Source organism: Athalia rosae, chromosome 1 (assembly GCF_917208135.1).
Source record: "Athalia rosae chromosome 1, iyAthRosa1.1, whole genome shotgun sequence".
In the NCBI taxonomy this organism is placed as follows: domain Eukaryota; kingdom Metazoa; phylum Arthropoda; class Insecta; order Hymenoptera; family Athaliidae; genus Athalia; species Athalia rosae.
In genome coordinates this window covers 29,271,167-29,555,131 of record NC_064026.1, presented here as the reverse complement: position 1 = coordinate 29,555,131, position 283,965 = coordinate 29,271,167, and the positions used below count along the sequence as shown (strand labels likewise).

Genomic DNA, 283,965 nt, shown 5'->3' with positions numbered 1-283,965 from the left:
GTTGGACGGATAAATGCATCGGCTCTTCTTTCTCCTTTTTTTTTCTATTTATTTTCGGAATCCTTTACTTTCGTTTCGTCAAATTATATCGACGATGGAATCGAATTATTTGCATCGTTGAATCGGAACCTGTGAAATAAAATATCCCGGTGCATACGTACGTACGTACCTATTCGCGTACAAAAAACGTTTACGTGTTCCGATCGCATTGTATACGGCGTCGAAAATATTCACGATTCTCCCTGCGGTGCCCGATGAAAAACGAAACGTGATACGTCGTAACGGGAGAAGTTCGCTGGCAGAATAGTATATTATAAACAAAAATTGAAAAAAAAAAGAAATGAAACAAAAATTAATTAGTATACGGTACTCCTATTTCATAAGTCACAATAACGTCGACCGTAGCATCGCGTCTATGCGACGACGACGATAATTGAGAGAGAAAAAAAGTAACGAGGATAATGAAAGTAAATTAATATGAAGTGAAACGAGAGAAAAAAAAATAAAATAAAATAAATAAACAATAATAATTCGCTCGCATAATTTTTGGTATAACATAATCCCCGTGCGCATAAGCGGTGTTACCATACGTATACATACCATAAATGGTGAGAAAGTATGTAGTTGGTATAAGCGGTAAATCAATACGACGAAAACGGGTTTCGTTTTGTATTATCCAACACAGGCGTGATACAGAATCGTGTGTACGTGTGTGTATATAATGCACATTTCACCGGTGCACCGTGATATGCAAGTCTAGCTGATCCCGATGCCGCTGCAAGCGAGTGCGGAGTGAATGCGGCCGCCGTTGAAAAATTATAATTTTAATCCCCCGGGAGCGAAGGGTCCCGCTGAAAGGCACCCCTCTCCGCGCGTTACCCCGCTATCAAAATGATGCTGTGCACAGTAGCATTCGTAACGTTTCAATTTTTATTCATACTACGAATGAAAAATGGAGGAGAGTAGAGAGAAAAAAAGGAAAGCTCTTTTTCACCTTTCTTTCAAGGTGCGGGTCCGCTCTGTGTACACATACCCGAACTGAGCGCGTGCATAGAATACATTCGCCTCGCGGCCCACGGTTTTTTCGATTTGGAAAAATAAACAAACGTCGAATGGAAAAAATCGAAAAAACGAGAGAAAATAATAATAAATCGGTGAAAAAAACATGTTGACCGTTACGCGCTCGCATGAAAACGGGAAAATAAAAAGGAAATCATGTTTATGGATTTGTTTTAATCCGTTGTATTTTCGATACGTGTGCAGGCCACGCACTTTTATTTATTTAATCGACGAATTACTCGGTTATTTATAGCTGACCGTCATTTCTCTTCTTCTGTCTCTCGCTCTCGGGAATTTTATCAATTTTTCGCGATAATTATTTTTCAGGATCAGAAGAAGCTGTTACGTACATCTTATCTGGAATATTTGGAAACTCGCCTCTCATTTTTTTTTCTTCTCCAATTCACGTTGGAGAATCCTCAATTTCCGGCGCACAAGATGAAGAAATTCCAGAGAATGATATCGGAACAAAAACCTGAAAAAAAAAAAAATAAGTAAAATAATAGAGGAGAAAAACAAAAAAAAAAAGTCCGATTTAGCTGGCATTCTTAACGTCAATAATAAGAATTGCTTGTCATATTTCAATGCCTGGAGATACACCCCGGTTGAAATATACACGTATTATATCTGAACCCGAAGGTCGATTCGCTTCGTTCTCTGCTTCTTTTTCTTTTCCTCTTTTTCTCTTCATTATTTCTCCGTTTAGTTCGTTTCGGTCGGCTGTATAAATTTTTCACCGAGGAACTGTTTTGTACGTACTACGCACAATGTCGGGTCGTATAACAAAAATAGAAATGTTCATCTACACGTGTTTTATGTATTATACGAATTGAAAATTCATTCCAGACGTAAATTCGAAGCAGAAAAACATGGATCTCTTCGGTATCTAATCAAACTTCCGCAGTCAGTCACATCCGTTTATATACATATATATGTGCCCCGTAATTAACTTATTTACTCGCCGCTCGATATTGTTTTCAACAGCGATGATCGCGAACGCGTCAAAGAAGTTCGACTCACATTCGAATTTACAATACTCCGATATAACCGGTGGTTCGAAAAAACGAGACTCCGCTTCCGCAAAATCTTGGCATAATAATTCGATCGTTTCGAATCGACCTGCAATCGGAATTTTCAGAGTACACAGAAGCCTCGAGTCGAGTGCAAGAAATGACGATTCAATTAGGTACATTTATAATTCGGTTGTGTGTACACCAAAGTGTCGAACATTAGCGAAGCAGAGATAGTAATAGGAGGCGGCGAATGCTTGATAAATTGAGGCTCATACGTACACAGGAAGTAGTCTATTCTCGCCGGCAGCTTCAAGGACGTGTCTTGCATCAGAAACTGACAGCGGACTGTCTCGTTTTTCCGTTCTTCTCCGGTGCCCGCGGAGATCCGTGGAGACCGAGAGCGCCCCGATGGCGCAAGAAAAGCCGTACGAACGCCGCGAAATTACCGCTATACCAATATTTCCCCTACGAAATGCATCGTACATCACGTGTACTCTATATTAGGGTGGGTTGAAAATTTTTTTCCAACCCAATGACTACTCGATCGATTGCATGAGTAGATGATTTTGGCTTTCAGATTTGGATTTCTGAACTGATTATGTGTGAGATTACTCTTGAAGAACCAGAAAAAAATTCGATTTTTGAGCAAAAAATAAATCATTTTTTTAATTGGGTTTAATATGCTTTTCTTACGTATTTTGATCTCAGGAATCCGAATCTGAAAGAAAAATTGACCTATCTATAAAATTGACGGAATTATCGCCAATTTTCAGCTTTTTGGGGTCAAAAATAAAAAATTTATTTTATAGTCTTTATTAATGTAATTTGAGCTCATGAATCCGAATCTGGAAGAAAAATTGATCTATTTTAAAAAATGACCGAGTTATCCCCATTTTTTCGCATTTTTTACCATAAAAATGGAGATATCTCGAAGGGAAAAAATCGTAGCTCAATTTGGACAACGGATTCGTGTTCCTGAGGTCAAAATACATAAGAAAAGTGCCATACGATTGATTTTAAAAAATAAAAATTTTTGGCCAAAATTTGAAAAAATCGTAAGGGGTACCCCTTGGAAAAATCTCAAATTTTGGCCAAAAATTTTTATTTTTTAAAATCGATCGTATGGCACTTTTCTTACGTATTTTGACCTCAGGAACACGAATCCGTTGTCCAAATTGAGCTACGATTTTTTCCCTTCGAGATATCTCCATTTTTATGGTAAAAAATGCGAAAAAATGGGGATAACTCGGTCATTTTTTAAAATAGATGATTTTTTTTTCCAGATTCGGATTCCTGAGCTCGAAATACATTAATATAGATAAAAAAATCAATTTTTTATTTTTGACCCCAAAAAGCTGAAAATTGGCGATAACTCGGTCAATTTTAGAGATAGGTCAATTTTTCTCTCAGATTCGGACTCCTGACGTCAAAATACGTAAGAAAACCGTATTAAACCCAATTAAAAAAATGATTTATTTTTTGCTCAAAAATCGATTGAGTAATCATCAATTATTCGCTGTTGGGAGCAGAAAAATTAAGACATATCGATTGGTTTTAGTCGTAGACCCACTTCGATTCGTCGCAATCCATGCATGGGTCGAAATATTCTAATTTCTCGGTCTACGAGGGAGCCCGAGCTTTGCTGGAGTCAGGTAGCCACGGGCGCGCGGTTTGTTGTGGGGTGTCACCTCTGCTCAGCCCCGAAGGTCACGTCTCACAACAAAGTGTTATTCTCTCTAGTCGAAATTCAAATCCGACCCGTTAGACGCCAAGATCTCTCACGTGGAGTTGGAAGGTATTGCGCAATATGGTATTCTTTATTCTACTCTTTCTTTAAATGGAATAACAGTCGACGTTGTCTCATCGTTTGCGAATTTTTCGACTCGCGATTACGTGAATATATAAGTGGATTCCGTTCGTAGAGATGAATGAATCATCTCGCGGGCTGCTGACGTTTTTTTGTATCTGGAATTCGGTATTGTCGCATAATAAGCGAGAGAATTTCTCCACCTTCTATTTTCTCGGTAAGAGAAATTCCGCTGTACAAAATTTCATGGGATGAGTCATTTATCAAATTTTTCTCTGATTCGAATTACATCACCGATGACGTGGCCACGGTCCAAAGTCCACGCGGGAAACAGCATCGCGAAGGAATCATCATTTTTTAAACACGAAAAAAAAATGATATCATTGAATGTGACCAGGAGATCTGATGCCGATTGAACTACTTCCAGTTCGACTTCCGGTCTCTGTTGAAGCGACGCATGTGATGACGCTAATGGTGATAATCAGCCGATTTCTGTACGCTGCATTGCGCAAATGGTATATATATACAAAAACGAGGTTACTCAAATTCCGGTGGTCAGGTGAACCGCTGATGTTGCACCTGCGTTACTGAAACCTTCTACAAACTATCAAGGTACTTCCTCAATGGATGTCTTGAAATACAATACCTGGATTATGCGTACAATCGCAGATATAAGATAATTAAACATTTTTCCATCTCAAATCGGAACTGGATTGAAAAAATTATTACAAAAATGCTAATTATTATCATGATTAAAAATTGTGAGATCACGCGTGATTCGTCCCCCCCCCCCCTCCCCCTCTCCTCCTCCGATTTTTAATTACACGGTACCCGTAAATAATAGGACATAATTAAATTATATTCGTGGTTTATATGTAATTATGGGCGTGCATGTAAAATGTACGCGTCAAATATATATATGTACTCGGTATACGTGCGCGCGTTACATGTGAACATATAGATAAAATTTATCACGTGCCGTCAATCATCGGTTTTATCTTTGGCGCGAGGGGAGGTTTATAATTCGGTATACTAATTATTCTAATTGCTTCGATAATAGTTGTGCCACGTAATTATACCGCGTATGCACGGCAGCGATTTCGACCGCGCGGTGTATCGTATTGTTGTACTCCAAGTATGCGGAGGGTACGTACGTTACACGGGCGTGCGTGTGAGCTTACCTTCGTAGGTACATAACATACACGGCAGAAATAATTCATTCGTATTTTCTCATTGTCTGGCCAACAATCACGCTCTGTTTCAGACGACACCTTTTCCACCGTATTTCGTCCGCCGACGCCGTCTAATTAGTGGCAACGGGTGAACCGAGGTGATTTCCGATGCGCGCGGGTTATCGTACAGCTCGTGAAATCGCTATTTGGAAAGCGCGTATCGCGGCGACAGAGGCGCGAAAACGAACGTCGTCGGATATAAAACGTTCCTCGCGAATTCCCAACCCGATTTTCACCCCTGTATTTAAATACCGAGGAAGACAAAACGGGATGCCCGGAGAGAACAAAGATCCGGACACGTCTTTTGGTCGAGAATGAATTATAAAAACCAAACGATCCTCTTCGAATTGATCCCGTGGGACTCCTCGTAATCCTTCTTTGTTGATTATCGTAGCTCTTCGCCGCGACGAACTCGTTCGTCTTGCGATCGGCGATCCTTGAGAAAAAAATTGGGAAATTTTTGTTGCGCCTCTGCGAAATGGGATTAAAAAAATGTGAAGCGCGACGTCGAAACTATACTCCGGCGGAGTAAAACAAAGGATTGGAAACGTTCCGTTCTCTCGGCGCTCCGTTCCGGGCTGATTGTGAGTCTTCTCTCTATATTACAGCCGGGTTATACGATACCCACGTTCCAGTTTTACCTAGCTCCAGCTAATTACGTAACTTTCTTTTTCAGATATTTTCCCATATTTTCCGCGGTGCGCGCGAACAAACAATGTTAATTTATAATCACGCGGTCACGTAGCGTGTACCTACTCGCGCACGGCGGACGACGATAGAATCGAGCGAAGCGGACGACGTTGAAATTTTTAAGAACCTTTTGAAAAAAAGGAAAAAGCCGAAACGACGAAAAAATTGCGTTAATAATAATTGAGATGAGGAATAACGCGGTGCACAGTTTTTTTTTTTGTTTTTTTTTGAAATATTACACGCGTATTAATGTAATGAAGAAAAACAGCGTCTCATAAAGGGTTGGAAAAAAAAGTAAGAAGAGTAGAAAAAAAAAAAAGGAAAATGACGAAGCGAGGTGAGGCGGCAAACTTGCTAAACTTTCGCTATCTCTCTATCTCTCTCTCTCTCTCTCTCTCTCCACCTAATTTTACTTCCAGAATAGGAGAAGGGGATGGAAGTTGCGTCGGAGCGAAGGTAGCAAACACCATGGCAGCCACTTAAGCGTACCTACGCAGCCCAAAATTGGCCAACGTGTATAACGCGGAAGGGCCGGCTGTTCGTACGGAGTTGTAGAGAGGTACGCGGTACGTTGTACGTACGCGGTGACGTTATTGCGTTTAGAGGTATTATTTTGATACATAACCTCCCCATAAAACATGTAGCCGGGGCGGTTGGAAGCTATAAAAGACCAGAATATACCTGTGGCTCGTGTAAAGCGGAACATTATATACGTCTTGCTTTTCAACAATTTGGAACACGGGAGAGCGCGAAAAATTTTTTTCCTACAATTTTTTCGGAAACTCGAAGAGGGGGTGAAACCGGGTCGACCTCCGCGCACCCGGACCCCTCGCGAAGCGCAAGCGGAGGTGAATTCGAGCATCGAAATTCGGGGACAAATCGAACGGGTGCGGAATCGTCATAGGAGACCCAAAAATAGACAACGTTTTTTGCGGAGTTGACGGCACCAGGGAGACGCGGGGACCCCGAAGTGGTTATCCGGGTCTTACAACACCCCGTGGGAAGACTCTTGACGCCTGCGGCGGACGAATTTCACGTTAATAAATTAGACCCTGACCAATGGAAGACCCTTGCCGTCGCTCGGATATAGAGTCTGCGGACGAGTCAGAGGTCGGCCCTCGCCCGCTCGAGATAAGTTTCCCTCTCAAGAGAATATACGCGAGTGGGTTTTTTTTTTGCCTCGGCGAACTCTCCGGGCTGACGGGGGGGGGGGGGGGACTCACCCGTCTGCGTCGGACGCGGTGAGACGAAAATTTTTGGCTGTTTTTTGCCTGGTCGTTTTTTGGTTTTTGGTTTTTGGTTTTTGATTTTTTTTTCACGGAGCGGATTGTTCCCGTTACGAAGATTCGATTCGGAATAACTAAATTGGATTTAGATTGCGATTTACTTCAATTTATCTTGTTTGCAAGCTCGACCCCGAAACTGCGGTTTTCAACTGCTAGACTGTTGTTTCCGTAAACTATTCCGCCGGAATCCGTCCCGCGGTAACGTTATATACATATACATATACACAGTCGACTCGTGGAGAAAGGAGGGTAGAAAAATATACCGAGGCAGACCAGGAAATAGCTGAGCAAGCCGGACTTCGCCAACAACGCGTAGACGTTGGGCGCCGTCGTCGATTGCACGAAGTATTCGCACTTGGTAAAAATTCACCGTGTTTTTCATCAATTATTAAATCACTCAGCGTTAATCATTTGCTGCACGAGCACGACTACTACTACCACCTGCACCGTCGCCAGCGGCAGCTAGCTTGCAACTTCACTTTGCTTTGGTCTTTTCCCATCTCTCCAGCAGCGCTGGTGCTCCACTACTTTTTTTCCACCCTTCTTTCTCCGATTATTAATTTTGCACAATCAGCAATTTTTGCAACTCTAAAATTTCAGCATAATTTAAAATGTCTTATCTGTTTTTTCATTTTTTCTTTTTTCTTTTTTTCTCGTCTCTCTTCCTCTCGTATCGTAAACTGTTGACGATAAAAATTGTACGTTACAGGAAATCGTACCGCGTATCAATTTTTGCTTGCGGGATTCCACGTGTATACAGGGCTGAAATTTTTCAGAAAAAAAAGAGAAACAAAAACTAACAACTACCTAACTTTCTCTTCACCCCTTCACGTGCATTATAGATGCGCTATACGTGCAAACGTTTTATCGCGGTAATAATACGAAATCGTTTGAAACTCGAGGATACGAAAGTACGGTCTGCTCGGCAAACTACAGAAGACATTACGCGTACATAACGTTATTCGCGAGTTGGAGGGGGAAAAATACAGCGCGGAATAAAGATGAAAATAAAATAAGAGAAAATGCGGCTGCTAAATTCGAAGATACAGGGGCGACGTAATCGTGGCGGACGACAACGGCTGCAACAAAAACGCTTCCACAAATAACCACGTTATGCAGCAGAGCGAAGCTATCCTCGATTATCGACAGCAACTATTAGGTACGACTTCGTATCACGTGGAAAATTATTATCCCCCTGAGTACAGTTACCGCGTTGATATCTGCACGTCACATATGCGCACACGTATGTGCGATGCACGAGTATGCGAATTTCGTACATCGAAATACGAGCATTACAGACACGCGGTACAACGAAACCATATTTTCAACGTGTGTAGAGTCGCGTGGTATCTTTTTTTTTTTTTTTTATTTTTTTTTCTATCATTTATTAAAGTCAAGCACGCGGCTCTAGCGAACGTCGCGTCGCTTCGAGTCGTGCGCGAGTTGCAGAAAAAAAAAATAGTAAAAACTAAATAAAAAAAAAAAATTCCTCCACTCGCTGAAAAGCCGCGGCGAGTAAATGCCGTCGCGGGTTTCAAATTGTTTCAACAAACGAACATGTAGTCGCGGTGTGTACGTGTATAATTTTTTGTCGTGCTCGTAACGCCCTTACATTATTTCCTTTTTTTTTTTTTCTCCCATTCGGAATTATTAATTTTGACGCTCGTACGCGCGCTATAGTGAAAAAAAAATGAAAAAAAATGAAAAAAAAAAGGCGCTGTGGAAGGGAGCAGGGCGTGTACCCAGGTGCGAATCTCCGGCTTTTCAAGTGTCGTGTACATTTGATATACCTCAAGTGTTTAATAACCGTGCAAAGTCTCCACTGTGTTTCCGTATTACGCCCGCGGCGGATGTTTCAAATCACACGTACGAAAAAACAGATTCACGCGAGCGACGCACGCGTACGTACGTACGTACGTACGACGCTGTACATTTGCGTAGCTCTTGATTTTTTCCGGGGAGAAACGCGCGACGTATCAAAAAAAAAAAAAATAGAAAAAAAAGACAAGGAGAGGGACGGAGAGAGAACTCACGGACGATTTGCCGGACTAAATGTTCGGTGAAATCACTTTATTTTTGCGAAATCTGTTTCATTCCGAGCAATTTCCCGCACCCGTAACTGTGCAACGGAACGGGAGAGAGGCGAAAGCTCGAGAAAAGCTCGCTTATACGCGGTCGTGAGATTCGAATCTGCGGTAGGGCTGCAGCGTAATTTTCAACCGCTTGGCACCAATGTCGTCCGTTTTCGCTATAGAAAGCGCTTCCCACATTCGAAAAAAAAGTACAAAAGTAGAAGCATCGACGCTATCCGAGGATGATCTCGGTCGATTAGCTCGACCGCTCGAGGTCAACGAAGCTGCACGCATTTCGGTTACGAGATATTGTATATTCGGCTTTATTGCAGATGTGATTGTTTCACGCTCTCCGTTCCCCTTTTGTTTCGCCACCCCGCGAAGGCAGCCCGCGAAGCCTTCTTTACGCTTCAATCGTCTCTACCGCCACTTCGTACGCGCCGGGCGTATACCGCAGGTGTTGCTCGTTATACGAAGGACGAAAGGTCGCGCTCGTGTTTCAAATCGACCAATTCGAATTGACAATTGACAAATTTCGTTCGGACACAGCTGCGAATGGCGAGAGGATGACGTTCGTAGATTTTCCCCGATTTCTTCCAGGTCTCCCGGTACGCGCAGGTAAAAACAGCTGACTTGAAGCGGGTTTTTGCAATTTTCTTGTTTATTCCAAGGAACAAAGGTGCATTGTCCCGCTACCGAGATGAGAAGCGGAACGCGAGATGAAACGAAGTCGTCTCTCCTCTTTTGACTCAGGAGTCCCCGAAGCGCGGTTCCAGCGATTTCTTTCGGAGTGTATTTTTTCGAGCGTACCTGGAGCGAGCTCCCCCTCCCCTCCCCTCCCCCCCGCCGTCTCCCTGATTTTCGTCAACGTTATCGGGACGCAGCCGATCGATGGGACGTTCCCGTTAAAAAAAATTTCGAAAGTCATCTTCGGGCAACGTCCTTTGGAATTTCAACTCGTTGGCGGGCGCGCGCCACGAACGAGAGGCGGATCACTTACTTACCTCAACGGAATACGAATCGGAGGAAGCGAAAAGTTTTTCCCCACTCGAGAACCCCAAACTTCTTTTTCGTACCACACGAGGCGCCGAGGTTTTCTCCGACACGCGATCTGTACCGAATTGTTTCTCTTTTCTTTTTTTTTTTTTCTCTCTACTCTTTTTTCACGGGAAAATACAGTCTAGTCCCCGAGGGATATCTATGTATACACGTTCATCTCACAGTCGGAGAAAACCCCCCCCCCCCCCTCCCTAAAACTTTCTAACGCGGTTAGCGGTTTGTGCGAAGAAATTTTGATTACCGCCCGTATATGCGCCCCGAAGACGAAGAAGCGGAGCGGGAGGAGGAAAAAAAAATCATCCAAAACTTGGCGCGTATCTGGATTATTTTTATTACCAATTCGACTTCGAGCGGAAAAGGAATATGCGCTGGTTTCGGGGGGTGAGAGAAGCTTGGCGAGAATTGGCGATTTTGCGACGAGAGCTTATTGTACGCTCGTTTTTGGCTGTCGTTCAGTTTTGCGGCTGCGACCGCTTCCGCGTTCGTTTCCCGACGCGGTCTCCTCGTTAACCGCGTCTGCTGATACCTCAATGGAGCCACTCGCGACGGTGTACTCGACCCTCCGCGTCATGTTCTCGCGCCAGATCCTCTTTGCGGGCGGTTTTAGTGCCGTAAAAGTACTTGCGAAACGCTCTGAGGACCGGGGCGCAAAGTTCTCGGCGCCCCGTCCCCCGCGCCGCGGGGAAACTCCTGCGGGGAAAACGGGCGAGACGGGAAGAAAAATGGTATTTCTCGGTCCGCGAACTTAGGAGGCGATCGTCACTCCGAACATGAAATCGGAATCACGCGGCAACCGGAAGCGATTATCGCAATATTCCAGTTAAGGGAGGACGTCGAGCTTCGGGATCGACTCGAGGGAGAGAGAGGAGAGGCGCGGAAAGCGGGAGAAAGAAACCTCGAAAGACTTATTGGCCAATTAGCATACGGAGATGAGTTTTCGCGATTCCGTTCGCGGTGGTTTGACGGCGAAAGCTCCGGTTATCGCGGGGTCTGAATCTTCTGATTAAATGTTTTATGCATTTCGCGCGGTAACCGGAATACCTACGCGGCATCATCGACGGGGGCTTTTCAACGAGTTCGGCTGGCGAGGAAAGATTTTCCCCCGAAAAATCTGAAATCTTAAAATCCAGGCTTCGTTCGAATCTGGTACGTAACATACGTGAGTTACAGAAGACGAAGAAGAAGAAAAAACGTAAACTTTCGATCCTCTCAATTTTCTGCGAGTCCGAACGACTCCGTAGCCAATTTCGGGCGCAACGAGGCGGGGTCGGGTTTCGAAAAGCTGAAAGCCGACGACCGGAATCGACGAAACTTCGAGTCCGAGAGCACGAAAAATATTCGAACGTCCGACGGCGAGGAAAATTCGTTTTCCCTTCGCGACTTCGCGACCCGAAAGCTCCCGTTACGTCGATCCTCTACCGGAAAGGTGCGGTAAAATCAATCCCCGCAAAATACGTTGTACGTACATACACAAGGAAGAATTTTTTCTTCCATCGCCACTCCGACTAATCAAGCGATTCCCTCCTAAGTAGACGCGGAAAATCGAGTGCCGTACTCACCAACAGACGGAAGATGAGGAAGCAACTTTTTCACCCACCCACCCCCTCCCCCCTCCGATTCGGTCGTAGCCGATAAGAAAAACCGTCTGTATTTTACTGCTTGGAATCCTTAGTTTTTTACTCCGTATTTTTCTTTCCGCCGTAACAACGTCGGTACGGGGAACGTGGGTGCGCCTTTTTCCCCCGCACCCGCGCAGGGACGTGTACAGGTTTCAGCGTATAAAATTCTGGAATCCGTTCCTACGACGGTCAAGGAGGGCGGTCGGGACGTATAACGCGGGATACGTTTCCGGTTGAGTTTAATTCAATCTGCCGTCCGTACACCTCCGTGTCGGGACGTTCGATTCCGCGCGCGCGGGGAATCCGGGGGCCGCCGGGGAGTAAAGAAAAGAGGGAAAAACAAAAAGGCGGACGAGGGTGGATCGGAAATTGCTGATCTCGTTTCTGCTAAACGTCCGCGTAGGGTATCTAAGCTTAATTACACGTAACCTATTTAAATGAACTCCGTGTATACTAGCGGACCTCCTATGCGTACTCGATGTAACCGGCACATACCGGGTGTCGCGGAAAACCGAGGAGGATAAAAATCCCGACCGAAACCGAAATCGTTGAAACAAAAAAAAAAAAAAAAGAAAAAGAAATACGAGGTCTCGGAATCTACGGCTCGACCGGAGTGCAATCGCGATATAGATGGTGGCAAAAATATATGGCAAAAAGTGAGAATCGGACGTTTGTTAGGGTTTTGCAAGTTTACCGAGCGCTCGCGGCTCGTGGGCTTTTGATCGTCCGTAATGGGAGAGCGAGGCTCTCGGAGGGACGAAGTAAAAGGGATATCATTGATTTTCGAGCCGCGGAAAACATTCCGCGTCCGCGTGAGCCCGCTGCTTTTACGCTTTTCGAGTTTCGTATGTATGTATGTACGTACAATACAACGTGCACACATGCAGAAACCGCGAAACACACGCGGTCTCCGTGGAAGATCGGCGTACGTGCGAGTGAGGAGGGAATCGTTTCATCGACGTATCAGCGACTCCGAAGCGAGCCTATAACCATAACCGTAACAGTTATTATACCCGTTCGGTAACATTGATACGAATCGTTACGCCGTTCGGCTGTGAGCTAAACTCGGTAGAGACGTATACGATATAAGTGTAGGTGAAAAAGAGGGGAAAAGAAAAAACTGGAACACTGTTGAAATAGAAAAAAGAGAAGAGATGAAAAAAAGAGAAAAAAAAAACCTTACCGAGAACCTGCAACGGAAGGTTGTTTGTGAAGCGCATACATGTGACGTATGTGAAAGCTCTAATTTAAATCGACCGATGAAGAATATCGATAAAATCGCCGGCGAGCGCGGTGTGCTCGAAACGGAATTTAATTGTCGGTAATTTTGTTTATTTTTCAATTATTCTTCAGCTCTGTTTTTTGTTTTTTTTCTATCATTTATATTTGATTGATTTTTTTTTTCGATTCTTCCGTACGGACGAATCCGGTATACCGGATGTATTTCAATTTGTTCTTTCAACGGTTTTATAAACGCGTGCGGAATTCGATTGCCGACCGCATCGCAATTATATATATACACGACGTGTGTGCGTCTGCCTACGGCGTCGAACGATGCGCAATTCGTTTTTCACCGTTATATTGCGGAAAAGAGTCGAGCTTTTGACTCTACTTTTTATTAATTTATTTATTTATTTATTTATTCGTTCGTTCGTTTATTTATTTTGTTTTTTTTTTTTTTCAAAAGGGAATCGTCCAACCCTCTTCTCCACGTACACGGGGGTGGGTATCTCGGAATCGTGAGCTTTTCTTTAAACAAATAATAATTCCGGGCACCTGTTCACGGGTCCCCCCAATTTTGACCCGCCCCCCCCCCCCCCTCCCCCCTTTATTTCTCCGGGTATAACGATAAATAACGACGCTCGTGTCGTGGAAGAATAGTTCAGTTTGGCTAGGCTGTACCAACATTAGAGAAGTAGCTGGAAGTCCAAAACTTGGTGTATAAGTTGAATATTGATGTGCAAAGTTTGCGCACACGATATAAGTATACGAGAAATCTCAGTTCTAGCGTACATACAACGTACATGTGTACAACGAATTGACTTACTGCAGGATAAAAAAGTAAAAACTAGAAAACTAAAAAAACAAAAGGAATACGGAATAAATAAGAAATAAAACGAGTAAGAAACAGCGGTAATAAAACAGCACGGAGTCCAGAAGCGACATCGACGGTAAAAGGATGGAGAGGTCGCTTGGAATAAATTAAAACAAAAAAAAAAAAAAAAACGAAAGGAAAAGAAAATACATAATCGCCGTGCCCCGTTAAAAAGAGAATAAAAGCTTCGTACAGCGAAGCTGAGACAAAAGATTTTGCGTAAAATGTAATTTCAGTTATAATTGAATTCATTAGCACGAAAGATACAATTAACGGAATTCCCTATGAGGTGTGAGTCTGGAAAATTGTACTTCGTTCGTTTTAGCGAATACACGTGTCCTCCTCACGGGGGGTGTGAATACGAGGTGAATTCTCGTCCGAAATAGGGAAGAAAGGAGGTCACCTCATCGCGAGAATTTATACGTCCTCCTCGAGCTCTTCTCAAATAACTTAAATTTCAAAGGGCGGAGAAACGTATACATACGTAATGTTTTTCTCGCTTTTTCGAATCTTTCTTACAACAGCGAGAGCTTCACGTTTTCGCTGTGGCCCGAACGGGGATCCTCGAAATTCGGTGTTAACTCTTAACGGCGGTGTTTACAGTGGGTAGGTACCTACTTTCCCATTTTACTCGCAGTGTTCCATTTTCGAGATGCGGGAACGCGAACGGGAATAGAAGCTCTAATTCTTCTTCGTTCTACCGACTTTTATTTCTCGTTTACAATTTCGTTGTTCTCTTTCGCTCTTTTTTCGTTTTTTCATCTTACGTTACTCTGTAACCACGAAAGTAAAAAAAAACAAAAAAACAAAAAACAGTAAGGAAAAAGTAAAATAGGGAAGAGGGAAAAAGGAACCGCCGCCGTATGCCGTACAGTTTATATTTACAGAGAAACGTACCTTATTGTTCAACGTAAACCACCTCAAAGTTTTGCCTCTTCGGAAAGCCCGAAACGCGGTTTTACGCCCGCTTCCCCTTTCGAACCCTGCGTTCGTATAAATATCCATTACTTTACCCGATATAGGGCAAACCTATAAATGCCTCGGAGATTAAATATATCTCCGACTAGCGCGGCACACGACGACGCGTAACGTAAGATCCGCAGTACCGGAACTGGGAGAGTGCGCGGGCGCTACGGCAGACCCCGAATTACTGGAATTTCGGGGAAAAATATCGTGGCAAAAAATACGAGGGCTAAAGAAACCCTTCCGGGGCTCGCGTACCGGAAGCGAGCTATTGTAAAATCGAATGAAAATACGAGGCGTCGTCGTCGTCGAGTCGGACGGACCGTCCCGTAACCCGGAGTATATTGGGTCAGATCCTTGAAAATACAAGGGATACGCTGCCTTGCGCGCGTTATAGATTTTCCACCCTAACCCTCGGCACGCGTATATCCGCAGACCGTACGCGATTCGACTTCCGGTTCTGTGCGGATCTGGTCCGCCCTTCCATTACGGTAGGTGTACGGAAGTGTAGTACCGCGATTCTGCTCAGGCCCACGAGTTTCGCAAAGGCCTACGCTCCGAGACACCCCCGACGCTCTTCTCCTCCTCCGCCGCCGCCCTCGCAACCTTCGAGGATTTGCAGACCTTTTGTCGGGCCTCCCCTCCCCCTCCCCCGCCCACCCCGAACCTCCTGACAAACAATACGCCAGCCAGCCCCTAATCTCCGACTGTGTTAGCGCAACACCCCCGCGTAGCTGTATACTTTTTACCGTGAACCAACAAACGCTGTATATCCCGTTCCACTGGAACAACGATAATTACGAACGTCGACGGTTTGCTTGAGATTTTCGCATTTTCGAGACGAGACAATTCCCTAATTTTCGGAGGAACCGGCGCCCCTCCTCCTCCCCTGGATTTCATCGTCGACCTCGAGATGGCGGAGGGTAGAGAAATTTTTTGAAAATTTTTCAAAGCCTTGTAGCTTTTCTTTTTCTTTGCTTTCTTCTTCGTACTTCTTTTTTTTTTTTTCTCTCAACTTTGTAACGTTTGAAATTGACGTTCGAATATATCGAAGTTGTACCCACACTGTACCGTGTATACCGTACAGAGAGAAATACATACGAATGAGGTTGGAGGGTCGAGAAGAGTCGCGACTTTGACGTCGGTTATGACCGACTCGAGTCGTGTTTTCTCAGCTTTCGACGGACGTAATAGAGAGAAAATTGGAGGAATCGGGGATCGGGGGATCGCCGGCGCATAGAAGCGAATTGCGCGAATGGACAAACTTTCGGTGACGTGAATAATTTCGGTGAACTAGAACACGGTTCCCTCCTATTTCATGCGCGCACATCGTACACATATCTCGGGGTGTGTCACCTAATTTTAGACGCGGAGTTCGGTACCGCGTAGAATCCGAGACGAAAATCACCATAATTCTTTTCGTTTTTCCTTTTTTTCCTTTTTTTTCCTTCCATTCGTTTTACTCTCGACATCGATATTACGGCAGCGGTACGGCGGTGGTACCTAGGCGGAACGCTGTAATTATCAGGCGTCACTCAAAGCCGATATTACATCGGAAATATCGGGTCAAACTCGAAACTCCCGCGTTCGATTACCTCTGTGTGTATTTTTTCACCTCAAAAAGCAATCTCTGATGCAATTATACGTTTGCCAAGAAGTTTAATTACTCAGCCGCTGCCGCCGCTATTGGGTTTCACAGTAAAATGAAGCGATGAAAACGAATGAAAAAAAAAAAAAAAAACAAAAAAAGTAAAGAAGAAAAAACTGGGTTCGAAGAACGAAACGATTAATCGTGTCGGTGGAAAGATGAAATAATATACAGAGATTGTATTTTCGAAACGGTCAAAGATGATTAATTTACGACTACGAGGGCTTCATTTTTAAGCGTGAGGTTTTTTCGTGTTTTTTTTTTTTTCTCTTTTTTCTTCAAATAAAATAGCGAGCGAAGTTTACTTTTAATTCGTTATCCGACCGTGATCGCGGAACGCCGAGCTTGCAGCCAATCAGACGTTTCGGAAACGTTTAATCCTCCGCATTCATTAATTACCCTCCTCATAATCTGTCGCGCAGTCTATTCAACGATTTGCATTCCAAAGTTGCGTGTCGTCCGAGGTGAGAAATAGAAAAATAGTAAGAAATAAGAAAACAAATTAGCATAATCGCTCCTGGCGAACTCGATAAGAGAGTTCGGTAGAGGTAACAAAAAAGAAGAAAAAGAAAAAGAAGAAGAAGACTGTAGTTTTTTAATTTTTCTGAATAATAATATAAAAAAAAATATTCGACGGCTGTTTCTAAATTGCACCTTCAGTTTCGAATCGAGTAAACTCGTGAAAAAGTAAACCCGTCGGTTGTACACGAAGACGAACTGCGCCGTACGCTACGTAAAACGAGGTAAATATGTATTTAAAAAAAAAAAAAAAAGAAGAAGCGAAAAGTTTAAAGAGCTGAAAAGGAAAAGCGAGCTAAGTCTGGTTACGTAAAAGTATCTCACAAGCGCGGTAGTTAATACTGAAACCGAAGGGCTCGCCCGGCAGCTCGGAGCGGAAGGAACTCGAAGGACGTTGGGAGGAGAACGAGCGCCCGAGGTTCTCTCCACGAAAGCTTTCGCGCTGCAAAGGTTATACCGACGGCAACACCGACACCGTTCGTTCAGGATTAACTCGGAGATTGAGTTCTCATCGCCGGCGGTAAAATAATTTTCAAGATTATGGGCCCGTGGTAGGTACACGTAATCGTGGCGGATTAAATCGAACACCCCCTCGACGACGGGGGGTGGGAGACGCGCGTCTTCAACCTTCGAAAACCGACCCAAAGCTCCGAAACAAGTTTTCTTCTCTCCTCGTGACCTTGACTTTTTTTACGAGGCATTTTCCTGCATAGGGGGTAGATTTTCGGGGGCGCGAAAGGGCGACGGTCGGGAGCGAAGTGAAAGAAAATATTACGTCACACTTGCGTACACCTCTATATAAAACGTAGACGGAAAATATACGGAGTCTAGAGGGGTGTACACGCGGTGTGTGTATACCTAATAAAAAGCGATGTCTTTTCCTCGTGAAATTTTACGAGCGCGCGCGCCGGTCGTTGAAAGTTTCGAGGTTTTGAGGGGCGGCGAGCGAGCGAGCGAGCGAGGAGCTACGTACGTCGGTCGCACCGCGTGTGCCCGCGAGTTCGCGTAAAAGTGCCGGCGAGGATTGCTAATTCGCGGAAAAATTCGAGATGCACCAGACCGTGTCAAGAGGCCGGGGTGTACCGGTGCAGACGGGGATCTTGTGCCTGCGTATCGATTACCTCGTCGTCTTCTACGTTACAAGCAAAGGGGGATTTCCCTCGAGTTGAATCGACACGCCGACGTTCGCTTTCCGAACGTACTTCCGGTCTGGGACCTCTTTCGTCGGGGATCGAAGGGTTCGCTATTTTCGAAAAAAGTGCGACGGTTTCGAAGGTTTCGAAGGTTTTTCGTCCAGGCGCCTGCGCCACTCTCTCTTCGGAGAAGGTTGAAAACCTCTTTGTTCGCGTCGACCTCCGGCCCCGGCAGATCGACGCCTGCAGCGCAGCCGGCGTTGCGAGGCGATATACCCCACGGTCTGGAGCAAAGAGCTTCTGACTCCTGGCAAAGCCCACGCAGGGGTTGGTAGGTAGGTAGGTAGGTAGGTGGGTAGGAGAGGTGTACCGCGCGCGTCGAGCGAGGGTTGCGGCTCGCACAAGTGCATCGCGACGGGAGCTTAATGACGTGGTGACTGGCGAGACAAGAGGAAGAGGAGGAGGAGGAGAGGGTGGAGAGATGCAGATGGAGATGGAGATGGAGGACGTGTGCGGCGTTCGCTCCACGGTTGATGTGTGTACGCGTTACGGGAGACCCGCGGAAGCTTTCACCGCGTTGTTATTGTGTCTCGGGCGTCAGGCGAGACGAACTCTCGACGCGCAATTTTTCGCACCCCCGTGCGAACCGCACACCTCTTCGGAATTATACTTTTAAATCCTTCCGGCTCCGCCCGCCGGGGTACGAACGACGGGTCGCGACGCCTTCGACGGAAATTTTCTTGTCTTTTCAGTTTTCAAACGAGTTTCCAGTTTTTCCTCGTCTCTTGCTCCGGCCGATAAAAAATTTTCAGCGACAATTTCAGCGTCCTGAATCCACGGCGGGGCGGAGGTGGGGGGTGGGTCAGAGGTTCCAGCGTCTAGTCGAGCTCCTCGGTTTACCGAGGGTTTTGGATGTGACTCGAATCGAAACCGCCTGATTACCATTTACCGGAACACCGTCGCAATTTGTGAGTCTTAACTTACGTCTGACCCGGGGAGATTCCGCGGCTTGGCCTATTAAATGGCCGACCGCGAATCCGACACGCCGGCTTAATTGCTAATAAGAAATTATGCCCTCGGCCGCTGAATGCCAAATTATTGATCGAGTATTATTGTACCCGGTCGAACCGGAAGCGCGAGATGCCGTCGAACGTGTTAACGATCGGGAATCAGCCCGAGGGATCTCCACGGATTAGAATTTCATTCCGAAGTCTGTAACGCCGATTCTCGTCCCGCATAAAGCGGGGGTAAGGAAATCGGTTCGGAATATCGCGTTCGAGCCGCACGGGTCCTCAGACTTTTCGACTAACAATGAGTGGCTCGTCGACGCGACACTCGAAAGGTCGAATAGGTCAAACACGCCGGTTCCCTGCGTACGCGGGTATGTCGAGTCGCAGGAGTGCGTTATAGCGGGGAAAAAGGGGTGACATGACAGGCAAGGAAGGGGGTTTTACGTGTGCGGGATGAATTTGTTGGCCCTGGAACAGCTGAGCTTCGCAGGTATACACATATATATACAACCGATTGAAAGGTCACGGAGTGAACTTTTGCCGGGTCATCGTTCACGCGTCGAATCGTCCTGTTTTACCTTATAAGAGAGCGCGGAGAACATCCCCGAGGGTATTTTACGGCGGGTGGTTTGATATTCATTCCTCCCTCGACACTTGTATCGGGTCGCGGGGAGGGGGGTGGAGGCGGCGTGGTTACGCGGAGCTGGTTTTCCTGCAGCTGCACGCGAGTTTCGCCGCCGAATGTGGGAGTTTATAAACCGAACGGACGCGGAGCGGTGGATTTTTATTCATGAAGCCTCGAGAACGGCCCACAAAACTGAAAATACCGCGGGACGCGTTATCTGGAGCCCCGCAAGTCCGACGCCGGGTATGGCCGAAGCGCGGATTCGCCGTAGTTTGCGGCGAAGGAAGAAAAAGGGGGTAGATAAAAGGGAACAACCGATCCGAAAAACCGTTTCTGGATTTCGCCTCAATCGAATAGCGCGTTACCGGCGCGCCCACGGTACGAGGTCAGCCATTTATTTGCAAATCCGACGCCGTTTCGCGAATCCCTCCGACGATTCCGCCCGCAAAATATACCGTGACAAAGATGATTTAAACGTATCAGAAAATCCTCGTTTATTCTTTACCAATTTTTATTTATAGTGGGAAAAAGAGAGGCGGAAAAAGAAATGACCCGGAAAAAAAAGAAGGAGTTTCGTTCGAACGCGAATACGTACTGCGATACCTGCATGCACAGCACGACGATATAAAGTCCCTAGAGGATCTTGGAATGATTTGTGGAATGATTCGCCACCGTGCGAAACACACTTGATACAAAAATACTGGCTCGTCGCCCATTAAAAGTCTATCTCGATGGTTTTACAGTTTTTTCGCGAAAATAAAATTTCGAACACACATTATTTAAAATCTGAACTTTTCCGATCCGATCGACACGTTTAACTATTATACCTCATAGCGACGATGACGATAATAATAATAATAATAATATACTAGATTATTACCGGCAATATAACGACAGCGTTAAGGTTTTTATTTTCACGACATTTGTCGTACTCCGGGTTGTTAAAAATCTTCTTTTTTTTGATGAATTCATACTTTGTAAGACGTTGAATAAAGAGTGCAATAATATCTTTAATTTTCATCGAGTCTAGACTGTGGAGATGTCCTTTCAGTCCACTCTCGGCTTATTATACACGCGCTTTGTACTCGACGACGATTATTATTCGCAAACAAGCCTTTATCTTCAACTTTTATACGTAATATTACGTTACAACGTTTACCCGCATATTCGCGGCGAGCTTTTCATTACAACGTACAAGCGTTGAGTTTATTTTGTGACCAGCTAACGATATTCCCCCCCCCCCCCCCCCTCATTTTTTTTCCATCTTTCTTTCGCTCGACTCGAACATCGTAATTACGCGAATAAAATTAAACATCGAATGCACAGACCGGGAGTTCTTCTCAGCCGTAAATCGATGATGCAATTTTTCCCCGTAGAATAGAAGAAAAAAAAAATTTCACGCCCCGAGGACCAGAGACGTCTGAACAGAGTGCAGATCGTCTCGTTTTATTTTCCAAAGATTTTCAGGGAGTGAAGTTTTTTAAATGCAATACAAACCGACGACGAATGAGCGAGTGGCGAACCCCGTCCGACTGCGAGTTACACTCGAGTTTGAAAAAGCTCGCGGGAAATTCTATACTCCATAGTCATTTGAATGGAGATCTTTGTGAACGGATACCGGCGCCACACCGTCTGAGCGTAAATTTTCGAAGCACATCCACACGGCGCTAGACACGGTTTTTACGATTCTCATTCATTTATTTATATTTACCTTACGTGGAGGCATTCGCATGCTATACAGCGAGATAAAGGAAGATATTCCGCGAAAGATTTTAATAAAGATGTCTGACTGGCGTCTTTCAGTATTCGAGCGAGTTCTACTTGAGATAAATTTTTCTACGAGATTCCCGACGAGATTGCGGCCGAGCTTTACGAACGAACGGAATAAGCGAAAGAGCGAAAGAAAATAATTCCTCGAGTTTGTCTACCGAGCGGGATTTTTGGAAAGCGAGATCGACCGGAAGTCGAATCCCGACCGGTAAAATTCCCGACCGTTTGGGGCGAAGTTTGTTTCAATGGAGAACGAATCTCGGAAATCAAACGAAGCTCGTTCGCTCGTAGCTTTTTCCATCCACCGAAACAACTGATTCGGCTAATTACGGGGACGATAACAATTAATTAAAACTTACTTCGAAGCGAAACAAGTGGCACGCCGACTGGATCAAGGCAGGATCGAAATGGCAGTCGTAATTCTCTTAGCGACTGAAGATGCAAATTAATGGAAAATGGAGTCGGAGAAACGACGTAACAAGTATCCCTGGAATCGCAATAACAATTATTATTAGCCGACGTCGAGAAACGGTGAGGTAAATAAAAAGGGGACTTTATCGTTCAGAAATTGCTGCTGGATTACAAACCCCCCGTCTAATTCGTACCTCGCTGACGTCTGACGTACGGCGTACGTCCCATCGGACGCCTGCACCCGAATAGATTCCTCAGCAAAATAATTCGGGCTCCCAAAATTCGCGGGATTAACCGACTGGGTTGAATCGTACCGGAATAACTGTCCAACCAAACCCAGCTTCCGAAATTCTTCGCCAAAAAAATAAATAAATAAATGAAAAAAAAAAAAACCCCCATCCGAATCAAACTTCCTTTCAACCTTCTCGAAAACGTGTGTACGGTTTCCATTTGCCGCGAAAGGTTATACGGGCGCGGCGGCGGCGGCGGAGGATGAAGAAGCTAAATAAGACGGACACGAGTGCGCGAGTTTTCCTCCCTGTCTTCACCTCCGCCTTTTTTCCAGCTCCCGTATTCAGCGGCAGCTTCAGTTTCAGCGGTAGCATCCTCCACTTATCGCGCGGAGGAACGAACGACTCGGAACCCGTACACGGGTGCGAGCTGGGTACGTATGAAAATACATAAGCGAGCGAGCGACACCCGCCGAAACATATACGGGGATTCCCGGGGGCCGTGTTGGCTTCGTACGTGAGCACCGTCCGGGGGCGGACACCCCTAATCCCGGGAATTTCCGTTTCTGGCGGAGGAGCCCCGCGTCCCGGCAAACACCCACGCTATACTCGCAATTTCCCATTCTCGGAAACCGAGAGGAGCCCCACGCGTACCCCCCGCATACCTCGTTGTCCTCCGAGTGACCTTCTTCCTCGACTCTTCGGCCCCGAATCCTTTTTTCCGCCCGATTATCCGCCCCTTGCAACGGAGTATCGGCCATTTTTCTTGCCGAAGAAAGAAAGAAAGAAAAAAAAAAAACGAATCAGCCTTTGGTGCACTTTTTTCTTCGTCGATTCGGGGTAGGCGAAGGTGAGCAATAAAGGGTGAATTATTCCGACCGACGTCTTTCGCGTCTTTCTCGGTGTATATTTTTCTTATCTTATTCCGAACCGATTTTCAGAGATTCCAGGAGCGCGTGTCCGGGGGGGGGGGGGGGAGAAACTGCTTTTCCCGAGATGCGGAGAAATATAAACGCCGCGGGCGAAGGCTGACGAGTAGTTTTTAATTGACGAAAGAACGCGGATACGTTGCGCTCGTTGAACTCGATCGGATCTTACCTACCATACCATCGTTACGTTACCATCGTTCTCGGCCGGGAAATAAAAGTAGAAAAAATATATATCGTCGTTCAGCCGGAGATAAGAGTCCGGCCGACCCCCTCCCCCCTCCCGCGGAATCTTATATCGTCGGGATGAGATATGGGCCGGTACTCTCAGCGGCGTAAAGCGATGACCGTAAACTATATACGGGGTAAGAATGGGCCTTGCGGGGACGGCGAAGAGAAATTATTGAAGACGTTCTTGAGCCCCTGAATTATCCGACCGACCTAAGTGTACGTGGACATGTCACGTTTACGGGTCGAAACTGTAATAAATATCTCGGGCGAAAAAGCCGAAAAATATGCCCCATAACTGAGACGTTGATTTGCTCAACAGCTTGCTGCGCTGTCAGGGGTGAGAAAAAAAGAAAATAACCGAACGACGAATCGCTGGACGGAGAAAAAAAGTTTAATAATCCGAGTTAATTTTTCACCTCAGATCGAGTGTTCAACGTATCGACGAATCGTTAAAAATTGATCTTTCGAAACGATGGGAATAAAATTACAAAAAAAATGCAGTGGACTTTCTTCGAGGAGGAATAAATATAGGCGCGGGTATAAAAAGTGACGTTTCTTTATCGGATTACTTAGATTTCCGGGACACGGTGGAGAGGGGAGCGTCTTAAGGAACGCCGGGTAATGGATATATATTTGTGAAAAGCCATAGAAATTGTACATTTTTTCTCATATAACAAGATTTCCGCTCACAGCGACCGTAAGATAATTTACTACTGCATTTACTATTCCGGTCGGTTGAAATAACATCAGCGAACTCCAGACGCGCGCGGACGTTTTATCGTGAATAATTAATTGAAACGGCTCATTTATGGCTCCGTAAATTAAGATGAAGATCGGACGATACACACATATACATATACCGTAAGAATCTCAGGAAAGTGAACAACATAGGGAACGCATGAGCGCGAGAGAGAGCTTATGGAAGTTCCGTGAGTGCGAGACAGACAGACTGCCTGCCCCTCCGTTGCCTTCGAGTCCCCACTCCGCCAAATTGTAAACAGACCATCGCTAGAGCTGTGATCTAATTGTAAGTAAGCGCGTTCGGGTTGAGAGTGTTTTTCTCTCACAATTGATAAAACAAAAACCATTAGCATAAATATGATTGACTTTGTTCCTTTGAATATTAAAAAATTTTCAAAAAAGTTCCCAATTCAAAATGAAGGTTTTCTCATGAAAATATAATTTTTTTTTGTCAATGTAAATGTATTTAAATCTTTGATGATTCTAATTACAATTATTAATACTTATTATTCTTGATATCACAGACTTTTTTTTATTGATTTTCTTTAAACAGGCTATCACAGCTCTAGCGATGGTCTGTTTACAATTTGGCGGAGTGGGGACTCAAAGGCAACGGAGGGGCAGGCAGTCTGTCTGTCTCGCACTCACGGAACTTCCATAAGCTCTCTCTCGCGCTCATGAGTTCCCTATGTTGTTCACTTTCCTGAGATTCTTACGGTATAAGGAGAAGTTTAACCGCGACGTATACCTACTCGGGTATTATACTATACCTTCGAATTAGGTTGGGATACCTAAGTAATCCGGTTGTACCGTGGCTCGATTCAACGTCTCTCCAGGATTTAACTTCGGTGTCCACCACGGGACTGCGGCGAGAAAATTGCTTGTTTTACGAGCGAAGTCACGCGCTGCTTCAGCTACCGGCGGCTTCTCCAGGACTCGCATGGAAGAAGAAATAGGATATCGCGGAGTAAGGAGCTCGTAGCGTCTCTCGGATGGTGGAACGTTTCCATCGACTGTATACGGAATCGTCCCCGTCCCCGAAAATAAGCGGAAAACCAATGACGATATCTTCTGCTCGATACCGACGTTGCGGTCATCGTTAAAAAAATTACAATATACATTTACGTTCGCGTAAAGTTTCTACGTATATGTATACGCGCGTGTACGTTACGCTAGTTTTACGGTCTCCCGTAAAATAGTATTTTCAACATTTACGGGAAAATAAGATACATATACTACACCGTATAAATATACTGCAGCGGCGCTGCAGTTATAACGCTATAATTGTTGCCACATTATTCGTGATTTATAATCGGCGTTGCACCGGTTGCAACCTCGCCACGAAAGTTTACATGCCGTTAAATTATCCACCCTCATATTTTTCGCCTACTAATTAGCATTCTACTTGTTTACTCTTTGTTTTAATCCAAACGGCGCTTAGCCTCATCGATTCGTCAAAATCGCGAGAAGTGTACTCGAATTTTGGAACGAACGAACGGAAAAACCTCGGCCATTTTTTCGCCCTCATAAATGAAGAGAAAGGAATTTGATTAAGAAATCAAAAACGAAAAAAATTAGAATCGCTACGTTTCGTTTCCTCGTGGATATAGAAAGTTCTACTCGACGTCGGAGGTCGGGTGTACGAGGTGCCATAATTTAGCCAGCCGCGAGAGAAATGAGATGTCCCGTACGGCGCGGTCGTTCGCGCGGACTCCGAACCGTAGTCGAAACTGGAAGCCGCGTGTAAGATGCGACCGCCACCGCTGCCCGCGCCGACGAGAATAAGAAGGCGGGAAATAAAGGAGGAGGAGGGAAAAAAAAGCGGAAAAGTTTATTACACTTTCCGAAGTTTTATGTCCTTTAATCCGCGCTACGTCCTCGAGGGAATTGTTTTACTTGGACGTTTTGCAGGCGGAGCGGGGTGACCGGGGGGCCTCGAGCGAAAGGAGGTGGGGAGAAAAACGGACGAAACGAAATGGAGGAAATCAAAAAACGAAGCCTCGGACGAAGGGGGAGAAAGAAAAATGAAAAATCTCCCGTCGCGAATCATAGACTCGAGCGTAACGACCGACGCCGGGAAAACTTTCGCTCCCCAATCCCCCCGAATTATCTTAATTTTTCTGACCCCGATATCGAGAGGACTCCGACGAGTCTTTCCGAAGATCGCGCTTTTCCCCTCGTTTTTTTTTTCGTAATCAACGCTCGTCGGAGATTTCGAGCTTTTTCCAAACGTCGACGGGGTTCGCCATCATTCGCGGAAATTGTTAGAAATTGTACATTTTTTTTTGTTTGACAAATTTCGAAAAAGTTCAGAAAATGACGTCGTCTCGTTCGAAGATGCGTACGCAACTTGAACGTTGTACATTGTATTTTATTCCTCCCGCAACTTTTCCCCGTTATTTAAATTTATCTACTTCATTTATTCGTTCATTTCCATTTCCTTCGGGGGGAAGGGAGGGGGGTGGGCCGAATTTGAATCGAACTCGTATCGTACGGTAAAACGCATTTATTCGTACCGTGTATACCGGGTACGGACGGTGAATTGATTTTTCGACGACCGTAGAAAGTGAAAAAGCGAATATTATTTCTCATCCAGCTCACGAACGGCCCACATTATTCGAAGCTTTTAGGCGCGGATCGTTCGAGTAAATGAAATTTCGACAAATTCATTATCGGAAAAATTAACGGATCCCGCGGGGGTCGTCAGATTTTTCGTACGTAACGTTGCGTCGTTCCCACACGTACCGTGCGTGTCCTTCTTTCCGCAGCCGGCCACCCGCTGTCGGGAATTCGATCCGTGGCAAAACTGCGTTTGCGGCGTTTTTCAGTTGCTGTTACGTAACACGGGAATCACCGATGCCCGATTTCGGATCGTCGGGAAACGAGACGCGTTAATTAACGTATCGCCGTATCGGTGGTTCGAGCGACGCGCGGAGGAGGTACGAAGGTGTCGTATTCACCTCGCGTTTGCGGCACTTACGGAACATCGATAATTGTGCGTCAAGTTGGTGTAATATAGAAGCGCGTTGTCAAATCGATATCAAGGCGCGGTTGAAGCTTTATGCACTGCCTAGACTACCTCGAGGGCTCTCGTCCCTCTCTAATTTGCATGCAATTTTTTCCCCCCCCGAAGGTTCGTCATTTCTTTTTTACCTTCTTTCCACCACGTGCGATCCGAAATGAAACAGTGTCTTATTTTTTCAATTCGATCTCCCCGATTTTGTGGAATATTTTTCGCGGTTGCGATCAGACCAATCGCGTGTTTAGTCTGATTATAGCTCAAATGAGTAGTACATACGCTCGAGTGGAGGGATCGAACTTGTCGTCGAGCGAACTTTTCATCGTCGCCTCGAAACGCGATCGACCGCGGCACGACGATATATAGTATAGTATAGTATAGGGGTACACACGTGTGGTGCCGGTGCTACATCGTGTGAAATTTATATATGTATATGTACATTCGACTCGCCTATGATTTTATTAAATAATTAATGAAACCAACCTGGCGTGTGATTTTAATGACGTCATTATACGTACGTGCCGCGAGAGTTCAAGTGTTCTTGTCATCGGGGTATTTGAGCTTCATAGATTTTATTCCAAGCTAGAAACGTGTACGTGGCGGGAATACGCCGTTGGTAGCGACGGACACCGGGCGATCCCAAGTAAAATATAACGACACGTGTACATAACGCGCGTTTATTTATATAACGCATTTATTCAATCGTCATCGTACGCCAGAGCGCGTAACGACCGTTGAAACTTTCTCGCTGTCTGGAACGAACGAAATCTCCGCTCCGTATTTTCGAAAGCTTTTTTGGTGAGACTGAATTTTCTAATCACATTCCGCCCGTACATACACCGACGTTAGTTTCGCCTCTCTTGTTTCCCGTTCGCTCGACGGTATAACATTTGGGTAAATTAGAGCCTAGGAAACGGAGGTGACGTAGCTCGCGGGCTGCGTGGTGTATACCGAATATACGTATACATACCTATTTCTCGGGTATAATATAATTCTCTCTCTCGTTTGTTTTCATCCGAAGCGGAAATGAGTGTACCCTTGGCCGCTGTTCCCGTGCTAATTACCCCGCATAGAAATATAGCGCGTCGAGGGAATTAACATCTTTCGCTCGCCGGGACACCGGGGGACGATATAACTGTTGTACGGGCGACGGTTCTTCGACGACGTGGCGACGGGAAACGTAGCGACGTACCGTCGGCCCCGCGTTGCGTAACGCAACACCGAACTAGGGAGCAGCGAGACGTTAAAAAGCGGTTGCCCTCTCCCCAATTTTCGTACGGAGTGTAAACAATGCGTTTTAACGAGGTGACATAACTGTAACTGAGAACATGAGGCATGGGAGTTACGCGAGAAGTTTAAAGCGACCCAACGACCTAGGAAGGCCGGCTTACACGACGCGATGCTAATCGGGCATTGTTGCTACGCCCACTGGGTGAATTCGATTCACTCGTTGTTCCGTGATTTTAGTTTAACATTTTTTTCCCCGTTTCGTACCTCCGGAGGAAAGGAGCTCGCGTCAAAAATCGACGGATCGTTTCGTATCGCTGCAAGTTTGGAAAAAAGATCTTCAAGGTTCTCCCCGTTTACCGCGCGCGACAAAATTAAGTCTCGTAACGCTGAGCAGCACTTGATAATTATAATTAGATACGCGAGGGAGAAGAAGTAAAGAGAAAAAGAAAACAAAAAAAGAAAAAAGAGAAAAACAGAGCGCACCGGGGCGGCACTCCTCGCGTCTCGGAGATTTTTCCATCCGACAAAATTATGCTCCGAAACACTCGGAATGATCTGTTCAAATTGTATAGCGTAATATGCCTCGCTCGCGCCTTGTTATTTCACGGTGCAGTTGCAACGATGACGACGCCAGATGCATATTACGCGGTGCGCACGCGAGCGCGTGGGTGTACCGGGCGTGTGTCGGGCAGCCGGAGTGCGCGACACCTACGTGTCTTTTTATTTCACGGACACACCCGTCGAATATTCCCGTCGTGTCGAGTACGCGAGGGAAGATTATTACGCGCTTGTACGTCCCTCGCGTGTAAACGCAAAGGGCTCTTTGCCGGCGGACAGTTACTTAAAATAACTGCAACCGAGAAACGAAACGACGCCGCATCGAAGGATGAAAGGGAGAGGAAAAAAAGAGTGAACGAAGGAGGGAAGACGCTGGAAAGCGGAGCGAAACCTTTGAACCGGCTTCACTCCGCGGAAGAAGTCGGTGCGCCTCTCGAGTTCGATCGACGAGGCAAAAAAAGGAGAAGAAGAAGAAGAAAAAAAAAAACTCCGTTGAATATACATGGCTATTTTACCTCCGCCCTGCCGCCTGATTATCCGACGTGGCCGGACGGACCCCCCTGATACGGGTATGCTCGAAGGCTTGCGATAAATTTGCCGAAAATTGGAAGGAATTCGTACGGACTACGTCGTATCTGAGAGTCAAACACCGGCGCCGGGCCGTCTGTCTCCCATCGGTAGGAAATTCCAAAATTTACGACTTTGTCGTGACTCATGCAGGAGATGCGCGTGACGCGACGGTTCGGACCCTCCTGACCCAATTTCGGAAATTGGGAGGAATTTTTTAATCGCTCGATACGCGTGTACCACGCGGTAAAACGTTATGCCTCGATCGATTTTTTTTCATCCCCTTTCGAAGCGAGTACCAAGGTACGAGGTATACGCGTGGGCATGAACTTGGCCGGATTTCAAGATTCCAAATGACGCGGGATTCCCCTTGGCGTATCGATCACCGCCAGCTGCAGTTACCGCAGTGTACGTAGAACGAATCGAGCGTGAACAAACGTCGAAGGTCCAGGACGCGAGGGTACGTCGCTCCGAGAGAATGAAAATTCTATGTATATACATATACAGACCTATACTCATTCGGAATCCCGCGGAGAAATCTTCGGCGGGATAATCCGTAGCGTATCAAAAAAAGGAAAAAAGGTTGAGACGGAGTGCGAAGAATGTTCGAGGATCAAGCGAATTTACGAAAATAATTCATCGAACCACCGGGGCAAAGTCCTACCGCGGAAGAGACGAGGAGTCGGCCGCGCTCGCCGTTGGGGTAACGGTCCCAGGCGCGTCGTAATTCCTAATTAAATTGATGTATGCAAATACCCGGCCGATGTTACACCCGCTGAAAGCTAGGAGAGCGGTGCCGGGTGAACGAATAACCCGGTCGCTAACTCCAGATGTGTACATACTTTTCACTCTCTTTTACACGGACGCTCCGCGCGTACCTCCTCCTCGCCGCGCTGCTGCGGAGTTTTTCCGATCTCGTTACTCTCGCACATACGCGTCGTACGTGTTACAGGTAGATCGCGTTACACCTGCGCACGTAGATGTTGCGACGCGATTCCAAAGAGATCCTTATCTGCATAGGTGCTCGTATGTACTTTATATATACATATGTAGCGTTCAGGTGTCCGAGATGATGTCCGCGAAACGCGTAGGTATATAAATATACACGTGTGATCGAGGTGAGCGCGTGCGAGCGAAAAAAAAGAACGACACGGAAACCGTTCGTCGATTCGTCCTTCTTCGTCGCGCGTCTTATTCTCCCGTGTACACCCGAAGATCCCGCGTCTGTAATTATAACACGACGCCGAGGAGGAGACGACGTCGCGTTGCGCGCTCGCGCGTTACATTGCGGTAAAATTCTTCGGGGTACGCCGATCGTTCGCGGATATATTCCACTCGCGTTTTTATACGCATGAATTAAACCTCCGCGTTCTATAATTAGAGTCCCAAGAAATGTCCAAGATCCTTCTTCCTACTTTTCTTTTTTTTTTTTTACTATTTTTTCGATCGCCATGCGCTCTAGACGAGAATGGAAAGAAAAATTGACGAACGAATGGGGGTCGAAAAAATCTATTACGTGAGCCCAGGTATATGTGCAAATTATGTACAAGTATATGTATATATATACCTGCAGGTACGAATAACTTTTTAGGGCGCATCACGTGTCCCAGAAATTTATCGGGTACACATATAACCTCGGTATGTACGTAACTTCCATCTTAGCAATTTGCATGCACAGGTATAGGTGGGTGGGAATACGAGGTTCGCGTACGTATAAGGTCAGGGGGGGGTAGGTTCGTAAATATTCCCAGAGTCTAGACAACGTAGTTTTGGGTAAATCACGGTCTACGTGTAAAGCGCAATTAAATAAGGTATACGATTTACGCGGTACGTAACGCGTCTATAAAAGAACGCGACTCGTTTAATGTAAAATAAAATTTACACCCTTAACGTAAATGAGTCGGACGCGAAACTGTACGCGGCCTGTACGTACGTACGTACCTATAGATTAACGCAGGGGGATTATCCAGTCGACACCCGGGTGTACCGGTGGTTCCTCGGAGCTCGGCATCGGAACAATGCACCGCCTACTGGAGTATTTTTATCGTCGTACGTACGCTTGCATTAAAAACGCGTTTAAAAACTTCCACACACTACGTTATATTTTCCATAGAAATATACTCCCGTATTTACGTGACATCCCGTACGGATACCGTTTGTATCACCGCGCGCCGTTCGCCGTTTGGCGGGGGAAAAAATTATCTTTTTTTCCATCTCCGGGTGCTTCACTTTTTTCACCGTGCATGCATCCCGCGTTTCGCGAGTCAGTGGCGTAAGTGCGAATCCGATGATTCTCGCGGTCAGCTAGCAGATTTGTCATCGTTGTTATTTTTCGCAGCGATTGTTAACACGCGGTCACGTTACGGCGGAGTCCTGGTTTTACTGAACGAATTGATCGTTGAATTATGTTAATAAACGATTAACCGGAGGCGATAATCGCTAATTTGCATAAAACGGTTAACAAGCACGATTCGCTTTTCGGGAAATGCAATTTCATCCCCCTCCCCCGATTATACGCTACGATGCAGTTTCGGCCACATGTGCGCTGAATTCAGATGCACCGACTGCGTCGAACGAGAAAATAGATTCGGATTTCACGAAACTAATGACACGACATCGCGGCCCCTCGACATCCGTGATCAATCGATACCGTATACGCGGGGGGGGGCGACGCGGGGCGGAACGACACAACGGGGGCACGAAGAAACTCTTCAATATTTCATCGCGACGGAGACGCGCATCGTTGCAGTCGCTTATTACGTTATTTCTGACCGAAGAAGAAACGACGGACAGTGGTAGGTAATCGACCCGCTGGAAATTCGTCCCCCGGGTGGGCGACCATATTTTCGAAGGTTTTTGTACCTCGCAAGTTTCGTTCCGCGAAAAAATGGTGGCATTTATTTTCGGCCCCGCTTCCACCTAAATTGCAACGAATACAGGGTCGTCGATGAAAATGTGGGAAGAAAACCGGAAAAATTGCGCGACTCGCACATTTTTTTTTCCCCCTCGTATCAGCTCGTTGCGATTATTCGCGGGTGATTAAATCTTGCCTCGCGTTGTACGACCGGCGAATAACGCGAAAGATCGCGATGATGAGGACAATAGAGAATCGAACGTAAGTATGAGCGTAACATTATCTTGGGACGATATAAAAATCGACCAGCTGTCGGCTATATTCGCGCGGGTGCGATCGTGCGAACATTTTTGTTGCCAAATCAGCCATTTTTTTTTTTTTTAACGCCGATCAAATTGCAAGGATCGTTTCGTACCGCCTTATACCGCACCTCTGCATTTATACATATGTATAGTTTGCGTCTGAAGGATCAAAATATTTTTTTTGCATTTCTTCACCACGTCGACGATTCAAGCGATCGTTATAATACCGGAAGGGAGAGACATTTCTGTCTGCGAGAATGTTCGGCGACGGGGTGCGCCGCGCGACGGCGGAAACGGAAAGCAGCTCGCGAGAAAAACCGAGTAAATAAATGAGAAAAGGACCTCAAAGTTCCGCGGTCCGATCTTACGGTCGATCGAAGAATCGGAAGACACGAGCGGAGGTGAATTACGTCCGGTAAAATCGGTCGTGTTATTTGTACATTTCGCTATGTACGCGTGTAACTTGATTGTCGGGATTATCCGATGGAGCGTACTCGTGAGTACACGAGCATTAATATCGTTCGCGGGGTGCACTTCGCCGATTAAAAAGGTGAATCATTTGTAATCTCCTCGGTATCTATACGCGCGTGTCGCGGATGTACGGTATATAAAAAGGTAATGCGTGCGACACGTGGAAGAGTGGGTAAATTTATGACGTGGTGAAAAAAAATTTGCGACGTTTGCAGCTTTGTATTTCGTGGCGTTTGTGAAAATAAGTAGAAAAAAACAAAAAAAAACAAAAAGAAAATAGACGAAACAAGCGAATGTCTGGTCGCGAATTTTGGAGTTCCGGTTATTTTTTGCGCTACGCCACTGTGCGCCATATATTGATCGGAGGGTGCAGAAAGAGAAAGAAGGATAGAAGGCTGCGGGGTATCGGGAAGAGAGCGAGGAAGCGAGTTAGCGAGGGGGAGAGAAAGGGAAGAAAAGGGAGAAAGGCAGGGTGAATGAAGCGCCCCTTACGTCTGCCAACCCTTGGAAGCCTCGCACACACTCGCGTTACAGTTCAAGAGTTTTCTCGGAAGACGCGACGTCGTACCCCGATTCTCCAGAAATATTTTCCCACCACCCCCCCCTCCCTCGATCTCTTTCGGTTCCTTTTTTTCGCGGCTCAACTCTTTCCTCTCACATCGTTTTCCTACGTCGCGGACGGCCGCGCCTTTCTATCGAGGCGTACGTAACGTAAGGTACGTGGCACACGTTACGTTTACCCACCCCTGTGTATATGTATACATGTGATATACATAGCAATTTGAGGTTTTAATACGCTAGAGTCTACTAGAAATGAATTTGGCATCATTCCATTCAGTTTCATTTGCTAATGGAATCGTTGGTGTCGGTGGCGCCGCTGCTGCTATGCTCGTTACGCGGTGGACAACTTTCCTCATTTTTGGACCCTTGTAACGAGTCGTTAACGAAATTGTATTTATATATATGTATAAATTTCGGGACGCGCGTACGTTGCGTGGCGGATTTTATACGCCGCTCGTACGTACGCTGGCGCACCACCTACTTTGAAATTTATTACCCAGGATATCGTCACGCGGTAACAATACGGGACGGCTAGGCGTTGATTTCGGACGAAATTTATCGCTCGCGTTTTACACGCTGAACGTGTAACATATACAAGCCGCAATTATTCGAGTCAACCGTCCACGCGGAACTTGGAAAAATGAATCGAATAAATCGCGAACAATTTCATTCGCGGATAGCTACTACCACCACCACCACGAGTCAAAGAGACGTGATTTTTGACCCCGGAATTTTTCGACGTCCTGACTTGTTTCGCGACAAAAGTAATACGCAAAATATGAATTTTCCCGAGCTTTCCGGAATCGCGACCACTTCAAATATTGTCAGTTTCATGAACTTTTGCCAGACACTTCACACACACACACGAATACCCATGGTCGGACGGTAAAAAAGTTTCGAGCTTAACGACGAAAAGCTCTTCCAGGAATTATTACGACGCTTCGTCGACGATGCGAAAATGAAGGGAAACTTTTGAAAAACGAAAAAAAAACAACAAATCGTGGAAAGGATCTCTGCTCACCCCATTCGGAAGGGGTTGTTCGTTAATTTCTCTATTTTACCTCAAACAAAGGTCGGAGAGTGCGGACGCGTTTTTTTTTTTTTTTTTTTTTTTTTCTTTTGATTTTCTCTTCGTTCGCCACGCGAAACGGGAATCTCTCGTCTCGCGACAAATTGGAGCGAAGGAAAAAGGGGTCGTACACCTTACATAAATTTATTTAAAGCTGATCTCGAGGGTTGGTGGCTTTCGCGGCGAACCTCGATAATTCGATCTCCGCTATACCCGCGAACAATTCTGCCAAATTAGTCAGCGCCAGCAGCGGCTCAATCCTCGCCCCTATACATGTATACGTATACACACGTATAATTGTTAGCGCAAAGGTTTGCCTTGAAAACAATCAACTCCCGCGGGAATATACTCGAATAATTATAATTACGCAACGCTACCAATTACCGCAGATTCAAACGTTCCCGATATATAATTACATACATGTATATCCGCGTACAAGGTAAACAACCGTACAAACTGCACGTTTAGAAAACCGTCCAACTTTTCATACACGTAAATTAACGACGCGCAAATTGAGCGAACTTTGAAAATTAAATTCAATTATCGATCGTAGAATTTTCCTTTTTTTTTTAGTTTTTCTCTTCGCGACGTACATCGATCCAAAATTTTGCGCTTCGTAAATCGGCGCGGAAATTAGAAGGAGAGAAAAAAAAATACGAAAGAACGTTTAACTTGGGAAGCTGAGATGCATTGTAGTCAGCGGTAGCAAAAGCGGGAGGAGCAGTACCCCATTAGGGCAGAGGACAAGCGTCGTAACTTAATTTAGCACGCAATTCCCACGAGCCACTATGGCGCAATTATTAGTCACGGAAGACCGGCTACTCGCGATATACATATACATACTTGTGCCGCGAGTGAAAATTCGAGTGAAAATTCTCATCGTTCGGGTTCGCCGTTATTATTATTATTATCATCATCATCATCGCTATCAACGTCGCCGTGTTACACGGGCCGCTGAAGGGCGGTTTCAGTTTTTTCATTTTTCTCCATTAGTTTATTGTTTTTTTTATTATTTATTTATTTTTTTTTTCGTTGCTTTTCCCGCGATCGAATCGCCGCAGCTATACGTGGTCGGCCGGAATTCCGACGTTTAATTTCGCTCCGCCTTTTTTTTTTTTCTATTTTTTACCGCTTGAAAATAGATTCATCAAAACGGACGACCTCGCATGTGCGACGACGGAGGAAAATATCCGGTGACATTCGCGTCGAGCTGCAATACCGAACGATTATACGGCGTCGCCGTTATCGCGGCGACTGTCAAAACAAGAGAGCCTCCTAATTTAATGAAAAAGAAAAAAAAAAAAAAAAAAAAAAAATGAAACTTTGAAACTCGACACCGCACGTCACATAATTTATATGCCACGTCGCTCGACTCGTATGCAACGCGATTTGAAACTCTATTTTCGCGCACGGGATCAACGATCGAAAAGAGCGCTACAACACCGGCTGTTATACTGTACGGGTACGTTTTGCGGCACGGTGACACGTTATCTATATTCGAATTTATCGAAATCCGCGAACGTTACATTTACTCGCTACGTTCGCATTTAATTTTGACGTATCGAGCGAGCGAAGTTTTCCGCATACCGCGCGGGTAACGGAGACGTAATCGATAATTGGAAAGTTCGAAACGGATGGCTCTACTCAGCCGTTGAAGCTCCTCGGGCGAAGCGGCGGATTGTCAAGATTGGCAGGTTTTCATTTAAAGGGTAGCCCGAACCCCTAGGTGCCGCGATTAACGTAATTAACGTTTTATAATCGATGATCAACTTTCCATAAGCATCGACGGCGGCGGCGAAGCGAACACATCTCGAACTCGCAGCTTCCACCCTCCCCCCTCCCCCTCCCCCGCGACCCCTGTTTCTTACCCCTCTCTCTCTCTCCCCCCCCTTCTCGCCGAGATTGAAATCTAATAATCACCGGGATTATGAGAGTTGGCTCTGGGCTATTCGCCGAGAGACTACTGTACGAGGCGCCGGCTACGCCGGGGAAACTATTGAACATTTTTATCCCATCGTATATTAGCTTATGGAGATATAGGTAACGCATTCAACGTCGGCTATTTGTTTCGCGTTTTTCTGTTTTCGAATTATTTTTCTTGCTTTCCAATAGCGACGTCTGGACCGGCTTCATAACAGCGCGACTTATTGTTAGTTACGATACCGATAACGTGGATCATGACCGTCATTTTTTGGTCGACTTTTATATTCCTACGTTTCTTCCACTCCTTCTTTCGCGATACGGTTATACATGTACACGATGAGGAGAAGTTCGCGAGCGCTCTCGAGCGAGTGAAAATAAAGCGAAAGACGAGAAAAGCTACTTTGCCCCGAGAGATTTTTACACGCCACCGAAAAAGCTCCGTATCGCCTCGAAAACACCTTATAGTTCTCGGTGCACGGCAGCGCAGCGGCTAGAGGTGCACCTGTTACCATTTCTTTCAAGGACGTCCCCCTGGAACCAGCAGCAGCTGCCGGTCTCCGCTGCTGCTTTCCAATTATTCCATAAATTTCACATTTTCGCGTACACTTATTTTCGCAAGAAATTCCCGATTGATCTACTTCTTCGACTGATCGTTCGCGACGAGTGCGGGAGGGTCACGATAATAACGAGTCGGTCGGGGAAAACGTAGCCCCGTTGCGGCATTGTATCGAGGTGAAATTCTTGGCCTCACTGCAGTTCGGTAAAATCGATCGAAATAATTCGTACGAAATTGGCAACTGGAGAGAACGTCAATCGGGTTGAAGAGAGAATAAAAAAATAAGGGGTGGGGAAAAAAAAGCGGCTAACAAGAATCGGAAATCAATGCGGGACGTTCGGCTTTCGGGCGACGAGAGTTAAACGATTAGTCGATCCCCCCCCTCACCCCCCCGTCACCTCCGCAGGTAATTCGCTAGACGCGAAATACCGAGCGGACGCAAAAACGTATCGAAAAATAAAATAAAATCGCTGAAATTCTGTTTACGAGCTTCGCCGCGTAGTTAATATGAATGAATCGTATTTCCGACGCGCCCTTGTTCCGAGCTTTCGCTACTTTTGACCTGACATTTTTATATCCAGTCGAACATGTCCCGGGAGGTCCTGCGCTCGAATAAAGACAGAAAAACAAAAAAAAAAAAAACAAAAAAAAATGATCGAGTGGGTAAAAAGCCGTCAAAATCCTTCCAATTTTTCAAAGCTACGTGAAAAAAGAAGCAAAAAAAAACAAAACAAAGCACAAGAAGTATAGTGAAACAAGATGGATGATTCGCTGTTATACGTATACATACCTATACCGTACGACACAGGAAATAATTAAGATCTATGACGGAGTATAAAATAAGAGGTAAAACGTATCGCGTTTTTCTACGCGTCGAAAATAAAGCGAGTTAGTTCAACGTATTGAAAAAGTTCATTGATCGATCATTCGTTTGTGAGATAGAAAAATTTCACTTCTGTTTCGTAAATAATATCCAGTGAAAATCTCATGGCCAATTTCGCCTGCCGCCTGCAGTAGTCGGCGAATAAAGAACTTATTTTCATTTCTATCTTTCTTCTCCGTTTTTTTTTTTTCTTTTTTTTCTTTTTTTGTTTTTCTTACGGAGTATGCAGATAGAGAACGTCAGTCCGTTACATCGTATAGTTATATACGTAGACGTCAACAGATATACCGTACAGGGGGAAATAAACGCGGGTATATTTTCCGCTTGCATATACACGTAAACGTGTTCATATTTTGTTTTTCCGCGGTATATAAAAGGCTTTCGGCGAAGGGTATGCAGGCGGCGTGTACGGGTACAGGTTGGTTCAGACCGGTGGATTGCTCGTAGTCTGGTGTAGGATTGAACGAAAGAAAAAAAACAGAAAAAACAGAAAAAAAAAAAAATGAAAAACAGAAATAGAAGGAAGAAAGAGAAAGAAAACGAGCAGAAAAAATCGCCTCAAAGCCTCCCTGATAACAATAGCGCAGATGAAAGGGCGCAGAAAAAAAACGAAAGGCATAATAATTGAACCGGAACAGACGAGGAAAAATGACGGGAAAAAATGGCGGAAAATAAAAGCTCAATGCCAAGGTTCGAAACCCAGACCTAGGTCTCCGTTCTCCGTTTCCGCTCTCAATGGGAATGGGGCGTGTGTGTGTGAGAACGGAAAAACAAAAACGTTTCACAATTTTTGTCGGTTTTTCGCTATTGCGTTATTTTCCGGTACCAAAATCCAGAAATCGAAAGGTCTTTTGTGAGAACGCTCGCGAAAACCGATGGAAAAAAAATGCGACGAAATGAAAAATGAAGAGAACACGAACGTCGCCAGTTTTTTTCACCCGGGAAGTATCGCGGTGTTTCGCTTCGACAACTCGATTGCTAATTATTATTGAATGGTAAGTAATTATAGCGAAGTCCGGAGCCGGATCGTCGTCCGCGCTTTGTTGCGTTCCGTATTATACGTACGAATAATAACGGCTATGAAATTCAATGGATTTAATATCACAATCGACCGTGTGGTCACGATTTCCGTCTCAATATATGCGCGCGATAATAGAAACTCCTCAAGATTAATGGGACTGCATAAAAAAAAACATGTAATCGCTAATTGTATTTTGACAACGCTCGTAACGACCTCCATTGAAGCAACGTTGCGTTGTTAACGGAGACATTAAAAGCGAAAGCTCGAGTACCTCGTACACGTGTACGTTAGAGACGTATAAACGGGGTGGGCGACTTCAGGGTTATAGCATCCGATGTATTCGCGATCGCTGATCCGTCCCGCTTACAATAACGCGAAACGAGGATGTGAGGAGAATTTTCAACCTCCCGTTATCCTTCTCTATATCTTTTTCGCGAATAATTCTCGCCTAGGTGCGTCCGTTACACAGGTGTTATACGCGCGTTATTACACGCGAGTCTTACATAACTCGTTACATCGTTAGCCGTAAAAGTTGCGTGAGCCCGGGGTATTAGGGTTTAAGGTTTTTTAGGGGCGTTATCTTTTCGGCCGTCGACGTATCAAGGCGCTTCCATCTCCGACCAATTCGCTTAAGAAATACCTACTCACGGAGGATGAGATTCGGCCGTTTAGCGGTTAGCACGGATTCCGAGCTTCCCGGATATTCCGGGGAAAAATCAACCAGGGATTCGGTATGGGTCGGGAGCGGAAAAAAAAAGCCCTTCGACTTCCGAACGTTCGAAAATTTTTTTTAACCATTCAAGATTCGACGAAGTTCTCTCCGCACGATCCTCGGTAAAAGCTCGGCTTATTACGGCTCGGCTTATTTATTTTAAAGACACAACTGGCCTACTTTAAAACCTCTGCGATTATCCGCAAGCACGCTATTAGCGGCTAGCCGGGCACTGCATGAGATAAACTTCTGATTATCATTTCGCGATATCTGCTTTACGCCGGCAAACGTAATTCTCGTCGCAATCCGAGCGAGCCGGTCACCAGACCCGAGGGTGCGGTATATTTTTGACCTTGACTATGCACGGTCGACGAAAGAGTGAAAAGAAAAAGAGAAAATGGACGCCGATCGCGCTGCGCGTGTCAACGAAAAGAAAAAAATCACTCGTAAAGTTTCCCAAAAATATCGTCGGGTCAGGTCTCAACACAAAGAAGATTTTTATTTTTTTCATGCTTTCCCCAGTTTTCCAAAGCTCATTTTGGAAAAGCGAGCCATTCGGAGCGTCGGGGGTGCACCGCAGGTCGTGAGAATTTTGAGATAAATTCAAGAGAACGTTTGAGCTTTTCTGCCGACTGCGGAGGAGGAGTAGGAGCTTTTGCAAGCCGATAGAAAACTCTTGCGCAGATTGCTCGCTCAAACTTTCAACGATACGAAATGAACTCCGATTTAGTGGAAATAACGGGCGAAAAATGTGAAAATAATATCGGTACACTGGGACCCATACAACCTGGAATATTGTAACCGGGAGGGGTGAAAATAAATAAGGAATATCGCGACGGTAAATAAATGAAGAAAAATACAAGTGTGTAGTTGCCCGGGACGATAGGTCGTACGCGATAAATTTTTATCGGCGACACAAGCTTACTTCAAATTGTAAAATAAAGCCACTGCTTCCATACCTGAATTTTTCAAACACATCAAATCTGGTTTCTTCCAGAAACAGAGAAAAATAAAGAAAGAAAGAAAAAGAGACGATATCGCATTTTCTGATAAGTAAAATATTACTTACCCACAGCTCCGTTTCATTTGTGCGCCCATAATCGATCGAGCAGAATAAATGAACTTCTGGCATTCTAATTTCTGATCCGACAATTCTCTTTCGTGTCGATGGATTCCGGTGTGGAAACGCGGCGGACCCTGTGTAGAACGTAAACGTGTACTACCGTCACTGTGTCATTAAAGGTTAGACGGATATTACTGACTCGGTGTGGGCGGATCCATTGTTTGAAGAAACATAGAGCCGGAGTCTGATGAAAACTCGGTACCTGCATAACTATATCACTCCGGCTAGACGAGGTGGATGGGATGAAAGAAAAAAAAAAAAAAAAAAATCAAAGAAAACTAGAGGAGTAAAATAGTCGGGTGCTGACTCCGTCTCGGGGGTTAATATTACGGGTCGCATTTACGACTCGGCGGGTATGTTGGTCGGAAAATTTTTCTCTTCGTATAAGGAACGAAGAAATCGAACGCGATTCGCTAATCGAAATCGGAGATCGGTACGGACAGGGAATAAATTCCGAGACAAAAACTCACTCGCTTCGCAGTTCCACGTGGAGCTCCGTCGTCGTTGTCGTTTTTGGTTTTTCCGATGGTTGTTTCGCGAAAAATTGACGCTGGAAACAACGGCGGCTAGGAGGAGCAGCAGCACAACTCGTACAGCGAGAATTACGTAGCAGATCACGGAAAGACGTCTCACGGCAGACACGACTCGACTACTACGGGACCTCGTAGGAATGTCTCGATACCCATCTACGTTTCTCACCGACAAATATCCCAGAGGACTCGTTCCGCTGGAAGTAAACACAACGGGACCAGCTAGACCGACGCTATTCCGGGGAAACGCTAGTTGCCAATCTCATTTTTCGACTCGACGCCAGGACTATTATCGCCGTGGAAAAAGATCGCCGCCTGCGAAACCCTACGAAAAACGATCCGTAGCGAGAAAATAATCGACGATCGAAGTCGCTCACGGAAAGTCCGGAATTTCGCCACCGCTTTTTTCGTAATCCGAAAATATTTTTCGAAATCGACGAAATTGTCGCTGATGAGTTTCGCCGGTTTTTTTTTTATATTTCACACGCCGCTCGGATTCCGCGGTGTAACGGGGTGGGAATGATATTCTCTCGTATCCTCGTAGGACGAGAAAGGGAGTAAAATTCAGTCCGCGTATCGGTATACACGGGCCAAGTATTCGACCTTATACCCGATATTTCCGATATTGTATATTTTGTTGAAAGTGCCGGCGATGCAATCGCAGCCAATAAGAATACCAAGTTATACGCCCCAGCCGAATGTCTGGCCCTTCGGCACACGTGTCCCGTATAGGTACGTGCGGTATAGGTATACAATGCGTGTATCTGTTGGGAAAAATTCTTACGTTCGAAAAAATCCAAACGGTTCCCCCGACGAAAATTTCTAACGCCCTCCGTAACCCGTTGCAGGGTACACGTATATTTCAAACCCGCGCCGCGTTATTAAAAAGGAGAAAGAAAAAAAAAAAAAAACGAAGAAATTCACGCACTTTATACCGCGGGGGGAATAAATAGATCATATATTCCACGATCCGCTCGTCGAATATCGGATCTGTTCTGATACACATGTAACACCGGCCTTGGAAATTATACGGTATCGCCGGCTGCACCCTTGTATAAAGCGACGGAAAAAAACGCATCGCTCTCGGATAGTATACGAGCGGCGCTGGGAACAAAATATACTTCGTACCTACGTATAACTACCGGGAGATAAAACCCCCCGCAGAGGGGAGTTTCGTACGCGGGACACGGAACGCGGTGATATTTATAAAATAGGTATATTATGGAGGAAATGCGATCAGCAATCCGCCTCCTCCTCCTCCACCTTCTTCCTCTTCTTCTTTTTCTCCATTCGATACGAGTTTCCATATTATGTATACAACTCCCGGCGCACGCGGTGTCACGGAGTGTGAACGATGTCATTAATAAGGATCAGCCGTGCTTTTTTCCCCGGCTATATCGGAAGCGCGTGGGCGAGATTTCTCGTAAAAATTTTCGACGGAAATTTCTCCCGATAATCCGCCCGCCGCGTATGTTTTATCCCTCCATTTTTTTTTTTTTCTACCATTCATTTTCAATTATTGCATTTTTACAACAATGGTGAAAAAACACGGCGATCTCGTTTCGCGCGGCGAAATTCGTGTTTTTGAATAGAAATGAAAAAACTGAACATTCGAGCACGACTCGACGTCCGTCGTGCATCGAGCACTTCGCGCAATTAAATAAAACTCCAATGAAACTCACCCATTTATCTAGAGAGGTGAAGAGTGGAGGGGTTAAATTTGATACGATTGCCTCGAGATTGAATTAAAACGAGGCCGAAAATTGGTCGCATCACTTCGCACGGGGCGGAATAGGGTTGTGCGTTTAACGTTTAAAATTCCATTAGCTACGGTATGCGATACGTAAGGGTCAACTAGATTAGGAGCTATGATGGAAATTATTTTTAGCCCTTATACGAAACGGACGAGCCTTCGTTTCGCTTCGACGTAGGAATTCGTCGACTCTTTAATACGGGGCACGAGTCCGTACCGTTTAATTTGAATGGGAAAACTATTTCGAAGTAAACTACATAACATCGTCGCTGCGGAAAAAGCTCCTCGCAATTGGGATGTTTAAAGTGACATTCGGCCGGGCGCCGAGGGTTTCGCTCTCGGCGTTGTTGAGATATAGTCGAAATTAAGCAACGATGTGACCGTGGAAATTCTAGTAATAAATTCCCATTAAATGTTAATCGTATAAATAAGTTAACTAGCGCTTTCCTACTTAGCTCATTGTTAGCCACCGTGCCGTTGCTGTCGCACTGCAAGTTAAACTATATAGCAGCAGCAGCATATAGAAGTCGACGCGCGGACGTCGCCGCGTTGACCTACGACCCGTTTTAATTACCCTCTAATTGAAATCTGACTCGCGCCGCGTAACGCGACTTAAGGTGAAAGGAGAGGGTTGAATGCGCTCGAAATTCTAATATTTAATTAAACACCGACCGTCTACGCCGTAGTCGCCTTATTTACACGGCATGATTAAAAAACAATTCGCAACGATATAACGCGATTTCGTCTCGCTTCGTCGGATGGAAAATACACAGGGTATAATTCAGCTTCGGAATACGTAATAATTGTCGTAACAATTGTACCGGGGCTGCTACGGAGAAACACCCCCGTTGCTGAGAAGGGATTCTCTTCAGGGGTTCGTTCGTTCCGACGACGGGCGCCCCTCAGATTTACAGGTGTTGGAATTGAAGAAAATTCCAAGCGTTGTTCTTCACCTATATCTTTTTTCTATGGATCATTTTTGACAAAAAATCCAAATTATCCGGATGAAATGTTTTTTGGGCTTTTCGGCGCGATGACTTTGCATCGGTAAAGAGGAAAATCGAGTGTCTCCGCACTTGTCGACTGCAGCTAATTTACCGACCACGTCCTGCTTTGCCGCAATCCGGTAAATTCAGTTGCTGACGTTCGAGCCATGCAATATGCTTGTCAATCGCAAATTTTTTTACGGGAATCACGTCCACGACTGACAACGATTTTCCAGCAGTTTTCGAACCCGAAAAAAAAAAAATTACTGACGTCCAAGAAGGGAAGATGAAGAGAAAATCAACGAACAGCGAGAGTATAATGGAGTTCGAACAGAACGAAGTTTCGGATCTTCATCAAAAAATTAGCGATTCAACATGAGACAATATTCAGTACATTTGTTTTACGGCTCTGCGTCTTCTGACCCCCAAGTATCCGCAGACGTGCATCACCACACTCATGGTGACGAGTCCAAAGGCGTCCATCCATAAATTGGATTCGTCGTATCCGTATCCGGCCAAGACTTCTCGACCGTTCCGAAAGCAGGGTAAATCCTTATCGGCGTAACATTCTGAAATTTTACGATTCGGAAGAGATTCGATAATCAAGTCGGCGGACGAACGTCTTCGATTTCTTACCGATCTGGTCAATCTTCGTCCAATGAATGATCGCCAGCGCTTCGTTCGTGTAATAAAAAATCGACAGGTACTTCAGCCACGATATGTAGGGAGGCATCGTCCTGAAAATGACATCGTCACCTAGCGTACATTCCACCTCATTTAGCGGAGCGACGAAAACTACGATCCACGCTTGAGTCGTACCTTATATTGTAGAACTGACCGGACATCATGTAGGAAATGAGATCGTAAGGTACCATGATGTTGGTCGCAACATTCGGATTTTCTATGCAACTTGAAATCATCACGCCGTAGGCAGAGCTGGCGACAGTGGAAGCTGCGAAGCAAGTGGTGAATTTCAGGACAGTCATTAAGTCCAGTGTCTCGTTCAGAGCGACGAACATCATCACGAGAAATGTGAGCGAGTGGAAAACTGCCTCTGGAATCTGAAGACGGAACGAGACACAAAATCGAATGAAAATCCAATTCAAGTATCGAATTCTGTGACGGTATAGTTTTCCGGTTTTGTTTCAAGGACTCTTACCAGGCCCACGATGGTAGCGATGTAGTAAACGGCCGGTCCGTACATCCCGTTTTCCCTCAAATAAAGTGGCATCTGCCCCGGCATCACGTAGATGACGGAATAAGCGGTGGTGAATATAATTTCGGATGTGGTCAAGTAAAGGGCACCTCTGGCGTCCTGGACACCCGTCTGAGTCCGTGAATCGACTCCGATGTAAAACAATCCCACTACAAAAGCGGACGCCTGGTGACAATCGGACTCTCTTAGATATATTTCGGAAAGAATGTTTCGCCCTTGCTGAATTGGACTTTTTTCTCACCAAGAAGGTACTGTGATGTATCGCGTTTTTGAACATGGTTCTTCTTATTTCCACCAATATTCTCCAGACCACCCAGTAGAATTTTACCAAAGAATTCGGCTTGCGGCTGCACGCACGTTAACGATCGTTAGTCACTTCGAAATCGCAAGGTTTCTATGGCTAAGGTATAAAGAAAGTCTACTCACATCTCCGATTTGATTTCGATCAAACCATAGCGATTTTTGGGGGCCGAAGCGGAGGCCTTTCGATAGGCTGAAAAAGAGTTGCAAATCTGGGCCGAGCAGCCGGAAACCAGATAAGAATTAGTCGTAGCGTTCAGAAAATCGCTCGAATCCGCGTTCGACAAAATTCTCACGTAGTATTCCGCCTCGTTGAACGATTCGGGACACCGAAATCCTTGACTGAAAATAAAATCCGCTGATCAGAGATCCGAGTCGTCCTTCGAAACCTAGTGGAAAGATATCGATTCCGCCGTGTTCACCTGTTGAAGAAATCCGTCGCGCCAGACAAGGTTCCATGATACGCGGTTCTCCCGTTAGCCATGATAATCACGTGGCTGAACATTTTGTAGACCTCCATGGCAGGCTGATGAATCGAGCAGAATATCAGCGTTCCGTTATTCGCTTGATTCTGCACACATTCGATGACTCGCATCGCCGTCCAAGTGTCCAAACCTGATCGAGCAAACGAATCATGAAATCTAAACTAATCGTCGTTTCTAAATCATGGGATCCTGAGCGGACGATCCAAAGAATGATCTGCGACGGTAAAGGTCGACCACCGTAGCCATAGATCAGCATCGAAATTACAGCGTCGAACTCACCGGACGTTGGTTCATCGAGGAAAAGTATTTTCGGTTTCGTGACCATCTCCACGGCCAATGAAAGCCGCTTGATCTCGCCCCCCGATAATCTCGAGATGTAAGTGTCGCTGCTCTTGAACAATCCGAGCTCCGTAAAGATGTTCACCGCCAATATCTTCCTCTCTTTTGAGCTCGTCCTCTTGTCCAGCCTCAAAGCGCACTGGAGACAGAAAATTTTCCATCGATGATCGTCGGGTTTTTCTTTACAATCATCTTTTGTGCGACGATAATATAATTATACACACAGCGAATATCATGTACTCCATGGCCGTGAGAGCTTCGGGAAGAGCTTCGAATTGCGGCAGATAACCAGCGATGTGGGACATCGCGTTTCTGGAGACCGTTTCCCCATTGATTCTGATGTGTCCCGATGACACGTCGATTCTTCTGGCCAACGCCGCTAGAAGGGTTGTTTTACCCGCACCGCTGATATAATTAGACTAGTTAGCGAATTGAAATCTCTGGCTCATCGGAAGAGGAAAAAGTTCAAAAAAAAAAAGCTCGCTTATCCCGCTCAGCGACGATTTCGAGCATTGATATTGGATTAAATTGTGCCTACCTCGGACCCATAATCGCTACCAAACTGCCGCCGTCCGCATGACCGGTTACTGACGAAAGAAATTCGGTGAAAATTGGCAACGATTAAAATCATAGATGAATGATCTCGATCTCGACTCACCTGAATCGAGTATCTTGTTGGGTTCACCGTCGACTCTGGAGTATCCGAAGAATTCCTTGACGATATTCTTGGCGAGGAATTCGCGTTTTCGCTCCGAGCGTACGGTGATTTTATCCCAGGAAAGCGAAATAAGCGGCGTGAGCGTCGACGGTATTAAATCCGATTGCGAGCCGACGTCGTCCTCTGGCAACATTTTCTTTATTTCTCGTAACTCTCACCGCTTACCGTCACAAGTCGAATCAGATTCTCTGCGTCTCGTCTCTTCCAAAGTTTAAGGCACTGTGCTCACCACTCGTGGGCATTGTTTTCACCGAGTATATCCATGCGCTTATCGTTGTCTAGTGTTTGACGATGCTATCTCGAAATAACAGTGACATACAACTACTTAGTGCTCGTCTATGCAGATGACGTTACAACGTTTGCTTTCGTCTAGTCCTTTTTCTTCAGAAATCACCAAATTTTTCTCTCTCAGGTGCCACCCAATTAGATTCATTGATCAACGTCGCGTTTCAAATGTGCACGGTCCAATCGATTCAAAAGTATATCGTGAAAAAAAAATTTAGTAATAATTCTAAGCGGACGCGGATCTCCCCGTAACTGAGGAAGAACTTTGCACGTTACACGCATTGTGTACATACCTATACGTTGAATGGAATTTAAGCTTTCGTAAAGATTTCTAAGCAGAGCGATCTAGCTCGTGAATGTTTATCTTTCTAGCACACTACGTAATGAGATCGCATGCGGTGAAAAGACCATATACGGGTGGGTTTAATTGGATTTCGACGGATCGAAGAGAGAAATAATGCACTCTCATGATGATAATGAAAAAGTGCGCTCGTCGATAGACTTTACACAATTGACGAATTATAATAACAACGAATTCTATTCGAATTGTAAGATTTTATTCACATGTATAGTAGATGAAAAATCGTAACAATTTGGGCCTAAAAAATAAAGATTAAAATTAAAAAATCGGTACAATAATATATGTATATGTTTTTATATACGTGTATGTACAATCAATCATATAATAATTTACTTGAAAAAAACAAAAAAAAAAAAATCGACGGACTATTTGGCACTATATATTGTATAAGAAATCGCTATTCATTTTATTATTATCGTCATTTAGGAATATTAATATTAATATAACTATCATTATTATTATAAATATATATTTAATATTTACGCATAATAATATTATATAGGTACTGGAAAAGGCAATGTATTAAGACAGATTATCAGCATGGACGCTATCTATACGGATGATAGAAATTCTTCTTACGATTTAAAATATTTATAAAAATTCTATATTTTCGCTGAAATTTTCGCTCGGACTTTTCAAATCACCGGTCTTAAAATTTAATTTTTTCTAAAACGTATTCCTTCTAGTTTATTTCTATAGTGAGAAATACTTGAAAAATTCAGTGAGTCGCGAACACGACAACTCTCGAAGACTACACTTTAATAGTAATATTGACGGAAATTGATAAATTTTCAAATAATTTAAGCGAAATTCTAAAAATGAATTTCCACCAGAGCTTGCGTGAAGTAATGAAAATGCGGAGCTGTCAAGACGAAATATACACGAATATTTCTATCTACGTATCGACGTTGTACGTAAGAAATTATCGTTATAATTATATTTAAAATACAAGCGCGAATTATATTGCTTTCGTAATTTTCGCGTGTAACGATCGACGTTATTCTTCTTCTACAAATCGATCGATAGACGCAGCAGTGCGATACAGAGAGTAAAAGAGAGAGAAGAATATTTTAGACAGACGGAAAGGAAACGCGGAGATTTATGTAAGGCACTAACAAAGTGTTCATAGTGGATACATATTAGTTAATGCACAATTATACGACCTTGCGTATTACGCACATGTTGCAGGTGTCTATAATTAGATATATTTGATTCCTATGCAAATCAGATGATACTTATCGTACGTATTAATAATTGTTTTTGTTTTTGTTTTTTTGTTTTTTTTTTTTTTTGTTCTTTTTTTCAACAATATAGCTTATACGTGGGCACATAACAGAGGCGTTGTGCTAATCTATATTTGCAAATTTAATGACTTAGGACATTACGTATGCGTATACATCTATATATCTATCAACGTACCGTATTGACGAATAACAACGCGAGGGAAGAGTAAAAGAGATAAAAGGGAAACACAGAGAGGGAGAGAGAGAGGGATACTTACGATTCTATGAAAAATTAAACAGCTATACATGCAACAATAATAAGTAAATAGTCGATCAGACGTTATAGCTGCATAGTAACCGTGCCTTTTCATTTTTACCTTCGATTGATCATTTATTTAGTAATTCAATAAATTAATCACTAGTACGACGATGAGGGCGTAATGAACAAAAGTATGGAAGATTTACGTACCCTAAACGGTGAGCAAAGCTGTCTGGAGTTTATCGTGCAACGATTGTACACGATCGATCGGAAAAACGAAATTCAATCATCGTGGAAAGGAACGTCGATAACTCGTCGTCGACTCCTTCAAATATCCGAGTATTTCATCGACCAGAAAAATAAAAGACAAGAAACGAAGAAGAAGACGAACCGTCGACTCGATGGTTTAATTGACGAATGCAAATGGAGGGATCGATTAAATGGATGGATGGATGGATGGATGGATGGCTTCGATAGGTTTTTCGAATCAGGGAACCCAAGACCCCTGCAGGAGGAATCGCGTCCAGATGATCGCGTCGTAAATTGTGACGGCAGCGACGATCACCGCGTGAGATGCAATTTGTTCGCGTTAATCGGTCATAATAAGTGGCGTGTCCAGGTGGTGCAGAGCCTTATGATAATGAAAAAGTGACGTCAGCAAGAACACGACTTCTTTGCGTTCGTGGGCGATTGATTCAAGGCGAAACGCTCCCCGTCCGATTGCTCCTGCGCGCCGTTCCCTCGAATGATTTGATCGTTCTGAAGAATCTGTCGGAAAATACGATCGTCGTTAAATCAAAGGCTCAAAAAACGTGAGCGGGAAGCGCGAGTCGCGTTTTTTTTTTTAGAAAATCGTTATACCTTGTTGACGAGAAATCGCGCAGCCTCTTCGATGTTGATGTTTTCCTTGGCGGATGTCTCGAACCATCCGGAGAAATTTTTCTCCTTGCAATACTCGTCCATCTTGTTCGGGGAATTGACCAGTCCCTCTTTTTGCTGGTCGCATTTGTTGGCGAGGAGAACGCAGGGTATGGCGGATCCGTCGGGAAGTTGCACCTTCGAGTCGAGATCCTGTTTCCATTTTACCACCGCGTCGAGAGTCGGGCTCCTCGTTACGTCGAATACTATGAAAGCTCCCACGGCTTCCTTGTAGTAAACTCTCGTCATGTTTCCGAATCTTTCCTGACCTGGAAAATTCGAACAATCATACGAATGTTCCCGGAACTCGATCACCCGAAGCTTCTTCCGCGTTCCGGTCGATTTTTACGACCTCAATCGCGAAAGCTGATCGAAAAACATCCGAAGACTGTGAACTCCGCGTCGGAATTAAATCGGAAAATAAATGAAGCACGTTCGAAGTTTTTGAATGGAAAAAACTTTCATTCACAGTAACAGTCAGGCGATTCCTTTTATCGCCTTTGCGACGTGGGCAGATGAACTCTTGGCCACGGCGTATAATAATCCAGAGTTGCGCGTCAACATCGCATTGTCCGTTACATCCGAATGAAACAACTCCGTGCGAATTCTCGCGAGGATTTCGAATACAGAAATATCGAGACAAGAAAAATCGAGCGGAAGCGGCGTTTTCGGAAGTTGTTATAATTTTCGATTCACGTACCCGCGATGTCCCATAGCTGGAGTCTTATTATCGTATGGGGATCCCAGTTGAGAACCTTCAGGGCGAAGTCCACACCTATGGTGGCTCTGTAGTGTTGCGAGAAAAACTGATGAACGTATCTTTTTATTATCGACGTTTTTCCGGCCCCCAATTCACCGATAACAAGGATCTTGTAGAGGTGTTCTCGTTTCTCACCGACTCCCTGGGCCGGTCCGCTGTTCTGCGACGTCTGTAACACCGATAAGAAAAAATATCGATAAAATTACGAACGGAAAATGCGTCTTCGACCGGACAATTTTTGAAAACCTGATGAGAAATTCAAATTTTGCGAACGCTACACCGCAGGCTCGTTCGACGTCGAAAGTTCGAATATCGGGAAACGATTCTCGTTCGAATACAGTCGCGGTTTACCTTCCATCTGGAGAAATCCAGGGTGGCTAAATTCCGCCAAAAAGTGAGCTCCATCCTACGCCTGAGGTATACAAAAATATAACGAAAGAGTAAAAAGAGAAGACGGCACCACCGCACATCGAGCGAACTGACAAGCCAACTGAAAGAGATTTGAAACGAAGCGAGGGGCTCAGATAGCGAATATTAATATTGTAACAGCACGCCGTGTCTTCATTGGCTGTCCGCGGTGCAGCGACGGGCATTCTTCGCGTTGCCTTTGCTCTGTATTGTGGTCAAGTAACAGGGGGTTAAAGGAATGCAACCGTCGTCGCAGCGGCGGCGAGGTAACGTCTCGCGCTAATTCCGAGCCGAGGGATTTAATTTTCACGTATACACCTACCTACTCGGCTGTAAAACGCCGCGTATAATATTTCGGATTAGCGAATCTCTCATCGACGACAGATGACACCACGGATTCCGCGATTCAACCTGAACGAGAACACGTAACAACGGAGTCCTATGAGCGGTACGGTATTAACATTCGTACCGTTCGTTGACGCTCGTTATATTTGTGACCCCGGTCACGTGTTATCGGGGTATTGGGATTTATTTGAACAGTTGTTACTCGCTTCTGTGTGCCGAGTGACTTAAGCATATTGTTATTGCTACTGATGGGTCTATTTTGAGAAAACGGGAATTTCTGAGGCTCTTCGAAATTGTCGACCGCTGAAAGCGAACGTGCGTTGCAAAATTACTCGTGCTTTATTTTGTTTTCATCGATATCGTTCGCATAGCGAAAACAACCGAGGTCACAGACTCGCCAATGAATTCGCGAATCGAGAGAAATGAAGAATAACGATTCGAAGTGAAATTTAACGGAGTCTGTCGATAAAATGGCATTTTTTCCCGATGGACAACTCATGGTCGTTCACCCTAGGCTCTTAGGTGAACACTGCGACGATCCAGGGCTTGTCTGCCAGATAAGATTAACTAATCCCCTCCGACTAGATTCGAGAATGTATCGCAACATCCATACGTATAATACGACGATAAGAAAATATCTCCTGCTCTTTTTTTTACCTCGCCAATAAGAAATCACTCGACGACGACGCCGTATACGGTATACGCGGTGGTCGGCCGCTAAGAGTTGCGAAAATTTTTACGACTCTTAATTTTTCTCCTCCCAGCGGAAACATTTCCATTAGAAATTCCGTTCGGGAATCGATACGCTGTCTCAAGTAGAACAGAACAAATCACACTTGAAGCTTTCGAGTCAATTTCATCCCCCGAAGTGTTGGTTTTTTTTTTTTTCTCTCTCGTCTCGTCGAATCCGCGTGACGAACCTTCGCTGCTTCGGTCGGGTAAAAATAACTTAAGCTCCTCTATTTTCTTTTTTTCCATATCCGATATCAAGTTCACCAACGGTTTTGCCTAAAAAACCGACTAGATCGATCTACGCGCTCAGATCGTAAGGATTCACATCGTGACCTATTAGCCGGTGGACACCAGACGACGTGACCACCGTGCCGGTATTTTTACGAGACGCACCTAAGACCGCATTTCGTTACGCGGCGCGGTGCGGCTCCCGCCAGTTGCGTATCGGACGCACCGCACGAGATTTTCTTTCCTTACTTTTTCCTCTCCTTTTATTTTTAGTTTCTATTTTTATTTTTTCATTTTTTTTTTTGTCTCCTAGCTCCTCAGTCCCTCTACCTTATGCGCGGAGGAGGAATATGAAGGAGCGTGCGGGCGAGCGATGGAGAGCGACTCCCGTACGTCACCCTTGCACGGGCTGCACGTAGGGTGAAACTTGAAACCCGCTTGAATAGAAGCTGGTTGTGCTCGACGGCCGCAGCTCAAACCACAGAAAGTTGCTATTGATCTGTGTCACCAAAGTCTACACGTGGAAACCCCGGGTATACCGCCGTACAACGTACATGCATGAGATTTATGCGATTAGCGAGAGGAGAGAAAAGAAAAAGGAAAAAAAAAAAAAAAAAAAACTTTTTCCCGTCACAGCAGAAAGTTTTATTTGTCAATAGAACGCGCGTGCGGTGGCGGATGAAAAAATAGCGGAACGCGTCAACTATACGTTGCGCAATTCTTCGCGGGATCAGGCGGTGTCATCGATTCGTGTCGTACGCGTTCCGTGGATTCGCTTTACGTGTGAAAATTACGCTAATCCGGTTCCCTTGTACACGAAGCCTCGTTGGGGACGGTTGGGTTACGTTGACCCTCGGGAATCACTGGAAGGTACGCGTGCGAAGGCCGGTTCTTTCCCATCTACAAAGTTTTCGTCGAACGTTGGGGGAAAAAATAATTCGCTCTGTAAGATCGTGGGCGAGACTCGCAGGGTCCACCCCGAGATCCGGGTTCAGGGTAGCCGGATACGAAGAACGAAAAAAAAAAAAAAGAATCGACAAAATTTCTTTATTAATCATCTCACCGCGCTCTCCTGACTGGTGGATCGCGATTTATCCATAACGTCGGCGATGCTCGGTGTGCCGGTCATCGCTCTGAAGTTAGCCAACGCGGCGATTTGCTGCTGGTCGAAATTCTCCGTACTTCTGTCCTCGTCGATTCCCTGGAGGTAGCCGAGTCCCGTGTCCTCGTCGAAGGTACCTTCGAAGGTCGAGAAAGTGTCGAATTTTCTAACGCTGATGTGCCTGGCGGGTCGTCTCGGGGTCGGGACGGCGTCCTTGGCACCCGGTGCTTTCGACCCCTTCGTCTGATCCCCGACTCTGGAGGGCACCACGGTGTCCACCGAAGAGTCCTCGGAGGTTTCCGGTCTCCGGCGTTGAAATACCGCCCGCTTTTCCTCCAGCAGTGACAACTTCCGGCGTAATTCCAACGGCGGTGTTTTCGAGGATGACGGTACCGCGGACTCGGAGTCCGATTTAACCGTCAATTTGCCACGACGGATTTCGCTCGCAGCGAAATTATCCGCTGACGAACTCTCCGGCCATTTCGACAGGGCGTAAGGTAGCGTGGAGACCGCACGGTGAACCCGCTCGGGGTAGGAGTCGACCGTTTGCGTTGGTTTTTCGGCACTCTGCGTTTCCGCTGCGAAACAGGTATATATCGACCCCGAGTATAATTTTCGATTCGCCGTGACGCGCTCGGATTTTTTTTTTTTAGAGATTCGCGCTTTTCTCGAGTCGCGTTCACGTCTCGACGAAACGCGTCGGTGTTATTTAGCCCTCTCGAATCGAGATCCGGAGTCGTTCCTCGCGGATCTTTGGCTCGGCGACGCGTACCTTAATATACGGCTAGGGGAAAGTCTGCGGTACGACCGGACGGTGGGCGTCGGTACCGGACATCGCGTATTTCCGGGTTGCGGTCGGAGCGATGGATGAACTTCGAATCGATATACTAAACAAATTGTTGGTTTTAATCAACGTACCTATATTGTCCGTCACGTCCGTCTCTGATGGCTTCGAAGATATTTATTACACCCGAGTCTTTGAAAAAAAAACAAATTTCATCGTCGAGATCCAATTTTTCACTTCGAAAAAAACGTCTGTTTCCCGTCAAGATTCATCGGGCTTACCAACAGGAATAATATTTTCATCGATGTCGTATATAAATCCGGTCATCCATCGAGAATATCGAATATCCGGTACCGCGTGGGACTTTCCCCCGGAACTAGAGTATCCGAAAGCAACGCGGGAATCGAGTAGCGAAAACCAACGGAGTGCGAAAATTCACTTGTGAAAAAAAAAAAGAAAAAAAAAAAAACCAGAGACGAAATATACGAAGGGATGTTTTGGCTCACCATAAATTTTCGTCAACTTTTCTGGATTGGGAATACTTCTAATGGTCAGAGAGGGTGACCTGCGCTGCACTACGGTCACGGTGGTCACAGGTTTCTCGAGGCTATCGAGCCTCGTGGAGCGCGTCTGATTCTCCGATCTCCGTTCTCCCTTCTCCCGTTGCAGGTGCCCCTCGGCCGGGAGCCTTTCCCTTTTCGTATTTTCTTTTTCCACCTGCTCGCCGACCCCCTTGCAACGCCGCGTGGCGACGCCCAGTTTACAGGGGCTGTCCGATTGGCTCTGGGACTCCTGGGACGATTGGCTCTGCGAACGACTTCTGTCCCCACCTTCCGGTGTACGTCTGGTTTCCTGCGACGAATTACCCGACGACTTGAACTTGTTCAAGCTCAACTTTCGCACCAGCGAACTCGACTTCTTCTTGTCCAGCTTCTTCGACTTTTCCGATCTCCCGCGCGACTCACCCCCTGCGGAGTTTCGCGTCAGCCAAACAGAGTTCTCATCGCTCTCCGCAACGCCTACCACCGTCGAAATCGAATCACTAATTTCGCCGGGCGATCCTTTCGATTTCGCGTATCGTCGCGCTGCGATGACGATGAAAAAATGATCGAAAGCTTCGAGATCGCGAGATGGATTTATTTGGCGCAAAATGTGACGTTCAACGATCACGGAGAACGGGAAAATTAGTGATCCGATTCGGACGGCGATTTTTCGGAAGTCGACCGAATGGGAATGGGAGTGAAAAAACAAAAAAAAAAGAAAAAGAAAGAAAAGTAATCAAAAGTGTCATCGGACGGGCGATGACGTCGTCAACCTTTGGTGGCGTCTTCGCAACGGTTGTCCGTAGGCTCTTGGAGCGTCGGTCCGTCCGGATCACCTCTGACGTTGATCGTGTCCGCCGGCGATTTTTTCTTCATTTTAAAAATTCCTCCCTCTTTGCGGAAACTGTGTTTCAGCGCGCCGAAGCGACCGCGTTTCTTCTCGTCCTTTGTACCGGCGATGTTCTCCAGACTGGAGGTACTGCCCTCGACCGCGGCAACGACCGAACCCTCCGACGGTGTTTTTATCTCGCGTTCCAACCGGTCGAAATCGTCATCCGCCAATTGCGGCATAGACCGTTCCGAACTGTCCGTCGTCGTTTCCGCACCCTGGTGCGTATCGTTGGCGTTCTTGCCGCGATCCATGCCGCGGTGTAAACTGTCACCCGCCGTTCGACGCTGTACAACGGCCGTTGTACTTCAATTTGTCCAATTTGGCTTCGGCCGGCGCGGGAAACCTTAGGAACGCCCGAAGTGGTCGATGATGTCTGTCGTCGACCGGAGTCGACGCTTCGACGGCTAATGGAAGTTCGAGAATCGTCGCGTTCACCCGGCAGATGATCCGAGTCAACCGATATATAATATACGCGCGAATCGGTGTCCGGAAACAAAGAGATTTTTCTCTCCCCCGGATCGCTCCGTCTACTCACGTCGCACGGGGGCGGATATACGGTTGACGCGAAAAATTCATTGCCGTGTTCGGTTTTTTTTCCATCTGCGGAGACCCCGCGGCGTGTTTTTTCCGCCGACTTGTTGATATCGCTCGTATAAGCGTAAACGCGATAAATCGAATCGCGGGAATGGAAAAGTTACAACAATTGAGGAGAGGAAAAAAGAACGGCGGATCCGCGATTTCTTTTCGCTCCGGTTCGCCTCCCTGTTGTACCGTAAGCGTTCTACCGCGTCTTTTTTTTTTTTTTTTTTGTTTTTTTTTCGTTACGTCGCTGCAACCGCATACAGGCGATCGCAAATAATAAAATCTGCGGAGAACTGCTAGGCTATAATTCACGCAGACACCGGCACGGAACTATCAGACTCTTGTCGATCACTAAACGAGTTGATAGAAAAATGTTGGCCAAGGGTCCGACGGGCGGGGATTACTTCCCACTCCGCGGCAACCGAACAACGTCGCAGGTACGCACACCTGGTTAATGAGAACGCGATGCGTTCGAGTACCTTCACTTTTTTGCCCCACCCTTTTTCCTCCCTTGTGTCGCTCCTTTTTTTCCCCCCCATACTGCGATTCGCACGGCGCGACACTCGTCGCGTATACATATATCGTACGGAGGCGTGTGTGAAAATCGTCACGATTAATTCCACGGATTTGGGAAAAACTGACGATAGTCGTAGTCGATAATTTTCCGCCGCACTTCTGGTCGAGGACGCAAGATGTGGAAAATTTTTCGAACGCAGGCGCGGCCAAGGGACGAGAGAAGAACAAACAACGATACCGCGAGAAGTACATCAGCGATCGGAATTTGATGCCCGATGACCAAAGGTGTTTTCCTGTAGCTTAATACGCACGCGAAGTAGCATGAGAGTCAAGTCGGTGCAACTCGATCCCGTTGCGACGGAGATTAGCCCTTGTTTGTCGGCCACCGTTCGCCGATATTATCGTACCGTACCTTCGAGGTATGCCGAAGAAAAGCGCAATAAAGGCGAAGTTCATCGGGGTTCGAAATTTCGCGACGCGATTCGGTTTTGCCCAGATAGTAGATAATACGTCGAGTCGCATACGTTAGCGAGCGATTACAATGAGCGGTGCGATGAACTGTGACCTTGAAAATCGTTGCAGATAAACGTGCACTTTATGTTGCGCTTCTTAATTTCGACTTATCGGTATACAACAAGCGGTTACGAACTTCGTTAATTAATTTCATCATTAATGTAGAGTCGCGCTACCGAGCTGCAGTCTCATTTTCGACAATCACAATCGCGTATCATGCGCGTCGATTTTTTTTTTCTCATTTCTTAAATACGACGAGATCGTCAAACCGAACCGATTGAACAGCTGCGACGTTCAAGATGCGAGGGACTGTATGTAACGAGTCGGGGTGTGCAGATGCCGGAAAACGATGTACAGAGATTTATTGGACAGTCGCTCCCGATAAAATCATCGAGTGTAGATCCGGCGCACGTTTGCGTCATCGAAACGTTGTTACAATATCTCATTATTGGATGTCGTAAACTGTAACAATTCGTCTGTAGATTTCGCCCCGATTCCTCCAAAATAAATCACGCTCAAAGTCCGCCATTTTGGAACATCCAAATTCAATCGCTCGAGTCTTTAAATAACCAGCGACAGAAAAAGCCTGAAACGAAGAACTTTGTGCCCGATCATCGGATCGAGTCTTCCGTCTCCGTCGTTTTGGTTTTTTCAAAATTTCCACCTCAGCTCGAAAATCAACTGTCCCAAAATTTGAGCGCATCGTACGCTCCGCTCGCTTCCGTGCATACCGCCGAGCTTAACGGACGGAACGACACGCTTCACATAATGCGAGTGTTCGTCGAAACGCTGCACCCTCCGGTCCGCTTATTAAAATTTCAAAGATCGAACGCTACCGGACGTGGCCGTAACGACGTCTGCTTATCGAGCGCCAAAAAAAAGATTATCGTACGGCCAGGAATTCCGAAAAGATTCGGAACATTCGACGTAATGATCAGGGCCCTGCACTCGAATCTGCTTGTTTAACTTCAGGGACTCGACGGACGGGCCTTTCCGGTGGGTAAATTTTGTGGAAAATGAGAGCCTCGCTTCCTTCGAGCGAGCGCGGCTTATGTTTCCACCCCGTATACCGTCGCAGATCGAATGACGGTCGAGGGGGACGGGGGGCGGGGGGCGGGGGGTGCACCTCTAAGTCATCTCGTCGAGCGTTGATCCACGGGTCGAAAAACCTCGCGTGTACGTTACACAAAATTCGTACGATGTATAAAACTGGGGGGGGGGGGGGGGAAATTTAAGGATGCGAATCGTATGATGACGTAACGATGAATTTGTATATCGTACGCCTCGTTGAGCGTTAAGTCGGCGTCAAAATATTTAGACTTTTGATTTGCGCAATCGATGGACGCGCGTCGCGTATTATGTCATCTTGTAGCACTTCGAAGGACGCGCTGTGCCAAATCTTCACAGCTTGACACAGTTTCAAAATTTCGAGCTTTCGAGCATCATTACCCTAATACGTGAACAACGCGCCGCCACAGCTAACGAGATTAGAAATTCGAGATCAAACTCCTAATCTTTCGGGTCCGCCTCCCACGTTACTTAGAGTACATGAATTTTCATTTTTGTTTTTTCTTCTTTCGTTTCGCAATTCTGCTCGCTGAGAATTTAGCGGCGTCAGATTTTCGACGTTGGCATGTTTTGAAATTCGAATGATTTGCGCAAAGTTTCGAACAATTCAGAGATTCGCATGTGTGTGCATAATCTACCGTAAAAGTACCCGATGACCCGCTACCTACCTTCCTGAGACTCCTGGCGTCTTCCTGTTTGCTGTTTTCGCTGAAGTTCATATTGAGGTCGAGGTAAAGGTGATTATTGTTGATGAGTTGCGGGGGTGGTTCCATGGGCGGAGGATTCGCTTCTTTTTTATGCCGAAGTCTTCGTTCGGTGCGTTCTTGTCTGGTGCGTAAGACCAGCATGACATTTCGATCGAGCATCCCCTCAATTTTTGTCGATTGTGACGAACTCGGTAACTTGGAATTTCTGAATACCCGCACTTTCTTAGGCACAATACGAATACGACAATGACAATACTTGACGAGTAAAATGTTCAATACTATCGCGGTATGTGTCAGACGCAGTTTCTTTTCTCCACGTGTCGATGAGACCGGAATTTTCTCAAACTGTCATCCGTAGATTTCGATCGACACTCCTCCCTAGCCGGAGCACAAATTTCTGAGCGGTATTGAAAACAGGTCTTTGAATTCCATTTCACGAGGGCTTCGCGAATGATATTTTTCAGCCGATCGTCGAGCGTCTCGTTGGGGCTGCACAGAGTGAATCGTTCGCGTCAACGGATATTGAAAACATAATTCTGTATCCGATCGTCAGCTCGACATTATCGACGTTCAAGTTCAAACGATTAGAGAAAATCTCGGATCTTTCGGCGTCGCGTAATAAAATGACCGCGGCGATCGAATAACTCCCGATATAAATATATCTGCTAAGCACAATTTCTCGTCGTCGTCGTCGTCGTCGTCTCGTTGCGCGATTCGCACGTTCCTTTCGTTTATCTATTTATCTCGTTTCTGTATGTTTCGTATATATTTATAAATTTATTTTAATGAGGCGTGATTTGAGGACACGAAATTCTCACAGAATCTGGCGGAATGTGGATTGACGGTGCAAAGTCCCCGTATATGTATTGGCCGTCCGTCCGCGTTATCTGGGCTCCGTTATCGCCGTGGAAAAAGTCAGGCGCCAGCCGAGCGCCCGCTTCTCTTCCCCTTACGGCCCTGCGCTGCACGCCCGGTACCACCATCGGGAATCGAGAATCAAAAATTTAGCCATCGTAGCGAATCGACGAGGGATCCGCGATCCCGCTTCGCGAGTACGTTCGTCGTTCCGTTCAGTAGGGATTCATCGATGAAAAAATTTCGCGCGCGCGCGTGATCGCCCGTTCGTTTCGGCGACTCGTCGCTGATTTCGATCCGTCGATAAAAAACGTGCGTCTTCGTTACGCGTTGCGCACATTTTTCGAAATGTGAGAGAAAAAAAAAAAAAAAAAAAAGAAAAAGGTTCTATTTGACATTGGGGCAGACGAAATTTGTCCAAATTATCGCGGCGGCGATTACCTCGATAACCCCAAACGGGAGCCGCTAAACTGGCAAACAAATTACACCGAGTTAGCAATTTCGATAGAGCCGCACGATCGCCATCGTCGTCCGGATAAATGAACGATCGAAGAACGCTGTGCGTAGGTCGGGAGGAACCGGCCGAACACCGTCACGCGTCGCATCGCGAGGGGTTGCGTTTCCATTCCCCCGATAGGCCCGTGATAAAGAGTCAGGACGCAGGTCGGACACGGCGACCCCGGGGCCAACGCGGTTATACCTCCTTCCAAATCGTGGAAGGTATAAAATGAAGGAGGAGGTTTTCATACGGCGGCGGCAACGGAGCAGCGTCTGAGCGAAGGTGACAAGTACGCGACAACTGGGTGTAATCGGATAATATCGAGGAGGCGAGATACCCCGAGTTCGATGAGTCTGTAATTTCATCTGACTTTCGCCAAAATGACATGGCACGGACGCCGAGTCTGATTTATATCGTTGTAACGCGTCCTCGAAGGGCCCCCCGATTAATTTCCCTTCCCCGATCACGCGAACCAACAACGAAATCCCTAGCTCGAATGGACGGACGCTCGAACGGTCCGGTCGACGGCAACGCGGAACGGAACGATTGACGTTGACCCGGAACACGCGGGGCGCAACACATGAGACCGACGTGTCCTTGTGACTGGCTACGAAAATTCCGACTCGGATTCGGTAACGAAACCGAATATCGGATCTCGATATCGTTACGTAACTGTCAAAGAAAATCTGACGGATTGTTTTCGTTCGAATTGGGTTATAATATTATTAAATAAAAATCAACGCGCCGTACGATGTTAACGTTTTTTGACGACATTGTTTACTCCGGCATTATTTGGAGCAGAAAGTTTAATTAGATACACATTTCCGTCGGACTCCGTCGGACTTACGTCAGACAAAGCTCCGCGGGCCGGCTCGCGGCGTCGCTACGTAAGCGTTAATAATTCGCGACAATTTCGTCCGATCCCAGGTGACTGATTAGCGAAATGTTCTTCAGAAGTGACGCGCTCCAGAGACACAACGTTTCCCAAATAACGAACTTTGCGATAATCGAATGACGCGCGAGCCGCAACGATTTGCAAGCGCATCGGAAAAAATTGAGAGTAATAATATATATACAGCGAACTATTCCCAGGCGGGTAAAATTCTGACTTTAACACCGTTACGTAAATTATAAGTGTACGGTACATATACATAACGAGTAAACGAAAAGCGCTGCATCTCTGCACCAGATAAAAAATCAGCGATTGCGGAATCGGAGGAACTTGTAGATGCGGAGTGCGCATCGGTGAATAATCTGTAGGTATATATATAGAAATCCACTTTATAATCGTACACGGTCCGAAGGTCAAGACCATAAATTTGTCACTCTGTAATTGGTATAATTAGTACGAAGAAGCTGGTAATTTGATCGATCTAATCACCGGCCGCAACGTCTACTCGGCCAGAGACGTGATATTGTCGCATTTTGAATCTGCGCGAGATTTTTCAGACTCCCTGTCACCCTGTCGAATAAAAATTACCGCCAAGTTGGCTCTCGTTTCGACAACAATTCAATGTCAATTCCACAGTTATCGGTCAACCTCGAACTGATCGACGGTCGAGGCAATTCTATCGTAGTAAAATCATCGTCAAGTAAAACGTAGAAACTCAAATTTCATTTCTGTCATCACGAATAACTAATTACCGATTGATTATTTGAGTGAAGCAATCGTATTCGAATTCAAATCTCATGTGTCTCATCCCTCGCAAGAGTGTCTTTCAGGTAAACGCGAGTATATTTTCCCACAGGTGCGTGTCCGCCGTCGATATTGTAAATAAAAATTATTGGAATGCACACGGCGCCATAATCAATTGATACGATTGTAACGTCTGCTCCTCGAGTATATCGTATATTTATACGAATATATTATTATAATTCAAAACACAGATATTGTACGTATTCACTTATAGTTTTCAAGCGTTCGAATCGAGAATACTCGATTGCATACTCCATTTTCTGCTGTAATAATTCAGACGGTATATCTAATCGCTCGTTATAAACGTATTAAAAATTTATAACTCGATTTTTAATTCAATTTATTTATTATTGCAAAACAATTAAAGAGGACTCTTCGTACGTGGATATTATAACGCGTATCGCAATTCGTTTCAAATTACGCTTGTCATCTCCTCATGTACCGTTTATTTATTTAACTTTTGATTAACTTTCTTTTTTTTTTCGCTTCAATTCTAATCGTTTTCGACGAATAAAATAATCAAGAATCGCCCTATGTATACACTCCTGCGCGAATATATTATGGAAACATCATGGGAATTGATCAGCCATTTTCGTAATAACGATGCCGTTCGATGAGGCCAAACGAAGCAATTCAATCGAGCGATAAAATATATCTTGGGTGATATTTTTGAATGAAATCAAAAAAAAATGGCGAACCGATGTTAGGAAGGAGATGATATGCGGAGTAAGTATACACAAATACAGGGCGGCTCTCCCTATCGGATGAAATTATTGAGGGAATCTAGGTCAGTCGCGATTGGCGAAAGACGTTGAAGAGCAAACCGTCAAAATTCATACATCAATACGTTCGTATCATACCTCACAAATGGAGAGAAGAAAAAAGTAGGAAACTAACAAACATGTCAAAACCGAACAAGACGTTTCGCAATTGTGGACAAATTGTGTAAAGGTCGTACCACGGCAAATCGACTCGGTTTTGACCCTCGCCGTTTTCAATATTCTCTTCACTCGAAAATTCTTCGAAACTCGAAAGATGCGTAGAAAATGGCGGCTCGATTTGCCGCCGAATGATCCATACGTACGATATGTTTGGATATGCAGCGTACGTAATTTGAGTGAAAAAAAAGATGGGACATGATTCGGGGGGTCAAGTTCTCTAAACATAACTTGTAAATTATGATAAAACGGAAAATTAAACTCTCGTTAATTTCTAGTATCGCATTTTGTCAAACTTCTTATCTCCAAATTACTCCGAGCGTCGTACGTACGTATCGCTCGTATAATAATTGAAGCGTCAACCCGCGAGTTGACTGGACCTCCGCCGGGTGACCCTTTATTTTATTTTTTTTTCATTCCGCTGACAATTAGCAACGCACAAACTCGCCACTCGGCACAACTCTACAGAACCTGAGCTGCTGAAACCCCCGATTTCGACGGACTCCGCGAGGAGATTCTGTTTTTGTCGTTCGTTATCCTCCACGGGACAATTTCGTATCGTTAGCTCGATTTCTTCGTATCTCCACCGGGTGTACCGGATAACGCGAGCGTCTCTCGCTAGAGAGAACGAACCGTTCATAATGAGAAACTGAACCTGCATTATCTCCATTTGTCAGATACGTGACAATAACTCTCGTAATAATTTATTACCGCGATCGACGTTCCCTATATAAATTCGATTACGACGCGGTCGTTGACATCACGAACTTTTGACCTATGTGACTCAAATTGCTGTATCTAATTTGATTCGCTAATTACATCTACAAACAACGTGAACGCCGCTATCGAGTGATTTTTTTTGTCCCGCGATCGAAATCGAATCTACGACCGTAGATGTCATCGCCGTAACGAAAGTAACGAAATTTGACGAGGACTCGGCTTACGGAGGATCGGCGGTCGTGCCGTCCACGCACGTCGGCAACATTTTCTTTCTAATCTCGTTGAAATTTAGCGTCGCACACACTTGTAGTCCATCTTATCGATTGTCTGCGAATCGCGACACGTGCCAAGTTCACTGGCAATCGGATGACCGATTTCACGACGCCTCCGAATATGATAGGCGAGTCCCCGACTCTCACGCTATACCTGCACCGAGTTTGCGAACGATTGTTGACGGTGAAAAAGCAACGCTATTCTCATAAACGAATTGGGTAATAAAGGAAGGAAAGTGTAACGCGCACGTACAACGGAACGGGCTCTTGCGTAATTTTATAGGGTCACCTGGTCGGTCACTCTGGTCATTTGAACTCTTACGAAATAATATGTAACGACCAACGCGTTTAGTTTGGTAACGTGCGAGTCGAATACACCGGGTGTTTGATATAAAAAAAGACGGAAAAAAAGAAAAAAGTCTCAGAGTCCCGATCGTACGAAATATTGAGAAAATTTGAAACGCCAACGGACGGAAGTGGAGCACGCGTCGGTCTATAACATTTCTCGGTTTATTCGTGTACCTTTTTTTTTTTTTTTTTTCGGAGATCAATTCGAGTAGTGCTTCACTTCCGGAGTAATATCCGATATCACGATGACGCATACGCGAAGCCCGTTTCAGATAAGAACAGGGACTTTGGACGATGTATAAACCGGAAGACTTACACTTAAAATTCTCAGACGTTTTTTCGTTCGTTCCCGAATATCGCGTGGTATCCCCCTGCACCCGATTCCGTTCGAATGCGTAATATCGCACCTCTCCGAGATGCAATCCAACCCCGTGAACGTAAATTTCGCCGATTTGTGACAGAGAAATAATTCCTATCAATCGCGCATTGTTGGCTTTTTTTTTCGAAAACACTTCAGACTGTATTCCCAAAACGAACGAACGCTATCAAACCCGAAAGCGATACCTTGTACAGCTCGGGCGAATATCGGAATTATACGAGAAATTAAAAAAGGAAATTAAAATAATATCAAATATGTAATATCTAATCTCCGTTGCACATATAATTATCGTCTACGATGTGCACCCTGCGAATCGTCGTGCGAAGTATTTGCAGAATATGCAGCAACGGTCGATACCGAAGATCGAGGCGGAGATTCAAATGAGAAATCCTTCGGTGTATAACGAGAGCTGTAACGTATCAATAGCCGATTGAGAAAACATTTCAGGACAAACAACTTTCGTATTCATGTGACGTATATAGGTATACATACAGGTATGGCGCGTATATGAACGGCGACAAAATGACTCACTTGTATAAATAATGAGGAGATACATAATTCGATTCTTTAATTCTTTCGATTCGTTCGACACCTGTATATTTCGCGAGTATTCCGGAGAACGATGTCGAAGCGTTCTCCGAAGTTCCCATATCAATCACATTTTCGGCTCTTTCGATTACACCTCCTCGTTCGATCCTCCAGGTGACATTCACCAAATCGACTCAGGGGTCAATGCGGTCAACGTGCGTGAATCCGATAGGGACCAAAAAATCGTCGAACATACTCTGGACATCGCTGCAGAATTTTAGGCGAAAGTTTGGATACGTGAGTCATAGAATTGTAATTTTTTTATTCGCGAATTCATAAATCGGCCATCTTTGACGGAATCGACGAAGAAGAATCAATCGGTAAGTACCCACGTAGCGTACGATCTACCGAATATTTTTCAAATCGTTTTCATGTTTTTTCACTGTTCGGCCATTGCTGTATTTGCAGATATTGATACGATGATCATAGACACGATTTCGCAGACAACCCAGTGGCACATGACGCTAATAAAGTACAGATAACACTCGTCACGTGAGTAAATTTAACGATCAGATCTTACAACCTTTACTCGCATTTTACGTAACGAGTCAACAATCGTATCTCACGTAGGCGATCGTCGTGGCGCCTTTGGTTTTTCATTTAAAATTCACCAAGATCTCGAGCCGATCGTGAATAACTGAGAACAAATCGATAACTCCTTTGCAATGTCGATTATTTGCAGGAAAAATTAGGGCGTACAGACGATCGGTATCATCGTGGTGTTAATTTGAAAATATTATCGGAGTGCGTGAGGAAAACAACACGCAGTATCTGTCGTAGTCTCGGTTACCTGATGTATTTGCAATAAAACAAATGTCACGATCGGCAATTCGTCATTCAAAGAAGACAACTGTAGTCTGTGACGTGTACGGTATTTCAGTGGCGATGTGAGTATGTTTTCTCACGATTAGATAAGACGCAGCGAGCTGGTATTATCTACACACCTTCGCACGTATATACGAATAACAGATATTTCTGGAATATAACTGTTTCTTTTTTTTTTTCTTTTCCTCATTGACAGACGCCAGGCCACCGGTAAAAAGAAAGTTCAAGAAATGACTAGAGCGAACGTGGTGTACGAATGTTTGAAAATTTAAATGTCCACCATTAGACGATCTTCGCTTGTTTCTACCGGGCGCCCGATTGTTGAGAACCTCTCCGCCGTAGTCTGCTAGACTTTCAAAAGCAGCGCGGCAATCGACGGGGCGCCGTTTGATGCGGACAATATAATAAAATGAATAACCATCGATAACGGGGGCGTATATTACTCACCATTTGTTGACAATCTGGGGAATTGTAACAGCCTTTATCCTCCGAACTCCGCAGAAAATCCGCCTCGTATTGCAGCTTTTTAGTCACAGAAGAACGCGAGTGTCTCACAGTCGATCTCACTACAGCTGAGCCCATTCGGCCATCTTGTTTTATAAGCTACATATATACTAAAAGCAGATACACTCGAGGAGATATGATATGCTACGTAAGACACGATTACGCATTCTCAGCCCTTACTCTACGATCAACTGGCTTGCGCAACGCGCGCTTATTCTAGTTTAATATTTTACCGCAACAATCGAATTCCGGCGGCACATTCGCCGTATTCGAAATTTCGAACCGATGAAGCGTCTTCAATTGTTTCAAAATGGCACCTTGAAACAATTGGCGTCCCAATGGCGCGAAACTGCATCAGCTTCGCATCGTTGACGGGATATTTTACGACGCGATTAAGCGAAGCCGTAACAACGTATGAACAGGTCTATTTGTTCGATGATAACGTCGGCAGGATGCAGATGTTATCCGGGACAAGATTAAACTTCGTGAGCGTTTCGAGCAGACACGAGAATTCTTGCAGAAAAATGATAACAAGTTGCGCAATCTTCTTTCTCTTCGATCCGAAATGTGATCCTTAGGAACGAAAGAGATCATTCGAGACAAACGAAAGATTGCGCGCTGCCTGCAATAGGTCTTTGCGGAGAAATCTGAGTAGAGCACACACGATACAATCCATTATTATGCACTTTACGATTGACTAGACCGAAACGTTTCGTAACGTCTGTGCATGCGATGCATGTGCTGGTTCGCCGGTGTTCTCATGAGACGTTCTTGCCCATGGAGTCCCCCCCCCCCCCTTGTGTAGTGACACCCATACGTATATCCGTTTTCATAGTGTTTAATCTGGAGCATATTGTGTTTGTAACTTTCTAAACTCCATCTGACACTTGCCTCAGTGCGAACGGAGTCTCACCAGCTTCGGTATTCCCTGAGACAACAATCTTCTTGACCAGATCGATCACCATCAAAAAACCAAATTCTTCGAGCAGCTCCAGATAGGATCGAAGAATATTGCATTTCATTTATGGTTTTGACTCGACCGAGTGGAACAAACAAATGTTTCGCTCGTTTGACGAATCGACGTTACGTATAGCCTGTAGGATTTGAAAAGTATGATGAAATTATGGATGGATTGTTCGACGTTAGCCCTAACGATTCGATGAACGGGGTTTGGTGATCCAGTGATAAAAAATAAACGGGGACAGTTGGTTTTTTTTTTTCTTTTCTGTTGTCTTTTTTGCGTTTCCCATGGTTTATTTTTAACTACAGCTCCTTGTTACAGGTTGACCAAGAATTTAGTCTAATTAGCAGAGATACAGTATTAGTTGGTTCCTTAAAATATATATTCTACGCTTGTGCAGGACACTACATTAAGTTCACAACATAATACTTGATCAATAAATTTTCATCAGACGTGCTGCTCGTATCAATTACTTGCGTTCGGAAGTTGTGACGGCACGTTAATGTGTTTGACATACGTGTACGCACATATTATACATATAACTACAAATAAAACGTACAACTAATTATTACTCGAAGTATTACGAATGACACGCCTGCGCATCAGTTATTCGAAGAGATGAATGAAAATAAGAAGCGCGTTAGTAGCTGAAGAACAAAAAGAAAATCGACAGAATTCAAATGAAATAACAGAAAAAAAGGCAACACACATTTTCGAAATCAGGCGCTAAAGAGTCCTGAATTTTATAATGTGAAAATGGCAAAGCATGTTGATTGAGATGAGAGCTGCGAAGTTTGGATGAACTTATTATCGGCGAAAAAATACAAGGGAGAGGCGATCGGCGTGAGTTTAAATTGAAAAATTGTTTTTTAAAAAGATGCGAAAAACTTACGCAACGATAATTACAGCGATCATATTAAAATAGAGTATTTTCGGAACATTGTGACTTTTTTATTCTCACTTGATTTACTTAATAGTCTGCAATCACCAGTATGAAAAAAAAATAAAAGTCAGGCTCTCCGTGAGTTACAATAAAGTTATTGACATTCTTTCTACTCATGATCACGAAGTGAGAGAAAGTTAAATCAGTGACCTGAAATCTCAGCAGCAAAGTGGGTGGACCAAATTGTTCCCACATTAAATATGTAAAATTTGTTCTGTTAATTTCAGTGAGCGAGACTCTAAAAGCCTTGATTCCAATGACTAGCGACTAATTTGATCCAATGTAATATTATGTTATACTCTATAAATGTACCTGCAGTCTTACGGTGTCGTGATCATATCAGGGAATTGTTTTTTTTTTTTTTTTTTTTGTTCCACACCTAAATGGCGCTCAAAAATTATTCAATGAGCAAATAAACTGTTTGGACAGGGCAAAAATTCGAACATGAAAATTGAAGGTCCGCAACCTTCTGCAGTCTATACGAATAATGTGTACAGGGTAAGCAGCCATGGGTGAGCCACGATTATAAAAATAGGGGTGAGGACTTGGTCGTGTTTCGAGTTCCGTAGTTCAGACTTCATTTCGAACTAACAAGTTTTAGTGCGATTCGAAATCGGGAATGGATTCGGTCGAAATTTTTCATCCAGTCCGTCGCAACGATTACCTCAGTTTTTAACATGTTGAATCGCAACCACAGAAGCTGCGGGCGTTTCCTCCAGGGCGGCGGTTCTGAGACGCAGTAGTTTGTGGGAAACGTTCTCATAGGTGACGAATGTGATGACAGTCGCGGGCGTCACTCTGATAAGGTTCGGCCCTAAGCCCTTGTAAAAGCCACGCCAACCTTCACCCCTGTAACCACCAGCAATACTGTATTTTACTATCATTTTTCAATGAAAAATTCTCGCTCAGTATCCAATTTGTAACCACATCCAATTATTCATCTTACACGTCTAACGAGACGGACTCTAGGCCCCACGTACGATTCTTGACGCAAAACACGTTCCCGATAGTATTTTGATTCCCCCGATATTCAGATATGTAAAGACAAAATTGACGAACCAATTTCTTTTATATTTATCGCCGTCCCCCCCCCCCCCCCCCTCCCCCCCTTATGCTTTGAAAAACTATGACGAAAGTAACAAAATTACACAACATATCGGGATAATTTCACACATTGGAACGAGATTTAAAGGAATTTCAAGACTGCGGATTCCAAAATTATGTCTTCGGGATATTTATGACGAGCAAATCAGCGAAGGTAATCGCTATAGTGGTTCTGTGAGCTAATTTCAATAAATCGATCGAATGTTATTCGAACCAATAGAAGCGGTGTTCGTTTTATTTCAGTCGTTGGGCGAGATGATAAAATTGTATCAAAAATCGTACTGCTGGTGGTTTCGCTAGGAATCAACTACGCACTTACCGTTGATCAGTAACTTATCGTATGAAAGATAGTTTGTTAATTATTCAGAAGTACGGGAATCTTGCTTTCACTGCAATAATGGAACAGACAAAATGGTATCACATATTTTGTCGTAGATAAAAGATGGAAATGGTTGCAGTGAAATCCAAAATTCCCATATTCAACAAATGATTACCTTTGGTCGCCTAAAATCGAAATGAAAAAGATTTTCCTAAGGGTTTGATGTGATCTCTACATGAGATTCGTAGGATGCTAAATGCAAGGATGTTACAGATGATTTCTTTGTTAGAAATCAAAGTTGCACTTTTAACAACTTGAATTACGCAGCAAATCGAGAAAAATTTTCTTCACGGCTCAAATTGGATATTAGCAAAATATTGAGAGATCTATGAAAATTATAGATGTGAAAGCAATTTGTTATCGTTGCAATAAGTTGAATGATATTTTTCTATCCAGGCAAATTCCCCCGTCAGACGTGCAAGTATCGATGTTAGGGTGATGGTTTTATTGATCGTTAATAAGAATAAGATCGTCAAATATTGTAACAAAGCATTAAAATCAGTGAATTATAGTCATCTCATAATGAATCAGCCCAAAAATAATATCTTGTGATACACATATTCAATGAATATATTTTTTTCTTGTGAAATTAGTCTAGGGTTATTGTTAATATTAAATATAATCTATACGTAAGTTTACGCGTATCTCCGCTCTTCGAATTAAAAATAATATATAGTTATGAGAAGATGCTGCTGCTTTATAACTAACATAAATAAATTCATACTAATATGTACACGTGTGCAACAACGAATGTAAATTACTGTTACTTTTCGAGCAGCGTGTAATCGGTTTATTATATTTAATGTGGTTTCATGACTCACCTAATATTATTCATACGATTGGATACCTGATATCCACGAAAATACATCGAATAGGTACATTCAAGTTTTCATCTTCAGCCCCGATGAACGTCATATGCCTAACAATATTTGCCGTTACTTCCGTCACTGTGACACTAATCAACATTAGATTTTTTTGAAGTTTGTCTTCAAAAAATTTTCAACTCCTGCTAGTGAAGTTACCCTTACCATTGATTCGAAACATGAAACAAATGAGCTTGCACACTATGAGGACTAGCTGATGCCGATGATGTTCATAAATTAGCATCATTTAACGGTAGTCTCTTTCGGATTGGTGCGGTTTTTAAGAAATTTATTACAGTATTATATCTTGTTGAAAACAACTTCATAAAAAAACAGTGACCACTATTGCTGTAGAACTACTCAATGTATTGATTTTGAATTATCACAGCCATTAGATGTATCAATACTAGCTATCCGCTGTCAAGAGAAATTTCATATCCGTTGGTCTGTGTGTTAAATTCTTAGAATTTTGGAATTCGAATGTTTTTTCGTTCAGCTTGAGAGCCTTTTTAAAAAGCAACCAATTCCCCTCCAAAAGTAGCGTTATTTTCACACTGCCTGGTCTCGCCAGCACCTAGATAACCTTCTCTGTCCAGGTAGATAATCATTACTGTTACTAGTATAAATTAAAATGGGCGCAGCTAATCAATGCCATTTACTTTTCATAATATCAAACTCAATTGAATCATACACGCTAGTGCTCATTCAAAGTAACAGAATTTACAAAACTGTATTTTTAAAGTGATCCCAGCACTGTTATATTCACTAACATAAAATACACAACGAATTTTTCTCAGATCAAGAAGGACTCTACTGCTATTGTACCTTAAGCACCATTCCACGAACTCTGACGCTATCTAAAATAAAAGTTCCACATCAAAAAAGTGAAAAATTCAATTTGCCGACCGCTTCAATTGACGTGTTTGAGGAATCAAACGCTGCGGTTTGCAAAAACGGATTTTTTTTTTTTTTTTTTTTTGAAAGTGTAAAAAATAAAAAAAAAAAAGAAATAATTAGTCAAAAATTATTTTGACCAACGTCTTTCAGGTAATGAATAATACACATATTTTCTATTCAGATGCGTAACTCGGCGATCTATCGTTTTTTCCCCACACATAAAACAGAACCAAATGAATCAATACAACTGTCGCTATATCAATGTACACGTTATAGATCAACAAAGTGAATGAAATTTTTCTACCATACAACTATCTAACACCTGTGCTATTCTTGAATAAATTTCAGAAATCATTGATGATAAAAATTCCATCGAATACTGTGACGAACATAAGATTCATTAGTGACTCAGTGACACAGTATTCGTTGCCGAGCATCATTTAGGTTAATAGTGCCATATCAAGTTTACTATTTAACAACAGGCATATTACAAGTACATGGCATTGCGCAGATTTAAGTTTGGGCGCGCTTTCAATTGCGGATTAGAAGTTAAGGATCGCTATCTCGAAGTATATAATTGAAAACCAAATAAAATGTCAAAAGGGCGCTCAGTTCGTCACCGTGTTTGAACAGCAATGATCTAAATTTCTTAAAATTAAATGTGAATCCAAGTATCTACCAATAATGAAATTACGCGAATAATAGGATACAGAATATATCGTGGGCTTAGTTAGCAAATTTTTCGTAAATTAGCATAACAAGACAAATGTTTGGCAAAACATGTAAAAGGTAAGGAGTGAAACCCTTATAAAATCCCTTTGCTTTCTCTAACCTCCATGTTAGTTGAATGCAGTGCCATGTTCCCCTGTAGTCGTGATGATGATCCTGGAGACGAGCTCTAACTACTTGATACGGGTAAGTTGCCAGTGCAGCTAACAGTTTTGATAGTGCAGCAAAACAAATGTAATGTGCGGTGTCCTGCAAAGCAAAACAAATTGAAAAACATTATTATCAAGTTTTATAGCAAAAATATTTGAATATGTAAGTTGAATGATAGCAATGCTTTTGGTCGCGCTGTTTTTAATGTATGAATTCAAGTTTCACTTAGTCACAGCTAATGCTAATGAAAAAGGTCAGGGAAATACTATGACCGTAACAGGTTCCGCATCACATTTACAAATTAGCTTTACGTGTCAAATATGCTAATGAACAGGCAATCCTCTTTGGGTATTCACTCACCAGTTTCGTGTCAATAGGTACTAGTCTGTAGTTGTTGAAGCTATTTTTCATTTCCTCATATGTCATAAACTGGAGCGCACCATGTGAAACACCAAACATTCCAGGAACAAGACCCTATTTACAAAATTTATTTATCAATTAATATCAACGTGCCACTTCTAGTAGGTAAAATGCAGGTGCAGGTTCAGCAGTAACCTGATTGGAAAACTTGCCTTATAGAGTCCCCGGATTCCCTCGGTCCTGTAAATTTTTCTAAGGGCGTCGACCAAGCCCGAATACCTCTTGCTCTCTGCAAGATGTACATCGCTTGTATATTGGAGACAAAGTCGTGTCTTGACTACCCAGATCGGATTCGTTATCAACAGCGTCAAAATGCCTGCATTAGCAGCGGCGAGCATATGCTTTACTGGGCCAACAGGTTTCTTTGCATTACCACCTTGAATCCATGTCTTTATCGTGTTGTAACTGAAAATTATAATGTTTCTCGTATTTTATCCTCCAATGAAAGATATGGGTATCTTAAATCAAGGTATGAATATTTAATTTACCAATGATCAGTTGCACAGCACAATAAATGATTTGATTACACAATTTATTTTCACTATAAAAACAAGCTAAACACCATACATCTGTATGAGGATTTGTCACACTTATTACTTGAAAACAATACATGACTTGATCAACATCTCGCATGCTGCAGTAAATTATTAGTGGGAGAATGAAATCATTGTTGTTGCATTCCCGTAAAGCTGAAGAAACGCATTATCAGTCAGCGAATACATCATGCTTTATTTCAAGTTCAATACTGATGCAAGGCATGGTATAGAATGTAGGACCGATGCCAATTATATATAAATAATACAAGTCTCGTGATTACGTTCTTTCTTCCCTATTTATAGTTCAACCGACAGAACCAGTGTTTGGACAATGATGGAGTGTCGTTTCTCAAATGCATGTACAATTTAGGTATTAACCTCATATTGGTAATTCAACTTTGTGAAAACTGATTCACTGAGACAAAATTGAAACAAGATAGTAGACCAAGTTAGCAAAACAAAAAGTGTAATAGCAAAGTATTCTGGAAATTGAGTCACATGAGTAGCAAAGATACCAAAAAAAAACAAACTCAAAGGACTACAAAAATACTTACAAGAAGAAGTAAAAACCCCAGGAGCTTCCAGAACCAAGAATATTTGGTACCACACCTCTGTAGAGGCCTCTTAAGCCTTCTGTCCGCCGGATTTCGCTAAAAGCACCTCGAAGACCACTGTACTGTGGAGCGGTGTGTGTGACTCCATCATTTACTAAAAATTAAACATTAAGCAAATTGAATGACCGTAAGATGTTGAGGACAAATTTTCGCGGGATAAGAATATATTCCATAAAGAATTGTCTTCGTTTATTGAACGATAATATTTCTATGTGCACTTAATGAAAACCTATTAAGATATAGAATGTCATGGAAAATTTCACAAATAAAGTTTTTATGAGTAACAGGGAATAATTTGTCAAGCAAGACAAAACTTGAATAACAAATGTGCATCTTTCAGTACTTGTGCCAACTCTTGAACCACAGTATTTGCTCTGAGCAAGCGTTCTTGTGGAATCAACATATTTCCTAGTGTACTATCTACAGCATTATTTTCACTTCAAATTTTACCTAATATTTTACCTAAAATAGTAGGAGTAAGTTGTAGTTGTGACTCTGTGAGTAGGAGTCACAAGAGTACCAGAAGATAGAAAGCAGGACAAAAATTTATACCATCAGTTTAGAAAAAATTTCTGGTGTTCAAAGAACAGTAGTTTGACAAAGTGCACTAAGCCGGCATGATTTCAAAGTCATCATTAAATATCCTGGCTTCGTACCAATGTGTGAGAAATTTTGGTAGTTGCATAAAAATATATCACTAGCTTGGTGATTTATTTTTAACCAGTTTTTTGTGTGTGAAGTCAAAAACAAAATTGAGTGGATTCGAATAATGCTTCAACAAATATCAGCGTTTGTTTTGCCGGAAAAGCGCAACTTGTTCATTACCATGCTCAATTAGATCAATGGTTTTGTGTTGCAAAACGATAAGAAGGTCTACAAGAGAATGTGCACAGTACGTAGAATTGTGATTTCATTATTTCATTAAATGGAGTCATCCAACCAAATAATCACTGCTATCTAGACTGTTTGAGTAGAGATGAGCTATAAGATGGGCAATCTTTCTTTGTACTGCCTATACATTGAATTTTGATCGCAACGATGGTGATACATCATCATTCAAGCTATTGTAATGTGAATACTAGCAACAAGCGGTTGAAGAAGACAATTGATAAATCAAGACAATTTGCATAAATACTTTTCACGTAGATAACACATACTCTACATAGACTTTAGACTCTGGAGCTGAATATTTTCAGATGTATCAAGAGTAGGGGGACTGGTGGACAGCTAACTAGAATTGGCAGTTATTAGAATCTCCAAACCGATAACTTCTGACCTTGCAAATAAATGATACCCACTTTAGGAACTGGTCAAACAAACAATCTTGCATTAAATTATATAATACAACTTGTTAATACTTATATTGTGGACCTGTAAAAATGATAGCGGCAACATTCCATTGATTTTTATAACTTTCAGTCTCACCATCTCATATGCATCAAACATATGCAGTGCCCAAGCAGCGTAAGTTATTCATATGAGTTCTGTAATCGAAGCAAGAATTACAGGCTTTCAACTGACCTCAGTAATATTGGGATTCAGGTTTGAGAATTCTCCCATTACTCCACCTAATCAAAAACTGCTAAGTTCATCTTCAATGTTTGGTGTAGAAATTTTACACCAGCAAAAAAATTTATATCTTTTGCAAAACTTCGGTTCTTAGATGTTTACCTACTCATGGCAACAAAACATAAGATTGACAATAGGGAGAACAAAGGTTTGAGAGAGTCAAAGGGGGAGTGATGGGTCAATGAAAGCACCTTTCACAGCTGGTGAATCTCAGATTCTACAAAGTTACATATAAAACTATTGCACGCTCGATTGAACCAGTGGATTTGCGAGAATGGAGTAGGATTCTAAAAAACTTGGAATTGAACTCTATGTAAGAAAAGTTTGGCCTAGTACGACGTTGCCTTCCTCAATTTCTACATAATTAACATTGTCTGTTGCAATATCTGCATGGCGTTAGTATTACAGAGATCTAAAGTCAGGTAAGCACTAAGGGTCATACTACCAATCTTTTCAATGGAAGTTGGAAACTGCAAGTAAATGGACATACGGCAATTTAGTGAATAAATTGCGTCATTTTGTTGCATCAGCGGATTTTTTCACTCCGTTAGTAACACGACGAACTAAATCTCGGTAATGACCGTAAAACAACGTTCGACAAGTGATCAGCACAAAGCCCTTTTTGATTACTAGAAAAATTTGACATTAGATGTTAGGAATGCGATGGACAAGGAGCGCGATGCTGTGACTCGGACCTCATGTGAATTTCCTGAGCTCTCAGACCACGTGCACGACTGAGAATGGTGTCGAAACGATGACAGGTGACCAAAAGGAACGGCGTGATTATCGGAAATCTTAAATTCCGGTTCTCATGCATGGCTGCGGTACTCACCGGCAAATCTGATTTTTATCAGATCCAGAGGATGCAGCATCAACGTGGACACTACGCCTCCCGATAGACCTGCGATTAGATGTTCGTATTTAACGTGACTAAAGACGGGGACGACTCTTGGGCCTCCCGTCCCCGTAGTTTTAATAGCAGACATGTTGCTGTCGCTGCTACTCCGCTGCTTCTCGTTCGTTACTGAATTTTCAATATTATCCTTTGATAATCGCAGCTTTTCAACACAAGAACCATCATCATTGTTTCCAATAGTTTGAACACCCACGACCGCCTTCTCCCATTTCTCTCGGCTTGTGGGAGACACTGTTGATCCCTCGATGAGATCAAGAAACTAAGCTTTATCACGAGGTGATGAAAACCCCTTACGTAACTAACCACGAACCTACCCTACGCCTGCTCGCCGCCATACTGAATTACAGTTCAATTCCTTTTCACTCACTTACCAACCAATGCGCAACGACGCGAAGCGTGAAGGCGCCACCGAACTATTCGGTGGAACGCGCGCATCGCGCGGTGCCATCGGGGGAAACATACTTCATGCGCAAGCCAATCGGTAACCGAAAGTCATGTGCAGAATGTTCTCCGCGCTCTGGTGCCAATGTCCTAAACAAGTACAAGAATATACGTCCTCGGCACGTGGTTCCGGTTCCGATGACAGCGCATAGTCTTCGCGAGAACGCTACTTCCGCTGCAGCGATCGAAAGCGTTGAAGAAAATCAAATAGCAGTTAGTGCTGCGTATGGTGGATGCTTTCTCTTGAATAAAAGCAGGAGCGCGTAAGTTAATTAATTCCATAGTTGGATGACGTACCAGCGCAGTTACGGACTCGATGTACAAGAGGGTGCATTGGAAACTTTTTCAGATATCTAATTTTCTTCTTACTTCCAAAAGTTATTGAAAAACATGAAAATTCCAGCTCTAAATCAAAGTTGGATGATCTGAATGAGTGATGCATGCTATTATACATGCGCACTCGAACTTCATCGGGGTTGTCATATGAGCTTAGGCATATTCAAAATTGACATTTGAACGATCAATGCAAAGGAATTTGTACTGCTCGTTTCCGGAAGGAAAACAAAACGATGAAGAATATCGATGATCAACTGAGGATCTACAACGGTCTGTAGTGATCGTATAGTTCGACAAATGAGTACTCCAACCTTTTTTAAGTCGACATAAGTTTATTGTTTCTGAAATAAGCTTCTACCGTTTCACAAGTCGGGATTTCGGAACCGAGCCCGTAAACATTTTGAGGTAGTTTATCACTCAAAATAATACCCAATCTATAAAACTCGCGAGATGTCGAATTCAACGAAAGGTACGGTTGTCGTGAAAAAAAGGGAACGCACGCAGAATTGGGTACCGGAAGAAAAAAAAGCCTTGTTCAATCTAATAAAGGCGCACGTAAGCGCCATAGAGAACAAGAAAATTGACGCGGCAGCTTCTGCTCTGAAAACCATCGCCTGGCAACAGGTCTTTGGAGCTTTTCAAGGACGGTTCTCGACTGAAAGAGATGTCACACGGATGCGGGAACAATGGCGACGCATGAAAGCACAGGCTAGACTCGAGATGTACACTTTTGCTGAAAAGGTTTGTACATTGTGCAAGGTCTTATTATTCTTCAACTAGTGCCTATGCACTTGCGAATTATGCAGGATTAGGTTCTAATACTTTTGGATATAAGTATAAGTAACTGGAAGACCAGTAGTATATGTATAGAAAGTAGCCAACACTACAAACCTTTGCTAATTGTCTAACGAGCAAATTGTACAAAAGCTGGGAGCAAGTTTTGTATAATATCTCAGCTGACATCGATGCCCTAGGTTCGGTCATTGGGTCCAGAAGAGGCATCAAAGAGCCGGCCATCTAATCTGTCCATCGAAGTCTGGAAATTAATGGAGAACTCAAGAAAACAAAATGACGAACCTGAGGCATCTGATGATAATACTCAAGCTGTAGATGCAGACTTGAAACACCGCCAAGCTGTTCTCCCCAATGTAGTCAATAACTCACCTTCAGAGTTTTTTTTACTTAACTCTAAAATCAACAACAGTAGTGACGAATTCTATAAAGTAAATAATGACAATAAGCCCACAAACTGCAGCGAACTATCTTTTGAACAGTATAAACTCAGTGAACAACAGAAAAAGTCAAATAACTTTGAGAGGGCTAAAGTTGATGAGAATTGGTTCAAAAACTTGAAACCTGGTAAGTTGGTTGTCGAATTTGATGCATTATAATTTAATAATAATTCTTTAGGGCTACCAGACTACAATATTAGGTAATGATTTTGATCAGAAGGCAATTAAAATTCGAATAATGAGATGGCCCATCCATTGTAGCAGTTGGCAAAAGTTCATTATTTGGGGCAGTGAATCAGCAATAATATGCTTCCATTTGTCTCAGCTTGCTGATAGTTAGCTCGTAAACAGATACAAGGGTTTGTTACAGATGAAGTGATGGATGATGATGAGGGTATGCCACAGCTTCAAGTAGAAAGTGAACAGCCTGGAAGTACGAAAAATATGATATGGATTTTTGAAACAGTGCAGAAAGAACATGACTTGAAGCTGAAAATGCTGAACATAGAGTTGGAGAGAGCCCAACTACGTAAGCAGATTGCATTCAATGAGCTCAAGACCTCAAACCTCAAAAGACAACTACTCGAGGATCAAGCTGTTGAGTTTTACAGGTAACAATTTGCATCATAATTTCCAAAATGATATTCTTGTTTGCTCGATATTTTTTTTAATGAGAATAATGAACCGAAACTGTTCCACTTCATTAAAAAATTAAGTGGTGCATTTATTTGTGCATCTCAATCTCTATGCTGTATGGAATGGAAGCAATGTGCAATTATTTTGTTGATCGAACACATCTACAAACTTTGCTGGACTGTCTGTCACGTTCATAACGCAAGCATTCAATGACAATCATAAAAAAAAACTAATTAGCATCGTTCTCAGGAATTGCAGGTGTCGTGGACGTTTTCGTTCTAGTTTTTAATATTTCAAAAATCGCCGCACTCGGTACCACTACCGCCGTATACGGCGGGTTATTCCACAAACGATTACGTGCGTTGTGCGTCGAATCCATATATCTGCTTTTCAGTTCGACCTCTAGTCTGACTCCAGTGCGCCGTAAAATCTGTGGTCATAATCAGCTGGCAAAAATTCTCTGAGTGAAGTACCAGAAACTACGTTATTAATAATCCGAAAATGCAGCGTGTACCTGCAATTTTGTCCCGGAATATGGCGTTTGTCAGGTAGCTAGCGTTCACTCAACTAGTTTATCGCAATTGTTCGTCATTTCTAACGCGACAATAGGTAATCGGTGTTAGGCCGGCATTTGTGCAATGACATGACCCCCCGACTCACCTTGTGCTATTTTTGAGTTGCCTCTTGTCTGTCAGTTGATTCTAATGATTTTTTACTATCAAATATATGGTCTACGCGTAAACCTAAAATCTCAGAAATACACTCACAATGTGTGGCGATAACCACAAGATTGGCTATTATTTGCGATCACCGAAAATTACGCGACGCATTAATATTGCTGGAATCCAGTGTATTATGTAACTGCAAAAAAATGTACAATTCACTGGGAAATTAAAATGAATATACAAATGGCAGAAGAGTTACAGCTGGTTATAAATTTTAAATCAGTCATTTATTATAATATTTCATCATGTAACTATCACTGAGATAACCGTCACTGTACTAAATTGAAGGCATGCTATAGTTGAAGTTCTTGGTTATGATATTTACTTGTACTATTTTATTTACTTACTTGCAGCCAAGTGAGAATGTCTGGTGAACCTGGTAGCGGTGCTGGCAAGGGAGGTGGTGGCGGTGGTACCATCCGAGAGGCTGGTGGAGCTTTTGGAAAGATGGAAGCTGCTCGTGAAGACCAGTATTTTTACAATCAAGTATGAAAGCGATAGTTTTCAATTTCCTAAATCTCTTTGTATCGCATTCATGTTGGCCATGCAAAACAGATTTGAACTTTCCATTTCCGTTTTAGCAAAAAGATCAGCTGAACCAACTTCGTGATGGTCTTCATGATGAGATTTCATTTCACGAAGAACAGATCAAGCGTCATCAAGAGGCGATTGCTCGTCATAAGAGCCGGATTGGAAACATTGAGAAGAAGTAAAAATATTTTGATGAAATCACCAGTAGCTCTGCCCTGCTATCAAGTGAACTCAATAACTTGATAAATAATAATAGTTAATCCTATCATGAACTGTAATTTTTCTAAATATTGATTATTGACATATTATGTAGGAATAAAATATACCGCTTTTGACAGTTTAAAAAACCAGATTTATAGAAAAGACAGATACGTCCTTAAAAGATACCTTGTTGGCAAGCATCTTCGGCCCCGAACTTCCAATTCGACCAAAGGTGAGTAGTATAATTTTTGAACATGGAATTCTGATCCACCTGTGGTGAAAAAAGATTTCTGGCTACCTGATATGATTCGGTATAGTTAGATGATAGTCATATGTCAGAATATCTTTTAGATAGGTATGCAATTAAAGATTGAATATTGCTGTAGACAATTTCGTTGAAAACTTCTGAGTCCTTTAAGAGTCGACAACTGGATCTCGTTTCGAATAATTAATCTATCATCGAAAGTTTGGAATGCTAAGACATCTGCAGTAACCGGACGCAATCTAATAGTTTTTTTACGCGGATTAAATTCTCTCCCGTGAAATGTAAGTTACTTTTGCACAGGAGCAACAGACAAATTCAGTATGACTGAAGCCGAAAGTGTTAGAACACCTGGCATCCGGGGTCTCGTATTTAATTAAATTTTCTGCGAAGATGCCATAAACACGCATCAGGATGTATTCCGAATGCGGAAGGCTTCTCGAATTAGTAGTTGAAAAATATTATCCCGGGTCGAAATAATGGAATATTACGTGATCGATTAACGAAGGTTTAATCACCGGTAAATCGTTAATAAACTTTGTTACGCAACGGTTCTCGTGCTTCCAATTCTATACCTTTCATCCCTACTTTACATTCTTGTACCCGTATGTGATCTAATCATTATCATAAGCTGTAATACAGTCACGCAAGTGTGAGGCGTAATCTTATGATTTCTTTTGGATATTTCTACAAGACAACTTTCTCATAATTTGTTCGAATTCACGTGACAAAACTATGAAAAGACTTTATTATTACGGGGATGCAATTACGTGCGACAGCGTTACAGGATAAAATTTTCAATTATTTTGATCGTTTAAATTTTCACCGCCATTCTTCACTAGAATTCTCAAAAAATGGAATACTTTCAAAAATGAAGTACGACGTTTGGATTGAAAACAAGGAAAGGTAGTGTTTAAAAAGTTAAAAATTTGAAACAAATTTTTACCAGAACAAATTGAAAACAGCAAATGAAACTGTTTCCTGGAGTTTTAGGATTGAAATACTTTTTTCTTCTTTTGCTGGTTAATTGTATGTAGATTTCAGTTTGCAAAGAACAAGTTTTGATACAATTTGTAAGGGCCATTTGTAATTACGCCTCATGTGAAATTCTCGAATCCTATCATAGATAAAACGCATGTGTGATTCATTTTGATTGTGTCTTCGTGTTCGTTTAATGCATATAAAAATTTACAGTAATTGCGAATTTTGGTGATAAATCTCCTACAAAAATGTACGTAACATGCAATTGTGCAATTTCTCAGTTCCAAGGACATTAATGCAGATTCAATTGCAGATATCGCAATGTCTTAAATGGCATCAAACAGAATCAGGACTCATCCGCTGGTTTCATAAAATGTATGCATGTCGCAGAAAATGTAACGTCTCAGCGAGTAATAATTTTCTCAAACGGGCATAGTTCTCTGCGGAGCAAAAAAAGGTGATAAAAATTATTGTTCTTTGGTTCGTAATCCTCGTACTCGAAAAAGAGCGAGCACAGGATCAAGGTAGTTCTCATCTCGTGCATCAGATAGAGCCACCTTTGTCAAGATGGCGAACATTTTGTAGTGCACAAGAAAGTGGCGAGCGAGAGCGAGTGGCGATTGTCGCGCCCTCAGTGTTGTACGATTCATTGATCAGTGTGGTGTGTTCGCATTGTTGCTCTGCAGTTTTAGTGGTTTTTCGGTTGTATTTGATTAAGGTTTTGTTTTCTACTTAAAAGTGAGACTTTCGGGCTCTTTGGGGCCCCGACGAAGGAATAAACAAAATGCAGCCAAGGATATATTTTGTAATTGCATTTGCGGGCGTTATTTTATCCGGATGCAACGCTGCAGCAGAGGTGAGTGAAAAGACAGCCAAACTATACTAAACGTCTGTCAATTCATAGCTGTATAAATCCATAATATTTATCTAATAATACCGAGAGGGTAGCAACTCTCGGTTTTAGTCCTATTATCGAGAAAAATTCTCTACTTTTCACCGCTACGACTTCAACGACCCGATATTCTTCCTCTCTTCGCGAGGGGTGTTGAACCGCGGAAAAGCGTATTGAAAAATCGAAAATAAACGTGCAAGCCCGCGCCCGCCGTTTATCACACCAGACGCGTTCAATTGACCCTCGGTACGATGGAAACGCATATCCGGACGACTCGGAAGGAGGGAGGATGTTAGAAAATCTCAGTCAGAAAATAACATGTGTGCGTCAAGCAGTCGTAGCAGCTACACGACCGGAATCCACCCCCTTCACACTCTACGTTTCACCGTCCCTGTCTCGCAACAATCGTCTATAGAAAATCATAGTTTTTCTTTGAACGAACAGCGTTAAACACATGCACCGGAGAAAGAATTTGTTAAAAGGTAAAAAGAGATTGCCGAATTTAACAGATTATGCGGTTACCGCATCGATCTCGAATTGCAAGCGCGCATTTGGAATCCACCGTAAGACTGGCAGGAAATGAGAATTCTAAATTTCTTGAATTTTATTCCGAATTCTCATTATCTAGTTTCTCTATTTTCCTTCTGTATATTCCTCTATCTCGGATTCCAGAGACCCAAATCACTGAATTTATTTTCCATTCTTCGATTTTCTTCAACTGGTTTTCTTTATCCATTCCTGGATGTATTCGGACTAAATGAAATCGGTATGAATTGCCGTGAAATTGGAAATACTAAATTCCACCCGTAGGAAAGGGTAACTAAAAAAAATTCAGTGTCTGGGAATACATGAAGAAATCGAAGTCCGATCGAGTAATTGTATGTAATACCGATTTCACGAAAACTTACGTATCTTCGACAAAAAATAGTATGCCGGTATTTCGTGGCTTGGTATTCAAAAACAATTTCGATTTTCCATCAAAATATTGATAACGCGAGGGACGGAGGGGGTGAACTTTGAATAACGGCCGATATTAAGAAATCCTTTTTTCGTGCGCGGCAATTAATAATCATACGTCTTCACCGGAGGGAAGCACGACTCACCCCATTCACTTTCTGCACACTGCGGACTCATGACCAGGTTTGTGCATGTACAGCACATGTACCGTTTCTACGTGTCTTTCGAACCCTGTGGGCCAGTCGGCTGTTGTCATTGGCGTAGCATCGTTGAATGGTTCCTGGGCCCGTAGCTAAACCGGTCGTGAAGTTGCAGGTGATTCGATGACAAATCCCTTGGATTACCCTACCGTCAATCGCTGCTCCGTCCAGGAGTTAATTTCACCGAATTTTAAGCTCGAACGAAATTGCATTTGCCTTCGATTGCGCGCAGAGCGCTGCACTTATCGATCGTCCGATCATCCCTCTGAAATAATCCAGGCTTATCGTATTCGTAACGGGGAATACGTGTTTCGTAAGGCGGACTGTATTATCTGCACATTGACACAGACGTATTTGTGTACAGTACGAGAATTGGGTGTGCATATAATCATATATGTGAGCAAATATTCGCGGTTCGTGGTAGAGTCCAAAAAAAAATCCGTACGTACGTTTCGTCATTTTTCGTTTAAATTGGACGAAGAAAGAGTTGTAAAAAAAAAAAAAAAAAAACGACCATTGTGCGGTCATCGAGGCGTGATTTCGGTATTATCATAATCGACTAATTAGTGTACATATAACGATTCACGCATATATCATTAATAACGTAGCGAAAATAAAATAGATACGTATTGGTATAATAAACGATATAGTAAGACGCCGTTTTTTTTGTTTTTTTTTCTACTGTACGTACGCGAAACATGTATCGTTGATAAAACGCTGCTGTAGATGAGGAAAATGTTTCGTCTTGTTTTTCGACCTTTCGGAACCACGAGATAAAATTAAAGAAAACATTAAATTTTATCTCATCCGCACACAGCCGGCTATGTATCGTAATTATATGCAATAAACAACGACATCTTTTTTTCGCAATAATAATCAAATCGATACCGTCGTTACGTTACGATTATATACATACATATACACATATATCAGAAACCTTGACATCGACCGTTGATTCCGCGGAAAAATCTATAATCTGACTCGCACACTTGCAATAAAGTGTAGCACAAATTAAACGCACGTTATGGACGCAACGTTCATCCGTCGCGTCGAATTGATAAAATATAAAAATTCGGCGGAACGTCGAGAATTGTACATATCCAGGACCCTCGGGGAAACGCTTATACTGCTTTCAGGCAGCAGCAGCAGCAGCAGCAGCAGCATGTGCTAGGAAAGTGAAAGACCCCTTCGGAAAACTCCCTCTTCTTACCCTCCCCCCTGACGGTATGCCACGTCGCTGTCGCCGATCGATTAACTCGTCGCAAACGTTTCGAACAACGTAAATACTCCGTACAGTAGTACCCAGAGTAGTCTGTCTGTGGCCTTCGACGACTTCTTCTCGGCCTTAGGTGTACGTACGTACGTACACCCGATTATAACGGTCGCGTGAGCCACACTCACAAATCCTTGGGGCTGCAGGCTATGGAACTAGCTGGTATGGGGATCTTGCAAGGCTGCTTTGCATTTCGGTGTCCGATGCGAACGCGAAATGTAGAGCGAAGCTAAGGCGTCTTCGTTCGACGCGTATTTCAACGCGGAGATGTTTATTGAATTAAGCGTTGTAAATTAAGCGACGTGCGAATCGTATCTAATAAATGGCGTGAGGTCGAACGCGCCAATGAGGTAATTCGGTGGCGAAGGTTTCATCGTCTTGGCCCTACGGTATACCCCTGTACACCGGCGGCGAATTTGCGATTTGCTCGAAAATTGCAGTGAAATTCGCTTGATATCTACCGAAAGTCCTGTTTCTATTTTTAATTTCCATAACAGCATTAGACGACCGTGCGCATTATCGATACTGTATACATATTGTTTGCGATCGGAACGGCTCCTCACGTGCCTACGTCACAGGCATGAATCACTCACTCATCTGACTCTCGACACGGTATGTTTGATGGAATCGACGTTCCTCGAATAATAACACTATATGTATATAGCTTTCAATTTCCAACGCGAGAAGCGCAAGGAAAATTCGTTTATTTTTCGATAATAGCGTTCGTCGGTTTAATTCTCGAACTACGCATCGGCACCTAAAATCATCTGATCAATTTTTCGTCGTTATCGTCTGCCTCCTCAGCTGTCCAATGTCAACGCGCTCGTTTACCACGTGCTCCGTCCGCGCCTCTGGTCGCCTTTTTTTTTTCATGGAAGCTCGCTTATTCTGTAAAACGTAGTCTCCCGAGACGAGTAATCTCGTAGAGATTCATTTCGTAGCGGGATCAGGAATGGAGATGCCGAGTGTCACGCATGCCAGGTATACGTACGTACGTACGTACGTACGAGTCATCGTAAAGTCGGGAAATGTCAATGGAAAAGGCACGTTACCTAATGGATCCGGTAAACCGACGCATATAGTATACTCGCTGTGGGTGCGTCCGAACATGAAACTCTCCGTTAAACGAAACAACGAAATTGCTCGCTAGTCAACTTTCACAAAGGATATCTTACGATACTTTTATCGCTGATACGACAAAATCTACATTAATCGCGAATAAAATTATTGATCAAACAAACGTGACACAACAAGGAATTTCAATGATCATTTCGTATCGTTTAATATACTCGCACACGTAACGGCGAACGTTCGTTTTAATTATCCGAAAGTTTTTTTCAACGCCACATTATTACTTTTCCACGCAATTAGCGGGTCGACGTATTATACCACGAATATATCTTCAACGTACGTAATCATCGATCAGCTGCTCGTCGTGATTGTTTTATTCATTGTCGGATAATAGCCAATGATCATTGAAATATTTGCTCGATGTGCACCGAGGTGGAAGGATCGGTTATGTCACTATAGATCCGTGGGGATTGCAATGGAGATGGTAAATCTGGACCAAAACCGGCGATACTTACCCTAGTCGCCAGAGGTGATAAAAAGTAAAACCGTAAAAAGGTCCTATTTTGGAATTTCATCGAGTTCTCGCTGGACTCTTAACTCGGAATCGGTATCTGTTGGGTTTCGTTCGCGTCCCACCCTCTCCCCCCCGAGGGTTTGTATAATTCTCGTGCACATCGCATGTTGTATGTACGCGCATGGGTATCGTTTATTAACTTAGCCCTTTCACTACCGCGTACGACCGTAAACAAGGTAACTATATAACATACGTGTTTGCGGAGGCCGTCACAAAACGTGGCACTAACTTTAAAGTTCTGTTTACATTTGACCTCGATATAATACGGTTTCATAGCCGAGGGTCCAGTCGACTGGATATCCTGCGGAGTAACGCCCCTGCTGCCGTGACTATTTTCGTATGGAGATTAAAGAAAAATAACCAAGAAAGAAATTGGAAATTTATCTCTCTGTACGTTATACGTAAACCCATATGTCCCAGCGTTGTTGTCGCGGTATGTCAGGTGAATTGATGTTTGAATCTATCGATCCAAAAACAGAAAAATTGAGGATATCTCGGAGGGAAAAATTCGCAGCTCAATTTATTCGACGGTTTCGTGTTCCTGGGCTCAAAATACGTGACAAAAGTGTCCTGCGATCGATTGAATTTTTGTCGATTTCGGACCAAAAAAAAATATTTTATTTTATATGCTATTTTTATGTATTTTGATCTCAGGAATCCGAATTCACAAGTTAAATTAGTCTATCTATCAAATTGACCGAGTTATCCCCATTTTTTCGCATTTTTTGTCATAAATTTGAGGATATCTTGAAGGGAAAAAATCGTAGCTCATTTTGGACAACGGATTCGTGTTCCTGAGGTCAAAATACATAAGAAAAGTGCCATACGATCGATTTTAAAAAATAAAAATTTTTGGCCAAAATTTGAGATTTTTCCAAGGGGTACCCCTTACGATTTTTTCAAATTTTGACGAAAAATTTTTATTTTTTAAAATTGATCGTATGGCACTTTTCTTATGTATTTTGACCTCAGGAACACGAATCCGTTGTCCAAATTGAGCTATGATTTTTTCCCTTCGAGATATCTCCATTTTTATGCCAAAAATCGCGAAAAAATGGGGATAACTCGGTCATTTTTGAGGATAGATCAATTTTTCTTTCGGATTCGGATTCCTGAGCTCAAATTACACTAAGATAGACCAAAAAATCAATTTTTTATTTTTGACCCCGAAAAGCTGAAAATTGGCGATAACTCGGTCAATTTTAGAGATAGGTCAATTTTTCTCACAGATTCGGATTCCTGAGGTCAAAATACGTTAGAAAAGTGTCCTACGATCGATTTTAAAAATACTTCATTTTTGACCCAAAAATTGAAATTCACTTGGAGTTTTTTCGATTTTGGGGTCAAAAATCAACATTTTTATAATTGGGGTTTCTATGCTATTCTTATTTTCTGATCCCAGGAATCCGAATCTTGAAGCCAAATTGATCTATCTTTAAAATTCATCGAGTTATCGTCAATTTATCGCTCCAAAAAGTTAATAATCAAGGACGTCTCGATGAGATTTATTCCCAACGTTACGTGCGTTTGAATTCAGCAAAGAATTGTATTTTTTTGCTTTTCTCGTGCCGTATTGTACCGTGTACAACATACACGACAGACCTACCTGCGCAGCGATATTGCGGGCAAGCGGTTTCACAACGAACTTATATTTGCATGTAAAAATGAAAACCAAATACACATAGGTATACACATAAATATAAGTGTATGCGAAGTGTAGTAGGTTGCACAGATATATCTATTTCGAAACTATTTACGTAAATAAGTTCGCTGTGAGGGTTAATGTCTTTGAAATAAGTGCACCTACTTATAACACATATCCTAGGTAAACCTGTACATACGTCCCAACAGATGCATATAATATACAGAGGAACGATCGAAAGCGAGGCGAAGTGTTGCACACATTCGAAGGCCTACATTCGATCGTTGCACGCCGACTTACGAGCATATGGGGCATTCAACGCCAGATCGACTTCGACCCATCGTCGCACGTTGTCGTCAATTTTTTCGTCTCGTCGAATAAAATTTCACTCTTAATTTTTACTCACAATCAAACGAACGAGCGACGCAGGGACGCCGTCGTATCTTTGGCGCAACACTTCGCAAGAAGATGACGGGTGGCGGTGACTCGCTCGAGCGTAAATCTGCCGCAGCTATTACTTCGCCGGCCTTCTGCTTCCACCGCGCATACCTATGCGAGCTGCACCGCGGTAAAAAAGTTTCATCCATCTTTTATCCCTCGGAGTGACAACTTTTTCAATGCCCATCTTTGTCCGCGGTTCGTAGCCCGCGCGACACCGCAGCGGCCCTTTTGTGCGCACTCTCTGCGTGCGTGCGTGCGTGCGTGCGAACGTAGCGTACACATCTACCTATGTACGTGGAGATCACGCATACTTGTATGTATGTAATAACGTGTAAACGCTTGTCCCCGATTCACTCGCACACGTGCAACGTGCACTCGAACGACCGCATATATGTATGTGTATGCCCGTTGCTGTAACTGCACACAACGGGCGCATCGAGCGCGCAAAAGTGTGTCCTTTGAATTCCTTTCAATATACAAATGATCCGGATTATTATACTCGGGGGCGGAAAAGGGGTGAGCAAGAGATCCGAAGAGTCATCGAGATTTCGTCAATGTTCTTCCGACGCTTTCGACCCTCCCGATGGAAAATAATTCTCTTTACAGTCTGGACGAAATCGTATACGCGAGTTTTCCGCAGCCGTTCAAAAATCGTCTTGGTAGCGGTGCAATGAAATTAAAAACTCTACATGTTCTCATATTTTATGACAAGAGCCGAAACGTTACTCCTTCGGAGCTAACGGGGCGACTTTTTTATACAGAAAAGTTACTGCCCTGCACCGCGAAGTAAGTACCTCGTTTATTACCTGAAGCCGGGAGTTTTTCTACTCGGAGAAAAAAGAAAAGAAGAAGAGAAAAAAGAAAAAGAAAAAAAAAAAGAAAAAAAATAAATCAGTTTATGCACAATATTTCTCTTGCTCTCGGGGCGTTGTAAACTAATTTCTTCTTTCCTCCTTTTTTTTCTTCTTCTCGATTCGATTTGGAATCGTTAATATTTCCGATTGCCGGTGTTACTCGGAGGCGTACCGCCTTTTACCTCCTTACCGCCCCTCGGCCGCGCAGTTATCTACGAATGAAAAAAAAAGAAAATTCGCGAGTGTTGAAATATTCCGGGGTGGAAAAAAAATTACGGAATTGCAGCCGGCGGGAATTTGTATATCGTCGGGGTTGGAATGAGAATCTCTTTCGAATTGCAGCTGTGCAGCGAAGGAACGCAGAGATTATATTGGACTCGGCATGGAAGTCCTGGCGGTGGCGCGGCGGCGGCGGCGGCGGCGGTTATTGGCAAAACGTGCCTCTCAATATTGCAGTCTATAATTGAAAGCCGTTGCCACGTTGACGGAAATAGAATAGAAATTGCCATGGAAATGGGCACCTCCGTTACGATAGGTCTATATACAACTTAATAATACATTCGCAAAGATCGTCGCGATCCGCGATACGAAAAGACGCGCGCGTCGAGCTGAAATTTTCAATTAAGGCCCACCGGTACACACCTGTACCTTACGACGACTCGCGGCTCATTAATTATCCAAAATACTCGAAGAGCTTCCGGAATCTTATCTCGCGATGATAAATCTCCCCGCGGGATGTCTGTCGCTCCATATATTTGTATATTCTTTATTCGGCCTGAGAAATCGCTCCAACGCATCGGGGTACACGTAACAACGAAAACCCCGCTGCGTTTCCCCCCTGCAGACCATTATGCGTGGATGAATATAAATCCCCGCATCAGCTGTTCATTGTTGTACAATTTCGCTCGATAGTCGCGGTTCCTTATATTATTTTTTTCACGATTCGTGGGGGAGGAGCAGAAAAAAAAAAAAAACAAAAAAAAATACGGACTCATTGTCAGCGGTTGACGATATTGTTTGGAAACCCCGCGCGCGTTACGTCGAAAACGTAATACCCGGGCGCGTGCTGCTCGAAGTGAAAACTCTGATTAATGGTATATATCGTTCCGCCATTGTCGCTTCTTTTTTTTGGTCCGGAGTGGGAAAAAAATCTTTGTTCCATAGTATAAAATTTGTATTCGGAAACGAATCGCGGCCCCTGAAATAATTCTATACCTGAAAGAAAAATCGTCACTTGCTCCCTGGCGATCGACAGTCGTCTGTGGACGGTGCCCTGGATTCGTAGACGCCTAGATAACGTAATCCCTAGGGAGAGTCTCGTCCACGAGGTTCGTCATAATCAACGGAGTCTAGCGCACTTCGCGTCGGATCAGAGGTCGTCCGTAGGTATATGCCATCTGCAGTTCCTATGCGCTCGTGTCCTATACACGTTTCGCTACGTGTCTCTCGCACCTTTGTGCCTTTTTTTTTTCCTCGATTGACGATTACTTCATCCACCTATGCGACTATAGTATTACCTATGCTTTATCGGAGAAGCAAGAAGAAGCAAAAGCTAGTTCAAAATCGAAAAGTCGAGGAAAAGGTTCGTAGAAAGTTAGGGGAAAAATTGGACCTAATGAACGGATTGATTTTGCACGCGATTTAATTGTATCATTCGCCTACCGTATTCCGCGGACGTTTGCAAAATCGAATTTTGCGCGGCTCTTTCAACCCCCGCAGAGGGGGACGGGTACCCGACGAGGGAAAAGCGACGCGACCACGAATCGTAATTCGTCGTTGGCTCGCGAACTCAATCCTTTCAGGGTGTCGATTGGGCTTAACCTTTTTAAGGGCGGTACGGTACGGGGAGGTGATAGATTAGGTCGGCGAGGCAGACCTTCGCCGTCTTTACCCGTGTGCTTCGGTTTGAATTTTGCTTTTCAGAGTTTATTTCTAGCCGTTTATCTGCACGGCCAGATACGATAGCTGCGAACCTTAATTAGTAGATTACCTTACAATTCTCGAAGCTATAGATTTTGTTGGTATTTGATTAGCCCTTTGAACGGATAACATTCGGTACACAGTATATGGAATCTTCAATTGGGCAATAAGTCCGACTATATTCATTTTGGGATTCCATTGAAATTTCACGCTCATTGAATCCAGGAGTCAAAGTTTCAGCCAAGTTCAAATAAACATCGTCCGTCCGACGAATCTCTGTGAATGGATTTCATCATCCGTAAAATAATTCCGGTGCAACGGTGTGTGGCGTCGATTACTGAAGATTCGAAATCGGGTCGATTTTTCATTTTGTGTCTCTCGTCGCAAATGCATCGATCATTTCTTCTCTGTCGTCTATAGCGAATGATATTCTTTCTTCGCTTCTTTTTTTTTTTTTTTCATTCATCTTTTGCAACGCTCCAGCCGGGAGACAAGAACAAGAGGCTCGCTTGCATCCAGTATTTTCAGTCTCTACCAGTTATGAAAAATACCATAGATCCACGAAGTCATCTGAAGTTTGCAGAATCCCACCTCGACTTCTTCTTCTCTTCTCTCTCCTCACAAATCAAACACATCGATATAAGACAAATTATGAATATGGAAGACCTTGCCTCGCCATTTACTCGCAACTTAAACGGACCCGATCCCTCGACTCATCCAACGGGGATAAGGGAAAACAATGTTCTACGTAATTACGCTAGACACCGGTCATTAATTAATCGTATCGTCCGTTGAACCCGCGCCTGGAGGTGCCCTATACCAGTTTTACCTGTCTGTATGCCTCCACCCGTGAAGTCTGCTTTATTTCCTTCTCTCTTTCTGCCGAGCATCTCGCGGCTCTCGCGCTCCCAAAGTCCGTACGGAGTGACGTTAACGTTGGACACTCCTGTTCGAATTTTTAGGCGACGGGGGCGACCCCCCGAGTTCATCGGGCTCTTCGTTGCACCGGGTGCCTTCCGTTCCGCCTTTCCATTCTCATCTTATTTTCCTCTTCCACTTCTTCTACGCTATTCGCTTCTCTTCTCCGTATTATTTCCCCACCTCCCCACCTCCCCCCGATTTCCCTTCGCCCCGTTATACCCGCTTCGCCGTACCCTCCGCAGAACGTAGAGTGGGCTCCGCTCGACTGCCGTTGAAACCGGTCCTACAGCGCCGTATATAGCGAACGAGCCGGACCGTCCAACCGAACGAACCAACGAGACGCGCCGGAGATCACCAAGCTCCCCATGGACTCTCGGAAGTCATCGGAAATATACCCTAGAAATGTTATTCCATCCTCGAAATCCGAACCCCTCGAACGGTAAAGGGAACAAATCACGCGAATCCATGCCTTTCGATCTCTTGGTTGCATTTTGGCGTCGCGTTTGTTTCCAAAACCCGGGGAGAGAGGAATGGAAAAAAAAACAAACCACGATTCGAAATAGAATCCTTGACCGTACAGTGCATCGATGTACACCGCGCGGGTTGCCGTAGGAGATAACTGATCAGGAAATTGAACGGTGTCTGCCGGATTTTGTGAATGATGATCGGTGGCTCTCGACGGGCTCTCGATGGGTGCGGGACGTTTCCGTGTCCTACGTGCGTTTTGAATACCTCGTGTAACGACGTGAAAGAAAAAAAAAAACAAGTTTCACCCAACACGTATACGTACGTAGCCATATTCCGGTCGATGTTTTGAGAGACCGGAAATCGTGGGTTTCGGTATTTAGCAATCATCTTCGTACGTGGAATTTTAGTAGTGTTTACACGAGTAGGTGGGCCGCATGCGTCGACGCTCCATCGACGGACGGAGTCGAAAATCTATTTCGGCGTCGCGATTACAAGTGAAAAGTTTCTATTCTCCGACGAGCCCGCGAAACTGCAGAGTTTCTTCCACCGCTCGTTCCCTCCTCCCCGAATTCGTCGCGATCTCGGATCGTTTCACCGAAATTTTACATCCAGTTCCCCGGGCCACCCAGAGGTGCGTTTCCTTCCTCGACCCGCAATCGATTCGACGAAAGCCGTCGTAAAATTTGAGTAGCGACTCGACTGCGTTTTCATCTTCGTTTCGGTATTCCTCTTCCTCATCCTCATCCTCGTCAAGCTCGAGTCGCGTACGCTCGGATATCGTCGGACCTTTCGACCGGGCGATCCGCTTTCCAAATCCTACGCGCATTCGAGAAGGTGGGTCACCTGCCCCGAGGCTGATTGCATTCGTGAGTTGTTCAGCCCACGCCCAGAGCCCACGACACCGATTGCATCCTGGCGTACAGTGTAGAAATCCTGTTATACCCGGCCAAGCTAACGAGTCGCCGGCCAGATCTAGTCAGCCGACATCCCAGAAGCCGTCTAGCCGCTACTTCGAACGCGAGCTTTTCAAATATGAGTGGGCTCGTCGTCTGCGCGGCTGGAATCCTCCGCAAAGTTTACCCCTGCGTCCGAAGATCGGGCCGAATATCCGAACGGAGTTGCCCACCCGACGATCAATTTCGTGAAATAAACGTCCCTGCAGAAATGAGAATATAGATGACATTTTCTCTCGTCGCTGCACCGCATCCGTCAAAATCCGAACGATGTTTCGACGTGGTTACACTCGTCGTTGGATACTCGGGAAAGAGAACGAGGAACTACGAGGCAGCCGGAGCTCAGAACGCGCGTTGTATTGACAAAATGTGTTTCCACATCTTTCGTAACCCGGTTAAAAAAAAAACACCCGGAGGTCGAGGCGCGTCTGCCGGGATTTGATACGCGCGCATCTTTCGAACGAACACAGAATTTCTTTTGTGCGCGGTAACCAACACCGAACTTCTCTCTCCTTCGCCGTCTTCCTGGAACTTAGATTTCTATGTAATATTCATCTCTCTACATCCCTCGCGCGCCAGTCCCGTCCGTCCGTCTTCCCAACTGACTCTTATGTATACTATACCGAAATCCGTTAACGGTGCTCACTGTCCGTTCAGCTCCAGACACCGAGAACAAACGGACGTATAATTTCTAGGCGGTGAAAATTCTTTTCTCGCGCTTCGACCTCTTCCACACCTTTGCCCTCGCCCTCCCGCGCCGCCCGGCCCAAACCCCCGCAGCCCCTAGCGCTGAAAAATATCTTCAAAATACTTCCTCGATTATTCGTCCCGGACCAGGATTTCACGTCTCTGCGGCGGTGGTCCGCTTCTTCGAGTCGATACGGTAATCGAGAATGGGATACGGAATTCGATTGCGGCATCCGATACTTTTATCTCCAGTTTTCTATGTTTCGTTTTCAACCGAACGCAACATTTCTAGTCTTCATGTATACGTATGTATAGGCGAATGAGCTCCGATTTGAACGTGTGGGCACGAGTGCAGAATTACCCGTCAGGAAGCATAGAAGCGCTAGACGAATACGCGCATCGTACGATTTCTATAGCTCGTTAAATCGTCGGACCGTTAGACGATACGCGCGTTTTGCGATACGTCGATAAGCGATCGACTCCTTCCATCCTTCTTCAACTATCAGCAAAACTCTGGACTTCGCGAGTGTTCGTAAAACTAGCTTTCGATCAACCGTTCGGGATGCTTTTGACGAGCGCAGCGTAACCTGTTGATCCGTATGTACGTACGTATCTTCTTTCCATAACTTTGTGGAATTCCGCGGCATCCGCCGAGTAAATCTTAATTATTGAGAGTCCTTGGCTCTAATCCGACAAGATTGCGGTGGATTAGTCGCATTCCTTTTATCAAACGTACGGATACAGTCTGCGTGGGCGTTCATCTCGCCGCAAATCATCTGATATGTGGAAACGTCCAATTACATCTTGTCGAGCTTCTGGAATTTTAGATACGAGACTCCACGCTTCGAGTGGTTACAAACACAACCGTAATTCCATTAGCTTCCGTTCGCACTCGTCGCGAACTCTGCACCGCGTCGATTCGTATGCGGTCGGAAAAAAAATCGTTATACGACAAGAGGATCTCCGAAAGAAGTTCCTCGCCGCATCTCCCGGACATCGCGGTGGTAAAATTTCAGATGCGAGGACTCCGCGTGTACGTTGCAACGTGTACGGCCGAAGCGAGAGAATGATATTCGGGGCAGCTCTCTCTCTCTCTCTCTCTCTCTCTCTCTCTCTCTCTCTCTCTCTCTCTCTCTCTCTCTCTCTCTCTCGGGGATACGGTATTCGGAAAATGCTCTCCCGCTCGGCGATTATGAAATACTACGATAATGATTATGGGAGTGGCACGTCGGTTAAATACTACTTCTGTAATGCGACGTCGACCGAACGACCGGCCGCCCATCGGGTAACATAAATTAACCGGATAGTTTTCGACCGATAAGAACCCACGATATATGTTCGTTCCTCGTAACGTACGAGTCGCCCTACCGTCGTTAAAATACATCTTCATAGATGCAGGTTCGCTTATTTTCGATGCCTCGAACGATTCGTAACGGAATCCTGGAAAAAATCCCCCGCGTTTTGAGAGGAAATTTTTTATGCTGCTACTTATTCTTTGTTCGTATTGCGCTGTTACGATTCCAGAAATTGAAGAGTGCACGTCGTTTCGTGGCCGACTTTTGGACGGTGCAACTACATAAGATCGATACATATATATATATATATGTATCTGCGGAATTGTATGCAAATACAAATCAATATTTGATCGGAGGGAATCAGAGAGCCTGGCTCGTTCGGAAGGCCACTAATTATTCCGGCATTAATTATTCATGCCGTTGTCGAGCGAAATCGTTGAAATGGTTACGAGGGAATACTATGCCAATCACGTATGCTAAACATCGACGGTGGTCCAGGTAGGGTCAGATGCTATTGCCGCTGTCTGGTATCGGCATTCGAACGGGCAGCAATGATCAAAATTCCATCTATAATCCGTTCGACATGCTGCACAGCTTATGCGTGCAACGTGTATATGATATCCGCGATACGACCCGCGTCATTATTTGTATATAAATATATGTGAATCCGATTCGTTCGACGGAGCGGGAATTTTGATCGACGTCGCGCAGGTGCGAATATCGCGAATTTGAGAACCGAAAAACGAAAGTAAAAAAAAAAGAAAAAAAGAAGGAAAAATCGGTCGTTCGGTTGTGGAAATGAATCCCCAACCTCGTCGATAAGTCGAGTCGTCGTCAATTTCATTGTTATACGCTTGATTCGCCGAAATCTGTAACGAGAAGTGGGAAAAAAAAAATGGAAAAATTGAGACTCGATATATTCAAAAGCTTCAAAAGTCTTCATTGAGGAGATCTTGATCTTTGGAAACCGGTTATCCTCTAATATTGTCGTTGCCTACATACATAAAACGCCAAAAAACTGTCGATTCAATCCCGATGCAACAGGTATGCGAATCGAAACTTTCAACTAGAATTACACGTTTTCGCGCGATCTCAACTATATTTCAGTTTTGACGGTCTGCGACGTCCTCCTTTTCTCTCCTATCAATTTCTACGCTTTTTTTTTGTTTGTTTTTATTTTTTTTGCCGCGACCGGCTTGATAACGTCGTCGCTTTCGGAAATCGAAACGTACCGCGCGCCAATAATATCTACTCACACTTTATTGACGCCAGGAAATAACCCGACGCTACCAAACATTCGACGATGAACTTTTGACGGCTGCTCCGTTAGCACGGTATCATTTACCCGGAGAATTATCGCATTTTTCGATAGCCCTTCCGGTATTCGGCGATTTTTTCTCTCTCTCTCTCTCTCTATTTTTATACCAATTTATCTATCATTTTTTTGCTTTCTGCCGATTGATTTATGCACGAGAAATCCACTCGTACACATTCCCCTTCGTTGAGCCAGCGATATCGCCTCTTATACTTGTACCACATCGTACTTAACGAATACGCTCTACGACCTACGGCCACATTCGCGAAATTACGTGGCCAGAATATTCGTCCGCAGAAAGTCACTGCAAACGCACGACGTATACCGAGAGTGTATACTATACTAACCAGGTAGAGAAGGGCGTCGCCGCGAAGTATCCGCTTTTTTTCATGAATGGGTTCCATTCATAAAACCGGCAGCTTTCAGCATGTGCAGTGTACGAACATGAAACGTATGGCCACCTTTCGCCCGCGAACCGCGACCCGACCGGCTTATTCGCATATTCGCACGCTTGTTCGTACGGGACGTTCTGTACGTATACGCGAAATTAATCAGCCCGTGACCCTCGACGTTTGGCGTGATTTTTTTCACCACCGTCGTACTACCCGTGTAGCCTGCAGGTCTTCGCTCCCAAATCCGCTGACTTCCCATTTTTTTTTTTTTTCTAAACTATTCTTTCGAAACGAACGAGACTCGCTTGAATGCGAGAGTTGATTTCGCGGTGCCGATCGTTCGGTGGGACTCCGTTAAATTCCGTATGTATTTTATCGGTATCGACATCGTCGCGATTCCGGACGTTCCCCGACGGGTGATGTTTATTCTTTTTTTTTTTCTTCAGTCTGGGAATCAGGATGACCGCAGTTGTGATTCGTCGAATATCGTTAGCGTCGACGGAACGACACGGTGATACGCGATTCGTATATACACACATAACACGATACCTAACGACGTACAAATTTTTATTGATAATTGAGAAATTGCAGAAAATTATGCCGTGACGTCAGCCGCGAAGGATATTACTGTGATTGAGCACTTGGTTAGCGCAAAACGTTGCAAAGATTTTCAACGAAGGTCGCGCAGCCTCTGATTCTACGCAGCGATATCAGCCCGTCTACCGTGTGTGTGTCGCATCATTTATGTACACGGGGTCGAATTTATGAACGTGCGTGTTCCCCGCGGACTTTATGTACATATATACTATATTATACCGTTCTGTGTGTGTGTGTTCTACACGATCACGCGGTGCACCGTACGAACCACGTCCCCTCCTCTCCTCGTTACTCCTGTTACAGAAACAAACACGCTCGATACGTTTCGGTCACGCGATATTAATATACTTGTGCTCCGTGAAAAAAAACAAAAAAAAATACGGTCGTTCACTCGAAATCGCGCACCGCGAGGTGGTAATGAAAGAAGTTGAATTTTCGAATTCAGTCGAACGATTTTTTCTTTCGACCTATTGACAAAAGATTTTGCGACGTGCATATGCAACGGAGCGGTAAAAATCGGCTCCGTTATCAACGTTGACCTACGACCTTCCTAGATTTCGCCTAGTCGTCATTTTCTTCCGTACGTTCGACGAAACGGTTGGCAAGTACGTACGAGATTTGAGCCGAAAGATTTTGTTTCGAACGTCAGGCGTCAGCCGACGACAGTTGACTCGCCTATATCTCGTGTACCGCGATGAGACCGATAGGGATACCGTAACTTTGGTATCGAGCGTGCGAAATTAACGCGAACGAAAGCCCCGGGGGCACCTACTTTCGTTCGTCGCGTTAAGACCACCGCTTCGAAAATGATGAAGAGAAAGAAAAAAAAAAAACCAAAAAAAAAAAATGGACGGAGTCGTACTTCTCCGCAATGGGCTTTGTATCGATTTTTCGCCAGGGGTTGGACATCCTCAGGGGACACCGTAATACACCTTGTGACCTTCCCCTGTTTCTATGGACAGGTATAGACGAATTTGAAAACGTCACTTCCAGTTTCACGTATCCTCCGTTCGGAAACGTGTACCTCAAAATCTCGAAGTAATCGGGCGAGAGTGAACAGGACGAGGAATAAGAGAAGGGAAGAGCGGCCGGATGAGATAAAAGAAAAAACGAAACCCCCGTACACTAGAGTCGGCAATCGAGCGAAACGATTGGCTTCATTCGCGGTCCATTTTAACCCGCTTGGTAAAGGGTGGAAGACAGTCGACCCTGTTATTGTATACGAGGCGCGTTACGCGGTATAGACGCGGACCAATATCTTCGATAACACTGGGCAGGGAAGTTTTTCTCTTCGGTATTGAAAAACGAGAAAAAAAAAACCCACCCTCCCACCGTTACGTTCTTTCGCCACTTCTCCGTACGGTCCGCTCTTCCGTTAAACTTTCCAAGTTGAAGCTGAAACCCGTCCGTGAATTAATCGTGGCGATATTTTCGCGCCGAACGAAAATATTTTTGCTCGCCTCGTATCCCACCCGGTAATTCCGTATTTCCTCGTAACCTCGTGTAAGTTTTGACGGGGATCCGACGAAATTCACGCGTTTCTCGGGACGAATCGATCCGCGCGACGACCCCGGTAAACGTGACATGGGGCGAAAAATTTACGCCAACATTTTTAACGAGTGATATCCAATTGCGACGTCCACCTTACTCGACGACGACGACGACGTTTTGCTTCGTTACGCGTCGAAGTTTCGTTGACAATCGGCGCCGGTATTATACACGACGTTTTTTCAGCGAGTTCCTGAACCGGCGAGATACTCGAACGCTGCCAGTTATTTACAAAGCGACGACTACCAAGCAATCGGGCAAAGAAGCTCCATAGGGGTAGGCTGCTGAGTGTTTCATGTATTATGCATGGCAGACAGGCGCCAGTCGACCTGTCCTCCGCGGCGGGCGTCTTCTGCAAAGCTTCGCAGGTGATACGTATTGGACCGCGTTTATCGGCTCCCCTCGTTCGCGAGCAAGGTCCGTTTTCACCTGAGGTATAACTACGTACGTTCGTACGGGGGAGGGGGGTGGGGGGATGTTCTCGAAGAATATAGACCGCGGTGGCGGACGAACTTCGACGATTATCCGGTCGGGCAACTCGATTAATCGCAAACCAAACACCGTGTACCACCCGGGTACCTCGGCCACTTCTAATCGATCCAGTTCAATTGTTGAAATGAAGTTTCGAGAAACTCATGCCGCTGCTCTACCGGATGATGTTCGGGCCAATTTCAACTTGCGCTGTTCGCGAACGACATTCGCGATCGGTTCACAGTCGTCCGACGCTCGTTGGAAAAGTTTGTCGATCCATCCACCTGTCCCACGATTCGTGTTTTCGAACGTCTTTCGAAGGAACGGAACGCGTCGCGTTTTCAATCGGTATACAAGTGTAACACGATCGTAATATTGTTGTACGGTGCTCCGTGTTCCGACTACGCTATTATTATACCGTTGGTAACGGTGCAGACAAAGTCGGTTCTACGATAGGTAGATGCAGTGCGGGTGATCGTATACAGACGTGTTCTCGGTAAAGCGAAGAGCTAATGATTTTACGTTATTCGCCGGTCCGGAACAGCGAACACGATCTTCGAATACTGCACCCTTTTGATATCTGCTGTCGCGTCTCTCCGCGCGATAAGGTCACCGACCTCCGTTCCTAGGTTGTTGGGGGCACCGCGTTAACGTAGAAAATTCGATCGATTTTCGCTACCTTCGCAGGGAAGAATAATAATCGATCCCTCGACTCGACACGTCGACGAACTTTTTTTTTCATCCCTCGAACGACACTCGGTCACTCGGGATATCGAAAGGTCGTCCGTCGGACGCGTCGATTGGTGTCTTTCATCGAGAATTAGAAACCTATAGGATGAATATCCGTATAACGCGTGTTGAGATGCGGGTGAGGGGGTGATTAGCGATTTGTGCCGATCGTTCGACGAGAGAAGCACCTCGTGCGACGATGTATGTACGCTCTCGTTTCAACGAATCAAATCCGGTCGTTGATTAGGATTTGAAAAATCGTGGGGGATTTCAGCCGATCGACGGGTTTCTTTGAAATCCGTGTGACGTCGAAACGGATAAGATCGCGAATCGTCGGTATCGAATGTCGCTTGGTTTCGAACGTAATGAAACCACATTTCACTGGTCGAATTTCTTCCAGAGAACCACAGCGGCCTGCGTTTCTCGCCACCGCGAGAGCGGTTTAGCTTCGCACCGCCCACGTAAAGTAGAGAGTTCGTCCGTCCCGACGAAAACCAGCCTACGATTCAAATCCACACCGGAGTTAGCCGAGGAACGCGAGGCGACTAACAATAAGTGGCAAAAATTCGCTTTTTCCGTGTCACATGACGTCCTGCAGCCTCCAAATTATTTCAAACAACTCGAACTCACCCTCCATTCTATTCATGCGACAGAAAGTTTCTCCGATGTATCCATGGCGCGTCTACTCCGTACCTCTCTTTGGCCATCGGATTATCTTTGTTTCGTTTATTCGTTTGATTTGTCGACGGAACGTGAAGAGCTTCCATTTTTACGTTTCCTACGATCTTGTTTCTCGAATTCGAAGCTGGCAACGAAAGTTGACGACAGAATTCGTAATTGCCCGAATATGAAAATAAAAGATAATTTCGTACAATAATCCAGCGAAGGTATAGTATACGTACAAGTGTTAGGTCCTAAAACAACGCCGTCGGTTTAGCCGTCTGCCGTTCATCTCTTTGAAATAAGTTTTAGCCTTTGTATTCACTCGGAATTGTTACTTTAATTAAGTTAATGGTATTTTGTCGGCCATGTTGCTTGCCCTAAATGTCGTCGTCTGGCTTCTGCAGCGGCAGTTCTCCGCTTAACTATATTCTGCAAACGCCCGATATGATCTCATTCCGCACGACCCTCCGCCGACGCAGCTTTTCGCCGAACGTTTCTTCTTTTTAACTTCAAAATTGACGCTTGTCTTCTTTTTTTTTTTTTTTTTTTTGTACACCAACTTTGTTTCTTCTCTCTCTCTCTCTGCAGCGCGAGAAGCGCGCTGCCGAATCTGACCCGGTGTGTTCGTATACGGGACGACAGGAAATTAGTTTTCTTCGAACGAATCTCGCGGTCATTTAGCCGGTAATAGAAACTGCGGTTCGCGGAGTATTTGTTTTTTTTTCTTTCTTTCTTTTTTTTTTCCTTCTACAATTCGAGCGTAGAATCAAAGTCGTTCGCGACTGTTCGAGCACCCTGTAGCATGTCACGGGTACACCTCGCCGTAACGAGATTAATGAAAGATGGGCGCCATTTCCTATATATAGATAGGGGTGTTATACCCGGGGATACGTGATGCGGGAACGTTTTCGTGTCGCTCCTCCGTAAAATGGTTTTCTCGATTCCGTTATAGTTGCAGTTTGTCACTTCCGGTCAGTTATAGTATATAGCCTTGAACATTCGGTCGGTACCCCCTGCACAATGGCAGAATATGGACACATGCGGGCGTCGTGGCGCTCCGCTGTCACGGAGGGCCGTTTTTCACCTACCCACCCACCCCCTCGAACTCTACTCCATTTCCTTATTGATTGAAACCAGCAATGGCAGCACCGCTAGAACCAACTACTACGTGACTTCGTGTTTATTCCTGATTTTCTCTACCGATAGCCCCCGGACTCTATAGCTTACACTGTTACATCCACCTGCATGCATGACCTTATACTCGCGAGGCTCCCAGCGACTGCTGATCTTCCACCACCCCCGAAATTATCACGAGGAACCGCTGCGGAGAATTAATCCGCGTCTTCAATTTTCAAATCCCCGTTCCAAATTCATTCGTTGATCGATCGGTGGAATATATGGTGTGGCTAAAATTGATATCGAAAATCCATTTCTATTCTTTGCTTCGCTTCCGATATTTCACATAGATTTTTCAGACGACCTCCCCAATTGGTCACTGCAAATTTCTATTTATATCCTTTCGAGCTTCGTCCATTTTTCGCATATTCCGAGTTTTCGAGCTACTTGTGAATTAATCTTCACGGAGCGTACAGAGAGGAAAAGGGTGGATAGTTCGTGAGCGGCTTTGTTCGCTGATTATTTGGGGTTCCCGCCCGCGCACTTCTGAAAGGATAAAATCTGCAAAATTTCGCCAGGTTAAATGCGATGTCGTAGTAATTTCCGGTTCTATTGTAACCGCGGCGAGAGCGGGACGGAAGAAGCTTACACGGGTAAAGGAGAGGAAAATGAGGAGATAGGAAGAAAAAGGAAGGAGAAAAAACTTCAAAGGCCGGCACGTACAGAACCGTTGGGAATTTTTCAATTCAACGCGACGTCAAAGACGATACCACAAAATTGTAACGGACTATATTCCGTCACTCGGTGTTCCCGCCGGCTACCGTATACCGGAGGACGACACGGATCGGTATAATGACTGATTTTTAAGCGCGTCGCAAAAGGCTAGAGAATTTTTATTTCTACGATTCAGAGACGAAAAATCGCGAGGCGACAAAAACGGCAGTTTCGAATTTATGAAACCAAATCGAATACGAATTATTATACGATTCCGAGAGCCTCTCGATCGTTTTATTATCCCGTACCCCGGCGAAAAACCGATCTCGGATCCCCGAAAATCCCAAGATCCCCTCCTCCGATTCGACGATACCTCGGAATCAATGCGCACGCGCGAGAGCCATTTCTCAAAAAAAATTAGATGCCCGTTGACGGGTTTTGAAAAAAAAAAAAAAAAATTACACCGATTTTGGAAATGTGGTTCCATTATTCGAAAAAAGTGCCATTGTACCGCGGCGTGTATTTTTCCTCGCTTTTTTTTTTTTTTATCCGAACGAATTTGTTTTGCTCCAGGCTTTTGTCAGCGCGTGTAACATATTTTTACGAGGCGCGGGTTTTACAGCCTCCTCCTATACGAAGCCGCAAAGTATTTCGTCGAATGTGCGTGGGTTGACTGAACTCGTTAAATACTAGATACTTTATTGGAAACGATGCGTCTTCGGCGATTGTTGTTCGGCTGACGGGTGAAAGTTCGGAACACGAAACCCATTAATTTTGGGCACTCCATTTTTTTTTTTCCGAGGCTTGGAAAAAAAATTTTTTTCAAGCCGATATTTTTCACAGCGAATTATGTTCGCCTATAAGTTACGCGTTGTTATCTTCGACGAACGATCCGCGAGGGTGGCGCCGAAGAGATCCGCCTCCGGGGATCGGAGGTGAAAAAAATAGACGTACGTCGCATCCGGGCACGTTGTACCGAGTCGGTTGCGATTCGCGGCGATATTTCAAATCGCTCTCGCGCCCCAAGAACGACATTTTTACCTCCACCCCGTTCGCGTCGGCCATCAGCTCGCGGAGAGAAAGCACACGTTTCGACCAACGAAATACGTGGGACGCTTTTTTTCGTTCGTTTGTTTGCTCGCCAATTTCCCTTTTTTCATTCCTTCCGTTTTTATTTATTCACCTACACCTACGCGCTCACGTAGGATTACCGTACCCACTTGCGAATAATTTTTCAACCCAATTACGCTCTTTAAAAATTTCGTACACAACGGTGGTGGGATTTAATTATTTATTTCCCCATTCGTTGCTCGATTCGATGAGAAATTTAGCTCAATAAGGTTACTTCTTTTCTGTTTCAGGTAAGATATCTACAATTCCTACGGACTTCGCGGTCTTGACTCGAGATATCGGTAGTCGAGTAAAGCCATGTTCTTCAAATCACGTGGGATGGTGAATTCTCTAGTTTCTACCTTATTACCTATTTGTTTGTCGACATTTTTTTAGTCTTCTTCAAAGTACCGTCGTTGAATCCCTTGTTCTCAGAAATTGAACGAAATGCCCGCTTTTTCAAGACCATTGATCCGATCTGAATCGATGAGTTTCATCTCGATGGTCCCGAATTATTGAAAAGTTTTTTTTTTTACAGTCGGTCAAGATCCGGTAGCTTTTTAGGGCAGTGGAGGGTGGGTGGGTGTACTTTGAGGAAGGTCGTTAGACGATCCTCTTCATCTGTAAATTCCTGGGATTCTGTGCGACGAAGTAGAGTACGGTGATTAGATGGTAATTGGGTCAAGGAAGATGAGCAGAATATGCAAACTACTTGAACCTGTACATACTTTGCCGTGTCAGCTCGCAGCTGTTTCACAGTCAAAAACTAACTGGGACAAAAGCGCACCTCGACGAGTCCACGTTTGGATAGCTTCTTTTTTTTTTTTTTCACTCATTTCAGGCTTTCCCAAACAGTCTCTCGTACCCGAATCCGCGAAAATCACGTCCGTGCAGATTTTGCTACCCTAGCGAATGATTTGAATTCAGACGACGTTCCGAGGGAATTGAACATATTTTTCGAACGATTTCCAATCCAAAAAAAATTTTCGGAGAGCAGAGAACGTCCCGCCTGCTCGAAAATTCCAAACCCCGCAACATCGGAGCACCAAGAAGAGCGTACGAAACTTGTTGTTCCGTTCTTCGTATGACTCCGCGTTCGCGCTCGACTTCTGAGGTGCAAACCGTGCATAGACTCCGATTTCAGTTAGGAAGGGAATCGGGCGTGCACCGGTTGCACGCACAGGTATAACCAGCGGGTCGTTTTCATCGCGGCTTTGATTACTCCGCGCGTAACGCCAGCGGCGATATCTCCAAATATATACCCACCCTGCCATCGAGAACCGAAACTGGAATCGAAATGAAAACTGACCGCGCACCGTAGCGGAGCGAGTATCAAGCGAAGCCGGGCCCAAATTTCGCTACAAGGATGACGTAACGCGATTCACGCGACTCTCGCCTAGTTTTTTTGTCTCGCCACGGTCGTCCGCCGTATAACGCGAGCATCGATGTATTCACAAAGGTTCGTCGCCCCCTTTCCCTCGCAGTTTACGCATCGCGAGCACGTTTACATTACGTACCCCGTTGCTATTTCGGTGAACAGTTCCCCCCCAACTAGACACGCCACTGACCCAAATTTAGAGATCGCTACTCGTCGCCCTGCCTCTCCCTTTCCTCCGACGCTGTCCGCCTCGGTCACTTCCGGTTTTAACGTACAACGCGCGACGATCGAGAGCCAACGTTACGACGAGCGCACGGAACATTTTTTCCGGGCTCGCGAACGCGCCGCGGGTGAGACGAAAAAATATATCGACGAGTAGAGGGGGTTTTCAAGGGGCGAAATTTTCGAACGTTTGATAATCCGTTCGGTGAATTCCGTGGACTACTGCGAGCTACGAGTACTTTTCGTCACGTTGAAATTGCGTCAATATTATCGGTAAAAATTGCCGTAAGATGTAGTCGCGGCGGTTCTTCTGTCAACAGCTCGATAAGGGCTGTTGCCGGCGTCGGACCGTGCGGGCGCTTCGAGGGCGAACGGAACAAAAGGGAGAGAAAGGGTGCGCGAGCGCCGAGGTAAATATTTGAATAACCCGCCGCGTCGATACTAATATCGTTACAACGGGCTCGACGAAAATTCCACTTACTGCATACACGTATCTCTTCGTTTGTACCTACCGTCTTCCGCGACAAGGGCCGACGACGCACGGACGAAAGAGAATCCACAAAAATTGGGAATTGCCGTCGCAAAAGCGCGGTATCCTTTCAAAAGTCGAGGCGAGCCGACGAAGCGCGGTCAGGCGCGGAGTTCCTTTTCAGTTTTCATCTCTCGCAAAAATATACCTTCGCCGTTTCCGAATACACGCGCGCGAAACTCCGGAAATATCGAACGTCGTCTCTGCGAAAATCGGTTCGTCTTCCGCTACACGTAGCGATAATTGACGAAACGTAATGACGATTATTTATCGCGCCATAAAATTTCGGTAGAAGTCCATCCACTGCCGGACGATGAAAGTCGTTCGGTTTGCGTCTCGCGATTGAATTTATATCGGACAACTGTTGCGTTCGCTCGCCTTCATTATCTCGCATTATACACGAATAGGAGGAGGAGGAGGAGGAGGTGGACGCGGTGCACAATAACTCGTGATTCATGACGCAACAGAGGACGCGAGAGAATGATCTCGACGACGTTAAATGTTGCGACCCTTTGCCCCCGTGGAGAATCAAATCTGGGCGTAACTTAATTTTACTTTATTGACCGTTACGGCTTGTCTTGTAACAAACTAGATATTCATTCGCCGCGCAACGAGTCAACGCTCACGATTTTCACGACGTAGGACGTAGGAGTGAAGCGAGTTTCCGAAATAAAACTGAGTGAAATTTAAAAAATTTTTTTTTTTTGCCGCAGTCAATGAAATCAACTCAATCCGACATCTTTCGCTTCGAGTCGGCTCGGCCTCGGTACGTCGGCGACTCTTATTTTTCAATCGATCTTAATTTCTTTCACGGTCAAACCGAGAAGGTTAATGCAGATGATACGAAAGCTCGTAATCGGATAGCGCACGCGTAGCCCACCTTTCGCTCTGTTCTAATCCATTATGACAAATTGGATGACCGCTATATAGACGGTACGGATTCCCTCGGCCCCACCGTTTTACGTTCACCTTCGCTGAGGCTGGCTAGCTGGCTCGTTCGCGTCACGCTATCCTCCAATTTTCGCAAAACTATAGAAGAAAATGATATACAAACAGACGAGACGTCGCTTCGATCCTGACAGGCCCACGCCCATTTTCGGCTATACGCGCAAGATTCGAGAAGGAGTAAATACCGTGTCGCAAATTCGATCGTCAGACGTCCGAATTATAGACACCGGCCGTACACCTGTGTACAGGTGGGATAACGTTGTCAACGATGTCTCTCTATACAAATCAATTAGGTGTCGCGATGTACGCGCTTACGTACACGTATGCGTCCACCGCGAGGATACTTAACGCATATTAATTGGACTGCATCGACGCGCCATGCTCGCCAGCTGCACGTTGCACCAGATTATATCGCGCCTCGCCAAAAGGACGTTTGGCACCGCTAACGAGGCCGCGGTTTCAGCTATGACTCGATGCGTCGTCTTTGTCGTCGTCGTCGTACGGAGGATGACCCTGTATCGAATTACGAAATTTCTATCGGAATTTTCGGCTTTCTATACGCGGTCCATTTTTTCAATCCACACCGTCGACGCGAGTCGAAGCTGATGAACGCGGAGCTCGATTTCTCGAAATCAAAACGAAGTCGAGCGAGTCGATTAGCTGCGTATAATTTTCCTCGCGTATCGGGTCTATAAACGATCGCAGTTTGTGCAGCTGTGCGTGTATTCCGACGCGATTACGTGGCGTGAAAAATGCGACGCGCGATGCGTGCGTGCGTCGGGTGACGACGATTGTGCATATGGCATTGTATGTACAGAAATCGGCACGTGAGGAATCAGATCCGCGGCGGACGTCCGGCGTGCAGCACATTGAATCCGATAGAGTCAGATGTCGCGCTTGGCGTCCAACAATTGTCGGTATACAACACGGGCACACCGTGTTACGCAGTCACTTGCGAGATGTACGTACGTTCAATATATCTATGGTACGTACATGCATGTCGAACGTATCCTCGTATCCCGACTTCAAACATTTTCGAATTGCGAATTGTGTTATTTTCAGGTGACGACAGAACCGCCTCACTTCCGATTTGCTTTACTTACTCGATGAATTTTTTGATTTTGATGGCTCGCTGTGGCCGAACTTGATTTCAGATTTTTTGTTAGAAGTTCGTCGTACGGAGAATCTTATTTAGAATGAGAAAGGCGAGGATATCCGATGGCGGAATTTACCCCGTAGTTATCCCAGTCGGATTTTGGCTTCGGGGATGACGAGAATCGATCCTTCGTCATTCGCCTCCGGCGGAAAATCTGACGCCCCTATTCATGAAGGACTTAACGGGGCGAGGGGGTGGGGGGCAACTGCTCTTAACCTTCGCACCTTGTGCCCGATCTCATCCAATTTTTACTCAAAGCCGTCGACGTCGAGTGGGCTCACGTGTCGGGCGGGGCGGGTTCGATCGCGCGAACTTAGATAAAATAACGATGACGGGGTAATAACGGTATTGAAACTAAAATAGAATAAGTTAAAGAGGAAAAAAAAAGAAAAAAGAGGAAATACCGCGCCCCTCGCGGAGCGCAAACTTTCGCTTCGAATTTACAATCACTCCGTTACCCTTGGAGAGTGTCGGGGTATGAAGTACCTACCCCTGCGTACAGCGTGTACAACGTGGCGAAGTGAAACTTCAAAGTGTGTTGCAATATTCATTCGCTCGGAGTTAAATATTTCATGAAAAGTGCTTATCCCTTATCCGGTAAACGAAGATCTTCTGTATCGCGCGATCGCTTGTAGGAAATTTTATTACTCGTACACCTGCAAAGGTAATTCAACACGTGCGTCGTACTCTTCTACCGAAAATATCTCGCTACTTCGAAACTGAGATGATTGATGAATTTTTTTTAACAAATGGCTAACGATACCTCGTACCGAAGTTGAATTCTTCAATGCCCGCTTAATGAAATGTCAGGAAGATCTGTCGTCGTCCGATTTAACATGGGACTGAGGTAAGCACGGCAGTGAAGAATCTTCGAATCGATTGTCCGAATGAAAAGTGAAGCCCTCGGCGAACTTGAGCCGAATAAAGAAACAAAAAAAAAAAAAAAAGATCCGGGGGAAAAAAGAAGCGAGTAAAAACAATTCGCTGCTCTTCAAAACGCGTTATAAATATTCAGTTCGAGGTGCTAGGCGAGCTGATATACCTTGTTGAAAAGCAGCGAAGAGGGTAATGTCGTACCGCAAAACCCTCGGAGCTCTTTGAATCGAAAATTTCATGAAAATGTAACCTTGACGTGACGTCTTATACAAAGGGATATAACGGAACAACAAATTCTTGAAACCTGTAAGCCAGCGGTGACTTCGAGCGCGCAGAAAAAAAAAAATTAAATAAGAGACTCGGGGGAGCGAGAAAAAATCATCGGAAGGTTCGGAAGGGAGTCGACCGTACTTGGACTACTCGAAGGCACGCGTGCCGACAAATAGGACGGGCATCTGTCGACCGAAAGCGCGAGTGTGCAGTTCTATTTTTCTTCTCGACATCGTCATCGCGTGAGTCACGCTCATCTCCATCGGAAGGCTGCCCGAGACGTGAAATTTCACGTTGACAAGGTTCGTTGCGCGAGTACATCGAGTCGTGTGCGTCTTCGACGCGAGTAAAACTCCTTCGATGTTTCTGCAGGTTGGAAGAATTACGTCGACCGAAAGACTGAAAATTGGAGGCAATGTTCGCGTTCCGATGCGAAAATTTAACCTACCCCAACCCGACGATGACGTTCTCGAGGGTATGTCCGTTCGGAGAATTTGCGAATTTTCTAAAAGTAATTGATCGGAAACGGTTCGACGGAGCGGAGGGTTTCCCTGCCACAAAAATAGCCTCCGAAGGCATTCCGGCCTGCCGGCGATACACACGTTTTTTTTTTTTAGACCACCCCTTTATTCGAAACGTAATTGTGCACGGTATTTGCATTTCTAACCACGTGGAACGTCGACGCTACGCCGTACGAGTATAATAAACCAGTCGGTGTTATGACATGTTAGGAATTTAATCGGATCCGACTGACCCAAATGCAGAACCTCGACTCCTCGCGGCACTGTCCGCTGCCATCTACGGATACGCGGCATACCGTAAACGATCGAAGGACGGACGGACGGTCAACGCGAACCGCCGCAACTCCGAAGTGCAGCAGTCGCGTCATCGAGACGGAGAAAAAATTCAACGAAGCTAAAAAAATTCCGTAGTCGCTTTCCATTTTTCCCCCCCCCCCCCTTTATGTTTTTCATCTTTTCTCTCGTCGTCGTTGAAAGGAGCGCGCAAGACCTGTCGACCGTCCCGTTATCGACCACCTTTTCGTTCAGAGTTACCTGAAATTACCCGTTTTCGTGTAACCTGTTGCACGTTTCGGGTGATCGGGGTACACCGGTTTGTTCGAATTGTTGTACGATGTAGAAAAAAAAAAAATAACGGTTGTTTCTTGCCGTCTACGGAAAACCAAAAAAAAAACGGTTCGCAGATCGCGGGGGAGTGCCGGTTACACGTCCGCGGTGACTCGGCGAGTCCGGAGTATCGCTTGAAGGTCGGGATCCAGCGGAGGGCTCATTAAATCCGTCGGTCGCCTCCACCTTCGAGGAGGGCAGAGCCCCACGGCGTCCCCGTGAATTTCTATTCATGACGACCGACCGATAAATTTTCTCTCCCGCGTTTTCCGATAGCGGGAAAACAAACGGCGTGTACCGCGCGGGTATTGTGCTTCCGGATTTCTCCAACTTCGTTTCGTCCAGATCCGTTCTTTCGAGCGGAACGATCTTTTGCCGCTTCTCTCTCGTTCCGCCGCGGAAGCCAACAACGAAATACGGAAGAGTCCCCAAAATTTACGAGTCTTACCGAAGTTATCGGCGAAGTGATATAAAGTCGACCTTTCGCACCGCTGTAGTAAAAGGGGGACGGAAATAAAAAAAAAAAAAAACGCCGGGATCCCTCGATACGCGTTTACATACGCGATCCCCTTTTCCGATCGATCCTTCCGTATTTTGAGCGAACGCCGATGGACTCGAGGCTTCCTCCAGATGTCGCGAAACCATGGCAAAAACGCTCGGGGGACGGTCATTCCGAATCGGAAACACCCTCGCCATCCGGACGCCGCGGTCTTCGAATGGCAAAGTTGAAATTTCTTATCCCCGAGACGGTTTAGCGTATTTTTTTTTTTCACCGCGCCTTTCCGACTCTTCGCCCCTCGCTGAGCCTTCGTTATTTCGAACCAGTAGCGCTCGGTGCAGGGGGCGTTGGCCGGAGCGGTGATGAGATCGTTCTTCTTCCCTCTTTCGACTGCACCGCGTGGAAGAAAAAAACAAATGAAGTAATCGCGAAGAGTTCGCCCTTCAGCAATCCTTTCAATCGGCGTCGTGTTTGGTTCGCGAGAGTCGAGCCAGCGAGCGGTGGAGTTGTTTCTTCAAAATACTATAAAGAAAGCGCGCGTCGCGAACGAGGCACGCCCTCGCCCAGACTTAGCGGAACTTTTAATTGGATTCTTTCCTTTATGTTTCATCGCGCTCGCGGTTCTCCGCATAAACCCTCCCCCCGGCCTTTTCCAGAGACTCCTGTAAAACTCGCTCGTTGCGCGGCCGCGCGGAATCTTCAATGCTTTTTACATTTGCCTTCGGACTTACGACGTCCCCGAAGGCTTTGAAATTACCGCAACGGAGTTGTGCGGACGGGTCGCGCGCGATAATTGGGCGAAAACCGGACGACGCGATATACCTACAACGCCCCGTCATCCGGATATATCGACTCGGAAAATTTTTCTATTTCCAACCGATTTGCCCGGATGAATTTCAAAGATTATCCCGTTCTTTCCACCGAAGCCCTGCCATTTTCCGCCTCCCCCCCCCCCCCCCCCCCCCCCCCCGGATTATAACGCTTTGAGAATGAATTGAAGCGGACCGATAGAAGAGGTGAGGACGCTGTGCGCTACTTCGTTGACCTGGATCGGTGTATAATATTATAAACTTGCCTTATTTCCGCGAGCTACGCTACACACCCAACTTGCGCCGCGAATCGATTATCCACGTGTCATACGCGAGACGCGAGCCGAAGACAACCCACCCTCGTATTCATGCGCGCTCGTCCATCTCTAACATTTTCCAATCTTCCCCCCGAAGATTGATGATTAGAAGAAAAAAAAGAAAAAACACTTTTTCGGTTGCCCTGTGCTCGGTCGTTCGAATGTAAGACTCCCCGTCACTTCCCACGGAATAACTATACGAGTACGGAGGGATTACTGTAACTGCGAGAAGCGTTCCCCGCAGTGTCGTATACGCGCGGTACACGATACGTGCGGCATTGTCGGAGGCTGGGAAAAAAAAAAAAAAAAAAGAAGAAGAAACTCCGCTTCCACGTCCCCCGTTATTATCATCGTTCGTCCCTCTCTCGAGTACGTACATACGTACGTATATATGACGCGTCGATTGTCGCGCGTTATACGTTATACCCGCGGGTCCTAGGGGAATAAACGTCGAATCCCCGAGGGTAGGGGGTTATGTGGCCGGAGGGGGGCGAAACGGCGCCAGTATCTTTGCGCCATATTTCATAAGTTGATCGCGTCACGGTCCGCCGTACCGCGGTATCCCATACGGGGGTGGGTATCCGCTGCAGCGAGAACGGAGTCTCGGAACGAGGCTTGGCTAGGACGATATAAATTGAGCTTAATTGGGGTAGCTGATTCCTCGCTAAATAGAACTTGCCGCTGCCGGATGAATTCCTCAAATCCCACGAGTATAATGAACCAATCGGAATACGCTGCCGTTCCATAATGTAATCGAATCGTTTGTTCCACCAGCCTACGTTATGCTCCGCGACTGTATAACTTATATGTATGTATACATATAATACGTCGCCATGTTGAAACTCGTAGGTGTATAACATGTAACGCGCGTTTCGTAAGGGCGAAGGCGAACCGGACGGTCATGGGCGACCAATTAATCAGACTGAATGTAATTTCGCAACCTTCGCTCCGTTTCACCGACGAATTCGAGCCCTTCTCGATATCCCTTATTCAGGAGATGGTTGGTACCAAAGCAAAACGGAGATCGGCTTCGCAGTTATACGCCTCCCAAACTCCCGAGTTATCCTCCGCGAATCTCCCTTCAAAGTCCACCGAGCAATAATCATCCCTTACACCCGACGAAGACCATATTTACCCTCCCCTCCCCCGGTACACGTGACGACGCTTCAATTTCGCGCTATCGGTCGCTGCGTCGAATTCTAACCCCGTGACCCACGCGAGGGTACGTCGACTGTGACGATGGAAATCTTGTCCTCTGCATCCCAATGTTCGGACCAGAGAACACGAATTTCGAAACGCGACTTTTGAAAGGCCTCTTTGAAAAAAATTCCCCCCGATTAGGAAACAGGAAGGACGACTTCTGGCGTTGACGCGGTTTGGATTTCGGGGGGCGGGGCGAGGGGCGAAGATATCTTTCTGCGGCCAAGTTTCGGTCTTATCGAGCGGGTGGTGATACGGCCGGATTAATGGACTAGACTCCCGTTCGCTTTGTTAACGTTACGCCCTGGGATCCCTGCGGGGCGGTCCGACGGCGCGATTAGGCCGGACCGAATAACGCCAACTTTCGTCGATCCGTTGAACGCTTTGGAAATTATTTATTTCAACGCGCGCGAAATTACGAAAAGAGGGCTCGTTCGGAGGAAAGCCGTTTTTCGGATCACATCCTTCCACTTCCGAGCCCCGAAGACAATAACCCCGGTGCGCCCTGTAAATTTCCCGCACTGCAGTAATAACCGCGATGCATACGGACAACTAATTTATTTAAGCGCTAAAACTTACCTCGTTCCATGACACGCCAGTGCAATAGATCTAATTGTAAGTTAGAGCGAAGAAAACTATAAAAAGAAAATGCAATCTAGATCGTAGCCGTGAGCCGAACCGCGGCTATAGTATGCATCAATACCTATCTACTTTCGTCAGGTTTTCCGTAAAAAGTAATTTTACATTTTTCAGCCCGCTTTTTTCATTCTCGAGCTAAGGAGCGTTTCTCCCGTCATGTACACACGCAATTGCGGATAGGTATGAATAACACGCACATGTAATATACGTATGTGATGGCTGTGTGCTCGTTGTGTATTTCACATGCGCTTTGGTTGGTAAAGCGGAGACGACTGTGGGGTGATACTGGTGGGGATAACTGGAGGGTTGGTTGCCCTTGTATTGATTCACAACCCCTATTCCCATTATTCCCACCTCCGGAAGCCGAAGAGGGCCGAATTGGAACGTGAGGAGGGACGCGGGGGACGAAGCAGCTAACCTCCCGCAGCAGCGGCGTAGACTCGAGGAATTTATAGGTAAAAATTCCTATAGGGATGCCGATGCGAAATGCCATCGAGAATTGAAAACGGGATTAGCTGATGTGGTAGGAAATGAAAGATCGCCTCTCGGGGATTATTGAGAAGAAATTTTTGCAAGTCGCATTCTCACTTACTCCTCGTTTCGCGAATATCCCGATCGTACTGCCGACTGTTTTGCTATTCCGGATTCAAAATTCGATTCGTCGTTCTTCGAAATTTTGAACATTTTTTCGCTTTTCTCTGCGGCCACTCTGGATATTTATCTGTACACTGGTTCGAGAATCCGTGCTCGAGTTTGAATTTTCCTTTGCTACGAAAAAAATTTGTTCGCTAGTTGCGATGAGAAAAATCAACTGAAATCGGAGGACAGGTGATGAGAAATTCTCACGTGCGCTCGACACCGGTTGCAATTAAATCGTTTGCATAATTCGACACTGTCAACATTTTCCGATCGTTCGTACAGCGAAGCCGGCGAGAGATAACGGCTCTTCAGTTAAAAACCTTCGGTTCTTCGAAATCCAAGTAATCGATTGCAGGGAATGGAGTAAAAAAAAATTTATATATATACATCGTTGCAAACGGTGCGATACAAGCCACCTGCTCCTCTCTCCGTTTCGAAGGTGGTAAAAAGCTCTGCGCTCGGGACGCTGCGGACGATAGGAAAAAAGGCTCGTTGCACAAAAGGATAAGTGCAATAGATGCAGTTATATAGAGACGAAGCAAAAGGGGACGAGCGACGGGGCTTCAGATCGAACGATCGCAAGCTTATTAAGGCCAAGTGACCCCTTCGAATACTTGCAAGCTTTGCACAGCGTGGAACTTATTAGCTTTATTGAAAACTTGAAAACCAACCTTATCCCGGGAGAACCGCAACCGCAGCTGTAGGTAGCGCGCACACGGTCACACCGACCGTACGATACAAAAACTATAGACGACCGTTTGAAAGGAACCAATTTTTAGCACCGCTGCCGCTGCCGCTGCCACGTCGTTCGTTTTATTTTTCGTTCACCTTGTCTATCTCGCGACCCTATTTCTTTTTCACCTCTTATTCGCGCTTTTTCACAGCTGCGCTTTTAACTTTTCAGAATTGACGGACGGTTCGTTTACACAGACAGTCGTGTAAATTAGGATCGATATCAGACTCGCGCGATATGTATATCTGTATAAATAATCAAACCGTTATACCTACCCTACGTAATGGTTTGGTCTGGGAATAGAATGAAGAGTGGAAAGCAAAAAAAAAAAAAAAAAACAGAAGAAGAATATACGTCAGGTCACCGCACATCTCGTCGAACGAACGAGCTTCTACTCGGTAATTTTCTCTTCGTTTTATCGTTTTCACAACAAATCACTCGGCAAAGATACGTAGTTTGCCTCTTTCCAGTTCGTCTGGACACCGAGCAAAGTTGGGTAAGAACCCCGGAACAGCTTTTTACGGTCTGCTATCGACGCCGCGTGTCGCAACTTTTACAGCATTATAATACCTGCGATCCATGGAAAATCATCGCAGCCGTCGCTTAAACGTATGTACGTACATACTCACAAAGTTCTCGTCACAATCTGCCGCTTGCAACGTTCTGTTCAACACTTCGCCCCTCGAGAGACACGTTATAAAGTTGCCGCATAAAAGTTTAAACACGTTTAACGTCATCGTCATCGCCAAGAGAGGCTTACCCGTCGTACGGGCCAACGAATAATAGGGTTTTCAAAACGCTCGTTATTTGGCTTCGTTTTTTCCGAAAACTTTCTTCAGAAACCACCGTATAATAAATGACACTAAGCGTGCCCAGATCCGTCACATGCGAAGGGCCGGAGAGAGAGGGACGTCGTCAGATATATATTTGCGGCAGACTTTTCTTTTCGCACGCACTCGGCCGGATAACGTGCAATTAAGAATAATTGATAGCGATCCATCCAGATCCGTGCCCCATAGGGTCTATTCGATCCCCGCGGGGGTGGGCATTGCAATCGCGTGCAGTGTGACTCGAATTATAGCCGGCTGAGCCATCGACGAATTTTCACTCAGTCTTCCATTGTTTCAGCAAGTTTCTACACCGTACCTTCTGACATTTTACTTTCAACCTTCGGGAAAAATCGATAACCTCGTTTTTCCACCTAACGTCCATGTCCGTCAGTTCACCAGTCAACCTTGCGAGCAGCATTAGCGAGCTTTCTTATACGTACATACGTCTATCTACCTAACTTGTATACGTGGACATGCATACGTCAATGTACCTCGACTCAACCTGCCCAGGCTTCCGTTGGCGAGAGACGCTTCAGACGAAGGATCTTCGACAAATTAGTCGCGGTTGGAATTACATGTTCGAAAGAGTATTCCTCCTACTCTGCAGGCAGAGAAAAAGAAAAAAACAAGAAAAAATGGCCGCCGGCGCTCGAAGCATGAAGATCTGATGGAAACTCGACGTTTTAACATTTTTAAGTTCCCTTTTTTGGGAGGGAAAGTCGAGGGTGAAGTTGAAGAGATGGAAAAAACTGCACCCTAAACCCTTTCCGTATAGTATCTCGCGTTGTTGCCCACCGTCACAAGTAGAAACGTAGTCGGTCGTTCGTTGGAGCGGCCCCCCGTTGAGAATGTTACATAATACAAGTAGGGTTGTGATATCGCATCCCCCGATGGCGAGGAGCAGACGTCCGCGCGCGCCTGCAGACTACGAAAGTATAAAGGAGAAGAGGCTCAATTAAAAATCAGATCTTTCAACGAAAAGCTGCAGCAGAAGCCCCCGCTAAGCTCAACAACCCCACGCATATTTATGCAACCCCTCAGCTCTCGAGGGTCTCTGGAATCCGAGGAGAGTGGAGTAGCTGCTATTCCCCTAGGCGTGCTACAGCACTTGGCCTCTTCGTTTGTGTACACCACTTTCATTTCTTTTTCCATTTCTTTTTCCTACATTTATTTACTTCTTTTTCTCGTTTTCTCCTACCGCCATAGACATGCAGCCGCGAGAAATGATGCCGTATATTCAACTGAGACCATAGGGTGCGGAGTGTTCCATGTCAATTCGAATCCTAGATACCAGCTCGAATTCCACAATTTTTCATTTCTCTCGAATTTCTATAGGAGAGTCTACTGGATGAAAAAGAGGATCAGCGGATGATTCGATGATCGGTGGGTTCAGCGATGAGAACAATCTCAGTTTCTGAGGGGAAAAGAATCGTGGAAAAGACGAATAAACGACAGTTAATCGATTCAGCTCGCCGATGCTCATAGGTTTACATTCGGAGAACGGCCGATCGTGACACGCAGCTAATGGGATCAGCTAACGAAATTTCGTACGAGAGCCAAACGAAGCAGCGATATACCAAAGTATTACTTGTCCCGGTTGTGTCGTAGGCAGCAACATTGCTTCACCGTTGAGAGTTTAGAAGCTAACGAAATCAGTTTAGTTGGCTTGCTACGAGTTGAGTTAGGTCAGATCGGGTCAGGTAAGGTTAAGTTGAGCCGCGATTCTAACCGCGGGTTACTCGCTCCCTTGTGTTTCTAATTACATTGACTGTCTAATTTAGTATCAAAGACTACGCCGACGATCGAGACAGTTGACGGGCTCTGTGAGAATCTCCTCGGATGAATCTCCTAGGGAATATCGAAATTGGAAGACTTCATCGTTGAATTTTCTAATCGGGTCGATGATCGACGGCAACAATCGCCCGCTATGAAACGCTCCCCGAATAAGGCTAATTGTTTTCAATTAGGGGTCGAGTAAATGGCGAAAAAAAAAAGAAGACGTTGAGGGGATACAAACGACCGCTCATCGATTAGATTTCCGAGCACATGAATTTCACCAAGGAATTTCTAATAAATTCTCCGATAGTAATTTCTATACGTCAAAATTTAATTACCGGTACGCCGGGCTAAACTCCCGCAGCGGAATTTCCAATTTTTTTTCTTCATCGTTCTCGAATTGAGTATGCATCAACAGAACTCCACTGCATCTTGAAATGGTAAAATAATAACTCTGCGATGTCGGCAGTGTATGTTTAAACTACGGTGAATTATATAACTAATTTCTGCAAATGCAGATGGTATTTTAAACAGCTTCTCTATCGACCAATTCCCTGCAAGCTCTGACGTTCCGCACGCACCGTTCGGTATTCGCAGCCGACAATAGATGCACTACGAACTATGATCTAAGTTCGAATGAAATTTCACTGAATTGTGACGATGGGTCACAAGCCCGGTGAAAATTCGAATCCGGGTCGTATTTTCATGAAAATGATAATCACTCGGACAAGTGGATCAGATTTAGTACATCGGTCAGTGACGCGATGATTCAAATTTCCAGGGAGTAAAGAAAATACAAGAAAGAAAAGCGTGGCTTGGAGCCGCCCCGCGCAGGGGAGAATTTCTTGCTACACTTGGCAAGGGAACCACAACCGCGCTATTATTTGGTCGAAGACCGCAAACGATGTATCACCGAGAGACCATGAGACGTCATGACCAGGCCGTAACCACCTGCGATTGCGGTCTGGCGGCTATTCTGTTTTGCTGATTGTGAAACCTACTCGGTAGGGAATTTTCCAGAAATAATCATAAATCTCACGATCACTTAGTTCCAATACATAATTCCCGGTCATTTAAAAAGAACTATCATAATCTATAATCGGAATAAGAAAAGAGGGAAGAAAAAAGCCCCCTGAAAACATCGAAGATTCTTTCTATGTTCTATCCCCAGCTTTTGGTCTGCGGAATTGGCCTGCTTTCAAAAAACCAACTATAGGGTTGCAGAAAGATTTCCGACCTGATTGAACCGATCGACTGGTCACCGTTTCGCCCTGGGCATCTTGATTGTAGAGTTACAAGAAAAACGTACGGTAGTCGACTATAGTAGTCGAAAACATTTTCTGTGAATTTGAATTTTTCATATCTGTACAGGTTTATCTACACGGTAAGAATTTTATTTGTACAAATCAAATTTTACAGTTCCACAAATCACGTTAGGCTTACATCAGTCCCAAGGATTTCCATTGGGATCATAAAACTTGCAAAGCTGAAAGCAGTAGTATGAAAAATATATTCATGAGCGTTTGAGTACGTAAGGCATATAAATCCTTGCTTCAAATCCGATATGAAAAATCCTTCCTTATTCAAATACCGAATAGCGCGACCGACCGGTTTGAATTTCAATATTTTCATCACCCTACGGGTTGCACGCGATGAAATTAAATTCCACGTCATGTAAAATGTAATTTCAACGGTTTTTCCTCAGCTAAATTGAGTAAAATTAAGGTGAACCGGACTAGCTATAATTTAGTAATTCATACTATGAACAGGCAATCAATTTAGCTGACCTCTGGCAGTAAAACAACAAAAATTTAATCGGCAACCCAAAAACAAATCTCCCTAATACTCGGTAAGTTTAGATTGATTCGAATTCATTTCAGAATATTCAGAACATTCCCCACCCTCTAAATGACTCGTCTCAAAAACGAGATCTCGCTTCAAAATCTAATTCCGAATATCGCCAAAAGCGCGGGAGTAAAATATCCCCCGGCTCCTACGCCAGTGAAGTTGACTGGATGGCTGGGGGTCGGGCGAGGGTCGCAAGCTGCAAGCACGCCACCTAACGGCATTTCTTCGTACTACGGCGTCGCAGTCACCACCTGGCTGAAACCTACGTTAGACGTAAACCATCCAAATCCTCCCTCCTTCGGCACCAAGGCACTAGGTCGCCCACAAAAGCATCTTAGCTAACGTTGTAAGTAGATTTAGTTTCTCCTGCACGTAATAGTCACCATTTCCTATCGGCACACCTGGGAATAAGTCGTACCGCCCCGCGATGACAACGTCAAAGTTGTTTCGACGGGTACACGTCGACGTTTCTTTCCTACCGCACCAAATCTCGGGATTTCGAATGGAACACCGCAACTCCCGAGGTTCAAATATTGCACGAATATTCTCTAATAGAATTTCAATCTTCGTTCGACTTCGAGTTTCTTTTCTTCCTACTGCCTGATCGGTTCGGTTGTTTTGACATCCAGATAATGGCTCATCTCATGCATTTAGCAATTGTAGATTTTTGATTCCATCTGCTTCGAACTGAGGGTGGGCATTTCGATCGCCTGCTCACATCGCACTTTTTCGTCGCTTTCTTTTCACAGACAGCTTGTCGCTATATCTGGATATCGGTGGTACACGGTGCGCAATTATTGCTTATTTCTTGAAAATTCCACGCATATTTCTTGACTATATGTACGTTGAAATCCCAGGACCGAAATGCGCCTGTCAACGGGGATGAATCATCCCCTCGCTCCGATTTCATCTGTACTTTGCATTTTTTTCTCATTTCACATTGTACTCTATGTATTATGTATACCGTGAAACGATTCCTGGTCTTGACATAAAAGCTGGCGGGCTTATTTTCTTTCAATATTGACGCCATATAGGTATACTGGGGAATTCGGTATCACGATATTCCCATTGTTATTCGAAGCAAATCATTCGCATTACGTTAGACGAATCGATTCGATTTTTGTAAGAAAATTCACGCTCTTACAATTGTCTTTTCCAACAAGTCGACGATGATCAATTCTTTGGATCTACGGTAAGAAAATATCCTGCAGAAATTGAGGTCCCCCATTGCTCAAAAAATTATCGTTGTACTCTGGTACTGTACATTTTTTGAGTACGCCTTTTCCTCTCTGCAATTTTTTTCTACATAAATAAAATGGCCGACCTACCAGAGACACGTGACTATTAGCTTATATACAAATAAGGGTTGCATAGAACGATATATAGAAGAAACCGATCCCCTCGTCTGATCATCCGTACATCGACGTAGGTAATAAGACGGGGTTGGATCGACGCTTCTGTCCCTGGAGAAATGCATTGCCGAGCAACTGTGCTATATACCTAAGCTATATCTACGCTTATCTACGTGTAAATGCATATACCTAGTTCGACTTGATGTCGGAAAGGACGAATATATACCGTTGGAGTGAATTTGATAAAAGATTCTCGATCAATTCCTGTGATCGGAATACTGTAAGGCTTTCATGTAAATTGCGAAACGCTCAAACAACAAGGGAGGATTCTCACTATACGTATAGACATATTCGGAAAGTTACGTGCCTTATTGTCCGTCGAACAGACATAGGATGAGATCTGTAAAGAATTTTTCAAGTAATTTCACGTTTTCCATATACGGTGTATTGCTATACTTTCGTTTCAGATAATTAAAGATTTTAATTTTTCTCATAAAAAAAAAAAACCCTCAATGTATCTACAAAAACAACTTTCCGCGCGAGATTGACATTTTTTTACGGAGGTCATCATCTAACTCTGCCTTTTCTTGATAATAAAATCAAATGAAACTACAATCTGGGGTTGAAAATGCAGAAGCGAAAAGGCGCCATTTGGGGCGTGTCCCATAAAAGTGAACCCAATAAAAAAGAACCTCGATACTTTGCGGTATTGGAAAATTTGATTCAAAAAATAATATTTCTATGCACAAATATAGCTTCATCTTATTCATCCATCTGCTGTCCACCATCAGCAGATGTAATCAGGCGTGTGTAAAATATTTCAATTAAAACGCTGTGAAGGAGAAATACATTGGTAATGTTATTCCGATGATGTTTGCTCTGAGCTGGAAATGATGAAAAAATTAATTTTCAGCGATAAGTTTATACATATCACCTAGACTAAACTTTTCCTTCGGTTTCTTTACGTCTTCCTTATTTCTGCATCCAATGATTGTAAATTCTGCAGCTCCGGAATCTGTGGAGACGTTTAAGAAAATTTCCAGCTCCGCAGGCCACGTGGTGCTCGAGTGTTTTCTCTTTGTGCGAGAAAATCGATCTCTTCGTCCTCCCTCACAACACTCGAGGCAGGGCCCGCCTACCATTTATTTCGGAGGTTCATGACTCCTTGGCTCGACGCGGGGCGATACGACTGCGGTATAAATTGAATTACCAGAGGAGCGTACCTTGGAAAGGATCGCAGCTAAGGGATGAGAAGAGAACAAGGAGAGCGAAGGTGGAGAGAATTGAAGGAGAGAAAAGGAAGGGTGGAAAGGTGAAAGGGAGGCATACATCACTACGCCCTAAAAATATCGTGTTATGTCGCGGCGCAAGTGAGTCGCTTATGGGAAGTGAATAAAACTGATATCACATCCAGCAGGCAGACACCGTGGAGTCGCCACCCCAGCGGCAACCCGAATTAAATCATGATCGCTTCGCGGTTTCATCCAGTTGACGTACAATCCCGATAAATAAATCAATTATCGAACTTCGTATATATTTTTATCTCCGAATCGCTTCCGTTCAAATTCATTTTCGCGCACGGATTTCGTCGAGGCGTTCACGGTTGGGGTCTGTCGGAAACCGAATATGATGAAACGACAGATTCTGAAAATCTGATTCTCAAATAACAGACGAAAAACTAATTTTCTCATCTTCTACGCTGTACAACGACTCGAGAAGCTCAAGATAAAATCGGGGGACCTCGGATATTCCGTTGCAATAATCTAACAAGTCGAAATGCGTACGCGAGAATTCAACTCGCTTGAAACTTTTCCGAAACCGAGTCGGATTTTGGTCGAATTTGGGTGGACTGCGACTGCGGTAGAAACAGTAGCAGCACCGAACGCGTGTCGAATGTGGTTACGACGACGCAGATCTAGAATGGCGCGTCTAGAGCGATCAAAGCATACAGACCACTTGACCTCTCGTGAACCCTTGGCGGCCACGGTTAGTGCTCGCCTCTACTTGGCGATGTTGAGTTTGTACGTTGAAAAATGACGTTACCTTGGTATAAGGGATTCGATTTTCTTGACCCACCTTTTGTTACGGTGCAGACATCTCAAGGTTTGGAGATGCCGGCGATCGAAGATGGAGAGAGGGCATTGATCTTCTTTCCAAATTCTAGTCAAACCCTTTTTCCCTTACGCCCGTTTATTATACTGTACAGCGTTCGCTCCACATCTGCTGTTATTTTTTATTCGCTCCTCCGAATCGCAGCGTTCTTCTTGCTTTTGTACGTTGAAAACAAAATCACGGACTGACGTCGATGACGACAAAAAAAAAAGTAGTCACGTCGTACGAGTCAATTTCTTGGAAGAGTTTTATCAACGGAACTGGCGACGATATCATGCAAATGCATGACTATACAGGATGAAGTATCATTTTTATTCAACGACTCAAAACCGCATATTCCTATCAGATTGGGCTTGTGTGATATTCTTTATTCTCGAACGCATACCAGTGAAACATTGGAAAAAAAGTAACGACATACCGAGAACTGCTTATGTTTCTCGAATGATGAGCTCTCGCCTTGACCTCCAGGTCCAGACTGCAGCACATGAACGCCGTGGCGTTCGCATTTCTGAGGCATTAGACTGTTTGATTGAAGCTCGATCAAAGCTCGTTATTCATCAGATTCCGTTCCATAAAGATATCATTTTTTCTATGCCTACATTATGCCGTTTAATTACCTACTACGACTGCTCGTATATGGTAATTGGTAATACGAGCGACAAAGCGCAATACTATCAATCTCTCGATTGAACAACATTGTAATTACGATACAAGACATTTCGCTTTATGGATATTGCAGTAGGTACATGAGATCGATGTATTAATAATTATCTTTTCGATGATTTCTCGTTGCAGAAAGAACAGCAGAGCAGCAAAGACAGGACGGCAGGAGGTGCGTCCTACAATTCGTATTTGGAGGACGACATTTACTTGGAGGATCAGGGGGACTTTGAAGGCTCTGGGCGTGGGGGTGGTGAAGTCCGCGACGACCTTGAGGCCTCCGGAAGCGGGCTTGGCCCTGACGACGAGGATGGTGAAGACAGTAGAAGTGAGAATTTCGTCCTTTCTTACATCGAGAAATTTACTCTTGCACTTTACGAAGCTGCATCTTATTCTCACAATTGGTATAATTTGACGGCTACGCGACCCGCGGTACGCAACGATGTCGAGTTTGAATTCGTTGTCACGTGACCGAAAATACGGAGGCGCGAATTTACTAATCGAGATATCGAAGATTGACGAGGTTTCAAATGCCTTACAGTAGATGTAAAAGCGAGAATTCTTCTTGGAAATTTTGAAGCTGTAACGCGGTTCGAACAAATGTTACGAATGAATGATAATTCGGTTTCAAAGACGTGTAAAACCACATTTCAGAAATCTCTGATGATAGTTTCTGGTTAAAATGCGAGCTTACAAATAAGCTATTGAATTGAACTGAACCGTCGAGAAAAAATACTCAATCGATCCTCCTACGAACAAAATTGATTCCTCAAAGACATTTGTCTTGAATAATTATCCGCCTACGATAACGAATTCGGTTAAAAAATTCTGGATATCCAATGAGAGACCGTATCAAACGACAAGGTGTTAAAGTATGACGGTTTATTATAAAAGAAAGATCGGTTGTATGTGCTCTTGAGACGTCTCATTAAACAGCGGAGTTAACAAATGTTTCCTGTTAACGTCGCGGTTATGCGATTCATTTGGTTCAAAGAAATAATGGATAGCCATGCTGGCTCGTTACTATTGCGCAGATGTCGGCACTAACAGCTGCCGACGAGTGAAATACGTGGACAGGAAAACGTGGCGAATGACGAATGACGAATAAGTTGAGTTAATAGAGAATAGCGCAACGCTGCGACGCCATAATATTAATCAAGAAGTCTTGATAGCGTTCGGGCAGGAGAGAACAAAACAGAAAAAAAAAGAACTGCATTATATTTTGTGTAGAATTTTGGAGAAAAAATCTGCCGCTATTAAATCTACCGATGGTGTAGATAGCATGGTAATTTTGACGAAACGACTAATCAAGGCTTCTTACCCACGTTCTCTGCATCCTCTATTATCGCTCACTCGACCTTTTCATTTAAAATTGTAAAGACTATCCGCATGAGGTATGATCTCATGCGGCTGGTCTCATCTGGAGAAAAACTGATCTATTCGAACTGATTGTACGTTTATATTGTTTCAGCTTTCAACAGCCCTACGAACAGAATAGCACCTGTGCCGAATAAGGTGGAATCGAAAGCACCTTACACCGAGGAAACGAACATCAAGACAAAACAGGTAAGCTATACAACGTACAATACTAGTTCCTATTTCTTCTGTCGTTTTATTCGACAGTGTGATCTGGCAAATATGAATATCAAACATATAACTACATGTATATCACGGTCACGAGTTCCAGATACGATGAAACGTAACGCCGTGTCTGGAATAACTCGTGACTTGAACCTATCGGTTTATACAGAAAAATTTGCCCCGCTTAGTAGAATTAACTTGGAAAAGTAGAGTACAGTAGATGAATAGTTTTAAAGGTATCAAAGTGATATAGCTGCTAATTACATTCATAACTGCCGTTAGCGTGTGATGAATTTTTACCGATTATGTAGTTATGGTCACTCGATTTCGCCTGGAATTATCTATTCACATCAATAGAGCGAAAATCTGATCAGTCTTATGGCAAAGTTCTGAAATTATTTGAGTTAAATTCTCTGCATTCGATTTTTTGTTAATGCTATGTGATTTTAGTGGCTGACTGGTAATGAAATTTTTTTTTTTCAGACGGTCGTTGAAACAGTTAATAGACCGGACACCGGAGTTGATTTGAACGAACCCATCGGAGAATACGAACACGAGGAGGATACCGAAGACACCAACGAAGTGCTCATCATGACTCCCAAACATGAAGACCGTGCCAGTTCTTTCTTTGCGCAACCAGGCGTCCTAGCTGGTAATATTTCTTTTTAAATTCTGTAACGTTAGAGACAACTTTACAAAAAAAACTACAATCTTAGTTTCAAGTATCCAATTTAACAACACGCGCGTTTTGATCAAGTACTTACCTATTTGTAGTAAGGCAATGACAGACTGACTGGTGCTGTATGATTCACTTATCTTATCTAATTTGAGCGAAATTTCAGATAACACGTAAAATGGTCGTATACTTGAATTATAGATCGAAGGTTGTTACACCTTTCCAAGCATATGTTTTGTGTTAAACTGTGATAGAATGTCTGGTTAGTGTACGAAATTTTATATTACGGTCAATATCACAATCAATGGAACTAGGGCAATCCACTATAAGGTCTAGGTCGTAAGGGATTTCTGTTATCTATGAATTTCAAACGTGCAATGAAAAGATTGTGACGTGTGGCCATGTGCCTTGATGAATATCGACGAACTTTAGTTGAGACTCTTTGTCATTTTTTCTCTTTGAGTCATAGATATTGAGTTTTGAAATTTTAAATTGCCCTTAAAGTAACGAATATAGTCTCAGAAAAATGACGTCACAGTAACTTGATTAAATAATCGGTATTGATAATGTCTTAATTTCATTTGTTTCAGCTGTTATAGGAGGTGCAGTCGTAGGACTTCTCTGCGCAATCTTAGTGGTGATGTTCATTGTGTACAGGATGCGTAAGAAGGATGAAGGGTCATACGCTCTTGATGAACCCCGTCGATCCCCAGCAGCTCAAGCATATCCAAAGCCGGGAGCGCCACATCATAACCGAGAGTTTTATGCTTGAAGCACCGGTTCTCTAAAAACTGATTCATACCCCTTACAGCCTCAAGATAGATACTGACTGATCGGCGGTTGCACTTGTTGGTATAAAAAATAATCTTGACTTTTAACGACATAAAATGGAAATTTGGACACTTGAATGTATTCCAACGCTCAGGTAAACAGAGCGCTTATGTTAGGATGGATATGAACAATTATCAATTCAAATTTATGCTTATTTATTTAATCACTCCAACAAATGGACGACGACTTTAATAATTACACACATCTGTTAGTAATTGCTGAACTTACGCAAGCGTACGAGCAGCTTTCTCTATATTTGCCACCATAGTAATCAGCCTCTGGAGAGTATCCGACATCAAAATCCTGAATTTATTGACGTACACGAGTATGGCTTCTGTGAAACTTGACTGTGAGTCTATCCTCGATGAAACGTTAGTTGTAATATTCAGCTCTTTAGCGTATACATGAAACCCAGCTAAGTAGCGTAGTCTACTTGTGTGCGACAATATCTAAACTTACGTCTAATGATTTATACTTTTCTATTTTAATCGTGCAATAAACTTATCATGCACCTATCGGTTACAAATATTTGAGAGTAGATCTCCAAGTTAATTTTTTTTTTCCATTAGATCATCCGTGCATATTGTAGAATTATGTTTCGTGTAGGAATTAATAAGAAGTATTTGTGTTCGTCAAAAAAAGAACAAGAAAGCTCTCTGCATTGACCGAAGAACGACTAATAGAAATAATCAAATATTCTCGACGAGTTTATTTCGAAATTTTTAGACTTCAGTTTTATTTTGTGTGTTCAAAATTTTTTTATTCAACTCGTATGTACATCGTTGTTGGTTGTCAAGAGTACTTTTAAAGATATTTACAAAATTCATATTGCTCTTCGAATTACACTTGTAATATTAATTGCTTGGATAATTCCAACCAATTCTCTTCTTTTTTTTTTTATTTATGTAGGCACATGCCATGCGTGCAGCTATAATATACATCGTAAAATTGAATCCAAATGATTATATTCTCAAAATCAAGACTCGAGTATAATTACAAAAATATCTACCAATGGCTGTATGGACGGAATGTGACAGTCATCATGACAACGTTTGGTTTTGTTACGTTTACTGCATTTCCGCAGCTCTGAATGAGAAATATCCAACCGAATAACTTTGATCGATTTTTATTATGTTGGACGGATATTGGAAACGAACAAATCAACGTATAGGAAGTATATTAATTTTTAGATATTATGTTGTTTTTTTTTATAATTTGTACATAGCTAATCCATTACAAACATATACATATACGGTATCTAAATCTTTTTACTAAATGAAAATCCAATGTAACTGTATAAATCAACCGATTACATTCTTTGCAGGCAGCAATATATTTTTCACGTTTTTGCGATCGATGTATACGCGCCCTTACTGTCCACGAATATTCAATTATTCGCTGTTTATGCAGGTAGCATTTTTACTAACGCACCTATTATTTGTTTATCTGGTCGTTACTGTGAGATTGAAATTTTCTTGCAAATCATTAGCGGTAAAATCATTCGAATTTGGAGCATAAAGTAAATGAAATAACTCGGATAAAGTTGTTCATAGTTTTGAGCTATGGATAGAAGAATGTTGAAACATTGATCATGTCACGATATCATCTCGTTTGGTAAATTATTGTTGGTGTTTATGTCGATTCCGGATCAGGTATACTCAGATTTATAAAAACCTGTTCGACAAAGTTTTTTCTTCATAGACAAAAACGCCCGATGAGTTATACGTAAAGGGAGTGAAAACGGCTCATTGAAATATTGGCCATTAGTGAAAAGTATAAATGTCAAAACATATCAATGATGCAGTTCAAAAGCAAAAAACACTACATTTTAATATTGATATAATACGTAGACTTAGGAGTAAAACGGAATATGAACTGAATTATTGATATAAGATTGTGGCGTAACAGAACCAAATGTACGAAACCCGTATCCAGCGCACAAGCGTAGTGAAAAAATCTGAACGATAAAATAGTAATTGTGGAAAAAAAAAACACTGTAATGACCAATGGAATGTAATCTCAGTAAAACAAACATACAAACGTTTAATTAATAAATCACATAGCTAGCGACCTAGACTAGCCGAAGAAATGAAACTCAAATAATAATATTTGTACTTTCTGACTCCTCTGATACATTCACATCTCTATTTAAAACGGAAGGAAATTATAGAGTGAAAAATAGAACCAAGGAAATGTGTCCGACAAAGAATAATGCGTGCTGTCAGAATGTTTGGAATATCTCAGAATTATTTGTGAACATTTCTACAAGTCGGTAAGATTCGTCATACGGGAATCCACCCGACATCATACTTTCCATGAACTCCTGCCTATACCCATGGAACGTGCATTAAAAAAATAAAAGATTAAAAACCGATCTAGACAAGCTGATAGAGCACATAATTCTAAGTACGGAAGAAACACACGTTGCCATAATTTTTAATGATGTCACAACACTATATTATTACTCTGTATGTAATTAACAATGAAAAGTAAAAAAAAGAAAAAAAGCAAAACATAAAATGGAAAACAGTTATCAAATATCGAAACTATTTATTGATTTTAGAATTAATTGCTGGTTATATTCTTTTCAAGTTTCGTCTGCGGTACCCGACAATATATGGGTAGCGCTGTTTTGTAGCTACACATTTAATGAACATTTAATTTCACCCGCGATAAACGCTATATCATGTTGTGTTTATCATTATAATTCATTGATCAGATTTCATATTCGGTTAGAGAATATGGAAGCGAAAGAATATCATACCGATACTGCCATATTAGGTAAGGGAAGCAATTTGGTACAAAGCCAGAATTTCATCAGATTGTTGAAGAGTGTCATAATATTTTTTTTTTTTCAATTTTTAATTAGAGGTAACACCTATCGATACCTTTTTTTCTTATCACTTGCTAGTAAAAAATTGTACTTCACGTGCATTTGGCTGGGTACCAAAATATCGTCAGCTCAAGGTTTCTGAACTTGGACAATTTTTTATTGTTGAATGTCCATTACAATAATAATGCGTAACTATAAATAGCTGTAAAATGTAAGATTCGAAAAAACTAGTGTCCACTTACCTTGACTCAACCAAATTCGATTGAAATCGTGATTGAAATAAAAGTATTGAGTCAGACACCGAGTTCAGGCGCAGCGAAAACAGTATCGACAAAAGTTAATCACGAATCACTAGTTGAATTCATGTCAATGTGTTCCTAAAAAATTTTATACTTTGAAAGGTCATTAATTTGTTCTTCGTAACAATTTTCCCCCAAGTGCGTGCTTTGTACGGTTTGGAAAGTCAGTTGAATGCAAAAATAGCTGAATTGTTTAAACACTGCGTGTATGTGAGCGTAATTGGAATATTGAAAAAATACTCGATTGGCATTTTTATTAATCAAACAGATAGACTGATTTCTGTCAGACTTTTCGGAAAGAGAAAATGTTCCAAATAGTTCTTCGAGGCAGCTATCTTGATCTGGTAACTTCACTTACCGGTATATGAATCGAGTTCAGGAAGGATCAGTCACTTTTTTGAACTTCGATTTTTTCTTCAATGAAAAGTTAGCTTCAACAATTGGTGAGATACTGCAATCTTTAGTATCGGAAACGGCGGACAAACTTGACAAAGTCGAACAATGAACTTTGAGTTTGAGTTTAAGTTCTACATGTATATCACATGGTTATAAAAATTTTTAAATCACATTTCATTTTCGTATTTTAAAAAGACTATGAAAGATTTACCTGTATTCAGGTAATCGATTATTATACGATTTAAATATTTAGATTAATATAACTAGGCAGGATTAGATAGTAATTAATTATTCATCTGAAGTTAAATAAAGTAAATGCCCAGCAGGCGATGAAGCACATCAACGTGTCTTTATTCATTTCGCGTACGCGCGTAAGGAAATGAATACAAGTCAATGATACGATCCGAAAATAAGAAACCGGTAGCCATAATTATTGTCAACGTTGTCTCTACCAAACAGTTGATGCTTTGAGGTGTCTCATTCATTTTCAGCGAGCTGTACAGATAAATCCTCATCAGTTACTCTTGACCTGAACAAAATTATAGATAAGGAATCGGACCACACGACAATGATTCCTTATGCTGCATACCTAAAGATTTTTATCGTTATTTCGATAACAAATCATCGCAATCAATTTCCGATAATTACGAAATACAATAATTAGCTTGTAATTTTCCTGCAAAAAAATCGATATCTTCATTTGATATCTTCATTTGAGGTATCAAAGCGTATGAATTGCGTAGTTTGCGGTGAGTTTATGATCAAAGTTCAATGAAAGTTTGATAAGTATGAATATACGTGGTATTCGGTAACTTATTAATCGCATCTGCCCTAGATATGTGCATTCACTCTATTTTCCGTATGGATAATTAATTTCCGATAAAACACTGTCTTATACATCCGAGCGAAATGTTAATTTTAATGAAATCATATTTTATAAGAAGATGTATTCCATAATTGATAATATTACATAGTAATCAAAGTGTCTACTAGATGACTATAGGCCAGGTGGACGAATGAATAATAATTTTAAATAATACATAATAAATAATAATAAATAATAATAAATATAGTAATATTTAAATATAACTATTAACAATATTATTTTTTAAGTGTGAGTATCGTTTATCTGGTGTACATATATCCATACTTTGGAAATAAAAGATGATAGTTCCACTTTAGAGAAAATTCAAAATTCTTCCATCACGAAATGAAGTTGTAGCTAACGCGTGATCCAAGATGGGGAAGTTTCTTGAAAGATAAGTGGTGTTGACGTCTTTTTCATCTAGAGCATAGATATTAGTTCTGAAATATTATTGATTAAAAAAAAAAAAAAAAAAATTAATAATAATTGCACTATAATAGTATAATATTATTGAATAAAAATTATAATTATTATATTAATAATAATAACAACAACAAGTAATATTGTATGTCATCGCTCCTATTCTGTAAATAAACACTGTAATGTCTAAGATCAATACTCTAGTCTCATATTGTGTGTGGTAAAAAAAATCTAGCGATTACATGTATAAAAATAATTAAATGAGGGCGGTTTTCATCGATTCATCCAATGTAAGCGCAATGCTTGGAAAGTGGCGCTGCTCACTGTCGCGGTGTGAACTACTTTAGCCGTCAGTTGGCGACCGCGGGAATGTACAAAATTCGAGGTGTCCCATGGGCTTTTCGCTTTATCGTAGGTTACTACCGACGCTGACTGAACATAACTGCTGCCAATCTTCAGTAGACGGTTACTACCTACGCGACAAACAAATTTTTTGCAAATGTTTCAGTTAGTCGGTTCATTTCGCACCCCATTGTTATCAACCATGGATTTTCGTTGCTGCATCCGCAGGAGTCAACTTTACCCCCCGAAAAGAGAAATGAAACCAGATACCCAAAAAGTATTGACTGCCTTGAATTCTGTAATGGAGAAAGTCGGCTGGGAATGACGACACAAGGGGTGCAGGCCCTCTTAGGTAAATGGTCGGAGGGTTGATTTCGTAGCAGGGGTCGGAGAGTAGGTTGCATCAGAATATTAATCCAAAGAAAGGCGCAGGGCGAATATATAAATTGATATAAATCGTGCGTTACATTTGTTTTCGTCTAATTTCTTTCGAGAAAACTATGAAAGCTCGATCCGTTTGATTAGTAATTCTTTTGAAATGACTCCATCCCTCGTTGCGAGTGATTTCCAACCGTTTCCATCGATTTTGTTTTTCAGATAACTACCAAAATATCCAAGCGACTAAAATTTGGAACTGGAGAGTTTGGTGTGAACTTGGCAAAAATACTTGCAGCACCGGAAATTCCTAATCAACGATTTACAATTCCAACAAAATTGCTGTGGTACACATTTCAACATTATAGATGATCCAGGTACATCGAAACGTCGTCTGTCGATTATTTCCTATGTTATTTTTGGGAATAGTATTTGGTCTCTTCTCGGCAGCGTTTCTCTTCGGACGCTTCGACCCGCAGAGAGTCCTCCAGCCGCGTACAAGTTACGCATAAATTGCCTGTGAGACCGTTACACAAAAATATGCAAAGTGAATAAATGACGCAGCGTTTCCTTTGGGCCGCGTGTCATTTGTATAGTATATGCTTGACTATTGGGTGCAGCGTCTCCCCTCGGCGTCCATTATTTTTTCGAACGCCCTAGTCGCCATTCAGCATGCATTCACGATACCCACATATGTACATCCGAGAGCAGCGGTCTTCTTTCTCTCTGTTCAGGTCGCGGGCCGCAGTCGAGTGTGAGTCGAGCACTGCACGTCTTTGAAACCAGACGGTAGAGACTCCGAAGTTAGTCCGGCGGTCTGTTAGTCGAAGGCGACAGTTTGTCGGCGCCGGTTTACCGACTTCCGAGCTGAAACCGTAACAGATAACAAATTATTACAATTCAGCGTCGATTTCGAAGCGTTTCGTCCTCAACGTAACAGCCCGTATTCCACGCAGTGTGTGTCTCGCCATTCCTCAATCGTTATCGATAATCAACAGGTTGAAAAAACTTCCCATTACTTCACAAGGTACGATCAATTTAAATTCAACCAATCTGCACGTGCATGCGCTATATTTCCATGATTTGTTCGAGAACGTAGTCACGTGTTGAGATCGAAAAACGAAAAGCCCGTCGATTCGTTCGGAGAAAACGAAAATCAAATATCGTTACGCGCCAAAGAAACGTTGCGTACTGTGAAACATCTACGAATATAAGCCGAGAGGATCGTCGGCCGCTCCAACAGATCGAAGCGTTGAATCTGTCGTTGCAGGGGCCCCTCCGAGCCCCGAATGATCGTAAAATTCCCAATTTACCGGATTCCTCGTAACTTTATAATCCCTCAGGAATGTCGAGAAACTACCAGCTGCAGCTAGTGCCCACTTGTACCTCCTTACATGCCGTTCCCTCCCCTTTCATTCTCTCTTTCCTGACCCTCGAGTCGACGGTGTAATTCATGCACCTGACCCGATACTCGTGTATACTTGTATAACGCGATTGTAACATCGAGGAGATTCCGGTACATTTTAATTGCAGGTTGTCAATCGATCAATTTTTTTATCATCATGTTGTTGAGCCGCGCTTCTGAAAACGCGTGAATTTTGTTGGGACCAAACGATGGAGAAAACAAAGAATAGAGCTACTTGTATGTCAGGCGGATACGCCCTCGCAACACTAATAATTTTCTCTTTTTTAATGGCAGAAGGCTGGAAGGAGTTATTCCGGTGATTATTCTGTCAATTGAACTTGGAGTATACGAAAATAACTGACATCGCCGGCACTTATATGTCCTCGTAGCGTTACCCTCTCGATTGCCCAATTTTGAACCACACATGCAGTTTCAAACAACGAGAAACAGAAGAATCTCTAACGCTCTTTATGCCCCCAAATATACAATAAGACAGCGGATCAGAATCGCGAAAAATCGCGTAGCTCACGTTCAGAATTTATGGGAAAAGATGTCCTCGTACGTTGTCCGAGTGCCGCTGTACATCTCCTAAATAAAATTAAGAGTAATTTAGGAGAAAAACAACAGCTATCGCGCTAGAATTCCGTCGTTCTTTAACCGAACGTAGTTTATATCAATTAAACTCGTTAGTTGGTTCCTTTTTCCGAAAGACCCTGCACCTCGAGCCCCTCGTACATGTGATCACGAGCGGAGGATACAATCGAATCGATCGTAACACATGCCAGGACCCACCCATTACACGAATTACACGAGAGCTGGAGCGACCCTAGCTTAGGGGATGGAGCATTCGATCAAACGCCACTTTCCTATCTCCCGCAAACATACCCCCTTTTTAGGCGCACTAATACGACACACCGTGACGTGTTTCGCTCCGACAAACAAAATATTTTCGTTCCAACGACAAGAATCGAGGAAAAGCGTTCGGAACGTTCCTTGTATCGACGGAAAAAACATTCTTTCCAAGTTATTTTTGGGAAATTTGACGATCACATTTTTCTCGATGAGAATGAAACAAATATTCAGTTTGTGTGGATCAGAGCCGAGATGATGATCGAAATAGCAGGACTTGCAGATGAATTGGTCTTCGGAGGTTTCTGTGGATTTCCAGAGATGTCCGAAGAGCAAATCTTGTCTGAAACGGATGCGATAATCGTATATTCTTGGATTCGCGTACGGATATCCGAAGGCTAATCGTCAGTCTGGGGAGTTTGTTTTATTTCATTTTATTCGTGCAGTCCTTTTATTTGTCGAGTAAAAGGAAGGTGCCCACTCAACCGGCCCCGCCCCACGCATCAGCACCTGCACCTTTGCGTAACACTATAATTACCCGAAAAGCAATTTTATATATTTACTCAAACGCAATTTACCAACGCTTTGACCCGCGGTCTCGACTTGTAACGCACGTGTAGACATACCTATATGCAGGTACAGGTAGAGGCGTAGATATAGTTATAGGTACAACTATATAATAATAGAAGTTTACGTATACTTCCATATTTGGAGAGTCCACTGCGGGGCGAGATTATCATGGGAGGGCTATAATATAACCGGCCATAAATATATCACGGCGTAGCCCAGCAGGTAAGTAAGTATGGTGCAGCTTCGCTATTGAGTGCCGCGGATACGTCTGCTCTATACGTACGCGATGTTCACGACGACAAAAGAGTACGCGATGTCCACACAATGACGAAGACTCGGTGTGTGCAGGTACACCCATTTGGCGACCGGGAAAGTGTTCGCTCGTGCCTGCGGGTGCCTCGATCAAATTCCTATATTTATGTATTCGCGTACGGCCGTCGTATCGAAAACGAGCGATTTGATTGCATTCCCCTTTTCGAACGCGCTTAGACTTTCGACAGCCGACATCCTTTGTCGAATTATGCACCGCGGCGAGATTGGATCGGTTTCGATATTTGTTCGTTACGTTTCTCCCGAATAACCGTGCGCGATGCCATTTTGCTTCGGATACGAGTTCGAGTCGTTGCGAAAGAAAAGATCAACGAAGACCGAATCTCTCGTAGATCCGACTATGAATAATGTATTTTCATCGTCGACCGTCCAAAGCTGCATCTACCAACGACGAATCGACTGTTCTTTTCCCCTGACGGATCATCGGACGTGAGAATTTGAAAAAATATAAAAACTCGTGGCTTCGAAGAGCATCATCGACGCCAAATTACCTCGTTCTAATAATCGAAAGACTACAATTTCGCGGGACGCGAAAATCACGATTTACATCTAAGAACTGCATTATTTTTTTCGAGTAACTTCGACGAGTTTGTTACGTTTATTCTGCCCCGAAGATAAAAAAAAACCGCTGCTTACACAATATTTGTGGAGGCGACTCGATGTTTACGTACAAGGGATCTTAAGAGTCTGGGGGTACTGGACACCGACCAAAAAAAAAACAAAGCTCGCTCGGCCCCCCATCGGATACCCAAAAGTTTAAGTTTCGAATCGTGAAAGTTGCAAAAAAAAAAAAAAAACGAAGTAAAACAGAAGGGATATTACAGCGGTGCACGTGCGCGCAGCTGTGTTCCCTTTCAGCGTCGAATTACAAGAATTGTCTGACAATGAGTTGCGACGTAGCGTTTTCACGTGCGCCGAAAGCACATGAGGAATAATTCATTTCGTTCTTGTACAGAAAATTGTTCAGATTCCGTACAGAGAGACCGATTTCGAAAAATTCGTCGCTGTGATACCGAAAAAACATTGTAGAATAAAAACTAAAAAACGCCGTTCTTCGCGCACTTGACTTCTTCGATACCATATGCCCCTAAATTCTGTCGGTTCCATAGGAACCTTCTGGGAGGTCTCGGCCCGGTCAATTATCCTCGTAATTTTTTTTTTCCTTTCGGAGTAGGAGGAGTAGGGCATCGGGAACCAGGCCCATTTTAATAATCTGATGTACTGATCTTCGAAAAAAATAGCGGAGAAAACCGGGACTCGTAATATCTGGAAGAAATAATGGCTTCGGCTCGTCACCCATTTACGGTACTAGGATCTTCCTTGTTTTAATCACGTCAAACGGCGACGGATACAAAAAATAAATAATACCATCGAGGTGAAAACGTGACGTTTCCGCAGTTTACGACGACTATAATTTTCATTATTTATCTATACGCGTGTACAGCGCGCGTGTGTGTGTGCAGTGTGTATAAATACGAGGGGGGTCGTCCGTATTTCTTGTACTATTTTTGTCCTTTTTGTCTGGCTGGTTTTCTTGTGCTTTCGGCATCGTTTTTTTTTTCTCTCTTGAATATGCATCGTGCGCGCAGGGTGAGCAACCGGGAACCGGCAGCGGACGAACGAACGACCGAGCACGCGTGCTTCTTTTTTCCTCTTTTTCCCCTCTTTTGTCTTTCTCCTGTGTGTCTTTTTGTGTCATCGACTTCCTCGCCCCTCGCGTACGCGGCTCGGCCGCACGCAACGCATTCTAATTACATTAATACCGGCGTTAAATAATTCCTCCGCACGTGTGTGCGAGAACCTACGGATATCAACGTTATCGTACCTCCGTGGGTCCACCCATCCGCACGTGTGGACCAATGATTTCGTTTCCGCATTTACGATCCTAGGAGCGAAAAACTGTAAATCATATCGGAAATGGCGAGAGAAAATCGTCGGTCAAGGATCGTATGCACAACCACCTCACCCAGGATTATCAACCACGAAGCGCATATGTATACTTGTAAAAATAACCTTCTGTCGATCCGTTGGGATCGTGAACTTAATTAAAGCAACAGTCGACGATCGACGTATTTATTAGAAGCGATCATGTGGTTGATTCATACTGTGCCTCGGTAACTAGATCGTAATGCACGTTATATCGTTGGATCCGATCATTGCAGTTGGACGGTGAGCTGGCTCATTTCCGGGGCGACTCGGGTATCGCGGCATCGGCAAATTTTGAATATTTTTTTTTCGCTGCTGAATGGCATATTTCGTGTTCGAATTTTCATTCTGAAACGATTCCAGGGTAAACCAGTATTGCTGTGCCACGTTATTGCGGAAATTATATGCACATTTTGGAATGTCGTTTTTAACTGAATTTGCAAAATGCAGCGGGAAAGTTGTTCGATCTATTTGTCGACTTTGAAACTCTGAGAGATCAAGAAACGAGACTCGTTGTTGCCCCTGCGGCAGCTAGACGGTATTTTCAATAAAAATTCACCTCCACGCCATCCAAATATACATAAACATACAGGTACAGGTATATCGAAACTTTGAATTCTGAAGGAAGGTATTTTTATGACGCACGCGTGTCTGCGGTGGCGCCAGTAAGTTTCGAAAAGAAAAAACAGTAAAAAATAAAAATGCATCACCGCACCCCGTTGAATAACCTCGGTAGTCAGCTGGTACAAGTGTGACTAATTCATCACGATTCAATATACGTCTATGATATCACCATATCATCATGGCGTGAAAAGAAAGCGGATAAAAAAGTAGAGGAATAAAAGTAAGGGATAGAACGATATGAGATACGTAAAAAAATCCAATTAAACACCTGCCTCATTACGGCTGCGGCAGCTACCCAACTTTCAGGCATTAATCCGAACGAGTTTCGTTCGTTACTGATTAGGTAACAATGATTCACAACCATAAATGTTAAACTTACCGAATACTGCACACTATTTTCCTGCCAGTTGATCCGATTTTTGCCTTGGGCAGCGCTGGTCACCCTATTCGTACACACGCAACGCATACCTTGGCGGTATTTGCGTAGAGAGCGAAGGGTTCGAAAGCGGTTTGCCGCCTCAACTTCAAATCAGCGATACAAAATGGCCGAAAGTGCGGAAACCAATCGAACTCCGTTTCCGATCGTAACTCTGCTGTTTCAAGATTCAAAAATTTGACACGGAATTCATTGATAAGATGAAAATCGGGACCGATAACGAAGAAAGGTGAATCGGGAATGAAGAAATTGAGCGAAAAAATTCGCGATACCCGTTCCTTTGCGACACCCACGGACCATGTGCACATGCATATCTGCAGGCGTCTCGCGTCTCGCGCTCCATCGACATTAATATTTCATACGAATGCGTGGATGGATTTACAAGTATGCGTGTATTTACATCACATGCGTGCAGCTATTATGTGCGCACATAAATGCCGGGGACACGGATAGAAACGGGTGATTATATTGTATAGGAACGGCGGGCGATATGCGTGCACGTGGGCGTGGACATCCCCGTGTGTACGTATAAACACAATGAGCCACGCGTGTGTGTACGTAATGCGATACGCACGTATATTTCTCATCGCATAAATGCGGACAACCGGTTATCTAGTTCTTTTAAATTCCTACGCACCGCATGAGAGATTAACGCGGATGGATCGTCGGCCAAGAAAATATTATGCGTACACGCGTACGGACAGAAGGGGTAGAACCAGATCTGCTGAAATATAAGAGAGTGAGTGATATCGATTCCTTATTTTGTTGCACCAGGAGAACGACGTCCAACGTGTGAATAAATGGCGCTTCGGGTGCATGAGTTACCCTGCATTTGATGCACATGCAAGTACGTGACGTATCGATATTAAAATTGACGGATTTTCCAATCGAGCGATGGGTGTGAAAAATTGCGAAGAATCGATATGTGATCGTCGGTAGCAGAGTTTGGATTGAAAAGCGCAAGGATATAACAGTCGGTTCGATCATCTTCGTTGGAAGGCACTCGAGATTAGGGCTGCTCGTGTCGTAGAACGCTAACCCCTTTATCGTTTAAATCGCTTTTAATTGGGCCGAGTGCAGCCTCATGATATATCTGGAGGTAATGTACATTGCACCGCTGCGGATCATTGGTGAGTCACAATACTAATTGTGCGTGTAGCCGCACGATACGGGGATATGCCTGCGTAACAAGAACGGCACGAGCTGTGGGCGTTGAGTCGTAGAACAAATCCCTTCGCGGTCATTGATCACATACGTTACACGTATAATACAGAAGAGTCCTACGATCGGTAGGCGCGAGAAGACGCCCACGATAATGAGTGAAGCCGGAACCGATTAGATCTTCATCCTTTCAGACGTCACACTTTTTTATCTCATCATTTTTCCGACCTGTTCCGCCGCAGCGGTTATCCAAATGGAAATTGTCGAAAGTGGATTTCAGGGGCTGCTGATTAAGATTCATGATGTTGAATTTTCAGAATCTGAAAATCGGATCCGCAGAGTCTAATTTTTCGTCGTTTTCAAAATACAATCGCCTCGTTGCCCCGAATCGATTTTTTCCCAGTTTGTTCATAATCGGCCCCTACGACGTCCAGGTCTCTCGTTATCTGCGTCCCTCTTTAGGGTCGAGGGTAACGCCTGATCTTTGGTAGACTCCGCATAGCGCGGCGGCAAAAGATCAAAACCCTCTGCGGCAGCGTGCAGCAGAGCATGAAAAAGATTAACTTTGCGGGTTTCAAGAGTCTGAGGATAGAACGAAAACCATGTGCAGCTATACGACTGAAAATCCGAATCGCTCAACCGCGCTGGGGATACGAACGACCGAGTATAATATAAGTCCGAGTAACATGGCGACTGGAGCCCGACGCCCACGGCACGGAACTCTGGAGTCGGAAAAATATAACGTATGGTTAATAGGTATACCCCATACACGGACTATCCTCTTGGAATATATTGCGCTATTAAAGATCCTCTTGACTCGAGGACCCCGTAAGCCCATCATCGTTTTCTTCTCGCCATATTCTCGCGCTTGATTCATTACAGTTATCCGCGGTGCGGCGAAGTCGCACCTGGACGAAAAGTCTAACTTTCCGTGCCTCCCCGTAGCCGGCGTAAAGTGACTCACATCCGCCCCGCAGGACGAGAACTAGGCGTCATCCTCGCACACGGACTCGGAAAATCGAAACTTCTCTCTCAACTATGAAGAGAAAAATCGCGTAGGTCTCGGGCGGAAGGCCATTTCTCGTCCCTACGATTGCAGGCATCCGCCTGCGGTTCGTACTGCATAACAATGCTCAGCATTGGACAGAAATGACGGCTCACTTTTCGCCCAATTCGATTAGCGATTTACCGATTCCAATCGGGGAGATTCGATGAAAACTCTCACTCGTCGATGTGTGATCTAATTAATTGATGCAAAGAATTAATGCAACCCGCAGCAATCATTGGAAATTACTAACGGTACGCAATACGCGTATGCCTGAATTATCGCGCGGAAATATGAAGATAGAAATATCCCGATGTCCTACTTGATTGCAGCGTGTGTACCGCAGTGTAAAACATACAAAGGAAGTTATACGCAGCTCACCGCAACGTTATATTATCTCAACTAAAATTATACATACGAATACACTCTAAAGTCGTTTCGTTGAAAAAATACAGAGAATTTGAATCGACTCGGATAAAAGAGAGAGGTGCGTGAGGAGCGTTCCTTGAAATTACTATCCGATTTCAGGACTCGGCCGCAAATAGAATCGTATTCCGGGGTATACATTTTATGGGAAATCTATCGCTCGCTACAACATTTTCTACTAATTGTAAGCGGTATACAGTGGCGGTGTATACGATTGTGCGGACCGCAATAATCTTTTCCACCTAATAAAAGTCTGACGACACGCAAACGGCGTCTCTCTTCGAAGTATCCCTGGAGGCTTTTTCCTACTCTCCGCAAGAACAGACGATGAGCCATCTAACTCTATTAACCGCTCTCGGCCGAGCGCGTCGTTCTCAGAAAACGTTCGGAGCTGGCCTTATATGAAATTCAGATAAGGAGAATAGTTGATTATTATACGTATATTCAGATATGTATTATAAAAGGAATTCAACTAATGATTGTTCTCGTGCAGACGTGTGGTCCAATCTTATCGTTCTCTGAATTCTGTCTTACTGTAGAGTCCACGTCGTTCGATCGTAGAATATTTCGGTACTGTTTTCTTATATACCTACAAATACGCAGTGTGACGTGCATCGGTGTGCAGCCTGCAGCTTTGTACCCTTCAAAAAGGAGCATGTGGACGCGATAACGAGCCAAATGAAAGCGATGAAAGTTCTTATAGAGTATGACGAAGCCGCTGAGGGTGGCGCAGGAAAATCTACTCCCGGCGACCAATGTAGAGCGGGAAATAGTCATGATTCTATTTTAAAACATGCGCCGCATTCACATGCGTGACGAACGTTCCATGATACCCATTACATTACAGATATGGTGCAGTAGACGCGAAAGTTCCTCATTTTTTAATCCACCCTTATCGAATAAATCACTGATTTCGATCGGATGAGTCTTTGAAACCGTTGAAACGTTTTGAAAACAATGTAACTCCATCATTTCCATGATGGCAACTCTCACCGGTCTGATTATCTTGAATCTGATTTAACTCAGCAACCGTTTATTCTTTATAATACAAACGAAATGATGAAATTGTATTTTCTATTTCATTTTTCCTTCTTTCATTCTCTCGGAACTGACCGAAGGCTTATTTAGTCTCTGAACGTGATACTTCATGACTTTTCTGAAGGAGTTTGTTTTAACGACCGACTTAATTTTCAAACGAACCCAATTAGAAAGTGGACTCAGTATGCGGTACGTTATCAAGTATCCCTGAATGAGACCGATTTCTCGTAAGCGAGCTCTTGGGGAGTTTTTTCTTAACACGCGATTGCTGGAGATATAAAAATTGTGCAATTAAAAAGTTGTACCATTAAATGAGTCGTAGAGTCCGGGGCTGGCGGAGACACGGACCTGAGTAAAGATAACGAAAGAAGGTCCGGCGTATCAACCGAAAAGCGATAATGTTAAAGTGAAATTACGATTTATCAACAACCACTAAACATCCACAGGACATGGCGCCAACGGCCCACCGTAATCGTACTCAAATTTTTTATTCCCATTAACTTTCTAATCGTTATTCTTCAATTTCTCGCCCCCATCGAAACGGTAACGTCACAATTAGCATCTATGCATGTGTGTAATTGAAATATTCGAACGCATCTAATCGTAAAGAGCCTTTCCTTGATGATAAATTTTAAATGAAAAAAAAAAAAACGACGAAGACACAGGTCATCCGTTGAGACAGTAATGGATCAAATAATGAATGTCAAATCTTCGATTTCAGATTAGGAAACTCTTGAGGTGAGGAAAAATGGCAGGCACTGTTGAATTCTAAGATGACCACAACTTCAACGTGCTGTAATGTGTTACGTGATAGTAACTGGTCGCAGTCTCCTTTGGACATTGATGTCTTTGGGGGCTGCGCTGGCCATTTTATCAGCTCTAGTAACCCCGAGATGGTTGGTGGGGCCGCAAATAACAAAAATGACAGGTGAAGATGATGAAAAAATGATTCATCGATTACAATTCCTTGATTACTATCTTCACTTTATATTTCGTCTTCGCAGAGAACGGAACCGAGCGTTATACACCCACTGTGGGGGTCTTCAACCGATGTACCAGACTCTATGGAAAGTCACACTGCGGTAATTTCAACGCTGATGGTCTGGCGACACCCTCATCAGTCTTTCCGAATTGTTGGAAGGCGACCTTGTTCTTCCTAGCCCTCGGAATGGCTGTGATGACTGTCACTGTGATAGCTGCACTGCTGGGCTGCTGTGTTCAAAGTATTGGGAAGAAAAGTATCTTTGACTTGGCAGGAGTTGCTCAGTCCATCGCAGGTAATAAATACTTGAAATTGTTACCAATTTTCTCACAAATGGGTGAAGAATTTCCTTCACCTTCGATCGACCTTCGATCGTTCTGGCGATACATACATTCCTTTAATTCTTGAACAGGCATCACGTATCTCCTTGGTATGACTTTGTATGCCGGTGGTTGGGGCTCGGAGAGAGTTCAAAGACTTTGCGGTGAAGAAGCTGCTCCTTTCTATCTAGGAGACTGCACCCTTGGTAAGATACGATATTTTCACACCTAACCGTACACGTGAATTTCTATTTATTTGAAATGTTCAGGCTGGGCATTCTACTCTGCTGTGTTAGGCGTGCTCCTGACTTTTGTGTCAGCCGTTCTCAGCGGGCAAGCTGAAAAATCGACGGCCAGCGACAAGGTGCAGGATGAGATGAATGAGGGCAAAACTCTAATTTGCCTAGCTTAGAGAGATGGAGAACTAAATTCGAAGACTGATCAGAATTCGAAGTTTGAATTTGATCGGAATTTCATGTGTTTCTTGTTTATGAGTGAACGCTACTATACATATAATTTATGCTAATTAGTGTTTGTTTCTACAGAGTTTGCTTAGAGGCAAGATGGTGGCTGAATACGAGAATCTGTTATTTTTATTACGATTCATTCGTAGATAAATTCATATTCATGAATCATTGTTTGTTACATCTCATATTCAATTTAAAAATTGAACCATTATTGCATACATATACTTAAACTAGGTATGTCTAGATGATAGAATCTTTGACAATTCTAGCAACAATTCAAGTTGAAGTGACAAAACACTGCAGCCTCAAAAACTTAGATTGTGATGTATGTCAGAGTAATTTTGGAGCACACAAAATTTGAGCTATTACCAAAAATTATATTTAAAAATCAGTTGATACTCCGGTTTGTACTACATGTTCTTCGTACCTATGTACCATCTAGGATTTAATACAAGAATTAAAAAAAAAAAATTTATAGATGAGTACGTGAGAAAAATATTTGACAATCTCAAACCGCACCGAAAATATTCAATTTTGGACATACTGTAGACGAAGACAATTATGTACTATAGCAACGACGCATGAGCTGTTTTTATACTGCTCTGAAAATCAAACTCGAAGAACATTGATGAACGTACTTGACCATGAGAAAGGTCATAAATGAAAAATATGCTTCAAATTTGATAGTGAAATGTTAAGTTTTACTGCCTAGTTTAAAAATTTCTGCACATCGTATATGCCTAATTTTATTCGTAACATTCCGTATACTAGTGCACGAAGTGTATTATAATGAGATGGATATAATATAACTTTTACAAATGATGGGGCGTTTATTCGTTAAGTGCGCTTTTCATTTCAAGTTTCAATATATACGTCACCTCATACCGACAATTCGAATTACCCCAGGTGCCATTTACTCCAAGTTGATTTCATATGTCAGAAGTTAGTGAAAAGTAGTTATCACATGCCCCGATTTCATAATTAATTTAATAAACAGTGTTCAGGTTCAACCATGATATAAAATAGATTGTGCACTGAGTTGATATATATTGTAATCGTTACATGAAAACTATTTATATGAGTGAGAGCTAATATTGTATAAAGAAAAATACTCAATAAATAAAATTTGTGCTAATACTTGATTCGAACCACTGCAGTTCAGTTACAGACTAATGTTCTGGAAAAGAGGAAGGAAATATCCAGAAGGTAAGACAAGAACTTCATTGAACACAAATTTCTCATAGTTCATCAAGAATTGTAACAAACTAGTGATACATGGAATTCAAAGTTCAAAGGGAGAGTTGAATCTACAGAATGGTAAAAAAAGATGAAAGAGGAATAAAAATATTGAATAGTATAAATTTTTTCGAAGGGATTCGATTTTTTTTCAACAAATAAAATTTACTGAAATTATTCTACTATCGCAGATGAAAGTGAGGTGCGGCAGGTCAGTCATCACGTCTTAATAGTACATCACTACATGTAAGAGAACATTAATTTATTTATTAAAAAATATTACAGTGTGTTGTATTTTCAAATTATTTTTGTTGAAGTATTTAATTGAAATGGCTCATAGCTGTTTTCGATAATCCTTAACAACTAGGAAGATATATTTCTAGAAGCATACAACCACTGGATTGTTGCAATTACCATAATTTCAAATCTTTTCAATTTCATGACGATAAAATGGATCGTGTGACATTGGTTGATGATTACGCCAACGTGAACTTGGTACGTTATTTAAATCTCAAAGCATGAAGCCACTTTTTCTATTCTATTAGCCCAGCTGCAATGCCCATAGCGATGCCAAAATCATTTGGTCATCTATTCTCGCAGAACTTTATCACAAAATAGGTAAACGGCTTCATATTTGTAAGAACGGAGAAACTCGACCCGAGATATCCAACACCGGACACAGTAATCATAATTAAAATTCAAAGTGTCTACGACGCATGTTCAAGGCCTGTAAATCGCATGTTTTGAGTTGAAATTAATCATTGGAACAGGCTTTGGATAATTTCGAAAATTTCACGAGCTTTCTGCTCCAAGGCAACTCTAGAGTGGGATACATACGATATGCGAGAGCAAATTATTTTGATTCTCTCTATTCAGTAGAGAATGAATTTTCATGATATATGTACAGCGTTGAAAATTTGGGCTCCGTTGTTGTTCAACTATATTGTTGGCTACGTTTGGTGATTTTTTCAACCAATGTCACCCAGCAGATACCGAAGGAGGTGTTTAACAATAAAATTTGTATTATAAATAAGTCAACTAAAAAATGTGACCGTGTACAACGAGTAGACAGGTGTCCAAAGCGAGGCCTAAATCCATCGGGAAAAAACTGGTAGATCAAATTTATTTTATCGAAGATTAGCCGAAGAATTTGTGTCTCACTTTAGACATGTTCTGTACAGTGGGTTTATTCCAAAGAGTATAGATTCTTGTAGAAAATGAGATGTCTGTAAATAATTTACTAATAACAAATAAGAAGTACTAATCGCAGGTTGATATAATTCTGCAAAATAGGTATAATATGTAAAATCCAAAAATTGGATGTACAATTACTCACTCTTGGGGAAATTAATTGTCTTATTTACAATTCTAGTGGCGCGTAATGTCTATGAAATGTCATGATATTGTATAACTATGTTTAAAATTATAACAACTATGTTGCATTGAGGAGTAAAAACAGGAAACAGTGATACCCTAGAAACTTATGTTAATAAAAGAATATGCATATTGTATCATGCTATATCCGAAATGTAATTAGATTGTTTCTTTCAACTCATGTGCTGTGCTCTCTCAAATTCAACAGTAACGTATATGTATATTTATGTAACTTTCCCAAATTATTATGAAAATTAGTCAAAAATTATCAAAATCTGAGGAATTGATTATATTTGGCCTACATGCCTTTGAACATGTTTATTTTAGGGACCAAGTTTTCGGATAAAATTCGATTCGGTGCAAAGAACAGCAAACAGATATAGAGAGAGCCATTGGTACTGCATCATAACGTTTGCAAGCGTATAAAAATTTCTACGTGTCAATGTATGTAACCGATAATAATCAACGACATAAATATGGAAATTTCGAAACATATGAACAATTTATTACTTTCAAATTCAAGTTTTATATTAGGTAATTTTAATTCGTTTCAGTACTTTTTTCAAGAGATTCAGTTGATTCAGAACCACATATTTCATAACAATGCAAAAATCTATTGAAAAAAGTAACATCTGATATAAAGATATTACACACGATAAATTTTCAGAATGTCAGCGCATCGTTGATGTTCGAATATTTTAAGGTCCTAGTACAGTTTATTTCAACACAAACACAAACACAAAATCGTAATGTCGACGATCAAATCTTGTTGAATTATAAAACTTAAGTTGTATTTTCATAGCTTTTGAAATCGCATCTTTAAAAGATTTCGACCATCCCTCAAAGTAGATACAAATTGATATCCAATAATTCCTTCACTCATCACATTCTTTTTCTTAATTTACAACTTCTATCATTGGTGTCATTATTGTGGCTACGAAACAGGCACTGTCGACCATTCAATATCTGGTACGGCAAGAGAAATTGGGAACAATGATTTCTAGACTTGAGGTAAATTCTGTGTATCCCATGCATCACAAATCTATGCCTGTGTTTGTTTTCATCTGCACCTATTTTTATGACTAGACTAGGGCCTTAATGTAGCTAATCCATCCATTGCATGTAATTTGTCATTTATCCTAATATTTTTGCATGTAGATGTGCCAAAGTAACGTAACGACACATAATAGCTAGGAACTGACTCTTTGGATGTGGATATTTTTGTCATAACTCATAGTTTCTTGGAAGGTTTGATAGAGTTCTAGAATTGAAGTATGTGAGTATTCGTTGATTTGTTATATGGATGATGACTATCAACTAAAAATTCACAGCTGTCGGCCTGGATTTTAAAACTAACTGTCATATAACAAAAAAAAAATTTACAAAGAATATGCTGACTTGTTCTGCAGTAACCTCTATATAATCAAGTATTTAATTTTTTACTTTTAATTTTTTTTCCACGTTAATAATTCACACTATGTATGATGGAGTGTCCTCTGTAATCCTGAATACCATAAACGAGAAGCTCAACATGACATATATTTATGCAAATATTAACAAGCGTGTACCTTCAGTTTTCAGGGGTCAGTTTTTTTAAAAACTTGCTATCATGTCAATCTTTCTCTCATGTAACGCGGATAAGAGATAGAAGAAAGTGCGTGCTCGGCAACAGAGAATCCAGCACGTGTTACTAATGACATCCCCACATGTATAGAACATCGCGAATATTCCGGACACAAACAAAAAGTGACATCTTTATTTATAACAATAGGAATCTTTTGCCATTTTTAACGCTCAAACGAGTTTAGAATAAATTGTCACAAGCAGAGACGTGCGTATTTGCAACATTAATACCATAAATATATACATAACATGTAACTTCGCACCAATTTAAGATTTCATTACAAGAATATTTATACAAATTAAACAAACTCAATCATTTTTTATTCCTACAATTTCTTTCATAATTTACTATCATGTATAATATAAGTTACTAAGTAATCATTAGGCTCGCGATAGAAAAAATTTAAATAGCTAAAGTACCTTAACGTCAATAATTAATTTAAGTTTTCAATTATAAAAAATCTGTCTATGCGCAAAAAAATGGAACGCACCATGCCGACGAAGATACATTTTATACAGACGATGGTGTTGCGTATAATTAATTCACATCAAATTTTACAAACCGCAACAAATTATCACATCTGAGAACTGTACATCCAAATTTCATGTTTCGATAATTATTTCAGTCGCAAATTAGAATTTTTTTTCCAAATCTTGCAGTAATACTAAACTATGCCATCAAAATAATGAAGGATCCATTTTTCTCTCACTTTTTTTACAGTCAAGCATAACAAATATCATAAGTAACATCCACCAATCCTCCTTTAGGACAATAAAAATATTAAAAGACAATTTTCATCGGTAAACTCTCACTATTCGTGAGGTTTTGGGTCATCTCGAATTTTTCACGATTAATTATATTTAATACTGTTACAAAATGTTACAATTTGAGATGTGAATGCACCTAACACCAAAATCGTGATGTTTGTCGTAGCATTAGCAAGCCGTTTAAGTAGTCGTCGAATACATTTGATCTTGAATAGTGTGAACTGCCCTTTTCAAATTAGTATGAGTTCTATTTTCATGCTGAATCACCGTTACGTTTCGGGCACAAAAATTTTCACAGACTCTGCATTCCTTTGATCTTTATTTTGTGCTGAACGCATCGCACGTCTCCGTTCCTCTAGCATTTGACGCCTAGCTTGTTCACGAGCTTCGCGAGCCTTTCGGTTCGCTTCACTGTTTGCAGTTGCTTTTGCTTTGTTTGGAACATTAACACGACGCTTAGAGCTGCTGCCATTTTGAGGTAAGGATGTAATGACTTTAGAATCTGGAATAACCTGAGCAGAAAATGTTTTCAATTAACACAAATAGATCTTGCAGTCGTCCTTTCGGTTATAAATTTTTCTTTGTAATCATCTCGAATTTTCCTACACCGATTATAGGAATTTAAATCTTTTGGGTTTTTTCGAATGTGACATGCGATGTTTAAAATAATTTTCAGGAATCCTGGGCTCAGTATTTCCTTGAATTTCGCATAGGTTCGACCTGACAAACTCTTCATAGTATTTATAGTTTGGAGATTTTCTTCTGAGTTTCTAATCAATTATATTGTAGGGCTATAGGGTAGTAAGAAGACATGCAGTACAAGAAATTCACAAAACACGGCTTACCTCTTTCCATTGCGAGTCTTTTAGTCTCTGAATCTGATCAAATAGTTCATTGACTTGAACAACTTGAAGCATCACCATATCCCAAAAGCCAGCTAAGTCTTCATTGGTCGTTGGGAATTCTTCACCAGGAATTTGGTTCTGGAAAGCAAAGTTATGATAAATAAATTGGAAAAATCACACGCTTTCATACCACTCAAGGTTCCAAATATGATCAAGAATGTAAGGGGATTTATAATACTTACAATATTCTTTTGACAGAGTCCTTCGAATTGCTGCATTTTTTGAGTTGCTAGTAGCCTAGCTTTGCCAGCTGCTGATCTTAACTTCCCAGCTGCTTCTTCGGGGAGAACAGTTGGATCACCACCTGCTAGTTCAGCTTCCGCAGATGCAGCTAAGGACAATAACCTGTCTGTCTCCGCCTTTAGCATCTGGTGAAACATGAAGCAGTTTAATGAAATTATGCAGCTGATGTGGGAAAACATAATTTTAACCAATAAAAATCAATCAATGCGCAACAGGTGCCTTGATTATGCTGCACATTTACCTTCATAAAATAGTGACCATCTTTTTCCTCATCAGCCTTTTCTACTTCCTGAACATGCTTTGCTATATTATGGAAGCTTGCACTGGGTTCCAGAACGGGCAACACCACTTCCAACGCAGCTGGTTGCTGGTCGGGAATATTTTTCAGGATTGTCATACTTGGTTTCAAGTTTACAATCGAGTCATTCCTTCCTATAGAATTATTCAGATCTGCAGCGGTTGTGACGACTTTACTTTTTTCTTCATTTTTCTGAATAGATGAAGTCACTCTGTGAACAAAATGTAAGTTGTGAAACTCTTGTAATTGTTGATGCCGATGAACATTTCATCAGCATAAAAACTGGTATATTTTATTTGATTACCTTTGTAACGATTTTATAACTTGCTCACTACCATCGGTTGGCTTTCTTGGGCTGACGACTGGTAACTGTGCCCGAAATTCAGGCCTGAGATGTCTCAGAACTGGCAAAGATTTTAGGGATTCTTCCTCTTTGACACCGTCAATTGATACATCATTGTTATTATTCAAGGACTTATTTAAAAAGCAATCGCTTGTATTCAATTTACTGGCACTACGTTTAAAAAAAAATCCTTGCGCCAGTGCACCAGGTCCATACAATCGCTCCACCCTCTGTTGAATGAAAGACTTTTCACTGTTTAATGATGAATTAAACGTTAGGCTTTCCGATTCCATAGACGAGCAATTGTTCATAGTTATTTCTGTCATTGAAGTATTTGACACTGAAAATCAAAAACATCCGACATCAGACATCTTGTTCATTCAGAAAAAAAGAGCTGTTGGCAATAATTATAAATGCCAAAGTTAGTTCATGAAACTGAAAAAAGATACTGACTGTTGTAACTCATTGATCTCGGTGACGTTTCGGAGACATTAGACATGAAACTTGTATTCTGTTGACTAGAAGCTACTACTCTGATCATCCCAGGACTTTTTTTAATCGGTGATATATCTTGATTTCCTCTAATTGGGCTGATATCAGCAAAAGTCGTATGAAGGGGAACACCTTTGTCCACTTCGCTGAATCCTTGACAGGTGCTTATTGAATTTCTGGTTTCAACGTATGTGTGAATTTTATACTCTTCTTTGACACCATTTGAGAAACCATTTTGACGCTCCATGGCAAGTGGAGAAATTGATAAACTTTTTGAAGGAGGCTGAGTGGGCAGACTCAAATTTTCACTGGATCTATTGGAAAAATTGCAGTTTACTAGATATCTCATAAGATATCAACTTTGTTGTTCATTGATAGTTGTCACATGGATATACCTGAAACCGGCAGGACTCGTATCTCGAGTGATAAGTCTGGTTCCTGGACTAGTATCTCTAGATCTAAATCCCTCTCGTAATTTGCTATCGTATCTCGTAATACCAGAGTAGCCGCTTATACTACAGGCAAGACCCAAGTAGGATGGTTTTTTGGCTGTCAGGTGTTCTGGTTCTGAGCTCTCATTATGAAGGTTGCTTATGTTCTCTTTGTTTGCGTCCAAACTTCCCTCTAATATTGTATCTCCTTTACCGTTTGATGCGATATCAGGAGATGGAGTAAGCTCACCGTTACAAGAGAGATTTAGGCTGTGCAAGGTTTTATCTGAGACAGAACCTACTGCTGTATCTGTAAATAATTTCCAAACCATTATTGTAATTTGTAAACTCGCCTTCAGCCAAGATTATCGACTGAATTCAAGTAAATAAAATCAACATGTATTGTTCAAATTACTACTGGGCTGCATGCGATGTTTGGCACTGATGCTCCATTTAGTATTGAATGAATTAGTTTATTCTGTTGGGATTATTGAGGGACTGAACACAGTTTATTAGACTTGACGTAAAAAAACTCAAAACGTTCATCACTGACCTTATCCAATCATAAAAATTAATCACTAAGGGTTCTTAATTCTTAGATAACCATTGATGTAAAAGAAGTGACACACGTAATATTTTAATCTAAAAAATCTTATGTACTGATCGATTTATCTGACATTTAAAAATATTATTATTTCACTCAGAATAAAAACTGCACCGATACAATAATCCAGATCGACTGAAAGCAAGCTCGTGCCCAACAATGTTACTGCGGTCACAGGAATAGACTGGAATCACATCGGTGAGCAGTACACTTGCAAAACAATGAAAGCAACTAAAGTTAACACGGCTTGGCACAAGTCAGGCAAAATGTACTATTCTAGGAATAAACCAAGCTAATTACACTTAGCTTTCTGGATCGGTTCAAACGGTCAAGATCTTTTGATGATATGCAATGAACAACTAGGGTGCACTGTCTACATAATATTTGAATCGTTATAACATTAACTAAAAAGCAAGGCTTATCATATCACGATAAATATCATGACAGTGAAATTTGATTGAAGATAAAAATCATCAATGTTGCTGTATTCTAAAATAAAAGGGTACACCAAACACGATTGCACCAAATCTGATGGATGAATGTGTTTGTCAAAGGCACATACACAAATCCAAATATTTCAAAAATAATTTTGATATCTCAGAACATGTTGATGAGTACGGATTTACAATGGAAACACTATTTCAAGAGCAATTACCAGAAAAAAATTTTGGGGTAATCTGGATGTTGGTGGGCTTTTGAATAAGACTGCATTGATAACATAGCAGAAGAACTATGCGACGAACTTTTGATATACCTACTAAAATATAAATATGTATATTCTTTAGGAGTTGTATCAAAAACATAAAGAAATATTAGTAACAAAACCAAAAAAAAATGCGACGCAAGCGTTTCACAAGTGTGTGAAGGAAATCTAATGTCACTCAAGGGTGTAATATGCTAATTGTTAATATTTCATGCATCTTACCACGCACACTTTTGTTTTGATAATGACTTATCCTACAATATCGCAACAATTGGTCATACTAGTATAAGCCATACATAAGTATGAACACGTTGTAGATTATATAATTCATGTGTCATTTCCGTTATCTCCCTGATTCGTTATCAATTTCATCCGTGTTTTAAACGTACAAGTAGAATTTTAGTGAAGTATTTTTCAATTTTTGCCAACTATAAATCATGATTAATGTAAAGCAAGTAAGCTTACTTCAGCATTCAAGATACGCTAAGTGGTGCAATGCATGGAAAAATGAAAGTCCATTTAACGCTAACATAACAATTCTAAACTATAATGGAGTTTGTAGACAGCAAACTTCATACGCAAGGTGCAATGAATTCTCAATAGTGCATTCAAAAAATATCCTAGTTGAATTTTCAATGAAATACGGAACATAGCAGTATTATATCAACTCTTCATCTTCACACATAACATATAAGCAATAATAGGTGCCAAAACAACTTGGACTATTGAACGTTAAAGTCACTATCATTCTGACATATTTCAATCCAAGACCGAACCTGATCGGTCCGAGGCCGAAGTATCCACGTCGAGACTACAACTGCCGATGCTCTCCTGGCTGGTCATGTTAAGGTGTTTACTTGTAGCGTCAGAGTTCAGCTGATAATAATGCAAGGGCTGAACTGCAAGGGACAGTGGCCTTAGGCGAAGGGTGGGCCTGGTGTTTCCTTCACCTGGTACCACTTCGGCGGTGCAGCCTTCCCTCGTGGTCTCGCTTTCCAGGCCCGCCACTTCACTGTGAACCACTGTGCTACGATGGTCTCCACGTTCGTTGTGAACACTGCGATGTTTTCACCATATTTTAATCAAGCTATTGCATAAGTAAGGAATAGATTGGCCAAAATACATGCTTTCGATATTATGCACTTTTACTTCTCTTAAGTTGATAATTGTAGTATTCAGGCAAAGTGATTCAATTGATAAAAATATTTCAGTCAAATAATCAGAATAAATAATGAGCGTTATATTTGTACAATTTCAATGATTACACTACAACAGAATCAGCTGTGTTTTCATGAACTTCTCTCCTCATTCTTCCATTGCTATTACATATTTTTGAGATATTATGAATTCTGACTTAAGGCTCTAGAATATAATGTGCCTAATTGGTAGCATGAATTTCATGTGACGATCTATTCTCAAGAGTATGAACATCAATGGATATAAAACTAAAGTAATTATGCACAACCGTGAAACCAGTGCAAAATCAAACCACAGTTAATGCAAACGTGTTGTTAATGTCGTACAAAACATAATGTTGTCTCTTAAAGCGCATTGTTCTTGCTACTGATTAGAAGCGCACACGCACACACACACACAGAGAGAAAGAGATACACAATGTGCCTCGGGGTTTCCCCAGTGCATTGAAACCTCATTTCAATCTTTGAACAAAAATATAATGTCCATGTTACACAAACTATGTGCACGAAAGAAATATATCCATCTCACAGTCAAGCTATGGGTATAATGGTGCTTTGCTATTTACAATAAAAGTACAAGTGATGATGTACCATGTGACTCTGTACAATGCCTAATAAAAAGCACTGAGAGTCAAGCCATCATTTCATTTTGAGTTAATTCAGTGTGTAAAATGTCAATCATCTAAGGTGACTAGAATATCGCACTGTTGCTGTGTGCCACAGAAATAAAATTGCAACAGAAGTTAGAATGGAGCTCGAGTTACCTTCTTCGCCAATGTTTCCATGGCAGAAACTTGGAGAGATTTCTCTTTCCAACGTCATTCACTGTATAAGTACCACTTTCAATTTTTAATGGCATATTAGATTTGAATTTTTTATTTTCAAAGTACACAAAAATTAAAATTCAGATTTCACACTGGCAAATTTGTTTTAATTGTTTGCTAATCAATGAGGTATAGCAAAGGCTGTTAGATAGGCTGACAATATTTCTTTTCAAAATGCAAATAAAATTTCAGTCTTTCATACTGTAGCAAAATGTGGTACTCATAACGGTAGACGTTATTATCACGACTGATGAAGGAAGACTGACATGGTATGCAGACAATCCCATCTTCTAACATATCAACTCTCTCCCTAGACTGGGAACAGGGTTTCCCTGGATATTTTTGGAACACTCAAAAAACTGTGGTGTGTTCCCGTGTATATGCAACTGTGACTGTTCATCGTAGGAATGAAAAATGTGTGACTTGGATTTTAGGAATGAATTTACATCTCTGCCCTTCAGATACTCTCACAGATTGGAAAATTAAATCTACTCGTTTTGATCTCTATTAGTGTTACAGCCTGTTATCAAAATTTCTGTTTTAGCTCAAAATTACTTTTGTGATAGTCTTGCCTTTGGCTACGTTATTAAGAATAATTGTGATAGAATAGAAATGAGCAAAACAACCATAGTTAATCATCAGAAACCAATAGTTCAGTTCCAACTTTCTACAATGTTGTTTAGCAACCAAGAATCTCCAGGAAAAGTTTCTCCTTTGCAATTGCGTAAATAACAGCATAATTTTATAAATGAAAACCTATCTCGTTACTCATGTCCCGTATCAAGAAATGATGAATTAGCTTAACTGCATTTGCTCTAGATATATAGAGCATTAGAAAGACAACCTTCACACAGGCAGCACACACATAGTTGCAAACTGTGCGTTACCCTGTCTGGGAATGCAGCTCAGAATTTAAGGCAAGATATTTTTACATTCAATTTCATGTAAAATAAGGACAACCTATTGAATAATCTATAAGGGTAAACTATTTTCTTGTTCACCTTATCAGAAAGGGATATTACCATGTCTTTGAATGCTGGCGAGACAAATATGTGTTCAAAAATGTTTTTATTTATCGACTGGTTTTCTTTTCTAATAAAATAGTAACGTTATAATGATTTGATTGTAAAATTGCATCATCTTTCAAAATTTCTCAGGACCATCAAATTAGACTTAACATTAATGAACCACGAAAAAAAAACAGTGCTGTAATTTAGTTTGTGAATAGCTGCGTTAAACGAGAGCTTAATAAATATAACGTATTTTAGACAAAATTTCTTTTAAGCCAGACACAGTGGACCCCCTTTTTTCACAGTGCCAGATAGTACCTCAGAGATAGTAAGCATAGAAGGAATTCAGATGTCAGGGTGGTTTATTTGCATTTATATATAGACACCTAGGATCAGCTCCAGTGTCACTTACTAAGAGCCCCTTCCCACTGGTCTAAAGATATCCTATTCTGGAAAATCACTTTGGGTTGACTCTTCAACGAATAAATATACCTGAATATTCTAGTTTTTGATTTTTTTTTCAAAAAAGAGCAGTGTAAGATGCATCAGCCAAATCATAAACTCTAAATTTCATGAAAGTTTTCACCATCTAATTTTAAATTAACACACCGGAGAATATTGATGTGATAAGTTGGCTCGCTCAAATATCAGAGTTCAATAACACGACGATTTTTTAATTTCATCAGTAGGGATTTGGAACTGCATTCAATGAAAAAAAAACTTTTTGAGTCGAATTTACTCAGAGGAATATCCCAACGAGTTTTCAAAAATGTTGTAAGTCAACTCAAAAATACTGGATTTGGACAACATTTTCACCATGTAATAAATCCACATGACTGCCTACAGAATTGGCACCAGCATCTCATGTCAGATAAAAATTGACTGTTAAAATCAATTGAAGGAGCTATGTAGCGTAGAGGCACTACGTATGACGCAAATCATAAGATCAGTTCACAGTGTCATTAAATCACAGCTACATTGATTAACTTCTACGAATTAGAACTCACAGCACATAAATGATACACAGCAGCAAGCACCTTCCAAAGAAGTTATTGCATGGCTCAGCAACTTTCATCTTAAAATGACCATACGTGTGCTAAATGATTTATAATTACAGTAATCATTACAGTAGTCATTACAGTAATCATCACAGTAATCATTACAGCATTACAGTAATTACTAATTAATTGTATCCAAATTGAAATGAGAGCTATTAATAACTGTTACCTTATTGTTTTGGTTACAGTATAACATTACATGCATTCAACATTCAGTTAGGAATTAGGAATAAAGCTGGAATGCTTGCGATAAAAATCAAAATCCTACATGAAAACAAATAACATGTCTTCAGCATTTAAATTTGAAGTTGATGAAGTTTTTACATTTTTCTTTTCCCAAATTTTCGCTTTTGAAATAATGTAGAGCAAAGCTAGAACAACTCAGAAAGGCTTGCAAAAATACACAGACTCAATGGATATAACTGGAATGATAGTAGAACTTCAGGTGAACTTTATTTAATGTCTATAGTCATTAGTTCTGAGAAAGTGAAGAGAGTCATCATACTGAGAGAAACCAGCTTCAATCTTCACTGTCAAAGGTTTTGTAGTTGATAAACATGTGACAATATTCTCTTAGAAATATTTAAATCGTTCAGAGTGAGATACTCATTAAATTCTGCAGGGGAATTGGTTTCCAGTTCAGATTAGCGGAAGAAACATTTCTGTGCAAAGCTGCGACACACCTTAAATGGTCCTATGCTGAATGACTCAACTTCCAAATACTTTTATATTGGGTGAACAAATAAACAAGGTACCACTGTCTTTAATTCTCAACAAAACATATTAAAAATAAAACTACCTTGAAACAAAGATACAAGTCAACTATTTCCACAAAGGCCAAATAACCTGGTGCAGGTATCCTATACTATGCACGCCTACACAACTATATTAATTTCTGAGAGGGGGAAGACAGGAACCTGTTATTGGTGGTATATAATTCCTCACACTGTGAACTATAGAAGATATATTTCAATTTTAGATTTTGGCAGCGATGATTACTTCGACAGTTTGAATATGCCAAACTAATAATTACCGAAGCTCCTGCATACATAATATTAATCAAATCTCTGAAATAAATGCAATCTTAGCTACCAATTCCAAACATAGTCAAAGCAGTCTGCAGTAATAAGAAATTCAATAATTTTCTAAACAATCAAGGGATACAAATATAATAAATATATAGCCAAAGTTTTTGATGTCATGAAGGAATCTTGTTACCGCATAGCTAATACCAGGTTTGTGAGTATGAGACACCTTGAATTTCAATGAATCTAGAATCCAAAATATTTTTATTGTGGTCAGTAAGAGAAAAGGTGACAGCAATCCTGTTGTTCCCTCTAACGCTGACTGATTCATCAATAACTGGTTAGTGGCTCGACATCCGATTACAGCATATTGTTCTAATCTTTATAACGATTGATACAGGAATGCAAAAGCACAACACTAGGCAATAATAGCGAACTACTTTGTACAGTAGTAACCACACTTCTACAATGTAAAAGAGACGTGAATTTGATCAGTTTTCCTTACAGCCACAGCCACAATTACAGTTCAGTCAGTACTACATTAACATTGGCGCAATAAGTTTGCATCGGATAGATGAGCCATTACGGTTATCAATTAAGGAAAGTATTTTACTAGAACCGGAAATAAGCGAATCGCAATTACAAAATCGATTGCCGATTCAAAACTTGGTCCTTGAACCAAAGACGAATAATTGAAATGTTCGAATTTGCAGACGGATTACCTACACATACGCTCTAGATACCTAATTATAAATAATTGCACTTGTTGACGAACTGTCACCGCGCAAGTGAGTGTAGGACGCTGTTTCCTTCTGTCATAAGAATACGGATAGATTCAATTTAAGAAACGTCCGTCTAACAGGAAGGAAATGATGAAGAAGTAGTTAACATGCATCGATGCCCACGCAATATTTCTAGCGTAATTGAAGAAACCGCACCCTTGTGCAAACAGAAGACATTACAATAATTTGATGCACATGGTTGATCCAACCTAAAGAATACATGTCACATCATGCGATATGTCACGTTTTCACGGCGAACGTTATTATTGTGCCAATGGATTCGGTATGGTCGTATCTTTCGTACTTACGTTCGAGTGGTGCCAAGTTTTTCCAAAAACCAACTCTCGACTTTTCTTCTCACAATGTCGCCCCTTATTCAAAGATTTTACGAATATTACTCCAATAATTTAGACTGATCAGGGTGTGCCCCAAATTTTCGTACGCCCAAACACCCGTCAAACGTTGTAAGCCATTTTGTTGCTGTATGACACTTGCGCGCGATCTACAAATCAAACCTCAACCTTTCAAGGGAGCGCTATTTTTCAAATAGAATATTTCACAACAATATTTTGTCGAGTACGCTTTTCACTCAATTACCTAGTTTTGACGCGATACGTACGATCAAAGCAGCATTCTAATAAAATTAAACTATATCCCCTGAGCTGTTGCGACAAATAATTTCTATTGCTTTGAGGATATAATTCAAGTACCGTTTGACGTTATTCAGTTCTAATATTGTAATTTTCAAGCACATTTATTACCACTTAATATTAATAGTGAATAAGCCCCGGCGGTTAACGGTAAGGTAAATAACGCCAGCAGGCAAAAGCGGCAATGAATTCTATTAGGATTCTACGCGATAGGAGCGATAACGGAACAGGTTGATGATTGAGAACAATTCTTACGGTCCGTAATTGGCACAAGAAATTTGAACAAAAAAAATTAACCATTCTGCGCATGGTCATGTAACACGTGCTATTTGATCAACTATTCTTCACCAGATGTCAGGTCTGCTCATTTGGTTTACATTTTCCATTCGTCCCATTCGTTCCGGGTCCGGGCCCACGTAACGCCGTCGTGTGCGCATAGACGTCGTCCGAGGTTATTTAATTTCAAAAGCATCTGAACCAGGGACAGTTGATATTCACCATTTTACGGTGAAATACTATGAATTTTCCGTATTTGGAATGTGCTAGTTTGAAGTCACGTTTATCATTCCTTCAGATTTGAATGACAAATAAGTCAGCAAGAGTACAGTATAACCTCTTGTAGAATTTTTCAAGAATCACCGCCAACACGTGAACGTGGAAGGATAAATGACGATGAACTTTAAAATTCAAAATAGGAATTAAAGGAAGTCCATAAAATGACGTCAAATGAGATGGATCAGAGTAACAAACATGAGCCGAGTACGAAGAGGATGAAAAGTTCGATAATTTCGGATCACGTGGAATCGTTAGAATTTAAAAAACTATTTGTCAAACACTGGCTGAATTTGGAGCCTGTGAAAACGAAGGATATTGAGATAATAACCGACCCCTACCGAATATGTAAGATATCGAATTTTTTAAGGGACGACGACTTTATTTCCCAGATAAAAGAAGAACTGAAGGAAGTAGAGAGTAACAGAAAAACCATAGATTTATATCAGTTTGAGCAGACTGTCGATTTGGCTAACGTGCAATCAAAGAATATTGATGTACTGTACAGAACTTTTGAATCGGACGTAACCAATTGGATGGAACAAAATACTCAGATTATTTTGAATGGTAAGATGTCCATGTCCAGTGCTAGCTACTCGGACACTGATTACCTTTTATGCCACGATGACAACATGGGTGATCGCAGAATTGCATTCATTTTATATCTCTCCAAAGATTGGGCCCCTGAAGATGGTGGAGCACTAGATATATTTGATTCAGATACAGATGGGCAGCCAAAAAATATTGTCATGTCCTTGGTGCCAGAGTATAATTCTCTAGTATTTTTTGAAGTTACAGATAACTCGTACCACCAAGTAGCAGAAATAACATCACCAGATAAGTTGAGAATTTCGATTAATGGATGGTTTCATGGTCCATTGAAAGAAAGTAATAAACAGCTTAGGCCTGAAATAATTCATGAGTATTTTGAACCTGAGGATACAGACATTGATCTAGTGTCTCAAATTTCTAAAATCTATTTGTATGAAACAATTGTTGAAAACATTCAACAGGCTATTGAAAAAGACTCATTCATTTATCTTCCTGACTTTTTGTTGCCTGAGATATACGAGAAATTGGGTGAGGAAATAAAAAGTCAGGATATCAAGTGGAGTAAAATTGGTCCAGCTGATTTACAGAATTATGAAATAGCAAATGATGAAACTCTACCTGAAACTTTGAAAGCATTTTACAATATTTTCAAGTCGATACATTTCTTTCATCTTCTCAAACGATATACGGAATTAGATTTGGTACCAGAATCAAATGATATGAAACCAAAAATGCAAATCGAATTGCAGAGGTGGTCAAGAGGCTGCTACATGCTAATTAATGATCAAACAATTGAACCTATTCACCATAGAGAAAAAAATGGGAATGAAACGGATAACATCATAAAATCTAAAGTAGAATCAGATGTTGGCATGTGCAAAAAGACTGAAGATAATATGGTGAACAAATCCAAATATGAAAATGATGATGCGAAACAAAATACAACGGCAGATCCTATCAAGACAAGTGGGGATTCAATCCCTGATGAAACTGGTAATGATTCTAAGACCACGAAGAATGCTGCTCAGAACCCACATCATGAGAACCAAACAATAGTTAAAAACAAATTGGCAGCCAAAGGAAAGTGCAAAACTCTGTTTCCTACAAATGAATCACCTCAAAGTTCTGGAAACTTTCACAAAAAAGGGTCGACAGCAATTATACCTGATGAATCTGATTCTTCAGATATAGAAGATTACATGTCAGATCTGGAAAGTGAATCTGAATCTAACACGTCAGAAAAGGAAGATATGAAGGATGAGGAAGCCAAGCCAGGAACTCTGGATGTCATATTGCAATTTCATACAGAAAATGCAACAGAAGATGCTACAATAGACTACGTTGATCCTTCTGTAAAGGATGGAGCACTGATTCACATACCCCCCCAGGACAATCATTTGTGTCTGGTTTATAGAACTGCGGATACTTGTAGATGTAACAAATATGTTAACCATTATTCTGAAGGCTACTTCTACACGTTACTGTGCTCTTACTATGAATAGATCTTTCAGAGAGAAAATATTTTATTCTTTCCTTTTCAATTATTTCCGATGAAGATCCCGGTGAACTGGGTGCAAACCACATTCTAACTCTATGTGGTCAATTCATTAACATAAGCAAAATATATATCAAGAAACAACATTGTCATAAGCATATCACGTGCACAGTATCTCTTATAGTTCCTGGTACAATGTGAACTTATTTGGATCATATGTGTTCGATGCAATTTAGCTTATTATTTACACATGAATCGAAAATTGACAAATACTAATTACTCTTGGATGAGTTTTGGAATTGACCTAGTCTTTCAAATACAGATTATGGATAGTAATTTCAATCAGTATTCAGACGTCTGGTCATGGGATTTAATTAGATGGAAACAAAGACATTCTCAAACATTTATTAGAATTTGGTATATTGTATGGAAATATACAGTTGCGATGTGATGATGTTAATGATAAAGCATCGGGATCAATACATGCAAAATATGATGGTCGAAAAATCATGAATGAGAATCAATATTTTCACAGTATATAAAATCATTTAACACGTACAAACATATATTTCATTCAAGGGTAGCGAGCTTTGGAATAATTGTTGAAGAACTAAGAAAAGAGTTTTGTGATGTGTAGGGCATTTTCAAGGGTTTAACACTGTAAAAACACGACCACAGAACGACATAATTCCATAACTATGAGAAGTATAGTTCAAATACTTACGACCGTGCGCTGTCTACGATGTAGGGATTTTCTGGTCCATCAACACGAATACTAGGAAAAGATGCTTGTTGGTCATCGACAGATTGCGGTTTTATACCAGACGTCTATAATTAGATTTATAGGACTAATGTATTATTCGGAATGCTGGGAATAGGTTATTGGAACCTATTAGAAATTGCTCGCAATATTATTATACAGAAAATTATTTCTTGATTTGTAATAATTGTGATACCCACGATCTAATCCAGAGATAGAAATTCACCTTTGGGGCACAGGAAGAAATAGAGTATTCCGCTCTTTTTTTCCTGAGCTCATTCATCTCTAGTTCATGCTGGAAACTTGCATCACTTTCTTGAGAATTTTCTCTTCTACTTTCAGCGACTGACTTTGCGGTATACTCAACTTGGACCCACGGGCAAATTACTGGAGATGATTGCAGCGAATTCTTACTGAGCCTTGAAAGACGGGGTGAAAGTCGTCTCAAAAAAGAGACCAGCTTGGACCTGTATAAGGTGCATCAAGATTTAATAATGCCAACTTGTCCATTCTCATTAGAAGCTTATCAAAAACTATATGACTTTATTTCGCCGTATTTATTCGGAAAATCTGTTAAATGCATTTAGGTCTATGAACCCAGTAATGCAATGCAATGTGGAGTATTTGATGTCAATATCCCTTGTGGATTTCATTCAAATTCAAAGTTTTTGTTACTAAAATTTCAAAACGTACTTTGCATTGGAAGCTTGTAAGTTGTTTGGAGTTGAAGGAATACTTCTGGATAGTTGCTCTGCACTACGAGTTTCTCCTTGCATTTCAAGTTGATTAGAACATGAAGTAACTGTGCGTCCAATTCTCCAGTCCAGACTGTTACTTTGGGAAGCTCTTAATCCTAAAAAATATTGTCACATACAACGAAAGCTAAAGTAAATACCATAGTATACTTATCCAATATATCTGTGACAAATAAGAACGACACAAAAATAAACATAGATATACAAACGCTATATTAAAAAGAGATGATCAAAACTATTTTTAAAATAATCGGCACATGACACTATGAAACAAGTATTTTATTTCAAGTTCTAAATTTATCTGGTAAAAAGATGACCTTCGTGATTCACAGATTTTCCTAGACGCCAATCCAGGGAATTGGAATTCCTATTAACGGCATAAATATTATCACAAGATTTCGTCGAGAAGTAAGCTGAATTTTGACGTCGTTTCAAGAGCCTCAGGACTGGTCCAGTATTCCTGAATTGGAATAAATATATACAGGCATTTATAACAGTATCCAACTGATAGTTGTTAGCTCTATAAATTCTGAAATCATTTCACAAAATCAATTTTTTTTGCATACTTTTTGCACTTGTGTGACTGTTCAACAACCGGTGGTCGATTACTACACTTAGGGAATGCTTCTGTAGCACCGTACGTTCCAATCCGTACATGGCTATAAGCAGCTCGCAATTGCACGCTTTCCAATGGTATCTGATTGGTTTGCAAAGCAGGTGGCAGAGGTTCATTGACCAGCTCCATTTTTGGTACACTATTCATTATTTTCAGATCTGCCTTATTTTTGTTAAATATAAAAATAATTTATGTCACAATTCATACTACTGTGTGTGGCTACTTTGCACTCAAAGAATCCACTTAACCGAGCGGTGTGGAAAAATTACGTGTGCTGTGTTTAAATGTTTGAACATACGTACAATATTATGATAGTGTCAATTATTTGAAAGCTAGATTACTTCTTCGTAATGAGATTTTGTGATTTGACAGCAGGGATGTTTCACTAGAACCGATTAGAAAAAAAAATTAATATCAAAAAAGGGACTGTCAAGTTTGTAGCACATTTTCAGTAACACATACATTCGTTTACGAGTAGATATTCATGATTGTTCACACTCAACGAGTTGTTGTGAACATTTGACGTATGATTATCGAATAACCTACAAAGCTCTAAAATATTTTCCACTTGACCCGTGTACGGTGCACTTTGGTATTGCAGAAGGAAAAGACGTGGTTCACAATCGAAAGTAATTCGTCGCGTTTACTTCACATCCCATTGAGAATTGTACTTCCGCGTTTTTTATCAATCCTAGTCAACCCCAGTTGAGAGAATTCTTGTCTGTGCTTTTGCGGCTATTTATAAATATCCTAGAGTCTAGACGATGTGTACACTTTCGGAGTACATAACTATCTGCCCACATACTTAGGGGTCGAACTAAAGCGAATAAATATACCAACTATACATTTATTTAGTTAGGTTGCGCGCTAGTTGTAGAACGGATTTCAACCACGTGTATTTGTTCTAAAGTCATAATATAAGCACGTTCCTCAACGGATCGATTTCATTCATAAAAATTGGACAGTTTCATATCTGAAATTCTTTTTATCATACAACGCTCTTGGACTAATCAAACGCACAGATTCTTCCACTTTGCAAATTCAATCGATCAATAAATTACTATTTTGAAGAAGGTCTCTTATTCGTATCACACAATTTTGTTGCGAAGACTCAACTGAAATTCTAAATTATTACTTTTCATATTGAGCTGGTGAAGCGTGAAATTTTCTCCAATGATTCGGTAAAATACGCGCGTATTATTCAAATATTGAACAATGGTCAACAATTGCACTGTTTAAATGGTTTACATCTCATAGGTGGCAGCAAAATCTGGTAGATCACGGGGAGATCCACTGATCAATGGAGAGATCATTGGAGTAACTCTGGTGTGAGCCGCTGCAATCCGTGTTACCGAACGATGAGTCGAAGCGTCGTCAAGTAGTGTGGAAAAGTGGCGCACATTTGGTGCTCAGTTATGGTATAGCTACACATCTATCTAGTATCCATCTCTTCCGTCGACACATCCCACATACGAAGGTTAGTGTTCTGCTATCCTATATTAAGATTCACATAATTAGCGAATTTTAGGCGCCTCTGACGTCGTTAACCGGTAGAAAAAGGATTTTAAGGATTACATAATTATATAATTTCATTGTGTAAGTCGTAACTCAATTTTTTGTACAATTAATAGATTTATTATATTTAGCATGCAGGCGTGATAAGATGATCACATAACTGTGTGCTGCTTCTCTTATTTGCTCACCGATATGCATGAATTTTTGTGTCATATCTACGGATACTTGTCTTTCTGATCATAAGTCAATACCAATGTAAGATTTCCATCATTTTACACGATCTTCTAAAAATATGCTATTTTTGATCAGCTGCTATGTTAAACCCATTTCAGGAGAGTCAAAATTTAACGCTACAAAGTGATCCTTTCATCTCCTCAGTAGCTGGAATATATATCTTGATCAGACTACAGTAACTATGTTTCTTCTGTTGTAAGTCATGTCAAATTACATATCACAAATGTCACTGTTCAGTAACCGAATGTCGTAAGATTAACTTGGTCTCTGGTTTGCACAATAGTCTCAGAGAAATGAGCATGAGTTCACATGAGTGCAGTTAAGTTTATTTTATATAGATTTTTTATAATTATGTTATTGATTGAAGGTTACAAGAATTTTTTTGTAGGATATCTCAAACATTAGCCACACTAGGACTACACCGATAGATTAATCCTTGTAACAAAACGTTGAATGTTATTACGACATGTATTTGTAAGAAATCATGCATCAGGATTTAATGTTCATATTATTTTGATCTGTGAATGCATCAATTGGTAACACCCCATTAATACTAAAATTAATAAGATTTTGAGTTCAGTTTATGTAGAGATTCTTGAGAAGGTCTAGTTCAATGTTATCTCTAAATTTAACTAGTAGATGAATCTCAAAGCAGTGGGGTAACGAACCTCAACTCTCCGTTTTTATAATAAAACTCATGTTGGCCAGTTTCTGCAGTGTCTCCAGAGCCAAGGCAGAGAACCGATAGTATGTGAATGTGAATTCAGATTTTTTTGTCGTTTCTATAGAAATTAATTCTTGTCCGGTCCAACTGATTTATTCATACTACATCTTGGTTTGAAAATAGTCTAAGAATGTTCAGTTACATAAACTAATCATGACATGTTCAAATTTTGAGTGTGAATTAAAAAAAAGAAATATTTTTATAAGCGATTAGCTTCATGTCACATCGTATTTTGCCAGATCTTGGTATATTGCAAGTGAGTAGTTACATGAATTATTATCGATTGGGCTATCGATTGATACCCGAATCAAGCCTGTCGATTAGTTATGAATGAAACATGCTTTAACATTTACTTTATTCTGTTAGGGATTATAGCACAAAACTTGATAACATGGGATTAATCGACCATGGTCTTTTATTTCAACAGCTCCAAAGTTTTGATTCATAAGATAGGTTTGATAGGGAATTTTAAATTGTTCGACAAAATATTATGATGTAATTGCACGATATTTCAAAAAAGATCCCCGTGAAAGCCTAATATCTTACCATAAGATCATTCAAAGAGAAATTGAAAACGTGAGTTTTTCAAGTGCGAAAATGATTGTTCTGTGGAAATGTTTCGCTATAGTTTACTTTCTAAGTTTCAGTACATTGAGAAACAGATTTATTTTTAGTTTATACTCGGTGGCAAGTTGTATCTCAACACGATGTCACGTGCGCGAATATAAATGCGTACCACTTTTACATCTGTTAAAATTCATATCTCAAATGTCTTGTGAATTTTGTAACGTAGTTCTATCTACTGATACAAACTTCAAAGTGTATGTTTATACGCATCAGAGTACAAAATAAGATGATTCCTAATCCTCTACATGAGTAAAAAAAAATTAGACACTATATGTGTTCGTTTTTATCGTGATATTGTGATATCAGTTTTATTACATATAAACGTCAGCAGCATTGGAATGCATTATCATTGCCAAATTTTTGAATCTGACCATAAGGAAAGCCTGCATCCTAAGTTTCCTTGTTCTTATTACATCGTTGGTGTCTAAATTTGTTCTTTTGTTCGACTAGTGGCTTAATTAGTTCCACATATATCTCAATTAATGAATACATACACATATATGTATAAATCATTACTCATTTGATAATATAATACAAACTGGCGTTAAGATTCTTTTGGTATACGAATAGACAGATGAATGCATTGATCAGCAGATGAATTTTTGTAATTTCATTGGAGGATACAATTTTCATATTATTATACTTGATTTGGGAAATTTTAACGTGTTCCAGGGTGCCGGGTAGCATCACGTCATCCGAACTCACGAGATGCATTTATCAAGATCCGCATTATACGCTTTTCGGCTCTCACTCAACCAGGTAAAACTGCATAAATGATTTTTCAATTGAATAGCAAACTCTTCTTATTGTAGAACGTTACTCTAATGCAAGGAATTGGAATCTAATTCCTCACTTGATCTGTTTCTTTAAGTTAGCTATCGATTAGTGGATTCAGAACTAAAACGCAATATCCTCCTTATTTGCTATCTCTGTCCATTGTTCCCATTATAGTTTCCCAGTTGATTAACAATAAGATTATTAGGAAACATAATATCTTACATGTTGCCACTCTAATTTCCTACTGAAACGTAACTTGAGTGTTCACGTATCATTGTTCAGTATAGTGGTTAAAGATTCTGAAAAAAATTAAGCCAGGCTTGAATTGTCTCAATTTTCATTGCTTCACCGATATCTTTGTCAATAATATTAAATTGTTTTCACGCAAGATTGACATGCCAAAGTCAAAAGGTCAATAATACCCGGATGTTGACCCCCCAGAACTTGATAAACATTTGAGTATCTTTGATACCACGCAAAAGGCACCTCTGCTGCAAAAAAATTCACAAAGTATATTATTCTTGATACTTGATATAGAGTTTTGAAATCAAATAAAACCACTTCTCAGTTTGGTCAAGACATGAGGAAATTCGATCCTACTTCCTTGTGTGAAATTTTGATCTTTTTTCCAATATATAATGTTTTCAACTATTTTTCTTCCAGAGTGGCAGTGCACCAGTGTACCGTAGCGGTGGTGTAGATCGTAAGACGGTCCGTTCAGCTCTCTTGCTAGCTACAGCGGGTCTGTCCCTCAGCTCATTTTCTCTGAAACAAATGCTGTCATCCCCTGCCCAACAGCGTCGCCTTCGTAGGATCAATTCGAGTATAAACTAAAGAAAACCCAGCCACGCACAGACAAGGAGAACATAAATTGATAATAAAAAAAAAAGGATAGGAAAAAACTTTGAATGCGCTCAAAGGAAAAAATATTGTACATAGGTGTAGCAACGAGTTTTGAAAATTATTAGGTATTGGTATACGTCTCAGTGAAAATTGGAATCTCGATTATGAGACATGAGGCGTAAACAGAAAATGGAACAAAAACAACCTAACTGCATATGATAGACATGATTATTGTAATTGTCTACACAACCATTTCATGATTTGAAGGTATCGACAAAAAAAATTCCCCTTCGTTTTATGATAACGATTTAGTCTAATTCACAAGGATGAGATACTGCTGCATAGAATCACGTTGAATTTCGTTTCGAAAGCGGTATTTGAAAGATGAGGAAAATATGCGATACGAGCAAATTTAGTTACATCGAATTCAGTACTTGGTTTAGGATGCACATGACTATACTAGGGTACTTCTAGCTCCAAAGTATGACTTAAATTAACTAGACTGAAACAAGCTGTTACCATGAAATTGATTAAGGAAATTTGATAATCAGCAAATTTAGTAGACTAACTGAGGCGTGGTCAGTTTATTGGGAAATAAACCTGATTTCTTATTGCGCGAAAACTGATCGCCTTTTTGAATGTTGTGAATGTACATTTATGTTAAAAAAAATTTCTTCAATATTACTAAAAATTGTATAAGCATCACGATGAATGTGATTAATTAAGCATTGGTCTGTCATGCGAGGATCGTCAAATGTGCATAATTCTTTGGAAAATTAAAAACAGCGAAAACATACAAGACAATTGGTTGTTTTTATTTTTGAAACTTAAAATAAGATCCGATTCGTATCCTAAGGACGCGAATATGTCATCTTATATTGAATCTTCGTATTGTTGTAAGTATCTAAATATATACTTGTATTTCGGAACAGTATTTCAATTGTTGAATGTATCCAGTCACTTATATTCTGTGATCGGATTAGTCATTGTTATGATATCATAAACGGTAAGCCAGGGTAACGTGTCCCTATGGGACGTAAAAACAGGAAGAGAAAATTACAAATTGTTAAGTTCGGGGAAAACGGTTTGATCATTTTTCGTGCAATGATGGTCGTACGAATTTTGATTATAACTCGATTGGTGAGGTAAAATTTCAAATTAAAGAACAAAAATCATGTATGTATAGGTATGTACGATTTATTTATACATAAGGTTAATGAGAAGTCATAGAATAATTATTTTAATTCTAATGACACATAATCGCTTTTTGAAACTATAGTTCAAATCAATAATTAATTCAATAAAATTTATACAAGAGAAACGCTAACATGTTCTTTTAAATAATGTAAATAAATTCTTATTTTTTTTTTTCATCAACACGATAAACGTTACTTATTCCGAAAATATTGCTACAGCAAAATATTGGCCGGTTATTTTCAAATGTTGAAATAAATATCAGTTACTCGCTAAATGAACATTTATAATTTTGAGAAATATTTATGGCGATAGAGTTAAGCCCCTCTGCCATAACATTGATGTAATCTGGACACAAACTGCTATACCATCCGAAATATATCTGGTATTCACGTTCGAATCTTTCACTTATATTGATAAACCCATAGGATAACGCTATATACGAAACACGTAACATGGACCCTGACGTAGATAGTGATTCGTAGCGATAACAAAATATTCTGTCCCAAGTGAAAATATAAGCATTCTGTACCCTAATTGTAAACACATATATATATAAATACATATATATTCCAACAGTGTTTCTTAACTCTTTTTTCAGTCCCATAATTAATAAAATGCACAACACTCTTCGTAATCACTGTACATACTTTCGGAATGGGTCGAATTACGCTCTGTTATATCTGTACGTAAGTATTGTAAGCTGTAATTACATGCAATTCTTTCGTTGTTGCTGTAATTTTATTAATATTGCAGGAGGTCGCCGGAGTGTTTTAATTTTTCAAAGGCTGTGCAATTTAGAGTATTGGCGAACTTCGCCGGATTAAAAAATTTCATAGCACACAATGGTCATCGATTTGATTTCAAATTACCATTTTTTTAAGCTCCGATCACATATTGCCATCAATTTCAATTTGTACAACATTTCGTTATTACTACACTTCATTTTTTGTTTTATTTTATTTTATTTTTTTTTATTTTTATTTTTATTTATTCATTTATTTATTATTATTATTATTTTTCTTCTTTTCTTTTTTGTCTGACAAACTATCATGCTTTGCATGGATAAAGAAATTTATTAGTACTATATGATAACAATTAATATTATAGGATATATTACAAATTTATAATTATCGACTAATCTTATAAGCCTATTTTATGCCTAAATTTGTTACTTTAATTCAACGATAAAGGGTACCTGCGCTGGACCGTCAGAAGATGGTGTAGAAAAAAAACGAAATCAAAGATTTAATAATACAAAACTGTAATCCATAAATAGCAGATTTTATGCCTAAATATACTAACATCGTTTAAAAATTATTTTAAATACATAATTTTGTTATTCATTCTGGAATATAGGAAACTGTTCAAAATATATAAGCTATTCTATAAATGTTCCTCAGTACACGACATACCATTCCAAAGCAGCACATGGTACTTTACACAACAAATAAAAAAAAACTTTTATTCGCTTTCAAATTGACTTGACAAAAATTTCACTTGTCAACATGTGTTCACGATACATTCGTTGTACATTACATACTAAAGAGGGTCCAATCTCACAAGGATTTACATGAGGAATAACAATGTCTCTTCGTTTTTCTTCGTCCTAGGTAATAATTTTTATCGAAAAAGTTAAACAGAGGAAGACTCAAATTTTTAACCGAGTATAGCATGATATTTTTGAACTCAGCTTTATCTAAAAACTGCAGGGGTTGAAACTGCCAGGATTGTTAAACAAAGTTCCAATGAAATCCTATTTGGGGCAGCCCTCTTCGGTACGTAACCCAATAGCAATCCTCATACATGATCAGTGGCAACGTGTGCAAAGTACCACGTACTAAGTACATACCATACCATAATTGTTCTACAATTTACTTCATCACAGCCCATTGCCAGATATTTGACTAACTTGTCAAGACTCTATCACTATAATAACCCATCAGTTAAGAAACACTGCTTAGAACATATTTCAATATTTAATTTGGAATAAAATAAAATCGAATCAATTAATAGTTCGGCAATAAAATAGAACTGATCGTAACACAATATCTAGTCTCTACTGGACCACCCTGTATGTAGCGCAATCCTCGTTGATTTGGTCAAGAGGGTAAAGAGTACTGTATAAAGGGTGGCTTACTATGATTTACCCCAAATTTTTATTCTGCAATAAATCACTGCTCTATCAGATAAAACTAATTAATCATTTCAGCAGGCCATCCTGTACGTCCCATAACGTTTCATCAATTATATCGAGTGACAAATTTCTGTTTGTTTTTTTTTTCCCTCTCCGTATAACATTAAAAACATGATCTTTCATTTTTCAAATTTTTGTTTCACTTCCGTGACATTTTGTAGCCTCTTAGACACAGCGGCTCACAATAATGTATCTCTTGTATTGTTCAATATTATGTCGATATACATATATAAATTTTTTTATATATAAGTATATAAGATATTTCTTTGATATAATGTAGTACTCTTATCATACTTATTAATTATTAATATGACATCATATAAGATAAGACACCGTTATACGTAGCGATATTTCTTCTACCTTCAGAAAGGTAGCTTGAGTGGTTTTATGCACGTAGAATTCCACACGAAGCGGACCACTTTTATGAGTCACCATCACCAATTTTGATGACCAGTGGATATTTTGTACTACTCATGGGTATTATACAAAAAAAAAAAAAAAATCCCACTTCACATGGAATACCACGTATGCTAAAAACGTTCAGTACCCAAATATAGTACAAGAAATCTGTATGTTATACATTTTATAACATACTGTTTAGGTTTTTTCTTTTCTTTTTTTTTGGTTGCCATTGATTTCAGAGATTTAGTCTTACATTAAAGTTATAGATCAGAATAGCAGTGCGACAGATGAGGCAGCAAATTTTTATCGCCTCACAAGGATAATGCATAGGTATAATGGGAAATTTTCTTTCCGCATTTCAACGAGTTAAATCACACCGCCACAATTATCGCATGCCTCATACACTAATACTGAACTGCTCTTTCATGTGAGCACGCCTTTGTATATTGTGTACATTTGGATTACTTGATATAAATAGGTAACTTCAGACCGGGGTCATGACATCTATGGCACTATAAACGATTAGAAAAGAAAAACAAAATAAAATAAAAAAAAAAAACACACTTTATATAAAATATGTAATTATCACTTGCTGTTATTCAATTATGTTTTCATGAACCCAGGTCTATCTACGTATAGTAATTTACGTCAGGATTACAAACACATTATGAGCCGATACCGATATCCTATTCTCTATTTTGTTCTTGCTTTTAAAATATCAAGATACGAGCAATGAGTAATGATTCGCTGAACACGATGGAAGCTCAAAGATTTTTGTATCTTCTGATTGTGTCCAGCAATTATTATTCGTCGCTAGTTGAAACACTGGAAATGAAAATGATTTGAGTTTTATGATGGAAAATGAGGAAGCTGATGTATTAGGCTATCTGCATACATGTTCCAACCATCATCAATTCCATGTACATTTAACTTTGCTGAAACTGTAATTATTTAAAGTAAGCTGCATTATGATATGAAATGATTTCACCTCGGCATACCTACACGTTATACGAATGAATAATAACTGTACTTTTACTAAAGTAGTCTTGATACAAGTACAAAAGTAATGGAAAATTTTTAAATCACTGTCGTTTATATCACTGATGAGAAACGTTAAGTTTACGTAACTTCAAATGTATGTTCAACTGGACACAAACTTGGTTTTCTGAAATTTCTGTACACGGATATGTGATTCACATTCATTACGATGATTGTATTACTCCGTTAAAAACACATGCAAACTTATCCTGTTAATGAATTAAATTCAATAAGTTGTGTAACATGTACGTATATCTATTAGCACGTATTCTTTCATGATTCATTATCCATTTGTATGTGTTCGTTACACAAAAACTTCAGGAGCTCTTACAAGTATTAAAAATTCTGTTAAATATAGATGCTTGTAAAAAAAAGGCAGTGTAAACGTTATTGTGCTGTACCAAAAACCATTAATAAAATGTTTGAGAACAATTATCTAGTACTATTCATGGAAGACATTGAGTGGAGTGACGGATTTTATAACGTCCTATTGGAAATGTGTTGTTTTAGAATGTTTGGTGTACAGGCAACAGACACTGGTTACTTTCTCAGAAACCACCAATCCTATTAGGGGTCCAAATGTTATAACATAATTATTTTCAATATTATCGTTAGAGTTATCATCATTTTTGCTGTGGTTGTTATTATTATATCAAGCCAAATGTGATAATGAACTGAATCTTGTGAATGCTTGTGTAATAGATGATGAATCAAAAATAAGCACGAGTATTTCATCGGTGGCAATTCAATCAAACTTTGAGGAAAAGATTCGACGTTTGATTTACTTTCTCATATACCTACAGAACGAATGAATTACGACGCATTTTAATTATATAGGAAGTTATTCCATGAGTCGATTCAAATATAAAAATAACCACCAACCACTTACAATCTGAATAATCTTTGACCCAAGGTATAAAAATATGAATTCATTCACCAATTCTCCTTATCAGCAACACGCACATTTATCTCTGTTCCAATAATTCATTCAGACTACTCGTATCAGTGCTTTAAAACCACGCTAAATGATCGCCACCCCTCACCCCTATGCAATCTATGGAGCCGACCATATTTCGAGATATGATGGTCAACTTGAAACCCATAGAAAATTGCGAATTCGATGGATATGTAGAATTTCAAAAACGCGTTCGAAAGAGAAGTAACGCTTGAATCTTCTTCCATGAAGAATTGATTTTTACACCTATATTAATAGGATATCGGTAAATATGTGGTATCGGCTCATTGCTTGCTGCATTAGGTGAAATCATACTAAATGTAGACGCGGCAAAGCCTTCATCGCTTAAACCAATTTAGGAATAGTATAATGTGTCAATTTTAGCTGATTGGTAAGTTAATATAACAAATATTGAAGCTTGAGACAAAATACAGAAGAAAAGTACTATACTAAATTTTTCAATATTGCTAAATGTCAAACTCTGACCAATTTTGTCAAAATAATGTACAGTTTTATAATAAATAATACTCTAGTAGTTGAATTTGAAAAGAGCAAAACAACAAATGGTTTGATTTGGTGTTGAGGTTGAATCGTTGAATAAGTTTAAAATAACATACAATAAATATTTGTTATATGTTAGACTAGTAAAGAGATACAAACATATAAGCAATCTCGATATAAGCCGCCACGGCTCATTGTTAATTCTTCCAATTTTTCAGAGGTCCACGGGATCTATTGAATTAAAAAATCAATCTTTCCATTCGACTCTACGAGTAACCAATCGATTCTCAATAACCAGTTCATCTGTATATTTTCAAGCACATTAGCCAGTAAAATGTGAAAAATTAAAACCATTAAAGATTCGTGTAAGTATTTCAAGTTTTTCCATAAAGTAGCTGTTCAAAAATCAGCCATCTCTTAAGCCAATACAGATGGTATTTTTAATTAATCTTTGTGACAAAAATGTTATTGACATCCGCGATCATATACCTCTTCGATCATACTTCCGAGCCATACGTTCGTCAGAGGGTGCTTGTTTCACAATCATTTTTAGTTTTCAACCCCTAATCTGGTTCTGTTGCTAAGAAAAAGGATATGTAAAAAAATACCAAAAGAAGGTTCTGTTAAACAGCTCAAGTATTCCCAAGATCAGATGGTATTCTTTCATGGAACATTTTTCTTGACATCTGAATGAAACTAGGTAGCCAGGGTGAAAAAAATAAAGTCAAGCTAGAAGACACCCGTAAAATAAAGATCAACCGTTTAGCCAGATTCGAATAACATGTGTTTCACGATACATGCATACAAATAATGTTGCATTCAAACGATGTATTGTCTCCTCATGAGACTGTCACCATTGGATGTATCATCCAGATCAGATGATTTTTTAATTTTGTCAAGTATGATGGAATTTTCGTAATCTCTCTACTTATTCCATGCTTTGTTCTGTTAACTTAACATGACTCTGAACTTCGGTAGTTACTTCTAAACTGCAGTCGAAACGGTTGATTGGAAATAATCTGTTCGCCTTTGGTCACGACCATGCCGTGAGCCCAAGCATAGCATTGAGACACTTGACCAAGTAAGGTCTTTGATCTGTAACCTGTCTTTTAAGACATTGATGAACATGGCAGCCTAGGCGAACCCATCTGCGTCAAGACTCTGTCGAGCCATTGAAGTGGTCCATTTAAATGCAACTCTATCCAACATGGCGTTGAGGTAACAGTCTGCCGACGGTACTCAGCTCCCCAACCCTTTACAAAACTCATTCGGATTGTACACATCCGTGTCAACTGGTACACAGCTTCGAAACCTTGAGATACCGACTGGGACAAAAGAGCGGCAAACTCTTGGTTGTTGAAAATTTTAAGATTACAACCTAAAACACCAAGGCTACGATGAGAAACACTCTCCTCTAAAGGTTCCTCTGAAGAGAAAAGAAAAAGTTCTGCAAATTCAAATACCCCAAACTTTATCGTAGCCAATGTTAACAGTCACTTCGAAGACCCGTTATAAAATATCAAGCGGTTTAAGATCTAATTAGGAGTTTTGTTGCTCAGACGAGTAATTTGTGAATTTGAAATTTGTAGATTCGTCAATTGGTAAATGTGAAAAATTTGTTGACTTTTTCAAGTGACCAACTGACTGTGCACAAACTTTTTGAATCCTTCGAATAAATATTAGTAAATGATGAAACCTACTCACCAGGTGGTATTTTGCAGACTGTCGCAGGATGCCATCCGTAGCGTTGGTTACAATTGGGACTTTGCACAAAAATACTCGAATCAGATAAACATTCAGCAAATACTTCACCACCGATATAATAAAGTCTCACTCCTTTGCCGATATGCCGTCGAGTTTGTTCGACAACTGTATTTCTGTTAACATTGGATAAAAGGCCCAGACAAAAGCGTTCAGAGTTACTTGGATCCGTGAAACCATCAACTGTAATACTTGGCTGAGAGGCGTGAAATGTCTCGCCAACCCTTGTATTAAGTTCATAGTAACTTATTGAGCACCTTTGGAAATAAAGATAATACATCGTTCAAATAATGTTATTACGATAATTACCCTACCTAATCTATTATTCAAAATACAGAAACTCTGATATTTTCTACTGAAATTACTGATATCTGATCATATGAAGCTATAACACGATGTGGCTCAGAATATTCACATTTCTAAAGATTCCCCAGATATACCTATAATCTAGAATTTTAAATTCATACGGATTATACGACTCACCAAAATGCTGGCTCGCAGTACATAACTGGCTGTGCATCGACTGGACTAGGAGACAAGCGTGAGAGGGACATGTTGTCGTTATGATCCATATTATCCCCATCTTCGCTAATGTAACCAGGCGGTGGTGTGTCGGCTGGAGGATCCATAGATCCTGGTGCCGGACGGGGTGACCCTTGGACACTTCCTAAGCTCCCGACACTTGCAGGACTCGTTGCTTGCATACTCTAAAATAGATATACGGTCAGAATCGAAGTGGTTAGTGAAAATGTCAGGGGTCAGAGGACTTTACCTGCATTCCCTGATAAGGATTGTTCGGTTGCTGTTGTTGGGGAGATTGCGGAATGCCCTGTTGGTTGTGGTGTTGATGATTTAATGTTGCGTGGAAGCTTGTGTTTTCGGGTACGCTGACGCTTAACTCTTCTAGTGAAGTATTATACAACACAGATTCGTCGCCGGACAAACTATGCCTCGGGACCAAGATTGCAGGCAAGACTGTAAAAAATTTAAGGAATTTCAAACTAGAGAGGTGGATGACTCTTTCTCTACTAAGAATTTCGATACAATAAAGTAGAGAAAATTTAATTAATAGCAACATTTTGACACAATAGTATTTTAGTACAACAGAAAGGAAAAAACGACGCTACCAAGAGTTAACTTGAATCTGAATTAAGTCAATAGCTGTCCTATTATTTTATGATTACAATATCGTTGTACCTGGAGTTTGTATTCGTTGATAATGGTATGGATTAACGCAAACTTCGTCTCTTTTTTGAGTGAATGCGTATTCACAATGTTCAATAGCTCTCAATTCGTGGTGTGATTGCAAATCCGGCCAACGCCACAAGCGACAATATATAACGTGAGGCAAGCCTTTTCCTCTAATACCTTGGACTCCGTTGTCACCGATTCCTCCAGGATTGGGTCTGGAACACACAAATGGTCACATTAAAGACAATATCCAAGCGTGTCATTGTATCAATTCTCTATTCTTCAATAGATGAGTCAGTAAGTGCTGCGGAATTTGACAAGCGAATGATTACATGAACCAATTTTGTAGTAATTACAAAGGTTATTAAATGCGATCCGTAATAATAAACTTTACACACTGTTTAAAAAATGCTGTTCCAGAAATACTAATGGCTACCAATGACATGATGATAAAACTCTGAATCTATTCTTGTCTAGAGCACAACAGAATTAATGGTGTAATCTGTGAAGTGAAGTACATTTCATAGTCAAGGTGGCTAATAGAGCGAATGAGCTTAGAAAAGAAAATCTGATCACGTAACCAGTGAATGTGGATTTGCAATCACCCAAGTACAATTAAAACCTGATTTATGATTGTAATGATATAATCATGGTCTTAATGACACCCACTGACACAGTTAATAGCTAAGGCCAATTGCTGTATAATATTGAAAGAAGAAAAAAACACAACCCTATATAATGATACGATCACATCTGACTACCTTAATACAATAGTGTTGTTGTCATTACAATTGATTCGGTTTTCCTTTTTTTAAGAAGCCAAATGCTAGCGTCAAGCTATTTGATCGATCTCCATTGATCGTGAGGTGAAAGTTTAATCAAAATGTTAAGATTGTCTGAATTAATATCGTCGGGATGAAATACCAATTTTTATGAGTTACCAAGAGACTGATTACGTATCTCATGTCTGCAATGAATTGAAAATTCGCAATTTTTCGATCTGCATACAATCCAGTGTTTTTATTGGGTTTTAGTCATTTGTGAAATATTATCAAGTTGATACATTAGCTGTAGCAACATACATGCATACTTGTGCACATGCATATTTCCATGCATAATGTAGCGTTATTGGATGGAGAATAAGAGAGACAACTACAGAGGAATGAGTAGGAGGAAGTGAAATGTAAACAAACAAAACAGGAGTAAGCCAATGTCTCTATGTATTTTGGGTTGGCTATTTTTAAAAATCGGGCAACTGTTTTTTGAAGAAAGCCAAACTTAGACAGCAAAATTTGAATGTCTTCTCAACATGAGCACTTGTAACTTTTATTATTCCAATTGTTTCACATATCTTTGAGGGCGTACAAAACATATACATGGAATGTATATGCAGAGTCGTATTTATGCAGAAGTCAATCACTCGACCAATATTCACTGCACATTTCGGTAAACTGGATTATCAACACATCTGTCACTGAAAAACGTTTTTGATCTAAAAGTAATGTGCTAAAGATAAACCTAAGACAAATTATAGGCTGATTCTCATTGCTAAGATTACAAAGAAGCATTGTGATATCCAGAATTCATATCAACTCTTTGGAGTCAATGCGTATGATGTAATGCAAGACATCTTATCCAATGAGCTGTGTTAGTAAACAATTGTTGCAATATTCGTTTCAATACTGGTTTTCAAGGCCATATCAGGTTTTCTTTGCATAATCAATAACAAAGTCGAATTAAACATTGTACATCTATGCATATATTATCAAAGTCTGAGTGAAGGTGGTAAATTATCATCAAGGGACAGAACAAAGTATATGTTATCGGATTAACACCAACTAAATGTACAGCATTCAGTAGATTTTTCTATAGAAATCAGTTGATGATATTACCTTATCAAGAGAACTTTCGTACTTTTGGGATTTTTTAAATAATAAATTTGAGTTAGTCTTTTGTGTGAAAATGATACAATGATTTACATCTTTGGATGATGTACACATGGACTGATCGTTGAATTTCATTATGCCACTCGTAAGAGTTATCCAAGTCGTTATTTTGATACCAAGTTAATTTTTGACAAAGGATTTTTTGCTTCAACTCTTACTTGGAACGTACACCAAATTTGAACTGGGGCCAACCTTGGGCTTAGAAGTTAAAAATACTCCGAGTATGTACTGTGCTAAATTTCTTCTTTATTCTCAATATTTCCAATACAAACATCAGCAACAAGAAATCAAGAATGAGACATTGCCTCAAACATTGAAACAAAGCACTACCACATCCACCTGTATTAAAATTTTCAAATTCAGTCTTTAAATTGATAAAACCTTAATTGATCTTGTTTCGTTTTATCTGTTAAGAGGAGTAAATATAACAATTTTTTCCCCCCTGTACACACGGAAAAGATGTTGAATTATCAGTCGAGATAACAATTTAGCTGATCATCATTTACAAACAATGAACCCCACTGCCTAATTCAAACAGTTATAAGCTTGGTTTCATAGTTTATTTTTCCACAATTTAACATTTCATAAATTCCAAGGTACTTATGATTTCTTAATAAACACCAAAGGGTTTTGGGATTTGGTTCATAACTGTATCAGGTATATTTGGGCAGCTGTCAATTCGTTGCTCAGCTTATAAGAAAAATGAACAAATGAATTATTTAATTTTTAATTCTCAAGTATAAATGGACCAAAAAAGCAGCTCAAGAGCTTAAGAGTAAACCTGATGGCCGCGTCATGAAAATTGCAAAAATTTCCTATCATAGAGAGATTCCGCACAAGACCTAACATCAAGACATTAGGCAACGGAGATTTGAAAATACAGGACCAAAACATCATCAATGACGGTAAGATTTAGAAAGGGAAGTACGGATTCTATGTATAGATATTCGTGATTTGTCTTCATTGGAAACAAGGGATATATCTGGGAATATTTCGATGAAACGCGATTTGAAAGCTGTATCTTATTCAATTTGATATCAAGCACTGGATTCTGAGGTTTGACTCATTACGACAATAAAATGCGTTTGTCCACCAGCATGGTAAATAAATTTTTAAGGATAGCTGATGAATTTTTCGTCAGCCAGGAATAATAATGATGCGAAAGTGTAGCGTATAGAAAGAGACGAGAAATATCAACATTTGTAGTAATAATAACAACAACTCACCTTGGTATAGTAATGCACTTGGTGTTGCAACTTTGAGTAGTAATAGCTTTTTCAAGTTCGTCTAGTCCCGCGGATTTTTTCAGTTTTTTAACCAGACCCTTCACAGCTTTTTCACTCCATTTGTCCTCACCTTCGCCTTTTTTCCAACCCAGCAACCTCTTCACGATCGGTGGATTAAAACTAGGCAGCATTGAAGTCATCATTTGCAATAAATGATTCGTTTGCGACCCGCATCAGGCCGACGATACAATTCACTTATCAAACCACCCACTTCAAAACAATTGTCAGTTATTCTTATTGTTGACTGGTATTACGTGCCAGGAACAACCTTGTTTGATTCCCAGACGACAATCGTGTCAAATTGCGAGCAAGAAAATCACAGGATCGGCAACAACTTCGCTACGACCGCCATTTTGTTCGTCGTCTACTTCTCGGCTGCTCACCTCTCGCCTCTCACTCGAACTCTGCACTACACAACTCATCCAACCTTCTAACTCGAATTTTCAGAAATTATCGCTGCCGCTCACTCCTCGTGGAAATTCAGCGAACTACATTGATGAGCGCGCCAAAACGAAACTGCGCTTGAATGAAAAGATTTGACAGGATGCTGAACATTAATATCAACGTTGACTGAAAAATTCTACAAGTCGCTTGTATTAAACAACATTTATAAAAGGTTCTACCTGATTTCAGTTATCCAAAAATATGGGTGTACGTACAACATTATATACCAATTTACTCTCTATTGAACTACAACATGAAAAAGAGTTTTGATATTCAATGATATTGAAAGGACTCTCGTCTGTATCAACACTAGATGACCTATACCATTTAAAAGATTCGATTCGAGATATTTGTAATACATCACAGCAAGAGATGTTACATGCATGATTCACACGTATCTGCAGCACACTGCATGTTTTACGACGTGTATCTCTCACCTAACGCGCCTTGTCCTTTTCAATCCAATCACCGTTTTTTATAATTATTCTTTGCTATAGCTATGTAGTTTAAGTATATTGCTCATTCGTTATAAATCCATTGCGGTATAAATGTCACAAAAAAGATATTCTGCTGCGACCTTATGCAGCTCATAGCTATGCCATGTATGTATGCTGTGGTATATTTATGATGTAGTGGCTATACATGCATTTTATGTAATATTTTACGGGCATTACCTATCACGACTCGATTTTATCGCTTCATAGGTACAGTGTAAGTACAATCAGGTAAAAATTTTATATTCTGATAAAAACATCGTCTCTTCATTTGGTTGAAGTTATTCATGCTGCAGGTATAAACAGCCTCCAGAATGAATTAGAGTCCCTATAATTCTTGAGGGCGAAGGGAGAAAAAAAAACTAGTCCTCTCGATTTGTTGAGTATAAAAATGAGAATCTTAAATTTCGCTCCACTCGGTGCGATAATTAATGATAATACCGCGTCAATTGATACGTGCAAGGGTGACACAGGGACAGGCGATTCACCTCCGAATTCCCTTCGGCAAATTGTGTAATAATAATCGTTGCATGTTATAAATGTATTATTCGAAGAGGTTGAACTCTTTGGTATTGGTGAGCATATTATCGTCTCGGTCGATAAGGCCACGCGTGCGCTGAACTTCCGGAAAACTCGAGTACGTCCTATACCGTCACTGCGTTAACAACTCGTCAGTTTTTCTTCAAAAAAAGTGAGCATTATTTATCCTTTAATAATCATAATAGTCGCTGAACTTCAGTATGTTCTTTTTTGACAAATATATATCAACATTTTACATTTGCTTAATTCCATCGCTATCCTCCGATGTCCGCGATGTGTTTGCATTTGCACGAAATGCGTGCACCCCAACGAAAAGGCACCTCTAAATATTATTATCGCGAGTATAAAAATCATTTTGCGAATTCGTCATCCCACGATTATAATAATTCGTTGAAGACAGTGAAAAATCCATTTAAAAAAATTATTTCTTTTAAAATTCTGTCGTAGGCGAATATTTTACCGGTTACGCATCGGATTTCAATCATTCGAATTTAGTTCGTAAAAACATGACAAGAAAAATGGATTCTTGTCGCATTTATAATTTTAGATAAGGTTGAATTCCCTCTATTTAATCATTATGCCATTTTTGAATTGCAGATTACGCGAGTACAATGAACAACGCGAGTTGTACCGCATGTAAGCTGGGTCCACCGCCAGACATGATATTGCGTCTTCCTCCGCCGCCGATTCCAGCATTTCTTCAACGTAATTCTGACATCTCTCCATTCTATTTAAATTCCGAAATTCAATCGTTTGCAACCCACTTGAACGATAGCCCTTGCAAACATTTTTGCGATTGGAGGTCGGAAGGTGTTCAATACATTGAATTACCGCAACAAGGTGCATATATAACGTGTTTAAATAGATACATGGAAACCTAATCGTTATATCGGTTGAGAGTTGATTGATTACGGGAATTTTCAATATCATTAATAATTTTAGCGAACATATGTATAATTCTCTCACCGGATGGTGATATTTTCAGGAACAGTCTTCGACGATACTTGGCTGCTTGTTCTCATGTCATCCTGTGTTGGAGTTATTTTTGTTGGCGTTATCCTCGCAGTGTTGCTGCTGAAATGCAAGTCGTAAGTATTCCAAAACTTCGTCAGATTTATCTGCATTCTCCGCTTTGTTTTAAGTTGTTCTGAATCTGGAAAAAGCGATACGTTATCCTGTATTACATGCAAATCACATTTTTTAAATAATTGCCGACATTTTTATCTCGGTAACTTCTTGTACTTCCAATATTTTGAGCGACAACAACCATATAAGAAAAAATATAGAATTTCAATGTACATACTTTTGGAAAAAAAATTGATTTATTTTATGATCGCAACATTCTGAATTTTGATTTCATTGTGCTTGACGTGTGTTCTTCATAAGGATGAGAGCTATTTTTTTGAATTAAATATTTCGTTTGGATTTGGGTATATCTGATTGTGAACCAACTGCCTGAACACCAAGTACTCACTGCACTGCAAATTACATCACACGTGCTTCAAAACCCTTGCCTATAATTTGATTATAAACAAACCTAATGCAATGTACATAAAGCGATATTATTATGCGAACATGTATAAAGTCACGATATGAATGATGTGCACATGCAGAAATAGCGGCGGTAAGACCGGTGTCACGTCAATACCTGTGGCAACTTCGACTGTACAGGCCAAGATGGGGAGGATTCCAAACGAGGCAGTTCTTTACCCATGTGCAACGGATACGCTGCAGGACAGCAGAGTAATGTGGGCGACTTTAACGCCTCGTGGAACAACACGCCATTATCTGGAGGATCACCATTACGAGACCATAAACAACGCTCGATTCCAAAACCGCACCCTCGCCGCCTCCCCATCTGAACACGTAAGATTATTATTTCCACCTTTCTCGTCGATCACGCTCATCATTCTCATAATGAAACTCAGCTTATAATTAATAAAATAGCTTTATAATATATGCTTCCATGTGCACTTGCAATTGGGTATCGTTTTTTCGGGCTTCCTATTTGTTTTTTTCTGCTTGAACCATCATCATTATTATTTTGAATGTAGGTATATAATTGGGATACTTCCAGCTCTATAGAGACCGCGACTGATCTTGGAATTTTCATTTCAGCTATAAGAAAAATTCGCAATTTTTTGATCACCAATTATTTCTGCCGAATGTTCGCTAGCTGGAAGATTCCTAAAGAATGAACAAAATTGAACTTCGAAAAGCAGAGAATGTATCAACAATTCGGATGAAAAACTTAGTGATAGAGTTTTATTCGTTACCCACGTTTAACATAATGTATGATAGATTTTGTTTGATTATTGTTCAGGTGTACGCAGAGCCACCGATATCGTCACCAGTGCAAACTATTCCGAAAGATGGGTCGGCATTTGATAACACTGCCTTCGTTGATTACGAGGAACCTCTTTCTACGAGGACTGAATATTATCAATTGGATGACGTCTTGGAGCCAAATTTTGCAGGTCACTAGGACACTAATCATTCATTCCAAAATAAATCTGAACAGTGATCGAAAAGGCTCGAAAATTGACTCGATTGATTCATTGAAGGAATCCCTCGAATAGATTCTTTACAGAGACAAGACCGTTAATTGATTGAATATTATATCAGACTCGACCAAATGGCTCGAGAGTTTGTTGGCTTGATTCGATTGACTGATGGAATTGAGCAAAGACGCGTTTTTTAGATTTTGATAATCACATGTTGTTCAATAAATTAATTTTCATCTACCACGAAAACTGTCCCCCTCTTTGCTCTGTGCGATTCTTCGATAGTATTAACCGAGTTCCGTTGTTTCATTTTTCAGGCAACGTAACATTGTCACGAGGAACTCTGCGCCCTCGGGTGAGTTCTCCTACGAGAATCGAGAATCCAAATTTACCTCCATTAAATCTTCACCCTCACAATAAGCGCACTCTTCGCCGGACCCAAGAATCTCAATCCAGCACGGATAGTTTGCCGAGGAGCAGCGTGACATCCTCAACTTTCACTCCCAATTTATAGATTTATTTGTAGTCGCCTAACAACATATGTTGATTAATTAAATACTCAATCGAAGGTATCAATATTACACTTGTACTCGTTCAACAATTCATGCAATTTTTAATATTTTATTGTTGTATACATCAACTCCCGATGAGGTGTTGTAAATTTTTCTACAAGCTTTTGCTTATCGCGACTACTATAAGGTGTAAACAAGAGTCGAAGCTACACAGCCGACTATACATACGGTGAAAATTGAATGAAAAGTGTTGCACTATTAGGGACATAATTAGGTTGACTCCAACCTCTGTAGTCAAACGTGTGACCAATGTCAATTGAAGTACCTCCATTCATCATCATAATTTTCCTACTCGTATTTGTCCCAAACTATTACATATGTTTGAAAATGTGATGCGCGCTCTAGTCATTAACGATATCCATATTATATGTATGTATAGATCATGAATTATATTTATTTGCTATATTGTTACTGTCATTTTTATTTGTTATTATTCGAATACACTTGTCAATAAAATGTTTCGACGTAAGGTACAAAAGCAGATTTATGATACTTCTTACTCCACCAGGCTTTGCTCTATTCATCTTTTGTACTTACAATGGGGAACCTACTTCAAATTCGAAAAGCTTAGCGCGACCGCACACGTTTCAAAAAAGATTATCGATTTTTTTCCCGACAATCGCCACTGACGATCACTCGCAACAAACAGCATCGTGGTAGCGACATCTAGAGATGTTCAGTTCAAACTGTTCTGGGCATCTGATGATGCGAAGTCATTTGTGCTGTGCAAAGTGAAGAAAACGTAGCGAAACGAAAGCTGAACTCCGGCCACAGTGGTGAAACAGTGGCGTGACGTCACTTCCCAGTCAAACGTGGCTGCCGAGCCGAAAGGAGTGGCTGTCGAATCTGTCAAATTATATGGTTACTCGTTGACACTGATGACTTTTCTCCTCAGCTAAGACGTGATACAGTGTCACTTGATAATTGTGTGTTGAATAGAGTGTAATCTAGTCCGTAAAGATGTCGTCTTCGGGTGATTTCGGTAACCCGCTGCGAAAATTCAAGCTCGTATTCCTAGGCGAACAGAGTGGTAAGCGTTTGACACATATTTCAATCGGTTGAATTTTATTTCCGATTCGATCATCTTGTATTTTCTAATTAAAACAATACACGAAGTACCGAATTCTCATTGTCTGCACTACGCATGAATTATCAATAACCTTCTAGGTTATAAATCGATATTTTACCCTGGCCGTCTTCCCTAGGTGACGTGAGCCTCGATCGGCTTCTTCGGTAGTTGCAAATTTTTTCGCATCACCTAAGAATTTTATTTACTGGTTTATCGACTCCTCAACATATGTATGAGGCCTAATTATTGCACAGGTCATATCACATTGCTAATTGCATTCGATTTCGCAGACTAATCGCAATTGCCGTTATTGTACAAAAACTGATGATTAAGTTACAAAGGAAAAAAAAATCAATTTTACGAATTGTTTCAATTCTCTTTTATCATTATACTCTTTTTTGAGCCCAAATTATTCAACATTACCACTGGCATCCAGTTATAGTGTGTGAATGATAACGTACTTTCACAAGATGAAGTACTTAACAAATTTACTTTTAAATTTTGAGGCTCTAAAAATTTATAAATATTGCAAGTCCAGACTGAATCTTTGTGTATTGATTCTGGAAATGACACTATTTTGTCAAAGTTCAGAATATTTTTGTATTTGACAACCATGACTTGTTAGTTTTGAAACTCAAGTTATAATTGTCCAATTCAATTAGTCGTCAAAATTATGCCCATCTCAATCAATCATCAAATGAAGCAGAGATAAATTTGGTGTCAAAGCTTGGGTATAAATTCCTAGTTACCTATTAAATAAATCATCCGAGTTTTTTTAGAATAGCGAACACATAGCTCTACTTCCTGTGAGATTGAATTTACAGATTCATGAACAGTTATTCTGAGCTTGTGGGAACCAACAGTGTGAATCTAATGCAATTCTCCATAAACAGTTATAATACTTGCTTACTCAGATGAAACATGAAAACACAGTGTTTTTATGATTATCATTTTCATGCTTATGGGACAATGCATTCTTTATCTTTGATTGAAATCAGACTGATTTTATCATTCACCTTCCGGTTGAATGATTTTCTTATATTCCAAACTTTTTGACTAGTTAATCATTCTATCTATTGTTCCGCATCGAAACTAGAATTGTTATTTATTTTGAGTTTTTTGGAGTAATCTCGTATACATATACTGTTACAACAGCTGTGACATTCCTTGAAATTCAAAATGTTGCATTGATTATGTTGTTCCAAATTAAGCTGATCATTTCAGGTATATTTGAACTCGACGTTTTTTTATTTTTACAGTTGGTAAAACCTCTCTCATCACAAGGTTTATGTATGACAGCTTCGACAACACATATCAGGTAGGTATCTCTGACTAATCATAGTAATTTCTACCTAAATGCACATGAGATACCATGATATCAATGGGCCCATCTTCCATCGATTTTTAGCTCCTTGATTCTCCAATTCATTTCTTATCTAGTAGTTTCTGAACTCATCACTTTTTTAAAAAGATTTACAACACCCTTCAGATAGTGGGTAATTTTAAATGGCCTCATATATTATTGTAAATTGAAGTGGCAATCAATATTTCATGTGAGGTCTTGCATCGATCTTGACCTAGGATAAAACGTCAATATCATGCACATGCTGGATGTATGAACAATGAACCAGACCTACATAACAGGTCCTTGAGACCAATGTTAGTTGTAGAAGTAATAGAGAGGAAAAGATGTTGATTTTCTCTAACTGTTGACTTTCGAAAACGGAGTTAAAAATGTTGTTAAGTGATTGATTCGTCACAGATAAATCGGCTTTTGTGATAACAAATCTATAGATTCGTTTGCGTTGTATTTTATTACACACTAGGTCATTCTGAGGATGTGAGGGAAGATTTGTGTGTTAAACCAATGTCATGATGTGTTGTTCAAACATCAGACAATATTCATCAAATTGCTAAATACACGTCGTTCTCAATCATTATTCATTCTTTCCTCGAGTTTGATTTCTTAATTAATGAATTGTGTGATACCATTCTCATTGTGGTATAGACATTACTGCAATGAATGATTCGTTTGAACTTGATAACGAACAGATCTTTGTCAGCAGATTGTATACTCTGCATTTTTACTTGCATTTTCAAAAATAACAAGAACTTTTTTTATTGACCATTTTTGATATTGATTGAAAATCTCATGTTATCATGTCGTCTCAATTTCTTTTCCTGAAATAGTACTGTCACATTTGTCAATATCTATGTAGAGTCTCTCACCATGTTCTCATCAGAGCTGTTTCAGGCATCAATTGTTCATGTGATTAAATGTTTACTCATATCAAGATAACTTTCTGTTCCAGGCAACGATAGGAATTGATTTCTTGAGTAAGACCATGTATCTCGAGGATAGAACAGTTAGACTACAGTTGTGGGATACCGCAGGACAGGAACGATTCCGTTCCCTTATTCCTAGTTATATTAGAGACTCTACAGTCGCTGTTGTGGTGTACGATATCACTAGTAAGTAAAAAAGAATCATCAATATAAATGAAATATAGATTTAAGGAATACTGTGAGAGATCAAGCGATTGGATATTAATTATTTTTCTCATCTCAATGATAGACGCCAACTCCTTTCACCAAACATCCAAATGGATTGATGATGTTCGGACGGAGCGGGGCAGCGACGTTATTATAATGCTAGTAGGCAATAAAACCGACTTAAGCGACAAAAGACAAGTTTCCACAGAGGAGGGAGAGCGAAAAGCAAAGGAACTGAACGTCATGTTCATTGAGACTAGTGCTAAAGCTGGTTACAATGTGAAACAGGTAAACGAAAATGTACATATGTATCTAGGAATGACTCAATCTTGCGATCTGATGATACCCTTCTGGTACTTTTCAAATAGATCACACAGTTCCTATGTTTGGAATGATGTCAAATATTAACCGGAATACACATTGGTTTCTAGTTATTCAGAAGAGTAGCAGCGGCCTTGCCTGGCATGGATTCCACTGAGAATAAGCCACCAGAAGACAGTATCCTTTACATAAATTCATTTGAATATGGATTGCATGTTTTTCAGATAACATACTCACAAATGATCGGACAGCACTGGTGTTCTAGTCTTCCCAAATATGAATTTCGAATAATTTGTGCTTTTTGAAGTCATTTTCTTTGAATTTTTCTTATTTGTGGGAATTTATTTATTTTCTGGACCCATAAATTCTTATGTTCTCTGTCTGGGTTATAAAGTCCTTTTAAGAAGACCTGATAAAAACGCTGGGTCTGAGACTAGAAATTTCCATCGCGCGTAGAATATGTTTATGGTAATCTTTGGTTTCTTGTTTCAAACCCAACCGTCACTCAGTTCTTTTTAAAAAGACTAATTTCTACCGTTGGGACATTTCATGCCAAATTGGTTGTCCGTTAACTCTGAATCGGCGACTTTGAATCGGTATAATCGGCCTTTACTTTATTCCATTTATTTTTTATGTTGTCTTTTCTCTCTTTTTTTGTGTTTTCCTTAATACGTTCCCAACCTGTAGTGCAAGAGGTAGTTCTCAAGGATACGCCGATCGAACTGAAGGCGTCGGAAGGTGGTTGTGCATGCTAAGCCAACGTTGGTCCTAATGGTAGTTTAAACATTCTCAATTAAATTAAAACATTTGTTACAAAATTAAAATGTTAGGTCGAATCTTAAACGCAATGATGTATAGCCACGTTCCTTCTCACCACATAATTTATTTACCGTTATTCTGAGATATTGCATTGCTATGAAACCGAATGTGTTAAAAATTTAGACGGGAACAATTTTATTGCATATATTAACTGTAAGTCTCAGTTGGTAACTCAAATTGACTGCTTTTACTCAATAGCACGGCTCGGTGTGCGTATTTATTTCAATTTTTACATCACCAACAACTCTACTGTCCTAATTAGTAGCCGTAAAGCACTACATAATAGGGCTGTAGATTTCAATAGAAATTCTGAAATATTTAATAGTCTAATCAACAAAAAAGCAGCTATTCTGTGCAGCTGTAAGCCTTATAAACTAAAATCTCGTTTAAAATCTGAAACAATTATTTGTTTACCACACATCTTTGGCCTACAAAATCCGAGCAGAACCTTTTAATCAGAAATTGGGTGTAGACAGGCTCTTGGCTACTCTCGAAAGATAACTTTCCACTTCATTTAACTTTTGATGAATTACAGTATTAATTCATGGCATGAATTCGTGACCACACTATTGTGTAAACGTAGTCATGATGCTAACTAAGTTCGAATTTTCAATTTTTGGCGAATGTAATTTGAGAAGCAAGTATTTGAAATTTGGTTAAACTATTATGAAATAGCAATAAGACGAAATAAGTTGAAATTATGCAATTCTACGAATATGTCAGCAAACACAATTTGCAGGTTTAAACAAGTTAAAAAATCTAAAACCAGACAAGCGATGGACTAAAAAGTAATGAAAATAATAACATTATTAATTCATTAGTAATTATACATGAATAGCTGATAGTAATGATTTGTCAAATTCAATAGTTTTTTTCTACGAAATCATTTATCTTCATTTCTCTTCTTAACTTGGATTAGATATTAGATATTCGTTACATGCTGCAACTTTTTTTTCTTCATTTCGTCATGGTGATTTCGTCCAGTGTGATAAACCAAAACTTTACTTAAAAATAATGTTGGCCGTATAGATATCTTTGTTTGAAAAATCGTTTTGTATCTTGTTGAAATTGACTGGATTCTACTATCAAATAATATCACTGCTTAAAAAGCTGCGTAACTCAGACTGTAAATATTAAAAACGCAATTTGGAAAGGTAAAAAATATCACACAATCCTGATGAATTAATATAGATAGTTATATTAATGTCATTTTTATTATTACTTACTATTATTGTAATCTTTTAATTTATATAAAAACTCACTCAAAAATTGAGACGTATGGTTTCACGTTAATTTCATAATTTCCATTATTTATTTCCTATTCTTCCTTAGGTCAATTATATTTTCTCACGGTGAGAGATTCACTTTTAATTTTGATTCATCCATTTGAGTTTTGATGAACGATTCACTCGTCCATACTAGCTCTACTAAGCTGCCTAATCAAAAATAGAAATATTTCGATGATTACATTTATTATTAACAAGGTCTTGCAGGGAAGATGTTGAACTGCTTGTACTTCACCTTAGATATTATTGTGGTATGCTCCGTCCAATTTTTTCACAATATTTTTCTATATTTCATACGCTTTTTAGCTATAGCCTACGTACCGATTATAATTATAGAAACAAAGTAATAATTTACAATAAGAAACGGTCTGGTTACATTGGGTTTGGATGATGCTTTTTCTCGATAAGGATTCATCATCTTTGGAAATTTGATCACTTAACAATATGTACCGTAGTGTGGAAAGAATAATTAGGTTTGAATATTCGTGTAGCAAAAATAACTGTTCATTACAAATCCGAAATCATCCGAAATGTACATTAAATTCAAACGTTCTACTAAAATTATTAGTGTACTGTAAATTTTATTTGAAAAACTTCGTCCAAATTAAATGTCATCACAGTATAAAATAAGTGTTACTAGAATATCTACAATTAGCTTTACACTACTCGCTTATAGATGCTTAAATATTCTGTATAAACATATTGCTCAGTTTTAACATGGTGGTGAGAGAAATGTTCAAGTCTTGCAGAGAAGATGTTGTAATGCTCTGACATGCATCCGTAATTGATTATATGAATTTGGTAAGAAGAAAAAAAAGTTCTCAAGGGATTTATGAGAACATTATGAGTTACATCTTTTTGGATTCAATTAACACCTTAATTTATGTATGCCGTGTTCATAGCTTCTCTGTTGTAACATTGAACGTAATTTTTTTATTCTCTGTGTTCTATGGTATTACATAGCATCAATCGTATGAATATGATATTTGATAAGTATGCAGTCGGGAACTATATCGTTGGTTTGCCAAACCAGATCAAAAACCAAGTTGAATTGGATCCGGTCTGTCAGGAACTGGTATATTAGTTTCGTGTATTCATGTGCATATTTGATTTCAAGTTATAGTGGTCACTTTGCAATTCTATTGTGAATTTTTTGTACAGCAGATATGAGCAAAACTGTTGTCTCCGCTTACTATGTTGAACTGCATTGTTCAAGTCGAGTCTATTCTAATATACGTATGTTAATTTTATAACTGATGTAGCAATTTATGAAATTGCTGCAATCGTGTTAAAATGCTACGCAATAATGTCAAATCGAAATGCACCTTAACAAAAATGCAGCTGTTGACCTACAGAATCAATCACCGATGCAGAATGGAGGAGAAGCAGAAGGCGAAGGAGGATGCATTTGCTAGGGAGCTGATTCACTAACTTTAATCCAGAAATCCAGAAACAATATACCTTATATCCAAAAACGAACCAAATCCATCACGCACATTTGCAGAGTGCTGGCTTATTTCGATGTGCATAATGCATGATTGTTAAATGAATTAAACCTTTCTAATCGACTTGCGTTTCTTAGATTGAAACAATTAGAATTGGTGATGCTTTTCTGGAACAAAGAAATTATTTAACATGATACATCGCTGAGAAATCATAGCGCTATTTTGGTAGATAAAATTTCAAGTGCATTTCAATTGACAAAGAGTAGAAGACTTTTGTTACAATTTGAGCACATCTACTGTAATAGAATTCCATTTAATTTGTTTTTTATACTCATCAAGATAATCTAGCACTGTACATGGCCAAGTACCACGAAAATTGGGCCAATTTTTCATCTCTTAGGAACAAAAAAAAAAACGAAAAAAAAACTGTAGATTAAAGCCGTTTCAAAAGTATTTGAAAACATTTAACTCCGCAGACTTGACGTGTCTCTATATGTGATAAGGCTTTAAGAATAATCCACTGTGCTTATACACGTTCTCTTGAGTCTACTACTGTTTAAGCTAAACGCTCTTCTATTGCGTTGAAAAAGTCGAAATTTGGAGAAAATAAAAATGAAATACAAATAATTGTAGCAATATTGTAATAACATAATTATACGTCGAGCTATATTTACACGCATAGATTTCTATAATCTTTGGAAAAAATCTGCTGAAATCTTTGATAAAAGATCTCTATGCAATGACTCTGGTCATCGGATGCATGCGTGTCTCTTATAATTAGCATGATTGATAATCAGAAAAGGCAGAAAAGCCTGATTACTCGTATGATTTAATTTATAGACCAAAAATCGAGTTCTTTTTGAATACTTTAACTTTTTTGACTATTGTAATATTATTGCGGTTTAAAATTTTGGTTCTATCAATGGTGGGCTATATTACCAGTCAGTACTTATTGGATTTAGAACAAGACTCCAGTTTTGTTAATGCACGAAAGAACTCAATTTTACTTGCAGAAATGTTCTTTTAATAATGATAAGTGTAGTACAGGCATCTGATTGCGTTCCAACGATTCAATAATCAAGTAGTAAGCATTTAGGAAAGTATCTCTAATGAGCATATTTTTGGGAGTGACCTGGAATTATGACTTTTTGAAGCATGATGATGTAGTTTGGTAAATTGTAACTGATAAGGACATCAAGGTAGAAATATCCCCTGGAAACCCATTGCTTAACATACAGTTGGTTTTGACTGTCATCATAGAAGGCCATCCGAATTCTCGAAATTGCTTAAAGTATCATTCAGCCATTGATGATGTTGAGTCTCAAATTTTGTTTGTTTAAATCAGGAGGGAACGTTATACTTTACAATGGTCACCGTGATAGGTGTATGCTGATAATGAGATGAAATAATGCCCACACCATATTAGATTGACAATATAATTGGAGAGATTTGTTTCATATTTGCCAATCTTGTAGATTATTGAAAATGTCCATTTTACTTGGCTCACTTTTTCGTTTGATATTTCTATTATTTTGTGACAAGATAGTTATTATATTTCGTGAGAAATCGGATTCTCCCTTTGAAAGTAATCTGTGATGTGCTAAAAATTAAAACGCCAAACATTATGAAATGTTAATGGAAACAACGCAGTTTATACCAAGATTAAAAACAATTCGCAAAACAGCATGTGTGAATTTGTACTTGATTTTGAGACGACCGAATCAAAGTATTCAAGCATCTAATGATCAACAGTTGATGCGTACATCATCGAGTCATTTATATTTTGGAAAAGCAGGTTTGTAACTTTTTGATTTTGTCATATTTGGTTCATTACAATATAGAGGACAAGGTAATGCGACCCATCAAAAAAAGTATCCCTAATGATTTGATTAAACAATTGTTCGATTTATTTTCAAAGCGATTCAGAAGTATAGTAAGCTGACATGCAAGTAACGAATTAATATGATATGAAATAATATTTCCATTGCACTCTTGAGCTAGACTAGAGTCGATGGATATTAATTTGAAAATTGATATTCGATATTGTACTTATCATTTGACATAGTTTTAGTAGCGAATAGTTAAGAGATAAATGATAATTTGGCTTTAAGCTACGTAGAACTGTAGCTGGCATTTATGCCAACATTATTACTAAAATTATATTCTATACCTAGAAACTGTTTACATTTTTAATATTTGATTCTGCAAAGAGCCTAGACTGATATTCTCGTGACTGGTGGATATAATTAACAGACAAAAATCTGTGCAGTTAGCTAGAAAAAAAGGGGTAATGGAAGCAGTTGGGGTACATGTACTTAGACGATGAAAGTTAAAAATGTGACAGGTATTACAAACTACACTGCGAATTAAGGTCAGCTGAAATAGCCATTCTTGATAACAAGAGTTATCAGTTTGGCTGAAAAAAGTTTTTTTGTACCATCTTAGATGCAGTTTTGTTTGTACGGAAAAAAGACGCACAAATGATTTTTGCAATTTTGTTATGACTATATGTGGCATCTATATTCAAAATAGTGCAGCTTTAAATGAACAAATGAATAAAGGTTTGTGTTCACCGATTGTTGTGTCTATTTCATTACTGATATTGTCGAGTAAGTAGCCAACGTCGACAGATAATTGCGATCCTGCCCCTGTTATCTTTGGTAACGATTTGTAAATTCAAGAATTCTTCATTTGATTTTTACAATGGCTATGAACTATTTCTGTTGATAGTCAATGATTTGTCAACGTTTGTACATCAAAAAGCAATCCTGCAGCAAGTTCACAACCCTTACAGTTGGCAATTTTGCAAAGCTACAGCATTGTGGGTACAAGGTAGAAGGTCCACTAATCAAAGTATCTTAAAGATGATGAAATTCCGCATTATTTTGCAAAGTGTCTCTTTCCATCATAAATTCCTGCATCAATGAGAGCCTAGCTCTGATATGTCCTTGTTACTGTCTCCGATGAGTTGGGTACCAATGTCAAGTACCCAAGACTGGTCAATCACTAAACATCATCAATTAAATGACTGTAATTCATTCATTTTTGGATGATGTAGAGAAAAGCTATATCTGGAAAATTTCACTAACTGTAAATGCAATGTACAATTATGGACAAGTATTAATTGCGTCTGACCGTAATTGGAAACCCATAAATGCTAACAGTATGTTAAGCTATGGTTAGCAAGTGGTCAGAAGTCAGGACATCCAGAGTTATTTGATAGATACTCGAGTAGATCATACAATCACTCATACGATAAATGAACCTAATAAGCGTGCGTTGGCTACTTGATTCTGTTGGTTCTGCCTTTGGATTCTGCGTTGGTAGGTTTGCAGTACGATGTAGCAATAAACCTTTGCAGTGCTGTGGCAGCAAGCTTGGCAGAGGGAAGGAGAGGTACGAAGTTGGTCACTAGGTGGAAGGGGCGGGGTCGATATTCGAGTCGAATCGTTGCCTCTTTCTGGCTGTGCCCTGTGCATTAATGGCCTTGCCTAGATTGCCTTTACGCTGGCATAGTATCCGCGTGGCCGCTAAGAGCCAGAGGCAAATCGCCCGTCAATGGTACAAAATATAAATAGGTTAGGTCAGTTGACACTCTGACAGTGATACCGTTGAAACGCGTACGTTTACGGAAACTCTTAACGTGTTTACGTTAATTGTGAGCGTAAAAGTTTGTTACGTTGTATTTGTGACTCGTGAAAAGTCGCTTCAATTGACTCGAGGCAAACGGCGCAAGAGGTTGATTCGACATGTAATACATATGCGTGTATCATAACCATAGCGAGAGGTATACACGGTGGAGTGGAGTAAGGTTATGTAAAGTGTAAAATCTGTCTTGTGGCGCCAGCATCTACTACGCGCGGACGTGACGTATCGAGAAATGAGAATCGAGATCATTTGTTCAGTAATCAGAATCATAGTTGGGATGCGTGTCGTTGCTGAGTGATCATCTCATCCTCATCGGTTTCTATTTACAACACACAACAAACTATTTGACAAACTGCAACTTGGAACAGTTACTGCCGTACAAATCTTATGCCGGTGGCCTGTGAAATTTGAAGTGTTTTGTGGTATTCACGTATGACTCTTCATCCATAATCGCAAAAGGGTGTGGAACAACTACGGGATCTCTGGATACGTTAGGTGAGCTTTTTCTCTCCCCATCCCTATTTTCTATCTCTATCTTTTTTCAATAACTTCGTATCGATGCAGCCGCCAAATCGCTCATTTTACAGCTGATTGTAATTATTCTTGGATTTTGATTTGTCTTCGCCACGCTTACTTTTTGGCACCAACACTTGTTAACAATTTCGAACGTTTCACGTTCTTCGTTTTCTTCTTTCTCTCTTCCGTAAATCCACCACGCACGCATACTTCTCTTGCAACGTCAGACTCGAGGAATGTCATGTCAAAATTCTGGGAATTTCGTCTAGGCATTCTAACGAATATTTTTCGTCCAGTGATGTTTAAATTCTATTTTTGACATTCCTCTCGAGGGATATAATACTCGTGTACTCGGATAGTTTGGGAAAAAAAACATCACTCAACAGAAACTGGTTGCTCAGCTAATTACTTTTGAGGTGCATAGGTACTTTGCATCAATTATAACTCATGCACGCTTCTAGTTTCATTGTTTTTATCGATTTCCGATAGTTGCGTTTCAATAGTTGAACAGAAATCGTTAAAAGTTATTTAAATTATTAACGTTCAATTCAGCGCGCCTTGCGTTGGTCTCGTTGTATTTTTACTTATTACGTAGGTACGTTATTTATTCTTAGTTTACCGAATCAAAGTTAACGCAGATTACGCGACCCCCGTATCGCCGGACAAGCTCATATCGCTTCAACCCTGATTAAATTTAACTAGATATACAAATCATAATGCACAGCTGTTAGATACCATCGCAATAATTAGCCTCGTCAACTTTGCGTTCCAGTTTATGAAAGACGATAATTTAAGCTCAAATTAATCGTCGTTAAATCGCAATGAACAAAAATAGCATCTATCCACCGTTTGATCTTGTGTCACACAACAGTAGGATACTTACGGAATTAATGATAGCTAATCTTTTTCTTTGAATGCACAGAAGAGAAAGAAATCACATGCGTACAGCCTTGACCTATTCCAACATCTAGATTCATAACGTGGGAAGTTCTCACGAAATCTATAGAGTTTTTATGCCGTGTATACTACTCGAAATGCACGAGGTGAATGCTCCGAGGGTCATTCATTCGTTAAATAGAAGTACAATGTTTTCGAGATTGGTTATACCCCAAAGCCATGGCCATGGCCAAACGAAAAAACCTTGCCACCGTGGGAACCCGTACGAAACTTCAACGTCCTTATGCGAGGTATAGGTATTGGGTGGGTATAAGCTATTCGATTCTCTCCAAAAACCGGTACGATATCCGCTCCCGGGTAAATTTACCATCAGAATATCGTAGAAACCGTTCTTCTGTGTTTGGCAATTGCACCCCCAACGCGATTGTGCTTCTTTCCAACTTCCTGATTCGTTGAGAAATGTTTTCACGATCATTTAACCAATAAGGTTTTTTATGATTCACTTTTGGTCGCTCCGACTTCTCGAGACTGAATTAACGCGGATTCTGATGATTTTTTCTTTTCGGACGATCCTCGTTGATCCAACTTGGTTCACCATCGAATTTTGATGGTTCGGTGGTTTGAAAAAAAGGGAATGAATGAATCGAAACGATGCTCCATATGATAAATTGTGTGTACATCATGTACAGTGAACTTGTTGACGCGGAAAACGAAGTGATGTCATTATTTGCAAACGTATACCTATAGGTTCACTTCGATCGTATTGAGCAAATATAATAGGTCGAGTTACTGCCTTTAACCTTACTATACCTATAGATATGTACCGCGAATTATATGATCTGAAGGAACAGAGCTGTAGGGTTCACAGCGTCTGCATATTTCGTAAAAATTTTCGTTTTTCATCGTAACTTTTACATCCCTAGTATCATATGATTGTAGTTCACTTGTGTCACCTTTAAAAAAAATTTCTTCTCATTTCCCGCTCGATATATAATCTATCTACATAAGATTTTCGTCAATTAATACCTGCGTTTCATATCGATTACTTTGCCTTTTTTTCTCGACGTAAATCTCAATAAATCTTTCGTCCTTTGCGCCGTAGTTGATTTTTTTTTTTTTTTTTATTTCGTTTCTCGGATATGATGTAAAATTTGAATTTCCCGGTTTGTATATACGCGCAACTCCGCGGATTACGCAAACCATGTGTGTACGACACGCTAATATTCCAAATCGTTGCCAAATTCTAAATATAATATATTTCTTTCGTGTGCGACATGCGGAGTAGTAGTAGTAGGTAAAATGTGAAAAAACAAAAATGGAGAAAAATTATTCAACGTGATCTGAGTGGAGTCTGTGGATGGTTGTTAAAAACTAAGTACGGTGCACATGGATATATTATTCCCAGAGCGAAACGACTTTTCGCGCCCCAGGTGCGAGCTATGAAAAAATAGGAAGAAAAATAAAAATTGTATTCCCGCGCTGGAGTAGACTGCAATTTCGTGTATAAAATATCTGTTAGGCATTCGTTTCTCCCTCCCTCCCCAAACCACGTCGTTTATTATTTTATTATGTATTATATTTTATTATGTTTTTCATCTTACTCTCCTCGGTCCTCGCCTACGGGAGCTTTATAAGACGGGATGAACTTGGGCGGATCGCGGTAGAGGTCAAAGGTGATACATATATGTATACGTGAACATCGTATCAATATCCCCGCGTACGCAACACACCTATACTCGTCATTGTTATCGCTATTATTTTGATTTTCTCTTTTTCAAAGCTCGTGCCTCGGGCTCCACCGACGTCATTTCTGTTATTCGTACCGAATTATGATCGTATGACCAATATATCGCCGTTCAGCCGTTCAAAATGGGATCTCGACGCGAATTAAGCTCGAGTTATAGAAGGGTTTGTACGGCAAGTTTCACGAGTGACTCCGTCGGCGTTGAATTTCATTTTGTCGCCGTTGTTTGTTACATGACACGTACGTCACGTATCGTTTTCTCTTCTCTTTGCTCCGACTGCAAGTACCCTTCCATTTTAATTAATTGCATTTTTACCGTAAATTCCGGAAGTGTGGAGATCTACGAACAATTATCCTTGGGAAGAGTATAACACCGTCTATGTCTTATAAAAATCACGGTCATAAGAATCGACCGTTTTTTTTTCCTCCACGACGAAATCGTGCGAATCTCGCAAGACTCTATCTTTACACGTGAAGGTTTTCAAATACATCGGCAGAGTTCAAATAAATTCGTCGTGTATGATTCGATGAAAGTTGTGAACTTGATTGAATATTGATCGCCCGCGATACTATATTATTTTGGGAAAAAAAGAAACGCCTAATCGTGTTCGAGAACTGTTATCACGGTTCATGAACGATATAGATTAAACGTTTTTTAGTACTTGCGATACTGCGTTGTCGACCACGTTCCAATATCGTCAGACACATTAAATTTGTTCCTAAAAAGCGCTCGCCTCCCCTCGCGCTCTCGCATGTTTCGAGCGAAATAACTTAACGCCATTATAGAGCTCAGGTTTTAGTCTGGAGGAACAAAAAATTCCAATAAATATTAAATATGATCAACATAATCACACGAAGCAACCGTACAGTGTTTTTCGTACACACCTAAAATTGAGATTGACATCATCGCAGTGCTCTGCGCGGTACACGAGAAGATTTTAAGCTTTCGAATTAAAGAACCGTAGAGATGAATCGGTTCCTATTATTTCATACCGGATACCTATAACATCCTCATGGTATGTATACGTTACATTGCCGTATCAATCGTCTCCCGCACGTATACATTTATTCTAATATGTTGCTTCGACCGAGCTACGGTTTATCCGATATGTTTGCCGCACGCCAATCTCTGTGAGCGCACAAATAGAATTTCGATTATCAACTACCGCTGCACGCACTCTGATTTCCGCGTACGCGTGTAACGCGTGTATCGAAACGTAGATATCGCAAAATATTCCTCCTAAAATTTACTCGAAATCGAAATTGCACTCAATTTATTTCAGCGATTTTAACTAATGCAGTACTCGCATATAGGTGTGTTCAAGTGCACGTCATTTATTCGATTCTTTTTCTACAAACTTTGACGATATCGTTCCGTGACCGAGTCTGTACGTAACTCTGTTCCCTGTGACACCGACGTCGGTGAATAACACCTATATCGAAATCGAAAGATAACAGTTATCGTAGAAATAATGGAAAAGATTTTAACGCTCAGCTCCTCAAACGCGAGAAGAGATTAAAAGGTACGATCCGAGAGAGCTGTATAGGATTTATGTACTCTAGTAGTACGTAATGTAATCAGCTCCGCATGAAGAAACAGACGGAAATCCGCTTCAGTCACTTCTATTTTCTTTGTACTATAGGTATACTTGCCACCGTTAAAACGGACGTGAATTAAATGCATCGATGATTACATTGTACATACATATATGTACATTTCCACGCAATACATACATAAATGTAACCGCGGAACGGACTCGGTCTTAACTGTGAGCTTGCTTATTATTGAGACAAGAGAAGAGAAAATGATAATTTTTTTTTAACCACAACAAGTTGGCCTTTTTTCATGTAACTGTTTGATACGAGAATCGAGGCGTTACTTGGATTAATATGCGAAAGGGCAACGATATTTTGAAAAATCATTTTCACTCTTCGATATCAGGGTGAGACGAATCGAGGAAGCCGGACTAGATCGCTTCTGTTCAGCAGACCGTTGACGTCATGGCACTTTTTGATACCCCGCGTGTGGCCTGGTTATTCTCCGTTTCGGAGGCGTCCGTCAAACAAAACTGATCTGTTCCAAGGGGAATAGAATATAATTATCATCTGTTCTCTCGCACTATATTAGCTAACCCGATCGCCATCCGATCATCGCCTGCTATTCATCTCTCCAATTATGTAACACTTTTTATTTATACTTCGTTACGCTATTCGTTTATTGAAGCAAAGCTGAAGAAGAGATGAGAGTTTGACCTATAAAGCGTATATTATTCCTCAAAGTCCCCAATTGCGCTTTATCCAATCAACACGTGGCGATTTCTCACACTTGAAAGCTCTCAGAGCCGCTTGAGGAATATTTTTTCGAAATGTTATTACAGAATTTCAGAACTACGCAGATAGTTCAGCGACGAGAGACGCCGTCTGCTGCCGAGGGAGAAGAAAAGAAAGAAAAAAAAAAATCAATTCAATCAGCCCGGGACGCAAAAAGTACGTCGGGTTCCTGCTCGGTGGTTGCGGAGATAAAAAAAAAATCTGAAGCTGCTTACGCCGAAAGCTCGTAAATAGCTTGTAATTCGCGGTATCTTAGTTCTATATATTTCCGAAAGTAAGGAGGCTGGGTAAGTGGAGGTTTTGTTTTCGCCGTGTTGGGCTACCTCGTCTACGAGCCGTTCTCATTCTCGCAATTATTCGCCAAGCCGAGCTTTACATCTGCTCTACCTATCGTCGACGGTATTATATGTATACGTAGAGCTCTCGGTTTCTCGCTGGGCGTAGAATGACTCGTTATCGATGATTTAAATCAAAGCGGAGTCACCGCCGCCCACACCTGTTTTTCAATTGAAAATAGACAACGCGCTGGCTACGAGTCAACTTTTCCTTATACTTTCTTTATTGGGACACCCACCTGTGCACCGATCTCGAGAGAAGAGTCGTTGAACTCGAACTCCCTCGCGCTAAGATTCTACGCTCGACCGTGCTCCTTTTTTCTTCTCTTTTCCTCAATTTCCTTTGTGGAAACTCAACGGAGGTAATTAAGCAGTTTAAACCTGCGGTTCGAATTCATTACAATTTTCTCTTATATCCTTTTTCACGTCATCTCCCAAGTAATTGCCGACCCGCGAGAATCTGCACCTCCGAGTTTCTTGGCGCGAAAAATGAAGAATGTATGCGTATGTTTTTCTTATTTAAAATGCGAAAAAAATTGTCTGCTACGTTGAAACTCGTCGAACGATACACGGAGTGAACGTTGGCAAAGTTTGGATCATTTATATACCCAAGTATACGTAGACACTGAAAAAATGTTATCTTCGGCTCGGGATTCGCGCTTTCGCTGAACTTCCAAGTTTTTCAATCTAAGAATTTTCAGAGGTAAGTAGTCGAGTGTTTGATATGCAGAGTTGTTCACGAAATAGACGGGTCAACGTTGAGCTCCACCGCTATAGTGCCACGTAGGTGGAGGATATACACAATATTAACAATAAGAGATCGAATAAGCTTGGGACCCAGGTAATAAACAATCTTCATTTCTTTTTTACTTATCTAATTCAAAGTCTGAAGTCGTTTGACGAAAAGTTTCACGCACTTGAGCCACCGTCGTCATTTTACACGAAATATAAAGTTGAAAATTTTCTCATTCGTCCTTTTTTTTCGTTCACGTATCAAATGTTCGACTGTGTTGTGTGGGCTTAACTTTCCAGATTCCGTCATATTTCAGATGTGAACTTTTTTAAATTTTATGTTTCAACTTTTTCGTTCTGTCGCACATTTGGAAAGTTCACTTTCAAGTTCGAACGAGGCTCGATATCAGTCGGTATTCCTCCATAGATCTGAAATATGGAAAACAACAACGTTATCAAAATTTATTTCAACCTCCCGAGGGTAATAAACGGCAATTCGTGCGCCGTTAAAACCTGACGTGAATTCCGCAGATTTTCAAGTATAAATAGTTGCACCGCGAAGAACATTTTATTACTTGCATTTCCGTCATGCCACCTCGAGGGATTCGTTCAACGACGTATATATATATATATATACGCAATTACGTGCCTTCCGGCCATAGGATTTCGCCTTTTAATCTGATTCCCTTTTTCAATCTATTAGACGTAAAAACGTTTAACAAATATTATTCCTCTCGCAATATCGATCAGCCATATTCGAATCCGCAGGTCATGCACAACCTTCGTCTCTGAATCACGTAGAACAATTAGCTTTATTCGATAATTGGTGAACAAGACTTACGATTATAGATCATGCGTTTGGAGAAAGGAGATCGCATAACATACCTACGCTGATACGATATATTTCGGAAAATATTTTGACGAGCTGTAAAAATCTGTATAAAAAAGATCGATCGGTTCGAATTGTACGAGACTGCTTTCTTTCCTTCTCTTTTTTTTAGTCAGTCTTCTTGGCGGTACCGTTTAGCGGGTGGTTTTACGTACGACGATATATATACGCCATATTTACATAGGTTCTAATTAAATTCGCCATTTAATTAATTATACCGGAAATAACTTTTATTTTTACCCCATATAGCACCGACGAACAGCGTTGCACAAGGCCTTATTCGCGGCTCATATCTCTCGTCTTCTTTACAATTATGGTAATGCAAAGTGAGTGAGTAAGTGCGCGTGCGAGGGCGTGTGCCATACGGTTGATGGTGACGTCAACAGAATTCAATCACTGCGTTCGATTCGTCAAGGGTTCTCAACTCGGGTTTTGCAGGGCTTTCTTTCAAATTTGAAAAACCCTTTTCCCCAGTTCATTGCGTTCACCATCTGCCTTTGACGCGCCTTCTATACGTATTATGAAAATATCTTGGCGAGCTTTCCTCATCTGAGGTCCCCAGGAACTTACCCCCCTCTCAAGGGCTTCCCCAAGGACCCCTGCCTTTTTTTGAGAAATACCAGGAGAATCCGATATGCACCGCGGATTCCGCCGCATGATATAACGCGTCTCGAAAGCAAGGAAATCGCGAACATTTAACGACAAGAATAAAATACAACAAGGAAAATTTATCCCCACGAATAAAGAACCGAAGGGGAGACGGCGATCAAAATTTTCAAGGGCGAGCAAAGAGAATCCAAGATATCATTACTCATCGCCAGTGTACCAGTAGGTCATAGATTGAACTGCGATCCGCGTCCTTTCTATCACATCGCGCGGGTCATGTTATAACCGATATCGCACACGTGTAGAGAAATGAATACGAATCGCAACACAATTTGCTGCTTGCTACAGGGTTAACTTTATGGAATTGGAATGGCCATTCCGAACGCGTGCGACGACTGATTCATTATCTCGATTGTTTAACTCGTGATGCATCGCAAATCCTCTGATAACGAGAACTTCTCGCCGATGCGAAGTCGGCCCTTCCGAAATTCGTTCTAAAAGTTTTGATTCTGAAGTTCGGGGGTTTGATACAAGTTTGGTCTTTTATTTATACAGAAAATTGATTGATTCCGTTGTATAGTTTGTATTTTTTGGAAATCCTTCGAACAGAAATACGCGCACCAAAAACAGCGCTCCTATTTTTATAAAATTTTCGTTTTTGGTATAGGATGCTGATTACAGAGTTTTTGTTACGTATAATCACATATGTATTGTATATAATTATATACGTATGTACTGCATGGTTATTGACGTAGATTGATGAACGCCTAGCATCTATTAACATGTTATTACATTGGACTTGTGATGCTTGGCTTGTAATTGACATCGATCCATTTACAGACTTTCTTGCTGCACAGTTTCTAACCGACGGGTACGCCGCGAAGATTATTTTAACATATCGTCTTTAGTGATTTCCAAGTGCTCGGTTATCTATATTTAATTATATTCAATTATAATTACAGTTGCAGCCGTTCTCTTATTGTCGACCGTTGATCGTATCGCAAGAATAGTCAAAAGACCGTTTCGTGGGAGTGTCGAAATAATTCATATTGCGAACTCTCCGATTTTTCCGAATTTTATTCTCCATTATTGAACATCGATTTAATCATCCTTGATGACAAGCCGTAAAATTCGTTCGTTCGCCTCAGAAAATAGTAACATCTTCAAGATTCACCACTATTTTCAAACGCGAGCAGATTCGTTCGAAAATTTTTCACGATACGGTTAACAAAATGTTCACACGATACAGCTATGGCGGAAAGGCGAAGGCGAAGAAAAAAAAATTTGAAAAGGATAAGAGACATTCAATCAACGAGGTACGGTACGCTTAGCGAGATTATTAGTGTAGTTGGACACCGGATTTTGCAATTGTTCTTCAATTTAATTTTCTGAAATAAGTTTAGACAACGACCGTGCAAATATCGAATAAGAAGTAACGTTGGTTAACCGGCTTGTTCTAGTCATTCTGTTTGGTATTTGACTTTCGAACTTTTTGCATCGGACGCTCAGAGAATAATGGATGAGGAAACAAAACGGAAACCCCGCCACCCGCAATAGCGGGATTCACAATAGTGTGAATCGTCTGCACCTTTGCATTGGTATAACAATCGTAAATGACTTAGCGAATATTATCGATGCAGAAACAACTGTGTCTATGGGTCTGGAATTAAACAATCGCGAGGAAATACAAAGAACGAAACATTCAACTCACTTTTATCTCATATTTGTCTTATTGTTAGTCTTGGATCCCACCTCTACTTTGATGATGTTTCTGATGATTATTAAAGTCGTATGGAACATACATACGGCTCTATTGGTATTTTGGGTACTACTTACAAGGGATAATCCAATTAGAGGACCGAATCAAAGCGACACACATGTCTCTGAGAATTCCCTATACATCCATTGACATATTTTAACGATGACGTGGTCATTAGTTTCACTGTCCAAATGAATAATCTCACGATGATCGATGGCTTATAGGGGGTGGAGAATCTGCGGGCGACGATGACAATGATATACGATGTCCAGTATTTTCATGTTATAATACATGTAACATTTAGCCGTTTAGCAAAATTTGTTGACTTTTTTGTACTTACGTCCCACAGAGATGATTTTTTCATACAATAAAAAGTAGATTTCTGTGACGCACATCTTATTGATTGCAAAATCTTTTTTATTCGTTATAGTTGGAGAGTTCAAGATCTAATTTCGGCGACACTGCAGATTCAAATGACTTAGGGGCCGCTGAAGGCCCCGAAATTTATATGATGGACACCGTAGATAGTGCCAGCAGACGCCAGGCCACTCGTGTCTTCAAAAAATCCAGCCCCAATGGAAAGATCACCGTGTACCTTGGGAAGAGAGATTTCGTTGACCACATCACACACGTCGATCCCATAGGTCAGTTGCCGCCGCAGAGGAACTATCCAGCACACTTACAATTAGAGCAACGTACAAATAGCTAACGTATTTACTGCGACATGAATTCTGAATATTCTATTTTTTGAACAGATGGAGTTGTCCTAATTGATCCGGATTACGTTAAGGTTCGGAAAGTCTTTGGCCACGTTCTTGCCGCGTTCAGGTATGGCCGGGAAGACTTGGATGTCCTGGGGCTCACGTTTAGGAAAGATCTGTACTTAGCTGCGGAACCAATATTTCCAGCAGTCCCTGGATCGCAACCCCCTCGACCTTTGACACGCCTCCAAGAAAGACTCATAAAAAAATTAGGCGCTAACGCTTTTCCATTCTATTTTGAATTACCTCCGCACTGTCCAGCATCCGTGACGTTGCAGCCAGCGCCGGGTGACACTGGAAAACCATGTGGGGTCGATTATGAGTTGAAAGCATTCGTTGGCGAAACTCAGGACGATAAACCTCACAAAAGGTAAGATTAAAAAATCGGCTTAAGAGCGTAGCCGCAACGTCGTCAGCGTATTCCATTCGTACTCGGATTGATTATTTTTAGCAATAAATTTTAATTTTGCGTCCACAGAAACTCCGTGAGACTCGCCATTCGGAAAATAATGTACGCCCCATCGAAACAAGGTGAACAACCTTCGGTGGAAGTGAGCAAGGAATTCATGATGTCCCCGAATAAATTGCATTTAGAAGCATCTCTCGACAAAGAGCTCTACCATCACGGTGAAAACATTGCTGTTAATGTGCACATAGCAAACAATAGTAACAGAACCGTTAAAAAGATCAAAGTCTCCGTACGACAGTTTGCAGACATTTGTCTGTTTTCAACGGCGCAATACAAGTGCACTGTAGCTGAGGCAGAAAGCGAGTGAGTATCTGTTAATTGCTATTCCTTGTTAAGTCCCTAGTTTATCACCCAACTTTTAGAACGGGTGACGTCTTAATAGATGGCCGTCCACATGCAAAATTTCCTAGAGACAGAAGAAGACTTTGCCATTCAATAATTTATATGCCATTGTTAGGTTGAAATAGTTTAATTCCTTCTGCTCAAAACTGAATTGTGTCGACTTTCAGGGCCAAGGTTTGCAGATGACAATTTTTATTTTCAACTCGTATTTAAATCATAGATTCCACGTTCAAGTGTGGAAACGAATAATTACGTTAAACCGAGGTCACAATATGAAAACTCATCGTGTGTTAGGTGTGCCTCGTTGCAGAAAAAGTTTACGTCAAATCATGATGAGACAATCACTTAAATATATCAAATGTTTTGGAAAACTGTGTGCGTAAAGAGGAGTCAAACTCGGTATCTCCTCACATTCTAACGTGCACTGTAAGTCGGTTTATTACATAACTTCGCGTGACAAAAACAATGTTGATTCAGTTTCATTAACAATATTTGTTGAGACGGAAATTAATCAACCGTATCACTCGGTTCGTTTTGCAGTTCTGCTGTTCTCTATTATAATTTTTTGATGTCGTATATCATTGACACATCGTAGGGTTGTTCATTTTAAAACAAGAAATAACATGAAAGTATTGGCAGTATAGGAATAGCACCAGGCTTCACGTTGAGCAAGGTCTTTTCACTAAGGCCGATGCTAGCCGACAACAAGGATAAACGGGGCCTTGCCTTAGATGGCCAACTTAAACACGAGGACACCAATCTTGCTTCTAGCACGATGTGAGTGCTCGAGTATTGGGCACAGTATAAACATTGAGTGGAAATGACAAATAGATTAAATGTCCGATCGTTTAAATCCAGGCGAACAACATGAACCACGCCTGGGGTAGCATAGATATCATCTATTTATCTGACGAATTATAAACTTACAGATTCTGACAAACCGATTTACGATCTTTGTCTATGAGTCTTATAATGATGCCCCCTTAGTTATCTGTTTCGAAGAAGTAACGTGCATCAATGAAGTTTTTCAACATTTTGTAGTCATTTAATGACATCGTCTCAACTATAGTTTGAATAATTCAGTAGCTTGGAGTATCATACGTACTTGTTGTCTATTATTGCAATACAGGGCCCAAGAATAAGAGCGGCGTTGCTTTTACTTTATATCATCACTGTGAAACCACACGAGGCTATCTACAAATCATTTATTTACAAAATAAATAGCATTGTTTCTAATTATTGTCCGTAACATCAGCAATAAAATAGATATAAATTAGAGTTGTTAGCTTGTTAATCATTTTTACATGGAAACATTCAGGATCACCTGCTTCCAACAGTAAAACAAGATATGATTTCCTAATAAACTAGATGAAAATTTTGCTGATACGAAACACCATGTCGAGAAGATTTGGATTATTCACTATTTTCGTTCACATACAAACAGTCGAATTTTGACATTTATCTATTTCGATTTTCCACTCGTTGAAGTTTTTAACAAGTAACAGAAAATTTTGGTGAATGGTTTGTCGATTTTGTAGTCTTTGCTGGGGTTTGGCGAGTTTGAAAACTATTTGTTATACTTGGTTTTGGAGCTGATCTGGTGATGGTTTAATATTTTTTTTTTTCGATACCGATATGCCCGTATTATTTCACATACTTAAGAACAGCACACCTCTACATGATATATCACACTTTGAATGGACACATATTCACAATTCACAGTGTATTCTTATTGTTAGATGAGAAAAATATATCGACTTCAATCTATTTTCCCAATCCCAAGCATTTTGTAATCTGTATTTGCACTACGTGACACAACATTGTAGGCTGAAATTAAAGTTGAATTAGCACGTTTGATGTTTTTTCATTTGTTATTACGTGGCTTTGTAGATATATTCACATTATTTGTATCAAAATTGCGATCTTACAAATTAATGATCCACTTTATTAGATTTATCCGATTTCAAAAGAAAAACTTTCAATTTCCATTTGAAGCGTTAGATTTGTCCAACCATTCGCTCCTAATGAAAAGCCTATCATAATTGAACTTGAAGTAGTAGTACTAAGTTTTCAATCAATTAGCTCCACATTAGTAAGTTGTCTGATTGGACTCGAAAAATACAGTGCTACAAAATACTGGGAGATGCAACTGGGTTTTCTCAATTCCATAGGTACACTGCTATCAGTCATCAGATTTTAGGCAGATTTCATAAAAAAAACCATACGAAAAATCGATTTTTTGTTATGTTCAAATATTACATTTTCACTCTCATATTACTTCTACCGTGCAAAGGATCAGTTTCACTGCAGACAATTCCATACACTAGACCAATACTCGAAGTTAACATGAATTTATTAATTGAGAAACTTGTCGAGCAGAATCACGATTCAATACAACTAGATTCTACGTTACTAGCGTACTAAAAATTGCTACTAATTATTTGTGCCTTCGTATTGAAATTTCAATCGAACCATGGTCACTTACTCAAATTTTTGGACTTGTCTTCTTCTGAATTTCGAATAATCTTATGCAGCCTATCATAATTCAAATGGAATAGTACAGCCTTATCATAGCATATTCATGTCAACGATATGCAAAGAAAACATAAACTTACGTTAATGAATAACATATCGTTGGGCATTGGTTTGTCAGGGAGGGTTGCCCAGTGGGGCCAGGTTTCACGCTGAGCAAAGTATTTTGGCTGACTCCGCTTCTCGCCAACAACAAAGATAAATGGGGACTTGCTCTTGATGGCCAGCTGAAACATGAGGACACCAATTTAGCGTCCAGCACACTGTAAGATCAGTTCACGTCAAAAAATAATAAACAGTGTTCCATTTTTCTCTTCACTCTTATTCTTTTTATAACTCTGCAATATTCATGAAACTGCATACTGCATACCATTTGTCACTTAATTATCATCGTGCAGAACTAAATTCTCACTTTAGAAACTTTAGTTTTATAAGAGAATGATAGCCAATCGGGGAAATGAGAGTTCATGTGTTTTAGAAAAGATTACGAGGTATCAATAACGTTGGACCATAATTAAATCGTAACTAAATATATGAATGTAACTTAATATATACTGATTCAAAATATAATTTACAGCTTCATTTTATACAATGTTATTACGGTGTTGTACTTTTTTAAATGAAACTTGAGAATGAAATTAGAGATTGATGAAAGCTTAAGATAATATGAAAGAATTGATAATAATTGAGGAGCAAATGCGCTAAACATAGGTATTTTCTGACCACTTAAAAATCCTCTTGGAATTTCACGCGGTACATCTGTGTCAAGTAGTAGCCTGTACTTTATAATCTTTTCTAAAAATTTCAACTTCAATGTTTGTCATATTATAATGTGAATATTACGAATATCATGTTTCTATTTTCGCATTAATCGGTGTGGTATTAACAAATTATCGGTGTCCGCGATACTTTGTGTAACTGCGGATTATTAGTACCATTAACAGTGACTGTTGTTTAAATGATAAGCTATTGAATCGAATACCATACATGTATCGATATATTATTGATATTTTTGTACACTGATTTTTCGAAATTTATCAAACCCATGTTATTGCTTATAGGTAGATAATTCATGATCACTAATTGTTGATGATCTTGCACTATTTTTATGTGCTGCATTGCAAATTTCGTATCATGTTTCGATGTTTGCCACATTGTCAATATTGTCGTCGCGTTATGTCTTTAAGGTTGCAAATTATCTCATAATTTTTCCCCATTATCACAATTTCATTTTCGGCAAACCTACATGTTGCGCAATTTATTCCCTGCAAATTCATCACACACACGTCAAACATCCGAAACAATAAAACAAAGCACTTATAGAAGGTTGCATTGCATTTCTCGAATTCGTATTTTTTCTTCATTACTGTGACGCTGAATTTGCAGCTCTATCCAACTTTTCGGATTTAGTCCTCATCCTCTCCATGATATCGTGGGCTTGTGGGCTTCTCGGATGGATATACTTAAGTTCTTGAGTAACTGCGATTATGCTTTGATTCCAACTCGTAACTTATCACTGTGCCTTGCATCAATGTGAGCATAATTAACCCCTGGCAAGCATGACCGATGTGACCATACTTCTTACTCTCTTTAGGAAGTGTTAACAATATTTTTATTGTAGCTTCAGCAGCGATTCTCATGAGTTGATTTTTCCATACTAACACTCACTTGCAATAATTCCAATGGTAAACTTGTATATTGTGTGATTTAAATTAGTACTCGGAATTACAAGAACAAATTATTCTTAATTTGATCTTCTATCAACTTCTGGAAGTCAATCTTGTTGATTACTATTAATTTTACTGATTTTCGTGTTCTCTTCAACAATATGTATGAGATTATCTGGTTATCGTGTTTTTTATTCTCTAACGCCATGTATGTTTCGATTTCCTGCACATTTCAAATCTAGCTGCATGTAATTTGTTCTTATAGGCCGTAGTTCTTGTTTCAGCTTGAATGTTTCGCATGTTCGGGTTAACTGTGGTATCAATGATAACGTATTCTCAGGCATTTGAATAAAATATTTATTTGTATTTATAGTGTAGCGGATCCATCACAACGTGAAAATCTAGGCATTATCGTTCAGTACAAAGTCAAAGTGAAACTCTGCTTGGGTGCACTAGGCGGGTAAGTTTCAAATTGTATATTATTCGCTAGGATTGTTGTTCCGTAGAGATGTTAAAATTTTACATGCCATCTGCTTATCAACTCTGTTCCAAAGTATCGGCAAAAACATTAGATAAAAACGCAATTATAGTTAGTTGACAAGGTTTATCAGTCTATCTCATTTCTTTTTCTCATCAAATATTGTTTTCACTTGTTGATATGAATATCCAAAGTCTTGACCAGCTGCTAGCTTCGATCATTATCGATTTAATGCAGATGTTTCTTCGGTAGCGATTTAGTCGCAGAGTTGCCATTCATTTTGATGCATCCTAAACCTGAAGAAGAGCCTCCCGCACCTGCTACAGCTAGGCCTAGTCCTGCGCATCAACCAGTTGATGGGGAAGTGGCTGTCGACACCAATCTTATTCAGTTAGATGGGTATGTCGAGCTATTTATTAGAAAATTACTGCTAGCACTGATTTGAGTTCTATATGTGTAAGAAATGTCTGTTTAGTGAAAGAAATTGCATTATGGTACGTTAGCGAGTTAATTCAACAGAGGTGCTTCCGATAAAATTTTGAATGTTTTCTACCCAATTACTAAATTACATTTGAATTCTGTTGCTGGCAATGAGTGAAAGTTGGAAAATAATCGGTTGGATTCGTCAGTATTCCACCTCGCTGCAAAACTTTATACGCTTTAACTTCAGTCTCGTTTATTCAGATATTTTTTCTTACGCAGAGAAATGGATGCAGGGGATGACGATATAATCTTTGAAGATTTTGCCCGGCTAAGGCTGAAAGGAGAAACCGATGCCTGACATTGCTTGCGACAGCGTAAGCCACATTAGGTAACTGCGTAATGCTTTGGATGAATCTTGTTCTGAATTTACAAAGAATTTAAATAGATCAACAGCCAAATTGGGGTGAAAACAATAAGGTGTATAAACAAACGTCCAAAACTTCGAATCGTAATAATAGCGGTTACAGAATATTTTCTTGAAAAACGAAAGGTCAAAACTGTTATCAGTGGGTAATACAGGAACAAGCTGAGTCGCGTCACAAGTGGATAATGGAATAATCATCGTGATGTATGCGACCCTTACAATTCTGGTTACGGGTAGATGGGGTTCCATAATTTTAGCATCACAAGATAGCGATTCTGTATGCCGTTTGTGAATCTTCACGTACAATGCCTAATTTAGAACTGTTAGTCAAAGAAAATATCATTGACTGGAACAAGTATCGGTTAACTGACAATATTCGCCACTGACGTATGTCCAGCGTAACAGATTGCAAACTATTTGCAATGGCGGGCTAACGGAGTAAGAATCACGACCTATTATGCTCGACTCACATATAGTTTGAAAATGTACGTTGAACTACACATATTAGCACAGGCCAGTGAAAAGGTATGTGCTTATTTGCACATTGTTTTAATTTTTTTTTTCAAGAATCTAATTGACCGGATATATGGTTATTAATTCCTGTATTACTAAGTCATCAATTACCCCAAAGATAACGAATGCTCTATGTTTCATGAGATCATAGCTTGCACTATTTGACCCTGCGTTACCAAGCCACGTACTAAAGATATTTATTCATCTTTTGTTCCATCGTAACACGGTACGGTATCTGTGAATGACAGGTAAAAACAATCGATTCCCAACTTATTGAAACATAAACTAAAAAAAGGATGATTTATTTTTTCATCAACCGTTAATCTTATTGAACGATAATACTGGTTTCTGTACTGATGTACCACAACCAAGAATGCTTGGAATATGATAAATATCGATACTTGTGATGTATAATTCAATGATAGCTCTCATTCATAGGTGAATTGTCGTACTATTTGGAACATGAAATAGACAAAATAGGGGAAATCATGAAGCACTTCTGTAATAACCAGAGAAAGTATAAAGAAAAAGACTCACAAACAATAAACTCTATGCAAACGTTTGCCGTTTTTTATTATTGAATATTGTTTCTTTGGAAAAGAACTCAAATATCTGAGTATTTTTATTTTTTGCCCTGTAGAACAATATTTAACCATGCGTCTATACACTCAGTTTTTCAGGAGATAGTCGCAACCGAGATTCTAGAGTCCTAGAATTTTCCAATTCTTAAATTGATCAGCTATTATTTGATGTAGTCGACCCTTCAAAAAGCAGCCCCGATTTTTATTCAGGTTTTTCAACACCTGGAACACTCTCAGAACCTGAACTGTAAAATTCACGAATAATGTGCTGACTGATGTGTACAGACGGAGGGTCAAGTTAGAAGAGAACAAAAAATCTCTAATACATTGGACGTTTTAAATAAATATTATTAGATGCACAGTCACATTAAAAAAAATTTAACTGAATCAGATCGACTCCCAAGAGCATCCTACCTGAAACTAATGATTTTTAATGAACTATCAAAGACTGAATACGTATCCTCCAAGGAACAACAGAGAGCTTAGCTGACAAGAACCTAAAGGATTCGCGATTTTAATTTTAACATGATTATCAAATGCATCAGTCTAAGAGACTATAAACGAAAGCAAGCGTCTCACTCAGCAATAGTAAATATTACCCCACTACTGTAGACTTGGCTTTGGACTTCTTGCGGATGTACAGTAAGGTTTTGTGATTTTTCTAATCCATGCACTAAAACATCGTAAAGAATACTAATTATCTTCGGGTATTTTCAGATTAATTTAGATAACTCAATTATTAGGGAAATGCCAATTTCGGCGAAAAATGTATATTCATAATCGCACTATAGCCAATAGCTCCAAATTAGCTTATTTTCATCATTCACATAATTTTCTAGAGGATACGTACAATTTATCAAATACCGAATATCGAAATCATCGTTGGAATACATTTTATGTCGCAACTGCCAAAATCGTCAATGACTCACAATCAGTGGAAATAATTTTCTGTGGAAATGTAGTTTAATAATTTTCGTGTATAATTATAAAAGGTAGAAGTTTTCTTGCACAATATTATTTGATACACAATCTTGAGAGGGATATTGGAGAAATATGATGCTTAGTTGTTAGTTAGTGAATGTTCAGAGATATGCGGTTCAAATGACGGAATGTAATGATGAGAGATGTTTTTATACTATTTGACACTGCAACCTTGTCGAAAGAGATCAGTGATCAACTTCCTAAAACGCAACATGAATTTGACATTTTTATACTCTTACTTATGAATCCCATTCAAAAATACAGAGTACATGAAAGATTCCATTAAATGCATTCAATAATCATCGCTACCCGTACTTTTCTGAATTCAAATCAAACATGTTTCTAACACTGTGCTCCGGCAATGGATCGCTTAATAACTGATCGTCATTCGTATTTTACATGAGCAGGTATCCTAATTTACAAATGTAACGACGCTTTGGTCTTCTTCTAGTTCGGTATGTTATACTAGGATCAGATGTAAAATATCACCATTTGTATTCATGCTACATTAAGTCATCAATATCCCGAAATAAGTTGAATAAATAATGAATTCTGACTAAATTAGAAATTTCAAGATATATGAAAACTAGAAAGGCAAAACGGTTATCAAGATCAGAAACCAAGCCTTGAACTAACCAAATTCCATTTTTATTTTTTTATTCAGAGTAATATGCAGAAGGCCTATCAATATGGTGAACAAAATAGTACCAACCAATATCATGTTACAACTGATCTATTAAAAGATTCATAGAATATGGCCAGTTTCGATAGAAAAACTGAAAGTTAAATGCGATATAAAACATACACCTCATTGTTATATAAAACTTTTGATGTTTGCACCAGTCATCGCTGTTTACCACTCATTACTAATATTAAAAAAAAAGTGAACATTGAAGAGTAACCGTTCGAGCAAATTCTTTCATAATTTTACATTTGTCATGCAAATCCACAGAAAGATCATGGCTAGTGGGTCTTCTGTTCCATATTTTTGTACATATTTTTACTACTATACAATATTTTTTATGTAAATTAGATTTATAAATCGTCTATTGAACAATGTTGAATTATAGCAATGAATGACGCTACAGAAATAACAGAAAACTTCGATACTTTCGAAGCTTTGATGATTTCGAATTTCGATTGAAGAATTCGTGGTAAAATTACTTCAATGTCTCACGTAAGAATAATTCTTATTAAACAGCAGCGTTATTGGATGGCTATTTGCATTTGTTTTCCTCAACATGCCTAACTGTAAAATATTTCACGACGGTTCTCATTAGTCTCAATACAAAAAGCACATGTTTCGCCCCCCTACTACCATGAAATAATACAACATGATACAACCAACAAGGAGAGCCTTTGAAAAATCTCACAACGCGCAATGACATTGTACTAATAATTGCAAAGTAGAAACGTTACTTGTTTCCAAATATAATTCAGTTAACTTCCATTTGTCTGGAGATTAATTAAACCGAAGAAACGTACACTCTGAATCAGTTAGTTGAAGATGAAAAAAAAGAAATAGAAAGATACAGAAGTTATGTACGTTGTAGCTGGAAAAATAAGTTAATAGGTATGAATCTAGATCTTGTTGTCGGTAATTTTGCATTTGTTTGAGATGTATGATGTCCTTTTCTCCTTATATGTTTCATCGATAATCATGACAATAGTTTGTTTAAAAATAATAGCGTGTAGTTTTAAAAAATTTCAGTTAATCAGAAAGTCGTTGAACGGTACATGTAGATAAAAATATCCTTGAAATCATTCTAGTGTATATCAGCGGGTAAATCACGTATGAATGTTGAGAATAAAAAAGCATTCCCGGAAGACAAAAAATAACTAAAGAGCCTGGCAGTTCTAAAGAAAACCAAAGCTTATAATATTCAGTTTGGCTATAACGGCAGAGTGGATAGCATTGTCGTAAATAATGAAACTAGTTTTCTTTGATCAATGACAATATCCTTGAATGAAAATTTTCAATGTTCAAATAGAACATAGAGATTAATGACATTAAAAAACGAAAACAGGCATTTCACCACAGTTTCGGAGTATAGATTTGGCATGGTTGCACAGCAACAGTATTGATGAAACTACAAAGAAATAATTTTAAACATGTAAATGTCTAATTAATATGTAATAATTATATTTGGATATGTATGGGCATACATATAAATTTATACGTGCATTATTCATAATTTTTTTGTGTATATGTATAATATATGTATGTGTACGCAGGGTGAAATTAAATTTTGCAAATTGTGATATGGCCTAGCATTAGCAAAACTATTCGACAAATGAATCTGCCCATACTGAAAATGATTAAGTTCATTTATTTGGGAATTCGACTCTGAAATCACAAGGGCGTTTTTGATTGAGAACATAGTACGTCTGCGGAATGTATTCGGAGACATATGAATGTAGTCTGGCCAGTGTAGGCAAAATAATTTGCCAGATACCAAAACCTCACCTTGTGTAACTTGTACACCAAAGCATCTGTAATTATGTTCAGTTGGTGGTGCGATATTTAACTCACGAGAAAATATGAGGATGAATCAATGTAACAGAATCGAAGATTGATGTGACAAATATCCAGCAAACCCAGATTGGGTTGACCGATCTAATCTGATATTTACGAACGAGGAAGTATCCGTTATGTGAATTATCTATATCCACTGCTACGTGTAAATTGCATTTCAATATTTAATTTATTAATTGTACGTTAAGTAAATAACAAACTTTAATGTTCGAAAAGAAACTACTTGTTATTATCGAATCTATTTGTATGAGAATAAATAGTAAGTGTCGAAAAATTAAGCGAAAACAACAAAAAAAGGAAAAAAAAATGAAGAAAGTAAGCGTATTCATGTATATGAAATTCAATAAAATGAAATGTTACCTAACGGAATAAATATGCATATATAATATTGTACATGTAAAAAAATTGTGTATTCTCATATATAATTAATTTAATAAAAACCTGTATATTGGAACAGACATCGAATTATTTTTCAGCAAACCTTAATTCGTTGTTAGACCCACATACAAAAAATGTTTCAAGCTAGGTTACAAGTCAATATTTTATTCTGCAGAACAGAATTGTAATTACCTCTCTCTCATTAGAAGTACACCATTTATTGGCATGATCGTTTAATGATTGGCGTATGCACCGTTTGTCAGGTGACGATGGTTGTTGGATCCCCATTTAACATACCTACTTTCTGATGAAAAATTCTAATATAAAAACTGATTATTATAGGGTTCCCCCTTGCCACCTAATTATGTCTGGTATAGATCAATGAGAATTTTCAATGTCTATACCTCGAGTGATTAGTTTATCACACTGATGAAAAGAAGTATTCTTTTCCAGAGAAACAGAAACAGAGTATTTATGACGCTCGTATGAACCGTAGTGCCAGATATGATTTTTCAGTCTATCTTTTTGATATCACCGAACGAGATGTTTGATCGTGAACTCGCTCTACATTTTCGTCTTTTGGAAATACTCGGTGCATGGACCCCAAAATTTGAAAAAAACATTCATTATCATTTTTATTATTCGTGGAGAATAATATCGCTTGTACTCATGATTACGTTTGTCACCTGTCAAATCGTCGATCTATTTTATCAAAGTAACGTGGAAGGTATGACTGCAAACTTTCTGCTAAGTACGGTGATGATTTGCTGCATGCTGAAGGTGAGTGCATTGCTGCTTAACCGACGGGAAATAGAAGAGATGTTGGATTTGTTTAAGCTACCTATCTGCCAGCCAAAGATAGTGGAAGAATTAGAAATTCTGAAAACCTATCGACGTAAAGCTGTATTTGTTGGAGCTGGGGATTTGCTGTTGTGTTTTATAACTCTTGTCATGCAGCTGATTGCTCCACTTGCTCAAGGTAACGAGTTTAAGCATTTTCTGCTTATCCTAAGTTAGAGTTAGATATAATTCAAGCTCTAATACAATTTAAAGTGGTTTTTCATCAACTTGCCAATTTGGCTGGTTTTCTATCAGGTATCCGAACAAGAAGTCTACCGTACAGTATTTGGTTGCCTTATAGCACGGAACCGATTTTAAACTACATATTAACGTACATTGTTTTGACTCTAATGGCCATAATTGGCATGCCAATGACTGTTGCTTCGGACTGCACGATCTCAGGTCTTATGATGGTCACCTGTAGTCAATTAGAGATCCTACAATTCCGACTTGCCCGCTTAAATACACGCTCAGATGTTAAAGAGTGTGTGCAACACCACAACATCATATCCAAGTGAGATATTTATCTTCTCAACTATTCAGATCAAAAAAAGTATCGGAGATGCTGCTACTGTATACATACAGACTAAATAGACCTGAAAACATCCATCCTCAGAGCAACCTTATCGTTTATTGTATGAATAGAATATGAATGTGTACATTGCTATCAATCAAGTCTGTTGGTGAAGCAGCATTAAACATTTTGGATCGATACTTTCAGATTTGCGGGTGAGATTGGCAAGATATTTGGTGCGGCTGTATTCGTCCACTTTTTGCTGAGTATGCTAAACATATGTTCTGTCATATACGTAGTATCCAAGGTACGATGACATAAAAATGTTTATTCTGTCTTGCATTGAAATCGTTCAATTAGAATTCTAGAGAAAGAAACCACAATTGATTTTCGTAAGTGATCAGTCGATAATATTGGTATCAAATCAATCGCGATTTGTAGCTAAGAAATTTTGTACGACTTCAGATATGCGTATCCATTTCGATTACTTCAGGTTCAAATGCCTCATATTCTTGCAGGCAGAATCAAAATCCGGATTGATTATATCAGCCCTCTTTCTTTTATGCATGCTGATCCAGCTCTTATTATACTGTTGGAATGGAAATGAGGTTTTCTTGAGGGTAATGTCATTTAATATCGAGAACAAGATAAAACGCATTTATCGAAACGATTTGATTGTGAATAAACCGACGATGAAATTTTACGATCACATAGCCCCACGTGGAACGGAAACTTGAATTAGTTTTCTCCAACGTTTGTTATTCAAATATTTTTTCAGAGTCAAGCCGTGACACATACAGCAATGGACAGTACCAGCTGGGTGATTTTACCGCAGGAAATGAAAAAGGCTTTCCTCCTAATCATGGCCAGATCTCAGAAGCCTATGCATATGAAAGCTGGTGGCATCTTAGATTTATCTTTAAGCACATACATGATGGTGTGTTGTGTGTAGATATACTGGGATATAATATACGCAAGTTGATCATTGAAGCAGCGAGAGGATAATAATCCTGTACTCTGTGATTGTATTTTCAGATATTGAAAACATCGTACTCAGCCTTTAATCTATTACAACAGGTTTCAAACAAGTGAACATTAGCCACATATCTGCAGAGCACATATTGTATTGTAACTCATTTTATTGAGTCAATCAAACACATGGACGGATCTTGAATTATCTTTTTCAAATATCACATTGTATTCACAATCGTTACCAATACAGATTTGTGTCTTTTTGTCACTAGAAAGACATATATTTTGAGTAGCCATACCTTTCTGTGCATGCGTGCTGTCGATGCGGAAATTAATCTTCGGATGTGTCGGATGTCGAAGAGTCTAAAAATGCACTCGTACAGTGTAGTTTTTGTAGCGTTTCTTGTATCATTTGGTCGTGTGGACAATGTGATTTTGCTATCAATAATTCTACGTTTAGTCTTCACTGCTTCATTTTATTCAACGGCGTTATCGGAATCCTAATTTGGCGCCAGATCAACCTCCTTCGCCAGCATCTCAGATGTCTTCCGAATCCACCTTTGTTCCCCCCACTCACATAAATAATACAGCTCTATACAGTTATTTAAAAAATTTCTCTTATTTCGCATCGTTTCGACGCACGCGATTAGTCTGCATCACCCAAGGATATCTCTGGACTTATTGCCTTGTTACGTCACTGGCCAGCTCATATCTGTGCAACCGCAGCTTCCATGTACTCGACACGATAATGATAGTGTCAGACTGTGATGTACAGTGTAAATATTTTATTCGGATTACCTTCTGAATCGTGGAAACCTGGCAATGTTATTGTTTCGTCATTTTTTCACAGATATTGAGGGTTCGTAATCTGAAGGGCGTAACTCTAATTCTGTGGATTTCAATTCAGTTTCTGGTATAGGATGTGTCCTACAGAAACGAGCGAAGTAGAGTACTATCAAATGACGTTTGTTCAAATGCAATGTGATGTGAAAATTTTTCCTTACTACGTCAATCCGAGGAAACGCCCTTATGACGGCATGCATAGGTGCGCTCGTACAGTTGCGCTTTTCTGATCCCCAACCCACGATGTATTTGTAATGAATAATTAGAAATTACTTCTGCGAACGAGATGACGCATCTGTAATTTACTTCACTCTAGCAAATTTTCCTCATGGAGATTGTTAATATACATACATACATACGTACCCCGAGGCTCTATGAATAACTTGACCTTCAGAACGTAGTCGCATATTATTCGTCATCACTGGGAGTCCTTATATGTTACCGGCCACAAACGCGAACTCTGTATACTGTGGTTCTATTGACAATCAGTTATGACTGGGCGTGTCGCGTTTTTAATAAGTCAAAAGTCTGGACAATGAATATAAAGATCAAGGTTGATTTAATTCACATTTGATAATTACTACAATTGACAAAATTTCAATTGGTTTTTATTTTTCACCTACCAGCTCATCTTCCGATGTGAAAATATTCATGATAATTTTGAAATGAAAATAAACGTACTTTACACTGCTTATGAAGCTACAATATATTCAGACATTTTTTGTACATCCTCTGAAGCTGTGTCAAATAATGACTTAAATTTATGCTGCGTGTCACAATCCAAATCGGTACTCGAAATCCCTTTTTTTGATGCAGGGTAAGTTGTTGGATTTCATCGAGTTGAGGCCTATTAAAGGAAGGAATAATAAATTTGAAGTAGTTGTAAATGTTTTAGCGTTTGAACTACAGTGGACCAAAACGAATTGAAGAGGAATTCAATTAATTACTTCCACTATATTGCAATTCCGTTTTTCCTGCAGGGACTCGAAGATCGTATCACAAGTTTTTATATTATTTTATGTCGTATGTAATATTTCATGTATCCATTGGCTCGAATTTCGGACAAATGGGATTCGTCAATGGGATTATTCTTACCTTACTTATGTCGACCACAACGCTGATATCCGAGCAAGTGCGACACTCGCGAAAATCAACGCCACTGTACCAATTAAGTTTACACCAGAACCGCTAGCATCCTTCCCGTCGATACATCTTCGGTCATTTGTGCCATTGCATGCTTTACTGCCAGCAGCGTGTCCGCCGTCCCCGGCACTGTTACACGCATCTGAAATAAATGTTGATATAGTTAGTATCGATCGACTTATTTTGGCTACGCCAAGCTTATATTGAACCTCGCCGACCGCACTTGTTAGTCAATTTTGGGACAGACGAGCAATAAATGATTGTTCATGTATATGAAATTCAAAGTTCTAAACTACGACGTTATCAGACTGCATTGTCACACCTACCTATGGTTTCAACACAGATTGCAAGCACAAACAGTGCAAACAAGATAAACACTCCTTGACCGCGCATGGTTGAATGTAAGCGTCAAGTCTGGATTCGCAAGTTGGATGATTTGTGGAAAGGATTCGCTCCCCCCACAATGTCCCCACTCGCGGTCACGGTTTCTAGTCTGATTGTAAGACAATACTACACGCATCTCCCTTCTCTTTAGCACTTATAATCTAGCATAAAAGTAATCCAGGTAGCTCGTTACGAATTTATATGATCCGTCACATAATGGGGATTCGCGCATAATATTTAAACGTCAACATATCTTTATGGATACACGTGAGAGACAAGAGGACTCACGCTAATCAAACACCCCAAAAAGAACAAAATTTACTACATCCCCGTCCCGGGTAACGCAAAAAGTAGATGAAACAAGTTGACCTTGAAATAACGTTGAAGGTCGAGTTCGAGGTCAAATTGAAGGCTACCATTGAATTCCTCGTTGAAAATAACTGAAGAAATGACCATCAACTTTTTCAAAAATATCATACTTGAGGAGATATTCAGCCGTCCCGGGACTTATTTGACACCCTGTATATTGATCTGGATCGACGAGCTGCGAGATGTCAGAATCTAAGGGTAGTAAGTCCGGAATGCGAGCGCCATCTATCTTGCAGAACTCTGCTCGGTTCGGTTATGGTAAAACAGATCCTTCAACGATATTCAAAAAATTATCAGCCCACCGCACGAACGATCTGTAGATTCAATCTTCAAATTCATTCTTATAAACGATGAAGGTTGAAAATGATTTCAGTATAGTTTGTAATGTTACGATTTTGAAATAAAATAATATTTCATGTTTGTCAAAGCACAAAATATGCACAAAGAAGCCTGAATATCTATCTTTTATTATAGTTGGGGCTTGAAGATGCGCGTTATTTTTTCGTTGTTTAGTTTTTCGTAAACATTGCAATATGTTACTCAATTTGGGAGATTTGATAGTTGAGGAAACAATATTCATAAGTTACAGTCTGATTGAGAAAAAAAATTCAAGCCAGTGATACAGTTCAAAAAGAGACGTTCATAACGCTATAATGATTTTTTTGTGAAGACATTGAAAAGAAAATTCGTAAGAAGATTTTCAAAGGAAGGAGATCATTTTAGAGAGCCAAAATGAATTATGTATTTTCAGTTGAGTTTCCCAATACGCAAGTTTTATCGCCTAACAACAATTACCTACAGAACAGTGACGATGACTGGTTTCTTTCGGCCATGGCTTCCTCGAAAGTCCATTTTGTGAACAAGATGGACGTCGTACATCATTCGACGCGGATTCTGCAAATGTGTGATGAAGAAAAAACTTTTTATATTCAAATCTTCATGAGGTTATTTACTGGCAGCATAAAATGGATACACTCACAAATATATAATTAACAAATTTAAATTGCTCTATTTTATCCTTCGCCTGCAGGGGTTTCGTGAATTCTAACTGGATCGCTACTCACAGCTCTCCTGGAATATGAGTATGATTATCGTTTAACGGAATATCTGAACTTTTAATGACAGTTTCACATAATGGATTACGGCGGTGAGTATATCGCAGTGTTCGATATTTCATCCGACGGATCTTCTGCAACTTCCATCTCTGGCAGTCGTCTGTCCTCTTGGACATGCCCTGATCCCTGATCTTTTCGGTGATAAGGCGAAAGCAGCGAGGTTTGTCTGCAGTCCGATCTTCAATGGACGACGTCGTTTAGCGCAGTTGCAATCATCGATGCATACGCACAAAATAGTCAGAACTATTGTCAAAACGACAAGCCTTCGAGTGCGCGCGTTCATGTTCTTTATTCGCTGGAGTATACTTATCGAACTGAATTAGTTTTCGATGATATTTCGTTGTATGCGTCTCTCGCTTAAACCTGTTTTGTTTTATAATTTATGCGTGAACTCTGACGTTATCTTCACCCAGGATAATCCCACCTCCTACAATTTTGAAGGCTGTTCAAGAGTCTTTTGAAGATTTTCACGCATGAAACAAGATATCTTAGGCCGAATCAATGGACGAGAAAGATCGTGTCGATTTCCATCATAAATCGTACACCAAACCCGAGTGTTGTTCCTTACAATTAGATATAAAGCCTGTATATTGCCGGTCGTGTGGCATGATGATTTTTTTTTGTGTCGTTGCCTTGTAATTTTATGAAATTCGATCTGCAAATACTGCTTGAAAGGACTTCACATCTAGCAACTAGAATCAGAAGCAGTGTTTGTCTGATTTAAAATATTCGTGGATTATATTCCCTTGTTATCTTATCTTAGGTACAAAAAGTGAAAAATAAGGCTGTAAGTGAAATGAGAATAACAGCATTATTCTCATGCGACCTTCTGTTGATCGAAGAGGAGCCACTTCGCCAGAACTGTTTCGCGATCAGGTGGATTATTTTCCGTTACATACCAGTCGAAAATTGTAGTGTGTCCTTCCCATTGTTTGATTGCCTTGTTACCATAGATCGGATACTCCTCACTCTTACGACTCTTTGCTAATTGATTGAGGATGAAATTAACTATGGTATCGTCTTGGTTCAATAAATGTACTTTTTCATGGGGATGACAATGTCGGTGGGCGATATGCCGCCAACGAGCGATCATCATGAGGCGTCCCTCGAAGTGACACTCGTCGGGTGCCTTTTGTAGTAAAAGGTTTCTCAAGAAGTGGTTGAGACTTGGGTCCTTAGTCCTAACGAGAATATGTTGCACAATGAACGTTAGGACATCTGGATTGTGGTCGCCGTATCTCATTACGTTCATGAAATATATCGCTGCAAAATGTTCCGCAAAAGTTCTGTGAACAAACTGCGGTACACCGTTTATAACTTGTGTGACAATGCCCGTTCTTTCTTGTCCAGCTATTATTTTTTTTATGAAAATATTTATCGTTTCCATTTCCTGAGGGTGAGGCAGCAGCGTTGTAAGTTCTTCGGTATCGTACAATGAACGCAAAGCCAGTTTCTCGTGTCGTTTCAAAAATACCCCACGTAGATCCTCGCTATCTTCATCTGATGCTAAGTTTGTCGGATCTTCTTTCTTCTTTTCTACACGATAGAGGAAGTACTTTCTCTCGACAAAGTATGAATATAGATCGGGAATGTTGATATTATTCGGCAACACTGGCTCCTCATGATCAGAATACAAGAAATCTTTGCAGGCTTCTACACCCGCCATCAATACTCGACCATCCTCAAGCCGATTATCTTGAAAAACTTCGGCTATCAATTTCGTCTGAAGGGGGACACCGGCGAACTTTTCCGCCGCATGTGTGATCATCGCACCAATGTTTCTCAACAAGGTTCCAGCGTAAATTTTCAATCGTTGTTGAATCCGTTCCCCAGCGTCATGAAGGGCTAGTCCCTTTTTCCAGTACTTTATCAAAAATTCAAGCTGAGTAGATTCTGAGAACGGTTCCATCGTATAAAAGAATGTTCTCAATGTTTGCTCCAGCTCTGTTCCCAAATGCGGTCTAGTAGTGACAACCAATTTCTTGAGGTTTTGTTTTTTCAACGCTTGTAGTAATTTTTCCACCGTGAACTTATAATCGGGACTGATTTCGTCGAATCCATCCAGAAGCAATGCTGCCCCTTGATTATTTTTCAGTGCGTGTCTCAAGACTTCCTTCTCCAAAGAACTCGTGAGGTTTGCAAGTTTTTCAATAAAAAATTCAATCGATTCTTCGTCCGAGCCATTCTCAATGGTTCTACTCTTGGATACATCCCGAAGGACTCTGGTGAAATTATTCAGGTCAACTCGAATCACCCAGAGTTCCGGATTCCTCTTTTTCATTATTCTCTCCAAATTTCTCAACACCATGCTTTTCCCCATCCCTGCGGTATCCGAAATTATCGCAACCTTCCGGTCATCGTCATCGACACGAGCTAGCCCTTCTTCCGTTATTGTTTCTTTAGCTACTGTTACCGTATCAGGCCGAGGAGGATCATCAGCAAAAGGAGAATCGTATCTATTGCTCGCCAGATTATGAATATCCCCTCGAGATTTGTACCAGTTTAACTTTGAGCAGTAACATTGTATCCAGTGGACATTTGTGTTCAAATTAGCCTGGCAGAGTTCTTTGAAATGCTCTTCTTCTCGTCCTTTATCGAGTATTACGAATTCATTTTGTCTTCGAGTTCCGGTAGGGATGTTTGAATTGGAAAATTTGTTTTGTGCTTCTATCTTCTCCGCTAACTTGGATTCTAGAAACGACCCTTGTATGTCGCCACTAAAAGCGAGAATATCATATTCGTTCTGCCCTAATTGACGTTCAACAATATCGTACTTGAGGAATACACACCTTTTGAAATCACGTTTTATGTAATCGTCGTCATTTGTCGCGTTCATTTGACTTCCGATCTTTATCTCCTCCCCAACAATCATTTTAATCAGAGTACCGGAGTCTATGACGCTTTCAAGTCTCTCTAGTTCTTCATTTCCAACGAGGCCCAATAAATTTTGCAAACTCGTCTTTCTCTTTGACCCTTGAAAATTTATGATAAATTTACCGAGTAATTTTTTTTGAGCTTCTACCGTCAAGTCTCGGAAAGAAACGTCATCGTGAGCATCGCAACAATACTTCGATTTCGTAGTCGGCTGATTTTTATCCTGGGATATGAGAATCGCTTTTTTCGTACCATTTTCGCCGATCGGTTTGGACAAAAGCTCCTTCAATTTATGCAAATCTCTGTTTTTTGCGGCACCGCAATCCATGATCAACAAATGGTGACTTTTTGTCGATCCGAATGCCGAGATTACCCTGCTCTTTATTTTTGACGGTATAAACGTCCGCAAACGCATGAAAATTACACTATCATTTTCAGCGTACCTTCTACTTCGTTGAACAGACTGATAGACCCTGATTGCAGTGGGCAGTGTATCTCCAGTGGTGATTAAATTTAAAACTCGATTTTCATTGTAGTTGGGTGAGCCGGGTGTGAGGAAATCTTTGAGGTGCTGGTTTTCGTCCTTAAAATCTACACCGTATTTCCTCAGCTCTTCCGGATAAGACAAACTGAGTCCTGAAGAGATCAAGGTGTTAATTTTCTCTTCCGTTGAATCGAAGAATTTCATTCCGTCAACGGTCGAGAAAAATCTTCCCTCCTTTCCCTTCTCCGTTCCCTTCTCCTTGAACCAATCCAACATTTCCCTTTGAAACGAATCACCGACGAGATCCGCGTTCAGTAGATTAACTTTACTACCCTCAGCAATTTCCCTCGTTATTATTTCACTCAGCTCAACTTCGTTCGGTTGATTAACCGCAAATATTAACTTATCAAAAAACTCTTCAATTTCCCCATCCGATACGTCATCGATTGGTAGTTGCGGTTTGGAATGTAAGTATTCTTCGTCGCAAGTTTGATAATCATTTATCTTGAACCGATACTTATCGAGATTGTTGTAACTCGGTCCAAGTCGTGCCTTGAGAAGATCCCTGAAGTCTTTAATGTCCCCGACGGGTACAAGATTATCATTAAGAAACTGTGTGGAGAATTTTATATTTTCATTGCCTTTAACTAGAACATGTCCAGCAAGCTTGTCCAGGTTATCAGCAACGATTTTCTCGTTCGATCCCTCTCTAGCTTTTGACTTGTAGATTCTTCTGTCGATCTTGACGATATTATTATTATTACCCGCGTTGTTTATCAATTTTACGAACTCTTCGGAAAACTTCACCAGTTCGGTAAGTTTCGGGTCCGAAATCAACTTAAAATGTTGACTGAACAGATTCGATAACTTGGCCGAATTTTTTTGAATCTCCTTCCAGACATCACTCTCGTTCACGTTTTGCGCCGATAATCTTTTCTGCCTCGAACCTATGCTCAAACATTCGTCGTAAAAAATTTGCCGAAAATTCTTGGCTCTGTCCGACAAATTAACTCCGGTTACAAAATTGCCGAAGAATTCTTTTTTTTCTACGTTGAAAACTTCTTCCGCTAACGCGCTTCGATATGTTTTGAAAACTGAATTGGTCATCGGCGTTTTATCTTTCAAATCGTAGATATACTCGGTCAGAATTTTCATAACGGTAAATACTTCGGCCGTTCTTTTAAGAATTGTGAAAAGTTCGGATTTTTCATCGACCAGCAGTTTATATCTGGACGGTTGTTTTGCCGAGCTTTTAATTTCGAGAAGAGGGTCATCGCCTTCAACTTTTTTGAGAACAATCATTTTAGACTTTAATCCTTCAACATCGAAACCGATGTTGGTGCATATGATAAAATCCTTCAAAGTTCCTCGGTCGAATTCCATTTTTTTTTTTATTCTTCGATACGAAATAAAATATTTTTGCAAGCTGAATTCGTCGTCTTTTTCCGTAAGAAGATCACGAGCACTAATAAGTTTGGATTCATCCTGCTTGTGCTTGGCCTGAAGAAATCTGAACGATGGTCCTGCAGCGCTCTTGGAATTTCCTAGTGCGAAGTTATCGTAATACTGAAAAACAAGGTCATCAAATTTTTCCGCCAAATCCATTTCGGTCGCCAATCGAAAATGGTAACCTTTCTTAAGCCCGCGTTGTAAAAACAACATCAACAGTTTTAGTTGATAAATATTCCCGTGTAAAGTTTGCTTGAGACCAGATGCAGCGTATTTATTATCACCATGAAAAAAGGACGGGGATTTTTTACCGACCATTTCATCGTCTCGATTTTCATCTTCATCCGACCATGTAATCTCCTCCAAACTCTCCATATCCTCGTCACGATTTTCGTCAAGCTCGTCATTATTACCGATTCGTAATTTTTTCTGCGTCTCATTATCCGCAACAGCGTCAGACGCGGTTCTCTTCAAATTTTTCGTTGCAAATAAATGAGGAGCTGTCAGTCCGCAAGACGAAAATAATTGAGTCAGAGGATCATTCGGTTGTTGATCGGTTGATTGAACAACTGAGGCTCTAAAAATGGCCAAAATATCTTCCTTTCCGGACCCTTCCGCGAGTTCGAAGGCGGTGTGATCATTTTTATTGGTGATATCCGTTCTTGCCTTTTGTTCAATGAGAAATTGAACGAGTTTTTTGTACCCCTTTTTCACGGCGATATGAAGCGCTGTGTTCTTATCCTTGTCAACGCTGTCAATTTCCGCTCCTTCCGTAAGACATTCCTGAACTCTTTCGATCCTTTCATCCTCTGTGATCGTCTTTGATTTCCCCTGTTTTTGTTTAACGGCATTTATGAGCTCCTCGTTCCAATCCGAATCACTATCGCTGTCACTTGGCATCGCACAAATTCAATTCACGTTCCTAATATTTAAACGCATAGGATTTTTTTCACCAATACCGCGTCGTAAAAAAACTCTCGATCGCAAAATACAGCAGATGTGAAATATGGATAACATGGATAACTCGTGACGACAGCTTCAGCACTCAACTCTCCACAACAATTTCGATTAATTCTTTTCTCCGCAAATGTCCTCGGGAGGGACAAACTCTTTGTGTTTTTTGCTGACAATGAGTAAAGAGTGCCCCGCGGATGTCACACGAACATCTGCGGTTGATAAGACCCATGTGAGATTACGATACACTCTCGATAAATATTATCTGCATACACGCTTAACGAACAGAGGTATTTTTATAACTGAATCGCATTTTGGACAGCGTGCCGGCTACGCATACATATCACAAATTAGTAGACTATACGTATGTGGTCCGGATCGCGTCATATTGTGGGTTACAGGTTCGCGATTCGACGTTTTTTTTTAGTCAGGAATGACGTAGTACGTTGTGGAAATTTTTACGCTTGGTTCCCTAAAATTTCAGTCAGCGCTGTTGTCGACTGATTAACAATGATGTTATAATATTAGGTGCACGACGAGATTCCCCACAGCAAAATAGAGAAAGAGTCAAGGGAGATCATCTTCTGGGGACTGATAAACTAATCAGAAGTAATTGAAAACTACTTAAAATTCGGGATAAATTTACAATGATCGAAGTTGATACTTTTACAGCCAACACCTGATAGTATATTTGCGATACGTTCAATAAATCATAAAAAATTTTAAGCAGCGAAGATGCCAAGCTAGAAATGGCGGGACAGTCGAATTTTTTTACTGATATATTTCTCAAAAAGGTGGCATCGTATCTCATCTTTCAGGGATATGAAAATACCGACCAAATCATCGATTCCGCGGGGTCGTAATGCGCAAGAACTTCCCTGATTTTTCTGGATCCTTAAACAATTTTTGTACAGAATTAATGTTCGCATATTGGGAACATCCCGATAAGACTGTATCCTCAGCTCGTTACGATTCATTTCTGAGGAGCAATCGCCACTCCGACCGTTTCCTCCTGCGCAATTACTCATACATCATATCACAGCGAACGGCGTTCTTGCAATCACCGTGCTGTCATTTCATTATCCGAGGTTCTTTGCTAATTCCTCCTCTGCTTGATATTTGCAAATTAATTTGTTGCTATCAGGCATAAAAATAGGTGTTTTTTTTACTCATGCAATTTCTGTAGAGTGATATTGATTCAGCCGTACGATACGAACTGATAATAGAGTTTATGAGAGCCGACACATCGATACTCAATGTAATCAATAGCACGTAGTAGCTGATACAATTTGTAAATTGTACCCTGCTGTTGGAGAAAGTCATTTAATGATTATTGTCGGAATTAGCGCAATAGGAGGAGTTGCCGATATTTCGGATTGATATATGTCGTTTCAGAAATTATATGTATCATTTTGGAAGTCACGTTTGACAGAGAGACATTTGAGTCGAACAAGTAAAGTTCTCGAAAAAATTCTGCAAAAATTGTCGATAAATTGACTAATCGGGACGTTTTTGGTTCAAAATTATTGTTTTCAAACGTATACTTATCAACGAAGATTACAAAAAAAAAAAATCGGGTGTAAAAATCTATCGGTTGGCAAATGTGCGAGAATTCGGGAAAGAATAAGAGCAAGGCATAGTCTGCAAAATTTAAAAGCCAACAAAAGTCTGCCGCCCTTTAAAAACACCCGTCGCGCTACCTGGTAGTAGACGGGCAAAGCTCTTCGCTGATCCGAGCACGTGAATGCAACTGTCAAAATTTCCCGGCAATTGGCCGAAGCCGCAGTTCTGACATAACAACAAAGTACGAGGTGTCGAGTATTTTTCATCGAAAAGCGCGAGACATGCCGAAACGAATTTGCCCATTCGACGACGATTTAGCTCCGCAGATGAAAATTCATGTGGGACAGAAGGAGGTCAATAATGGAGTGCAAAAAGATATTCACATGAAAAAGGTTTATGGTGAGTAGGTTATGCCCATTGGTTGCTTTTGTTTGTGCTCATAGATCTACTTAGAACCCCTCAAAAAAACATGCAGTTTTTGAAATCTTGCTTAACTATGTTGAAGTTCTGACGTATTGTTTTTTTTTTTTTTTTGTAGATCGAACTTTAGGTATGTTAATGATGGGAGGCAAGGAACTGTCGAGGCAAATGAACGAGTCCATTGATTTAGATCTATCTGATGCAGTCCCAGTCAGAATTTCAGCTGACCTCAAGCTTAATCCTCGGCAGAGTTTAAAACAAATGTTTCTAAATAATAAATTACAACTAGAAGTAAGAGAAGAATACATCAAGGTAATTTACTTCATCAATGGGCTACACATTCAACTCTTATTACACTTACACAATGATGTACATTTTAGAATTTCATGTTTTTCAGAATGTCCCCATTGGTATTTGTGGATGTTGTCGGTCGATCGATGATCGTAATGCACACAACTGTTCCCACTGTGAAAAAATATTATGCTCATCTTGCCTTCTCCAATGTCATAAATGTTCAGAATACTTCTGTCAATCTTGCTCAATGGTTACGTATGTACTGGTCTTATTAGCAGTTACTTTAAACTATTTAATGAAGATATCACTGTCAATCCCATTGGTCAAAGTTATTATTTTGCTTATATTTTAATATTCCAGGTATGATACAGAAGAACATAACGTGTGCCTGAACTGTTATGAATGATGATCTACCTAAGTTCATAGTAAATAACTCACCCATTATGTCTTTGAATTAGATTTAATAATTTATATTTTGTTATATCATGTTCTTGCATGTTCGAAAATTGTATATAAGAAATCTGAAAACCGTAATTCCTTAAAGGTAGGGATTACTGTTTGTGCGCAAAATGTTATAAACTGAAAAATACACACTTCTTTTTTGCATCAAATATTCGGTTATGTATCTATGACTTGAACCTCGTCCCATCTCGTCCTGCATGCGACTGTTGAGCTCAAGTCTTCATCGGAGCTCTCACGTCTGGCGGTTTTTCTTACAAATCAAAAATACGGAAATGAGAAATACCATGGACCTATGAGGAAATAGGAAATACGGATCGTGAAATCACGGATTGCATCCCCAGTTCTAGGTCACAACGCCATCTACAGACACGTGTTGATCTCTATTATTCTTGTGTTACTTCCCAATAATTCAAATGATAACATACCTAAATGCGGCGTCATCGGTACAGAAAATACATTGTCGTTTAGTGGAATTCATACGTGACGGAGCTTATTATTAAAACTGACAAAACGCTCCAAGTGGCTTAACGTTCGTATCGAAAGAAACTCTCTTTTGACTTGAAACTATGGTCTATTTGCAACACTGCTCTGCAACCACTTCATGTGTAATACACGCGCCGTAACTATAGCGGGGAATAACTTGAGAACGTGGAACAGAGAATCGGCTCCTGGCTTGTTTAGCCATAAGATTTCCGGGCCCATTAAATTTATAATTTCATGTGCTAGGTACTCGATCATAATCATGATTTTCAAGTCATTTAACTTATCAGTATGGGATCTCGTGTTGTAAAATCGGTGTTTCTTGACGATCTGTGAGGCCTGCAGACGAGGGCTTTATCGTGGTCCGAGATAATGGTAAGAGAATTTCGATTATTTCGATTATTATGAATTCCTTTGCTTGAAACTCATGAAAACATGTATTCCGTTAGCTCAATTTGGCACCATTTGCAGGAGCATCAAACGTGATTCCAATAAATAAAATGCCAGACGAACGAAGCCCGCGCGAACCTGCAGAATCGAAGGTACCAGCAGTGATTGAAGAAATTGATACCAATGTAGACGATTCTATTTGCACACGTGCATTATTACGAAAAATCGAATTACTGGAACAAAAAACTGTCAATGAAACGGGAAAAGTGCAAATATCGAATATACCATCACAGAATATTGACAGCATTGATATGGCGAATAAAGTGTTGTGTCCGAAATCAAAGAATGAACAAGAGAATCAATCGTCAAAGGATTCTGATATCTCAGGTAGGACTACAATAGCCGACAATCCACATCATAGAAAGAAGCCTTTGTCCAGTGCCTTGTTGAAACACACAACTACAAAAAGTAAATTGATGCAAACTGAAGTAAGATTTACTCGTGCCTCTAGTAGGCGTGCATTTTTGAGATCCTACATAGCCAATCAGTTGAGTTTTTCTGACACTCAAACAGAAATTTCAGAAAAATTGACACAGAATTCTAATAAGCTCAGCTCCGAAAATGAAAATCATATAAAGGAAAATATTGAAATAACTGAAATTGTGCCAGACAGTCCGCAAAGCACAAAACCATCTTTACTTAAGCCACATGTGAAGTCAGTTAAAAATGAACAGAACAAGATTTTTCTAGCATCTGAAACTAATGATGATATTATTCTCAAAAACAAAGCAGTTGATGTGCATTCTGCAAGTGAAAATTATAGTAGAAATCCAATAATTTTATCAAGATCCAGGTTTTGTAAAAGAAAATCTACTTTACCAGTTGAACGCACAGATATTCAGACACGGCTATCACGAAGCTTGCAATCATTGGATATCAAAAAATATATACACACCTCGCAATCAGCAACATTTGCAAGAAATGATCAGTTTACAACTGGTAAGAACTTCCCACAAAAACTCAAGAAAGAAGAAGAATGTAATATCATTTGTACCCCTGACATCAATATAAACAATTTCTTTATTGATGAAATTCCCAGCAACGATCATAAAACTGCTAGTCCACCTGGCAAAGAAAACAGAGGTGAATTAAGAAGTACTCGAAATCTGCGTTCCAGAAACCCTCACAAAAGCTCTGCAATCAACACTATTTCTTCACACCGAAAAACTAGAAGTGCTACCAAAGCCGCATCAAAATCTTCACCAAAATCCGTGAGACATGACTTAACAAAGACACATTGTCGCCCGGAACCAAAACTGAGGCGTATCAATATGCTAAGCATGCCTGTTCATCATACTAAAATGGCTTCACCAAAAGATGAAGACAAAGATAAAATGCAGGGCACAGATAAGAAGTTGCCATCATGGATGGGAAGAGATTCTGATGAGACAAATGATTCACATTGTAAAAGAGCTCAGAATGAAAATAATAGTGCTCAATTGGCGACTGCTAAAGAAACACAGACTTTCTTCAATAGTCTTTCTCTGTGCAGCAGATCAAATGAGAGTAGCAACCCAAAGGTCCTATATGTTGGACATACTGATTCTGAAGAAACATTGAGCAATGTAGAATCCGTTCCAAACAGTCCAATATTTCAATTAGAATCTTGGACGGAGAAAGTTAAGAAGAATTTGCAGTCAAATAACAAAGGAGGAAAATCAAGTTTGGGTGCAGATATTTCATCCAAAAGAAGCACAAATGCTATTGGCTGTGCAATTCCTGTGAATGTTAGTACTGACTCAATCAAGAATCACACGGACGAAAAATCAAAATCAGTCAACAGTAAGCATAATATGGTCATAGACTGTCAACAAAAAAAATCTGAACTACAACACAATGATGGTGTCAGGGTGGATACGATTCCACTTTCTTCCAACAAAGGCACCCAAAATGATTTAGTGAATGTTGACAACGATGAAGACTCTGAGAATTTAAAAGCAATGCCTTGGCTCAAATATTATGAAAAATCACGTGCTAATCATAAAGAACGTATAGAAAATACCCTATCTAAGACCAGCCATACAGAGGTTGCTGCGAAGAAAAATGAACATTTGTGTAATACACTTATAAAAGATACTCAAGCAATTAAGAAGGCTCCTGCTGATACTGCCAATATCTCAAAAAGCTCTGTTTTGAAACATCAAAAATACAAGTATCCAACACCAGTCAAACCAAGTTCTAGAAAACGGGGAAGACCATCAAAACAGGATCTTCAAAATTCTAAATTGAATTCAGGCCAAACAGTGAAGAAAAATCATTCTAAACTGAATCAGGGTTCCACATTGAATGCTGATAGTAGAAGTCAATGGTACAATTCAGACAACCCACCAGAAAAGAAAAAGGCACTGAGTGGTTCTGCTTTGAGTACGTCAGAATTGGAGCAACTATTTTTGAAATTCTTAGAACATGGACATTTTAGAAACGACCCTGGACAACCATTATTTGTTACTCATGAGAAAAATTTCTATAACAATGCCATATCAAGACTATACTGTTATGATACTAAGAAAGATTACATGCAGCCTTATTACAATGTGAATGCAGACAACAATATCAAAAGCTATGTACCCTCCGAATCACGAAACCAGTTTCCAAGTCATACAAATAATTCGAATTCAGCTAAATCTGGACGCAAACTTCGAACAATAAACCCAAATTCATACCAGAACATTACTTACAAAAATGGAGGTCAATCAACACGTTTTGAAAATATAGATTCATGCTGTCCGCCTACAGATACAGATTATACAATTTCTGATCCATTGGGAAGACACTCCAACGAAAGTAGTAGATTTGCGACTGATCATCGTAATTATAACTCGGAACTTTCAGCACATATAACTTCAGCTTCAAATATGCAACAATCCGGGTACATCACAGCTCCAGACTATTACCAAAACTGCGACAACAATGATAAGAATCTAATGAAAAATGATTTCTATCTGCACAACAATTTCTTTGTGAACTCTAATAATTGTATAAGTGATATCAATAATGATACAAAGACAACCGGTCAATCAAATAGCGAACACTTTAGCAATTACTTTAACTCTGCACCAAACAGTGTATTCCAACAGCAATCGCCTCAACCTCGCAGAGAGGTGGACTTTTCGATGAACAATGAGAACTCGCTACCAGGAAATAACACCTACAGCTTGTTGCATAATACTTCCGTGAATGATCCAAATTTCGAGTGGAATTTGAATAATATGAACCATCCCTTGGAGCCTGTGAACGAATTACAAACAAATTCGAATTCAACGAACTATCTAAACGAGCCTAGTTATGCCTTAGGGAAAAATTCCGATATGAACAGTTTCTTGCACGATACAAATTCAACGGTGGATTATCCCAATCCTTGGATAAATACAACAAACAGTTCAATAACTCATGGATATCCGACTTCACTACCATGGCACGGATCTCTACCGACGTATAATTCATATTCCGGCAACAAAAACCGATGTTACAACAACCCGTGGAATCCTTACATAGGATTGGTGGGTTACGATGCATCCAATTCTCCTCATTCGAACACAAATGCCAAGCATAATGTGGAAAACAACAAGACTTCATCAACACAAGATATGTTCTCTACAACAGATGGAAATTACTCGTTGAATGCTATATATTCTGAACAACCTGGTATTAATTTTGTCCCGCTGCAAAAAAACAATCCAAATGAAGGGATAAATGTAACTTTGGACAATAATACCACTGCAAACACTATGAATCCTAAACCATGTTCAGCAAATCTGAATGACAGCAATACCTCTACGGGACAAAGCCGTGGGTCTGATTCTGTCATTGAATCATTATGCAATAATGTAAATGCACCAGTCTTTCTCAACACTAATAACAACACGCCAGCAAGGACTGTTAGTTGTGTGGATCAAACAGCTATTTATTCGTCGCCTTTTACTAATGATATGAACCGCCTTGATTTCAATGATCCAGAAAAAGGAAACTTTAATAAGAATAATGGCAATGAACAACAAAACCAGAATGCATTATACATCAAGGATTACACTGTCGAAAGAATAGCGAGTTTTGAAGACTGTTTTCAACGAAAATACGGACATCCTGTTCGATCTCAAACCTGTGAACAGCCACCATATGTTAAAGAAACAGATATATCAAAATTACGACAAGAGCTCGCTGATTTTACCAGGCAATACTCCGATGGTCAGATTAGTCCTATATCGCAGATGTTACAAGATAATGAGAGTGAGTTGTAATTCTAATTATGTATAACTACTGCGTTGATCTAGAGGTACTACTCTTCAACTGAGAGATGTGTTATCTGACCCAATTTGAAAATTACTACTCGTACAATACTCCACACTTGAGACAATCACCTCTACTTAAGCCTTGATTTTTCTCATTTCAGTATTCATTTGCTTGTCACAGATCCTGGATACTGAAAGCAACTCCCCATAAACTTTTTCAAAGCCATTATACCAGAGATGGCTATGTTATCCCATTTAATGTGATCATCTTTCATTTTTTGACTCCCTACATGTCACAATGCAAGATGCATCAAATGTAACAATAATTTTAAGTTAAAAACGTACTTGCATAAAATTGATTGTGCATTCGACATGCTGTGAGTGTTACACTTTCATTGTTGGGTATATTAAAAAGGTGAAACTGATTTTCTTTATGGATAAAAATTCTCTATCTGGCTAACGAGCATGTTTAAATATTTCTTAATATTTCTCATAATTTCTTAATGACATTGTTAAACAAATCCCTTTTCCATCAAATCAGTGGGTAGAAGATTCTAATACTCTTAGAATACGAACAGCATCAAGAAATTGTATTACAGCAAACTTCCAAAAATATTAGGTATTAAACTGCTCTTAAAAATTCATTTGCTTCAATATTGTTAAAAGAGAATCTAAAAGACTGGACTGAATAGTTCGACACTAGTCTATCTTTGCTACTGAAAATGCTGAATTTAACGTAGTAAGTTAAAGTATGTTCCTAAACATTCTAGTTGTTTTTACTTTAAACTTATATTTGATATTCTTCATTATTGTAATCAAAGTACCAAAGTATCACAAATAATACTATCAATAATACTATCAAAGGTTTATAGATATTCGAAAAAAGTCATCGAATGTCTTTGTTATTAACTATAGTTACTTTCATGTGTTGTTATTTGTTAGTTTGTTACCTTGTGTCATACACGGTTGCACCTTACTCCATAAAACTTTATGTTCCTGTACTTCGATACTCCATAGCGATCATAAGATGGACTGTATGTAATACTGAAATATATTTGTTGTTTGTTACAGTTATGCTATATTTGAGTTACGTATCAGTTAAATATTTTAAATAAAGTTATAAACTACTATTCAATCTTTTTTTATTTCTTTTACCTGGTTTTTATTCCTTGATGTGGCTTATGTGTTTTGAAAAGAGCTCAATGGATACAAGCATGCTGGTCTTTACGGAAACGAGTTTGACAAACGAGGTCGTACAAAATTGAAGACAACCTATTCAGAAACGTAAGTTCAAGAGAAAAATATTTATTTTAATTGTCAATAAAAAATGATATATTTATAAAATTTCTGGAACTATACACATACTGTAATGACTTAATTAAAAAATACCCAGTAGACGACGATAAATGATAAACATTAAATACATTATTGGTAATGGGTTATTTCAAGTCTTGCATTACACCTTTTTAAGTCACGAATATTCAACAAAAAATATATCTTCTTATAGTTTATTCTCATGACCAATAAGTGGCACTAAAATTTTTGGTAGATTATGGGTAACCATTTATATTACATTAGTTCGTTCTGGCAGTCTCGATAGCGTTACGTATCACAATAGGTGTGACAGTTTGATTTAAACATATATAGTCATCGTGACTTGGAAGTTTTGATTTTGGTGCAGTACTTCATACTATGCCATTTTTATAAGGTGATCAGCTAGATTGAAGTTTGGATATATCTGGTCAGAAAAAATACTATGTAGAAAAACAAAGGATATTATAAACTTCACGAACAGCTGTTCAATTTTAATTGCTAAAACTTTCACATGGAGGTATCATGTATCACGTATAATTTATGTTTTGAATTGTCTAGTTTTTCATATCTAACATGACCAAAAAATGTATCTGTTTGTTAATTTGAAGACTAAGGTGCGTTTTTTATAACAAATGATGAATTCGATATCCCAACTGAATTATGACAGTCGATATACATATAAAATATTATAATATTTACATAATTACAAACGATTGTCTTCTTGAAATGGAGAATTTCTAAGCGACACTAGTATATGTATACGCTACTAAAAGATGTAGTTTCTAATTTGCGCGAACTATTGTACGCCACTCTGCTTATTTACATTTATTTATAGATCAAACCAAGATTCACGCACGTGAATTCGCAAGTAATTTCATCGAAAAGCTGCAAAGATACATGGGTATATACAAATATTGCAGGTCGCATTTTTCACTTCAAATAAGTCATTAGAAATCTTGTTCGAACAACTATGCTGTGCTGTGAATGCACCTAGTCAGCAATTAAGGTAAGTACGGTATAATCTATTTTCAAACAATGAAAAAGACTTTAAGAACTGATCCCGCAGTGATTAAATAACACTCCTTACTCATGTTACTTATCATTTTCCAAGAGCCTCTTTCACCATAATTCACTTGTAGAAGGTTACTAATAGTGACCGATTCTATTCATTCAAGTGTACAAATCGTTGTCTCAAATACAGTTGATCACAAAGAGTTACCTTTTCCACTTCAGATCATGATGTAGAGTCATAGTAGGTTTTTGAACACCAATAGCGTTTTTCACTGCACAGTGAAAAAATTTGCTTCTTTTTGTTTACAATAGGGTCATCTCAGTGTCATTTTTTCTTTCTTTTTTACATCCTGCATAATGTATAGCAAGATCAACGTCTTCTCCATCATCTCCAAGGAGTCTGCCATCGACAGCATTTTTCGATCTCCCAAATAATCTGGAAATCAAAATATTAATGCGTTAAGAATAAATTGAATAATGAGTAATTCTCTGCTACACACTCAATATTTCAATATTCACTGTGTTTGTGACTACCATTTCTACACACAGTAAACATCTTTATGAAATAATATCAGCAACACATTCTCACAAATATCTAACCATATCAATTTAATTTTAGGATAAGAATCGGTTAATATAGGCCAAAGGTCAAGCGTTGGGCTTATCACAAACAGACACGCAAATGCTAGAAAAAAACATGACGAATAACCCAATAATAAGTAAGATCGAAGCCGCTCGCATTTCATGTCCAATAGATTATCCATTTGAAGTAGTGAAATGCAATTAGCTCTATATGCGCATTACAATACTGGATAAAACTGAACTGTACCTAAAAATTAATGGTTTCAATGAAAGTAACTTTCATTAAACAGAGAAATATAACATTAAGTAGTACGTTTCATATAATTGTACATGTTGGAGAAATTTGAAAAATTATCATGACCGTTTCGTTAATACAAAACAAACAACTATGAATTGAGCCATACTAATGAAGATCACTTCAGTATTATCAAGGACGGTTTTATTAAGCCTAGGATTTTTTTGTACAATTGCAACGTTCACGGTATGAAATAGTCACAGGCATAGAATAGACTTCAGCGGCAATAACAACAGCATTCTTCTCTGTTTCAGTAATTCCACAGAACAATGTTAGATACTCACAGCAAACCAACCCTGAAAGTCGAACTTAAAACACACCTAAATGTGGATCTTACTCTCCAAGACCGGTACTTCATTTCACCTACACGAAGATTACTATTAATAATAGTACTCAAGGAACTGTGATATTTTAATGACGTATCCAAATACGGAAACTCATAATCAATTCCGAATTATTAATCAACAATACGACTAGGTACTGGTATGGCATATTATGAATCTACTTAACATAGTTTTGGAACTAAAGAGGTTCGTGATGATTTATAGTATACACCTGACATCAAAATTTTGTAGCCATACAATGATACTTGACAAACAAAAGTAATAAACAATTGATTACGAGAATTAGATAACGTAAATTTGGGAAATAGAAGTATTTGTACTTCAGCGTTCTATATAGAAGCAGTAACTTCCGCTATATGATAGGGTGGTTGATATTTTCTGGAAAAACTTGGAGTGAACGGCTCGACTGAGCATACCTAGATAGTGTTGAAGATGATCTTGGTAATGCTGGTGCTAGTTCATCATCGGCACCACCATGCACAGAAACAGATTCCAACTCTATTGACCTAGCGGCAAGATGGGCTTGCATTGCAGCAATGTATTCTGGCGTTTCCAACACTGCTCTTGTGGGCTTACGGTATCTGCATAATACCAAAAAATACTCTGTATCACATTTCACAGTAAATGACATCCATTTTCTTACATCAATAAGTCTTGATAATACTCAACAAATTCGTTTGGTATTGGATACTCACAACTTAAGCATGAGCGAACTTCCGACAACGGAGACTGAACTCAAAGCCATAGCAGCCGAAGCCATCCAAGGTTGAAGTGTGAATCCGAGCGAACTGAACATACCAGCTGCAATTGGAATACCTAACAAATTATATATACTGGCAAACAGGAAGTTCATTCGTATCCTGCGAACTGTTTTTCGTGAGAGATTTAAGCAACCAATAACATCCAGTAAGTCATTCTGGAATATAAGATAAATATTTGATAACTTAAATCATGTACATTGACTTATCAACTTGAAAAACGATACCAACTCTCATCAATACAACATCCGCAGCTGCTACGGCAACATCAGTTCCCGAGGAAATGGCAATGCCAACGTCAGACTGAGCCAAAGCTGGACTGTCATTCACCCCATCTCCTACCATAGCCACTCTCAACCCTTGTTCTTGCAATCGTTGAATCTTTGCTACCTTGTGGGACGGTAGAACTTCTGCAAAAACTCTGCTTATACCCACCTGGAAAAATAGTGAGAACATTTTAGTTGTTGCAGATTGAAACATGAAGGTTCAGCGTATTTGGGTAACTCAGAATTGTATGAAGATAAAAATTTGCCAATGAGGAATGTCTCATTACCTGCCTAGCAATTGATGCAGCAGTTTTTCTGTTATCACCGGTCAATAATATTACTTCTAGCCCCATTTTTTTCAAGGTATATACCGTCAAATGTGCTTCAGATTTGACTGTATCAGCTACGCTAATCATAGCAATCAGTGTTCCATTTATAGCAGCTAAAACAGCAGTATGACCCAAATCTTCTTCGTCAGACATTCGCAGGTCAACTTCTATTGGCACATGGACACCGTTTCTTCTCATCCATTCTCTGTTTCCTATGGCAACTTCATACGTATCATTGAAATCTGTTTGGTTAGTATGCACGTCCGGGCTCAATAATAACTCTAAATCCAAGTTTTGCCTTTCCTGAACCGAACTTGCTGTTGGCACAATATCTACGGGTACGTCATTGAGACTGAAAGTACCAGAAATCGCGTGCTTGGCTTGGTTGGTGTAGTTGATAATTTTCTCAGCTTTGAGGGCATAAGACATCATCGTAGACAGATGAGATACTTTGCATTTGAGTCCACAGCCAGGTACTGCTTGGAAGTTTGTACATTGACCACTGACTTCGGTTCCGATCGTTTCTTTAACGTACCGTTCAATCGCTGAATGAAAGAAATGAGGATGGTAGATATAAACCATTCCATAAGAGATAATTTGTTCCAGAAATATGAATATTTTTCGACTCACCTGAAGCAATTGGATGTTCACTATTGACTTCCGCGGTTCCAACTATCGACAGTAATTTAGTGATTGAACAAATCTTTTCATCAACGAATAAGCCAATTTTAGTTACAGTAGGAAGCCCGTGAGTCAATGTTCCAGTTTTGTCAAAAACAATACTTTTAACTTTGTGTGCATTTTCCAACGGTTCTGCACCTTTGATCAGGATACCGTTGATTGCTCCAACTCCGGTACCAACCATTACCGCCGTTGGAGTTGCCAGTCCTAAAGCACAGGGGCATGCAATAGCCAGTACAGATAACGCACAACGGAAGGCAAACTGAAAAATTATCTCTTCTCTGTTTTCATCATATTTGTTTATGTGGTCTTTGTCAGATATGGGTAATTGGTCTATATTAACGTAGCCGACCACTGTCCATGCTAATAATGTTATTGTAGATACAGCTATGACGAATGGTACAAAATATCCAGCGATTTTATCCGCTAACTGCTGAATAGGTGCTTTACTCGTTTGAGCTTCTTCAACCAAACGAACAATTTGTGCTAGAGTTGTATGCTCTCCAGTGTGCGTAGCTGTGATCAAAAGTGGCCCGTTTTGATTGATTGATCCACCGATAACAAGAGATCCAGTCTTTTTTGGCACTGGCATGCTTTCGCCAGTGATCAGACTTTCATCACATGTTGAATGACCCGAAAGAACTTTGCCGTCAACAGGGACTTTAGCACCCTGAACTACTTTTAGAATGTCACCACGTTGGACCAAATCAATGCTTATCAAACGCTCAGACAGTATTTCATAATTTGCTCCCAAAGAAACTAGAGTTGCTTCCGTTGCTTTCAAAGATAATAGTTTGGACAATGCTTCGGATGTTTTTCCCTAGAAATTCAAAATTTTTTAAATCGAAATAAGGTATGGGAATATCATATTGGAACTTGGATTCGTAACATTTGTAAATTGGTACCTTTGCAACGTGCTCCAACCATCTTCCTAGGCTAATGAACACTAATAGCATTGGTGGAGTATCAAAAAAAGTTTGAGGACTGACAGATTGCTCTTTTACTATTGCAGCAGTGAGAACAGCAACTGAGTACACATATGATATCGTTGTAGTCATTGAGATTAAGACATCCATATTAGTTGAACAATGTCTCACTGCCTTGTATGCTTGGACATAAAAATGCCAGCCACCAAAAAACTGTAAGAAAATTTTTTTTTATCACAAAGTATCTTGCAATGCCCACTGTCAAACGAAATTTGGTGACACTATATATATGTATATATATATCCTTAAGTTATTTCGTACCTGCACAGGAGTTGAGAAGACGAAAAGGATAAGATTTTCCCACGATAGTCCGGGTATTACACAACACATATCGTGATGAGATTTACCACCGAAAGACATGATGAACATAAAGTATGTCATTGCTGCCATACATGGGACACCAAAAATTAGAGATATCAAAAATGTGACTCTCCATTTTCGAATCTCATCCCTAAAATGTTTACAATTCTCAAACAGTTCCGAAAGATTATCTCAGAGTAGAAAATCAAGAGGTGAACTCACTTGTGATCTAAATATCCTCTGTTCTCTTTATCCTCGTTGCTAAATAAAGTTGCAGTAAAGCCTAATTTATTGATAATTTCAATTATGTCCCTAACACCTGTTTTTTCCGCATCATATTTAAATTTTCCGCGTTGAGTTGTGAGTGCTACTACTGCCGAACTTACACCAAACAATTTTTTAACATGAGACTCGATTTTGTTGACGCATGAAGCACACGTCATACCTGTAATCTGGAAATTGACACACATTTTGAACTACAAGGCAAAAAATTATAGTAAATTTCTTGCATTTTTGATTAGTTTCATAGTCAATACCTTCAGTTCAATTTCGCCCTCCCCAGAACCAGGTTCATCGATCAATGACGCAGGAAATCCCAGATCAGAAATGCTGGATGCAATATCAGCTGGTGCTATTTTTTCAGCATCAAATTTCACTTCGGCTTTCGCAGCTAACAGTGCCACTAAGATACTGTCAACCCCGTACAACTTTTTACAATGTTTTTCGATCGCGGCTACGCAAGATGCGCATGTCATGCCCTATAAAAATGCATTAATTAGGTCATGTAATTTATCCGAGGTATTCAAGTACATCGACCAAATGATTTGTGAAATGTAAACGAATCTGAATACCTTGACGTGCAAATAACACTTCGAAAGTTTAGAGCTCATTATATCACCACCCCCGTTCATTTGCACAATTACACCTCCATTTTTTAAGTGATTATTGGTTGCTGTGTCAGAATGAGGTTTCTTCAGTTTTCCATTAACTTCTTTAACAAATGCGTCAAATCCCATTTCTTCAATGTAGTTTGCTATTTGATCCGCGGTCACATCGCCACTACTATAGGATACTTTGGCCTCTTTGGCTTCCAGGCTAACGTCGATTTCTTTTACACCTAGTTTTTCTGAGATTGCACCTGGAATCAAATTGTTATCGCTCGGTCTTAAGCACCGCAATTAATTTAAAATTTAATTTTATCATCCATTTTCAGATTTGTATCTTTCGGAGTCCAACGTACCTGTAATACTTTTGACACATGATCCACAAGTCATTCCATCGATGTGTATGCTGCACGTACTTATAGTAGATTCGGGAAGACTATCATTTCTGTACCGATTCGTTGAGGATTCTACAGTGGCAATAAATCCCATGTCTCCAATGGCTTCTGCTAGTTCATGAGCCGTTGTCTCGTCATTTTTGTATTCTATGTAACCTGCTTTCTCATCTAAATCTACTCTAACATTTACAACATCTTCTCTTGCACCAATAGTTCCTTCGATGTTTTTGACACAGCTCTGACAGCTCATCCCATCGATATTGATTTTAACTTTACTCGTACTTGACGTATAATCATTATCTTGCTGCACCCACTTCGGGGCTCGTTCAAGAGGTGTTGTATTTTGGAATTCGGTCGCATCTTCAAGATCCCTGTAACAAGTACAGAGGAAATCTTTCAAGACTTAATAATATTCGGAAAAAAATACATTCCCAATGGTATGAGATAACAGCAACGCGCTCATGTTATCATCACTTACAAAGTATATTTTTATTATACAATATCTGGTAACCGGGTAATCGCAAGACTTGTGCGCTTTCGTGAATTCGCATTCACTACGTCACTTGATTTTTTTAATATAATCTTACCGTACGGCGTCAGAGTTATCAGAGTCGTACTCTGCATTAAGTAATGGCTTTTTATCACCACGCATTGTTGAACCAAACAACTCTACTTTCTATAAACTAGCTCGAAAAACAATTAACCACACGAGGCGAACGGTGCAAGGTTGTTTGTCAAAAGTTAGGATATCGTTGTCAAAGTAGCGCCTCGTGAAGTAAAATTATCAAAGCCATATCAGCGTTGTATGTCCAAAGCTTAATTAGGATTTCATTACCACCAAGTTCTATTCCTCTTCCCGGTTCGATTTGCACCCGGCTAGGAAACGAATCTTTGCGCACGACTCTAATAGTCGGGTAAGCGGGGATGTGGTGATTCAAAAAACGAGAGACAAGAAAAAAAAAAAACCATTCTAGTTCGAATAGAGCTGGGGTCGCTAGATCTTCGCCAGTATAAGGCTTAGTCGCGATAAGTTACTACGCGAACGTTGATTATCAGCTTCTAACTGATATAGGGTCACAGGTCATTCGTAAAATATAAATAATACGGTTTTACGATAATGATCTCATTTCCGACCGTGTGAAAGAAAAAACGAATAGAACGTCCCTATTTTGGTTTTCGTGGAGAAAGGACGAAGCCTACGTTGTACGGATCGTGAGTTCCCTCGATGAATATTTTATTACACGCTGGATCATTCGTACAATTTAGGATCTTTTATAGTCAATGCTGAATGAAAAATCCAGGCCATGTAGTCGTTGTTGCTCTCTTTTGTTGTGGCAAAATTGACGCTTAATTGATGTTTAAGATAATTGATCGATGTGGAATACATCATTCAATCATTAATCATTTCAAATTCATGTTTTACATAATACGATATATGAGTCTGGACGATCACATGACATCTAGTACACATGACATCTAATGTAACGAAAATATTTGTAATTATTGGAATGGCATGCCGCGTATTCCCAGGTGCAATAATACAAACCTTTCTTCAAGAAAGAAAACAATGCATGTACTTATGTTCGCACCATTTTAAACATATCATGCGGAAATTAATTTTTCATCACGTCCGCCAATCATGACTTGTCAATAATTCTCATTTCGATCCGTGACCATTCGACAGATTTCAAACCGGCGAGGCTTATTTTTGCAGACCTCATAACAATAATTTGCGCTTAATCAAATTAACTCAGATTGGCTCCGAATCTACTCGAAATAAATTGAATTAATACCCTCAGTACCCAACAGACGCCGGATTAGGCTACGTCATTTTCGTTGATGAATAAATTACCCCTTGAATCATGTTCGAAATAAAATGTTGTCAGGTTTCAGAGCGGACTAATCTAAATTATTCATAGAATCAATCATCTCAATCCATTACCATCCGATTATCATTGAAGCATATCAAACCGTATCAATGGCACGCAAATTTCGAATGACTTGGAAAAGAAAGTGAATCAGAGACTCGCTTTCTACACACGCATTGAACTTTCTTCGCCGGTGCCGAGGCTATGCTGGAATTTTCGGCGCTCGTCAAGGTCAAGTTTCGCGACGTCAGTTGAATCAGGTCGACTGCGATGGCAGGAAAAGAATTTTGTCGAAATTGTTTCAAATTGTCAATTTTTTTGCAAAAATAAAAAAAATAATCAATGGGTCCATTTTCTTGAATATTTTCCTATCAATTTGATCAAATTTTCATTCAACGATCTGATTTACCTTCGGTAATTAAAAACCGCCATGGCAGTCAGTCTGTCGAGAGTGAAAAAAAGAAATACAAGTTTGTACGAAACGAACTCGGCATAAAATATAGAATCATCAGCATGCTCACCCTAGGAGGCTCATATTCTCACTCGTTGGCGTAAAAGTGGTTGTCTTTGAGCCGGTATAATTCCCGGTCGCACCGATATAGGTAAAGTTCTGGTAAACCAATTTTACTTGGTGAACCAGGGGGGCGGTGAACTTCGTCATTGAATAAACTTTCACAGCACTGTTTCAATTACCCGAAATTTTCATCGCGCGGTCATCGAATTTGGATAGAGTCGATTCGATGTAGAAAATGACCAAAACTTGGAATATTATTCGACTACTGCTCATTTTCACCAAGGATTATCACTTTTTCGTGTACTTCACCCGATTTCACCTATATTTTCGACATTTTGGTTACTTTCACACTTGGAAAATTTACTGGACATCAGAAATACCGATGAATTGTTAGTTTCTACGATTGAAGGCCCAAAATTTTTCATCCACACGTCATAAATGATTGGTCATCATAGCGATCAAAGAAAACACGTGTCAGGAGAGAAAGGCTACTAATATTGCCCGATCGTCGTCCAGACTATAGAAGTCAAAGAAGCCTTGCCGATTGCCTGACATTACCGAGGAAGCGAATGGGGGATAAAAAGACAAGAGTGGGAAATAATTAGCTGGCCATAAATGTGAATAGCAAGTGTGCTTCAATAACGATACAGTGTACGTTTAATATACACACATCGAAGGCTTGCCTTGCGGCTGCACGTTACTCATATAGTCAGCTAATGTGTCTATAGTTTATATGCAGATAAGCCCGTCTTCTATTTCCGCCCTAACATCCTGCTCTTGCGATTCTAAATAAGCAAGAAATTGTTTGATAAATATGTAAAGCGATAGATTTTCACAGCGGTTGATTGTAATAGAACATCGGTCATGAATGATTCACAGGGAATTCATCATCCGCGAGTGGTTGACCGAAGTGTAACAAAGACTCGATAAAAACTGTCCCGAGTATCCCGAGATCCGTATATATTTTCGATGAGGTAAAAATTTCGAGTGCGACGAGTTTCGCCTAATTTCGCTGCATGGGAAGCCCGCAGATTAAATTTCGGGGACGAGAATACGATTGACATTGAATTTTTCTTCAAAGCGTGAGCCTTGCTTTCTAAATCCCAAGTCGCGAAGTCGAGCGGAAAATAGGAAATCGAGGCTGTAGGTGTAGCCGCGTTCTGGATTCGAGTATGTGAAATTCTATCGTCCGACACTCTATCGCTTTATAGATTAAGAGGGTCAAATTAGAGAAGTAGGAAAGACTGCAGTCTACTTTCGTTTGACGTGACAAACCAGTTTCTCGATAATGTTATTTAAACCGGTAGTAATTCTCTTGAAAAAAAGTAGGTAGAAAGAAGAAAATCCAAACGAAGGATGAGTCGATTGTGATCATCATAGACCATTACGAGCCCGAAGAGTAAATCGTGCAAGCGTTTCAACGTCGGTTTTTCTATGAATGGAAACTGATTAACAAGCAAATGAAAATTTGTAACCTATGCAGTAACGTAAATCTGTTAACGTTAACGATATGGAGGTTTAATCGTCGCTGTGAATTATGACCTTTGCGTAAATAATTCGATCTAATTACATATTTACGCCGTATAATTGTGGAAAGGATATTCGCTCGTCTATAGTATACAAATTTTAATCTTTGCAACACAGCAATGGTTTCGGTAGAAAAAATTTCCCTATCGCAAATTCTTATCGTAACTTATACGCATTGCAATTTTCGTGTAGCAGACTGCAGTCGGACTTTCTTATCTTTCGAGTAAATTTAGTTATTTTTTTTTATTTCGCAAACACTTCTGTATAACAATACAGAACGTTTTCATACTTGACCATTTTTTGTAATTGGAAAACCTTTCACGGAAGAAAAAAAAAAATTAAAGAAGCACATATGGCGATAATAAATCAAGTTTTAATACACAGATCGTTTACGTCATTATCGTGTATGCTCATAATTGTTACGTTATACCCACTATGGAAAGTATACGAAAAACGCGGCGCAAGGGAGACCTCGTGTTAAGTAGGTCTGCAATATAGTAACGTAACTCTCATTCAAATTACCCGATATTTAAATACATAAATCGTCTCAAAATTCGAGGACATTCCTCCTTTTTTCGTCTTTTTGCAAATATTGTTCCTCGAACCCATGGAAACCTCATGGAAGAGCGACCGCGACCCGGTTTATAGATGCACGAAAATTGTCCTTATGAAACGAAAAAGAAAAATGTGTACATAAAATTTCGTTTGTTCAGGGCTCTTTTATTATCCAACGTCTCGTCGAATTTATCAACTGGGGTACAAGTCCTTGTCCTCGTAAACTGTAAGTTGAAAGTTGAACGTTATACGCTTTGCCGCAGTAAAATATTCCAGATGGTATAGCGTACGTATTTGGTGATGTAAGAGTTGAGAATTTCTATGATATGGGTTACAGTTGTCGACGTGTTAATACATAGTACATTTCTATCCAAGCAACGTTCGCGCGTGCGACGTTTTTGCGCAGCACCAGCTGAAAACGCATAAATAAAGAAAATTGAAACAGATGTTCGAACGTAAGAAGCGCCTTCCTACGACTCGCGGACTACCAACGATTATATTCGCTCCAGGATTTCACACATTTCCGAGACCCTGCCGCAGGAATAACGATATGACATTTTTTTCCCCGTTCGCCGTCTAAATGTATTCAAATTGTAGCTTAATGTTCCGATACGGATGCGAAGCGTAATTAAGTGCATACATATTGAAATGACCCAGATAAATTTTCAGGTCATTCATGAATGCGTGAAGATCGGAAGCGACCGAACGTGTAAACTTCATCGTGAATCGAAAGGAAAAATAAGAAAAATCCTTGGATTCACCGTTTTGCTCCCGCTGTCCTCGACAAGTTTGATCTTACAATTAGAAATAAATATCCTTGGTATCTGTTTTTTTTTTTTTTTTGTTGCAGATATTACTTACCAAAAACTTTCCTCTTTTAGCTGGTGATACCGAAAACCATTCACAACACTTTTCATTTTGGTAGAACGACAAGAACGAAACGAAAGCGAAAAAATATTTTCAAAAAACTTCCCGAACGTTCACCGTATCACAAACTTGTTTTTTTCAGAATTCCAATTTCATGGTTCGAGTTCGGTTTATATCTCCATCGTGCACCATATAACACACCGGTTCTCTCGATGTTCATAAACTTTAAAAACCTGCGGAAAGGAAGAACAAACAACTTACGTGTCTGCAATGCATCGAAACTATTCGAGTTTTCCGTTAATCTTTCTATAAAGAATCGATCTATTCAAAAGGGGAATGGAAGAGCGACGAGGTGTTGTCGTACGTGGAGAAGCTTTTGAAAACTGCACCCCGTGGAAAGCTAAATCCCTTTTTACACCTCCGACACAATTACCGTTCTTTTTGTAGCTGATAAAGCGAACCATTATCATTCAAACGACATTTCAAATATCCGCCTTGCCGGTCTTATCTGGATATTGCGGCACTGTCGTTGCAAAGAACAAATGGGAAATACGAATTGCACAATTGTGATTAAGTTTTCGATACATCCATAAGGCTGCGACGGTTGTACTGAATCCTGTTATTAAAACTCAATCGTCCGGAGGCCATTAAACGCTCTTTTTCTTTTTACCTTTCTGTCTTTAAATCACGCTACAACCATACAAGTTTTGCAACAAAAACCTGTCCTGCACCTCGCAGGAGACTGAGGCTTATAAACAACAGAATAAAAGTTGGAAATACTACAACGACGGAGCCGTAAAACGATTAAGTGCAAGATGAATCAAACCAGCATATGGATACGCAATAAGAATCACTGCAGTCTGAACAACAGATGATCACTGCGCCACGCGTACGGGGAAATAATTTTCAAAGATTTAGAAAATTTTCGAATCGGTGGTATACCTATACTGCAACGAGATAATAGTGTTAAAAGATAAACGAAAAACATGCGGTACCAATTAACGGTCGAACTCCCATAACTGCGTGAAAAACTGATAAGGATAAACGTTCAAACGTTTTAAGCGAGCCGGGTGCAATCAATGCTAATACAGATCTTACATCGAACTAAAGAGCCGTGCGCAATGTCAATATAGAAAAACATACGGGACATTACGTTGTATTAGACGAAATAATAAATTCGAGAACAAGTGTCACGTACACCGTGTTTTTTATGTGACTCGAATGGTTTTAATGATGTGTAAATGGATAGTGACAGAGTGAAAATTAATACAACGTCAGAGATTGTACAGTGAGAAGAATATTTCCGGGCGTGTTCCCCGCACGTGTCCAAGATGGTAATTTAAATTTTGATTCAAACAAAGCGAAAGTATGGGTAAAAGAATTTCTCACGAATGCTCATTCGACGAGGTTCTCACTTTGTAATAATCGCTCTAATTGTAAGCCGTGGTTTTTCATTATTTGTACCATACGCAGAGTATGAACGGATACCGAAATATATGTGCTACGTCATTCAGCATGACGTTGGGTATTTACCGATTGTTATGGAATTACGATAATATCTATGTGTCATTAGAACTTATTTTAATAACTTATTGATCGTGCCATTTCAATATCGCGCAATATCTGCGCACAGAGATGTAATCGACGATCCGTATTATATACCAGCGATATAGCGTCGACTGTCAAGATTTGGTATAATCCCACAATCTATCCCGATTTTCAGATTTTAGTTTGTGCTTTTAACCATTGTCACGTGAATTACCGTCGATAGTTATGTAATATTGATTTCGATTTGTGGAGTCTTTCAGAAGATGCAAGTTTTCGTTGAACGATGTTGTATATTATCTCGGGAATGACTTCGATGAAAATTTATTTTAACTCGGTGAGCTTTTGCTCACACACACACACCAAAGTTCACGTAGGTGTCGTCATGAGGAAATAGTCTAGTCAGAATCGGATTAATCGAACAAGGAAAAAATAACTGCGAGAATTATTGCGGAAATGGTCGACGAATTCCACTGCAGCGTTGAATAATACCCCGATTTTTTCAATATCTATGACAAGCGGATCAATGACGAGATAATCGGTAGATTGTATAATCTGCAAACCGCTAATAATGTAACGGTTAGTTGAATATCATGTGCTTTGCGGTGGAGCATTTGGATACATTTTTTTTTTCTCTCTTACACCACAATTATTTCAACATTTGCACGATTAGACCACTGAAAGTCATCACGAAACTTGGAATAAATTAACTTGCATGACTTAACAGAGAATAACTACCATCTGGTTCTACACTACCATCTCGCGACGCCTAACTTCGATAGAGCGCAAGTATACTGAGAATGCATCACTTATTGACCCGAGGGACAATAAAAGTCGGGCGGATCTACCTGGAGATAGCGATAATTTTCTAACGGCGGTATCAGCCGACATCACATTGACAACCACTTGTTGAATATGGTCAAATATACCTATACAAACACCCCAAACGAACCTGTTTCACAATCTGACAAATTTCTTTGATTATTATGCAAAGTGCGTTTCAATATTTTGGCATCTCGACTTATGTTCGTTTTATACGGTGGTCCTTTAAAAAAATCATTAACACCCGCAGGTGTAACGAAAATCAATAAACCGGTCATTCGAGAAAAGCAGGTGTTCGTTATATTTGAGTTTTGTACGACACTGTAGATCCGGGTGTTCCGAATTGATTCATTATACTTCTACTAACTTTGACTTAATCGTTAGAATTTTATCAACAGCGATAGATGGTCAGTTGAGATATAAGACCAGTTGCTGTTGATCGAATGGACACAGAACACTCTTCGTTTGATCGTTAGTTAATTTGTTGAAATCGTTCTTCCGCGTTTCCCGCACCGCCTTTAGCACTGGATGTCCGAATTGTAACTGGACCGCTCACGGTGCCGGACCATGCGGCAGAACTGTATAAATCTTTCGTGTTGTTTTTTTCTCGTAATACGCAAGTGAAAGGGAGATCCTGGTCCATGGTCATGAATCGTTCGATTATTCTGAAACTGTTTTGTCTATCGTGCAGTGCAAACGATTCAGCAGGTGATCGCGGAAGTCTCTAAAGAGTATTCATTTCAAATTGTTTAATTACTCACCGGTTTTTGGTAGGCTGAAGTTCCATTTCTTGCGCTGGGGATTCACTGATATCTCCTGCAATAGATATAGTTTGTTTTAAATAAACGTGGCGCGAGTTGATTTGAAACGAACGATAACATCCGAACTACATGCGAACGAGTCACTACAGCAGCTAAAGAATGACTTTTGTCATGTATGTATTCATTCGATTAATGACATCACGTGAATCTTCTCACAGATAGACGGCCTATATTCTTTGAGGAAAAGCTATGGTATAACAATGCCTGCATTGATAAGATACCATTTCAATTTATTATATCGTTCAACTTTTAATGGCTTTAATTCGGAAAAGTTATTTAAGCTACTTGAAAAGATGAGGCTGTTTTGAATGCCTAATCTACATGTATAACGTTCGAATTTTGTACATTGAATTTACAATCTTAGTTGAATTTAAATAAAATAAGCTACTGGTACACAATGAGCATCTATCTTACCTAGTGGTTGTTCGTTTTCAATCTCAACCACAGTCCTATCAGGTGATTCTTTTCCATTTTTTTCTTTAGCTTCCAACGTTTGCCCCTTCATTATCACCTATAGTAAAAATAGGAGAGATATTGATTGGTATTTGTTCATCAACAATCCATGAGCATGATCGATACTGGGCAAACAGGCTGATACTGTCAGTAAATCATCATTGTTAACAATGACAAGATACTGGTCTTTGTAGAGAGAATGAAGTGACAAAGAACAAAGTTGTAGATGCAACATGGTATGAATTCTGATATGTAGGTACTAGTGATGAAAGTATAGTGATTCGTTGTAATAGAATTGTACTTGGGTAGTCAAATGTAGCCATATCTATTGTATATTAAAAAATCTTGGATAGATAGAATACCGTCACTGTATAACAACAATTTTCCGTCAATAATAATACAAGCCAAATCTCACACAAGCAGAATCATACCGTTTTCATTCTGGTTACTGTACAAGCATCTAAAACTATTAACTCGCGTATAAAACGAGGTATCAAGACGCATTGAAGAATAACAAAGACGTTGACATATGGTTAGTTAGAATAATGTATGTGCACTGTGTAGCATCCACTGGTAGCATCCTACTGGATTTCAGCATAACCTAGAATTGTGTCGACAGAATGGACGATTTTTTCAGTGCAACCAAAATGAGGCTCACCATAACATTTGTCGGTCATGAAAGTGGATACTATAAAGTTCATGTTGAGCAATAATTAAACGATTTGTAGGTTCGAGAAACTAATCAGAAAATAATTTGAATTTCATCTGCAGTTAAGAGAGATAGAATCACATGGGGTCCACGGGGTCCATGGGGATTGACAATACTGGTGGCAATAGAGACATCAGGTTGGAAATTATAAATGCATAAGACGAAGTACTCACGTTCCGACAACGGTCCTGCCATGCACTTGTATTATACCTAATTATTAAGAACACTAAAAAGCGGTATTCAAAGTGGACACAACACACTTTCACAAGACAGCTGATATTCAGACCATTCAGACTGTACGATTGTAGTCTTTTTTACTCGGGTCGATTAGTCATAGCTGGTCGAGATTCCGTAGATTGACATATCGAGTTGAAACTCGTATTGTATACACGTAGCTCGATCTTCTGCTACTGCATTCATCCCCGGGACGAGATTTATTTTCGAAATTATTAATGGACATGCTTTTTATATTTACGGAACTACAATAATGACATAATTGACGTGTGTAACATATAGCGTAAACACTAATTTATAGATCTTAATTGGCGTACATTCTTTTTGTACCTGCGATACGTTTTATGTCTGACATTTCTGACGTTTACTTAAGGTTAAGTTCTGACTGTGATGCAATCCCTTCTGGTGACGAACCGCGTTTGAATGTATTGGGACACGTTGCGGTCATAAATATTTGAATATATAGTAGAGAGCAAAGATGCTGAGCATTTACTGCATAACGTAAGTAAGAAGGTCCCTGATGAATCAAATTCTTTGTCATTTTAATCATGTATATTTTTTGTTCAGATCCTCGCTAATCTCGACATTGAAAATCCTGTTGATCATCTGTATTACTGGGTTGACATGCACACTGATAATTCTACCAATTTTGATAATTTACGGAAAACATCATTTTGCCAAGAAGCGAAATGGCAGATCACACAAAGAAACAGTGGCTGGCTTCTTCCACCCATATTGTAATGCTGGCGGTGGAGGTGAACGAGTTCTGTGGGCTGCTATCAAAGCCATACAAACTAAGTAAACTTATACATAACGTATATGTAGAGTCAGAACTATCATTGTTTCCCCAATTATCAATCAATTATGTTCACAGATGGCCAAACATACATATTGCGGTATATACTGGAGACTTGAATGCCGAGCCAGAGCAGATCATTAAAAGAGCAGAAAAATCATTCAACATTCAGTTGAACCCAGGAATTGAATTCATATATCTACACAAAAGAAAATGGGTCGATGCTTCCCTGTACCCATATTTTACGTTGCTAGGTCAAAGTCTTGGATCTGTGTTGCTAGGTCTCGAGGCTCTGAACAATTTACAACCTGGTGACTATAATTAGTTCATATTTTATGCAAGAATTCACGCTGAGTATATTTTCTAGCACTAATTTTCTGGTTACAGATATGTATATCGATACAATGGGATATGCGTTTACATATCCCTTATTCAAGTATATCGGTGGCTGTCGCGTTGCATGTTACACTCATTATCCCACAATTTCTACCGATATGTTGAGACATGTGTATCGTAGAGTTATATCTCACAACAATCGACGCATAATAGCAAGAAACCCTTTTCTATCAGCTGCTAAGATTGCATACTACAAATTCTTTGCTGCCGTGAGTTACGCGTTCATTTGTACATAATCAACTGCATAACCAGTATGTGATGGATTGGTATTCGTCTTACCGCAGATATACGGTTGGTGTGGCAGGTGTGCTGAGACTGTGATGGTGAATTCTTCATGGACCGAAGACCACATCAATGCGATATGGAACTGCCCACTGAAGACTCATAGGGTCTATCCTCCTTGTGACGTAAAACACCTGACGCAATTGCCACTTCTCACCATGGAAGAAAAACATGGAATCATTAAGATTGTGTCTGTTGGCCAATTTAGACCTGAAAAAGACCATCCGTTACAATTGAGGGCTCTGTACGAACTTAGATCTATAGTCAGTGACGACTTATGGGAAAGGGTGAAGAGTCAATGCATAATCTAATCGTCGTGATTTTATGGCTGCTTTGATTTACAAATGACAGATGCAATTACTCCCTTTTTAGATTCGGATGGTATTTATTGGCTCATGTCGCGACGCCGACGATGAGGCCAGAGTAAAAGACATGCAAGATTTGGCAAAACATTTGGCACTAGATGAGAATGTGGAATTTAAACTGAACGCACCTTATTCCGAATTAGTGAAGGAATTGCAAGAAGGCACAATAGGAATCCATGCAATGTGGAACGAGCACTTCGGCATTGGCATTGTAGAATGTATGGCTGCAGGACTAATCATGGTGGCACACGCGTCTGGTGGTCCCAAGTTGGTATTTTATTTCCTGACTTGTAGAGTATTTTCAGAAATTTACGCTTCTCCATCTACGTATTTTCTATTTTTCTGTTTCAGAGCTGATATCGTAGAAACTCAGCGAAGTAGTCAGACTGGTTTCTTAGCGGAAAACCCAGAAGAGTACGCAAAAATAATGGCATACATCATGAGCATGCATGCCAAAGATAGAGACGGAATAAGAACTGCAGCAAGGTAAGACAAACACATGTTCATTTACGGAAGCTGGCAATGAGTTTTATTATACTTCGCGTTGTCAAAATCCATGATTTCGGTAGGACTTCATTCAAGTTCAAATTAACATCAATAATTAGTATTATTATAAATGCTTCTGGTCCGTTAAAATTTGCGAGGGCATTTGTGTATATCTATTATGAATACCAACTTTTCTACAAATAAGTAAGAATGTACAACATTTCGGTTTCAGAGCCTCCGTCAACCGATTTTCAAGTGAAAATTTTGAAACAGAATTCACAAGGGCGGTTGAACCTTTCTTTCGACAAAAACAAGAATGAATCAACTTCAATCGAACCAAATAATGACATAAGTCATGGCTGTATCTATTCCTGTTTTGTACATAACAAAATAAAGTTTTTGTAAGTGTTATCCCAATATAAGATTATTCTACACACGCGCAAGTCCTCTTCGTTTCTTACAATAACATAATATAAATTGAGGACAATTAATTTTACAACAATTCATCAACATTCAAGAATTGTGACAATTCACTTACCTGACACGGTCTGACATTGAAGATATCAAATGACTAGGCACTAAATGCTGATCCTATTGAATATTTGAATTTAATTGTACTTTCTTAATTTAATCATCAGGAGACATCTGACTTACTGTCATTGGTCAGTGCAAGCCCTTCACACTCCACGACGAATGTTTCTGGGCCTCCATCTTCATTTTGCTCCTTGGAACAGTGAAAGCTAAGACCCTTGTCGCGAAGCATCAGCTCAGCAACTTGGATCGCCGTTTTAGTGTGACAAGTCAACTCTCTAGTTCCTGTCCTTATTTTGGATCGTCCAGAAGCCAAAGCCATTAGAATAATCATCTGTTGAGAAATTGATATCATGGACTTGGAATTCCGGGAGAATTTGATGAATATTGAATGTTATATGAGATTATTCAATGAGTGACCTGATCTTGTAAATGTTCGTCGACGCATCCTCGTTCTGTAAGGGGAACGAGAATTTCTTGGGCAGCAATTACCCCTGCGGAGGTTTGAGATGAAGAACCTAAACCACAACCTCCGAATGTACAGTCAGTACTTGTTCGGCAAACTATACTGAAAGTTATTTTCGAATACATATGAATATCACAGAACTTCTTTTAGTTGTAGTTCTTCTGAATCATTAAAGACGATAAAAAAAAAATGTATAAAATCAATGGGAAGTTGGAACTCACTTGATGCCAGATCCATTCCCTACTGCCATACTTCTGTCTTCTCTGTAAGTTTCAATATTGATAGGTGGCACAGATATTTTATTTTCATCTAATTTTTTACTTATGGTTTTCTTTGCTTCAACAGCCATCTGATTTGCTTCCTATGTGGTTGAGAGAAAATTGTGAGTGCTATGATCTGTTTTGAATACATCAGAGAAAAATCTTGATCGAATATATTATTAATACAACTCATCCATACAGCAATGTTGACAGTTCCTGCAACATAAGCCCACCCTGAAATACTGACTGGATGACCTGGCTCCAATAATGTCACAGCATTCAATTTTTTTACTGGGGATATGCTGAGGTGGACCTCTCCACCACCTTTTGGAAAGTACCCCCTTAAATGATCCCAAAATTCTTAATAAGTTTTTCAGTTGAAAACAAGAATCTCCTAATTGATCCAAATGTGGCTCTACACACCTTTTGACTACTGTAAACTCAAAAGTTGCTCCAAATTTATTGAGCAAGGGCTTGAAGACTTCAGTGAGATACTCTATGGATGGACCCATTGGAACATTAGTCCCTCCTTTGAGGATCAAGTTGATAGGGTTTGAACAGCGTAGGAACAGAGCACAGGGTATTGCCACCTGAGCCAAAAGGCAAATGCAGCCTGCTGTCTGAATGTCTGCGCGAATTTCTTTATTGTAGTTTCGTAGGGAATCAGGCCAGAATTCCAAACGCGTTGATCCAATATAGGTCCCATTAACTCTCGCATTGCACATTTGTTTAACCAGCTCAACGCCTAGAATCATTAGGTATAAGAAAAATTAACAGTGTATGAATTTGCAAGGAATGCTAATTAAGTTCTCTGCCAAAGATTGCAACAATTACCTTTCAGATGTTGTGCTGCTAAGCCAGGCTTCGATCGACCAGCTCGGATGTTGATAATCTCTATAGGTATTCTGTAGAGTGCGCTCAGGCTCAACGCTATCCGCAGCACTTGCCCACCCTGCTCATTAAATATTACATGGAATTAAAAAATTCAACCGATTTGAAATTTAGAAAAATAGAGATTAAGTGGTAATATGCAAAAGCCCTATCATTTAGCACGTTATTATTATCACATCCTATGTCTATAACCTATTATTAACGGATGACCAAAAATAGCTCTTAACTTACCCCTTCGCCCAGACTTCCATCAATTTTTAAAGGAGAGGCCATCGCACTATGTACTGTACTTTTCAGTTAAACTACCCACAATAAACAGCACTTGATTGTAAAAACTTTCTCGTGCTGTTGGAATATGTTATCAAATATTGCTTTAATCAGTTCAAAAACTTATTTTCAAACGCCGGCTGTCATCCAAGTGACAAGTTTGTTCGAAATGTTTCAAAGGTGCTCTCCAACGTACGTGACGTACGATGTATAGTAATTTCAAGGCGCTGAATGGCAGTAATACAAGACCCCTGTCACATCCGCCAACGAAAATGCAGAATTGTTACGGAGCCGAGATCCCGACAAGTCCCTCGTAGGTCAGGATTTATGAATGAAAAGCTACAGACTGCCGCGTTTGAAATATGCTTGCAACTTTTCAAAAACGAAATCAAACGACGAGATCCACCATCTACCGTCACTACGTAAAACAGAACGTTTCCCAGTAGGTTTAGCAGTGTGGATTCATCGACTGGTGATACATTACAATTATCGTTTGAGCATTCACAATTTAGAGGTCGCGACCTTCTTGAAAATTTGAATTTAGCATCTCTAAAGAAAGAGAATATTGATGACAAAAATATTCAAAAACAATTTTCGTCAATAAGTTAAGCTATGTTTTGTTTAATTGTTTGCCGTTCTGAGATGTAATTTATTTGGATTTGGTTAAAATTTTATAATTTTTCGGTGAAATGTTGATTGAACGGGTCACCGTTGCAACTGTGCGATGACCCATGCGTCTCTCAGAAAGGTGTAATTAGTAAGACGATATTTGAGTAAAACGCATCGGAAGACTTCTCTAGCGAACCTTGACGACTGCTGACTTGCCATAGAAAATAATCCCGTGGTCAATTCCCAATGAAATGTCTAATTTACAGAAACAGGTCGACTGAAGTCCACGCTTGGTCAAACCACGATTAATAAATGCCCGGGGTATGCCCGCGCTGCCTTCGCGAGGTTTACTTCGCTGAAGAAAAATTGGCCCTCGGAAAAGTTTGGCACATATTCTGCTTCTCGTGTCGTTAGTACCGTAGATCCGAAATTATTTCAGCTCCTTAACTTTACTTTGCCTTATCGATTATAGCACGTTCCTTTCGATTGATCTTACAAGGATTCGTCATAGATATGTTGGTTCATGAATTGGATTCTCAAATTGTGCAGGTAATTGTCGCAAATTGTTGGACAGTTGCACAGTGGCAACGCACGGTGGAGAATTATTCTGTAGGAATTGTTGCACTCGACTCTTTACCCCATCCGTTCAACCCCCGTCACCACCTCCGACGTCGGATCTGACAGTGGAGCATCGAAATCCTCCGTTTCCTTCATCTCGTGTACCGGTCTCTGCCTGTGATTCTTTTTCTGATTGCTGCTGCTGCTGTTGCTGTCCTGAAGATTGCTCCGTCGCAGAGGTTCCATCGAATCTGAGAGAATATAATCGCCTGGATAAACAACGTCTCCGAGGCGGGGGGGGCGAGGAAATAGATGAACCAGAGGATTTCAGACTAGTCGAAGAAACTCGTCGTTGTTCAGAAGGCGATTGTTCAAATCTTGGGATCGTCTCATCGATCACCACGTTGTGCAACGCGCCATCCAGTCCAACCGCTGTTACGACTTGGTACAATAGGCAACATTCTGCATCTCAGAGGTCTCGTACTTTTTTTTGTACTTTTCTTCGTTCGCATAGTTTGAAAATACCGTGTGGCTTACGTTAAGAATTTTGCAGTACTTTCGGTGGACAGAATTGCGTGAAACGACACTCGGTACGATCATCTGGTACTCCGATTCCTTGCACCCCGGCCGCAAATTTTCGCAGCAACAACAGCGACTGCTTGAACAGCAATAGCAATTGCGTTGACGGAGGAAAAAAGTTGCCCGGTGTCAGGAGACCCGGAAGTCCTTACCGACCTCGCATTCAACAAAATCAACAACAACATTTGCTACAGCAGCAGCAGTCGCAGTCACAGTCGCAACAGCAAGTAGAGCTGCCATTGCAGTCGCGTGAACAAGAGCAGGTTCAAAAACAAGAACAGCATCTGACCCAGCAGAAGGACCAGGAACTGCACCACCAAAATCAACGGGAATCGCAGCAGCAGTTGAAGGACATCCCTTGCAATCGAAAGAGTCGAAACAATCGCCGTCATTCGCCGCTGAGATATTCAGCAAGGTATGTATAAGTCGAAAAACCATCAGTAGTCTTAGTTTCCAATAAAACGGGTTTTTTTTTTGGGAATCCTGGTAGCGATGGCCAATATTCATTCCGAGATAGACCGTTATCATACTTGTAATTTTGAAGCTTTTCTTTCAAGAGTGTCCGGTGCGTAAGTGCAGGCAAAGGATCGTTCGCGTTGATAATCGTAAAATATTTTGAGGAATGAAAGTAGCTGGTAACTTAGGTGTTTCCAGTAATTTCGGGAGGTATATTTCCACGAGTTCGGCGGGTGGTGTACCTGGTGATAAAATAGAATCCGACTCGGAAACCGAGGGAACCGTTAGCGATTTTATTTCGTACGCGGGGGATAATTCGGCGACACCGTCGCTGCACAGTTCGTTGTATCGTCAGTTGTCCAGAAGAAGAGTATCATTTTGTAGCGACGTACCGGAGGAAGCTGATTCTCCGACGTCCGAATCAACCACCTGCCGGATGAAGATGCCAAATGACAACAACGGCAATTGCAATCACAGCAACGTATCGCCCAGCAGCACTCCGTTAAACTCACAATCAGCCGGAAACAATCCAAACAATTATACCAGCAGCAATGGAACTCCCTACGAAACATGCTACGAAATGGACGATGTTAACGTCCCATCGGGATACACTCCCGGGGCTGGCAACGCGTCCAACTACAAGAACAACTGTTCGCAAGGATTGTTAGAAGACGGAGAGCAACGTTCCTCTAATTTCGACGACGAAGAAGACCAATCGCGATTACGCGGTGGCTGCGGAGGATGCGGTAGCCGGAGCGGAGGATGCGGTACATGCGGAGGGTGCGGACCACCAATCGGTCCGTGTCCGCCGCGCAACGATTGTCGCGAGCCATCAACATCGTGCGGGGCGCCTAGCTGCGATCCACCTTGCGGAACTCGCCCCGGATGCTGTGCCCCGGCCGGATGTCGTCCGATTTGCAGAAAACCTGCTCGATCGTGTTGTCCGCCTTGTACGTCCGAACCGCAAGGTTGCGGTGGCGGCGGATGTTGCGGGGGTGGTTGTCGCGGTGGATGCGGAAAACCGGGTCGACTTTGTATGCCCTTGAGACCGTGCAGCGCTCCGCCCTGCCAACCTCAGGTTTGCAGACCCCGAGGGTCTCCTTGTATGCCACCGCGGGGTTGTGCGCCAACACCGCCTTGCTGCAAACCTCCCGGTGTCACGTTTCGCCCTAGTTGTGGTACCGGCGGAGGTGGACCCTGCTGCCGGTAAGAAAAGCGCGTCTCGTACCCGTGATTTAAATGTCATTTTGTCTCTGTGTGCAGGTCGAAGAGCCCCCAAAGAGGATGCTGCGGTTCGTCCCAGCAAGATGACATCGGGTGCGGATACTGCGGATCCTGCAAATTACCTCCTGGCTGCGAGTGTCTCGGGGGTGGACTTGACTGTCAACGGTGCGGGCGCAAGGTGTACCAGGCCGAAATGCAGGTGAGCGCGACGTTCGATTTTATTTAAAAGAACGCTACATTTGCAGTGAAATTTAAAGCGGGACAGAAGGTGCATAAGGGGTGGTCTATTATTCCTGCGATATTTTAAAGATGGCGCCACGGTTAACCACCCCTTCGTTGTCTCGAATATTTCAACTTCAACACGTGGTTTTGTATGCGATAATTTGACTTTTCTTCAGCACAATGATCGATCCAGCGATTCGGGTCAAATTTTTTCGAAGTTATTCGAATTTTAACGAAAAAAAAAAAAAATCTCACATTCAATCCGCAATTACATTCAAGATCGCCTCCGGAGTTCCCTATCACAACATTTGCTTCAGTTGTTTCTGCTGTCGAAAGCCACTGGAGCCGCTGACTTATCAAGAAAATTGCGGCGAGATTTATTGCAAGCGTGAGTTACCAAGCCCATTATAATCCTCGTGAATTCTCAGCCGTCCGATGTGCTCTGATAATTAATTTTCCCAGATTGCTACGTTCGAAATTTCGGACCACAAGGTTACGGATACGGTGCAGGCGCCGGAGTTCTACAGACTCCGATGTAGAAAAACCTATCCGACTTTATACTTCGAAGATCGACTTCCAATAGATCGAATTGGATCTATATCGGATCAATATTATAACAACCAAATTCATTGCTATACAATATTCAACGGCGAAATTCGATTTATTCTCTATGAAACACCCTCCGAACTTTGACTCAGAATTTTTCGTCGCCTAATAGACATAATAAATACATATACACACGCACGCGAGGAGTAAACGAAAATTGTAAAAGAAAAAAAAAAAAAAAAAAAACAGAATTACAGCTGCAGCTTTCATCCCTCGAGCTTTTTCATAGTCAACGATATCGCACACGTAGTGTGCGTATACATAAAATATTTTTATTTACGTGGAAGGCGTAACTCGGTAGAAAAAACAATGAAGTCGAATATGAAAAGGCAAAAAAAAATAAAATAAATAAAAAAATAAAAATCGGTTCACCTCGACGGTATGACGAAAAGCCCCATTGTCGGCTTCAGCGGCAGCATATCGCTATTGCGCTTCTGTACCTATACAGCTCTCAAATAATGATTTCCATATTTTGGCATATACAAGAGATTTCCGCGATGCTCGTTCGAAGACGGATAACCAGTATTTGTGGAAATACCTACGTAAATATACGCATACGTTATAATGCTTATGTAAGTATGCATGCACATAGGTGTGTTTATGTATTCCGATGTACTCCGCGTCGAGATTATACGAGAGTGAAAAAGGAGGAGAGTAAAACGGCGAGAGAGAGCGAGAAAGACGGCGAACGGTTGGTTGGCTGGTTGCTTTATTGAGTCTCTCCTTTTGGTTGGATTGCAGAACGTGGAACCGTAGGGGGTACGCCATGCACGGAAGGGGGTGGGGGAGGGTGAGAGCGAGGGGGCGTTTATATAGCTTTCAAGCGCAGAAGCTTAATCTAATTTCAAATATAAATCTGTTCTCTTCCGGCTCCCTCTTTTCGTCTTGGTCTTCTCTTTCGCGGCTTCCATTGTTGCTTCAGCGACGCGAGGTCCTATACCGCGGTGTATATATAAACCTATTCTATTACCTCTGCTTCTGCTACCCGACGAGTAATTTTTTAGCATTTCACATCAACCGCTGCTCCCACATCCTCTTTCACTCGGCGAAAACCGAAATTTCCTCGTCTCGCGAACGTTACACCGATAATGAGCGTAATAAACGTATGTGTTTCGATAATCAATGACCGCGACGAATGACGTTTTCAACGGAATAGGAAAATAATAATAGCGATGAAATTTTAGCGAACGGGGTGAAACGGCCCCCCGATACTCGCATCAGGAGTCTATAAAATGATATTGTGTATATACTTTAAAACGATAGGTTGATAAAAAGCAATTATTTTTCGTAAATTTGCACGTTGCGTTGGCTGTCATTGTCCCGTCACTCTGAGCGACAGCAGCCCAAGGCTCTATTTTTCAATTCCAACTCTGACCCGAACAACCCCTGTGCAGCCCGACGCTCATCCACCGCCATCCGGAGCGCCCGCTGCCGAGACACCCGACGCGACGTGACGCTCGACTCCGTTTTATACCTTGTCTTTAATTTAGTTTCTTTCTTTGTACCGCGATGAAATTTCATAACGCAACCGTTGAAGGGTCGGAGAGTGAGATCGTTCGAAATGTTTATCTGTCTTGTTATTTTTATTCGAAACGAAATTATGGATAAAAATTGATACCGATGTAATTGCGCTATTCAGAATTTACCCACCCTCGTATAGTTACGAGCGTTATTGAGAGTGTTTATTTGAAAAGTTCCGAAAATTTATCGTCTGTCTATAATTAGTACACCCCCCCGGGCAATGGATATGATGGATTGTAAATTATGTATTCCATATTGTTTCAACAATTACAGGGTATAGTGTTATCCTTTTTATCACACACACACACACACACAGACACACGCATAATCAAAGCTAACACGGAGCTGAACGGTTAAACTTTGAGTATCGTATAATAGCTGTATGTATACATAGGTATATTATATATACCTGTACCTCTGGCCTGCAGAACTGTTTTCCATCACGGAAATGTTGACCCGAAGTGAAAACCAATTATAAATTATATGCTGCTAAAACTGTGGAATAAATTTAATTATAAACTTTGCATCGGTGTATAAAGCTGGCAAGAATTCGTTTCATTGTTTCTAACCAAAGTCAGATCCTCTATACATTGTACACAACATACATACATAGGTATAGTTGTTATTCATATACGTCTATAGGGATATATTTTCTGGCTTCGATTCGTTCGCCAATACGTATCCTATACACATGCGTCTTTACCTATACGATATTCGAAGGGTCGTTTAGCTGCACAGTGTACGAAACGAGCTACCCGAAACACCCCTAAATATATGTCACAACATTAAGTACAGGTACAAAACCGAGAGACCCGAAAAAGGAGTTGGAATAATATTAATGGGCAGCAATGAATTACTCATCTGAAAAAGTATACGGAACATCCCTGGAAAAAAAAAAAAAAAAATGTTGCACCTTATATTCGAGGGAGCCGTTTTTTTATTTTTTTATTTTCCGACGCCTCGTTGAGTTGAATTTTTGAAATCTAGTCGAACGAAAGGGTAGTATTATGGGTTAAAAGTGAAATCAATCAATTCGTATATCGGCAATAAAGAAGGAACAATTTTTCACCCGATTCACCTTTTAATAAATTTTCCACGTGTACAACATGCAATGTTATGTTTTATGTATACGTGAGCAAAAAGTATCATTTGAAAACCGCGAATGAAACGAAGCAGACGTATATCGCGTATAATTCGATTCATTCGTTCGAATAAAGATCGGGGAGTATAATGAGAAAGAGAGCGAGAGAGAAGGAGAGAGAGATAAAGAGGGATGAAAAAATAGAACGTAAAAAGTTGGAGAGAGTTGGGGAGGAATCAAAAGAATATTAATGCTTATAATTCGAAAAATCGCACTTGCGGGTAGCGAATAAAACGCGGCACACAAGTTTCGTGGAGGGTTTAAATTTCAGACAATAGAAAATTATCCATATCTATTGGCCATTAAGCTACCCCCGTGTCCGACTAAAACTCGACCCGATTCTCTGCACGGCGGTTGGAAGACACCGAAGCGAATCGCGATACCGACCCTATAATATCTGCGGCACGGGGTACCCCCGAGTTCATTCGGTATTCCGAAACGGCGAAGGGGTTTATCGTTTCAAACCGTACATAATACCCTCCACCCTACTAACGAGCCTTGTCGAATCGATAAGTATTTAATGTAATTAATAAAGATCAACGTGATACACTGTATCGTTTTGGGAATATGCTCCAACGGGGAACATCCCTTGCATTCAATGCCGACGTGACGTTCGTTCGTCGTTTCTTATTTTCACCAAAACGGGAGAAACAACGTCACCAAATTATCTCCGCGCAAACCCTTGATTGTATTTTTTTTTTGTCTCAAAGTCCTCTTCGAATCACATGAAAAATTGTCCGAAGTCCCCCCGCGGTCGCGGTATTGAATATTGGAAAATAAAAAGGGGTGAAAAGAAACGGAAATCGGGTCGAAAAACGATAGCCGGAATTGAAGAGGCTCGTCGAGTCGGCAGGGGATGCCCCATACAACGTATGAATACAACCAGTTTTGAGTTTCGCTATGAGCTCGATGCGTCCGTATAGCCATGGTATAACTCATGTACGCGTATACATACATGTATAATAACGTATGTACGCGCGGGGACAGACGGGCGATAGATAGTGGGACTGTTACCGCCGCCGCTGCAGAAGCCGAGCTTTCGAGATGGAAAGAGAAGAGGTTGAAGAGAGCGAGAGAGCGTTTAATTTGCATCGTATATAAATCGTGTTTCCGGTTGAGCACGCAATGCAAACACACGCGTTCATTTCAGCCGTTCTAGCTCTGCAGTCGGCTATATTCCCGTTATGCATCTGTATACCTAGCATTATGTACCTATACGCTGTGTTACGTGCATCACATTGTATAATGTATTATATACCTATTATACGTGTAGCTTTCGGGTTCTTTCCGATTTTTTTTACACGTGATTTCCATGCACATGCCATTGATGCAAATCCTCCCATACCGCCGACGTATTGTTGCCACGGTAATTTATCGCCGGATCCGATTAATAAATCAGGGATCCCGTAGTCATCGACACTCGGCAACGGCGTCTCACCTCTCTCCATTTTTTTCCACTTCTTTTTACCGTTTCCCCCCCCCCCCCCCCCCCTTCGCACCCCGGGCGCGCAGAGAGCACTTGTAAGAATTCGAACGCGTTCTCGTTTATTTCGGCGAACACTTTTCCGACCGACTGCCCGCGGTTCCTCCTAATTTATCCGACTGTAATTCGGGTGCGACGGAAAACTTTCCTCCCGAAAAAACTACCCTCGGGTCGTTACCGCTCCGGTTATTTATCACCGTCGAGGAGTTCGACCGTCCGGAGAAGGGTTGATTTTTCGAAGACGTGTCCCGCCCTGCAACGAGTCACTTTGAATATCACGACTGTTATTTGCCGTGTAACGCAGAGGCGAATAATTTACGGAATTAAGGGCGTCCCATCCGAAGCTGGTGCAGAATTCCTGAGATCGTATCTCGATACCGCGGGCGCGACGGGTTAATTAATCGATACAGCGTATTCTATGACCGAACTAATTAACGTATGGATATAGCGGTAATTAGTTAAGCTCGAGATCAAAGGCTTATCGGTATCTCTTGTAGCTCCTTCGTCAGATCTTGCGAATAATATTGCCGGTGTCGTGCAATAATTCAACGTTGGTATACCTACGGAGGTAACGTTCGATTATTTGCAAGAAAATATAAAAATCGACGAAAAAAGAAAAAAAAAAACAACGTATAATATACTTACATAAATATCTGTAACGATCGGTATATATATAAATATATATATATATAAATATATATAAATATATATATACCGAGTGAATAAAAAGGAGCAATTTACGAGCAGTCGGTGACCTGATACAACTCGTACCGTACGGTCTATGGGACATATAGTATAGCCGTAAGTATAACCTGAATGTCCTTAATGCGACGTGCATTTACGGTCTTCTCAATCCCACGTAACTATTATATATATATTTTTTTTATTATTTCTGATAGCATGTTTACGAGATCGAATGAATGGATTCGTACTTTATGGGACCAATAAGGTACTCGGTCCCAATATTGTATTGTATGTACTCGTATTTATTAGAGAGGATATACCTACATACGAGTTACAGTAACCGCGGAACCTGTAAGAGCGACCTCCGTATAAAAGGGAATAAACGTAAATGTAGTTACGTCGTACCGCAGGACCGCAATATTACGTAAGATCCCTTTGATGATTTTCGGAAATCCAAGTTACTCGTTTCAGTTTTTTTTCCCCCCGTTTGTCTAACCATAGTTATTCGAGTGAGCATGTAACGATTTGCGAGAAAATGAGATGAGAAAATTTTTCAAACAATCAACATCGAAAATTACGAAAATTTAATATTTTTGTCGGACACGCAATGATATTTTTCAGCGAACAGCTTACACGTATCTTTGTAAAAAAGGGTTGAAAAAGAGAAGGAGGAAAAAAAAAAAAAAAATTAGATGAAATAAAATTTCTAACGGTGTCATATGCGCCTGCTTGCATGATAAATGTAGCGATTTAAAATCGAAATTTCTCTTTCGTGTGCACGGACCCCGACGTTTGACTAATGGTTTCGTATTAACTATTGGAGCATAGAATAGCAACGCGTCGAAATTTTGAAAAATACATTTGTCCTGACAACGGATTAATACTTCAGCTATCTATTCCGATTGTCCCACCTACCTACAGCCTCCCCCTACCCCTACGTGTCAGAGGCAAAATCATATCCGTAATAACATACAACGTTATCCAAAATGTCCGACTACATTTTTGTATTCTCATTTTTATCTCCTCGACCGCGTTATCCCTTGAACTGCAATGATATTTATTTATTTATTTTTTTTTTATATCACAAACGTCGAACTAATTTCGTTCGTTATGCAATTTCCGAATGAAATCGTAAAAAAAATTCTTATGTGCTCGAATTTGACGAATACACTAGAAATCTGCAGCGTGCAGGTGTTTGTCACATATTTATGGTATACGTATTGAGATTTTTACGCAATTCGTTCGGATGGTCCTTCGTGCCTGGATCAGTCAACCCTTCATTATTGTGTCGAACATCGGGGGCCTACTTGAGAAGTGACAGAAAAAAAAGGATAATAATAATAAGAAGAAGAAAAAAGGCGACCGGCATGGGTATAAAAAGAAAAATATGGGGCAGCTTTGAGACCACCCAAATGAAACAAACTAGTTGACACCTAGGCCCATTTGGGCCCACTGCAGGGCCCATTGGTATAATATCCGCTCCCCATAGGACCTATTGTCATGGTGGGGTGGGTTACCCATAGACTGTACTTTACCGAGTGGAAAATATCCCCATTCTTTAACCCATAATAGGTCGGCGTAGATGCGCGCACTCCTCTCCGTTACTCTTTCACGCGATCTTCTTTCATTGTAGTTTTTGTACCGTACGCGCGAAGCTGATCGAAACTACAAAACGTGCAGAAGGACAAAAAATGAGACGCAGAGAAAGAAAACGCACAGGTTTTTGATACTCGAAGGATACGCGGGGAGTCTTCTCGTGGACCTGGATATGATGATACGTGGGCCACCACCGCATGGGAATCCAGCTTATCCAAGACTAAGGAAAAAGAGAGATATCTCAAGGGTTGAAGATCAACGAAATGGATGTAATGGAGATGAAAAGGAATCACAATTTTTTCTTCACTTTTCTTTCTCCAGAATTTTGAGAAGAATCTGAAGCTGGGCTTGGCGTTTTTTGGGGGCAGTATGTGCGAAGTTGTTGGAAGAATAATTTCAGGACGCTTTACCTTTGTATTTTCGCGTAAGGCACACGAATACGTCGGTTCAGTTCAGTTGGGAATCGATATGTCTTAATTTTTCTGCTCCCAACAGCGAATAATTGATGATTACTCAATCGATTTTTGAGCAAAAAATAAATGATTCTTTTAATTGGGTTTAATACGGTTTTCTTACGTATTTTGATCTCAGGAATCCGAATCTGAAGGAAAAATTGATCTATCTCTAAAATTGACCGAGTTATCGCCAATTTTCAACTTTTTGAGGTCAAAAATAAAAAGTTGATTTTTTAGTCTATATTAATGTAATTTGAGCTCAGGAATCCGAATCCGAAAGAAAAATTGATCTAGTTCAAGAAATAACCGAGTTATCCTCATTTTTTCGCATTTTTCGGCATAAATTTGAGGATATCTCGAAGGGAAAAAATCGTAGCTCAATTTGGACAACGGATTCGTGTTCCTGAGGTCAAAATACATTGGAAAAGTGCCATACGATCAATCCTCATTCAAATTTCTGGGTACGAATCACTTTAAACTAGACGATAAAATGAATTTTCTCTTCTCGATCCCGAAGAGCTGAAAAATGGCGATCACTCGGTCAATTTCAGAGATAGATCAATTTTCCTTCGAGAATCGGATTCCTGGGGTCAAAATACATCAGAAAAGTGTCATACGATCAATTCGCAAGAAAAAAAAAAATTTGGCCCAAAAATCCCCGAAGGGATTTGAACCCGCGCATTTCATCGATTTTTCGGTCGAAAATCAACATTTTTTTTTCCTGGGTTTTCCATGCTATTTTCATGTATTTTGATCTCAGAAATTCGAATCTGAAAGCCAAATTGATCTATCTGTGGAGATTACCGAGTGATCCCCATTTTTTCGCATTTTTTGGTACAAATTTGAGGATATCTCAAAAAGAAGAAATCGTAGCTCAATTTGGACAACAGATTCGTGTTCCTGAGGTCAAAATACATTAGAAAAGTGCCATACGATCAATCCTCATTCAAATTTCTGGGTACGAATCACTTTAAACTAGACGATAAAATGAATTTTCTCTTCTCGATCCCGAAGAGCTGAAAAATGGCGATCACTCGGTCAATTTCAGAGATAGATCAATTTTCCTTCCAGAATCGGATTCCTGGGGTCAAAATACATCAGAAAAGTGTCATACGATCAATACGCAAGAAAAAAAAAAATTTGGCCCAAAAATCCCCGAAGGGATTTGAACCCGCGCATTTCATCGATTTTTCGGTCGAAAATCAACATTTTTTTTTCCTGGGTTTTCCATGCTATTTTCATGTATTTTGATCTCAGAAATCCGAATCTGAAAGCCAAATTGATCTATCTGCGGAAATTACCGAGTTATCCCCATTTTTTCGCATTTTTTGGTACAAATTTGAGGATATCTCAAAAAGAAGAAATCGTAGCTCAATTTGGACAACAGATTCGTGTTCCTGAGGTCAAAATACATTAGAAAAGTGCCATACGATCAATCCTCATTCAAATTTCTGGGTACGAATCACTTTAAACTAGACGATAAAATGAATTTTTTCTTCTCGATCCCGAAGAGCTGAAAAATGGCGATCACTCGGTCAATTTCAGAGATAGATCAATTTTCCTTCCAGAATCGGATTCCTGGGGTCAAAATACATCAGAAAAGTGTCATACGATCAATTCGCAAGAAAAAAAAAAATTTGGCCCAAAAATCCCCGAAGGGATTTGAACCCGCGCATTTCATCGATTTTTCGGTCGAAAATCAACATTTTTTTTTCCTGGGTTTTCCATGCTATTTTCATGTATTTTGATCTCAGAAATTCGAATCTGAAAGCCAAATTGATCTATCTGCGGAGATTACCGAGTGATCCCCATTTTTTCGCATTTTTTGGTACAAATTTGAGGATATCTCAAAAAGAAGAAATCGTAGCTCAATTTGGACAACAGATTCGTGTTCCTGAGGTCAAAATACATTAGAAAAGTGCCATACGATCAATCCTCATTCAAATTTCTGGGTACGAATCACTTTAAACTAGACGATAAAATGAATTTTCTCTTCTCGATCCCGAAGAGCTGAAAAATGGCGATCACTCGGTCAATTTCAGAGATAGATCAATTTTCCTTCCAGAATCGGATTCCTGGGGTCAAAATACATCAGAAAAGTGTCATACGATCAATTCGCAAGAAAAAAAAAAATTTGGCCCAAAAATCCCCGAAGGGATTTGAACCCGCGCATTTCATCGATTTTTCGGTCGAAAATCAACATTTTTTTTTCCTGGGTTTTCCATGCTATTTTCATGTATTTTGATCTCAGAAATTCGAATCTGAAAGCCAAATTGATCTATCTGCGGAGATTACCGAGTGATCCCCATTTTTTCGCATTTTTTGGTACAAATTTGAGGATATCTCAAAAAGAAAAAATCGTAGCTCAATTTGGACAACAGATTCGTGTTCCTGAGGTCAAAATACATTAGAAAAGTGCCATACGATCAATCCTCATTCAAATTTCTGGGTACGAATCACTTTAAACTAGACGATAAAATGAATTTTCTCTTCTCGATCCCGAAGAGCTGAAAAATGGCGATCACTCGGTCAATTTCAGAGATAGATCAATTTTCCTTCCAGAATCGGATTCCTGGGGTCAAAATACATCAGAAAAGTGTCATACGATCAATACGCAAGAAAAAAAAAAATTTGGCCCAAAAATCCCCGAAGGGATTTGAACCCGCGCATTTCATCGATTTTTCGGTCGAAAATCAACATTTTTTTTTCCTGGGTTTTCCATGCTATTTTCATGTATTTTGATCTCAGAAATCCGAATCTGAAAGCCAAATTGATCTATCTGCGGAGATTACCGAGTTATCCCCATTTTTTCGCATTTTTTGGTACAAATTTGAGGATATCTCGAAAAGAAAATATTGTAGCTCAATTTGGACGACAGATTCGTTTTCCTGAGGTCAAAATACACTAGAAAAGTGCCATACGATCAATCCTCATTCAAATTTCTGGGTACGAATCACTTTAAACTAGACGATAAAATGAATTTTCTCTTCTCGATCCCGAAGAGCTGAAAAATGGCGATCACTCGGTCAATTTCAGAGATAGATCAATTTTCCTTCCAGAATCGGATTCCTGGGGTCAAAATACATCAGAAAAGTGTCATACGATCAATTCGCAAGAAAAAAAAAAATTTGGCCCAAAAATCCCCGAAGGGATTTGAACCCGCGCATTTCATCGATTTTTCGGTCGAAAATCAACATTTTTTTTTCCTGGGTTTTCCATGCTATTTTCATGTATTTTGATCTCAGAAATCCGAATCTGAAAGCCAAATTGATCTATCTGCGAAAATTACCGAGTTATGCCCATTTTTTCGCATTTTTTGGTACAAATTTGAGGATATCTCAAAAAGAAGAAATCGTAGCTCAATTTGGACAACAGATTCGTGTTCCTGAGGTCAAAATACATTAGAAAAGTGCCATACGATCAATCCTCATTCAAATTTCTGGGTACGAATCACTTTAAACTAGACGATAAAATGAATTTTCTCTTCTCGATCCCGAAGAGCTGAAAAATGGCGATCACTCGGTCAATTTCAGAGATAGATCAATTTTCCTTCCAGAATCGGATTCCTGGGGTCAAAATACATCAGAAAAGTGTCATACGATCAATACGCAAGAAAAAAAAAAATTTGGCCCAAAAATCCCCGAAGGGATTTGAACCCGCGCATTTCATCGATTTTTCGGTCGAAAATCAACATTTTTTTTTCCTGGGTTTTCCATGCTATTTTCATGTATTTTGATCTCAGAAATCCGAATCTGAAAGCCAAATTGATCTATCTGTGGAGATTACCGAGTGATCCCCATTTTTTCGCATTTTTTGGTACAAATTTGAGGATATCTCAAAAAGAAGAAATCGTAGCTCAATTTGGACAACAGATTCGTGTTCCTGAGGTCAAAATACATTAGAAAAGTGCCATACGATCAATCCTCATTCAAATTTCTGGGTACGAATCACTTTAAACTAGACGATAAAATGAATTTTCTCTTCTCGATCCCGAAGAGCTGAAAAATGGCGATCACTCGGTCAATTTCAGAGATAGATCAATTTTCCTTCGAGAATCGGATTCCTGGGGTCAAAATACATCAGAAAAGTGTCATACGATCAATACGCAAGAAAAAAAAAAATTTGGCCCAAAAATCCCCGGAGGGATTTGAACCCGCGCATTTCATCGATTTTTCGGTCGAAAATCAACATTTTTTTTTCCTGGGTTTTCCATGCTATTTTCATGTATTTTGATCTCAGAAATCCGAATCTGAAAGCCAAATTGATCTATCTGCGGAGATTACCGAGTTATCCCCATTTTTTCGCATTTTTTGGTACAAATTTGAGGATATCTCGGAAAGAAAATATTGTAGCTCAATTTGGACGACAGATTCGTTTTCCTGAGGTCAAAATACATTAGAAAAGTGCCATACGATCAATCCTCATTCAAATTTCTGGGTACGAATCACTTTAAACTAGACGATAAAATGAATTTTCTCTTCTCGATCCCGAAGAGCTGAAAAATGGCGATCACTCGGTCAATTTCAGAGATAGATCAATTTTCCTTCCAGAATCGGATTCCTGGGGTCAAAATACATCAGAAAAGTGTCATACGATCAATACGCAAGAAAAAAAAAAATTTGGCCCAAAAATCCCCGAAGGGATTTGAACCCGCGCATTTCATCGATTTTTCGGTCGAAAATCAACATTTTTTTTTCCTGGGTTTTCCATGCTATTTTCATGTATTTTGATCTCAGAAATCCGAATCTGAAAGCCAAATTGATCTATCTGCGGAAATTACCGAGTTATCCCCATTTTTTCGCATTTTTTGGTACAAATTTGAGGATATCTCGGAAAGAAAATATTGTAGCTCAATTTGGACGACAGATTCGTTTTCCTGAGGTCAAAATACATTAGAAAAGTGCCATACGATCAATCCTCATTCAAATTTCTGGGTACGAATCACTTCAAACTAGACGATAAAATGAATTTTTTCTTCTCGATCCCGAAGAGCTGAAAAATGGCGATCACTCGGTCAATTTCAGAGATAGATCAATTTTCCTTCCAGAATCGGATTCCTGGGGTCAAAATACATCAGAAAAGTGTCATACGATCAATTCGCAAGAAAAAAAAAAATTTGGCCCAAAAATCCCCGAAGGGATTTGAACCCGCGCATTTCATCGATTTTTCGGTCGAAAATCAACATTTTTTTTTCCTGGGTTTTCCATGCTATTTTCATGTATTTTGATCTCAGAAATCCGAATCTGAAAGCCAAATTGATCTATCTGCGAAAATGACCGAGTTATGCCCATTTTTTCGCATTTTTTGGTACAAATTTGAGGATATCTCAAAAAGAAGAAATCGTAGCTCAATTTGGACAACAGATTCGTGTTCCTGAGGTCAAAATACATTAGAAAAGTGCCATACGATCAATCCTCATTCAAATTTCTGGGTACGAATCACTTTAAACTAGACGATAAAATGAATTTTCTCTTCTCGATCCCGAAGAGCTGAAAAATGGCGATCACTCGGTCAATTTCAGAGATAGATCAATTTTCCTTCCAGAATCGGATTCCTGAGGTCAAAATACATCAGAAAAGTGTCATACGATCAATACGCAAGAAAAAAAAAAATTTGGCCCAAAAATCCCCGAAGGGATTTGAACCCGCGCATTTCATCGATTTTTCGGTCGAAAATCAACATTTTTTTTTCCTGGGTTTTCCATGCTATTTTCATGTATTTTGATCTCAGAAATTCGAATCTGAAAGCCAAATTGATCTATCTGCGGAGATTACCGAGTTATCCCCATTTTTTCGCATTTTTTGGTACAAATTTGAGGATATCTCGGAAAGAAAATATTGTAGCTCAATTTGGACGACAGATTCGTTTTCCTGAGGTCAAAATACATTAGAAAAGTGCCATACGATCAATCCTCATTCAAATTTCTGGGTACGAATCACTTCAAACTAGACGATAAAATGAATTTTTTCTTCTCGATCCCGAAGAGCTGAAAAATGGCGATCACTCGGTCAATTTCAGAGATAGATCAATTTTCCTTCCAGAATCGGATTCCTGAGGTCAAAATACATCAGAAAAGTGTCATACGATCAATACGCAAGAAAAAAAAAAATTTGGCCCAAAAATCCCCGAAGGGATTTGAACCCGCGCATTTCATCGATTTTTCGGTCGAAAATCAACATTTTTTTTTCCTGGGTTTTCCATGCTATTTTCATGTATTTTGATCTCAGAAATTCGAATCTGAAAGCCAAATTGATCTATCTGCGGAGATTACCGAGTTATCCCCATTTTTTCGCATTTTTTGGTACAAATTTGAGGATATCTCGGAAAGAAAATATTGTAGCTCAATTTGGACGACAGATTCGTTTTCCTGAGGTCAAAATACATTAGAAAAGTGCCATACGATCAATCCTCATTCAAATTTCTGGGTACGAATCACTTCAAACTAGACGATAAAATGAATTTTTTCTTCTCGATCCCGAAGAGCTGAAAAATGGCGATCACTCGGTCAATTTCAGAGATAGATCAATTTTCCTTCCAGAATCGGATTCCTGGGGTCAAAATACATTAGAAAAGTGCCATACGATCAATCCTCATTCAAATTTCTGGGTACGAATCACTTTAAACTAGACGATAAAATGAATTTTCTCTTCTCGATCCCGAAGAGCTGAAAAATGGCGATCACTCGGTCAATTTCAGAGATAGATCAATTTTCCTTCCAGAATCGGATTCCTGAGGTCAAAATACATCAGAAAAGTGTCATACGATCAATACGCAAGAAAAAAAAAAATTTGGCCCAAAAATCCCCGAAGGGATTTGAACCCGCGCATTTCATCGATTTTTCGGTCGAAAATCAACATTTTTTTTTCCTGGGTTTTCCATGCTATTTTCATGTATTTTGATCTCAGAAATTCGAATCTGAAAGCCAAATTGATCTATCTGCGGAGATTACCGAGTTATCCCCATTTTTTCGCATTTTTTGGTACAAATTTGAGGATATCTCGGAAAGAAAATATTGTAGCTCAATTTGGACGACAGATTCGTTTTCCTGAGGTCAAAATACATTAGAAAAGTGCCATACGATCAATCCTCATTCAAATTTCTGGGTACGAATCACTTCAAACTAGACGATAAAATGAATTTTTTCTTCTCGATCCCGAAGAGCTGAAAAATGGCGATCACTCGGTCAATTTCAGAGATAGATCAATTTTCCTTCCAGAATCGGATTCCTGGGGTCAAAATACATCAGAAAAGTGTCATACGATCAATTTTTAAAAATAAAAATTTTTGGCCAAAATTTGAAAAAATCGTAAGGGGTACCCCTTGGAAAAATCTCAAATTTTGGCCAAAAATTTTTATTTTTCAAAATTGATCGTATGGCCCTTACTTATGTATTTTGACCCCAGGAACACGAATCCGTTGTCCAAATTGAGCTACGATTTTTTCCCTTCGAGATATCTCCATTTTTATGGTAAAAAATGCGAAAAAATGACGATAACTCGCTTATTTTTAAAGATAGACCAATTTTACTTGTGAATTCGAATTCCTGATGTCAAAATACATCAGAATAGCATATAAAAAAAATATTGATTTTCCGACCCAAAATCGACAAAAATCCAAGGGGAAAATCATTTGGATTTTTTCGATTTTTGGGCCAAAAATGAAGTATTTTAAAAATAGATCATATGACGTTACGTATTTCGACCTCAAGAACACGACTCCGTCGTCCAAATTGAGCTACGAATTTTTCCCATCGAGATATCCTTGATTTTTCACATTTCAGGGCCCGTTTGACGCTGAATGACCCATGTGTACAATTTATAGAAGTGCCCTGCACGGACCGCGCGCCTCTCACCTGTGGCACGCGTCTATTTGCAGCAGTAGCAGTAGCAGCAGCGGCAGAAATATTGCGTAGGGTGTCATCCCCGTAGAGCTTAAACAAAAGCGTAACGCCCCAACCCTCGTGTCGAAGCGTGATTCGCGCCTAATATTATATTAAATTAAATTACAATGGTGATCCGTGACACGCGCGGCGTTTCAAAAACGATTTTAATAACGTTCCACGGAGATATTTTACAATAATAGATTCTATTATTATAATCATTATCGTTAATATTATTTTTTAATAATATGATAATAAAGGGAAATGAAAGAAAATGTTCCAAGAGATTATCATTCGGCCACGCGGCAGCGGATCCTTCTAGCTTCTCTGCAGCGAAACTACACGCGGCATATTCGCTTCACGCCGTTTGGGGGGTTGCGCAACTGCAAGATGGCGAGTCGGGTAGCGGAAGACTCGATTTTCCATCCCTCGCTCTTTTTAATATCCGATTAAATAATAACTCTCGAAGAGCATTCATTCGCGCGTATAACGTACCTAACTGTATCATACATATCTCATTTTGTACTCGATGGTATATTTTTACAATCTATTTTAATCTACCGTCCCGCGATTTATTCAAAGTCAAAATATATATTTTTACGACAATTTCGACGAACCAAAGTAGAGCGTAGTCTTTTTTCTACGACGTTGACCGAGTGATAACAGGACCATAGAAAGGATCTCATTTCATACGACTCAAAATTGTGATCATACGAATGAGATTGACCAAAAAAATAATCATCGTTTTTGTTCTGGAAAGTGAACGACTCCCCCCCCCCAAGTGTCGTTAATTCGATTAACCATCCGCGTGCAGCAAATCACCGACGTTTATAGATATAAAGCGTTAAATTTGAAACAGAAAAAAAGCAAAAAAAAAAAAATCAGAGAATAATTGGAACAATTAGAAATAAATGAAGTACAAATAAAATTCAACGGTATAATCCGATACGTGGCATTTGGTACGAATAAAATTTTTCATTAATTTTACGACGACACAAAAAATGATTAAAACCAGACGGATAGTCCATAATTATTTAACCAATCGAATGAATACGACCCCCGTGCATAGTGCGCAGTTTGTATAATACAGAAGGTGCTGAATAAAAATGAAAAAAAAAAAAAAAAAAAAAAGAATTGATGAATACAACGATCGTTAATGGACGAAAGTTCGGTCACCGGCAGAATACAACTCTTTTCGGACACATAATGATGTGTAATAAAGTAAAAGTATACAGCTATACCTATAGTTAACCGAGTTCCGTATACGTTCGATAGAAAATTTTCCAAAAGTCGTTAATCACGGGGACAAACAGGCGACTAATTGTTGGGTTTGAGAGTGAACGTCATTTTCTATTATTGCGCCGTCGGTGACGGATCCCAACCCCCGACGAGCCCCTTCGAATCAACCCGAAACCGGGTCCTGGCTCGGGATTCGATCGGGAACCACGCTGTGAAACTTACGATTTCAATTTCCAAACCAAACTACTCTATGCCGCGATGACTCGCTGATTTTCAAATCATTTATTATTACTCCTCTCTCCGCGCTCGCGTCACCATGCGGATGCGGATCTCTTCCTTTCTTCCTAGTTTTTTTCCTATTTTTTTTTGCTCCCCCTTTTTTCCCGAAGCTCCGATGGGAACGTGCGACACCCCGGGCTGGATGTACATGTATATGGGCACGTGTGGATCGCTTCGACACGATGAAAATCGCGAACGCTCGAATCGTTAGCGATACGATGAGCCGACGATTTCGCCGACTCCGACGACGTCAAGACGGGGATGAATAAA

At 40.6% G+C, this 283,965-nt stretch overlaps 22 protein-coding genes and 4 long non-coding RNA genes across 59 annotated transcripts; 17 read left to right on the top strand and 9 right to left on the bottom strand.

Annotated features, from left to right (window-relative positions):
• Nucleotides 1–44,572: 44,572 nt before the first annotated feature.
• LOC105683659 (protein brown) lies at nt 44,573–47,982 on the bottom strand. Its single transcript, XM_012396413.3, has 11 exons — nt 47,256–47,982; nt 47,136–47,184; nt 46,822–47,002; nt 46,538–46,736; nt 46,196–46,388; nt 45,900–46,115; nt 45,715–45,820; nt 45,417–45,638; nt 45,077–45,318; nt 44,894–44,994; nt 44,573–44,826 (listed from the first exon to the last, which is right to left on the bottom strand). Exons 1-11 carry the CDS (start codon nt 47,446–47,448, stop codon nt 44,645–44,647), a joined length of 1,884 nt encoding a protein of 627 aa, XP_012251836.2. The 5' UTR covers nt 47,449–47,982; the 3' UTR covers nt 44,573–44,644.
• A 1,060-nt stretch (nt 47,983–49,042) lies between these two features.
• LOC105683819 (ras-related protein Rab-32) lies at nt 49,043–67,315 on the bottom strand. Of its 5 annotated transcripts, XM_048660274.1 has the most exons (6): nt 56,036–58,853; nt 55,227–55,688; nt 53,898–54,514; nt 51,062–51,290; nt 50,305–50,630; nt 49,043–50,211 (listed from the first exon to the last, which is right to left on the bottom strand). In XM_048660274.1, exons 1-6 carry the CDS (start codon nt 56,403–56,405, stop codon nt 50,098–50,100), a joined length of 2,118 nt encoding a protein of 705 aa, XP_048516231.1. In that variant the 5' UTR covers nt 56,406–58,853; the 3' UTR covers nt 49,043–50,097. The 5 variants fall into 5 exon arrangements, with proteins under 5 accessions (XP_048516231.1, XP_012252154.1, XP_012252153.1 ...); XM_012396731.3 differs by lacking the exons at nt 53,898–54,514; nt 55,227–55,688; nt 56,036–58,853 and adding an exon at nt 67,108–67,315; XM_012396730.2 differs by lacking the exons at nt 53,898–54,514; nt 55,227–55,688; nt 56,036–58,853 and adding an exon at nt 59,502–60,696.
• On the top strand, nt 65,790–67,087 carry LOC105683820. Its single transcript, XR_001102879.3, has 4 exons — nt 65,790–66,155; nt 66,244–66,327; nt 66,518–66,722; nt 66,857–67,087. It is a non-coding gene; the product is annotated as an uncharacterized LOC105683820 (long non-coding RNA).
• Nucleotides 67,316–68,385: 1,070 nt separating the features above from the next.
• LOC105683771 (mitochondrial folate transporter/carrier) lies at nt 68,386–77,572 on the bottom strand. The gene is made up of 6 exons (XM_012396643.3): nt 77,162–77,572; nt 74,701–74,854; nt 73,763–74,015; nt 73,551–73,664; nt 73,144–73,289; nt 68,386–69,917 (listed from the first exon to the last, which is right to left on the bottom strand). Exons 1-6 carry the CDS (start codon nt 77,313–77,315, stop codon nt 69,734–69,736), a joined length of 1,005 nt encoding a protein of 334 aa, XP_012252066.2. The 5' UTR covers nt 77,316–77,572; the 3' UTR covers nt 68,386–69,733.
• LOC125502242 lies at nt 77,496–78,309 on the top strand. The gene is made up of 2 exons (XM_048660276.1): nt 77,496–77,949; nt 78,036–78,309. The coding sequence occupies exons 1-2, from the start codon at nt 77,525–77,527 to the stop codon at nt 78,121–78,123; spliced, it is 513 nt and encodes a 170-aa protein (XP_048516233.1). The 5' UTR covers nt 77,496–77,524; the 3' UTR covers nt 78,124–78,309.
• Nucleotides 78,310–78,457: 148 nt separating this feature from the next.
• On the top strand, nt 78,458–81,493 carry LOC105683660. Its single transcript, XM_012396414.3, has 5 exons — nt 78,458–78,763; nt 78,997–79,381; nt 79,625–79,865; nt 80,969–81,101; nt 81,197–81,493. The coding sequence occupies exons 1-5, from the start codon at nt 78,473–78,475 to the stop codon at nt 81,326–81,328; spliced, it is 1,182 nt and encodes a 393-aa protein (XP_012251837.2). The 5' UTR covers nt 78,458–78,472; the 3' UTR covers nt 81,329–81,493.
• Nucleotides 81,494–83,214: 1,721 nt separating this feature from the next.
• LOC105683762 (syndecan) lies at nt 83,215–130,939 on the top strand. Of its 3 annotated transcripts, XM_012396620.4 has the most exons (5): nt 83,215–83,446; nt 125,449–125,641; nt 126,785–126,879; nt 127,378–127,546; nt 128,161–130,939. In XM_012396620.4, the coding sequence occupies exons 1-5, from the start codon at nt 83,375–83,377 to the stop codon at nt 128,340–128,342; spliced, it is 711 nt and encodes a 236-aa protein (XP_012252043.1). In that variant the 5' UTR covers nt 83,215–83,374; the 3' UTR covers nt 128,343–130,939. The 3 variants fall into 3 exon arrangements, with proteins under 3 accessions (XP_012252043.1, XP_048516235.1, XP_048516239.1); XM_048660278.1 differs by lacking the exons at nt 83,215–83,446; nt 125,449–125,641 and adding an exon at nt 126,257–126,598; XM_048660282.1 differs by lacking the exons at nt 83,215–83,446; nt 125,449–125,641; nt 126,785–126,879 and adding an exon at nt 126,995–127,130.
• A 3,636-nt stretch (nt 130,940–134,575) lies between these two features.
• LOC105683682 (LHFPL tetraspan subfamily member 2 protein) lies at nt 134,576–146,645 on the top strand. 2 transcript variants are annotated; one of them, XM_012396448.3, is made up of 5 exons: nt 134,576–134,958; nt 144,463–144,669; nt 144,746–145,018; nt 145,136–145,249; nt 145,313–146,645. In XM_012396448.3, the coding sequence occupies exons 2-5, from the start codon at nt 144,540–144,542 to the stop codon at nt 145,453–145,455; spliced, it is 660 nt and encodes a 219-aa protein (XP_012251871.1). In that variant the 5' UTR covers nt 134,576–134,958; nt 144,463–144,539; the 3' UTR covers nt 145,456–146,645. The 2 variants fall into 2 exon arrangements, with proteins under 2 accessions (XP_012251871.1, XP_048516248.1); XM_048660291.1 differs by lacking the exon at nt 134,576–134,958 and adding an exon at nt 140,684–140,810.
• Nucleotides 146,646–146,993: 348 nt separating this feature from the next.
• On the bottom strand, nt 146,994–165,952 carry LOC105683751. The gene is made up of 13 exons (XM_012396588.3): nt 165,756–165,952; nt 165,507–165,649; nt 165,128–165,287; nt 164,661–164,901; nt 164,399–164,502; nt 155,307–155,587; nt 153,188–153,533; nt 152,754–153,106; nt 152,262–152,640; nt 151,901–152,168; nt 151,599–151,784; nt 151,357–151,494; nt 146,994–151,023 (listed from the first exon to the last, which is right to left on the bottom strand). Exons 1-13 carry the CDS (start codon nt 165,950–165,952, stop codon nt 150,781–150,783), a joined length of 3,039 nt encoding a protein of 1,012 aa, XP_012252011.2. The 3' UTR covers nt 146,994–150,780.
• On the top strand, nt 159,139–165,796 carry LOC125502249. Of its 5 annotated transcripts, none has more exons than XR_007280123.1 (3): nt 159,139–159,369; nt 164,777–165,321; nt 165,522–165,796. It is a non-coding gene; the product is annotated as an uncharacterized LOC125502249 (long non-coding RNA). The 5 variants fall into 5 exon arrangements; XR_007280120.1 differs by lacking the exon at nt 159,139–159,369 and adding an exon at nt 159,715–159,853; XR_007280127.1 differs by lacking the exon at nt 159,139–159,369 and adding an exon at nt 159,740–159,857.
• On the top strand, nt 161,475–163,700 carry LOC105683752 (prolyl 3-hydroxylase OGFOD1). The gene has a single exon (XM_012396589.3). The coding sequence runs from the start codon at nt 161,792–161,794 to the stop codon at nt 163,679–163,681; it is 1,890 nt and encodes a 629-aa protein (XP_012252012.2). The 5' UTR covers nt 161,475–161,791; the 3' UTR covers nt 163,682–163,700.
• A 3,619-nt stretch (nt 165,953–169,571) lies between the features above and the next one.
• LOC125502247 lies at nt 169,572–171,329 on the top strand. The gene is made up of 2 exons (XM_048660311.1): nt 169,572–169,664; nt 170,346–171,329. The coding sequence occupies exons 1-2, from the start codon at nt 169,614–169,616 to the stop codon at nt 170,514–170,516; spliced, it is 222 nt and encodes a 73-aa protein (XP_048516268.1). The 5' UTR covers nt 169,572–169,613; the 3' UTR covers nt 170,517–171,329.
• Nucleotides 171,330–171,702: 373 nt separating this feature from the next.
• LOC105683750 (mothers against decapentaplegic homolog 3) lies at nt 171,703–183,423 on the bottom strand. Its single transcript, XM_012396585.3, has 6 exons — nt 182,937–183,423; nt 179,771–179,979; nt 179,346–179,548; nt 179,057–179,280; nt 178,517–178,830; nt 171,703–178,190 (listed from the first exon to the last, which is right to left on the bottom strand). The coding sequence occupies exons 1-6, from the start codon at nt 183,137–183,139 to the stop codon at nt 177,922–177,924; spliced, it is 1,422 nt and encodes a 473-aa protein (XP_012252008.1). The 5' UTR covers nt 183,140–183,423; the 3' UTR covers nt 171,703–177,921.
• A 710-nt stretch (nt 183,424–184,133) lies between these two features.
• On the top strand, nt 184,134–188,033 carry LOC105683689. Of its 3 annotated transcripts, none has more exons than XM_012396456.3 (6): nt 184,134–184,151; nt 185,072–185,314; nt 185,460–185,562; nt 186,088–186,340; nt 186,798–186,951; nt 187,296–188,033. In XM_012396456.3, exons 2-6 carry the CDS (start codon nt 185,086–185,088, stop codon nt 187,490–187,492), a joined length of 936 nt encoding a protein of 311 aa, XP_012251879.1. In that variant the 5' UTR covers nt 184,134–184,151; nt 185,072–185,085; the 3' UTR covers nt 187,493–188,033. The 3 variants fall into 3 exon arrangements, with proteins under 3 accessions (XP_012251879.1, XP_020706689.1, XP_012251878.1); XM_020851030.2 differs by lacking the exon at nt 184,134–184,151 and adding an exon at nt 184,472–184,625 and having other exon boundaries at nt 185,072–185,179; XM_012396455.3 differs by lacking the exon at nt 184,134–184,151 and adding an exon at nt 184,472–184,625.
• A 235-nt stretch (nt 188,034–188,268) lies between these two features.
• LOC105683804 (ras-related protein Rab6) lies at nt 188,269–197,560 on the top strand. 2 transcript variants are annotated; one of them, XM_012396703.3, is made up of 6 exons: nt 188,269–188,580; nt 189,879–189,937; nt 190,932–191,091; nt 191,195–191,400; nt 191,544–191,610; nt 194,880–197,560. In XM_012396703.3, the coding sequence occupies exons 1-6, from the start codon at nt 188,511–188,513 to the stop codon at nt 194,951–194,953; spliced, it is 636 nt and encodes a 211-aa protein (XP_012252126.1). In that variant the 5' UTR covers nt 188,269–188,510; the 3' UTR covers nt 194,954–197,560. The 2 variants fall into 2 exon arrangements, with proteins under 2 accessions (XP_012252126.1, XP_012252127.1); XM_012396704.3 differs by lacking the exon at nt 194,880–197,560 and adding an exon at nt 192,121–193,525 and having other exon boundaries at nt 188,272–188,580.
• Nucleotides 197,561–198,438: 878 nt separating this feature from the next.
• LOC105683760 (beta-arrestin-1) lies at nt 198,439–220,520 on the top strand. Of its 8 annotated transcripts, none has more exons than XM_012396616.3 (9): nt 198,439–199,126; nt 208,871–209,084; nt 209,196–209,571; nt 209,680–209,973; nt 210,652–210,789; nt 212,666–212,809; nt 214,585–214,671; nt 214,927–215,088; nt 215,392–220,520. In XM_012396616.3, exons 2-9 carry the CDS (start codon nt 208,949–208,951, stop codon nt 215,468–215,470), a joined length of 1,416 nt encoding a protein of 471 aa, XP_012252039.1. In that variant the 5' UTR covers nt 198,439–199,126; nt 208,871–208,948; the 3' UTR covers nt 215,471–220,520. The 8 variants fall into 8 exon arrangements, with proteins under 8 accessions (XP_012252039.1, XP_048516195.1, XP_012252033.1 ...); XM_048660238.1 differs by lacking the exon at nt 198,439–199,126 and adding an exon at nt 201,401–201,419; XM_012396610.2 differs by lacking the exon at nt 198,439–199,126 and adding an exon at nt 207,285–207,997.
• On the bottom strand, nt 209,299–212,257 carry LOC125502255. The gene is made up of 3 exons (XR_007280129.1): nt 211,118–212,257; nt 209,448–209,495; nt 209,299–209,386 (listed from the first exon to the last, which is right to left on the bottom strand). It is a non-coding gene; the product is annotated as an uncharacterized LOC125502255 (long non-coding RNA).
• A 734-nt stretch (nt 220,521–221,254) lies between the features above and the next one.
• On the top strand, nt 221,255–223,035 carry LOC105683661 (odorant receptor 43a). The gene is made up of 7 exons (XM_048660159.1): nt 221,255–221,305; nt 221,363–221,504; nt 221,621–221,879; nt 222,087–222,186; nt 222,398–222,499; nt 222,658–222,816; nt 222,915–223,035. Exons 1-7 carry the CDS (start codon nt 221,255–221,257, stop codon nt 222,969–222,971), a joined length of 870 nt encoding a protein of 289 aa, XP_048516116.1. The 3' UTR covers nt 222,972–223,035.
• Nucleotides 223,036–223,424: 389 nt separating this feature from the next.
• LOC125502254 lies at nt 223,425–223,979 on the top strand. The gene is made up of 2 exons (XR_007280128.1): nt 223,425–223,627; nt 223,702–223,979. It is a non-coding gene; the product is annotated as an uncharacterized LOC125502254 (long non-coding RNA).
• A 257-nt stretch (nt 223,980–224,236) lies between these two features.
• Nucleotides 224,237–232,785, bottom strand: LOC105683818. The gene is made up of 4 exons (XM_048660161.1): nt 226,570–232,785; nt 225,164–226,484; nt 224,790–224,979; nt 224,237–224,541 (listed from the first exon to the last, which is right to left on the bottom strand). Exon 1 carries the CDS (start codon nt 232,410–232,412, stop codon nt 227,523–227,525), a length of 4,890 nt encoding a protein of 1,629 aa, XP_048516118.1. The 5' UTR covers nt 232,413–232,785; the 3' UTR covers nt 224,237–224,541; nt 224,790–224,979; nt 225,164–226,484; nt 226,570–227,522.
• A 1,103-nt stretch (nt 232,786–233,888) lies between these two features.
• LOC105683692 (apoptosis regulatory protein Siva-like) lies at nt 233,889–235,354 on the top strand. 2 transcript variants are annotated; one of them, XM_048660304.1, is made up of 4 exons: nt 233,889–234,428; nt 234,568–234,761; nt 234,830–234,998; nt 235,104–235,354. In XM_048660304.1, exons 1-4 carry the CDS (start codon nt 234,311–234,313, stop codon nt 235,133–235,135), a joined length of 513 nt encoding a protein of 170 aa, XP_048516261.1. In that variant the 5' UTR covers nt 233,889–234,310; the 3' UTR covers nt 235,136–235,354. The 2 variants fall into 2 exon arrangements, with proteins under 2 accessions (XP_048516261.1, XP_012251882.2); XM_012396459.3 differs by having other exon boundaries at nt 233,899–234,428; nt 234,847–234,998.
• Nucleotides 235,355–235,373: 19 nt separating this feature from the next.
• Nucleotides 235,374–241,429, top strand: LOC110116867 (putative uncharacterized protein DDB_G0282133). 2 transcript variants are annotated; one of them, XM_020851086.2, is made up of 3 exons: nt 235,374–236,060; nt 236,157–240,362; nt 240,526–241,429. In XM_020851086.2, the coding sequence occupies exons 2-3, from the start codon at nt 236,186–236,188 to the stop codon at nt 240,573–240,575; spliced, it is 4,227 nt and encodes a 1,408-aa protein (XP_020706745.2). In that variant the 5' UTR covers nt 235,374–236,060; nt 236,157–236,185; the 3' UTR covers nt 240,576–241,429. The 2 variants fall into 2 exon arrangements, with proteins under 2 accessions (XP_020706745.2, XP_048516126.1); XM_048660169.1 differs by having other exon boundaries at nt 236,135–240,362.
• Nucleotides 241,315–258,554, bottom strand: LOC105683735 (copper-transporting ATPase 1). Of its 5 annotated transcripts, XR_007280082.1 has the most exons (17): nt 258,364–258,554; nt 257,443–257,539; nt 256,969–257,023; nt 248,471–248,880; nt 248,082–248,368; nt 247,767–247,988; nt 247,453–247,682; nt 247,192–247,381; nt 246,850–247,083; nt 245,894–246,764; nt 245,222–245,808; nt 244,900–245,103; nt 244,606–244,826; nt 244,327–244,491; nt 242,898–243,125; nt 241,520–241,636; nt 241,315–241,408 (listed from the first exon to the last, which is right to left on the bottom strand). XR_007280082.1 is itself a non-coding variant. In XM_012396539.3 (15 exons), exons 2-15 carry the CDS (start codon nt 257,531–257,533, stop codon nt 242,993–242,995), a joined length of 3,900 nt encoding a protein of 1,299 aa, XP_012251962.2. In that variant the 5' UTR covers nt 257,534–257,539; nt 258,364–258,554; the 3' UTR covers nt 241,654–242,992. The 5 variants fall into 5 exon arrangements, 4 of the variants coding, with proteins under 4 accessions (XP_012251962.2, XP_012251966.2, XP_012251963.2 ...); XM_012396539.3 differs by lacking the exons at nt 241,315–241,408; nt 241,520–241,636 and having other exon boundaries at nt 241,654–243,125; XM_012396543.3 differs by lacking the exons at nt 241,315–241,408; nt 241,520–241,636; nt 256,969–257,023; nt 257,443–257,539; nt 258,364–258,554 and adding an exon at nt 253,835–253,972 and having other exon boundaries at nt 241,654–243,125.
• On the top strand, nt 249,703–261,949 carry LOC105683736 (GDP-Man:Man(3)GlcNAc(2)-PP-Dol alpha-1,2-mannosyltransferase). Of its 7 annotated transcripts, none has more exons than XR_007280100.1 (10): nt 249,703–249,721; nt 258,798–258,925; nt 258,992–259,222; nt 259,299–259,531; nt 259,608–259,825; nt 259,901–260,185; nt 260,271–260,530; nt 260,615–260,749; nt 260,982–261,150; nt 261,388–261,949. XR_007280100.1 is itself a non-coding variant. In XM_012396544.3 (8 exons), exons 1-8 carry the CDS (start codon nt 258,903–258,905, stop codon nt 261,067–261,069), a joined length of 1,473 nt encoding a protein of 490 aa, XP_012251967.2. In that variant the 5' UTR covers nt 258,619–258,902; the 3' UTR covers nt 261,070–261,160. The 7 variants fall into 7 exon arrangements, 1 of the variants encoding a protein (XP_012251967.2); XR_007280097.1 differs by lacking the exon at nt 249,703–249,721 and adding an exon at nt 255,038–255,174; XR_007280099.1 differs by lacking the exon at nt 249,703–249,721 and adding an exon at nt 257,768–258,327.
• On the bottom strand, nt 260,770–263,478 carry LOC105683737 (RNA 3'-terminal phosphate cyclase). The gene is made up of 7 exons (XM_012396550.3): nt 263,129–263,478; nt 262,841–262,958; nt 262,430–262,751; nt 262,206–262,347; nt 261,968–262,107; nt 261,701–261,848; nt 260,770–261,614 (listed from the first exon to the last, which is right to left on the bottom strand). The coding sequence occupies exons 1-7, from the start codon at nt 263,168–263,170 to the stop codon at nt 261,384–261,386; spliced, it is 1,143 nt and encodes a 380-aa protein (XP_012251973.2). The 5' UTR covers nt 263,171–263,478; the 3' UTR covers nt 260,770–261,383.
• Nucleotides 263,479–263,662: 184 nt separating this feature from the next.
• LOC105683687 lies at nt 263,663–267,556 on the top strand. Its single transcript, XM_048660196.1, has 7 exons — nt 263,663–264,182; nt 264,323–264,806; nt 264,885–265,325; nt 265,751–266,572; nt 266,630–266,789; nt 267,092–267,200; nt 267,275–267,556. Exons 1-7 carry the CDS (start codon nt 264,086–264,088, stop codon nt 267,349–267,351), a joined length of 2,190 nt encoding a protein of 729 aa, XP_048516153.1. The 5' UTR covers nt 263,663–264,085; the 3' UTR covers nt 267,352–267,556.
• Nucleotides 267,557–283,965: the final 16,409 nt, after the last annotated feature.

Excerpts from the sequence above, each read along its gene's own strand:
- LOC105683762 (XM_012396620.4), top strand. The coding sequence starts at position 83,375 with ATGCAGCCAAGGATATATTTTGTAATTGCATTTGCGGGCGTTATTTTA. Across the intron at positions 126,880-127,377 it reads CGAACATCAAGACAAAACAG|ACGGTCGTTGAAACAGTTAA; the intron begins GTAAGCTATACA and ends TTTTTTTTTCAG. Across the intron at positions 127,547-128,160 it reads GCAACCAGGCGTCCTAGCTG|CTGTTATAGGAGGTGCAGTC; the intron begins GTAATATTTCTT and ends CATTTGTTTCAG.
- LOC125502242 (XM_048660276.1), top strand. The coding sequence starts at position 77,525 with ATGAAAACCCCTTACGTAACTAACCACGAACCTACCCTACGCCTGCTC. Across the intron at positions 77,950-78,035 it reads TTGAATAAAAGCAGGAGCGC|ATATCTAATTTTCTTCTTAC; the intron begins GTAAGTTAATTA and ends AAACTTTTTCAG.
- LOC105683687 (XM_048660196.1), top strand. The coding sequence starts at position 264,086 with ATGCCCGGGGTATGCCCGCGCTGCCTTCGCGAGGTTTACTTCGCTGAA. Across the intron at positions 266,573-266,629 it reads GGAGGTGGACCCTGCTGCCG|GTCGAAGAGCCCCCAAAGAG; the intron begins GTAAGAAAAGCG and ends CTCTGTGTGCAG. Across the intron at positions 267,201-267,274 it reads CGGCGAGATTTATTGCAAGC|ATTGCTACGTTCGAAATTTC; the intron begins GTGAGTTACCAA and ends TAATTTTCCCAG.
- LOC105683750 (XM_012396585.3), bottom strand. The coding sequence starts at position 183,139 with ATGATGACTTCAATGCTGCCTAGTTTTAATCCACCGATCGTGAAGAGG. Across the intron at positions 179,549-179,770 it reads TCAACGAATACAAACTCCAG|TCTTGCCTGCAATCTTGGTC; the intron begins GTACAACGATAT and ends AATTTTTTACAG. Across the intron at positions 178,831-179,056 it reads TACTGCGAGCCAGCATTTTG|GTGCTCAATAAGTTACTATG; the intron begins GTGAGTCGTATA and ends TTATTTCCAAAG.
- LOC105683736 (XM_012396544.3), top strand. The coding sequence starts at position 258,903 with ATGCTGAGCATTTACTGCATAAC. Across the intron at positions 258,926-258,991 it reads CTGAGCATTTACTGCATAAC|ATCCTCGCTAATCTCGACAT; the intron begins GTAAGTAAGAAG and ends TTTTTTGTTCAG. Across the intron at positions 260,186-260,270 it reads GTGACGACTTATGGGAAAGG|ATTCGGATGGTATTTATTGG; the intron begins GTGAAGAGTCAA and ends CTCCCTTTTTAG.
- LOC105683659 (XM_012396413.3), bottom strand. The coding sequence starts at position 47,448 with ATGTTGCCAGAGGACGACGTCGGCTCGCAATCGGATTTAATACCGTCG. Across the intron at positions 46,116-46,195 it reads GCGACGGATTTCTTCAACAG|TCAAGGATTTCGGTGTCCCG; the intron begins GTGAACACGGCG and ends TTTTATTTTCAG. Across the intron at positions 45,821-45,899 it reads ATCGAAATCAAATCGGAGAT|CCGCAAGCCGAATTCTTTGG; the intron begins GTGAGTAGACTT and ends ACGTGCGTGCAG.
- LOC105683752 (XM_012396589.3), top strand. The coding sequence starts at position 161,792 with ATGACGTCAAATGAGATGGATCAGAGTAACAAACATGAGCCGAGTACG.
- LOC105683771 (XM_012396643.3), bottom strand. The coding sequence starts at position 77,315 with ATGTCTGCTATTAAAACTACGGGGACGGGAGGCCCAAGAGTCGTCCCC. Across the intron at positions 73,290-73,550 it reads TACCTATTGACACGAAACTG|GACACCGCACATTACATTTG; the intron begins GTGAGTGAATAC and ends TTTGCTTTGCAG. Across the intron at positions 69,918-73,143 it reads TGCATTCAACTAACATGGAG|GGGTGAAGGTTGGCGTGGCT; the intron begins GTTAGAGAAAGC and ends TGGTGGTTACAG.
- LOC105683818 (XM_048660161.1), bottom strand. The coding sequence starts at position 232,412 with ATGCCAAGTGACAGCGATAGTGATTCGGATTGGAACGAGGAGCTCATA.
- LOC105683760 (XM_012396610.2), top strand. The coding sequence starts at position 207,914 with ATGTTCACACGATACAGCTATGGCGGAAAGGCGAAGGCGAAGAAAAAA. Across the intron at positions 209,085-209,195 it reads CACACACGTCGATCCCATAG|ATGGAGTTGTCCTAATTGAT; the intron begins GTCAGTTGCCGC and ends TTTTTTGAACAG. Across the intron at positions 209,572-209,679 it reads GACGATAAACCTCACAAAAG|AAACTCCGTGAGACTCGCCA; the intron begins GTAAGATTAAAA and ends TTGCGTCCACAG.
- LOC105683660 (XM_012396414.3), top strand. The coding sequence starts at position 78,473 with ATGTCGAATTCAACGAAAGGTACGGTTGTCGTGAAAAAAAGGGAACGC. Across the intron at positions 79,382-79,624 it reads GTTCAAAAACTTGAAACCTG|ATGAAGTGATGGATGATGAT; the intron begins GTAAGTTGGTTG and ends GGTTTGTTACAG. Across the intron at positions 79,866-80,968 it reads CAAGCTGTTGAGTTTTACAG|CCAAGTGAGAATGTCTGGTG; the intron begins GTAACAATTTGC and ends ACTTACTTGCAG.
- LOC125502247 (XM_048660311.1), top strand. The coding sequence starts at position 169,614 with ATGCATTTATCAAGATCCGCATTATACGCTTTTCGGCTCTCACTCAAC. Across the intron at positions 169,665-170,345 it reads TTCGGCTCTCACTCAACCAG|AGTGGCAGTGCACCAGTGTA; the intron begins GTAAAACTGCAT and ends TTTTTCTTCCAG.
- LOC105683735 (XM_012396539.3), bottom strand. The coding sequence starts at position 257,533 with ATGAAGGGGCAAACGTTGGAAGCTAAAGAAAAAAATGGAAAAGAATCA. Across the intron at positions 257,024-257,442 it reads TGAAAACGAACAACCACTAG|GAGATATCAGTGAATCCCCA; the intron begins GTAAGATAGATG and ends TATCTATTGCAG. Across the intron at positions 247,084-247,191 it reads TCTTCTCAACTCCTGTGCAG|TTTTTTGGTGGCTGGCATTT; the intron begins GTACGAAATAAC and ends ATTTTCTTACAG.
- LOC105683804 (XM_012396703.3), top strand. The coding sequence starts at position 188,511 with ATGTCGTCTTCGGGTGATTTCGGTAACCCGCTGCGAAAATTCAAGCTC. Across the intron at positions 191,092-191,194 it reads TGTGGTGTACGATATCACTA|ACGCCAACTCCTTTCACCAA; the intron begins GTAAGTAAAAAA and ends TCTCAATGATAG. Across the intron at positions 191,401-191,543 it reads CTGGTTACAATGTGAAACAG|TTATTCAGAAGAGTAGCAGC; the intron begins GTAAACGAAAAT and ends ATTGGTTTCTAG.
- LOC105683751 (XM_012396588.3), bottom strand. The coding sequence starts at position 165,952 with ATGAATAGTGTACCAAAAATGGAGCTGGTCAATGAACCTCTGCCACCT. Across the intron at positions 165,650-165,755 it reads CAGTCACACAAGTGCAAAAA|GAATACTGGACCAGTCCTGA; the intron begins GTATGCAAAAAA and ends ATTCCAATTCAG. Across the intron at positions 153,534-155,306 it reads TTCGGCCTCGGACCGATCAG|ATACAGCAGTAGGTTCTGTC; the intron begins GTTCGGTCTTGG and ends AATTATTTACAG.
- LOC105683819 (XM_048660274.1), bottom strand. The coding sequence starts at position 56,405 with ATGGATCGCGGCAAGAACGCCAACGATACGCACCAGGGTGCGGAAACG. Across the intron at positions 55,689-56,035 it reads TTGCGAAGACGCCACCAAAG|GGGGTGAGTCGCGCGGGAGA; the intron begins GTTGACGACGTC and ends GAAACTCCGCAG. Across the intron at positions 54,515-55,226 it reads AAAGTTGACGAAAATTTATG|CGGAAACGCAGAGTGCCGAA; the intron begins GTGAGCCAAAAC and ends CCTGTTTCGCAG.
- LOC105683682 (XM_012396448.3), top strand. The coding sequence starts at position 144,540 with ATGTGTTACGTGATAGTAACTGGTCGCAGTCTCCTTTGGACATTGATG. Across the intron at positions 144,670-144,745 it reads GCAAATAACAAAAATGACAG|AGAACGGAACCGAGCGTTAT; the intron begins GTGAAGATGATG and ends TCGTCTTCGCAG. Across the intron at positions 145,019-145,135 it reads AGTTGCTCAGTCCATCGCAG|GCATCACGTATCTCCTTGGT; the intron begins GTAATAAATACT and ends ATTCTTGAACAG.
- LOC105683661 (XM_048660159.1), top strand. The coding sequence starts at position 221,255 with ATGACTGCAAACTTTCTGCTAAGTACGGTGATGATTTGCTGCATGCTG. Across the intron at positions 222,187-222,397 it reads TCATATACGTAGTATCCAAG|GCAGAATCAAAATCCGGATT; the intron begins GTACGATGACAT and ends ATATTCTTGCAG. Across the intron at positions 222,817-222,914 it reads CTTTAAGCACATACATGATG|ATATTGAAAACATCGTACTC; the intron begins GTGTGTTGTGTG and ends TTGTATTTTCAG.
- LOC105683689 (XM_012396456.3), top strand. The coding sequence starts at position 185,086 with ATGAACAACGCGAGTTGTACCGCATGTAAGCTGGGTCCACCGCCAGAC. Across the intron at positions 185,315-185,459 it reads CATTGAATTACCGCAACAAG|GAACAGTCTTCGACGATACT; the intron begins GTGCATATATAA and ends TGATATTTTCAG. Across the intron at positions 186,341-186,797 it reads CCGCCTCCCCATCTGAACAC|GTGTACGCAGAGCCACCGAT; the intron begins GTAAGATTATTA and ends ATTATTGTTCAG.
- LOC105683737 (XM_012396550.3), bottom strand. The coding sequence starts at position 263,170 with ATGGCCTCTCCTTTAAAAATTGATGGAAGTCTGGGCGAAGGG. Across the intron at positions 262,752-262,840 it reads AGCAGCACAACATCTGAAAG|GCGTTGAGCTGGTTAAACAA; the intron begins GTAATTGTTGCA and ends TAATGATTCTAG. Across the intron at positions 262,348-262,429 it reads GAGTTTACAGTAGTCAAAAG|GGGGTACTTTCCAAAAGGTG; the intron begins GTGTGTAGAGCC and ends GGATCATTTAAG.
- LOC110116867 (XM_048660169.1), top strand. Across the intron at positions 240,363-240,525 it reads GATGTTACAAGATAATGAGA|TATTCATTTGCTTGTCACAG; the intron begins GTGAGTTGTAAT and ends TTCTCATTTCAG.
- LOC105683692 (XM_048660304.1), top strand. The coding sequence starts at position 234,311 with ATGCCGAAACGAATTTGCCCATTCGACGACGATTTAGCTCCGCAGATG. Across the intron at positions 234,429-234,567 it reads TCACATGAAAAAGGTTTATG|ATCGAACTTTAGGTATGTTA; the intron begins GTGAGTAGGTTA and ends TTTTTTTTGTAG. Across the intron at positions 234,762-234,829 it reads TAAGAGAAGAATACATCAAG|AATTTCATGTTTTTCAGAAT; the intron begins GTAATTTACTTC and ends TGTACATTTTAG.